This window comes from Phoca vitulina, unplaced genomic scaffold, assembly GCF_004348235.1.
Source record: "Phoca vitulina isolate PV1807 unplaced genomic scaffold, GSC_HSeal_1.0 scaffold68, whole genome shotgun sequence".
Classification (NCBI taxonomy): Eukaryota; Metazoa; Chordata; class Mammalia; order Carnivora; family Phocidae; genus Phoca; species Phoca vitulina.
In genome coordinates, this window is record NW_022589771.1 from 2,721,146 (window position 1) to 3,009,503 (window position 288,358).

Sequence of the window (288,358 nt, forward strand, 5' to 3'; positions counted from 1 at the left end):
AGTGGGAGAGGGAGAAGCAGACTCTCCGCCGAGCAGGGAGGCCAATGCAGGGCTCGATCCCAGAACCCCAGGATCATGACCTGAGCCGAAGGCAGACGCCCAACGACTGAGCCACCCAGGTGCCCTTTTACTTTCTAATACAATAAAAATTCTCTGTTTGGCACAATCCACAAGAACGAAAGCTCTTTGAGGTCTTCAATAATCAGTTCGTGCACAAGAAGTTCCAGAAGGGCAGCCAGCCTGTGGACTTGGTTCCCTCTTGCCTCCCTGGCACACAGCATAGCACCCACACGTGGTGGGCGTCCCAGGTGTGGAGGAAGAAGGGAGGGAGGGGGCGAGGAAGACAGGAGGGCCTTTCCACCGAATGTTAGTAAATAACACAACGAAGTCAAATGTAGGAAAACTCTCCAATGGTAAATGGCAAGTTATTTGGGGTGAATTGCTTACTACTGAAGAGAATGAGCAAATGGTAAAAGACAGGAGATCCGTGTTGAGAGGAAGGGAAAGACATCAGTAGAATATTCATGACCCAGTAAGGACTGCCCAGCACATCCGGTTCATCACCTCTGCTGGTGCTCCACGAAGAACTCCCTCCACATCACCCACCGGCTGGCCCCAGCAGCGGGCAGCCCGGTGTCCAGCGTCCTGGGACCACCCGCAACCGTGTAGCCTCACCCACATCCCCCTCTGGTTCTGATGAAAATGCATTTGAGATCTTTACCCAGAAACACTATTGCTGGGTGATCCTGTTCCCCGTTTTCACACTGAGTGTGTCTGTGCCAACATAGATTAAGTGCACCACTTTGCTCTCCAGAGTCCTGTACCTGTCTACACCTGCCAGCAAAGCCTGACGGTTCCTCTATCCACTTACCCACTCACATTTAGCATTAGAAGCCTTCCTAATTTTCCTAATAGACTTAAAGTGATATCTTATTCTTTTGCTTTGTATTTCTCCTGCTGCTAACGGGGGTCTCCTCATATGCTTGAGTATGGGGTCACCTCTCCTATAAATCACCTGCTTATATCCTTCACCCTTTCCCTCCTCCCCAGAATTGCTTCTCTCTCTTATTGGTTTGTAGGCGTTTCTAGAATATTCTCCATTGGTTTTAGTTATGGACGTGTCTTCCCACAACCTTCTCTAAATCTGTCATCCTCTAACTTTGTTCATGGGGTCCTCATGGACAACATTTTATCCACTATTTTTGCTTATGATATGAGCTTTTAAAAGTTTGCTTACTAATCCTTTCCCGTTTCTAGGGCCAAAATATCCTCCTACATTTTCTTCTATTGAATTTATGGTTTTACCTTTCACTTTCAGGGCTTTGGTCTAGTTGGAGTCAAAAGAGATAATGAAGTATTTTTATGTTGTAAAACAAACAGTAGAACAGCCACTGCATAAAGCCAGGAACTTTCTTGCAATGACCAGAGGTTGCCATCTGGAGGCTACACCTCTGGGGACTGCTCTGTAGGTATGTCCACATTCTCGTGGCTGAAGGCATCAGAGAGGATACTTCTAAGGGAGCTGCTCCATTCAGAGCCCCTGGGAGGAACACCTTCTCCTTCCTCACCATGACAAACCCCACTGAGCACTAGCACGTTGGACCATCTTGGTGCACAGTTTCCAAGAGAAACCAATTTGTGGTCCTAATATGGTAGGAGCAGGGATCATCAGAGGAGTGCCCGAGATACGTTCATGTTCCACTAACCCATGTCTACTGTCTGCCAGGGACTATTATAAGCACTTTGCACACTTTATCCCAGGATCCTGTCTGTTGTGTAAGTTCTCCCCAAAGCCTCAATGGAGATACCCCAGGAAGTGTTGAGACATGGCTGGTGAGAATTCATCAGGTTGGCTCTCGCTGTGGAACATGGAGTGACACATTACACTCCGACAGACCAATGCTCTTAGCCAACCTTCCCGCACCTGCTTCAGGAAACCACTAACAGCTTATGCGTCTTTTGAGCCCAGCCCTCTGCTGGAGGGTAATGGTGACTGCTTGTCTTCTTTAGAAGCAGGACAAAGGCACAGCCATGGTGAGAAATTCTCCCTCTTAAAGTTGTAACCCAATGTGAGATCTTAAAAAATAAATAAATAAAAGTCAAACTCATAGAAACAGAAAGTAGAAAATTGTTGCCAGGCGCTGGGGGTTGGGGAGGAGGGGGAGGTCGGGAAGAGGGTACATACTTTCAGTTACAAGATAAATAAGATCTGAGGATCTCATGTATAACATGGTGACTACAGTTGATAACATTGTATTGTGCAATTGAGATTTGCTAAGAGAGTAGAACTTGAGTTTGTCTCACACAGGCACAGAGAGGTAAATAGGTGAGGTGAGGGGTGGTGATGAACTCAGTGGTGGGGATCTTTAACAATGTGAATATATATATCAGATCATCACATTGTACACGTTAAACATACTACAATTTTATTTATCAAGTATACCGCAATAAAATGGAAAAAATAAATCTGTAACCCAGGTGTTAAGCGGGGTTCTCCCCACTCCCCAGACCTAACTGAAGGGAGCTTGAACCCCGAACTCCATGTGGGCTGCAGTGTGTGACGCCCTTCCCGTTAATTCTAAGGGTTCTTGAAGTGATGGTCTCCATAAGCACAGGTGGTCCACTTGGGTTGTCTCTGTATTGCATGGTGATAACCAGATGGAAACGCAGCTTCTGTCTTACACAGAAACACATGAGTGTGCATGAACACACGGGCACGCCTGGACACGTGCATGCATGTGAACACAAACGCACACACAAAGAGCTCAGCACAGTGAACATTGCACATATGAACACAAGCACACATGCGTATTTGTGTACGTGGGAACGTGTGTGCATGCATGCACACATGTGAATGGGTATACACATGTGAAGACCTACATACACATGAACAGGTGTGCACACATTCTCACAAAACTAACTCATACAGAACATCTGTTAGGGTGACTGGCTTGACTGAAGATCAGGGTCAGAGAAATATGGAGGAGGGTTCACACTGAAGGCTTGAAAACAATCTCCAATTGCAGATGAGGCTCTTTGATTAACAGTCCTCTCAGTTCCTGTCCGGACCTCCCCAACCCAAACACCACCATCACTAACATTTCCTGACATCGCAGTTCTCCTCCCTCTTTCCACTTCTGCCTCTTCTTGTCTCTGACAAAGCCGTTCACATGTTGGGTTTCACGAGCCCCCATAATGCACTGCTTCTTGAGGGTTTTTTTCCCTACCCCAAGCCTTCAAGGTGTTTCCAAGCATCATGATGATTTCCTCCTTGAGAAGATTCTGTCGCCAGTGGTTTACACAATTAATTTTTAAAATCTCTGTATAATTAGAAAAAATCTACAATGTCAAGAAATTCCTCTCCTGGGTTAGCCTGCCAATGTGGACTCTTGAATGAGGGTCTCTGTCACCCGCCACGGAAAGGTGGGTAGGCTGGAGGGTACTGAGGTGTCTCACTGGATCAGAACCAATGTCACAGGGGCACCTGGGGGGCTCACTCTGTTAAGCATCCGACTCTTGACTTCAGTCCAGGTCTTGATCTCATGAGTTGTGAGTTCAAGTTCCATGTTGGGCTCCATGCTGGGTGTGGAGCCTACTTAAAAAAAAAAAAAAAAAAAGAACCAATACCAGAATTCCAGAACAACACACTGAGGCATTCTCAATGAACAGGTGAGCAATTCACACCAGTAGCTGATAAACATTTTTAATCCCTTGGGACATTTCCTACGGACCACCTTCTCCACACCCAGTTCCATTGCTCGTGAAGTTCATCAGCTTGGAACAGGGGGTGGAAAAGCCCGCAGAGACAACACAGTAAATTTGGAACCCTCAAAGGCAAGTGGTTCAAGACACCTACACTTAACGTGGCCTTTCAGAAAAGTGGATGAGGTAAGCCCTGAAAAGAAGACTCCATGATGGATGAGGAGGGGCCAAATCAAGGACATAGAGTCACCTTCCTCAGGAAGAAAAGGAGTGAAGCTTATCTTTAATTTTAAAGTAGGTTCATCATAGGCTGTCCAAACTTTTTGGTGGATCAAATGTCAGTATTATTTATTCTGAAATAATGGATTAAAAGGGTAACATAAATTTTCCAATCTCACATTTTGCCCCCTTGGGAATTCAAACTATAAAATGACAAAGGAAATTCTGGATTCTTTCCACATGTTCATCCTCTGTTAAGTTGATGAGTAGGAGATCAGAATATGGTACGATGCTTGGAAACCAGAAAACGGTGACTTGGGGCGCCTGGGTGGCTCAGTCGTTAAGCGTCTGCCTTCGGCTCAGGTCATGATCCCAGGGTCCTGAGATCGAGCCCCGCATCGGGCTCCCTGCCCTGCGGGAAGCCTGCTTCTCCCTCTCCCACTCCCTCTGCTTGTGTTCCCTCTTTCGCTGTGTCTCTCTCTGTCAAATAAATAAATAAAATCTTTAAAAAAAAGAAAAAAAAAAAGAAAACGGTGACTCTACCACACATACAAAAATTCAGGCTCAACAGAAATTCCAGATCCAAGGATTTGGGGGATGTTGAGTGACAGTTGTTCAGACATTTGCAGAAACGACTTAGAGACTTGTTCAACTCTGGCAAAGACGTCTCCATACACCCCCTCTCCCAATCCACACAAAAATTGCGGCTACTCGATACTGGTGCACTGTGAGCGTCTGATTCTCAATGTTCTTGATGCCTCCATAAAGAGTCACCTTAGAATTAGTATTTGGTGTCTAGTTAAATATTGGTTGTGTGTGGCTGGAACGAAGGTCCTCACCACACTTAAGTAAACACTTGGGCTCTTTTGTAGGCATTTTCCCTTGGAGCGAAGATGAATCTCTTTTGGCTGAGTCCAAGTGAAGGCATTGGATTCTATTTGTAAGCTGGGGAGTTTAGACCAAGTCATGACCACTGGCGTACCTCCATTAATAGTGGTGTGAACTGGTTTCTTCCCAAGAGGATTCTGTGCTAATACCTTACAATGAAAGGAATCGATCTAGAAATACATATTGAATTTGGGAAAGGGTCCCCTTTGCCCCGCCAATTCCAATGGCATAGATCCTCTAAGTGAGGAAGCATTCATTGTTTCACAAAAATTCAAGGGCTGGACAAGACTGGCTTTTAGGAAAGAAACCCACCATAGAGCATCCTCCACAACTGAATGAGACCCTACTGAGCACCCACTCAGTGCCAAATGCTATCCTTCACCCCAATGACAAAACTACCAGTAAGGCGTATTAATCCTTCATTACTTATCAAGCTCAGAACAATTAAATAACTTGTCTGAGTTATTCAATCAACAAGTGGAAAACCCAGAATTCAACCAAACTTTGTCTGATCCAAAACTGTTCGTCTGTTCCAGTCTGCTCAGGCTGCTAAAACAAAGTACCACAGGCTGAGGGGCATAAACCACAGAAGCTTATTTCCTCACAGTCCTGGAGGCTGGGGAGAAGCCTATGATCAAGGTCCCAGGATGGCCAGTTTCTGATGAGAGTTCTCATACGGGCTGGCAGGCACCAGGCTCCTTGCGGCTCTTCTTGTGAGGACTCTAACCCTATCAGAGCAGGACCCCACCCTATGACCTTGTTTAGCCTCAGTTACTTCCTTGGAGGCCGCATCTCAATATAGCTACACTGGGGTCAGGGCTTCAACAAGTAAATGTGGGGGGACACAAACATTCAGCACATAAGACCTCGTCTTGCTGTCTTTCCGCATCAGTAGATCTACTAGTGAAAATAACATTAAAATGTGATATTTTCAGTCATGACATCATAAACAGTGCCTTAAGTCTTCCCTGGCCTAAATATTTTCGACCGTTAAACTTTTTTTCTTCTTTTTTATAAAGGACACATACTAAAAAACAATCAAGAAGCAAGAATGTAAATTGGCAAGAGAGCCGATCTTTTTCTTGATGATCTCCAAGAATTTTGTCTGTGTCATTGGACCTCCACTTTAATCCTCTATGAATTTGAGATATCACCAATATTTTCTCTGGTGTGACACCTGCCTGTCCGCTTTACCTGAGGTCTCTTTCATTGAGTGGAAAGTCTTCGTTTGAATGTGATCAATAGAATAGTATCAGCACAGGCACGTCTGGAAGGACAAAGGACAACTTGGAATTTTGCTTTGCTGGGCGCAGAGGCACGTTTCCTTGGTGCAGTGATCAACGGGGGCTCATTGGACCCCTCCCTCCGTGCCAGCCGGGCCAAATAAATCTGTTCCTTGCTCAGAACGCCGTAGAATTAAGATATTCCCCCAAAGATTATTGAGCCACAAATCAATGAAAGACAGGAGCCAGAGAAAGATGAGACTTGTTCCCAGCTGTGAAAGACATAATCTCCCTTCAATATTTTGATCCCTTGGCAGAACAGAAGTCATTTTTCTCAGAGCATCACACTCAGAGGAAGTCCTCACCGCAGGAGGGATTTTGAAATGTATGGAACGTTGTGCTTTCATGTCTGAGTTTCCGGGGATTCTCAGAGAGGCGGGCCTGGTGGACCGGGAGGGTGCAGACGAGCCAGGAGGGAGCTCAGTGGCTCGCCCTGCTCCAGGCTCAGACTTACACACAAAGATGGCTGCCTTGGAGGGCCGCTTGGTCTAATGGTCTAATGGGGGGCAAACAAGAACATGAAATACAACAGACTTGGTCTTTTGAGAGCACAAGGGGCCACGAAGACACCCAAAAAGAAACAACTCCCAACTCGGCAAGTGAGAGATGCTGTCAGGCAAAGGGGAACCTGAGCTGGGTTTTGAAAAACGAATAGTAATAAAGAAGAGCAATGAAGACCATGGGCCTTAGGAGAGAGGGACGAGGGTCTGGTTTGCATTTGCAGCCCGTTCTGGCTGCATGACTCAGGAGCCGTGCAGCTGATGCGGGACTGGCGTCCCACTTGGAAGAGGAGGCCGTGCGGAACCGGCTTGCGTCAGCGTCGGCGCCTGGCTCCCACCCCGAGCAGGTGTCTGTGGGGGCTAGGAGGGCGCTCACTCCTGAGAGCAGCATTCCGCTGAAGATGAAGCTCTTGACCTTGGGACAGAGGAATTGGCACTTGCTCAGTGGGGAGGGCCGAGTGTCCAGGCTGAGCAGCCTGAGTCAGGGTGCCCAGCGCTCTGGAAGGATGATCTCAGGTCCCTCCCAGGGGCGGTGGGGGGCTTGTCCCTCACACTGGCTTTCTGTTTTTTACCTTTTTTTTTTTAATTGTGGCAAAATATTCATAACACAAAATTTGTCACATTAACCATTTTTAAGTGGACTGTTCAGTGGCATTAAGCACATTCACGCTGTTGTGCAACCATCAGCCACCGTCTGTCTCCAGAAACTTTTCGTCCTCCCGAATAGAAACACTGTCCCCGTGAAAACACTAACTCCCCACTCTCCCCTCTGCAGCCCCTGGCAGCCACCGTTCTGCCCTTCGTCTCTCTGAATTTGACTCCTTTAGGGACCTCACGTAAGTGAGATCATACTGAATCTGCGTTGTGGCAACTGGCTCATTTCACTGAGCACGTCCTCGAGGCTCATCCCTTATGGAGCAGGTGCTGGAACGTCCTCCCTTTTGAAGACTGAATATATTCTGTTGAATGATTGACCACATTTTGCTTATCCTTTCATCCATTGAGGGATGCTTGGTTTGCTTCCACCTCTTGAAGACCATGGATGATGCTGTCGTGGACAAAGGTGGACAAGAACCCGTCCACATCCCTGCCGCTCCTCAGCGCCTTCCCCCTGCCCCGGCCCCAGAGACCTGCCTCGTATTCGTGTGCACTTCTCTGATGTTGCTGATTCCTGGGCATGTCGCCCTCAGGTCTCATAGTAGCAATGTTGACTTCATGCTTTTCTCTAGCCCTCTGCATTCATCTGCGCAGCTGACTCTTCCAGAAAAATTTCCAGAACAATTGTCTGGCGAATGTCATGGGGCCCTGGCAGCTGGGAAAGGGATCTAAGTCCCCTCTTTCTGAGCAAGTGCAGATGACACACTATCGACCCACCACCTGAATGTCCCACAAAAGCCACTGCTTGTCAGACTTTTTTGTCAGACAATATTTTGGGGACCTGCCTTAGTCCCAAGTAGAGAGAATGACCTAGAGTTTCCTGGACACAAAGTCAGATGATCTCCAAGCAGGGAGCCTCCATGCAAGCCTGTTTCACCAGGACACAAGGACAACCCTCAAGAGACTGTGGGTCCCAAGCTGGATCCTGGGGCTCCTCTACCTGGGCGATTCCCCCCCACCCCTGGGTGGGATGAGGACGGCTGTGCATGTGTTCCTGGAGGAGAGATTTCACTTGAAGATGTGAGGGCAGGAGTAGAGCCGTGGAGGAAGGGACCAAAAGGTCAAGTGTTCAACTGGTGATCAATAAACACAGTAAAGAATAAAGCAGACTGCTATATTATGAGGTAGAATCCAAAATTTTTCATGAATGTGTGCAGAATATGAGAAAGGGTCTGTGTAAACACCTTCTGAGGCCAGCTCCATATTGGCACCAGAGAAGTAAGTCTGCCTTGTCCCTTATTTCTTCCCTCGCCCCGGGCCCCGGCCCCCCTGGAGAGGTCGGAGCCACAGTGGGGGACGGGGTTAGGAAGAAGATGTGGAGTAAAGACAGAAGCAGCCCCCTTCCCCAGTCCTCCTTTCCCAAGGCTGGGGACTCGGACCACAGTGAGGGGTTTGAGCACACGGGCTGGACGTGTCATGGCTGAGCTGAGACTCTGAGGGGAGGTCGGTGCCCAGACGATGTCTGATGGTGTGAAAGCAACCAAGAGAGCCAGGGGGCCTGCCCTGATTTCAAACAAAATGGTGGGAAAGAAGGGCTTGTACCCCAGGGCGGTATGTGGACAGGAGTCAGGTTGTTTCCCACATAAGCCATGTGTCCTGCTCACTCACGTCAGCAGCTCCAAGAGCTTCCAGGAAAATCCTCCCTGGCTGGCGGGACAGATGACAGGTTGTTTGGGGGTAACTGGGGAAAGCTCCAGAGGTGGGGCACCCAGAAAACAGAAGCCACCCTGCGCTAAGGGATCAGGGGCCTCCGGGCTGACTCGGGTCTGAATCAGGTAGCCAAGGGGGATTAAACACCCGCAGACACCAGCTTCAGTGATTCGCGAAGTTATTCTCACACGAGTGGAGTGCACTCCATGACGGGGCACAGGGCACCCAGTTAAATCTGAATTTCAGATAAACAATGACTGCTTTTTTAGTATGTCCCAGCTGTTGCAACAGACCCACTTCTCCTAAAAAATGAGCCATTATTTATCTGAAATTCAAATTTAACTTGGCTTTACGTAGTTTTTAACAGCTTTATTGAGATATGATTTATGTGCCATATAATTCAGCCATTGCATGTGTATAATTCAACGGCTTTTAGTGTATTCACGGAGTTGTGCAACCAGCACCACAGTCCATTTTAGAATGTTTTCATCACCCCAAAAAAGAATCCCAGTCAGAGTTTAGCAACCGGAACAAAGTGTGGGTTCCTCTAATCCTTGGTGGCTTACGGCTGATCTTTCCGAGGAGGGTTCCCAACCCCTTCTTTGCTCTCAGCATGAATTCACATCTGCCTTCAACCCTTGACCTGAAGAGGGAGGCGGGGGCTGCTGAGGTGAAACCACTGAGCCCAGCCTCTGGTAGCCCGTCCTAACTTCCCAAAGTTGGCATGGCCCTCACTGGATCCATCTTCCTGGCTAGGGTTCAATGATCCGATCTAGCCTCCCCTTCTGCTGCAAATTTGAAGCTCTAAATCCTGAAACAGCCACTGAACCTCACGAATGTTGCTTCTTCCCGAAAGCAAGCCCCCGACCCCGCGTCTCTGATGTTTTCTCCATTTTAACACGTGTACTTTTCCAAGATGGCAGGCACCAGAAGGCCCATGGTGCCCTTTGGACTCTCTGGCTCCTGCAGTTAGTCATTCTCCCTGCCTGCTGCCACCCGGGTTCCCAGAAATCCCCTTCTGGTTTGCAGGCCACCGGCCAAACCACACGAGAGCCCTGCCCGTGAGCTGTGAGCACGGAGGGACGCTTGTTGGACCGTCTCCACGAGGGGTGCAGAGGCCGCCCAGAACAGCCGCTCTCCGGGAGAAGACCCAGTGCCCTGTGCCCTCCCCCTGCCTGGCACTTAGCCTGAAAGCCAACCTGCTAACTTACTTTAAGGGTCAGACTCAACATGGCTCATAACTTTCTTCTGAGTCCCTGAAGTCAGTTCACCAGGCTGGCTCTGCCATCCTCACAGATGACTTGTTCATTAGCAAGGGTGAATAATGCCTAAACGCACCGTGGATTTTCCCCACAAAGCCCTGCTGGGGTGTGCATGACCGGAGTGAACTCCCCTGCGAGCCTGGGATTAGACAAGCACCTACAATGCTCTCAAGTGTCTTGAATCATACCTGGGAGTCATGACCGAACACCTCCTCCATGGCCCGTCTAGACAAACTGGGGTGGGGGTGGGGGTCGGGGAGCCATCCACCCACTTCCAAGGGGTTTGAGTTAACAGAAGGTTCGTTGTCTCTTGATTACCCCTAGGAGGAAGGCAGAAAAACCAAAAATGTATCCACCTTCTCCACTCAAGACGGATTATTTTTTTCTACCTTCACAATGGAAAACATACCATTAAACTCACTTTATTAATAAAATGTGTCATCACAATGAGACCTCCGTTTTGCCCTCACCAAATGCATCAGTGAGGGCCCTAGCAGAAAACAGAACCGGTGGGGTGTGTGTGTGTCTGTGTGTGTCTAGAGAGAGAGAGACAGAGAGAGAGGGAAAAACAGAGATCGGTGGATATCCAGGAATTGGCGTGTGTCATTGTGTGTTCCGGCTGGACAACTCTGACGTCTGTAGGGCAGGCTGGCAACTTCAGTCCACAGGTGAAAGTTCTTCTTACTTGAGAAAGCCTCTGTCCAATATGTTTTTACGGCCTTGTAACTGATTGGAGAGGCCCGGCCAGATTATGGAGGATAATCTCCTTTACTGAAAGTCAGCTGTTCAATCAACATCACACCTTCAAAGTACCTCCACAGCCACACCTAGATTAGTGTTTAATTAAATAACTGTGTACAGAGCCAGGCGAGGCTGACACATAAAAATGATCATCGAACCATAAAACGCCTTTCCGTCTTCGGGTGAGGTGACTGGCCCTGCTATCTTCCAGGTGAATAATCTGAGACACACACACACACACACACACACACACACACACACACACACACACACAGCATAAGGAAGCTGCCAGCCGACCCAAGGTCACACAGACCTAAGTGGCTGAACTTGGGGGCCCTCAGGAATTGTGAGCCCAGGACGAAACCTACAGAGGACTCAGATCTCATCCAAGGGTCCTCAGGCCAAGGCCATGCCTCAGTATTCCCCATGAGATGGGGAATATCCCACCGACTGCGATGCCCCTTCTCACCATCCTCCGAGTTCTGATCACATCTGCCACCCAATTAAAACTGCTCAGTGCTCGGCAGAACCCCAATTCCTTTGCATGAGGCAGGAGACCAGTCATGGCTTGGTCCTGGCCTGCCTTTCCAGCTTTTTCTGCGGCCAAATTTGGCCCCTTGATTTAGGTGGTTACACACCAGAGCTCATCGGGGACCCACACATTCCAGCTCTGCCAGGTCACAGTGCCTTAGCACCTGCCATTGGTTTTTCCTGAACCCCATTCTGGCTTGACATCCTGAAGCTCCTACTTTTTCCTCAAAATCCGTCTTAAGTACCGCTACACCTGAGAAGCTCCCAGACCCCATCCTCCCTCCGGGTCTTTTCACCCAACGGCAGCCCCATTTGGGGTAGATTATGTAGGTGCCCCTCCTCCGTGGCTTACTAGCACTTTCTGTGTTCCTCTATCCTGTTCTTCTCCGAGTGTGATGTAATGATGCTTTCACAGTCAATAAGCTGAGATATTGAGAAACAGATTCGTGCCCTGTCTTTCAGGTTTTTTGAGGAGAGAAATGGGCAAACTGCAGCCAACTGGGCAAATCTGGCTGACTACCTGTCTATGCAAATAAAGTTTTATTGGAACACAGCTGTGCCCATTCAGGTAAGTATTGTCCATAACAGCTCTCATGCTGTAATGGCAGAGTTGAGTAATTGTCCAGATGACCAGCAAACCTTAAAATACCTACTATTTGGTCCTTACAGGAAACGTGTGCTGATTGCTGCGATAGACTCATCAGCAAGAAGGCACTTTTCCTCCTGCCCTCCCCACTTCTAGGAACACAGACATGCTCTTCAGCCCCAGAACTCCTTGAATCTAGGGGGTCAACAGTAGCTGTGGGGTTTCAAGGACTGCCGGGGAAGACCTCCGCAACCCTGGCCTTTGTTAGGAGGAGGCTGCCCAAGAAGGGGAAATGCTTCATGGAGAAGACCCTGGAGGCGGAGTGTCAGATTGGGGGCCAATCCCAAAGTTTCTTAAAGTCCATGCAAATATGGCTTCAGTGTTGACTCAGTCCTTATCGACTTGTTGCCCTCAATAAAATTCCAGGGGAAAGACTCCACAGAATTAGAGGATCTCTCTCAAGGACTTTGAGATTCCCAGAAATCTGATGCATAAACCAGAACATGTGACTATTTTATGAAGCTTGAGGGTCTGGAAACAGGACATCAGGTATTCACTCCTCCAGGAAGAGATCAGAAAGGGACAAATTTCTTCTTCCCCTCCCATCTTCAGATACCCAAGTCTGTGGAGTGGGGGCCCCAGGCCCTAAAATTGACTGTGTCTTTGTAGCCAGAAGCTTCAAGAGGTTGACCACAAATCCAGTGACAGTAGCCAGCATCCAAACAAAGAGCCGTTCAGATGCCATCTCCCCCACTGAAAGGTGCTCTGCTTCCCAGATCCCCAAATAACTTCAGTAATCTCAAGTCAGAACAAGAGCCCCAGGGCAAAGTTTCCTTTGGATGCCACACCAATATCGTTGCCAGTTTTCTGAAGTCCTAGCTGTGGGGCAGAACCACATCCGTGGCAGGCAGGTCTTGGAGAGGTCAGCCACCCCACAGGGTTTGAGACTGGTCAATCAATATTTCCATTAGGAGATAGTCAGTGTCCTTATTGGTCTGACCTTTCGGCTACCGCCATGAAATATTTGTGGACTATGGTAGAGATCGCACTTGTCTCCCATACCCACCGCCCCCATCTTCCAGCCAACCCCGGAGAATTGCCCCAGGATTTCAAATTATTTGCAGAGCCACGTGGCCATGGATCACACAGCTGCCCTCCCCTCTGAAGCTTCACCTGGCAAAATCACGTGCTGTTCAAGAAAAGGAAAAAATTGTCCACCTTCCCCCTCCCCAAAGGAAACCAGAAACTACACTTGTTTTTCCAAGACTCTCATACAGGAAGCTTACAAGGGACCTGGACAGATTTCTCATCAAAGGATTCAAGACAATGACAATTTCCAACATGATCAGAATTGCAACAGCGGAAATGGTTGCTCTGTTATTCAGAAACCTTCTCATTGCCTTGGCTGGTCTCTACCCTTACTTCTAGTATTATTATTACTATTATTATTATTATTATTAGGGTTTCTTTCTTTTTTCTTTTTCCTTTTTTTTTTTTTTTTAGAAAACATCTCAATGTGTTTTCAACAGTTGTCATGGAGAGTTGGCACCACAGAGACTCATGTCCTCAAGACAACACACCAAAGGGAAAAAAAAAAAAAGGCTTTGCAGGAGAAATAGAAAGGAAGACATAAATATTAACAATATGATCTATAAATTCATTTCTCTCTCTGGCACCCATTTGTATCCTCACCATCTGCCATCACCTACAAATTATTGGCTTTTATTATGATGTTATGATTATACATGACAGCAAATACAAAACTTTAACAAATTAATGAAACATAATTACCACAACTGATACATGATTGAAAAACAGTCGCAAATAAAAGCTCTAGTGAGCCAGGAAAGGCACTGGGGAGCAGGTCTGCAGGCAAGTGTTTGGAAACCTCTCTGGGTCCGGACTATTTGTCAAGTCAAAGGCACCAGCTTTTTTACCGGCTGATTCCCAACATCAAGAGACATTTCGTAATTCCCAAGCAGTTCTACAGCAGATGACTGCTGAATAACCCACAAAGTACCAGGCAAAAGCATCCAATTTCTGCAATGTTGGGTATGTGAGGACAGTGTTCTGCACGTTCCACAAATGTTTACACGCAGAAGACCCTAAACACTGTGTCTTTCAGCTATCAGGACCATTATATGTATTTGGAGTTGGGTGAAAAATATGCAGGATACAAAGGCACAGTGAACAAAACTGCGCCATGAGGCCATGCTGCGAGAAGAAAATGGGATCTATGCGTTGAGACTCAGCGATGGAAATCACTGGAATTAACCATTCAGGAGGGATGAGAGAGAAAGTGCATTGTTCCAAGAGCCATTTGTTCTTTCAAATGCAATGAAGCTTCAAGGAAAGACATCGAATAGAAAACAAAAGATCAGAATAGGAAAATCAGAGTTTGGTTCTATCAAGCCCAGTGCACCTCTGTGCTAATTTTAGGTTCTCTTCTTCCCTACCTGTCCCCACGCTCTTGGGTACATATTGAAGACTCTCAATAACGTGGATGAAGGAACCAGAACGCTCCTTCTGGTTCCTTCCAGCCTAGCTTGGCAGTCTCTGCCGAGGTTATCCAATCTCTGCCATGATCACCCACAAAGCACTCGTTGACCCTTTGTGTTCACCCTACAGACAAAACTTGAGGAGTACCGCCTACCCCAACAGCCTTGGCCAGGTCCCAGCAGGAGGGGTGCATTCCTGGCGAGCCCCTTCTCTCTTTGCCAAGTATATCGGCTTCCTACTGCTGCTGTAACAAATAACCATAAACATAGGGGCTTACAACAACAAAAAGGTAATATCTTACAGTTCTGAGGCTCAGAAATCCAAAGTCTAAACTGGGCCCAAATCGAGGTGTCAGCAGGGGTTCCCTTCTTCTGGAAAGAGTAGGGCACAACCTGTTTTCTTGCCTTCTCCAGCTTCTAGAGGCAGCCTGCATCCCGTGCCCACCGCCCCCCCCGCCTCCGTCTCAAAGCCAGCAGCAGCAGAATCAAGCCAACACACATGTAGGAACCATTTTGGGGTGGCAGGTGTTTTCCCCCATGTGATGGTTTCCATTACAGTAGGGAGAGGGGAGAGTGGCCCTTGGTTTCTCATGTGGGCAACTGAAGGGGGGTCCTTCACTGAGACAGGAGACAAAGTGGGAGAAGGGGCTTAATGAGAGTAGGTCATAATAGTTACTTACCCATTTGTTACGGAATTATTTGTTTACATAAATGAATATGCATTTGTTAAGAATAATAATGGATTCATAATAAATGAATATTTCGTATTCATTCATTCGTGAGTATTGCTTGCGGGTCCCCTGTGCCACGCAGTGTGCTTCAGACACTGAGATAGCAGCAGCGAACAGGACAAATACCTTCTCTGCCCCGGGCGCCTCGTGTCTTCTGCCAACATCCATGAAACTGGCAGAATCACTTGCTACCTTGCAAATAGAGTAAAACCTAGGACCCTTCACAGTTTTTGACCATGTTTTTAAAAGCACTGCTTAAGACCTTTACATAGAAAATTTTAATTTGACCTATGGAACCTGACCACTGAAAGAAACTTCATTAACAAGATATTAATTTCAGGGGATGCCTGGGTGGGTTAGTCGGTTAAGCATCTGACTCTTGGTTTTGGCTCAGGTCATGATCTCGGGGGCCTGGGATCAAGCCCCACATTAGGTTCACACTCAGCGGGGAGTCCTTGAGATTCTCTCTCCCTCTCCCTCTTCCCCTCTCCCCGCACCTGTGCTCTCTCTCTCTCTTTCTAAACTAAATAATCTTTTTTTAAAAAGGTATTAATTTCAAAAAGCAACCCAATCCCAAAGAAATGTGGTAGATATTAATTTACTAACCTCTGATTCAATAAAAAGATTATTTTCCCATTCCTGGGATGGTTCGATTTACCGATTTAGAGGTTGGCCAGGGGGACAGAGAATGCCTTGTGTCCACATGGGTTTCTCTGCTTCCTGGGCACCCAGCTGGACCACCTTCCCAGTCTCCCTTGCAGACAGGTGGACGTGTGACTCTTCTGGCCCATGGAACGTGGACAGAAGGAACACGTACCACTTTCTGGTCCAGCCCATAAGATTTCTGTGCAATCCTGCAGACACTCTCTTCCCACATCTGCTGGCTGAATGAAAAGGATGTTATGGCCCTGGAGAAGGGCACGGCCAGAAGACGGAAAAAGCCTAGCTCCTTGAACCATGCTGTGGACCAAACTCCCTCCCCACCAGATATCTACCGCCATCAGAATTTACATGAGTAAGGAATAAATTCTATTGTATTAAGCCACTAAAATATTGAGGTAATTTGTTACAGAGGTTAGCCTCTGGTGACTAATTCAGACAGTTTCTGTATATGGATCTCAGGATTATTTCACACGTGCACACACACACACACAAATATGCAGACACACATAGAGAAGTGACACACGGCTGTGCAGAGAGAAACACCAGGACGCAGCGGCGCTCTCCTGTCACACTAAATCTTCTCCCCGCCAAATCTTGCAGCCTCTTCTAATTCAGAGAAATGTCCCAGATTTGTGTATTATAATTGCTGTTATTTTTAGCAAATGGTATGTCATAAAGTTATATAAATTATATGTGACCACTTTTGCTTGTGGAAAAATACATGGAATGCCGCTGGGTTCAGAAGGAGACTCAGATTACGAACAAAGAAGACACTGGGAGTCCAACCCTCCTGGTGACACTGAGAATTCAGTGTCCGTGAGCTTTGTCTGGGGGATTTATGCAACAGAGCCCCTGGCACTTTCTTTATGGATCAGATGGTCTCCTTGTTGGAAGTTGCAGTGAGACCCAGGTAAGGTCCGAATGCAGCTAGCCCCTCAGTTCTGAAAGAAGACACTGAGCTGCCATGGTGTTTGTTTAAACCAAGCCCCTCAGTCAAAATGGTCTGAGCCAGACACCCCTTTATGCAGGTAAGATGTAGACCTCGTGCATGGCGTTTAGTCCAGGTCCCCCTCTCCCTGTTTCTGACCTGTGGCTACTCGGGGAAACAGTTCTAACTGGGGAGTGAAGAAGATGTGATGTGGCAAAGGCTTACTGCCCACACCGCATGGGAGGCCCACGCTCAGCACCCAGAAGGGCACTGGGGAGGGAAAAGCCCCAGCCCCAGCCCATGTGGCACAGGGACTGAGCTTCCCATTTTTTGGACTCAAAAGCATCTCTCAAACGCCCTCTCCTTGTCCACACCCCAGAGTGCTGCGAGGTAGGAAGGCTTGCTGCCCCATTTTACGGATGAAGAAAGTAAGGTTTGGAAAGCACAAAGGCACTGCTGAGGTCGGCTCCTCGTCCCGGGCAGGACTGCTGCCTCAGTGCATCTTGGCGTTCTGCCCACGTCACTGTGCAATACAGAACCTTGATTACAGTCCGTCCAAGTAATGTTCAGTCAATAATAGAAAATATCCAAACTTGGAGAACCAAACTCGCTCTATCTCAACCAATCAACACAATCCAACCTAGAGGTAAGGCAATTATCTGAGTACTTTACACATACACACACAAACAAGTTCCTGGTCCCCACCCCTTGAGTTTCCTTGGAAACTTGCCCCGCACCCTTCCCTTTGTGTGGCTTATATTTGCAGCCCCTCCTGGCGGGAACCATTGGGGTAAGTCACTGGGTGACTGTTTCCTCAAGGAAGAAATGACCTGCAGGATGACCCACAGCTGGAATTACTTGTGGACGCCCAGCCAGTTTGTTCAAGCCATGACTCCCCTTCTTGGGATTCTGACTCCCCCTCCAAGCACGCTCTGACTTGCAGACTGGCTGAAAGACCTTGATGACGGTCATGAAGGGGAATCTGCAGAGCCTGGCACCTTTCCTGCATGGGAGCCCCAGCCTCTGCTCAGTCAGCGTGCACAGAGAAGACTGAACCCCCTGCACCCACCACAGTAGAGGGTTGCGGGGATCCAAGCCCAGAACCTGCCACCCCGTCTGCACGGGTTGTCCCCCGGGGGGTGTAGGTCAGCGCCAGGAAGTTCTCGAGGGATAACCATGGGAATTAGCAGGAGGGACAGAGCAGCGGGGGGCCACTGCACACTGCCCAGGCCCAGGGGCACCCCTTCAGCTACAGCCTCTTCCAACTCTCTCTGCCTGGCCACCTGCTGTGCACCCCAATCTGCATCCCACCAAGAAGGTTGATATTTTTGCACCAGCAGTTTGGTTTTCCACACTGGGAAGCTTGTGGTCACTGTGCCCTGGTTAGGAACCCCGCCTACCAGCAGCACAGAACTGCATCTCCATGGGAAGTGGGGAAAAGCACTAGCTTGCCAAGTGCCAGAACCGGACGGAGACATCCTTGAGTAGTAGACACACCTTCCAACCTATTTGGGGACTGTCCTATGGTTCAGTCAGCAGGGTCTAAGGTGCCCAGCTGGTGGCCAAGTGCAGGCTGCCCAACCCTCAGCCTAGAACACAGGCAGGAGAGGGAGGTACTGGACGAGAGCAGGTGCTTCTCAGACCCCCCAAAACCAGGCAACCTATCTGCCCTGCTGGAAAACACTTCTGTCTGTCCCTCACATGGACACACTGTCGACAGTTTGTGTCTGCACTGGCCGAGCTGGGTCATCTGAAGGCAGTGGGCCCAGATGGAATCAGATGAGGGGCCACCAGGTGAGTGGAGTGAACTTTCCACAGCACCGCGTGCTGCCTGGGCATGCCACTCCCTTTGGGGTCATTTAACTCAGTAGGTGAAGGTCCCTCAGCTTCCTAATGGCCCTGTATTGTTCATTGTAGGGAGCCCTGAGACCCGAGGCAAAAATAGAACAGGAGACTCCAGGTCTTGGATATAGGTATGAGTAAAAAGGTAGCCATCTGAACAAAAATATAAGCCTTTGATGGTAGATTACAGATAGCCCTATATTCGTTGAGATTCCTTCTGTGAGGAGGTGGACTCTAACTTTCATCTTCTTAAACCAGGGCTGACCTGCAAGCACTGCCTAACCCACAGAACTGGTGGAAGTGGTGGAAGTGACATCCTGGGACTTTTGGGGTTGGGTCCCAAGAAGCCTCTGTGAGCATGCCGTCTCAGGAGCCCTGAGCTACTGTGTAGGAAGTCCAGCCAGCCTGGTGCTTTGCTCAGGAGCCCCAGCTGAGCCCATGCTTCCAACATCCACTTCAAGTCACCAGACTTGGGAATGAGGCCCCTTTGAGCCCTCTGGACTGACACACCCACCAGCAGAATACCACTGAGGGACCTCTGTCCTGGCCTCCGGGAACAAAGGAGTCATCCAGCCAAGCCCTGCCAAACCATATGACATAAAATCATGTATCAGTATGAGTTTACAATGTGTTTCATCTTTAAGAAATTACATACTGCTCACTGAAAAGGCCTAGAAATAATAATCCAGTAGCACTGAGCACCCACAGTACTGTGTTGTGGTCTCTAAATACCATTTCCCATTTAAAAAGTCCCAGGGCTCCTTGTTTGAATGGCTGATCCCAGGTCCGAGCAGGAAATACACAAGGTAAATGTAAAATTTATCATCCAGAAAATAAGGAAGATACCAAAAATTTCTAGGGACCTGTCAAAAGAAATCAGGAATCAATCTTAATGGTATAATTTGAGCATTAGATTAAATTCCTAAGTTCATAATAATACTGAAAAGCTCATTAGTCATGATTAGAGGATGGTATTGAATACATCACTACTTAGAAAACTGGCGAAGAAAGAAAACCTGGCACTTACTGTACCTTGCCTCTACAATACAAACTGCAGAGTAACAAAAGAATTGATGAGAAAAAGAATTCCAATTAATAAACAAAGAAAAAAATGATCTAATGACACCATCTTGAAACTCCTAGTGAATTAATGGATCTAGGTGATAATAATCACAAGAAAAGAGAAAACCTAACATGAACAGCATCCCGGCGGAAGGACCAACAACATCTATGAGGTTGTCTTGACACTCCCAAAAACCAACTTGAATCTGACCAAACCTCTGCATCTAACCACTCATGGACAGGAAAAAGAAGGGATAGAGAAACATGCAAGACAAAACCATGGGGATTCCATCAGCAATATCAGACTCTAGAAAATTACAGGGTAAATGTGTTGGTTTCTTCAGTAAATAAATTACAACAAAATAAGAGAGAGACACACAGACCAATCTCAATGAACTGACTTTGTTTAGTGCCCAGTTTGAATAAACTGTCAAAAACAAAACAAAATTCACAAGCAGTTGGGGAAATGTAAGAGTTGGCTATTTAGTAATATCTTAAAATTGTTTTCAGATGAGATTTTGTTGTGGTTTTATTAGAATTATTTGTTCTTAAGTTCTTTGTCTTTCCCTTATCTGTCAGATACATACTGAAATATTTAGAGATAAAATTATATGATACCTGGAAAGTGCTTCAAAATAATTTGGGCTGGGGAGGAGGGGTGTGGAACATGAGGCTTTGGAACATGAACTCAGCCTTTTAAAGTAATGCTCTTGAGTCTTCAGCCATGTGTGGGTACCATCCTCTTAGGAAAGGCTAGTGCATCTCCCACGGTGTATCTTAGCACTCAAAGTCTGTGTCTGGTGAGAGACGGTGAGTGTTTCACTCAGCGTTTAACATGAGGGACCATATCACAGAATCAAGGATGTATTTGTGCGTCCAGAATTCCACTCTGTATTACCAAAGGAATAAAAGAATCCGATCATTTCACCTGTTTGACTACCTGGATGTCCCCAAATGAACAGAGCCAAGTAAATAATAATTATTAGATCACTAGTAAATAATTATTATTAGGAAGTTCTAGAAACTTCTGTACAGAGTTGACTTGGATATTTTATCTTTTTTGTTTTAGTGAAAGATATGATCCAGAGGATTGCACATACTCCTTACACCTTTGTGCATGGAAATCAGACTCCGGCCCTCGGTGGGTGGGCTATGCCTGCCGGTACTGCTCCTGGCAGCTCTTTACTCAAAGACCCTAAGTTGTTATGCCTCATACAAGCAGGAAATGTGTTTCCCAGTAGAGTTTTTGTGCCACCGCCTTCTTAGGCACCTTTTTAAAGAAACATATAAAAGGAATACTGATAGAGATTGGAGCAAGGTGTACATCACCCACCAGCCTAGAAAGTTCTAGAAGGGTTCAAAATGTTAATGCACCTACCAGCAGGCCTTTTCCACTCCCACGGAGTCATTTATACCCTGTGACAATCAGGCTAAATATCATTCCCCATAATCTCTTGGATTTCTTTGTGGTTTCGTTTTATTTTTCCTTTTTTTTTAAAGATTTATTTATTCATTTTAGAGAGAGAGGGAGAGCACAAGTGGGGGCAGGGGGAGAGGGAGAGAGAGAGAGAGAGAATCCTCAAGCAGACTCCATGCTGAGCGCAAAGCCCGATATGGGGCTTGATCCCAGAAACCTGAAATCAGACCTGAGCCAAAACCAAGAGTTGGACACTTAACCAACTGAGCCACCCAGCCGCCCCTCTTCTTTATTTCTCTATATTGCCTATGGATGATTTGACCTCTCTGGCTAAATCTTAACTTGGGAATTTCTTGGATTTCCCGCTTGGAGATCATCACCCCAACATCTCCATATCCCATCTGCACACGTGCGTTGTTCCCAGCAACTGTACTTCATTCCTTCCCTCCCGGGTACCTCTCAAATGTCTTCCCCGATCTCTACAAACCACCCCCTAGGGTTGTAAATTGCATTTTATCGATGGGAAAATAAAGATGCCAAGAGGCTGAAGTGACTTGCCACCGAAGAAGTAGGCTCCAACTTTCCTTGCCTTTCCTACTGGAGTCACAGCTGATCCCCTTAGCGAGAAGCACGGGGAGACAACGAATGTCCACACTCACACGCAGGCTTGCGTGCTCCATTCTGACATCCCAGGAAGCCTCTTATTTACGCACTCAATCCCCCAAACAGGAGACCGTGGCACCTCCCTTCCAGGCTTCGCGTCCCAACCACAGGCATGTCTGCTGTGACCACATCTACTCCAGGATCAGCAGGGGAATGAGTCAAAGTCACAGCACTTGGACAGACTTTCCAATAAATTTCACAAGACAGAATTGCAATTTACAGGGACCCTGTATGTGGGAATCTAAACTGTAGGGAAGAAAAAGGAAGAGCATCACTCGCCAGAAAATAGGAGAAAAGTTAGACGACCCACCCGCCTCCTTGACTTCACCCAGATACAACGGAAGAGCTGGCTCCCGTGACCTCGGACACAAATGTGGTTTTGTATACTCCAGGGCACGCTGTCCCTCCTGCCTCAGGGCTAACAGCGATCAACCCCCATTCGCAGTTACTGAGCATCCGGAACCAAAGCAGGGCCTTCTGAAGCCCCAATTTTTAGAGGAGGGAATTGAACGTTTCTTTTTCTCTTTTGCTGTGTGCAAGCCAGCTTTCATCACCAGCCACCAGATATGAGGGGGCAACAGTTCAGGGCACCACCCCGAGAGAGCCTAGAGCAGTGGGCACTCCACGAGCAGGGCAACTGGATCACCGGGGACCCCGAGCCCAGGGCAATGAGAAGCTGGGGACAGGAGAGCAGCTGCTGGTCTGTGGTCAAGCCACAGGGAAAGAGATACCTCCTCATTTCTCTTTGCACAGAAGCATCCTGCCCCCGGGGTCTGAAGAGGTGAAGTCTGCAACAGAGCTTCTCAAACTACAGTGTGCCAATGTGCATAGAAGTCATTTGTTTAAAATGCAGATGCTGATTCAGCAGGTCCGGGCCAGTGGGGAGTGAGACCCTGCATGTTTAACAACGCCCAGTTGATGCAAATAGCACTGGTCCAAAAGGACCACACTTGGAGTAGCAAAGGTTTAAAGCTGAGCTGGGGGGCGCCTGGGTGGCTCAGTCGTTAAGCGTCTGCCTTTGGCTCAGGTCATGATCCCAGTGTCCTGGGATCGAGTCCCGCATCGGGCTCCCTGCTCAGCGGGAAGCCTGCTTCTCCCTCTCCCACTCCCCCTGCTTGTGTTCCCTCTCTCACTGTGTCTCTCTCTGTCAAATAAATAAATAAATAAAATCTTTTAAAAAAATAAATAAATAAAATAAAGCTGAGCTGTCCCTGGGGCGCCTGGGTGGCTCAGTTGGTTAAGCCTCTGCCTTCGGCTCAGGTCATGATCCCCAGGTCCTGGGATCGAGCCCCACATCGGGCTCCCTGCTCGGCGGGAAACCTGCTTCTCCCTCTCCCACTCCCCCTGCTTGTGTTCCCTCTCTCTCTGTGTCTCGCTCTGTCAAATAAATAAATAAAATCTTTAGAAATAAATAAATAAATAAAGCTGAGCTTTCCCGGGGGGGCCTGGGTGGCTCAGTAGGTTAAGTCATGATCCCAGCATCCTGGGATTGAGGCCCGCATGGACCTTCCTGCTCAGTAGGGAGCCTACTCTCTCTCCCTCTCCCTCTGCCCTTCCCCACTACTTGTTCTCTCTCTCTCAAATAAATAAATAAAACCTTTAAAAAATAAAAATAAATAAAGCTGAGCTGTTCCTGTATGGTAGCGCTGGCTACTGGGGCTTTGAATCCTTGAAATGTAGTTTGTTGGAACTGAGAATTGAAATGTGCCGTAAGTATAAAAGATACACTGGATTTGATTCAGATGCAAACAAAGAATGTAAAATCTCAATAATTTTTACACTGAATATATGGTGAGATGACAATATTTGGGATTTATTAGGTTAAGTAAGTTATATTATTAAAATTAACTTCATTATGTCACTATAATATTTTAGGTTACAAGAGGTTTCACATTATATTTCTCTTGGGCAGCACTGATCTACAGGATTCCCCCAACCTTCAAAGCCATAATTTTTGTAAGTATCCTTTTTTTTTCTTTTTAAGTAGGCTTCATGTCCTGCGCAGAGCCCAACGCAGGGCTTGAACTCACAACCCTGAGATCGACCTGAGCCAAGATCAAGAGTCAGACACTTAACCTACTGAGCCACCTAAGAGCCCCTTTTGTAAGTATTCTTTTTTTTAAAGATTTTATTTATTTATTTATTTGACAGAGAGAGAACAAGCCAGAGCGGGGGGTGGGAGGAGAGGAAGAGGAAGATAGAGAATCTCAAGCAGACTCCCCACTGAGCACAGAGCCCGACAATATCACGACCCTGAGATCATGACCAGAGCCGAAACCAAGAGTCAGACGCTTAGCTGACTGAGCCACCCAGGCACCCCTGTAAGTGTTCTTAAAGACCATTTTATATCTGTCTCTCTGAAAATTCACACAATTTATCAGCCTGCCAAAATGGACTTGGCATCCCACCTGTTCTCACTGGGAAGCAGAAGAAAGAGGGCTAATGGAAACCAGATATTTATCTGCTACAAATTGTCCCTCACCCTAGTCAGGGCTTCCTTTGACTATTCTCATAGTGACCTTTGATTTAACCCAACCAATCCAGATATCAGAGGACTGTGCTTATTAAAATAATCATTAAGTCCATTCCACAAAATACTCTCTGAAGACCTGCTATCACCCTTGTTTCTGATAAAAGCGACAATATGATTAGAGTCCCAGGCTGACACTTTGCTTTACCAACGTGCTGTGGTCAATGTCTCTTTTGTAATGATGACCCTGTCTTCCGTCCCTTGCAGCTAAAAATGCCTTTCTCGTTAGCCAACGTTTTTTGAAATAGAAAGGTTGTTTTAGGCTTCAAGACTGAGGCAAACATTTGTTATAAGGCTCCAAAGGATTTTGCAAACAATTTCCACCCATGATTTCCAAAGCTTGTGTAACATTCTGTGTAAAATGTGTGGGCTGCTTCCATGAAGCAAGCATTTCCAGAAATGTTTACTTTGCAGAAGTTAGCGTGCATGTTTGCCGTCCCACGTGAAAACTTCCGCGTGTGCACCCAACCGCTGGAGTGTTAAACAGACACACGCTCGGCCCTCTATAGACAGCCTTGGCCCTCTCTGCGCCTGTCCTCTGATGAGCTGCATTTCTATCCCTTGACACCTCTCGATTTACCGTGGCTGAGTCTTCACAGACCAGGTACAGACAGGTTCTCCAGCCCTCTGAATGCAAACCATCCAGCCAAGTTTAAGAACAGAAAGGCCCTGGACGGTCCTGGGACTGTGTTATGGGTTGAAGTGTGTTCCCAAAAAAAGATAGGCTGAAGTCCTAAGACCTATGTTATAGGCTGGATATGTGTGTCCCCCCACCAAAATTCACATGCTGAAGCCCTGATACCCCATGTGATGGTACTAGGAGGCGGGGTCTTTGGGAGGTGATTAGGTCATGAGGAGGAGCCCTCCTGAAGGGATTAGTGCCCTTAGAAGAAGATACCCCAGAAAGCTCCTTGCCCCTTCTGCCCTGTGAAGACACCCCAGACCCTGGGATCATGACCTGAGCCGAAAGCAGACGCTTAACCAATTGAGCCACCCAGATGCCTGACAAATAATTTTTTAGCATAAGTATGTCCCATGCAATATTTGGGACATACTTATACTAATAAGCATTTGCTGTTTATCTGAAATTCAGCTTATGTGGGTGTCCTATATTTTATGTGGCAACCCTAGATAGCATCTTTGGATTATTTTAAACTCCCCAGAAAAGACATGTCCTTAGTGCCACAAGGCTGGTAGAGAGAATTTCATGAGGCTAGGCCAAATAACAGGATCCTTACCTGGCATCAGATCACTGATGCTCACATGATGAATGGCAGACATTTAGCTGCCCTGGTAGAAAGCTCAATTCTGACATTTTCTAAGTAGGTAAAATATTTCTGTTGTTGCAATTTATCTAATACTGATACTGTAGTTCAAAATGTAGAGTCCATTGTCATTCATGTGCGTGACTGATTGTTCCACCTGAAATGAAAATAATCATCCTGGACTATGTAGAGCAGACAGGACCAGCTTCCTGGGCAGGTGGTCCATGCAGCCACACTGCGCCCCGTGCACAGAAGGGCCCTGTGTTTGGTTCAAACTGATGCTGTTGCTGTATTGGAATTCTTAAAAGTATTTGAGCCAGGGGCCTTGCATTTTTATTTTGCTTGGGCCCCACCAAGTACGTAGCCAGTCCTGAGGACGGATATACCCAAAAATGGGTAAGCAGGCTACACAAAATGCTCTCCTCTCTAAAACCCACAAGACCAGTCCTTGGTCTGTTCCTGGCTGAACTCACTTACAAGTGACGTGAGACCTTTTGCCCCTGGCATCTCTTCTCAGCCCCATGCTGGTGTTTCCAGCATTGCTTTGATCTCATTCGTGTTGTGCTGGTTCAAAGGATTGTTGTTGATTCTGCACGTGCTGTGTGAGCTGCAGTCTGGATCCTCGTCCAACTCGGCATCGGGAAGGCCAGCGTAGAATCCGCGGCTTTGGCTCCACGGGGCAGTGGTTCTTAAAGAACAGTTGTTCTCCTAGCAAGCTGAAAGCTGGGTGGAGATCTTCCTGAAACCCCCTTGAACCTGCAGACTCGGGGCTCACTTCCCACCAGTAGCTGATTCCCACTCTGCGCTGGTGCAGAACCAAGTCCCTGCATGGGCTGCTCTTCTTTTCCTGACACTCTGTGTGTCCCGTCCTTCCCACACATCTTCAGTTTCTCTCTCCCCCTTAGCATTTCTCTCTAGATGTCCCTGGCTTGTGTCTGACACACCCCTTCCCTTGTCCTCGTCATGTGACTAACCCATGATCCTACCAGGCCCAGGGCCAAACCACTTTTTGCTCGGGTCACTCTCCAAGGAAAAAGACACAAAAGATGACATTCAAGTTCATTCTGCTACGCACCGATGTCCCTTTTAAGGGTCTACCAAGGGCACTGAAGCCAAAGGTCAGAGGGAGAAGATTCGCAAACAAAGAGTATCAGAAGAGGGCAGAATTCTGGCTGATAGACTCTGCTGCGTAAGTCACTTAACCTCTCAGACCCAGTTTCATCATTTCTCAAATAAGAGTTAGATTAGATAATGCTCTCAGACGAGTCTATAATTTCCACATCAAAGTTACAACCCTGAAGTATTCCACCAAGAGGAGCAGGTATTTTATAAATCTGAGGTTTGTGATCTGCTGCATCCATCAGCAGCCCCTGGGGTAATGCTACATAACAAACGATCCCGAATCTTAGTGGCTTTAGAACAACATCTATCTCTTGCTCACAGTTCTGCAGACTGGCTGGGACTGCAAACCAGGTTCAGCTCGGCTCCACGTATCTGTCATTCTGGGACCCAGGCTAACCTGGCAGCAGCTACATGGGACATGTTCTTCTCATGGTAGCCGGCAGGGGGACAAGAATCTGGGCCAAACCACCCAAACACATGCAGAGTCCCTGCTTGTGTCCCATCCCCCCTAAAAAAGATATCAGAGTCCTAAAACCCTCCCCAGAACCCTCTTACACTATTGGTGGGAATGCAAGTTGGTACAGCCACTTTGGAAAACAGTGTGGAGGTTCATCAAAAATTTAAAAATACAGCTACCCTATGACCCAGCAATTGCACTCCTGGGTATTTACCCCAAAGACACAGATGTAGTGAAAAGAAGGGCCGTATGCACCCCAATGTTCATAGCAGCAATGTCCGCAATAGCCAAACTGTGGAAAGAGCCGAGATGCCCTTCAACAGATGAATGGATAAAGAAGATGTGGTCCACATATACAATGGAATATTACTCAGCCATCAGAAAGGATGAATACCCAACTTTTACATCAACATGGATGGGACTGGAGGAGATTATGCTAAGTGAAATAAGTCAAGCAGAGAAAGTCAATTATCATATGGTTTCACTTATTTGTGGAACATAAGGAATAGCATGGAGGACATTAGGAGAAGGAAGGGAAAAATGGGCGGGGGGAATTGGAGGGAGAGACGAACCATGAGAGACTATGGACTCTGAGAAACAAACAGGGTTTTAGAGGGGAGGGGGGAGGGGGGATTGGTTAGCCCAGTGATGGGTATTAAGGAGGGCACGTACTGCATGGAGCACTGGGTGTTATACGAAAACAATGGATCGTGGATCACTATATCAAAAACTAATGATGTATTGTATGGTGACTAACATAACATAATAAAATTTAAAAAATAAATAAATAAAAAATAAAAAAATAAAACCCTCCCCAGTAGCTCAGAATGTGACCTCATTTGGAGATAGGGTCTTTTGCAGAGGTGATCAAGTTAAACCAAGCTTATAAGGACTGGGTATCTTTATTAAAAGGGGAAATGTGGACACAGAGACATGCATACAGGACAGATGGTGTGGAGTCATGGGGTGAAGACAGCCATCACAAGCCAAGGAGAGAGTCTGGAGCACGCTCTCCTTCGCGGCCTCAGAAGGAATAAACCTGCCCACACTTTGACCTTGAACTTCCAGCCTCCAGAACTGTAAGACAGTGCATTCCTATTGTCTAAACAAGCCCCCCCCCGCCCCCGTCTGTGCTACTTTGTTACAGCAGCTCTAGCAAACTAGCACACCATATATGCACATTCGTCTGGGGAGAAAGTTCATAATTTTTTTTAGACTTCAAAGGAGGATCTATGATCCACCAATGTAATGCAACTAACATCACTGTGAGTTACAGTTTGGCTGCAATGGAAGGGCAAGGGTTAACACACTGGCTCCCAGATTGGTCCCTGTTGACCAGAAATCTATATCTATCCTAGGACAGCTCCAGAACCTCAGCCTGCCCCAAAGAGGGCATGATACCCCGACCCTCTTCTCAGCTCTCTCACCACCAGGGCTGGTCAAATCTATTGGATTTGCCCTTGATCAAGAAAGGCTAAGTTTGGGCAAACCACACTTAGAATCTCAACTGTCCACACTCACCAACCAATGTCTTTTCCAGGGCCCTATGTTATTGGCCAAAAATCAGTTCAATTGATACCAATTGACCAAATAACTAAGATGCTAAATTTCTCTTATTAACTGATGTTCATGTCTTATAGGATTGCTTAAGGACTTTAACAGAAATGTGTTAACAGTGTTAACAAGAATTTAGCTTCTAATGATTACGAACATAGAAAAATATAGTTCATTATCAGTAACCAAACTTTAGCATTTACCAATGAAGCTTTTTTATATTATGCTGGCATATGAAAGAAATAAGATTAGGCTAATTGGTTTGGTGAATTGATTTTTACTCAAGAGATCACTGTGTACAGTTGCTCAGGTTGTGCACTATGCAACCACAGGGACTCCACACAGCCATGATGTAACGGCACCTCCAAAACTGCACAATGCAGCCAGCATGCCTTCTACAAATTACCCCTCCCCAACCCAAGAGCCTTGTCTCCATGCTAATTGCCCACAGGGACTTTGTCTCTGACCACATGTCTCAACCTCTCCCACTCCCAATGCCACCACCATCCTGTCCTTTTCAGAACCCTGCAACAATACCCTCTTTGTTAGTGCATTTCCATCCATTCTCTGCCATCTCTGCCTGCCTGCCCCCTCCAAGAAATGTATGTGTGTCTAAGATGAACACATTGTGGAAACAAGACCTCTACTAGTGACTATTTCTTGTGTAGGAAACCAAGTACCATGAAGGTTGGAATGTGGAAGTTTATTGGCAATAGACAGGACCTACCTAATGGAGAGATTCTGAAGAGGGATAATAGGACTCTGCCTACTGACTTAATAGAAATATGCCCTGAGAAATGTATATAGTGTTCCTCTATCGGAAAGGACTTAGGATCATCGTAGACACACCGTGCCCAGGTGCATCATGGATGCAGGGAGGCTGGCACATCGAGGCCTCCCAAGGCTGCAGATGCCCCTCTGGGATGCATCATGCTGTTTAGCATCCCCATCATATTTTTCAATGGATGTGTATTCACAAAACAGAAAATTAACCGTTTGGAAGTAAACAATTCAGTGGTGTTCAGCACCTTCACAATGTCGTTCAACCACTGCCCCCATCAAGCTCCAAAATATTGTCATCACCCCAAAAGGACACCCCGAACCCACTGAGCAGTCATTCCCTGTCCTTCCTTCACTCCAGCTCCTGACAACAACTAATCTCATTCATCTCTTTGGATTTAGCTATTCTGGACATTTCATAGAAATGGAATTTTAAGTATGTGGTCTTTAGTATCTGGCTTCTTTGACTAAGCATAACATTTTCAAGGTTCATCCATGTTGTAGCGTGGATCAGTACTTCATTCTTGGTTGTGGCCAAATAATATCCTGTTGTATGGACTTATCACGCTTGTTTATCCAGTTATCTGTTGATGGACATTTGGGTTATTTCTGCCTTTTGGTCATTATGAATAATGCTGCTATAAACATTAGTGTACACATTTTGTTGAGTACTTATTTTCAATTTTGAGGGGTGTATACTCGAAGATTCTCTGCCTCCTCATCATTTTGATTGTATAGCAAACCTTGCTGAGACCTTATATTTCAGGGTATTATGTGCCATATCTGCTCATATTTTCAGCATTTATCCTCAATCTTTTTACTATAGATCAAAGATCAGCAAACTTTTCCTATAAGGGCCAGGTACGTAAATATTTTAGGCTTTCTGAGCCTTATGGTCTCAGCTGTAACTACTCAGCTCCGCTTTTGTGGCAGGAAGCAACCACAGACAATACACAAAAAGTTTTGTGCTCCAATAAAACTTCATTCACAAAAATAGGTGACAAGTCAGATTTGACGCTCGGGCTATAGTTTTCCAACCCTGCTCTAGGACAGGCACAGGATGTGACCTTTTCCAAGTGCTGCATCCCATGGAGGCTGGACTCCCTTTAGCCACATAGGCTAGGGTAGAGTAGGGTAGGGCAAGGTAGGGGAGGATAGTGTAGGGTGGGGTAGGGCAAGGTGAGGGAGGATAGTATAGAGTAGGAAGAGATCCCAAAACATGTGGGTTTGTGAAAAAAAATTCTAGTCACCTCACATTTGTTACAGCAAATATAACGAATCCCTGGAGTCTCGCTGCTGGCCTGTGCACGACTGGGAAGTCCATGGTGAAGTGGGGTCCCGTGAGCACGGAGCCCAAGGCTCCTCTTGCAAACCTCCCCCCACCCACTGTCCATTCATCATGCTGGGATTCTGAGGTTCCAGGCTTTATGTCTTCCCTTTTCTGAGGCACTCGATTTTAAATTGGGTTACAAAGGGAGGGTATCCTTTTAAGTCAATTGTTAAGGAAGTCCAAATCCCACAGGGCTCTTTCTCCTGGAAGCCTCCCACCCCTCAACACCAACCCCTCTCCTTTCCTCTCAGGCAATGCTGAGTAAGATGGTGATGGTAGCACCTAGCAGGGTGACCACCGCATCATCCCTCATCCCCATTTGTCTGGGACTGTCGAGATTTTCCCACTGTCCGGGGGTCCTCACGGTCCCCTCATGGAACGCCCTGCATAGAGCTTGAGGCAGCTGGTTACCCTGGCCATGCCCGGAACAAGCTGCCCTTTGCCCTCCTCCCTTGTCATGGCTGAGCTCAGCGCTCCCGATTTGTCAGCTCATCCAACATAACCCCCCGCCCCGGGACAGGCATTGCTATGGTCCCCTCTTGGCTGGTGTTGATCTGACGTACCCAGAGCTGATGGGACTGGGAGAATGATAGTTACGGGAGCAGCACAGTGGCAGTCATGTCACAATAGAACTGTATCAGTCCATATGCTGTGCGCCTTAAACTTACACAACATTATGTCAATTGTATCGCAATAAAATGAAGAGGTGGCGGGATTTGCCTGGGTCAGGCAGGAGGTGAGCTGGGGTTCCGAGCCCGTGCTGACTCCAGGGCTCCTAGCTAGCTGCCTCCAGCACTGGCCAGCACGACCACGCTCCAGCCACGAGGCTCCACGCGGAGGAGCAGCAAAGATGGATGCAGAGGACAAAGTGATGGGGCCAAGAGCCAGGGGATGCGGGCAGCCTCCAGACTCTGAAAAGACAATGAAATGGAGTTCTCCCCTAGAGCCTCCAGAAGGCACACAGTCCTGCTGATGATTTGATTTTAGCTTTAATGAGACGCAACTGGGACCTCTGCCCTCCAGAACTCTAATGTGTGTGCTGTGGTCACCAGTTACGGCAGCCATGAGAAACTGGCACAGATTGTGGTCTATACTGGCCCACCCTCGAGCATCTTATAATCTAGCAAAAACAAAACAAACAAACAAAAATAAGCATTCACGGTGAACCTAAAATAATTATTCAAGACTCAAGCACTGTGTTCCCACAACCAGCTACTGTCCGCCCGTGCGTAGCTAATTGCCACTAACAGCAAGCGACACGGCGCGTTGACAAAATGCTTCCTTCTCTTTAGAACCTCTCTCACCGTCGGGAGCTGCTGATGCTCAGAGAGGCACCAACATTCCCACTTTGTTGGGTGAATGGGAAGACGAGAGAACTCATAGGCAAAATCTAGCCCATAGATGTATTCTGTCTGGGTCCACCAAAACATACAAAATTAAAAAGTTTACATTTTGATTGGTGCCTGAGTGGCTCAGTCGTTATAAGGCGTCTGCCTTCAGCTCAGGTCATGGTCCCAGGGTCCTGGGATCGAGCCCTGCATCGGGCTCCCTGCTCAGCGGGAAGCCTGCTTCTCTCTCTCCCACTCCCCCTGTTTGTGTTCCCTCTCTTGCTGTCTCTCTCTGTCAAATAAATAAATAAATAAAAATCTTTTTTAAAAAAGGTTTACGGGGCACCTGGGTGGTTCAGTCGTTGAGCGTCTGCCTTCGGCTCAGGTCATGATCCCCGGGTCGTGGGATCGAGCCCCGAGTCGGGCTCCCTGCTCTGCCGGAGGTCTGCTTCTCCCTCTCCCACTCCCCCTGCTTGTGTTCCCTCTCTCGCTGTGTCTCTCTCTGTCAAATAGATAAATAAAATCTTTAAAAATAAATAAATAAATAAATAAAGGTTTACATTTTTTAGTTAGTTGCCAATATTTAAGATTTGATTGAAAATAAAGATCTCTTGCTTCCCTTAAAACCATCAGGAGACCCAGGCACACCAAACGCCAGGTTCCTCCCTGACCACCATCAGCTGGAGCCAGGCCATGGCTGCCTCGTCATAATGGTCCGAGCTGTCTCAGGCCCCGCTCCTCGGGGCCGTCGGCAGTCCCTGCTCCAGGCAGAAATCGACAGGAGGCTTTCCAGAAAAATGACCTCACTCCCTGAACCAGGGCCCTTTTCTCTTGCCTTCACCACGTAAGTCTCTTGAGGGGAGTCTGACATTTGTTCTTAAAATATACTCCAAGGTCCCAGAAGGGTCAAACACCACTGGGAGCCTGAACCGCCTCTCAACTGACCAGTGTGGGCTTGACCACGGTCCACCGTGGGATCACCCTGGGCCCCAGCAGTACCAACACATCAGAGTGTTCCTGGCCCCGGGAAGCCTCAGGAGAAACCAAGGGGCCAACCAAAATGCAGCAGAAAGTCCCAAAGTTTCCAGTGAAAAGAGGAGAGGAATGTGCTGTGCTGAGGTCCTGGTGTGGAAAACTCCCTTCCAGGATGTGTAAACTTTCATGGGAACGAGACTTCGAGAATATGCTTCAAAGCCCCAGGTAGAAACCCATGAGCTCTGAGGATTTGTCCTGGAAGCTAAGAGGGCATGATTAACCAAAGAGAATGAAAACAAACCCCGGACATATTGAGGAGTGGAAACGCCAGCATGTGGCAAGGATTGGGGCTGGGAACCCAACCACGGTGGAGAGGGGCCAGCACCAGGGGAGCTGCCGGCCACCTGCAGCCCGCAGGAAGCCTCCCCTCTGCGGCCAAGCCAAGACCCAGGAAGCACTCTGGGCCCACACCGCTCACCTGCCCACAGCGCACGCGTGCACACACACACACACACACACACAGTCTGCTTCCCGTAGACACAATCTCCCCAGCCAAGTCCCTGCCGAGTCAAGTTCCTAGAGGGCAGGGAATCGGGCAGAGTTCCTTTTTATCAACACAATACACAGGATGGGGTTCGTCATAGAAGCCCCTCCTTGTGCCTATGATTGAAGGACTTCCTCACTCTCAGAAATATTTATCAGGGGCTGTCGTGTACCAGGCAAGGTGTGAGGTTGGGAAAACAGTGGTGAGGAAGAGAGGGAAGGGAGGAAGGAGGGACGGAGAGAGAGGAGAAAGAGAAAGAAAGATGGTGAGGTAAGAAAGGAGGAGGAGAGGGGGAGGGATGGGGGGAGAGGAGGGATGGGGGACGTAGCGGAGGGAATGGACTGTGCAGCACATTGTGGGAAGCCAGGCAGACATTCCTGGTAAATGGGCTCTAATTCAAGGGGTCTTAATCAGGAGTCTACATTCTCCTAGAGAACACAGGGTGTTTGTGAACTTGCATAGGAAGATAATGCTATTTTTATTTTTACTAATCTCTACCTGAAAATTAGCATTTCCTTCTATCACGAATGGACACGAACATCAGGGACAGACCTGGGACTTGGTCATGGATTAGAAATGCATATACTTTGACGGTAATGTTACATCTGTTCCAGCAATCTCAAAACTGCTGTGATCGCCCACTTTGAGATTGTAGAATGCTTGTCAGAACTGCTGGTAGATCTTATTACAAAATGTATTAAAAAGTTTTTAAAGTTGATAAGTGTGTATCAAGGTAATTGATTTACTCTGCAATCCAGAGTGTTTTGTTTGGCGCATTTAAAAACATCGTAACAAGGAGTCCATAGGTTTCACCAAAGAGGTCATGGCGCCTGCCCTCATCAGAACCTGAGTGAGGCTCTGGGGAAGGCCGCTCTCAGGAGAGGACCACTTCTTAGGCAGCCTTCAGAATCTTAGTTCACACTTGATACAAATTAAACTGATTCAAAGCCTCTCTGCAGAGCGGAGATGGCCGATTATGTTCTATTCTCACATAACACTTTACAGATGGCACGCACTGCACTAGAACCCATAATGCAAGGCTGGCAAGTAGGTATTTTGCCATTTTTTAAACAAAGAAGCTGAAACTCAGAGAAAGGTAGTCTCTTGCCCAGTGTCACTCAATCCATCTGCCAGGGGTGACGCAAAGCCTGGCAGCTCCGCCTGCTGATCTAAACCCGAGCACCAGCCTGCCCTCCGCACGGCCAGCCTTGGCACCTGCTCCTGCCGCGCATGCGCTCATGCAGGGGCTGCAGGCGGCGAGGCCCTAGGCGCCCCTCCCGGCGCCCCTCCCGCACCCTTCTGCCCACCGCCTCCTGCGAGCTGCTCCGTCTGTCCTGAGCTGCCTGGGACACCATGTGACGAGGATCATTAGGACCAGTGTGCACTAGCTTATTGACCTGGGAGCACCTTGGTTTCTCAAAGCCCAGAGCTCTCTCCCCATCTTCTGTCCAGGGCCGTAGGTGAGGTTGCCGGGAAAGCAAGAGCAAAGAGCCGTAATGCAGATAACAATGACGAAGGCACCCGGCCGGCCACCCACTTGCTTCAAGATATCTGTAAAATTACATGTAAAAGGTCAATAAACATGTTCATTTCCTGACCCATCTTGGCCCTTAGAGTTCTGCCTCTCCAGGTGGGATCCCCATTAAAATCCCACACCTGGGGTGGGGGGATCCCGCTCCCAGCCCCTGTCACTGTGCAGGGCCAGGCAGGCATCCTGGTGATGAGAAACCTCCGTGGGGTGGGGGAGGGCGACTTCACACACACACATCCTCTCGCATGTCCCTCTGGGGGGGAGTCGGGAAGATATTTCCCTCCCATTTTATAGATGTGGAGACAGAGAGATGACCCTGACTATGAGGGAGCCTCGTTGGCGCCTGCTCTCCGTCCTGAGGTCCCACCCCACACCCACCCCGTGGTTCTGAGTAGGAGAGAACACAGGCTCCACACATTCTGGATGAATCTGGATGAATCTGGGTTACCCTTCCTCTGTTTTCCTGCTGTGGTTGCCCTGACATTGAGCCTCCTTGGAGGCAGCAAAGGTGCCCTTTGCCCTGTTCCTCTGCCCTCTGACCTCTTAAGTGTCCTAGTCTCCAGGACGTCTTTGGAGGAATCTTCCTAAGTACTAGTCACAGGATTGCACCGGGCAGAGCTGGAACACTTTTAGCTTAGAACACCAGTCCTGAATCAACTGCAGGCTGTTTTGCAAACTCCCGTGTTTTGCATACATCAGTCTCCTGAGTGTGTGGGGCTGTGGGTGGGGGTCATGACTCAAGGAGGCGGCTTGCCTAAGCTTCGCTCAGACCAGATGAGTGTGAATGCAGGAGCACCTATTTGCATAAACATCTACATATCGTCAGCCACTGGGTAGCATCTCTGCTTTCTTGGGAAATTGAAGGTCAGGATCCAAAACGCTACAATCAGGCTAGCTGAGCCTCCTCACAGAGAAACAGTCAACAGCAGCTAAAGTTGGGGGGTGCGGGGGGACAGGGTGAGGTCCAGGACCGAGTCCTGATGAACCTGAGCAAAGTGAAAGTTTTCCTCCCCAGTGCTGGGATCTCACAGTTGAGAGTACCGAGTGGTGTGAGTGGCTTGCAAGATGCCAAGCGTAATATGGACCCACATTAGTGGCCACGCTGTTGCCATGGCAGGTCCTGGCAGTGGGAGGTGGGAGACAACAGGGCTTGACAATGGGATGACAGACACTTCCTCCCTGGGAAGGAGGAGCCCCTACCCCAACCTTCTCTCCCCGCTTGGCCCAGTGTAAGAGTCATGGGGGTGTTTGTTCAAGATGCAGGTTTGGGACACTGCCCCAGAGCTCCAGAATTCAGCTCTCCAGCACCCCTGTCCGTATGCCAGGGGCTTTCAAATATCAGAATCCCAGGGACATTGTCCAAATACATGCATTCCGCCCCAATACATGGCAGACTTACTGAATCAAAATATCCCAAAGCTAGGCCCAGGTGACTCTCAGGCATCCAAAGTTTGGGAACCCATCTTGGACAAGCAGTTTTCAGAGGGTGGTCCCCAGACAGGCAGCAACAGCATCACTTGGGAGCTTGTCAGACATGCAGATTCTCAGGCCCCACCCCAGACCTGTTGCATCAGAAACCCTGGGGGTGGGGCCCCACCCTGCAGGTGATGCTGAGGCAGCTGAAGCATGAGACCCGGGGGGAGACCACGAGCCTTCCAAGAGCATGGACTTATCCCAGCTCTGGCTGCTCCAGAGGGAGCTGTTTGCTCCTCCCTGCTCCCAGGGGACAGAACACAGCTCCCGGGGCGGGTGTGTGTGCAGGGAAGGCTGCCACCGTGAGCCGACAGAGCCTGCCCATCGCTGTTGTTATGAGAACCTTTTGCAGGCTTTGGCTTGGGCTGTCTTACTTCAAAGCTGCCCAAGAACCTGACCAGAGCCTTATACACTTCACTTCAGAGTCCAGGGGCACCAAATCCAACGTGGACGGTGCTTTCTCTGCTAGTGTGAAGCATAGAACAAATTTCCCGAGGCTCCTACGTGCACACGTCTGGCCCATCTTAGCCGCAACTCTGAATGAGGTCCTGGCCCCTTGCCAATCCCCTTCAAGTTGACGTGGACATTAGTTTCTGCTGCAGTCCTACCAGGTTCCTGATAATCACGGAACACACGGAGCCCCCAAGCCTTTGCCACCACCATCCCATCCCGCACCCACCCTCCACCCTTCGAAGCTCCACTCAAGCCCCCCTCACCCACGAAACTTTTCTGGCCCTGTCCAGCCCTCCCAGACTTGCCCACTCTCCACACACGGAGACCCAGTAGCCTTCAGTATTTGGCACTTCTGGGTCCCTTGAAACTTCTGCTTTATTTCCCCACTGAAAATGCCAGTCTGCTGACCCAAGGACAATAATACTCATTTATTGTTTTGTTTTCCTTCCCTCAAAGTGCTCAGCATCCGAGAGACTTGTCATCAAGGTGCACAGTGAGTATCTACAGGATGAGAGTCAAAAACCTCATCACGAAAAGCAAGAACCATATGTCACTATGGCTGCATGGAAGGCTCTAGATTTGCACCCACACACCCTTAGTATGGTTCCAGATCAATGGGCATTTGTGCTGAGGCCTGGGAGTGAGCTCTGGGCTCTTTACAAAGACGGGAAGGCAACACCAGCCCTGAAAACCACAGCTGACCATCAAGCTGGCTCCTGGCGACTTTGGGCAGGCCCTCCGCACCTGCTCCTCTCTGTGAAATGGGAAGGGCTTGAGCTCGACAGCCCTGTCTCAAGTCCCAGCCTCGCCACTTATTAATAGTGGTAACATAACTATTAACCTACAGGGACCTCGGCCACCCCCTCCTCTGGCCTTTTCACACCCTGCACGCCCAGGATCTGGGAGAATCTGGCTTTGCACACCCAGGGACTGCCCTTCCTGCATGCCCAGGCAGGAGGTCCTGCTCTGGGAGGAATTTGTGTTTGGGGGTCAAGGAGAATGGAGTGGGTAGAAGGGGTTGAATGGTGTCCTCCACCAGCATGGAGGTCAAGAGAAGAAGGTGACCGCAGGCTGAGAGAAAGCTGTGGTACCCAGGAGATGCAGGGATGAGACATCGCTGGGAGTGCCCACCTGGAGCCCTTCCACGTCCTCCCAGGGGCACGAGTGAAGGTGGCCTTTCCTTGACATGATCTCTGATGATCATCTGTGCAATTCTCAGGCAGAGTCTCAGGCCGATGAAGTTCAGGACGATGGCAGTGTGCATGTACTGGGCACTGGGGCTAAGGATGTCACAGCAGGCGCCCCTGAAGAAGGGACCGCTGTCGTAACCTCATATGGGGGTCAAGTAAGGCACAGAGAAGTTCAGAAATTGCTTCGGGTCCCACAGCTTGTCATGCAAAGCTGGTGCTTGACCTCATGCCAGTCCCTTGTCTGTGCTCTCGGACACTCCTGTCCTGCATTTAGGCAGGGACGTGGGTCCCACGAGCCAGCCCCTCTCCACACATAGCTTTCCCCGGGCTCTCGTCCCCTCTCCCTGAAAGTGAACCAGGTCCAGAACTGCAAGCTTGAGGCTGCCAGCCCTGGAAACTGATCCAAGCTGCTGTCTGAGGCTCAAGTTCACTCTGCGCCCACCCCACAGGGAGCCGGCTGAGGTCTGAGCGGGGCAGTGGGGACAGAGCCCCCCCGGGGGTCTGTGCCAGCCGGGCTGCGACACAGAGGGGGCGCAGCCGGAGGACGGAATGGAAACCAGACGGGGCTCTGCGTCCAGAGGGTCTGCAACTAATTAAGACTGAAGGGAATACTGAATAACCCTTTTGTGGATCAAAAGCGCTCAGTTGGAAATCCAGCTGACAAGCCCAAGAAAACCAACTTCATGGTTTCTTACGAGAAACCCAGGACATAGAGGACTGAAGAAGCGCTTTGTTCCAGACCTTCGTGGGAGCCCCAGAGATTCAGATTACAAAGCGACCGGCGCTGCCCAGTTAGAACAAACATCGGCTCGCTGAAGCCGAGGCCGTCCAGGTGTAGAAAGGCCAGAAATAACACATGACAGCTGAAGCCTGAGCCAGGGAGCCCACAACTGCTCTTTCACAAAGAAGACACACACGCACACCACCCAACCCGAGTAGGCACCAGGCGGGAGTAGAAATTGCACTGAACCCTCCACCGGGTGGACCCCCCACCCTGGGCCTGTTTCAGGTTGGATTTTCCAGTCATATAAAAGGCAACTGGAAACACAAAGGTGTCTTTTGGTTTTGCAACCAGGAGCTTTGAAAACTCCCCAGGACTGTGTCCCCAACGCCGAGGGTTCTGGTGGAATTGACAGGGGGTGAGCCTGGATGGCAGGACTCTTTAAAACCCTCCAGGGATTGTGGGTTGAAGGGTGTCCCCCCACCAGAAGATGGGTCCACCTGGAGCCCCTGAATGGGGCTTGACTGAGAATAATGATCTTTGCAGGTGTAATTAAAGGAAGGCTCTCTGGGTGAGATCATACCAGGTAGGGTGGGATTTAGGGACACACAGACACCCAGGGAGAAGGGCCTGTGAGCGATGACCAACATTCCTGGTGCATGCGGGCTCCTGTGTGAGTGAGCTAGGAAGTCTGGGGGTGCCGGGGAGAGGCTGGGTCACTGGGCCTGTGTCCACATTTCTCCTTTTTATAAGGACATGGTCCTGTTGGATCAGGGCCCACCCTAATGACCTCATTTTAACTTAATTAGCTCTGTAAGGACTCTCCTCCAAATCAAGTCCTATTTGAGGTACTGGGGTTAAGATTCCAACATACCTTTTTGGGGGACACAATGCCCCCTGACTGGCCCCAAGCTCACATTCCTGTCCAGACCGCAGAGGCTGGCCTGGTCCTTTCAAGGTGGAGGGGACCGGGCCCTGAGAGGGCGTCCTGCGATGAATGAAGACCTCGAGGCTCCAGCCTCTCCTGAGCTGTGCCCAGTCAACACATGGCAGGTCCCAGTACCTCGACCTGAGACCCTGGCCCCAGCTTGTCTTGGGATCTTTGGCCCAAGTTTGAGGGTGGATGAAAGAGAGGGGTCCCCGGAGGTCAAAGTAGAGGTGTCAGGGCTCCTCAGGGGGCATCCAGGGACAAGGAAATTTCCAGAAGGGGCTCCTTCCCGTGGCAACCCAGGAGGGTGATGCTGTGTTTCTATTAAGAAACAATGTAGTCACTTACAACAGGGACTGGATTTTAGCTCCCCTTAATAACAACACTGGGGCGCCTGGGTGGCTCAGTCGGTTGAGAGTCTGACTCTTGATTTCAGTTCAGGTCATGATCTCAGGGTTGTGAGATCCAGCCCTGCAGCCGGCTCTACACTCAGTGGAGAGTCTGCTTGAGATTGTCTCTCTATCCCTCTCCCTCTGCCCCTCCCCCTGCTCACCCTCTCTCTCTCAAATAAGTGAATAAATAAAATCTTTTAAAAATAAAATAACAACACTGGCCACATTTTATACTGAAATAAGCTGTTCTTAGCATTTTTACCAAAAGTAGATATTTTGATCCATAAAATAGACCAGACTCAGAAAAAAGTAGGTGCTCAGTTAAAGGCCATGAAAGGAAATGTTAAACCTAAGGTCTTAGCTCTAATTAAAAATAAAGCCATCCAGGAACCAAATTGAGGGTTACAGAAGCGAGAGGGGTGGGGGGATGGGGTAACTGGGTGATGGACGTTAAGGAGGGCACATGATGTGATGAGCACTGGGTATTATACGCAACTAATGAATCTTGAACACTACACCAAAAACTAATGAGGTACTATATGTTGGCTAATTGAACATAATTTAAAAAAAAGAAATTACCTTTAAAATACACAACCACATAAATAGCACATAAATCCATACACAGCACTGTAATTGTAAAATACTGAGGTGTTGAGGTGAATAAAATGAGGAAGAGCTCTTTGAAATGAAAAAAAACAAAACAAAGCCAGACTCTAAGCCGTTGGGTTCTAGAAGTTTCTGTACTCAGCACAACACTTACCACACCCCACCTTTTTTAGGAAGTTGACTCATGGGTCCATACACAGCCTGGTTCAGACAGATACACTGTCCCCTCCTTTCCTCCCTCTCAGACGCAGCCCCTGGATGCTGACCACCTCCCACTCTGCTCTGCTCCTTGCTTCCTCTCTGCCCAGGGCAGGACCCTGGGGGGGCAGGTCCCCTGGCTTCCTGCTGGTTCCTGGGCCACAGAGGGGATCTTCAGTGTTGACTGAATTTGTTCATGAATGGACAACTACCCCAGCTGGTTACTTGGAAGTTTCCTTTTTTTATTTTAATTTCTATGTCTCATAGTTAGTATTGCCTATAAAAAAAAAAAAAAAAAAGGCTCTTGGGAAATACACTTCAATAAAAGAAAGGGAGAGAGAGAGAGAGAGAGGAGAGCAAGGGAGGGGGGAGGAGCCTCCTTTATAGGTTAAGAGACAAATCTTCTGAGCTAAATAAATATTGATTCATGGACACAAGATGGGCATCACTTATAACAGTAAAAGAATCACTGTGGGAACACCAGCAGGTTGAAGAACTACATGAGGGATAAAAAATAATTCCACACATTGAGAAAGTAGGTCGTACTGAAGAAATAGTAGAGCAAAACCTGTTAGCATGGGAAGGTGGTCATAATAAACTGCTAAGCAAGAGATGCTGGTTACAAACAGTATGTAGACTGAGGTCCCTTCAAGGATTGAAAGATCAACCCCAGGGTGCCTGGCTGGCCTCGTCAGTAGGGCACGTGACTCTTGATCTTGGGGTTGCGAGTTCGAGCCCCACATTGGGTATAGAGAGTATTTAAAAAATAAAACCTTTAAAAAAAAAATCAGACCACAAATCTTTTTTTTTTTAAAGATTTTATTTATTTATTTGACAGAGAGAGACACAGCGAGAGAGGGAACACAAGCAGGGGGAGTGGGAGAGGGAGAAGCAGGATTCCCGCTGAGCAGGGAGCCCGATGCGCGGCTCGATCCCAGGACCCTGGGATTATGACCTAAGCCCAAGGCAGACGCCTAAAGACTGAGCCACCTGGGCGCCTCCGGACCCCAAATCTTTAGCAGCATAATTTGAGTGGCAGAAATTCATGTCGACGTCTTTCCTTTTAATTGATCAATTTTCTACAATAAACAACATTAATACTTTCACAATAAAATAGCTTTCTTTAAAGTTAAAGGGAAGGAAAACTTCCATACATTTTGTGGACCCCCTGGGTCTCCAGGAACTTCCAAGTGGAGGAGATTTAGAAACCCAACACTCATCAAAAAATCAGCCCCGTCGGAGGGCTCTGGGTTCGAAGCACAGCCCTTGAGAGGAAACCTAAGAAAAACCAGATCGCTGGCTAGACTCTCATCCAGTCCCTGGGAGCCTGGCCCCCACACTGACCCAGCCTCCGACCTTCCCCTCCACGGGGGTGTTGCCAGCCTGCCCTCCCCAGGAGGGTGGCACCCCAACTTAGTGCTGATTCTTCATGACCCCCAGAGTTTCTATGAGAAGAGTCACGTGTTGGGTGTTGAGGCCAAAGAAAAGGGGAAGACCGTCTGTGTCCGAGCCCCTGACCTTGCATGGCCACGTGGAGAAGCCTACAGACCCCCTTCCCAGAAGAGTGCTTTCAACTGCATAAGATAAAACCTGAGGGGTTGCGAAGGAAACCAACGTTACCGGAACACACTGAGCTACAGAAACAGCTCCTTTAACACATCGGGTAACGGGAGCCAGCGGGCCGTCTGAAGGAGGGACAAGCCTCAGCCCTTGTTTTTAGAAATCTGCAACAACCGAAACACGATACGAAGCTACCTGGGGTCTCTGCCAAGACACCGTGACGTGAAGGACACCCTGCTGTGTGCCACGCGCCCCGCGGTGGAAGGGGATGCGCACGTTGTCTTGAAGTAGAGGTCGGGAAACACGAAGTCCTCAGGCCCTTGAGCTCCGGCTGGGGTTAAGAACGGCTCATCTCCCGCGGAGGGGAAGGCCCGTGTGTGCTTCCCACGGTGCCCCCCGCGGCCCGCAGGATGCACACGGCCCAGGCTGAGACTTGCCTGTCGCCGTGAGACCATGGTGACTGAGCAGGGGCCCTGGGTGGGTGGACAGTGTCTTTCACAAAGACCCCCACTGTCTGTGCGCACCCCCCCCCAACCAACGCCAAATGAGGCAAGACAAGGAGATGGGGCTGCCAGACAAGTGACCCTCTCCCACCCCACCTGCCACAGAGCTAAGCAAATGAATGCACCCACCTTCCTGGTAACCCTGAGAAAAACCTCGGGAGCTCTCGAGGGAGGAGGAAAGTGCCCAGAGATCCCTGTCCTCGTGCCCCTCTCTCCCCCAACGTGTGTGGAAAGTGGCCAACATACACTTAGGCATTCCCGTGTCCCCAGGTGAGCAGGGGCCCTGTCCAGGTGAGGAGGCCGGTGGGAAGGGCAGGCCCATTTCGGAAAGAGCTGAGAGTATAAGAATGAATAAGTAAAGCCATAGCCTCATTTGAAGGCATGTACAAGGCAGACTGTTCATAAGTGAATTTCCCTCAGCTTCCTTATATTTATTTTTTTACTTAAATTCTAGTTAGTTGACATACAGTTCAGTATTGGCTCAGGAGTAGAGTTCAGTGGTTCATCAGCTGCATCTAACACCCAGTGCTCATCACAGCAAGCGCCCCCCCTTAATGCCCATCCCCCATCTAGCCCATCCCCCACCCCCTCCCTCCATCAACCCTCAGTTTGTTCCCTATCGTTAAGAGTCTCTCATGATTTCTTTCCCCCTCTCTCTTTTTCCCCCTCCTGGATGCTCCCCCATTTTATTTCTTAAATTCTGTATATGAGTGAAATCATAGGGTATTTGTCTTTCTCTGTCTGACTTATTTCACTTAACATAATACTCTCTAGCACCATCCATGTCATTGCAAAGAGCAAGATTTCATTCTTTTTGATGGCAGAGTAATATTCCATTGTATATGTTTCATATATATGTATGTGTCTATATATACACACACCACATCTTCTTTATCCATTCATCCGTCAATGGGCATTTGGGCTCTCTCCATAGTTGGGCTATTGTGGATAAGGCTCCTATAAACATCGGGGCGCATGCACTCCTTCAAATGGGTATTTTTTCATCTTTTGGGTAAATACCTAGTAGTGCAATTTCCTCAGCTTCTTTTTAAAGTCAGTTGGCAAAGGGGAAAAGAAGAGAGAGAGAGACAAGCCAAGAAGCAGACTCTTAACAACAGAGAATGCACTGCTTGTTACGAGGGTACGTGGGGGGCGGGGGGAAGAGATGACGGGGAGGAAGGAGGGCACTTGTGATGAGCACCAGGTGATGTATGGAGGTGTTGAGTCACTATGTTGTATGCCTGAAACTAATAGTACACTGTCTGTTAACTAACTGGAATTTCAATAAAAACTCAAAAATAGAATAAAATAAAATAAAGTCAGCTAGCCAGTGGGCAGTTTTCCAGCCATGAGCCACAGGCCTCGTGTGAAGAATCTGTTTGGCAAGGGGTCATGTTCAAGACAAAAAGCAAGGCGAACCGAACGCCTGAGGAAGTGGGGATGACTCCTCATTTCCTCGGTTCATTCTTAAAAAGCCTTCCCAGAGTCTCCCGCTGAGCACTGCCCTCAATTTAGGAGCCTGTTCACGGTGAGGACAAGTCATATTTCTATAAGCAGTTTTTTTCTGGGTTTTTTTCTTGAATGGAATTGTTTTGTTTGTTTGTTTCATTTCCCCTTTGGGGATACCAAGGAACATGAGTTCCCCTTTTCCTGGTATTAGAAGTACGTCAGCTCGAGCATGAGTACATGAAAAGTGAAGTATAAGAGGGCTGGCTCCATGGTATGACAAATCCTATTCACGGTGAGATTTGGAAAGCCCTGGCTTGTCATTGTCTTCTTTTGTTTTCTCTTCCAGGCGCTCACAGAATGGGCGTGGGTCTCTAAAAGGGAGGTCCGCGCCAGGTAGCACACACATCGATGGCAAGATGGGGGTCCCAGGGCACGTGTGCCCACGAGGCCCCAGGGCCTCCAAGCTATACTGAGCAGCACTGAGCACGGGACAGCCAAACTCACGGGTGACACCGTGTGTTTTCTCTGCCCCAAAGGGATTTTGAACCTCTGAAAGCTTTGGGTGTGGACCGTGAATCACGCTGATGAAGACGACCACTTCTGGTCTGTTCCATGATAACATCTCAACATGATTCAACAACAGAGTAGCAAAATCATATTTACCCCAAAAATGCAATGTCATCCGGTGTGAATGGCAGCATGGATTTCTTCCCTTGCCCAAGAGAGGTAGACAGCAGCCGTGGAAGGCTGTACACACAGCCCCGGTGTGGCAGTGGGTAGGAACGTGATGCCAGGGGCGGCCTTAACCCACGACAGCCCTACGCCATCAGTACTCAGCCCACGAGGGAGTGGACCCACAGTGCCACGCGGAACCACAAAACGGCCCTCCTGATAGTACCTCCTGGCATCAACTACCTCCTCATCCAGTCCTCATGAGCTTAGAGTAATTTCATTTTTAAAATCAGTCCCCTTTTCAAGTTTTCCCAAGCCCCTCCCTCCCTGGTGGGAGAGGCTCATGTGCTATTCCCGTGTCCTGATTCTCCTTTGCTTTTCTTTTTTTTTTTAAGATTTATTTATTTATTTATTTGAGAGAGAGAGAAAGCACAGGAGCAGGGGCAGAGGGAGAGGGAGAAGCAGGGAGCCCGACGCGGGACTCGATCCCAGGACCCCGGGATCATGACCTGAGCCGAAGGCAGACGCTTCACCAACTGAACCACCCAAGTGCCCCATTGATTCTCCTTTTCAAAACAAAAGTTGGGCTCCTTTTTCATCGACCACCAGAACCTCTCTGGCACGCGATTTTCCACTGCATGTTTTCTTCCTTGGCACATATGTCTAAATAAAGCCAGCCTGTATTCACTCAGGGTGTGGGAGCCCCTTGCATCATGGAGCGGTGTGAGATGCAAGCATTCACGGGCACAGAGGTCACGAAGGAAATTTGGGAGCCTCACAGACCAGGCTGGCCCAGCTCTGCACCCTCCTGGCTGGCCTGAGGCAATTACTCTGATTTCTCCGATTGAAGGAGATTGTTCATATAAAGCACGGACTCCTTTTTGCAGCCCGAGTCAGGACTCAGGAACTGAGTCGTGCCCTGTGCTGAGTATTAGCGCCGGCCCAGGAAAAGACTGGAGGTGGGCCCTCCCCCAAGGCAGAATGCTTCCCCAGGCCTGATCCCTGCATGGGACCCAAGAGCCCTCCCCAGCCAGGTGGATTTGCTGCTGGAGGGGTCCCCAGAAGAGCCGCCTCGCAGCTCTTATTGGCCAGAGCCGAAGATATTGAGATTTGAGCCAGCTGCAAAAAAGTAACCTCAGACCTCGGTTTCCAGAGAAGTCACTGTCTTTTCCGAGCAGTGGAACCACTTACAAATGCCCTTGGAGCATGTCTAGATCCTTGAAAATCTTACTCTGTGAGAGGCTGCCAACAACAACGCGTCCCATCCATTATGGTATAAACTCCAGGAGTGAAAGGGGAGAGGTCCTGGAATGCACAGGACCACCGGTCAGGGAGTGACAGCAGATGTGCAAGAGGCACCCGTGAAATGTGCCCACGGGGAAACTGTGACACGGAATATTAAATTGCAAAGGATTTGAAGCCCAGATAAACACCGGGAGCTAATATCAGCCAAGGAAACCTCCATTCGCTGGGTGGAAATAGGCGCATTCACATTAATGCTTATAAACAGGCCTTTTAATAATTTCTCCCCAAGGAAGAAACTTGATGGCTGATTCTTCAGTGTGGCCACAGAGTGAGGAGAAGCTCGCTTTCCAGCGACTGACTTCAAGTGTTTGGGCTCCCGTCCAGGCTCCCCACAGGGGTCCGCAGAGACCCAGCAGCAAAGCCCACCCAAGTTTAATCTGGTTGGAAAGAAGATGTCTGGAAAAAAATTAAGAGTATGTATATACATGCTTATATGTATATGTGTGTATATATGTATATGTAGGTATTTAAAATATGTTATTTTATGTATTTATTTTATATACACACACATATCTTTTTCCAACCACAGAAAGACAGCATATCTTTCCTGTTATAGGAAGCACATTCTACCGATACAGATTCAAGGGGTCAAAGAACGTGTGGACAACGTGGAAGAAAGTCTGCACAAGCATCCTACTCCTCGAGTAAGGACAGTACAAAGAGGACGGGCTCACTCCTAAAACCTCAGGAAATGCACAGCAAGGAAGGTGTCACCCATATTCCCACCACTTGAGTCAGTGTCCACATTTCTTCTATTTTCTTCCGGACTTGTATTCATTAAATACACTTGTTTCCAATGCCTTATACACTTTTTCACTTAATATGATATCATACCATCATTTATATGATGGCTTACTCTTCACAGTCATCATTTTCATGGTTGTATGATATTCCATCCAGGGATACTCTGATTTACATTATCCATTCCCTACTTTCAAATATTGTTTTGAATCTCTTCCTAATAATCATTCACATAGCCGTGATTATCTCTGAGAAAAAAAAAATCTATGTGCTTCTTGAGGCCGGAACCTTGTTCTATTTGTCTTCATATCCTCATCAGTACTTAGGGAAATAAATGGAAGCAAATACATGAATGGATGGATGGATGGATAGACAATGGGTGGATGATGGATGGATGGGTGGATGACAGATGGATGGATGATGGATGGGTGATGAATGGATGGGTAAATGGATGGACAATGGGTGGATGATGGATGGATGGATGATGGATGGGTGATGGATGAATGGATGGATGGATGGATGAATGGATGGATGGATAGTAGATGGATGGATGGTGATGAGTGAATTGAAGGCTTTAGTCATAGGTTTCTTTGGACTCAAAATTCTCAAGCAAAACATCATCTCTTGAGCCAGAATATGGCTCCCTTGCTATTTCTGATGACAACTGAACCTCCTAGATATTTCTTTTCTGGCACAGTCTTCACCCACTCTTGGTTTCTAGAAAATCTGAAAGAGGATCTCACCACAAACCCCATTCATTCCTCCTGCTGACATGTATCAGATACCTGTTGTTACTACTTGTTTGGAGGCAAAGGGGAGAAGAAGGCCCTGCTGGTCTCTGGGTGGCGGGCAGCACCTAGACTCCAGATAGATGCACAGGTCAAGGCTGGCTCGTAAGTGCTTTCTGAACAGAAGTGAAGACCATGCCCACTCTGGTGGCTGGAGAACTGAGCTATGGCTCCCACAGAGGGGGCAGGGCACCGGTCTTTGGACTGTGCCCAGTGAATGCGGTCAGCACTACGGAGTGAGGAAGGAAGTGAGGGCATTCCAGACAATGCAAAGGTGGCTGGAGGGACAAGATGTGTCCAGAACACACCAGGCCCCTAGTTAGCTGGCCCACGGGAACCTGAAGGAGGAGGTGGAAAAGGGGAGGCTGGTAAATTGAGGCAGATGACGGGGACTGTTCAGGCCAGGCCATGGGAGCCTGGGAAGCCATAGAGCACATTTATAAGCCCTCCCCAGAGAGGCCCTGGGCTGTGAAAGGGAGTTTCTTAAGAGTCAGGTCAAGACATGGTCCCCGAGGGGACTGTGCTCCTAAAAGCAAGAGAACCTCTTGTTAGAGGTCAGTTGGCTCACTCACTGGAAGAGGGGGACCCGCCACCTTAACCTGCTGCCATCACAGTAAACATGAAGGCAACTGAAATCTTTCCGATTTCAGCCTCTCTCTCTGCCCCTTCCTTCCCTCCCTTGGCCCTCCGGCCCCTGCGCCTGTCCCTGGCTCTTGGTCGCTCTGCCTTCTTCCCTGGGAACTCGGGCCCCCTCTGCCTTGTTTACCCTCAGGCCTGTCCCAACTCCCAGGCCTCTCTAGCATCCGTTCTCTCTGCCTGAATCATTCAATTCAAAAGTTCCCTGGATCCCTGCATTTCTCCACGGAGGCCAGGAATCCTGGTACTTTTGAAACCCAGATGTGCTTCCTCAAAAGATGACCTTTGGCAAAAAATAATCTGTTCCTTTTCCTATGGCCGTGACAAGATATTAGGGAAGTGAGAAAAACAATGGGGCAAGGAAGTAAACGTTGAGGGGATTCAAACAAGACTCATGAGGCCCAAATTTTAAGCAACAAACATGAATGTGCTCTTTTCCCTTCTTGCATAAGTGTTCCAGGCCCGCCTGGGGGCCGGACGCCTTCCAGTACGTAAGACACGTCCCCTGCTGGTGTCCGAAGGCTACTCAGGACGCATGTCCCAACAGTCAAGATAGCGCTCATTCCAAAAGCAAAAGATGGCCCTGATGCATCCTCTTATTCTGCCCGCCCCTTACTTCCTGAGTGAGGAAGCGTCAAACATGCAAAAATTGCTGGCGTGATTTCTTGAACAATGAACTGCAGGTCATTGTCAGCATTTCAAAGCTCAGATGAAAGACTCGCTTTCATTTAAATACAAAACCGAGATAAAGCCTGCCGTCCCCTCCCCGCGCCCTCCCGTGCAGGGGCCCTGTCCGGGTAATGAGATTTCCTGCAATCACGCAGTCACATTTACATCTGTTTTTCATCACAAGCCCCAGCCATCAGCCTCCAACGCTGGGGCCAGCTGGTCATTATGCTGGGAACAGAGCTGTCAGTGACAACTGACAATCTCTCCCCTAATTACGGTGTCCGTGCTAACCGCCCGGGGCCGGCCCCGCGTAACTGGGGTGAAAACCTAATACAGCACTGTCTGGAGATTTTCCACCTTCACCTAACCCAGGGCTCAGGAACTAAAGTGGTTCTGACATCACGCTGCCATCAAATCTCCTGCACACCTATTTGCAGAGTGAAAATGATCCTTGGCCCAAAACCTGTCTCCGTCTGAAATCTGCAAGGGAAGATCAAAGAGGACAGAGTGACAGACTGGGGTTTCAGCTCCACCATCCGGATGAAAGGGGAGCCTCTCAGGGAGGGCGCACAGGGGGCCGGCACCGGGCATAGCATGGCGTAGGATTTCTAAATCACACTTTGGCAGGCAGGCTCTAGGAAGCCCAGTTGGAGACCCCTGTTCTCATGCTCCCACCTTCCTGCTCCCCACTTAGGTCTCAGATATCTGGAAAGTCCTGGTGCATGGCACAGGTTAGCCCTAAACTGGCCTTGGGTTTTCCGGCAGCAGGCCCTGCTTCATTATTCTTGTTGTAAATGGACCCAGAACTGCACGGGAAGGCATTGTGCATCTGTTACCCCTAGGAAAGGACCGGGTCAAAAGTCAGCCCAAGAGGAAATTTGGCCTCAGCACCCAAGGCCCCCCATCTCTGTCTGCAGGAAACTTGCATCTAACAAATCAGATATTTGCACCATGAACCCTGAGTGCTGCTCGCCCTCTGACCTTATCCAGTGACACCAGCCAACACTTGGAGCCATTTATTCCTCACTTGCCCAAGGGGTAGCCAAAAAAGACAGAGAGGGAGAGAAGGAATAGTTCTGTAGGATCCTGGTGGACATTTTATGGGGATATTTACTTGTTGGCATCTTTACAGCTTTCCCCCAAAGACAACCATTATGGTAACAGATGGCTTTGCCTTTAGCTGTTCAATAAATAAAAAGGCTTTAAAATTTTTTTTTAAATCTCTTTCAAGCTTCATCTCAATTATCTCAGGAAAAAAAAAGTCTCAATTGCATTGACTGGGTCTTTTAAAATAGATTAATTGGCTGTCATAAAGTTTCCTAAGTTAGACTAAAAAATCATGAAACACATAATCCTAGCCAGAGCAAATGTCGGCTTTCTGAAAAGGAGCCTGACTTTTCCAGAAGGCTCTGAGAATTTGCGTTTTACTGGTTTGCCTCTGTAGAGATGGGAACCACGGGCTTCTGCTGCCCATATAAAACAATTTTCTTTGGTACCCTGGGGACTGACACCACCTGATGAGGAGGTGGCCCACCCCTGAAGAAACACCCCCGATTCACCAGAACCAAGTGCCCATTCCCTGTGTAGAGGATGCCTTGGAATTCTTTCCTATGCCTACAACACCTTAGCAAGTACCAAGCCTTCACTCATTCATTCTTTCATTCATGAATGTATCAAACACCATCTATCGAGGCTAAGTCTATTCAACACAGGGGCGAACAAGACAAGGTCCTGCTCTCATGGGCCTCCCATTCTAGTGGCAGAGACCAGAGAACACACAAGCCCAATGTCATATCATGTCAGGTAATGAAGAAAAGTAACATCGTGGAAGTAGACAGAGGACCAGGGGCAGGGGGCCAAGGGACTCTTTTCTAGCAATTCTACTTCTGGTGATATAGTCAAATCACCAGCTCAGAAAGATATCTGCGGTGCTCGTTGCAATACTATTTACAATAGCCAGGGCATGGAAACAGCCTGAGTGTCCATCAGTGGGGGAATGGATAAAGAAAATGTGGTGTATGTATCTATACAATGGAATATTATTCAGCCATAAGAAAGAAGTGTGGCCATGATGCACTTATTTGTGGCTTTCTTCATATTTCTTGTGCTTGGGGCTCAGAGTCCTTGTGGAATATGTGCTTTGCTACCTGTTTCAGAATCTTTCCGTCATTATCTCTTCAAATTTTACTTCTGCCTCATTTTCTCTCTTCTCTTCTGGAACTTCCAATATTTGAGTGTTAGACCTTTCCTCTGCATCCTTATGTCTTTGGCTCTTTTCTGCTTTCTCCTCTGTATGTCCTTCTGGATATTTTCCTTTTCCAATTCACTAATTTTCTCCTCAGCTGTATCTAATCTGTGCATGACACCCTAGGGTCTTCATTTGTCATTATATTTTTCATCTCCAAGATTTTATTTTGAGTCTCTTTTATAGCTTCTAGTTCTCTGCCAAAATCTTCTATTTATTTCCTTGAATATATTAAGCATAGTTATCTTAAATCCACTATTTTGGATTCCTTGTTGGTATGTTTCTTTTAACTCTTAGTTCCTTACTTCTCTCTTCCTCTTTCTCCTTCTCCTTCTCTGTCTCACCCTCTCTCTCTCTCCCCCGCTCTCTCTCCCTCTCTCTCTCTCTCTCCCTCTTCCTCTCTCTCTTTTCCTCTATGTATTGCTATCTTGCCTCCTCATTCATGCACTAGGTGATTTTGACTGAATGCCAGATGTTGTGCATGAAAAACAGAGATCTAGGGAAAGCGCTCCCTTGTTGCAGAGAGAAAGTACATTTGCTGATGGCAGGCAGCTATGGGCACTGACAATCCCTAATCTCCTTAACCTGATGTGGGATTGAGACAATTCAAAGCTGGCCTTCATTTCGTGCAAGGGGCAGTCTATTTGTTGTGACCCTTACTTACTCTTAGACCGTAGCCCCATGTGGTTTTCCCACACCAAATCCTCTGGGATTGTGGCAGTTCTGGGGCCCTGAGGGCCCATGTTTGTTGTCCCCTCACCATTATCTATCAACAGCTCTGTTAACTTCTCACCCTCTCAGCTCCTTTCTTCGGTAAAAAAGACACCTAGGGGAAGGTGGTCACACAAGCTGGCTTGCCCTTATGTATTCCATCCCTCTCCCACATCTTGGCCCTGAAAATCTTCACTGCCATGTTAACTCTCTAATGCCTTCAAATACTACTCCTATCCTCTTCATTTTTAGCTGTTCTTCGGCAGGGAGAGCTGGATTTCATTTTATGTGTATGTGATTGATTTCATGCAAAAATAACCCAAATTCTCCAGCTCTCCCTCCAGATACACAGGCATGCACGCATGCACACAGATGTCCACACACATTATTTATAAATTATAAACATGTTCTATTTTAGTCATATATTATGTACATTAGAGAATGTACAATGCATACATTATTACATAGAAAGAAGGATGGAAAACCAGCAAATATAAATAAAAGACTTAGTGGTTTCCTCTCCCCCTCTCACACTGGAGACCACTGGTCCAGGAATAGCTGAGGGGTGTGTGCCAAATATGGGGGGTCAGGTGAACTGGGACGGGTGGTGAGAAGTGGCTGTTTGAGGGTAGAGTTGAGAACACTTGTTGATGAATTGGGTGTGGAGTGTAAAGAAAGGGTCAAGGACAAATCCTACGTCCAAGCAGCGGTGAATGCAGGTGCTACTGATTGAGACGGGGAGGACCAGGCTCGGAGAGGGGGGGAGGACAAGTCTGCTGTGCCCAGTGGCATGTTCGAGATTCTGAAGCCTAGTCAGCAACTGCTTCCTCCCCGCTCCAAGAGAATTCTTCCCTCTGAAGCTGAACTCAAGAAAGTTGGGCAGACTTACATCCCAGCTCTTCCAAAACCTTCCTTGGACTCCTTGCACTGCTTCGAAGCTGTTTTCTCAACAGTTTTAGGACCTCTGGGCCAGCATTTCCCAATCTGAGATCTTCAGAATATCCATTCTACAAGGAGTGAACAGATATTCTGTGGCAAAGAAGAAGGAGGCAGAGAAGGCGGAGGAGGAGGAAAGGAAGGAGCATGGAGAAAGTTTCCCATGACCAGTCTGGGAAGTAGAGCTCTAAACAGCATGTTGCACGCTGTTTTTTACTGCAGGACTTCTCAGAGCCTTTAATATGCTAATGTGCACTAACTCTCTAAGAAAGATACAGGGTCTATAGTAGTTTCCACTTTCACTGGTCTGCATGCCCACTAATAGCCCATGAAGTAATTTTGTTCTACTAAACAATTCAGGACACAGTGCTCTAGACCAGGAGTCAGTAACTACAGCCCACTGTCAATTCCAGCTAACCACCTGTTTTTATATGGCCGGTAAGCTTAGTTGTTCCTTTTTTTTTTTTTTATTGTCCTGTCTCAGCTCAGTGCCACTTCCTCCAAGAAGTCTTCCCTGACACCCTAAACTGGGTCAAGTGCTTCTGTTTTCACTCTTCTCACTTCTTGGAATTGTTACATGTTTAAATGGTTGGGGGAAAAAAATCAAAAGACAAGCAATATTTCATGACTGGCTAAAATTACGTAAAATTCAAGTTTCAGTGTTCATAATAAAGTTGTATTGTGACGCGCCCGTGCTCATTTGCTAACGTATCGTCAGAGTTGAGCAGCTCCGACAGGAACAGTATGCCCACAAAGCCCAAAATACGTACTCTGGCTTTTCACAGAAGCTGCCAAGCCCCGCTATAGACCTCCTACACAAAATAGCATCAAAATACGTGCCCTTTAGAGGAATTTTAGGACAGCGAAACTCTTCTGTAGGTTACTCCCATGATAGATACCTCATTATACATTTGCCCAAACCCACAGAATGCTCACCACCAAGAGTCAGCCCTTACGTAAACTAGGAGCTGTGGGTGATTATGATGAGTAAATGTAGGTTCATTGATTGTAACAGATACACCTCCGTGAGAAAGGGGGAATGCTGATGGTGGGGGAGGCTGTGAGTGATGGGGGCAGGGGGACATGGGAAACCGCTAAACCTTTTGCTCAATTTTGCTGTGAACCTGAAACTGCTCTAAAAAATAGTCTATGATTTGGGGCACCTGAGTGGCTCAGTTGATTAAGCATCTGACTTGGTTTCGGCTCAGGTCATGATCTCAGGGTCGTGAGACTGAGCTCCGAGTCCAGCTCCGCCCTGGGTGTGGAGCCGGCTTAGGATCTCTCTCTCCCTCTGCCCCTCCCTCCATCACCCCCACCACGTGCCCCTGCTCTCTCTCTCCCTCTCTGGGGCACCTGGGTGGCTCAGTCGTTGAAGCATCTGCCTTCGGCTCAGGTCATGATCCCGGGGTCCTGGGATTGAGCCCCCCAGTTGGGCTCCCTGCTCAGCGGGGAGTCTGCTTCTCCCTTTCCCTCTGCCCCACCCCCATTTTGTGCCCACTCCCTCACTATCTCTCTCACTCAAATAAATAAATAAAATCTTTAAAAATAAATACATAAAAATAAAAATTAAAGGTAGTCTATGATGTATAAAAAGGACATATTGCATTCCCACTTGTGTAAAAAGGAGAGGAAGAGATGCACACACGCATGTGTGTGTGTGTGTTCGATACATATATGTGGTACTGACTTATACACGCATCAGATCTCTCCGGAAGGAGTCGGTAAGACTGACTGCCTACCGAGAAGGGAGCGGGGTGGTTAGAATATTCATGTGAGGAGGGCCTTTTTGGTTTATTGATTTCAAGCCTTGTGAATGTCTTACCTACTACATATTTTAATTAAAATTGTTGAGAAATAAGGGGTTTTTTTAAGTATATGTTCTCCCATTCTGTATTTCTTCCTCCGTCCTCCTCACGACTCGGAGAGCCGGAACCTTGTCCTGTAATTTTCTGTCTGTGGCAGAACTAGGCCCAGTTCCGAGCACAGACACTGTGCAGTGATTTTCTCGCTGACTGTCCAATATTTGTGAGGAGGTGGCATTTCTCAAGGCCTTCAGGAAGCACTCCACTGGGAAAACAAAGCCACTGTGCTACTTAGGACAAGCGAGGACGGGTCGGCGGCACGGCAAAATCCTAGCGTTGGAGGCACGTTGGCCCCATGTGCACACTGCCTTGATTATTCCTCTTCTAGGAAAGAAATTTAAACCACACGATTGAATGACCTGATGTATGAGCTTCAGAGCATTCAACACTGGCAGGCGGAGAGCACAGAAATACCCCGGCCCGCACTTGCTTTGAAAGTTAAATAAGAGCAATTGAACTAGACCATAAAAATTAGAACTGCTCCATCCATGGCTAAGGCGCCATAATGCCAACACCATTCCGACCAGGCCCACCCCGAATGTCAGCGGGGCGCAGGGTGAGAATGGAAACGAAGACCCACGAACCACACGTAGAAACATTTTGAAGTAATAACCAAGTGGACAGACTGTTAAACTGTGTTCTAGCCTTCCGCCTTGATAAAGATACCTGATAACAACCTGAGAAACTGGGGTTGAATTTAGAAATCTCAGACTGCTGGGAGTTCTGGAATCTGGTGGCTTGGGAGGAGCAGACCCTTATCCGCCAGCCCACAGCCCACCCCGCTGTCCCCCACTCAGCTGCGTCCCACCCCCCAGAAGCTCACAGGCCCCTGTGGATGTCCATCCAGTGGTCTCACAGCCATTCTTCAGCTGCCCCCTGGGCCTCAGGGGGCACAACCTGGGGCAGCTTTGCCCTCAGGAGGGCAGACCCTGAGGAGAACAGTCTTGGGACGACTAGGGTGGGAATGCCAGAGGCCCCAGCACCTGGAGCGTCGTCTGGAGGGTCACGGGCTCAGCCCCACGGACTCTTGGCCCCAGGGGAAAACTGAAGCTCGGTTTTTCTCACATGGGGTAACCACAGTGGCAACAACTACTTCTCCCTGAGGGATCCCTACATGTCAGGCGCTCTGCGTGTGCTTTACACATAGTATTTCACTTAATAACAAAGTCTTTCCTCAGCTCTGACAGCTGAGTGCATTTTTGTTTGCATCTCGTAGGACTGTCCCTTGAAAGCCTGTTCTCGCCAAGAAGAAGGATTTTCTAAGTTCTAGGCAGAGACGAGTCAGATCCTCAAGATGCTTCCCTAGGAGAGGAGGATCCCCCTTCCTTGGCAGTGACCAAGCCACACGTAGGAGAAGGACACGAGGTCAAAAATATCAGAAACCCAGGGCCTGCTCCGCATGAGCCGGGTCTCCAGACACTGGAGAAGGGAGAGCAGGAGCTGGTGAAAAGCTGACACTTGTCCAGAAGGATATCTGGGCGTCCTAGAACATCCAGGCACAGAGGCGGGGAAGCTGTAAGCCTTCAGCTCAGAAGATGGGGGGTGGGGGGAGGTCTTGGAGATGGGAATCTAGATGAGCCTGAGGAACGGCCCCCTGGCCTGTGTACAGCGTGCAGGGGACCGAGGACCCCAGTGAGGGATGTGGGTTGGCAGAGCATGCGGGTGGGCTGGAAGAAACCTGGGGAACAGCAAGAGTATCTAGAAGACTTTGCCTCCTTGATAAAGAAAGTCAGCGAAGGGAAAACAGGTCTCCCAACACACAGCCTGTCGAGGTGATGGCTGGTGCAGGACCAGCCACCTTCTGACCAGGAGGGGACAAGCCTAGGGAGTTCACCCCCAAAGAGGAAAGGAGCCTCAGTCCCCGGTGACATCCCTGAGCCATGGAACTTCAGAAGCGCTGCCCGTGGGCTTGACAGTGTGGATTTGGGGGTGTAAGTCGTTTGTACTAGGATTCTCCATGGACCGCCCCCCAAAACTTACTAATGACAATGAACCCTTTGCTGCCCAGACACGGAAAGTTTCTTTCCTACCAAGGGACTTAACTTGCTTTTCCCGGAGAAAGTAAAGGGAAGGCGGCAGATCACCAGTACCACCGTGTCTTGTGAGAAGAAATCCTCTGAGCAGGACGGTTCCCGTGAGAGAGAAAACCACTTGGAAGTATTTAATGAGACGAAGGGCATCTTGTTAAACCAGCCTCCGATGGAGGCAGGGAGGGAAGGAGGCCGCCAGGAGTGATCTGTGGGAGACTCAGTTTCTTCACGGAATCCTGACACTGAGATGCTGAGGGCAGCAAAGCAGATCCAGGACCCTCTCTGAGCCTCCAAGCTTTCATCTCCAAGTCTGGAATAATTACACAGCCAGTTCTCTCTACGGCATGTGGGAGAGTACGACCCTGTGAAAGACAAGTGTCCACAAGGCCCAGACCCCCAGAACCCCATCTGTCGTCCAGCCTTGTGAGCTAGCAGCCATCGGGTGTTCACATACCAAACTTCTTTGAGGAGGACAACTAGCTGGACAAGAAGCCTACTAATAGGGCACGTGGGTGGCTTACTCCGTTTAAGCGTCTGCCTTCGGCTCAGGTCATGATCCCAGGGTCCTGGGATTGAATCCTGCATCAGGCTCCCTGCTCAGCAGGGAGTCTGCTTCTCCCTTTGCCCTCTCCCCCTGCTCATGCTCTCTCTCTCTCTCTCTCTCTCTCTTGCAAAAATAAATAAATAAAATCTAAAAGAAGACTACCGGTAACCTCCTCCCCGGACACCAGCTCGAGCCACTCTCTCAGAAACCCTCCTCCCCTGCTGACAAGAGCCCACGCGTGCCTCTGACCCCCACCCACGAGCTTGGGGGTTCCCCGGGGGCGTCTCGCCCATCCTGTGAACAAGTCCGTTCAAATGGCCGACCAGGGCCACCTGCATCCGCCCTTTCCTTCCTCCGCTCCTCTGGGCCCGGCTCCAGGTCCCACAGTGCCCCCCAGGGGCCACCTCCAGCCTGTCTTTCCTTCCCGCCCCACCTGCGCGGTCCTGCACAGCTGCCCAGTGACCCTGGACCCGCAACCCCAAGAAGGCGGCCGGAGGTTAGGTCTGGTCTAAGCCGAGAACTCAACCACGCTCCCGGTGACGCGCAGAAGGGCCACGGGTTAAAATAAACCCATTAAAGTACAAACATGGGTTGGCCGTTCATGCTACAGTGTGTTTACAAGTGTTTATAAACACCGTCGAGAAAAAAAAGGACTCAAACTTCATAACCCTTGGTCGTCGAAGTAAACAAGGGCGATCTCCACCGGGTTCTGTTTTTAACTTCGCCGTTTAGGACGGTAGCAAGCTTAGCGGGGATGACTAAGAGCAGCTTTTACGCCAAATACTTGTTTATATCCCCCAAATTATAACTGCTATGTTGAATCAGAAATCATTCACTCAGAAAATATCTCTTATTGAAACGGAGAAAGAAAAGGCATCGGAGAAAAGGAAACGGAGCCCGGGCAGGGCCTGGTATGTGGACGGCCCTCAGGAAAGATATGGTAACGTGCCAACCAGCACCAACCCGAGGACCACCGGACCAGCTGAGCTGCCTGGGGGCCCCCAGTGCCTGCGGGATTTAAAAGATAAGTCAGTAAATAAATCTAGCTAATAATACATGAGTGCAGCCAGCCGATCTTGCCATCCACCATCAGATGCTCCAGGAGGACAGATGGGGTGGGGGAAGAGACAGGAATGCTGATTCATTTTATACTGGGCCTCTCTCGGTTTGCCATCCAAATAATACATTCTGCACTTGCCAGCTGTACGAGAAAGCCCGAAAAGGGAAGAGGGAGAAAAGGAACACCCTGGGACAAAACTTCAACAGCCAAGTTGAAGAGGCTGGGCCATATGCATGCCTTTGTGTGGGCTGGAGTCTATTTTCTCTGGGTTCGATGGGTTATTATAGCACCCAAAGTTTTCCAAAAAAACGTCAGACGAGTTTACCACAGCAATTAAGCTGTCTGCCATCTGCAAGAGGCTTGGCTTCAGGTTTACTGGAGTTAAATATATTTTGAAAAGAAAAAATTAAGACTGTCAATGTTTTGCATATCGGTGGGGCTCAGCAGCGGGGGAGTTGGAGACTCTTCAGGGAGAAAAATTCTCCCTAAGGGAATCGTTCAGCATTGGCATGCTGGTAGTTCAGAACCCACGAACACCCTGAAAACGAATTATTCTTTAAGAAACGCTGTGCCTAAGCTTGGGGTTGGCAAACTTAAAACTTTCCTGGGAAATTCAGCCAAGCAGCTGAGATCAACACTGGATACTATCTTCCCAAATGGCAAGTTATTTTCGGAAAACCAGACTCGAATATTAACTGAATGTCACATGCCCGCCCCACGGTTTCCATAAAGTAAATAAATGTAGAAAATGATGAGAGTAAAACCTGTGGTTTAACATTCTGAGTGTCTGCAAAGCCTTATATTCTTTCAGCAGAAGGTCCCGGATAAACTAAAGCTTTCACAAGAAAAGGGGAGGATGGGTTGTCTACATCCAACCACACACTTCCCTGAGAATATTATGATTATTTTCAGTTGCCCATCTTTGGCCCGGAGTTATGTTTTATTCTTTCTTGAGGAAAAAAAAATATATTTCAGGAAGCAAAAAGGCACCATTGAATTTTACCCTCCGCACAAGGAGGGGAAAAAAAATCAATGCGTCTTCCTCATTTTTTCCAGGAACGAAAGACTGGAGCTTTTTCTCATCTTTAAGCAGTGGTGTGCTGGCACACCAGCTCTCTGAGAGGAAACTCAAAATCTTGATTGTAGCTTTTGCCAATTTCCATGATGTAAATGTTATTTAATATTGTAATTATTGTCCACAACATGTATTCTTCGTCCAGTATGTGTAAATAACCTTACGAGCATTGATAAACTTCCAGTTAAAAATACAGACAATAGGGGCTCCTGGGTGGCTCAGCCGTTTAGCGTCTGCCTTCGGCTCAGGTCATGATCCCAGGGTCCTGGGATCGAGCCCCGCATCGGGCTCCCTGTTCGGCAAGAAGCCTACTTCTCCCTCTCCCACTCCCCCTGCTTGTGTTCCCTCTCTCGCTGTCTCTCTCTGTCAAAAAATAAATTAAAAAATCTTAAAAAAAAAAAAATACAGACAATATGGACTATTACTCAGCTATCAAAAAATGAAATTTTGTCATTTGCAATGACGTGGATGGAAATAGAGGGTATTATACTAAGTGAAATAAGTCAGTCAGAGAAAGATAATTATCGTATGATCTCACTCATATGTGGAATTTAAGAAACAAAACAGAGGATCATAGGGGAAGGGAGGGGAAAATGAAACAAGACGAAACCAGAGAGGGAGACAAAACATAAGACTCTTAAGCATAGGAAATAAACTGAAGGTTGCTGGAGGGGAGATGGGTGGGGGGATGGGGTAACTGGGTGATGGGCGATAAGGAGGGCAAGTGATGTAATGAGCACTGGGTATTATATGCAACTGATGAATCACTGAACTCTATCTCTGAAACTAATAATACTCTACAGTTAAATTTAAATAAATTTTAAAAACAATTTACTCAAAAATAAATAAATAAACAATAAAAATACAGACAATAGAAAAGACCTCTGCCATTAAGAACCTCACTTAGCATTTAATAACAGGGAAAAAACATGCAACAATAAAGATCTCTAAAAGCACATTAGTTTGGAATATTCTCTCCCCTTCTGGACACAACCTTTTAAGGTAGTCATAGCATACTAGAGTGTCCGGGCCACACGACCAAGATGGTGCCAGGCATTGAAACCACAGGGCTTGGGGATGCTGGAGGAGAGCCAAGTGAGTTTAGCAAGGAAAAGAGGAGATACAGGTAAACATGAAGTGCTTTATAAATCCAAGTACTTCCAAGAGGCTTCACTTGGAAGAGGAGTCTGGAGTGACTTTCCTTTTATCCAAAGATCCGCTGATACTGGATTTTCTCTCACAAACACCTATCACTCTGCGGATGTAAACTGCAATCCACCAACGAATCTGTAGACCTCGTAATAAAACCAGAAGACCTTTCAGGTCGGGTTTCTAAGCTGTCACAGGCACCCTGAGTTAGAATCATGGCGCAGACTTTGGACGCTCCTCCGAATTGACCCTGAATTTGAGACACGTCAGGCTGGCTTAGCCACGCAGTCATTTCCACGCCCCCCCACCTCCCCACGTGGTAGTCCCCTTGTGCTGGGAGGCACAGCTCCCCCTCGGAGGGTTGGCATTCTTGACCGTTGAGTGCTGACAGTCACGCTTGCCTGTGGTGACACAGCCCCCAGAGAGGGACCTGACTCTCCAAAAGCCATGCTTCTGGGCCTTCTGCTGGGGCTTCCCCCATAGATCCTCGTGCTGTGAGGTAGTGTCTCTACTCAGGGGTTAAGTGCTCGGGGACTGTCTTATCCTCTCCAAGACGACAGACGTGATACAGTTTGGGGAGCTCTGGGCCCTTTAGGAAAACAAGGGGTAAGGGGAAAACGAAACCTCGCTGTGAAAGTATTGAACAGCCTCCAAATAACACAGTGGGAACCAACACAGAAAACCAGGATATTTTCTATGCACATATGTGTGAACCCACAACCAGCCCCTGGGGGAAAATAAGCCGGCACCACACTTTGCCCCCAGACGTTTCCCATCTCTGGATCTGGGCATCTGGAGATGGTCCCTCTGGTGACTTGCTCAGGAAGACGGTGGAGCAGGAATGAGCCCCCTGCTCAGACTTACATGCAATTGATCAATCCAAATATTATCCCTACCCCACCACCCCACCACCCCACCAAGAGTAGTGCATTCCAGCCTCCAAGAAGGCAGAAGAGCTGTCAAAAATGCATCAAGCTCTGGGGGAGAGGGGGTCGCTTTCCACCAGCCTTACTCTGACTTTGTCTCCAGCTGGGGCGTGCTATGTGTGTCCCTGGGAAATGTCTCAGGGCTTCTGCAGTGAGCTCAGCCTGGGCTCAGGATTCTAGAACCTCTGCCCTCACGTGTCCAGAGCCCAGCACTTGCGTGTGCATAGCACAGCAGCACGTGGCCCTGTGGGCCCTCACCCACAGCAGCAAGCCCCAGGGTCTTTCCCACCCACAACTCCTTGGCGGCCCGTGCTGAGGTGGAATGGAAGACAGAGACCAGGAGCCTCATTGCACCCACCACATTCCAGGCCTAATGGGACGCCCTCCTGCAAACCTCATCCCCCACTTCCAAGCATTCTTCCCAGTCCTCAGAGAAACGGAGTCCTTGGGCCCCCATGTACTCGCAACCCAATCGTGCACTTGTTGCATCCGACTTTTTTAGTGGTTACTGGTTGCGATGGCTAATTTCATGTGTCAGCCTGGCTGGGCCATGGTGCCCCGTCATGTGGCCAAACATCCATCTGGGTGTGGCTGTGATGGTATTTCTTAGATGTGATTAACTGTTAAATCAGTAGACTTTGAGTAAATCAGACTTCCTTGGGCAGTGTGGGTGGGCCGCACCCAATCAGTGGAAGGCCTCAAGCCAAAAAGACTGATGCCCCCAAACGGCCTTTGGACTCCAGCGTAGCATCAACCCCTCCCGGGGTCTCCAGCCCACCCGCCTGCCCACCTGCCCTACAGATTCTAGATGTGGAGATTTTAGATAGGGTAAAAATGCAGGTGATAAAGACGGGGAGAGAGAGAGAGAGAGAAATCCACACATCTTCTGTTTGTGTGTCTCGGGAGGACCCTGACACATGCTGGTGGACAGACGGGCTTCCCAGAATGCTCTCTGGATAGCAAGTCACAAAGAGGCAGAAGGTGAGTGTCTTCCACCTCTGTGACCCCCGCAGTGTCCAGCCATGGCCCCCCACAAACACACTGTGCACACACACACGTTGGATAGACAGAGCTCACGGCCTGGGCCAGGACAGGGGGACGTGCAGGCTGGCAGCCCCGAGAGGGGTCTCATTCAGGGTGGCACCCCAGGTGCCTGCCTGCCTCACGGGGTCTGCAGGGGAGAATGGCCCCACAGGGCCAAGTGTCTGGTTGGCACCAACTGAAAATCTTGAGGTGCTTACTTGGCACAAACAAGGTCTGGGGACCACCTGCAAATTTCAGTTGGCCATGCCCTCCCACAGAGAAACAGAACCTTCCAGAATCCTGAGCCGCACACCATGCTGCCCAGTGCTCTTGTCCAACAGCCAAGGGCAGCCCTGAGCCGGGCAGAGGGTGTCAGAGGATCGGGTTTGGGCCACAGCTCAGCCTTCCCAGCTTCAGACTCTTCTCCTAGACCAAGAAGGCCTTCCTGTCTCGGCTCCCCTGATCCTCTCGGGGAAGGAAACAGCCCCTCTTGGAAGACTGGACCATAAAACTTCAGATGTGTGAAGACTCTGGGTGTCGGATATGAAACCCCAGCACGCCCGGGGTGAACACAGTGAGACCTCACACCACCGGCCCTCCAAGGTGCCTCCTTCCTCTGCTCCCTGGCAGCTCTTGGCTTCTGCCTGAAATCCCAGCTGCAGCCCCAGACCCTTCCTGGCGCCTCGAACGTGGCAATTCCCAACCCCCTGCCTTTGGGACAGAACCAGAGTCAGGAGCACCAGATACAAGAGGACGCCCCTCACCGCGTCCCCACCCCCATGGCGGCCCCCTCCCAGCAGGTGGATGGCCGGTCTCCTCTCCCCTCCCTCCGTCACTGCTACCGAATAAACAAGAGAGAAGCCGGAGGCCTCTGCCTTTCGGGGTCACACGGGCACTGCTCAAGGATAAGTGTGTCTCAGGACACCAGAGGCCCTGGTTGAGAATCCTGATTTGTTCCAAGGGCTCTGTGCCATCCGTCCGCACTAAGTGGAGAACCCCAGGGGCTGCCAGGCTCCTCCCCGGAACCGCCCACTGAGATAAATCAGGTGATGGAAGAAGCTGGTGGGTCCAGAGCCTCTTCGATGCTGACAGCGTAGCTGTGGGTGAACCCAAGGGGAAGCAGGCCCGGGGTGTGCGCGGCGGGGTGGGGCGGGGAGCAGGTAGGAAAACCAACCAGGGGGCTCAAGGGGCCTGGAAGGCGCTTTCGAACTGTGGCCTGTTCTCCCCCCCAACAGCCATCAGGGCAGACCCCTCCCCGCCCCCCCCACCCTGTTGCACCTGCGCTGCTCAGCTGAGGACCACAGTGTGCACAGGGACTTCCGGGTCCTCAGGGCCTTGGAAATAGTGTGCACAGAGGGAAAGAGCCGCTGTGCACACCCATGGCCTTGGAGCCCACCGTCCCGCCATCCCAGCCCCGGAGACAGGCCTCCGGCTCTCCTCAGCGCCACTCCCGGGACAGAGGCTGGCTTCCCTGAAAAGGGAAGTGCCTGGAAGGAAGTGAGAAAGGGCTGGGGGTGGGAGGAGAGGCTGATGAGCCCTGTGCACTAGAAGCTTCTGTGTTCCTAAAACTCACCCCCCAAGGGCCGCAGTCAGCCTGGCCTTGGAGCCACCCCCTGGGGAGACAATACCAGCCTGATGAGAGCAGTAAGAAGGTCAGACTTAAGAAGAAGGTCAACTTTCACATCCTTCCAGAAGAAAAAGTGGGTCGCCCCCCGTGTTAGGTCACTTGAGATGCCTTAACCGTGTCCCACAAACTGGGTGGCTTGAAACAACAGAACTTTCCTCTCTCCCTGTTCTAGAAGCCCAAGGCCAAGGTCAGAGGGCGAGCAGGGCCATGCTCCCCACGGAGGCTCCAGGGAGCATGTCTCCGGCCCCCGTGCCGGCCTCCAGGGCTTTGCTGGCATCCTTGCTAGGCTCGTCTTGTCGAAGCCTCACTCCCGCTGGGCCACTGTCATCCGCGGTGTTTTCCGTGCGTCTGTCTCTTCTCCTTTTGTGACGAGGACCCCATCGCACTGGACTAGGGGCCCACCTTACCCCCGCCTGGCCTCAGTTGACTAACCACATCTGCAGCGCTCTGTTTCCAAATAAGGCCACAGTCACAGGTATCGGAGTGAGGACCCGAACACATCTTGTTAGGTGGACGCAGTTCAACCCACAACACCTACAAAATAGCAAAAATAAGATTTTCACTGGGGCTTTCAATGATAATGGATGAAAGGGAACAGTGGAGTAACAGCTTAACTATTGTGAAGGGAAAGCATGCTTAACCGAAAACAGTCTATCTAATGAAATTACTGCTCGACGTGAGAAAGTAACATTATTCTTGTACAAACACGGGTTCAAAGAATTTATTCCACAAAGCCTTCTTTGAGAACATTCTTGAAGGGTTTACTCTGGCAAGAAGAAAAAAAAATGAATCCAGAAGAAAGAAGAAAGATCTAATAAGTAGAGATCAGGGCAGAATTCAGCAAAAGAAAAAAAAAATGTTGTCAAATTTAGCAGGGAGTCCAAAACACTAGGTTCTCAGTGCCTCGAGTGAAGTTCCTGAAAGCAGAGCCTGGGCGGGGTGGGGCGCAGGGGAAGGGGACAGTGAGACCACAGGGGGTGAGACAATGCCTAGTAGGGGGCTTGATAAATTAGGGGTGACAGGCAAAGGGGTCAAATTAGGATGCGTAGCTTTTGCCCCAGCTGCATGTAGGAAGGCTGTGAGCCAATCGTCTGGGCCTTTGGGAGGGGTACCTCTTAAATGTTTGTCAAGGAACAGCAGGGGTTGTGCTCCAGTGAAAGGTGTGGAAGCCATGCACAGAGCAAGGCAGGGGACCCCCCACCCCAGTGAGACGCGACTGGTTTTTAACCGAAGCCTTAAAAGTACTCGTGCTCTTAGACTCAACAATTCCACTTCCAGAAACATCCACTTCCAGAAACAGAGCCCTGCTCTCTGTGTACAGAATTCCATCTTAACATTATTTATAATATTAAAATGGAACCAGCCTTGTATCCCAAAGCAGGAGCTTGCTGAAATTGGCTACAGTGGGGCACGTGGGGAGGGAAAGATGGGGGCACAGCCTGGCCTCCAAGGTCACCGAGTCCATCCCTGGCTCAGTGTCCAGCCGGCCCCCCCTCTTACAGCCCTGTGAGTGCCCTCGTCTGTAAGCTAGAGACAAACACCAGTACTGTCCAGCTTCAGGGCCCTCGCTCCCATCAAGTGCAGCTATCCAGCCTGGACAGGATTCACGGGCCAGCTGGGCGAGAGCTCACAAAACCCAAGGGCAGCAGGTGTGCGACCAGAGAAGAAGACTGGTGTTCAAAGGCCCACCAAACGGGGCAGGGGAGGGGGAGAGTTTACCATTTCCTTTGCCCACCCATGGCCTAAACTCAACAGCCCAAATCCAGAAGGGGCCACCAGCGTGGAGAGGGAGGGCGCTCGGGGAGCAGGGAAAGGGGCTCCTAATACTCAGAGAGGGAGAAAGCTCTGTGGGGTTTTGTCCCTTCTTTTCTCCCTACTTGTGGGCGGTCCCCAAGCAATTCCATGTCTGTGACAGTGACAGCGGGGCAAGGGCCTACACTCTGGGAGGTGGGAAGCTAAAAGATACCCCTACCCCGGAGCTTCGCAGAGGCGGCTCCCCCCGCCTGCAGCGCCCTTCCCTGATGTTCCATTGGCTCCCTCCCAGCTCCGCTCAGGTTCCTGAGCTCGTGCACGTTATTGGTGAGGACCTCCCTGCCATCGTATCTGAAACCAAAGTCACGACCCCATTCCTACCTGTCCACCCAGAGATTCTCAGAGTCGCCATCCCCAGGCCTGGGCTTTCATTCCGCTGGTCCCAGGCGGCCCCCCAAGTGTTCTTGAAGCTCCCCGGGAGCTGCCAATTCAGGCTTTTGCAAACCCAGGTCCACCCCCTCAGCCCACTCCTACAGGGGTCTACCATTAGCTTCCTTCGCTCCTCCTGAAGGGCTTGCTTGCTCATTATCTGTCCTCCCCCCTCAAAGGTGAAGTCCTTGGAGGCAAGGAGCCACGTTCATTTGCTTCTCCCTTGTAGCCCCACGGCTAGGAGAGGTCTGGGAACCCACGGGCATGTAAGAAACTGGTGTTCAAATGAATAAAATGCAGGGATTGTTGGGATTTTTAAATAAATATTAATTGCTTTGATGGTAAGAAGTGATTCTAAAGTAAAGTGTTTTGGGACGCCTGGGTGGCTCAGTCAGTTAAGCATCTGCCTTCGGCTCAGGTCATGATCCCAGGGTCCTGGGATCGAGCCCCACGCTGGGCTCCCTGCTCAGTGGGAAGCCTGCTTCTCCCTCTCCCACTCCCCCTGCTTGTGCTCATTTGCTCTCTCTGTCTCACAAATAAATAAAATCTTTTTTAAAAAATTAAAAATAAAGTGTTTAATCTCAAGCTAGCTACAATAATTAAAACAATAAAATCCAATATTAAAGAGTTAAGGAAAGGGACAGAGTTCTACATTCTACGTGGCATGACAAAAGAAATCTGCGTGTCGAGCAGAGGGGCAGTGTGGAACGGGGCTTATAAAGCTGTTCAGACCCTTTGCTAGGACTCCAGTGAAGTCACGGGTAAGGAAGGGGGAGAGAGGGCGGGTGGCCCTGCAGGGCAGCGAGCCATCATGGTGCACACACCGCGCAGCACGCTTTTCAAAACCCATAGAAAGTTTGACACAAAGAGTGAACCCTAGTGAACACGGGGAACTTGGGCTAATAACCACGTGTCTGTCGATAGTGGCCCATCAGGTGGAACAGACGCAGCACACGTGGGCAAGGTGTTAGTACGGGGGGAACTGCTGGGGGAGCGCAAAGGCATATGGGAGCTCTGTCCGCAAGTTTTGCTCACTTTTCTGTAAAGCTAAAACTACTAAAAAATAACATTAGTTAAGGATAACCAAAAAAAAAAAAAAAAACAAAACTGTAAGCTACAGCACCGAGTATAAGTACGGCCAGAAGGAACCAACTGGAAAATCTAGCAAGAGAAACCCTGAGCTCAGCGCTGGAAGGGAATAGCGTTGTTCGTTTTGCAGAATACGTGGCGGGTTTTCTCAGTCTCATGCAGACTGATTTTAGTTTAACCTCCAACCCCCGAGGGAGGTGGAGGGAGGGCGGATCCCTGCCGGTCCCTGAAGCCTCAGGGCTCAGACCCAGCGATCTGGCTCCAGGTCCTTGAGCAAGCTCCAGCACATCACGTGACACAGAAAGGGTCCCGAAGAGGACCGTGCTGCCACTCGGGAAGCAAGCTGGTGCCAAAGACGGAACAGGAGAGGTAAATAAATTAGCCCTCAAGGAGAAAATCTAACCAACACAGCAAGAGATTCTGAAGTCAGAGAGTGGTTGATCAGAGTTGAGTATTTTTCACTAAACTCTACCTCCGAAACTAATAATACACTATATGTTAAGTAATTGAATTTAAATTAAAAAAATAAACGTATGAAATCAAAAGGTTAAAACTTATAAAACTTACACTTACAGAATGTTTTCTGTCAATTATATCTCAATAAAACTGGAAACATTTCTGAAAAAAAAAGTTGAATATCTGGTTGGTTGAGTTTTATGAAATTGGCCAAGTTTATAATGGTCATCTCTTTCTTTTTAAGATTTTATTTACTTATATGACAGAGAGAGAGAGCACAAGCAGGGGGAGCAGCCAAGGAAGAAACAGGCTCCCTGCTGAGCAGGGAGCCTGATGTGGGACTCAATCCCACAACACCAGGATCTTGACCTGAGCCAAAGGCAGACGCTTCACCGACTGAGCCACCCAAGCGTCCCATCACGGTGGTCTTTTACAGGGACCCAAAGCTCAGCGTCTCGGAAGGCACTCTTGCTGGTTCCGAAGGGCCCTGACTCCCAGCAACTCTGCTGTCTTTCTTCCCCACTGAGCACATCTGACCGCCCAGGGTGCACACACAGGGTCGGGATGCTAACGCCGGCCCATTGGCCCGCAGGACCACCCGCCCTCCGCCTGTGCGCCTCCCCTCCAGGCCGGTCCTCCCGCACCTGCTCACTTCCATGAATACGGGATGATGACAAGAGTTTGCCAGTCATGAGGGCTGGTTAAAAATGACTCAGTACCCAGCGGGGGAAGCTGCCTTGTGACTCAGACATGCCTGGCTCTCCTGAGCGGGTGGCCTGGGATTTCCATGGAAGGCTATCAGGGCTCCCCAGGTCACCCCGGAGGACAAAGGAGCTGAGCGGGCGGGGCTCCTGGCACTGGCCATGTGGCCCCCACTTCAGGCAGTAGCCAGGCAGACGGAAGCGAGCAATCCCCGAGGGTCACCATCATCCTTGTTGTAAAGACGAGCTCGCAGAGACGTGGGGCGGTTCAGGGAGTTACTCGGGGCTACAGGTTTCTTCTGCACAGAGACGCTCTGAGCCATGTCACACTCTGAGAGAGGCCACCAGGGGCCATCAGTGTTGTCAGGGACGATGACCTGAGGCTGAGAAGAGTTGGGGGACAGCCCTCCCTCCCAAGCAGTGGGTCTCACCGTGGGCACAAGCCAGAGACTCTTGCGTATTTCACTATAGGAAAATGGAACCAGCTTATTTCTGGCAAACTGCGCACATGTAGACATCTCTCCATGAACTCCAGTCAGCCGATCTGTCAAAACTAAAGATGTCAGAGGAACAGAAGACTCGCCCAAACTTCGGCCGAAAGATGTCACGTAATCCAAGAATTGCACGAAAGTTTCAACCAGCATTGCTTCCAGGCTCATGGTCTACAAAAGAGCATGTGGGGGAGGCTGGAGGATGGGGGGAGCTCCTTCCCCAACCTCACTGTCATTCCCCCAAAATGGTATCCGACCTTCTAAAACACACATATGCACACCCATATGCCCACGCACACACAAACACACGCACACACAAAAGATCTGTGTTCCAGGGAGAAAGTGCCCAACTCGAGGTCTGCCTGTCCACACCCGAGCTGGGAGCCCAGACCCCTGCCCCCCGCCACCAGCCGGCCCTCATCCTGCTGGGAAACAAATGAAAATGATACAATGGAAGCTCTAATTAAAGACATTTGACCTTTTGTTTCTCAAATAATTTAGGGGTAAAAATACATGCTGATTGTTTTTCTGAGTATAGTTATGATATTTTCCCATTAAAAAAAAAAAAAAGCAACCACAAAGGAAAAGGAAACAATAGCGCAAAGAAACAACTGCATTTTCGAGGGAAGGGGAGTCCCTTTTGGAGGGCCCCCGCCCAAATCTGGAAACAGCCAACTTTAGAATCGATGCCAAGGCAACCAATGTATGTGCCTCAGTGCTGGGCAGGGAGGAACCTTCCAGAACGCCCCCCACTCTGTGGTGGCCACGAGAAAGCTTCTATAGCGTGAGGAGCCCACAGCGCCGAAGGGAGCCCAGGAGGCAGAAGCTGCTCCTAGTGTGCGCGTAGGACCACCTCTCTGACCACCGCGTGCGCACGCACACACACACACACACACACACTACATACATTCCCTGTCACTGTGCTTAAATGACGTCCACTGCAGCCAAGGGGAGTAGAGGCTGGGACAAAGTGAAAGGGACACTTGCTTTACACTGTGTATCTCTCTGTGACTTCTGACTTTTGTACTTGAAAACGTGCGTGTGCGTTGTGTGTGTCCTGCGGGTGAACTGTTGTCTTCTCGGAGATTGTGACACAACTTCTTAATCTCAGCAAGAACCCACTCTTCACCGAGAGCCCACCGTGCCCTCGCCCCTCCGACCCACACACACACACACCCCCCACATGGCACGCCACCCATGCGCGTGCACGCACACACTTGCATCTGTCAGGGAGGAGTCTCTCCCCACCCCCGGCCTGTAGAACCCTCCCGAAGCATTTCTAAACCAGGTGCAGGGTGGGGCTCTGTTTGCAAAGCAGGTCAAAGTCCGGTCACGGTGCAGGCAGCTGGGCCTGGGCCGGCGGCACTTTCTAAACCTCTAGGACTCAGTGCCACCTAGAGGCTCCCCGGTTGCGCTAGTTCCCAACCTGAGGTGTAAAGGGACCGGCCAGTGGTTGGCATCATGCCAGGCAGAGGGAGCAGAGGAGTGGCCCGTGTCTTACTTGGACCTGGAGGGTCGGGGCTGCCCTCGGTGGTGCTGGCCAGGCCACCTGTCGGCTGAGAGGGCTCAACGCCCCCCGGGATGCGCCTACCCCCCCCTTTGTATAGAACGCCTCCTTTGACACACACGGGCACCCACGTATGTGGGCATCTATCTTTACTTTTTGTCTCATTATACAAGTAAAGCATTTGAAAAGATGCTAAGCTTCATCAGTGGTCGGGGAATGCGGGCTGAAATCATACCCACGCAGCCGATCGCTAAGGGGAGCAGCCCCGAGGACTGGCGAGCCTGGCACCCCCAGACCCCCCGCCCCGCGCAGGCGCGTGAGCCCGCCAGTCACTCGGGGAATCCGTCCCGCAGTCCGCTCCGCGGAGCCCCTGCAACCCTCAGCCCCACGGTTGCTGCGTGGCCTATTCCTGCTCCTTGTGCAGACACATAGACCCCTTGCCCGCCCAGGAGGATGACACAGGAGCCCCAGGAGGGACGGACTCTTGCAGGAGACGGTCAGAGCCTGCCGGTGGGCTTGGAGGAAGGTCACCACCAGCTGGCTCCCAGGTGCATAGAGGGGCGGGCGTGCGCGGTGCCCTCCACCCTGCCCGCACTCCCGCCTCGCCCTCTAAGCCGGGGTTCCCAACCGGGGACGATGTGGCCCCCAAGAGGACGCGTGGCGATGTCTGGAGACGTTTTTGGTTGGCACAACTGGGGAAGGATGCTACTGCACCTCGTGGGTGAGACCAGACGTGCTGCTCGAGATCCTCCAGTGCCCAGGGTGACCCCGCACAAAATGCCAACAGCGTGAGATTGACAAGCCCTCCCTTCAGTGCTCAGCTGGGGTGTAAATTAGTACTGCTTTTAAACAAATGGATGCTTTAGCTAAAAATTTGGAATGAAAAAAATCGTAAGAACTCTATTATAATGCACATGCATTTTGCCTGTATGGAAAAGAACAAAGCTGCGGGACAAATATGTCTCTCAAAGAATGAGAGCATGAGTTTTTCCGGGGCTTACATGCCTCTTTTAATACTTCCCTTATCAACTGGTGGGAGCCACTGTGTTCCCCAGCGGACCCACCCCTCCTTCACCTCTCCGGGCCACCTGTTGGGATTTGTAAGTGCATCCACATCCAGATCTTTGTACGTGGACCTATTCAAGGAGATGAAAACACATCTCTGCATAGTCCTTTTTTCCCCTGAGGGTAATGTCTTGTTCAACATTCCTTTTGCCTAATTGGGTAATTTAATTATTTTTAACTATGAGATTGATGATTAAAAGGTCAGCACCATCGAAATGAACAGCTCACATGATCTGTTATGGTCAAAATTAGCCATGAAAATTGTTTCTGCCCACCATGGAGTGATTAAGCATTTACTTAATATTGCATAGAATTTACCAGATGCCATGGGAGACACAAAAGAGGTAGAAGACACAAAACAGGTAGAAGACAGTCTCTACAAATGAGGAATTCTGTGTATTTTTTTGCCAAATACCTTCTAGATTGTGGCTCTATTTGGTGTTTTAAAAACCCCAAAGGCTCTTTCAATAACTGTGTTTACTTATTGATTCAAATCATTCAAATACAATCCAACTAAATTTCAAATTTTACTCTGGCTGTTCTGCTTTTGAAGAATTAAATGTTATCCTTTGGGGGGAGAAAAAAAGTTTTCTAGAAGAACCAAAACCAAACAGCTCCAAACGTCTCCCCAGAACCCGACGTGAGGAACCAGCACTACCGTAAGCAGCGGTCCCCAGAGGAGCGTCAGGAACCAGAATGGGAGGAGATGCAGTCTGCTTATTGATGACTGGCTTTAAATTTAAAAAGTAAGACATGCACATTACAAACTAACATTGCAAACCACACTAGAAGGTGTGCAATGCAATGCAAGAGGAGGTCTCCCCACGGTCCGTTTTCTGTGTATTCTTTCAGAAATTCTTTACGCATGCAACAAGCAAACATACATATTTTTATGCAATGGGATGGCACTATATACCCATTGATTTTGCAAGTTCCTTTTTTTTTTTTTGCTTTATTTTTATTGTGATAAAATTACATATAGCGAAAATCACCATCTTAGCCATTTTTAGTGTACAGTTCAGGGGCACTAAGTACATTCACACTGTCCTGTAGCCGCCGCCGCCGCCATCCATCTCCAGTGTCCCCATTAAATACTGACGCCTCCTCCCCCAGCCCCTGGATCCCACCGTCCTACTGTCTGTCTCTATGAATCTGGCTGCTCTAGGGACCTCAGGGAAGTGGAATGAGACAGTATCTGCCCTCTTGTGTCTGGCTGATGTCACTGAGCATCATGTCCTCAAGGTTCACCCTTGTTGGAGCAGGTGTCAGAATGTCCTTCCTTCTTAAGGCTGAATAATATTCCATTGTCTGTATGGTCTACATTTTGCTTATCCACTCATGTGCTGGTCAACACTTGGATGGCTTCCGCCTTTTAACTATTAAGAATAACACTACTGTGGACATGGGTCTACAAATATCTCTTTAACACCCTCTTTTCAATTCTTTTGGGTATATTCACAAAAGTGGAACTGCTGGGTCATATGGTAACTCTATGTTCAATTCTTTTTGGAGAAACCACCATACCGTCTTCCAGAGTGGCTGCACTATTTTACGTTCCCACCGACAGTGCAGGATGGGTCCAACTTCTCCACATCCTCGCCAACGCTTGTTATGATGGGTTTTTTATGGTAACCATCTTAATGCGTAGGGGGTGGTATCTCGTTGTGGTTTGGGTGTGCGTTTCCCTAATGGCCATCTGCGTATCTTGTGTTCACATTCCATGGGTTAGGACTTAATCCGACGATGGCATCTAAGGAAGGCAGAGAGATGCAATGCCTCCGCTCCCTATTCTGCCTAACGATATCACTACCGACGGAGCAAATTAAAACTAAACATTCCTTTTCTCACAGTTTCTGGGGGTCCGGAGCTTGCGCACAGCTGAACTAGGTCCTCGACAGGGCTGACATTAAGGTGTTGGCCAGGGCTGCTTCCCCAGCCAGGGCTCAGCTGGGGAAAGAGCTGCCTCCAAACTCACTCTGGTCGTTGGCAGAATTCAGTGTCTCGTAGTTGTAGAGCTGAAGGCTTCCGTGTCTTGCTCGCGATCCATCAGAAGCTTCCCTCGGCTCCTAGAAGCCACCCTCAGTCCCTCATCCTATGGGATTAACTCAAAGCCAACAAAGGAGAGAGAGGGACTTCAGCAAGAATGGGCGCTACAGTCTTAGGTACATAATACATACACACCGTCACGGATGGCCCACGACCTTTGCCATATTCTCCTGCTTGGAAGCACATGCCCCGCCCGCACCCGAGGGGAGGAGGCTATGGACCAACAGGAACCAAGGACTGGGGCACCACCCAGGGTTCTGTCGAGGGGTCCCCTTAGAATTCCATGACGGTGAGAGAGAGCACTAGGCTTCAGAGGGCAACCAGCTACCAGCCTCCACCACGACTCCAAATATTTTTCTTAGCAGTGGGAAATTGCTAGGTTGAAGATTGGCTTCATATTTTAATTGGATGGTTCTTTCGTGGTTGGTATTTTAAATTTGTTTATGGTATTCTTGACATCGGAAGCTTTCAATTTGTGTGAAGTGAAATTTATCAATATTTTCCTTTACAGCTTCTGAATTTTGTCCTGATTTACGCCGTGCCACGAAAGACCTTCCCCATGCAAGGTTATATAAAATTCCATCCACGGTGTCTCCTAAGATAACTCATGTGATTACGGCCAAGCATCCCATCTGGGAAGAAGGTTTTCTTCACGGTCACGGTGACTTGGTTATATAAACTATTTTGCTGCTGACTTGCTTGAAAAGCTATTTGTTCACAATTTCGCTCATCAGTGACTTTTTAAGGGGAAGAAGTAGGATTTCAGCAAATTATTTTCACCCTTTGATATACAATCCTTAGTATGGCTCTAAGATAAGCAATAACATTTCACAGAAAGCTCTTCTTTTGGTGCAAAATCAGCATCCCCCACGTGTAGTCAGTGGTACAGCGTACTCCATGCTCTTTCTGCCTTCCTTGTACAGGACACAGCTTTTTGTGGCCTCGGAGGTTTGTTACCGTGTGGTTACTTCCAAACAGAAAATTACGATTATGTCAGTAGGATCCATTCGCTTAAAGTCACCTTCCTCTCACACAGAAGCTAAATCTTGGGAAATCCCAAAGACGTGCAGGGAGTTCCTTTGCCGGCCACTCTGGGCCAGGAACCCTATGCAAAGTGCGTAGTTGCTAGCAAAAAAAATTCTTTGAAAAATCGCCACCAGCAAAGGAAGGCCATACTTTGGTCCTAAAGATGTTGCACTTGCAATAGTATTTATAATATACCAGTATTTTTCAGAACAACCAAGTAGCATTGGGGCCTTCAAACGTGGCCTCCTAGGGACCCAATGTCTAGAGCAGGGGACAGGAAGCTGGAATGAAGAGACCGGTGTCTCATGCATCTTTGTATCTGCAACATTTTTTGAACCTGTAATGCCTGGTATTTGGCCCAGAAAGGATGTCTGCAAATGCTTGTGTGGCTGATACAACTCTCCACCAGAGATGCGGATGGGTGAGCACTCACTGCTCAGCACGATTTCCACCGGGAGCCTTCACCCTAGCAATGGCAGAAACTGGAACTGAGTCAAACCCGGGCCCCCCACTGTCCTGAGGGGCTGCTGGGTTCCAGAGGACCTGCCTAGCTCCTAGGTGCTGGGGAGGGGCTGCAGGTCATCTGTCCCTGCTGCCGCTTGAGAGGGGGGGCCTCCCCCCTGCAGTCCTGCTGCGCCATCCCCCTTGGCCCCTCAGCAGGTGCCTCCCTACCACCTGCGTCCCCACTCGTGGTCCTGCTCAGCGGCTCTTGGCCTTTAGAAAACCAAAAGCCCAGACCTGAGTCCAGTTTTGCTCTTTCTGCCGTCCCATCCCTTCCCAGAGACAACTAGGAGCCTACCTGAGGGAAGGGTCCAGGGGCTAAAGGAAAGCATCTCCTCACATCCCACCACCCCGGCCAGAGAGGCTGATGCCACAGGGAGATTCAGGCTCCCCGCACAAATGACCAGCATCCAGTGATAACGCAGAAAACCCTCTTCTTAAAAAGGAAGGATAAATGGTTCTTTAACACTGCAAGGCTGTGCAAACATTGATTTAGGTAAGTATGAATAAAGGAGCTTTCAGGAGACACTAAAAACTTGATTATGAATTACAACAGAGGCTGATGGCTTTGGCAGAGCTGGAGCCCCAGGAATACTGGTTTAAACCAGAAAGGTTGTCTCTTCTCTGACATAAGCTTGCGGGTGCTGGGTCCACAGTCACCAAGACTGTCTCTCTCTGCCGTGGGCCTCCCCACTGCCGGGGTGGCTTCAGCCATGGCCACCACAGTGGCTCAGCACCACCCTGGCCCCATGCCAGGCGCTGGGGGGGAGGAAAGCGGGAGGGGGTTGTTCCCTCGGAGGGCACAACTCCGAAGTCGCACTTCATGCTTCCCTTCACCTGCCCTTGCCCGCCCCCAGCTGCAAGGGAAGCCTTACGGAGCCCAGACGCGGGGTTGCTAGAGAAGATGGTGCAAGTCGGAAATAAAGGGTGATGTGCAATCTTGGATGCTCTGATAGAATAAAACAGCTACTTTCTCTTATTTTTTATTGTATTATAATTTTTTCATCAGTTTCAGAGGTAGAATTTAGTGTAAAATAGCTACTTTAAAAGAATTCTCCCCAGCCTTCAAGGCCTAAGCCACACCCCTCCCCCTTCATCAGTTCCCTGAGCCGACAGTGCTCCGGAGCTGCCCTTCTGAACTTCCCCTGTGCCCTCCGGGCGGCCTGCGTCCCACCACAGCACCACCACCCTGCCTAGCCGCCTCCAGGGGAGGGAGCTCGCCTTTCCCCACCAGCTCATTCCATTTCCTGCCGTGACGACAGTCTTTTTATTGAGCTTTGTGGTTGACAAACTTCCATGATCTCCCCAACGCCTATTTGACACACACACACACACACACACACACACACAGGCAAACACACTCACAAGCTCACACACACTCACACACTTCTCTGCAAGTAGACCCCTGACGTTCGCAGAAGCATGCAGGGTAAGCCCTACCTAGTGCGGAGGGGGGCCGGGCCTGACCTGTCCCCTCTGCCACCCAGTGCGGCCACAGGGCCCGGCTCTGGCCGATGAGATGGACGTGGACATTCCCTGCAGGGTCTTCTAGAAACCCTTCTCTCCTGCACAAAGGGGACAGCGCTGGCTGGCAGCACCCTCCCCTCTGCCCCGACCCTCTTCCCCCAGCTCAGCAGCCTCTGCAGGTCCCGGGGGCTGAGACGAGCAGCCCCTGAGCCCCTGAAGCCCACGACCGCCCCGCTCCAGACCTCTCGGTAAATATGACGACCCAGTTAATGCAGCACAAAAGAAAGCAGGTGTAAGCCATGAAAAGACACGGGAAACGTAAACGCGCACCGCAGAGTGAAAGAACTGATCTGAAGAGGCCGCACGCTGCCTGATTCCAACTATTTGACATTCTGGAAAGAAGTGTGTGGAGACAGTAACACCACCGGGGGTTTCCCGGGGATGACGGGCAGAGCACAGAGGGCTGGTGGGGCAGTGAACTCCTCTGGAGGACACTATGATGGTGGAAACCTGCGCTTACACAGAACGTACACCACCACCAGGGAGCCCGATGCCTGCTGATCGACTCTGGGTGGTTCTTCGATCGTAACCCATGCACCACAACGGTGGGCGTTTCCACGGAGGGGGGGGTCCTGTGGGGGGAGGGGTAGATGGGAGGCCTCCGTATCTCCTACGAAATTTTGCTGTGAACCTAAAACTGCTCTTTAAAGTAGTCTACTGGGGGGCACCTGGGTGGCTCAGTCGTTAAACGTCTGTCTTAGGCTCAGGTCATGATCCCAGGGTCCTGGGATTGAGCCCCGCATCAGGCTCCCTGCTCAAGGGGGAGCCTGCTTCTTCCTCTCCCTCTGTCCCTCCCCCTGCTCGTGCTCTCTCTCTCTCTCTCTCTCTCAAATAAATAAATAAAATCTTAAAAAAAAAAAAAAAAAACTAGGCTACTAATTTAAATATGTATATATATGACTACTCATCCCCATTTGTTTCCACCTCTGCGGTCAGATGTTCTGAACTTGGATCCCAGCGCGCTTCCAGCTGACACATCCCTGCCCTCAGCCGCCCGCCGCACCTCCTCTTCCCCCGATGGTGAGCTTGCAGAACCCATCGGGACCCCTTCCCAGGCTGAGGGTCTGGGAGACAACCCGCCTGGGGCCACAAGCCCACTGCATCCTGTGGCCAGCCCGCTCTTCTTCGTGGCCACAGCACAGGGCAGGAGCTGGGAATCAGGTCAGCCGGGAGCTGCCAAGTGGAACAGAGCCGAGAGGCCACAGGCCCGGCGTTCCGTGGCCACGCTGGGCTGAGATGGACCCAGGACTCACGTTGGGCTGGAATCTGAACTCTCCTGCCCAGTGGGTCACCCACCACTGGGATCCACCAGCCCTCCCGTGGCTGGGCACCCCGAGCAGAGCCGTTCTGGCCTTAGTTATAGAAGGGGGAGCCCTGGGGATTGCAGGCTCCCGGAGCGCAGGGTGGGTGGGGGCCTCTGTGTCCACCTGTGCGTCCCCAGGGCTTGACAGTGTGCCTGGCGCCGAACAGTGCTCATTCTCATCCCCCTGTGCTCACGAAACAGCATCAAGTCCCTGCTGAAAACCTTGCCTTGATCTCAGCCCAGAGAAGAGCGCCCTCAGCAGGCCGAATGGAAAACAGAGGAGAGAACGGTGGCGGGGGGGGGGGGGGGCTGTCCCCTTCCTTAGCGAATGTGGACGTGGCCTCCGGAGCCAGCCGAGGGCTTGATGGCTCTCAAGTGTGGCCCAGTGGGAGGGGGAGACGCTGCCTGGAAGGAAGCCCAATAGACGCAGACAATTTACTGTTCCCAAGAGGGCACCTGGGGGGCCCACCTCTTCAGAGGGGTCCGCCGAGAGCACGTGGGGTCACATATGGAAACCATATCAGCCGAGGACAACCCGGCATCTGGAGACGTGGCCCAGCCAGGGGCTGCGCAGTTAACCAAGGCAGGAAGCCTTGTTAACCGAGCCCGCCCGTGCAAACAGCACACACAGACCCGGGGATCTGTGGACTGAGCAAAATCCCTCGCATTCCAGCGACTTTTCCTCAGGTGCCCTTAGAAGGGGCAGTGGGAAAAGCCATGCACTTTTCAGTCTTAATAAATGTCTCCAGCGGAGACTCGTTCAGGCCAGTATCGTTGAGGACGTGACAGGGCCCGGATCACAGAGGTGCACACTTGGGGGCAGGCCAGCTCGGACGAGGGAGGTCACAGCGTGCCCCCCGGAGAGGCCACCTCGGTCCCTTTGCCACAGTGTCCACTCAGAAGAAATCAGGAAACGACTGAAATGTCCAAAATAACACAATATTGAGTTTCTCAATCAACAGGCTTCCCCCCAGACCCAACTTCTCCCTGAGAACAAACCCTCCTAAACTTGGGCATATTAATATCTGCAGGGCTGAATGTTCCAGATCTGCTGATAAAGATCAGCGTCTTCCAGGAAAGGACCACTTTTTAAATCTTTGGTAATAACTAGCAAGAATTGCATAAAAACGGCGAGAGAAATAAAATCCTTTAAAAATATATTTAAAAACAGTCAGCAGACATTTTAAAAGGTCTGATGCATACGGATTTCTTTGGTATGTTTTTAATCGCCTACAGGTCCTGGGAGAAGGAAGAACAAAGAGTGTCATTGATACCACACATACTTAAGAAAGCGCAGGTTGTAAATGCCAGGGTCACCGGGCCTCTTTGTGGGGCAATACTGCCCCCTAGTGACCAATTTTCACGGACCTATTTCTGTAAATTAACCCCTGGGCAAAGACAACCTGCAGATTGTACCCCTTGCAGTCATATAGGACCTGACCATCTTGGCCCCCTTTGACTCCCTTGTACTCCTGAAGGAAGCCCACAGACCCAGAGCCACTTACTTCTAGGCAAGGAGAAATCTGACGTCAGAACACTCCTCCAGCATTCACGCCGGAGTTCCCAGTGGATCTTACGAGTATGTGGGCTGATGCTGTTAGGAAGAAGGCCTCACTTCCACACCAATTTTTTTTAACATGCTCCATGAATCAGTGAACTGCAAATGCCCAAGAGAGGTAAAGTGTAAATTCCTTCCAGCCCGCATAACTTACCTGCTGGATTTTTTGCCGTAACATGAGACTGCTGTTCCAAACATTCCCGGTGACTTTTAAGACTTTCTATCAAGGCAAGTTCACTGTGGGTATTTTTACCCTGATTACGACGTGTAATTGTTGGCACAGTCCCGTGCTTCCTGTAATCCCCATGTTCACTAAATATTTATCCAATTCGACCGGGTCTTTCTGAGCATCTATTGTAAGCCAAGAATTGCTGGGAACCTGTGCCCTCAGTCTTCCCGGGAGTAGCAGCTTCATCACCTGGGAGCGCGTGAGAGAGGCGGGGTCGCAGCCCACCCCAACCCACCCCGACCCACCGAGTCTGCATCTGCATTTTGCCAAGATCCCCCATGTGGTTTGCATTAGGGTTTGAGATGCTCTGCAGTGGTTTCCAGACATGAGTGAGCACGAGCATCATCGGGAGGGGGTGTTAAAACACCTCTGGGCCCAGCCCTGGGGGTCTGACTCGGTGGGCCCAGGTGAGCCCGAGAATGTGCTCATCTAACAAGTTCCTGGGGGGTTCCAGGCCTGAGGGCCACACCGGCTCTGGACCTCGGCTGCATGTTGGCACTATCTAGGAGGTGTAAACAACACCGACCCCCGGGCCCCACCTCCGGAAACCAGATGAAAGTGTGGCTTGGGCACTGAGCATTTGAAAAGTTCCCTGGATGCGAACAGGCAGCAAAGATTGGGAACCACTGCTCCAAGGGACCAAAGGGGAGACATCAGAAGTCCTTTATTGCCACGTCCTGCTAAGCCACGTGATTGTCTGATGAGAATACGTTGGTAAGGGCTCTCCGGAAGCCTACATACATCCTCTTTGAGAGCTAATGCAGGACAAAAGGTGTTGCAACGCACCAGAGAGCAGTGTGAAGTCTGCCCGGCGGGGGCAGGAGGGAGACAGGGAGAGGACAATCAGGTCACCTGAGCTTCAGAGAAGCCACTAAGAAGAATGTCCTAGGGTAGCGAGCCGGCCGCTGTCCTGTTGGGATGCCCACAAACCCTCACAGCCGCGAGCTGGGGCTGGATTTTACCCTGAGCAAAGCCAGTGCGAGAGCCATGTCCATGTCGTGGAAACTACCCCTAAAACTGTCCGTCTGAACTTTTTTGTTTCCAAATATCAGAAAGCGGTGGTCCTCACCTTTTTAGGCTGGCAACTGTAGGACAGGCAAAGGACAGGCGGCTCTCCACTTGGGCTGAGAAAACAAATCATCACCTGGATCAATACAGCCTCTTCTGGAACCATGGCATAACGGGGAAGGTTTGTTTTCCCAACCAAGACCCTTGCAACAAATAAACAGACACGACCAGCGCAACGTCATAGAGAAAGATTCTCAGTACTAGTGACCATCCAGTATCACCTAAAGTAGCAAAATTAGCCTGTGGTCCTGATAGAGGGACATAAGGACACTGGACCGGGGAACCGAGCAGTACCGTGCAAGGGCTTGGGGCTAGAAATCGAAAGGCCTGAATCACCTGTAAATAGAATTGAGAACTGCTGCCTGTCTCTCTAGGCTGTTGTGGAAAGCATATGGAAACTGTCTGTGAAAACACTTTGTAGGGCACCTGGGTGGCTCAGGTGGTTAAGCTCAGGTCGTGATCCCAGGGTCCTGGGATTGAGCCCCGCATCGGGCTCCCTGCTCTGCGGGGAGCCTGCTTCTCCCTCTCCCTCTGCCGCTCCCCCTGCTTGTGCTTTCTCTCTCTCTCTCTCTTTCTGACAAATAAATAAAAATCTTTAAAATAAAAAATAAAATTTAAAAAAATTTTTAAGAGACCAAACAAATAAATAAAAATAGTGGGACATTACAGCTAACACTGCATATTATCTTAATCATTTTCTTCTTAAAATTCAGAAGGGAACTTTTGGAAAATCATTCAATGGCAAGATGTTTCCAGAAGGTTATTCAGGGGACTTTGCTTCATTAATTGCTTCATTCGACAGAATTTTATTGAATGGCATCTATGTGTCAACTGAAGCAGTGTGTCTTTTATTCCACGTAAATTTCCCTATGACGGTAACATTCAAAATATTTATGGGGAAATAAACACAGGCAGTTCTGTACAGAACAAAATGGTCATTTGGGCATGTCTTCTTTTCCTCCCTTCCAAGAACCCATTAAAATGAAAGCAAAGGATATTTAAAAGCATAAGCCCATAAAAGCAGAGACACAGGAATCCTACAGAAGCCCTTCCCTGCATGAAGCTGAAACCTCTCTTGGCAGGAACAGAGCTGATCGGGACGGTTTTCCTTCCCTAGTAGAATCTCGTGAAAGGGAATTCTTAGGAATATACTTCACGCAGAAGGAATGTGACTTCAGAAAAACGGTCTGAACAATAGAGCAAGGAAGGAAGGACAAAGAAGGTGGTAAATGAGTGGGCAGACTTCAGTGAACTTCAGTTACAGAAAATGCTAATCATAGTAATGACAGCTGGGTTTTTTAATCTGTACAGATTTGCACCTAAAAGCCCAGTCGATTAATCACGTAAATCAGGGAGAGAATGAATAGACCAAATGTTTTCTAAGATCAGTGCATCGTCTAGGAGAAGGACAAAGGTTTTCATTAACTTTAAACAATAACTTAATTTTGTATGTTGTAAATTTCTGAAGTAACCACTAGAAGAATAAAAACAGATAGTGTAACTTACAAACCAGAGGGGGGAAAATGGGATGACATAAGGGAAAACCTCGTTAGATCCCCCAAAAAACAAAAAATGGAATCGACAGCACAAAATAAGATGGTAGAAGTAATCCAAATATAACAATTACATTAAGTGCAAATGGAGTAAATGCCTCACTTAAAAGGTAAAAATTTCACCTTTTAAAATCCAGTTGTAGGCTGTTTACGAGAGATGCAGGAGGAAAAAGATGTGTGTATACTAAGCAAATACTAACCAAAGGAGAGCTGTTGCCACTAATTAATATCAGATAAAATATAATTTAAGTCAAAGGCATTTCAGAGACAGATAAGAGCGCTCGTGAGATGCCAACATGGGGCGATGTCCCCTTTTCCCACTTGGTGTTTGCGTGAATGTGCTCACTCGTGGCTATTTGTGATCCGTGCACTTTGCCATATGCAGAGAGAACGGGCTGCTCTGGCCACTTGTGCTTCAAGTCACATTTCTCTCCCCAACGTGGCCAAACGAGGACTTCCCTTGTGAAAGGGCAGCATCGGTTCTGTATGTCAGGCCTGGATCCTAAAATCTCTCCTCTGAGCGTCCCTGAAGTGCCTTCTATTTCTGCTCATCTGACTTTGCTTAATTAAGACTCTCAATAATCGTGGCAGGTGCATATGGTCGTTAAGTACGTAGACCCTCACAAAAGCACCAGAAGTCAAAAATAGACTTTTCTTTAAAAGCTAAGATTTAGGGGCGCCTGGGTGGCTCAGTCGTAAAGCATTTGCCTTCGGCTCAGGTCATGATCCCAGGGTCCTGGGATCGAGCCCCGCATCGGGCTCCCTGCTCAGCAGGAAGCCTGCTTCTCCTTCTCCCACTCCCCCTGCTTGTGTTCCCTCTCTCGCTGTCTCTCTCTCTCTGTTAAATAAATAAATAAAATCTTTTTTAAAAATTAATTAATTAAAGCTAAGATTTAAAATCCCTACTTATTTAAAATAAAAAAGGGAGAGAGGGAGCTTTGTAAAGAAACGTACCTACAACATTCAAACACACTGAATTTGTAAGGTAATTAAAACATAAAATAACTTGACAAATAATTTGTGGATTGGCTTGCTTCGTGACTTGGTTCTGTTCTTAGTTCATGAGCAGAAAAACCGGGACCTAAAACTCTCCTTGCAATTCCATGGCATCCAAGCCTCATCTGTTGGCCCCAGCCAAACGCCAACCCCCCAGTGCCCCTGAGAGGTGCTCGGGTAATCCCAGGTCCAGGGGGCACCGTCCTTCCTCTAGAGGAGTTGCAATACCAACATGTTTAGTTAAAACCAACATCAACGTGTCTACTTGTGTTGTTGGTGACCTTGCCTCTACGTACCTGCCTGGAGAAAACATGAGCGCGCTCAGACTCCACAGTGAGGACCTCGGGGAGACCAGCATGGACACCTCAGAGTCTACTGGTTTCAACCTCTTGGAGGGAGACTCGAGGGTCGGGGTTGGGTTCCCCGGCAGAGGGAAGTAAGCCCAGAGAGTGAGTGCGTTCATCCCCTTCCTGCTCTGCATCCTGCCAGAGCCCAGGTAGCCAAGAAGACAAAAAGATACAGGAAAAAAGGTTTCTGCTTGGGACTAACTAAACCCAAGTTCAAATCCGGACTCTGTCAATTATAGCTGATTATGGATCAGCTGCCTCTCTGCTCTGCAGCTTTCTCAATCATAAAAATGAGGACATACTTACCTTACAGAATTGTTCTGAGTATAAAATATGTCGGAAACACCGAGAGATCAGCTCACAGCAGGAAGTCAGCTAAAGCAAACCCTTCCCTGCGCTGACAGCAACGTAAGCAGACGAACAGCCAGCATTCCTGAGAGACCCAGCACCCCGTTGGGGAGCTTTCGAGGCCCAAGACCACTCGGCCCCAACCCCTTCCAAGCCCCTAGAGTGATTTCTGCCAACCTGCCTGCTCTCTATCCTGAAGCTAACAGAACTTTCTGTAATCCTGGAAATGCTCCGTATTTCCACTGTCCAATAGCCACGTGATGCTCCCGAGCACTTGAAATGTGGCCCGAGCAACGGAGGAACCGAATCTCTAACTTCATTCTAGGTAATTTAAATGAAAATAGCCTCATGTGACCAGCGGCTACCACAGCGGACAGCTGGGTCTTTGAGACCACTGCTCAGATCTGGGGGTTCATCGGAAGGGTCAGATCATTCCGAGCAAGGGCAGCCCCACACTCATTACATCAAGCAGCTCACACGGGGCGGCATCCCCACGAAATGCTGGGTTCTGTGGTTGGGGTGAGAGTTAGGACAAATCACCCACTTTTAGACTTTTACAAAGCACGCAAGCCTGATTGGACGTAAACCCAAGCTGCAGGAGAGCCTGTTTCTGATACGTTGGTTAAGTATGCCGAAACCGGTTTTTGTTTCTCTCTTCCTGGTTTCATATCTCACATGCCCAGTGCTCACACGCACGCACACGCACTCACACGCACACGCATGTGCACACACACATGCACACACATGCACATGCACACAACCTCACACACTTAGAACTCTGATGTTCCAGCCACCACCATCTGCTCTTCAGCTGGTGGCCGAGGTCGGTAAGGGCGCAGGAGCTCGGTGTTGCTGAAAAGAGCCGCGCTCGGTCTAACAGGCTTCAGGGAGAGCCTGTTCGCCCGTCTCCTCCTTCAAGCCCAGAGCCTGTTCGGCCTTCTGGGACTGGCCTGGGGCAGGATCTGCTTCTCAGGAACCAGAGTAATTAGAAGATTTCATTTGCTTTCAAAGAAAGTCGTTATGGGCCACAGAGCAGCGGGCTCCATTCGGACTTACCAAGGCCTTCCGCAAACCTAGCTGAGCGAGCGGAGGCTGTTGTAGGCCGGGGTCTCCTCCCTTCCTTCCTGAACCTTCCTCAGGGCCGGCGGGCTGGCAAGAAACAAGGAAACAGTGCCAGGTAGTGACGGAGTTGGCGAGGAGAAGAAAGTGTGGGAGGGAATGAGTGGGGGCGGGGGGCTCCCTCTGCTCGGACTACGGTCACAAAACGCCACAGGCTGGCCGCTTGAACGACAGAAGTGCGCGTTCTCCCAGCTCTGCAGGCAAGACGTCCAAGATCAAAGAGTCAGCAGGGCTGGTTTCTTCTCCGGCTTCTCTCCCTGGTGTGCACACACGGTCTTCTCCCCATGTCCCTCTCTGCACGTCTGTGTCCTGATCTCTTCTCATAAGGACACCGGTCAGAGTGGATCAGGGCCACCCTCGTGACCTCGTTTTCACTTTCTCACCTCTCTATAGACCTTATCTCCAAATACAGTCACATCCTAAAGCACTGGGGGTCAAGACTTCAACATATGAATTTTGGAGGGACACGGTTCAGCGCCTAGGAGGGCTAGAGGCAATACCTTAGCTAGTGTGGGAGGGAAGGGGGTCAGTCCAGGGATCCCTGTGGATTGGAGACGGACAAGGTGACTTCATAATGGGGCCGTAGAAGCTGCACAGGAAGGGCTTGCTTGTGGCCGCAGGATCCGCCTAGTCCCTGACGTCAATTTCTTCATCGACCACGCACCTGAGGGAGAGGGCAAAGTCCTCCCCGGTGCTGTGGATGCAAGAGGCCTCCTGCCACGGAAAAGGCTGGAAGGATTCCTCCTCAAGGAGGGCAAGTCTCACAAACGGCACCCCAACATCCCTGTGCTGGGCTGGGGTCTGTAGGATGATCCTGCCTCTTTGTCGCTTCTAAACAGGTCTAAACAAACAGGTGCAGCCTCAAGCAGTGCTTCCCTTTGGTTAAGTTTCCTTATAAAATACTTGCATTTCAGGACCCATGCCTGGCAGTGAAAGAGAGGGCCTCCAGGCCACCAGAGAAAGATGCTCGATGTTGCCCTAAGGATCAGATCGGCACTAAAGGGACCAGAGACAGAGGATCACCAGGACGCCGGGCACCGCCGGCAGGAGCGGACAGCACAGGGTGGACCCCAGCAGCGCTGCAGGGCCCCCTCGGGCACCAGACTGAATGCCCAGAAAGGATACCCCAACCAAAAGGAAGGGCAGAGTCAGACCCACTGTTTTCACCATCTGGGGAAGAAGACCCCAAGGTAAGATGGCCGGAGAAGTAGACAGGTCTGTCACAGAAACCATGAAGGTCAGGTTAGATTATTTTTTAATGGTTTTACTGAAGTATAATTTACATACTAAAAAAAAATTGACCCACCCTAAGTGTATAGTTCCCATGAGTTTTGATAAGCGTATACCTTACTGTCAAACGATCAACACAATCAAGTTTTAGAACACTTTCATTACCCTAAAAATCTGTCACGTGCCTTCGCCTTCAGCCTCAGGCAACCATTGGTCTACTTTCTGCCTCTATAGTTTGGCCTTTTCTAGAATTCAATACAGATTTATTTGGACAATGTGTAGTCTTTTATGTATGGCTTCTTTCACTCAGCATCATACTTTTTATTTATCTTCTTTAAGATTGATTTATTTATTTGAGAGAGAGAGTGAGCACACAGGGAAGAGGAGCAGAGGAAAAAGGAGAGAGAGAATCTCAAGCAGACTCCCCACTTGGCGGGGAGCCCAACTCTGGGCTCGATCTCACAACCCTGAGATCATGACCTGAGCCGAAATCGAGAGTCAAACCCTTAACCAATGGAGCCACCCGGGTGCCCCAGCATCCTGGCTTTTTAGACTCACTCATGTTGGTGCATGTATCAACAATTTATTCTCTTTTAATTGCTGAGTATTATTCTATTTATGGATATGTTATGACCACATGTTATAGTATTATAATACATTATAATAACATTTTGTTTGTTCATGCACCAGTCAAGGGACATTTGGGTAGTTTTCACTTTTCGGCTATTACAAATAATGCTTCTACACACGAGTGGACATGTATTTTTGCTACTCTTGGATAGATATCCAGGAGTGGAATTATGGGGTCATATGGTAAGCTTAATGTTTATGGCATGTTTAACTACATAAGAAAGTACAAAACTGTTTATCCAACCATTTTCCATCCCCACCGGCAGTGTTTGAGGGTTTCAATTGCTCCACATTCCTGCCAACACTTAATATTTTAATTCATTTTTTAAACTTGTATTCTACTAGGTTTATAGTAGCTTCTCATTTGTTGCCTTAATTTGCATTTTCCTAATGACCAGTGATGTTGCTCATCCTTCCATGTGTTTATTGGCCATTCATATATCTTCTTTTGTGAACATCTCTGATTTCATTTGTCCATTTTTTATTGAGTTGTTTTTCTTATTAAGTTGTAAAAATCCTTCATATAATTTCAGTGAGTTACCTTGGCACCTTTGTCAAAACTCAATTGATCATATGCCTGTGTCTCTAGTTTCAAACTTTCTATTCTGTTCCTTTGAGCTAAATGTTTATCCTTATGTTGATCCAATGGTTTCTTAATTACCACAGCTTTATAGTAAGTTTTGAAATCAGGTCACTGAAGTCCTCCAAATTTGTTCTTCTCTTTCACAATTGTTTGGTTATTCGTTGCTTCTCCATATAAATTTTAGAATCAGTTTGTATCTTACATAAAAAAATGCTGGGATTTTTATTGGGATTGTGTTGAGTCTATAGATACCTTTGGGGTTAACTGTCATCTTAATAATCCTGGGTCTTTCAGACTGTGGTATCCCCCTCCATTTCATTTAGGTTTTCTTTCATCAACATATTTTATCGGCGCCTGGGTGACTCAGTCATTAAGCGTCTGCCTTCGGCTCAGGTCATGATCCCAGGGTCCTGGGATGGAGTCCCACATCCGGCTCCCTGCTCAGCGGGAAGCCTGCTTCTCCCTCTCCCTCTGCCTCCTGCTCTCCCTGTTTGTGCTCTCTCTCTCTGTTAAATAAATATTTTTTTAAAAGAAGAACAAAACATGTTTTAAACTTCAGAGCAGGTTGTTAGTAATATTTCCTTATTATCTGCTTAATGTTTGTAAGATCTGTAGTGATGTCCCCTCTTTCTTTCCTAATTGGTAATTTGTGTCTTCTTTCAATCTGATGAAGGTTTATCAATTTTATTGACCTTTGCAAAGAACCAGCTTTTGGTTCCATTCATTTTCTCTTTTTTACTTTGTTGATTTCCACACTGATCTTTACTATTGCCTTCCTTTTACTTACTTTGCATTTAATTTTCTCCTCTTCTTTAGCTTCCTAAATTGAAAGCTTAGTTTACTGATTTTAGACCTGTCTTCTTGTATAACATAAGCGTTCAAAGCAATAAATTTCCTTCTAATGACTTCTTCAGCAACATCGCACAAATTTGAATATGTTGTGTTCTCATTTTCACTAAACCTGATATATATTTTAATTTCCCTTGTGATTTCCTCTTTGATTCATGAGTTATTTAGAAGTGTGTTGTTTAATTTCCCCATATTTTAGGATTTCTCAGATTTCATCTGTTATGGATTTCTAAGTTATTTCCATTCTCATCTAACAGCATGCTATGTATGGTAGAAATCTTTTTAAATATATTGACTCCTGTTTTATCATTCAGTATATGGTTTATTTCATGAACATTTCTTGTACGTTTGAAAAGAATAAGTATTCTGCTATTGTCAGATGAAGTATTCTATCAAGTGGGTTGGTAGTGCTGTTCAAGTTTTTTATATTCTTGCTCAACTATGCCTACTTTTTCAATCAATTACTGAGAGAAGAATATTGAAATCTTCAACTATATTGTTGATTTTTTTAATGTTTTTATTTCATTTATTTTGGAGCTCTCTTATTAGGTACAAATAAATTTATAATATTTAACTTATTTCTGTTGTATTGACCCTTTTATTATGAAATGCTGTCTCTAGTAACATTCATTTTTAAAGTCTATTTTGTCTGATATTAATAAAAATCATCCCATTTCCTTTCTGATTACTGTTTATATGTTTGCATCATATACATTTTGTCATCCTTTCACTTTAATCTATTTGTATCTTTGAACTTAAACTGATCTCTTACAGACAATATATCTCACTTTGTCCAGTCAAACAGTTTGTTGGAATTTTGATTGGAATTTTTAGTTCATTCCCCTTAATATAAGTCTACCATTTCACTAATTTTCCCTATAAGTCCCATTTTTCTCTCTTTTTAATCTCTGTTACCCTTGTACCTTTATGTTAACAAATGTTTTAGTGTTCCATCTTAATTCCTGTATTGACTTCAACTATATTTCTTTGCATTATTTTTAGTGCTTTACCTAAGTATTACAGTATACATCTTTTACTTATCACAATCTGTTTGAAATTAACACTAACTTCTAATAAAATATTGGAACTTTGTATTTGTCTAGCTCCATTCCCTTTTGTGCTACTTTTGGTGCTATTGTTGTCATATATATTAATTTCTATATGTTAAAGCCAAACAATACAGTATTATAATTTTTGCTTTATATGGTCATGTCTTTTTTAATTAAAAATTATATGTGTATATATAAATTTCACATATATATTTATACATGTTTTTCAAATATATTTATATACATATACATATACATACAGATACTATATGCATATAAATATACACATACATTTATATATAATATATATATTATACATATATATTTCTTACATCTTCACATGTTTCCATTTAGGGTTTTCTTCAATCCTTCTTATGTATCTGAGTTACTATCCAAGCTACCATCTGAAGTCATTTCTCCCTAGCAATTCTTTTTAGCACAGGTCTGCTAGTGACAAATTCTGTTTTATTTTCCCTTTAAAAAAAAAAATCTAAAAATGGCTTTATTTTTGTCTTCAGTTTTGAAGGAGACCTACTGGTTATAATTTCCACCGCCCCCCCTTCAGCACCTTGATTATGTCATTAAATAGAATAGGAAGCCATTAAAAAGAATAGGAAACCACTGTTCTTTTACAGAAAATGCAGTAAATTCACAAAGTCTCTTGGGCTTTCAATGTCTTTTGGCTTCTCGTGTTTCTGGGAAAAGTCAGCAATAAACCATATTGTTTATTGTTTCCTGTATATGATGTAACATTTTTCTTTTGTTCCTTTAAAAATATTTTCTTTACCTCTGGCTTTTAGCAGTTTGACTATGAGGTGTTTTTCTCTTTGTTCTTTAGATAATTTACATTATTCTATCAAATTTAATTATTCTTTCTTCTGACATGTGACTCATGCCATGAAGTTTTTATTTCAGTGAGTGTACTTTTAAGCTCTAGAATTTTATTTGCTTTTTTCCATTTCTGTTGAGATACCTTGTTTATTCATTGTTAGTATATTTTCCTTTAATTCTTTGGACGTATTTTTAATAGCCGCTTTGAAGTCTTTAATTGCCAGATAGAATGTCTGAGCCCTTCAGAGCCAGTTGCTTTGACTGGTTTCCCTCCACCTCCCCTCCCTGAGTTTGGGAAATATTTTCTTTTGTTTGCATGTCTGCCAATTTTTATTTAAAAGCAGACATTGGGGTCCCTGGGTGGCTCAGTTGGTTAAGCATCTGCCTTCGGCTCAGTGGTGATCCCAGGGTCCTGGGATGGAGCCCCGCGTCGGGCTCCCTGCTCAGCAGGGAGCCTGTTTCCTCCCTGTGCCTGCCGTTCCCCCTGCTTGTGCTCTCTCACTCTGACAAATAAATAAAATCTTTAAAAATAAAAATAAAAATAAAAATAGACGTTGTAGGCAATATTTTGTAGCAATTCTGGACTTTGCTTTGTTCTGAGAGTTGTTGGTTTTAATAGACAATTAACTTGCCTTGACTCAACCTGCCAATCTATCTCACTTTCAATGGATAGCCATTGATATCTCTGCTTATTATTTTTATTTTTTTAAGTCTGGCTCTTAGGTTTTCCCTTCACCTGCATAGTTTTGTAGCCAGGCAATGATTTAGGCAGAGGTTATGCTAAGATACTTCAAGCCAATGTATCCACCTCCACTGCCTAAGCTGTGTGTAGATTGAGGGATATTTTCAAAAGCACAGTAAATTTACCAGTCTCCCATGCTTTCCATTTTTGCTGGGCCTCCTGTGGTTCCCGTGTGCCTACAAAGTTTAGCCATTAACCTAGAATGAACATATGGAGAATTTATCATGCATGTTTTTGTTTGGCTCTCTCACTTCCAAAACCTCACCCTTAAATTTCTAGTTGCTCTGTCAGCTCCCTGAATCAAATCTGTTGTGTGTAGCTGGTAAAGTTGCAGATGGTCACCACCCAAGCTGGGTGAGATGGGCAAGAAGGCCCAAACTCGCCATTCTACCCGGTGTAGTAGCAATTTTCCTGGGCAAATTCTCCTCAAGTTGGTATCTCTGGGTCCTGTTAGAAAGAGGTAAGGGCTAAGAGGAGGCTGAGGAGACAGCCCACAAGGCTGCTCCAGGGCACAAGAGTAGAGTGGCCCTGATTCCATTGTTCGTTGCCAGTTCTATCAGTCAGCCTGGGCTGTCATTACAAAATACCCCAGACTGTGGGGCTTAAACAACAGAGATTTATTTCCTCGGTGTTCTGGAGGCTAGAAGGCCAAGATCAAGGTGTTGGTAGGGTGAGTTTCTGGTGAGACCTCCCTCCTTGGCTGATAGAAGGCCACATTCTCCCTGCATCCACACATGGCCTTTTCTCTGTGCCCCTGTATGGAAAAAGAGAGTTCTGTTGTCTCCTCTTCTTCTTATATGGACACCAATCTGAGTGGATTAGGGCTCCACTCTTAACCACTCGTTCAACCTTAATTGTCCTTAAAAAAGCCCAGTCTCCAAACACAAGCACATTGGCGTCTTCAAGGAATGAATTTGGAGGCAAGGGGCAGACACAATTCAGCCCATAATATCAGACAAGGGGCAAGGATTTGGGTCTCCTCAGTGGTGGCCAGCATAGCTGCAGATCAGCCTGGGGATTTTGCAGTGGACCCCAGGCCAGCCTGGTAGGGAAAGGAGGAAGGGAGACACACACACACACACACACACGCGCATGCACGCACACACACACACACACGCATGCACACACACATGTACACACACATGCATGTACACGCATGCATGCACACACACATGTACACACACACACACAAAGCAATTCTATTAAATAACCCACTCAGCTAAGATTGAAGACAGGAAAATACCTCTCTCATTGGTAATGAAGGGATTAAAATACTAAGATAGTGGTTGTCAGCTGTGACGAAAATACAGGGGCCACATCCCAAGAACTGTGCTTTTAAGCTCCAAATCATCCATAAGTCAGGAGGGAAAATGGTAATAGAAAATGAAAAAATCATATCTAAAAAAAATAAGTCAATTTTTAACGCAGGGAAGAAGTTATAAATATCATTAGATTTACCCTCCTACAAGGTGTTGCTGGCATGGTAGCCCGAGGACTGCTCTCCACACCATGGAAACAGGCATCCTCAGCAGCCTCCCACCTCCCTCTGCATCTCCTTCCCATTCCTCCCCCAGTGCGGAGCACAGAATTATCCCTCCCTGACTACCCAGATTTCTCTATAATTCCTTCCTCAGACCTGTCCCACAGAGCAATTGTTCTGTTTTTGCTGTAGACTGAATATTGTTCTTCCCATCCACACCCCCTCCCAAGTTCATACCTTAAAACCCTACCCGCCAATGTGATGGTGTTTGGAGATGGGGTCTTTGAGAGGCTATAAGGTCACGAAGGTGGAGCCCTCATGATGAGACTGGTGTCCTGTATAAGAAGAGACATGAGGGAGCTTGCTTCCCTTCTCTCTCTACCACATGAGGATACAAGGAGAAAATGGCCATCCACGAGCCAGGAAGAGTCCTCACCAGAAACTGAATCAGCTGGCATCTTGATCTTGGACTTCCCAGGCCCCAGAACCGTAAGAATAAATTTCTGTTGTTTTTGCTATAGCAGCCGGAGCCAACAAAGTACTCAACACCTCTCCTCCTCCTGCCCCACACAATCTGCCCCAGTCCTCAAGGGGCAGAACAGTCACCTTGAGAGATGTCTAGCCAAGACGACCCTGTTTGGCTGGAGACCTCTAAGCCAAATGCAGTTGATTCTCAGGATGGGTCGTAGTGATACCATCTCCACGAACATGGATTCAGCAAGTACTGAGCCACTGTTCCTAGGGAAGATATGAACATACAGAGATTATAGTCTTGAATTCCAGAAACAACTCATCCAGGTAGATACTATTTTCTTTACTTTAGGGGAGACAAACAAGATTCAGAAGTGCCAAGTGACTTGTCTGAGGCCATTCCACTAACACATGCCAGAGTGGGGCTTCAACACCGTCCAACGGCCCAAGAGCCGGAGCCCGCTGGTCTCCCGTCTCCATCCTCCCATCGGCTCTGCAGGAAGCAGAGACAAGAAGGCAGGGTGTCACTTTGTTCAACCTCAGCTGGAAACGCATGTCTCCTGACTCATTTTGCTACTCTGCACGTGTCCACACGAATGACCGAGAAAGTATTGGGCGTATTGATTTGAGGCTGACAAATAAATTTTAGTGGACAGAATTTTGTGAATATGGAATCCACAAATAACGAGGACAGGCTGTACCTTTCTGCCACTGTAACATGAACAGCCTCGTAAGGGGCTGTACACGGGGCTGTTGTCGGGTCCCCCCTCTGGGACTGTGGGGGTTGGATCCAGGCACCATCCAGCCATCAGGTGGGCTCCTTGCCGACCACAAGCTCCGCAACAACAGACACGGTGTCTACCCTGCCCATCACTCCACCCCGACTACTTGGAAATAAGTACATGCCGAACAGAGGGAGATGAATAATCAGGCTGAGAATTCATTTTTTAACACAGGTCTTTGTGAAGATTAAACAAAAGATTTGGTGGGCATTCCTGGAGGCGCACTCTGAAATGAGATCCAAACCCGACATATTGAAAAGGAAAAGAGTGCGGATCTTTTTTAAAATTCACTGGTCGGGGCGCCTGGGTGGCTCAGATGGTTGAGCGTCTGCCTTCGGCTCAGGTCATGATCCTAGGGTCCTGGGATCGAGTCCCACATCGGGCTCCCTGCTAGGCGGGGAGCCTGCTTCTCCCTCTGCCTCCGCCTCTCTCTCTCTCTCTCTCTGACTCTCATGAATAAATCATTTTTTAAAAAATAAAAAATAAAAAATAAAAATAAATAAAATTCACTGGTCTGGGGGTTATTTTTCCCCTGAGTTATAAAAGTAATTCATGTTCAGTGTTGAAAAAAAAATTTTTTTTTAAGATTTTATTTATTCATTTGACCGAGAGAGAGAGAGCACAGCAGGGGGAATGGGAGAGGGAGAAGCAGGGTCCCCGCCGAGCAGGGAGTCTGACGCAGAGCTCAATCCCAGGACCCTGGGATCATGCCCCGAGCCGAAGGCAGACACCCAACCGAGCCACCCAGGTGCCCCCCCCAAAAAAATTTTTTTTAAGTAAAAAGCAGAAAACCACCAAAACCCCACCACCTAAAAACAATCATGACTAAAACTTGAGCAAATATTCTCCCATTGTCTTTGTGTCTGGTTTTTTGCAGCGTTGACTCTGGTTTGTGTTCCTCATAGTCCCCACACCCCGTGCCCCCCTCCAGTATCCGCTGCTTCCCGCCACACGGAATGGATGACCGTGCAGAGCTCAGAGAACAGGAGTCAAACTCTGCCCATTTTGAGTCCCAGAACGTGAGGTCTTGGCCTAAACGGAAAGATGGAGATACAAGACCCATCTGAGCTGGTCCTTCCTGTCCCCAGAGATGAGACTGCAGGGAAGTGGATGAGGAGGGTGGGGACAAGGAGTGTAGATGTTGTTGGGGGTCCCTGCGTGTGTCCCGACTTCCCAAGCCAGGGCCGGGCAGAGGCCAGCATGACAGATCACCTGGATCACAGGGCAATGGGAACCTTCCCTAGGAAAGGCCCAGCAAAATGCCCAACCCCGAATTTTACCAGACACAAACTACAAAAGAAACAGTGGACCCCTCCAACATCAGGGCAGAAGAGATGCCCCTCTGCAGTGTTGGAAAGCTGCCTTGAAACAGCCCTCATCGTCCCCGGAGCATTCTACTGTACCCCTGGGGCTGAGGTGGCCCTAAGAGAACAGAGAACAGGGGTCAAGAAGAAGCCTGTGTCCGCAGACACCAGTGGGAGAAGCTGGGACAGGTCCTCTTGGTGCAACGCCTTCCCTGAGACCCGGGTCGGTGCCCAACGTGGAGACACATCCCAGGGAAAGGGCTCTCTCTGAACTGAGGAAGATCTAGTTCCTGTCGCTGGTGGAATGTAGGCCCAAAAGAGAAATGGGAGACCTACTACAGAAAAGTAAAGACTTGGGACACCTGGGTGGCTCAGTTGGTTAAGTGTCTGCCTTCGGCTCAGGTCATGATCCCAGGGTCCTGGGATCCCTGCTCAGGGGGGAGCCTGCTTCTCCCTCTCCCACTCCCCCTGCTTTGTGCTCTCTCACTCTCTGACAAATAAATAAAATCTTTTAGATAGGCAGATAGATGATAGATAGATAGATAGATAGATAGATAGATAGATAGATAGATAAAGACTTGTATGGCCACTCTCAGGTTTGGGCATGGAGTGCACTCACTAGTCATATATAGATATATAGACATATAGATAATAACCTTTCTCTTCTTCAATGGCGCGTGTTCCAGTATTTTGCTCTAATTTCTACTCACTGAGAAATTCACGATAATCCTGCACCGCTGTGGCTAAAATCCCACTTCCCAATTGTGGGAATGCCCTCACTTTTGTCCTGTTTCTGCTAAGAGGCCGGCGTCTGGCTTCAGGGCCCTAACTCTTACCTGCCGAGGATTCTTACCTGTGCGAGGTACGCATTCAAGGCAACATCCTCCAGGGCTGACTCTTGACCCTCTCATCTTCACCCCTGCCCAGGGAGTTCCCCCCATATCCTGACAGAGCAACGCCCCCACGCTTAAAGCCCATCCACACAGATGGCTCAGGCGCCGGGGGGACAGGCGCTCGTGCTGTCTGGCTCCGTGGAGATCCAGAGCAGAACAGACGGCTACCGGCTGAGCAGGTAGGAGCAGCTTTTGAAAAAGACAGCACGTAGCTGCGTTTTTAAAGAAAAAGCGGGGAGGTAAGATTGGGAAAGATCAATTAATCTGGACCAAGTAAGAGCCTGAATGGGCATCAGATATTCGGAGTTTATCTGACAGACAACAGGAACGGCGGGGCTCCCAGTTCCCGTGGCGAGCGTCCTTTGGCTGCAGGATGAGAGGGAGGGGAAGGGGGGACACGGGGGCGCCGAGGCTGGTGCTAAAACAGGCTTCTGCGGAACTGCGGACCTGACGGAGGCACCCAGGAGTAGCGGGAGCTGGTGCACTGGGACGCTGCGTCGTGCCCCCACAGAGACGGGTGTTCTAGGAGCCCCACAGCCCAGACGACAAGAGATGGGAAGATGGCTTCAGCTCCTTGTTCAGCAGGACCGAAAGAAGATTCTAGAACACGGGAGAAGCAAGCATGTTTGTCGACGGAAATAGAACATCCTAGGGAGAGAAACAGAATGAAGGTTTAATCAAAAACCTAAGCAGATCATGAGTCAAAAGCAGAAACAGTTTTGTGGCTATAACATCTAAAAATGTTTAAATAAAAAGGACCTCGTATCTTAAAAGTCCAAAGATTTCTGTGAACTTGCAGTAATAACTGCGTGGCCTTTTATCCCTTCCTCAAGATACCTTTAAAGTTCACTGCAGCAATGAGGATTCAACGTAAATCATTCTGTTTCCTTTGAAATAAATACACTCTGAGCTATTTTGGTATGGGTCATGTTTAATAATGGTTTCACAATGTGTAGACACGAATACACGAACAATCTCACGTTTAATATTACGAGATTGAGCAGACGGCCAAGTTATTAATACGTGGTTTCAATCCAGCACTCTGGCCTTTTGAGAACATGAGGCGGAATTTCTGAGTCATCGCCAGCAAGGCTCATGGTCTGGCAGCCACATGGCAACCCAAAACACAGGTTGTTTTGTTATAAACATCAAAGGCCCACATCTGACCCAGTGGAGACCCCAGGGTTCAGAGTAACGCAGATCCATGTGGGTCTCAGAGTCCAGCCGCGAGGCCTCGGGGGTGCCCATGGACCCCGCCACAGGCCTGCAGCTCACGGACGGGGCAGGCCAGGGTGTCCGTTCATTCTGGGGCCTCTGCCCAGGCCCCGTAGCTCTCGAAGTTGGAGGCCTTCTGGGACTGGAGAGAGAACCCTCGCCTCTCTTGGGACAAGCCCAGAAGGCGGCGGGGACTGGGCGTGTCTTGGCTGGGCCTGCTGTCGGGCCTGTGGGCCAGGCCTAGCGGGTCATGCCGTCTGGATTCTGACTCCATGCCCTGGGACGGCCGCCCTGGCGCTTCAGCTGCTCCTGGCCGGGCCTCACCGGGCTCAGCCAGAGGAGTTCGCATTCCCAGAAGACACTTCCAAATACCATTCTGCGTCTAGAGCACAGTTCTGCCGCCAGTTCTCGGATTTCTGGTATGTTCCCCTCAACTAAGCGCCCGCTGAGATCCTCTGCCCGGCAGCTTTCTGTGCAGTGGCCCACACAGCCTGTGATTTCCTTGCCAGCATGACTTCCCTCAGGGACTTGGGCCCTGCTCTCCTAGCCTCCTGCCCACAGCTCTCCAACGGGCACAGCAAGAAACAGGTTCCAGACAGAGACTCGAACTCAGACGAGGAGAGCCGGGTGTGGTGCCGAGTGCACACTGCCCCCAGAAGCCTGACGTGGAACAGACCCCAGCTCAGCAGCTCCGCCTGATGTCAGTCTGCTCCGTGCCCAGGGCCACCTGCTGGGACTTGAGATGTGGAGCTGCTGAGGCGGGGAACTTGGTTCTTTCGGATCAGTCCTGTCCCTGGCAGGCTGAGCCATCTTTGGTCGTGGGCTTTCCGGTCTTCTGGATGGTTCCAGCTGTGAGGCCCTGGAACCTTGCATTCCCCAGCCTCGGGTGGGTAGTTTTGCAGGGAACGCTGAGCCGGGTGCAGCAGAGCTGGGCTGAAATCCACCCCTCACCGGGGTCTGACCCTGTGGGACTCAAGCTCCTTAGCGCCCTTGTTTGTAGAACAGGCTCTTCCTCGGCCTGTTTCAAGGACGGCGTCAGATGACAACCATAAAGCTGTCTAGGCAACATCAAGTACGGCACAGTCCTCTGCTCTGCGGTCAATCGCAGTAGCTCCTTCCCAGGATGCAGTCCGGGCTGAAGGGGACTAACAGCATCTCCAAATGGCAATGAGGCTGGCGAAGGGAGAGCGAGGGCTAGTTCACACGTCCGGTCCTTTTCCTGAATAAGCGAAACTGGCATTCATGGAGTAAGTACACTGGCCCGGCTTCCGTGGAAACCCTCCCCTTGCACGGCCTCCCGCAGATCCGCTGTAGTGAAACCAGACGGCACGAGTACACTTGCGGGCAGCTCGGGCTCACCTTGGCCAGATGCGCTAACAACAGTCACACTGATTCGACCTCATCCCCTCCTTTCCTTTCCCCAAACACTAATGAAGAGGCCATTGCCTGGGATTTTCACTAGACAAAGCAGAATTTGCACAGAACGGGGAGGCCAAGGCTCCAGGTGTGGCCATGATGGAGTTTATTCCAGCAGCTTCAGAGTTAAGTAGGCCACCAGAAGGAGGCCGCTGCTACCTCACCTTCAAAAACGTCAGGGGTGGCCGTGTTTAACGTGAGGGGTGGAGCCCAGATTGGATACCCAGCTCGGAGCTATCCGGGTAATTAAGGAGCCACACAGCAGGGGCAGGTAGGGCGGGCTCCTGCCCAGGCCTCCCCTGCGCTCTTCTGGAGAGCGACTGGCCTGGAGAGCCCCAGGGGCACCTTGCAGACTGCTTCCTCCCCCGCCCTCCCCAAATGAGCAGGACTCCAGGCAGCCTCAGTGCAGACCCTCTCTCTCCATCCCCCCTGCACACCCCCGTCCTCTCCGCGCCTCTCTCCAGCCCAAACCAAGATCTCCAGACTTGCATACAGTTCACAAATGAGCGTCCATCGGCATTAAAGAGAGACGTCAGCATTGTAGGTACCCACTTGTGTTCATACCGATTACTTTTCTCCAGAAACCACCGCCATTCAAATTGGTGACTTATCTGCATGAATGTAATTGTAGATTCTATGCCGCTAAATAATTACTGATGTCAACTGGAAATGAATCTCAGTGCAAAGTGAGGAACATAAAACACACTCAACCAACCCGCCGCACCGATAAACCCAACCACTAAGCATCTCCCCCAGCAACTCCACTCCTGGCCTTGATATTGCCAAGAATCGTGGTTCTCGAATGTGACATGGAGTGTTGAGAAGGAACGGAGAGCAGTGCCTGCCGGTCACGCCTTCCTGGCTGCACCGTGAAGTCGGGGTCTCTGGGTGGGTGTACACAGGGGTGTGTACGTGAAGTACCCTCTCCTGTTCATCGAAAGCATTTTTCTATTTTTATACTTACAACCACCCAACCACATAAACAGGTCAATTCTTCCTCACTAAACAGATGAAAAATGGAACCTGAGGGAAGAAACATTTACTGCACACTTACATTAATTCAATAATTTTCCTTTACCTACCTGCAGTTTAGAGATGAGGAAACTGGGACTCCGGGGGCCACCCGGCCTGTAAGGGTCAGCCTGAGAGTTGCTCTTTTCCAAGGTTACTCTTCCTCTGTGACCAACTAACCCTCATGGTGACAGAAGGCTCTAGCTCCGGACTGGACCCCAAAGTCACCACAGGGCTCTGCAAACACATTTCTGAATGGATGCAGATCTTTCTGCAACAAGAATGCTTCAATTTCTATCACCAAAGTGTGTTCACACGCGCCCTGCCCAGGACTTCCGACGCTCACGAAGGGGGGTGCAGAGTGTCCTCACCCCACCTACGAACACTGTCAAGAACAGTAAGCAAATGTAAGCAAACTGAATCTAAAAGATACAAGTACGTTGTCTCCATCTGTAATATATAGGTGGGTGGGGGGTGGGCTAGATGGGGGATGGGCGTTAAGGAAGGCACTTGTGGTGAGCCCTGAGAGTTGTACGTAAATGATGAACCACTGACCTCTACTCCTGAGACCAATAGTGAACTGCATGTCAACTAACTAGCATTTAAATAAAATAATAGTAATAATAAATCTGTAATACACAAATGATTCCGTAACTTATAGAGAGAGAAAGCAGCACTCCTCCACTTTACCACTGTAGAATGCGTTTCCACTGACCGAGTGCGGTGCGTGGTCTTCTGCAGCAGGGTGGCTACTTCAGGCTCATGACTCACGTCACCTTCTAGCAACAACAGGCCCCCCGCAGCCGAGCTCGCACCTCCACTACAGTTAACCCTGCGCCAGGGCCCAGAGAAGTCTGCATGAAGAGCCTGCCTGGCAGATATTACTGAAAAGTGATGAGATACACATTTCTTTTTGTTTCATTTTGAGCAAGTATATAACTTTGTTACCTGATCAACTTTTACCCACACAAAAAACCTGAAGAACCCATAAAACACAAACTTTTCACATATTAAGAATCACCAACAGGGACACCTGGGTGGCTCAGTCGGTTAAGTGTCTGCTTTCGGCTCAGGTCATGATCCAGGGGCCTGGGATCGAGCCCTGGGGTCGGGATCCCTGCTCCCTGCTTGGTGGGGAGCCTGCTTCTCCCCCTCCCTCTTCCCCTCCCCACCTCCCCCAGCTCGTAGCTCTATCTCTTATAAATAAAATAATAATCACCAACAAATAACTTTCAGGTATCACAGAACTGTTGCACTAAAGTAACTCTGCTTACATATTACTAAAACCCATTATCTGTAGGTTTTTAAAATTTTAACTATATGAGTATAAAATATTCAAATAAAACAACACTCCCCCCTAGTGGATGAAGAAAAACATCTGGCTTATTTCAGTTGTCAAGAGTACCACCGTAAAAAAGGAACCAAAACGATAATGAATTTAAAATAAGTTTATTCTGTTTGCATACCCATAAAATACCCCCTTGGAAAAAAAAAAAAACAACACAACAACAAAACCATACACACTGCTCCCCTTGAAGGAATGGATGGGTAATAACTTTACAAAACGATCTTTGGAATCATGTATAAATGTTGCTCTGAATCTCATTTGTTGTCATCAATTTCTTCAGTATCTCTGTGCTCTGGGGAATATTCTGGAAGACGAGAAGAAAGTCGTCAGTTGAGTGGGACGGAGAACACGGAAACCCCGGACCCCCTGCAAGCCCTGCACTCAGGACGTAGCCAGAACGGCGCGCAGAGGAACAGGCCCTGCCCTGACTCTCCCTCGGGGGGTAGCGCACCCGGGCACCTCAGCGCTTCAGGACGCCCAAGTGTTGAAGCAGGTGAAACATCGAAGCCTGTCCTCCCCTCGCCCAGAACTCTCCGGGGCTGCCTCACGGCCCCCACGGCCCTTCCGAGACCTCTGGCGGGAGGTGACCCTCCAGGCCGGCCTCTCTCCGCGCCCAGCTCGGCAGGCGCTCGGCTCTGAGCCGGCCTCGTCTGCGCTCCCTGCGGCCACCTCACGTCGGGCTCAGGCGCCAGTCTCTCCTCAGATGGCGCTCAGCCCACGGCGGGGTGCTCTCCTCCGCCCAGCTGGCGCGACAGTGGCCTGTGCCACCGTCAGGCCGTGGCGCTCACGTGGCTCAAGAGAAGTCCACGTCGGTGGCCGCACGCCCCCCTCAGATCAACAGACTGTGAACTCAGGACAGCCACGTGTGCTCCCGTCTGAGATGAGCGCGCTCCTCGAACGGCCGCTGCACCCTCCGCCGTCATCACGTTTACAGGAAGAAACGAAGAGCTTAGCAGAAGGTACCTCCATCTCCCCTTCAGAGAATACCCCTAAAAGCTGCGGTGGACCTTGACGGCACACGACGATTTCCAGTCGCCGGAACGCGTGCGGCGCGCCGTGCCCCCCCGGGACAGAACAGCCGTCAACCACGGAAGCAAACCCCACGAGCAGAACGCGCTCTGAGAGCCACGCGACCTACGAAACAACTCAGCCCGTCAGAAAGCCTGGCCGGGACTCCAGCTACCGTGAAATCAGGCCTGAATTACACGAACTTAGTTTGAAGTTCTACTCTAACTAACTCACCAAATGGCTGGGAATGCTTTCTCCTGTATGCCAGGTACCTGATGACCTGGGGGTACCCAAATGGGTCCACATTCCCACGGAGCTGACCACCTGGCAAGCAAACTGATTTAATGAGACAAGTGCAATGAGCTACTTCCAACAGAACTTGCCAGAAAAGCTGTCTTAACACCAACGGTCGTTCTAGAATAAGACAGGACTCCCACTGTGGAACGCTGCTGTCGTCTCTTCCCTGTACGAGAGACGTTCCTACCCAGGGCGCATGCCCTTTCAGCAAATCTCTTAGGGAAAAGACAGGAGCTCCTAAACCACCTGAAATCAGGCAAAACTTTTTGTGTACATGTTCCAATATGACTTTTTCTGGTGAAAGAGCCCAGGGACACACACACACACACGGAGAGCAGGAAACAGGTTTATCTCGCCTTCACATAGCCAGTCCCATGCAAAATTAAGGAATAAACGTTGAAAATTTGATCCATGCTGTGCTCAAAAATGCCTTCTTAAATATTACAACCTTCCAAATGAATTAGTTACAGAAACTTCCTGAACAGTCCAACCACCTTCCTACACAGCCATCTGGAATTTATATCAATGCGCTGCACTGATCTACCATGAAAAAGCATGAACAAAACACTTCTCCAGTTACAGAAGTACGTCTAAAAGAGAGGGTGACAATCCAAGTGCCAGATTAGAAAGCTTTACTTTGAGAAAAAAGGATCTCTAAGCGTTCCTTAAGTTTTAAATCAGTACCATAAATTTACCATTTGTTATTAAGTTTGTTATAACTCAGGTGTTAAGTCAATGAGCTAAAACCTTACCTTAACCAAACCTTTCAAGCTTCTGGAAGAAAGGATAGGCTTAAAAGCTTCAACTGTGATTAGGTCTAACTTCATCACATCAGTATAACACAAGTACAGAACTGCGGGAATCTTCCACACTTGACAGTAACTCAGAACTATGAATAATACAAGGAAAGAAAACACTTAAGTCTTCTACTGTATAATTTTTAAACTAAATACCGCTAAATAACAAAGGCTACTTTTAAAAGTAGTTGTCTCTATTGCTTTCCTTAAAGTGTTTACTGCCATATCAAACCACTTATGATGCATACTTTCTTTCAAAGCCAATTTATTTTCGCTAAGTAATTTCTTGCTTTTGCAAATACTGCTTATTTTGCATTTCCTGAATATACTGAGACACATCATAAGTAACTACAAGATTAAAATTTCGCTGAATATAATACAATAAATTAGCCACTTATTCCAGTAAACTTCACATTTAAGGGGGAAAAACTTACTTATTAACAAATAACAATTATATTAGCTACCGAAAAGTAAGGGACAATCTCATCTTGATGTGATGCTAGGGTATAATTAGTAACAGTAATAAAAATAAAATATTAAAGAAACTCCAGATTCAGTATCTGGAAACTTCTATCTTGACAATTAAAACATACTTTATCAACTTTCATGCACCAACAATTTACATCTAACATCGGCTTGCATGATGTTATCACAGACCAAAAAGAACCAGAGCAACTCTGCAACCTAACACTTACGAACTCTGAGCTGCTCTCACATCGTAACTGTGTGTGTGGACGATGTCAGAACTCAAATCAAACACAACATACTAGCAACAACAAATATTAAAGTTTAACAGCAATACATTGGTATGAATCATTAACGAACTACTTTAAAAAGACCTCTAATAGTCAAAGTAATAACCAATAACCAATAAAGCACTAGCAAGATACACTGTAAATGTTACAAATTTTAATACCACCTGCTGCAGGAAGATCATGTACGATATTTGGTTGTTCCAGCAGTGAACAGCACGGAGGCTCTTTGAAATTCTGTGTTTTTAGGGCTTTCAGAAAAGGAGAATGAAGGCTGCTAATAGATTCTGAAGTTTTATAGTCAGTAACATGTCGACATGTGAGAAGAGTTACTTGCATATTCTTCCTTGCACAAGAGCCAAAGACCTAAGGCAAAATTGACCTCAAATTAAAATACACACACAGTTTTGTTACAGAACAGAAACATTCCTCTAGCTGTTTATCTAACACCATTCACAGTAATATCCCCCCCTGGAGAGGTGGTGGAAAAGAGAACACATCTGCTGTCCCCTCACCTGGGTTTGATCTTGGGTCTGTCACTTCCTGGTTTGCTGACCTTTTCTAAGTCACTTTCCTCAGCTGTGAACAGGGGACAGTACTACCCACCTAAGGGGGCTGCAGTGTGCAGTCAATGAAGTCAGGAAGAAACGTAGCCAGAGCAGCTGTGCTAACACCAGGACTGGCTTCCAGGGCAGCTGCTGGACTACGAGATCTCTTCTAATACAGACATTTCTAAGAACACCACTTTACTTGCAAGCTACATTCAGACTAGCAGAATATCAGCAAAAGGAAGTGATCCCCTTTCTCTAATCCATGTGTTGATGTGTCCAAGAACACTTTAATTAATAAAGTGTTTTTTAATAATTTTTAAATATTTAAAATTTTTAATTTAAAAAAATTTCTAAATCTTTAATAATTGCCTAACACTTATAGGCAAGTTTTAATCACTCTAGACCTTTATTCTCTCCTAAGTGTGTATTTCATGAAGTTCCAAGGACCCTTTCCAGCTTTTAAAACCTATGGTGATGTAAACAAAACAAGCAGCTATTTTTTTTTTAAGGAAAAAAAGTAAACTTTAGGCCACTCCACCTTGTTGGGAAGTATTTTACGAAAGAAGAAAATGGCTATTTCTTTTTTTTTTTTTTTTTTTTAAAGATTTTTTATTTATTTATTTGAGAGAGAGAGAATGAGAGAGAGCAAGCACATGAGAGGGGGGAGGGTCAGAGGGAGAAGCAGACTCCCTGCCGAGCAGGGAGCCCGATGCGGGACTCGATCCAGGGACTCCAGGATCATGACCTGAGCCGAAGGCAGTCGCTTAACCAACTGAGCCACCCAGGCGCCCGAAAATGGCTATTTCTAATAATAACAACAGAACTACAGATTTTACACATCATTAATGATTTCTAAGACTAATTTCATCATCTCACAGCTTTGTAAATAAACACTAAATAGTTAACATCAGCAGGTACATCCCATTTAAGAAATACAACATTACTCACAAAGCCTAATTTATCAACCTCCCTAGAACACCCACAGTCTGAATTCACACTTGACCACTCTGTTAGACTGTGTGTGTTTATCAGGATTTTGTGGCTGACATGAACCAAACAGTAGGGGGACGCAGAGTGTCCCTAAGGAAAAAAAAATACTGATTAAAGTTTTTAAGTTCTGGAAAAGAAAAGTCCCATAGTACAAAAATAATAAAATATTTTTGACATAACAATCATCCTACTTAAATTTAAAAAAACACAAATTGGGGCGCCTGGGTGGCTCAGTTGGTTAAGCATCTTCCTTCAGCTCAGGTCATGATCCCAGGGTCCTGGGATAGGGCCCTGCATCGGGCTCCCTGCTCCGCGGGGAGTCTGCTTCTCCCTCTCCCTCTGCTGCTCCCCCTGCTTGTGCGCTCTCTCTCTCTCAAATAAATAAATAAAATCTTTATTTATTTATTTTTTTAAAGAGAGAGAGCTGTTCCCTCGGGGACACAGGGCTCAATCCCAGGACCCTGGATCATGACCTGAGCCAAAGGCAGATGCTTAGCCGACTAAGCCACCCAGGTGCCCCTAAATAAAATCTTTAAACACAAACAAAAATTAACACAACAGTTTCCTACCCTTCGAGACCTGAGGAAAGCTAAGGACTCTCCCTAGAAAAATACACATCAGTACATAACACAAAATCACGTATATGATTGTGAGAAGGTCCACAGACCTTCTTGAATAACTCATTTAATAAGATGTATTTAATAACTTTTAATAAATGTTTCCAAGTATGCCAACCTGGTTTAAAACAGGTGTACACCAAATTTCTTATTTCTAATTAATTTAATTTTAATACCTAAACAAAAATACACCGAAGATTTAAGCTCAAATGTTGCTAAGATATATACTTGAGACCTACTTCATTTAAAAATAATATGCAGCTGGGGCGCCTGGGCGGCTCAGATGATTAAGCGTCTGCCTCTGCCTGACTTCAGCTCAGCCTGTGATCTCCGGGTCCTGGAATCGAGCCCCACGTCGGACTCCCAGCTCACTGGGGAGTCTGCTTCTCCCTCTGCCTCCCCACCTGCTCGTGCTGTCTCTTTCCCAAATGAATAAATAAAAAAAATCTTAAAAAAATAATAATAATATGCAACTGCCAAAATTATGATTATTCTCTAAAATTCCTAAATTCTTCACTGAAAAATATGTTTTATTGGGCACAAAACATGCACAATTTTCCCACAAAATGAAGCCTCAATTAAGCCATCCTAATTCAAGACAAATGGACATAATATTTTGGAATTTGGAGCAAGTAGCAGCCAAGTGCCAACCCCCTGAACGCAGCTCACACCTGCCTCCTGCCTCACAACCCTGAGCCATCACCAGCCTGCATGGTCAGCACTGCCATTTTGCACCCATGGCCATGACCCTGTTCTGTTTCATGCGAGTAGCTTGTTTTTCGTTCAAACGTAACAATATGGCAGCTGGGAAGAATCCAACGGTTTTATGCTTCTATGACCTATAATCTTCAGCACATTTGTTAAATGAGTTATTTTATTCTTTATATTCTGTAACAAATTCCTAGGATATTTTTAAGAAAAAAACAGGGGCGCCTGGGTGGCTCAGTCGGTTAAGTATCTGCCTTCGGCTCGGGTCATGATCTCAGGATCCTGGGACCGAGCCCTGCGTTGGGCTCTCCGCTCAGCGGGAAGTCTGCTTCTCCCTCTCACTCTCCCTCTGTGCTCTCTCTCTCAAATAAATAAGTAAATAAATAATTTAAAAAGAAAAAAGAAAAAAACAAATACTTCCCTGCTTCGGTATTTGGCTGTGTAGGCTCAAGTGTTAAGACACGGAACCCTTAAAAAAAGGAGCTCACCAGTCTTCATTTCTCTCTTACCTTCTCCAGCCACTGATACTGCTGATCTTCAGCAACATAGCAACTGCACTGACAGAGGAGGACCTGGAAAATCCCATTCCAAGTTTTTGGTCAGGTCAAAGGAATTTTACACACACTCTGAACTACCACCATATACGCATCATTTGAATCCTAATATAACCTTTAGGTAACACTTGTTTTCTGAATTTGCTATTGGCTTATTTATTTATCTTTAAAACTTAAGAATCAAACCACTACTGGCAGTTAACAGAAGAATAAAGTACATGTTAATGGAGTGACCACAAGACACTGAATATACTACCAGTAAATGCTACCAGAATCTTCTTTATGACACAGGAATGACACCAGCCCTGCTGCCCTCCTGGGGGTCACACACCGGGAAGATCAAACACAAAATAAATGTAAACACTATAAAACATAAGCATTGGGGCGCCTGGGTGGCTCAGTCATTAAGCGTCTGCCTTCGGCCCAGCTCGTGATCCCAGGGTCCTGGGATCGAGCCCCGCATCGGGCTCCCTGCTCCACGGGAAGCCTGCTTCTCCCTCTCCCACTCCCCCTGCTTGTGTTCCCTCTCTCGCTGTGTCTGTCAAATAAATAAATCTTTAAAAAAAAAAAAAATATATATATATATATATATATATATATATATAAGCATTATACAAACTCTAGGTGCTAGCAGAGTGAATGTCAGCCGGACAGCATCTCAGCCCAAATGGCATTGTGAAACGGTACTGATGCCTCTGAAGACGGTATTATTTTAGAAACCAAGTTCCAACCCATATGCTCAAAGTGAAATAATTTGTAATGCCACGATGCCATAAAAGGTTGGATTCCTGCTTATTAATGCTCATGGAGTGATCTTATCCACAGAACTCAACAATGTCTTCTATTAAAACATTGCCAGAAATGCTAACACTTAATTAACCAAAGGAGGCACAGAAGAGAAAAAAGGTACATGGGGATGGAGAATAAGAAAAAGACAGGACATGTAATTAACTACACACGTAGGCTGTGCATCATCAAGAGATATCTAACTAATAAGTGGTACGACTAGAAGAGGTGACAGAAATTTCTCCTACTGGACCTTCACAATCTATTCTAAAGTACAATCTTTCCAACTAAAGATCAGATCAAAAACATGATTAGTTTCATTCTTATCTCCTATAAATGCTGGATGTGCATAAAAATCCTTATGCAAATTTAAATAACTTTGGATTACATGTTAAAAAAAACAAACTAGAAGTATTAAAAAAATCAAACTTTACGGTTTACAAGGCTAACATTTGGTCCTTACCTTTTGAAATAAGCCCCACTATAATATTAGGGACTTAGTGGTTTCTGCCATTGTTTGAACCCCTGCGCTGGCCCGCGTTCAGGAGCTCAGCAGCTGGAGAATGCTACTCTGTCAGACAAGCAGGTGCAGGGACTCAGCACCTGCCTGGCCACCTCATCTGCCTGACCCTCAAATCGCCCACTATGCTGTGTTCGCCGAATAGACCCAAGATTAGGATTCGAACGAAGAGGACACAAGGAATCACTCCGCATCAGCTACAGAACGACTTTCAGGACTTAACAAATCAGGTTAGGGTAAAAGCTCGATGTCAAGAGAATTATGCTCAGAATGCATAAAGCATTCATTTGTTCAACAAACATTACCTGAGTTTCTAGCACATACTAGCATTTGCTAAATCCTGGGTATCCTGCCACAAAGGAGAACTCCCTGCTTTCACAGAGTGAACACATTTTTGCACATTTAGAGTTACCAGCTGAAATAATTTTTTGAATGAGCAAGGTGTGAATGCCTACCGTCTATGGTTTTTTTCTAACGAAGTTATTTCAGAATTTCCTAGAACTTTATCAACACACTGTGTATGCCACACTAATATTTATATAAATAACAGCACTGCCTGCAGGCACAATTCGTCAGCACAAAAGTAGATATAAAGGAACATGAAATTCAAACGAACACCACATGAGTGATGCCTAAACAGCTCTCTCTGAAGCATCCAAGTCCCACGTACCGAGGGACTCGATTTCAGATGATAAAACACACAAAAGGCCTCTGCAGGGGACAGATGTGTAGTGTCCGTTGTTCTACACCATTCATTCCAGAGTTTAGCACAGCCAACTTCTTCCCAGACTCCTGAATTCATAACAAATGACGACAAAAATGCTGTGAAAAACAATTCACATCAGTTAGTGCCTGGTTCTGCAAGCTGCATTTTCTACAATCAGAAATGATTTCAAGTAATTCTAGGATTTGAGAACTACAAGAGCCATTAAGACCACTGACCTTACCCTGCCATTTTGCAGAAAAGGAAACAGGCCTCACGAAGTTAAAGGCCATGGCCTAAGTACAACTGGTATGAGAGGCAGGAACGGAGAACACAGGTTTACTGCTGGGCTTTACTGCACTCTCAGAAGGTAACACTTGCGGGAAGATTGTAGGCCGGGAGAACTTTATATAAATGACTCAACAGTTATTTACCATGTACTTACTATGTCCTGCAAGCAAGGGCTACCTGATGGGGCAAGGGATCGGCTTCCCTGGAGACCCCAAATGCTCGCCCCCAGAACCTGTGCACCAGCTAAAATCACACAGGTTTGCGCACCTGCTCGTGTACGCGGTCCCAGCTGAACTCTGCACTGCTCTCACGTTAACCTACCAAATGGGAGTCATATATGTACAGACCTTCAAACTTGGGTGCTCAAAAATGTTAGCGACCATCACTACTATTTTTAGAGCTCTCCTCCTGTTCTCAAGGGAGCCTGTTAATTCAGAAACATTTAAGAACCACTGGCCATGTACACATGCCACCTCTGCTCCCCCCCAAGTCTGGTCCAAACAGGCCCAGGAGTCTGAGGAAATGCAGATACCTGAACACACTATAAACCCAGTTCCTGGAATTTACAACTTCTTGAACCGAAGCACACTTCCTTTAAATCTTATTTTTAAAGTTTATCAAAAAGACGGTATCACATGAGCAGGCACAGATTTTACTCAGATACAAATTCACTCTGCTATGACTTTTTCTAAAAAAGTAACAGACATTTGAAGTATGAGGGAAAGAAGTAACAAGGGATTTTGTTTTTTTTTTCTTTTTAAAATTTTTATTTAAATTCAATTAACATATAGTGTATTATTAGTTTCAGAGGTAGAGTTCAGTGATTCATCAGTTGCATATAACACCAGTGCTCAGTACATCACGTGCCCTCCTTAATGCCCATCACCCAGTTACCCCATCCCCCCACCCACCGCCCTCAGATTTTGTTCTTTCAATCTAACACATTTCTACTCACCTACTGCATTATTTCCTATAGCAATTATGAATTTGGAGCAAGGATATTTTTCCAGCAGAGAAACTTCCAAAGATGTTTTTGTCTGTCTTCGAAAGAGCCGCACCTCCCTAACACAAGAAACAAAAGACAAAACTAAAGCAACTTAAGTATAATTAGTACCGTATTATGAGAAAAAGGATACCAGAGGCATGATTTTGTAATAAGCAATATGCACGCTTTAATTTCATAAAGAATGTAATTATCATCTAAAGGGAACAACAGATTCAGGCAACAATAACTAACAGATAAAACCATCCGATGCAAAATTCATGGAGAACTCCACAACGGAGATCAGGCTGTCCACCTGACCCACTGCCCAATCTGAGCATCCCCCAAAGTGGCACAAATGGGTACCGTGTGCAGTAAGAAATGGCAGGTACCACCTTCCCGCCAGCAAAATACTGAACTTGCATCTGACCACGCCTCCAAAAGGAACATCCACCTAGGGAATGCTGGTAGGGACACCAGGTTAAATCAGACAAATTTAAGAGTGTGGGACACCCTACAGAACAACGAATCTCAGCAGGGGTGAGAAGAAGGGGCTGCTCTAAACGACAGGCAGCTCAAGAGTCAGGAAGTCTAAAAGTAACGTGTGCGCCTTGATTCTGATTTACACAAACTCACCGTAAAACCTCATGTTTGAGACTCCCGAGTAAGTCTGGACATGCCTGGCTACTAAATGGTATCAAAGATCGTTTATTTTGTTAGGGCGATAATAGCATATACAAGAAAACGCCTACATCGTTTGAGGTGCATTCTGAAAAATGGAGAGGTGAGAGGCCGCGGTCCCTCGGACTCAGAGGTGGTGGGGGATAAAATACACGCGGCGAAATCGTCACAACTGTTGAATTTACTGGGTAGGGGTGAAGGGTCATTTTACTATTTTCTCCAATCCCTTTTTTCTTTTTTTTTTTTTAATTTATTTACTTGACAGAGAGAGACACAGCGAGAGAGGGAACACAAGCAGGGGGAGTGGGAGAGGGAGAAGCAGACTCCCCGCGGAGCAGGGACCCCGACGCGGGGCTCGATCCCAGGACCCTGGGATCATGACCCGAGCCGAAGGCAGACGCTTAACGACTGAGCCACCCAGGCGCCCCTCTCCAATCTCTTTTAAAGAGACGCGTTATCCACCTGCTACGGACACCGAGGCTAACGGAAGAGCGGGGCGGAGGATAAGAAGGCTTTAAGAGAGCTGTCTTACGTCCACGAAGCAGGCACACGAGGCCCGCCCGAGAACCCGTTATGCGGGCGCAGGACGGCCCCCAGGTCCCCGCAAAGGAAGCCCTGTTGGCACCCTCGCCGCCGAGGCCGCAGCAGGCCAGCGCCAGCCCGCCCCCGCCGACCGGACCTCACCTCTTCCGAGCCAGCTGCCGCCGGACCTCCCTGTCCTCGGCCGTCTCCCTCCTCCCCTCTTCCTCCTCCTCCTGGTCCTCCGTCCCAGCTCGGCACGGGGCCTTTACCACCTCGCCGAAGAACGTGGCCGCCATGGCACCCCCGCCCCCGTCCCGGCCGGCCCGCGGCGCCCCAGCACGGCGCATGCGCCCCCGCCCTCAGCCGCGCACCACCACGTCCCCTGCCCCGCCCCCGCGCCCCTAAGCACCGCCCTCACGCCACGCCCCCGCGCACGCGCGCCGGGCCCCTTCGACCGCGCCAATCCCGAGCGTCTTGTCTCGGAGCCTGAGCCCGCGGGGACACCGAGAGGTCGGATGACTGCGGGCTAGAGAGGCCAGCGCGGGGCGGGGTCCGGAGCGTCCTGTCCCGGCAGGTGACGCACGGAGGAGAGGAGCGGGGCTCGGCCGCCGGCTCCCGGGAGAAACCAGCCCCGCTCCCCTGCGATCCTTCACCCGGTGTCCGTTCCCCTTCTCCGGCGGGGCGGGGCGGGAGGGGGGCCGTGCTGCGGACGGAGGGCGGGAAGAAACACAGCGCTTCGTGGTGGTATAAAATGCAACTTTTACTCTGGCAATAAGAATTCACATTTCAAGAGCTGATGATTGTCAAGCCGATCTGAAAGAGTTTAGGAGAATGCAAAAATAGTTACTTCTTTTTTAAAACGTGGCCGTTTCCCATACAAAATTTATTTTCGCCTTAAATAGCCTTTCATTACTAAGCAAGTATGCGCTTGTTCCCGAATCGGTTCTCGTCGTTAGAACGCGCTGGAAGACCGAGTTCGCGGAGCCCTGGGAGCAGGAGGGGGGGACCGCGTGCCAGGTTCACGGGCGATGTCCGGGATTGCCGCGAAACGTAAAAACCCGCTTACCTCGAGAACACTGCTTAGGTTTGGGAACACTGCCGGTAAATACCTACAAGGTGCTGTCAGGCAGAACCCCTTGAGGTATTGAAAAGAATCTCAGAAAGCTGCTACAAATACCTTGTTTTAAGATGTGGAGAAATAATATCAACAGAAGCATGTACATTAAGTCCGTTTTCGCAGTTTTACATATTACTGCAAAATGAAAATTTGGGTTTTGAAGCAAAATTTGAACATTTAAGTATAAACAGTATGACCAAATTGCTATGCAGTGAGAGCTTGGGAAATTTTGCGAGTAGTTAGCAAGATTACCAATGTGATATTTTTATGCTACACTGATACTCGGGTTGTTTTATAGAATGACTGAATTGCAGAATAAAAAGGATGTTTGGCTATCACTTTGTCTTAGTCCTTTTGTCGAATAAAGTAACTTGTCATTTTTACCAGTAAAATTTACCGCGCTTTGATTTCACAGTTACATTATGAAGAAGTCATTTCTAGAAAGTTGATTAAAATTATGAGTAGGGTAATAATAATACATTTGGCCTGTGATTTAAATTCTGCGTACACTTCAGAGAGAGTTTTACAATAATGTTAAGTTTTAAGCAAATGCTTATTTCATGCCGTTACAATAAATTTTGGCCAAGCACTTCAAAAAAAGGCAAATAGATGTTCAATTTAAATACTAAACCAGCAGAGATTCCGTTATGAAAGAAGGCTGGTGACACCTCCTCAAGTACTGACGGAAATTAACACCATCACAGAACATCGTAAATTGAAAACAAATTCTTTGATTACATTGAAATTGACAAGAAATTTTGCATAAAAGAGTCTTAACTGAGACTTAAATATTTTCATTTTATGGTATTTGTTGAGGATATAACAGCCCCAATGAGAAATTTCTACAAAATTAAGGGTAACTATGGGAGTGGAAATCGGTTTAAACATTTCATTAGCAATCAAAAATCAAACCCCATGCGCCTAAAAATATTAGCAGTTTATTAGGAATTCTTCCTTTTCTCACCTGTACTAGTAACAAGATACTGGTATCGGTATTTCAGATGAAAGTATACCATAAACAGAGCAAAGGACACAGACTCTGTAGGTTAGAAATATTCTGGCTTATGCTAAAGAAAAAAAAAATGACAAAAAGCCCTTTTTTTTTTGGCAGACATGCAACCACAAACTTCTCAAGTAATCTAGACACTTGGGTCTATCTGTATAACCAAAATATATGCATTACATTAGTCTTTTAATGAAAAAGGAATAGAAACCCTTAGTTTTCTGTATTTTACTTTTTCAGATTTACACATGCAAATCATATATTAATATTCACAGATATTTTTAAATGGGAAAACAACTTGCTTCTAACAACTCATTTTTCCAATAGCATGTCACTATGTTAAAAAGATTCAACAGTGCATTCATTTAATCTGGTGATCTTAATTTCAACAAATACCTGTTAACAAATTAAACCTCACTGCAAAGAATTCTTTATAGTATCAAGATCAGATTTTCTAATCCTAGCAAAGGCCACAATGGAAGAGCCCACACATGCTGTTGTTAAAGTTTGTTGTGATGAGATTGTAATTAATTTGCTCAAAGTGTACATAAAGCACTAATTTTTAAGGTGCTGTAGAGAAACATAAGAGGATGTCACTGTATCATCCAAAAATATGACCGTTTTGATCTTCATCTATACCTTTTATTTTCTAACTGGTTAAAACTAAGACCTTGCCCCATAATGAGGCACATTTTGGCATCTCTGTAAATGCTCTTATGTGCAAGTAAAAATGAGGAAAAGGAGTTGTGATAGTCACATTCATAGCCTTCATAGAAAAATATATATTCCCTGAATTAGTCATATCAAGTGGTCACCATTCGGTATGAATTCCAGTATTATAAACAAAATAAGACATTAATGGATTTTCCCTAATTGCCTGTTTCCCACACTCTGTTTCAGAACTCGACTATCAACATCCCCATCATTGAATCCCCAGGTCCTTCTAGTTTAAGTTGTTTTTGACTTTTGAGGTTGTGAATTCTAGGGACTGGATCTTATGAAAGTATTTGCTTCGCTCAAAAGTCTATTGGGCTCAGTGGCGCTTCTCTTGAAATGTGCCTACTTTTTTCCCCCTCTTACTGCAGTAATGACACACCGTAGCCGTGCTGGTCTGAACCCTTAAAATTAGCATCAGGTTGCGATTTTGACTTTTTTTTTTTCAGTCCTTGAAGTTTTTGCTACAGACCCTGTACACTTCCCATTATTTTTTTCCTCTAAGGAATCAAGAGATTTCTTGAAGGCCCTTCCTTTCTGAAAAGGAACAATCTTAGGACGGGCCACTTGTCTCTTCTCTCCACCTCTCTGTAGTGGGTGTCTGTACCAGGGACCACTGGAAGGAAGGCTTCCTCCCACTGTGACCCGCTGGATTACGGCTTTTAGAAAATTCCCCGAAAAGGAGCCAACAAGGGATTAACTTTAGAGCTCGAAGCAGAATGCAACTGCCGGTTTACTTGTGGCCCCTGATCCCACTTAATACATTCCCATAGTAACTATTGTGCTTTTGCTTTCCAGGATCTGAACCGCCTGAAAGAAAGCGTTTTGCTATTCATATCTTCTAGCTCTTTTTCACTGTCAGAATTTATGGTGGTATCATCCTCTTTATAAACACTCAGTAATTTTTTCTTAGCCACATCAGAAGCGTTTCGATGCGGCAGCTTTCTGCAGCTCTTCCTAATCCAGACATTTTCTGGTCCTGAAATCGTTTCCTTGAGATTACTCATTATTTTTATTTTATTTGCAGCCCCAGCGGCCCATCTGCGGAGAACTTTCTCAGGCACCATGTTTGCTGTCAGAGTTTCACTAGGCATTTGCACTGCAGCCTTCTGATTATGCATACATGTTCTCATTTTTGTATTGGGTTCTCTGTCTCTAGGAACAGATTCTGAAAAACGAGTGAAAGTTCATGTAAATGCAAAAACCTTGTAACACAAGATTTTACTACTACTTACAATTCCTCAGTAACACATTCCTAAACAATAAACTTAAAAGTTACTCACATGGCTAAATAAGTAAAAAACTCAAGTGATTCTCATCAGGGATACTACATGTTCTTGACCTTGATAGAACCTCCCATTTCCTTATCAACAAAAGGGAGTCTTGAGTAGTATGCCACCTGGCATACTTTCTAATCTGCAAGGACAACTGCCACTTAGAACAGGATCAGACTGGTGAGAATGTATCTTCAGCATCATAAAGCACTAAATTCTTGGTACCATTTCAGATTTCTCTGTTGAACTACTTTAGGATATTCAATAGGAGTTCTGAAATAATGTTCCTAGAACCTCCAAGGGAAGGCAATGCCGTCGTGACTCTGGACGCGGCAACAGCTCTGCCTCAAGAAGGTCCTTGAAGTTTGAATTCCAACACCTTTAGTCAAAACAAACATGAACCAGTAGAGAAGAAGGAATTGCCTATTCATTTTATCTAACTAAAATATGGTTTTAATCCTAGATCCATTTTTCAAATATTTGAGCATTTTTACATAACTGGAATTATTAAATCCTGGTTTCATTATTATTTGAATAACAATTTTCCGAGCTAGGTATAGGCCGGGCATCCAGAGGATCAGGATAAAGAATCCAAAACAAACTAATTCTATACATGTTAACTCTGGTTGCTGTAAGAACGAAGAGGTGCAGGGGGGCCGTAAGAATACAGTCACAGGGCAAGGAAAGCTTCCTTTGAGGAGTGTTATTGGAGCTGAGAGCTAGGAACTGTGGAAGGATCCACCGAGCAGGACTGAAAGTACTCTGGAGAGGCAATTTTCCAAGTGTGGCCTGAGATCCATCCCAGTTGTGCTGAGGAGCCCCATAATGTTGTGCCCACTACTCCAAGTTTACCAGCTTAGGTGGGCTCAAATCAGTTTTATTCTGCCAATGTCTCAAAGCCAGATTTTCAGATTTCAAATACAGGATTAATTAATGCACTCCTAGGCTTTTTGAAAGTTCACACAATGTCACTTCGCTTTTACAAAAGATCTACCTGGTTTTGCTAACCGAAAGAAACAGAAGAGGATTTCACTTTTATTAAAAAAAAAGGGGGGGGGGGCGCGAGGGTGGCTCAGTCGGTTAAGCGCCTGCCTTCGGCTCAGGTCATGATCCCAGAGTCCTGGGATCACGTCCCGCATCGGGCTCCCTGCTCCGCGGGGAGCGTGCTTTTCCCTCTCCCTCTGCCTGCTGCTCCCCCTGCTTGGGCTCGCTCAAATAAATAAAATCTTTAAAAAAGGGGGGTGGCAAAAAGCTCAAATAGTGCTTGGTGTTGGTTTTGCTGAGAGCCTCTACAGAGGCAGCACACAGCTTGAGCGCCAAGGGCGGCCCACCAAGTTCCTCCCCCTGCTGCCAGAGCTCTTGAATGGTCTGAGCATCTGGGCTTGATCTACACTGATTTTTGTGCATCCATTAGTAAGATAGGTCCTAAGGTATCAGAGAAGCCTGAGAGATGATTTTTCAAAGTCTGCAAATGCCCTCAATTTTTTCCATATATATTAATGGTAGTTGCGTCTTTGCTTTATCCCATTTGGGCTTATGAAGTTTCACAGGAACGCCCTACTTTCAGATAGCAGGCAAAACCTGTATGTCTTGATAAAAATGCACCTGAAGTTCTGCCGCTGAAAGTTAGGACTTACCTGTTGGCAATCTAGCCTTGCAGCCATTAAGTCAAGCTATCCAGAACTGTTTTAAAGGCACACAAGCCTCGCTGGGGGGTGAGTTTGTGGGACCCCACCTCGTGTGCAGACATTCAGCAGTTGGTAAGAACAGGCTAGAGACCACTGAAATACTCACACTCCCCATCTGGACTCTCTCTCCCACTCTATCCCTTTGAAACACTAAGGATGAGAAAATAAGGACTCATTTTTGTCAACTCTCAAGTAATGCTATTATTCTATCGCAGTGAAACTCCCAACCACCCAACCTTCCTAGTTTTTCCTTTAGGAACGGAGAGGTTTGCCCTTCTGCCACCAAGCGCAAATGAGTACAGGTGAAAATGGGCTTCTGTTGATTGACAGGTTCATTAATAGAATGAGAACTGAGGAAAAGATCTTCTGCTCTCAGAAGGAAAGCCCTTCAGGTTTTACCCTCAGTCTGTGAAACTCACTTCATAGATGTGCTTGTGCTTTCTCCAAGACCTGTTAGAGTTCTCCCAGAAGAGGTTAGAACTACTGTAGTAAAAGCAACTCCCCCAAAATGCATCAGTCCCTTTTGCCAATTACGTGACTTCTATACTTTTCCAGTGAAATTCTATTTCTAAAGGTGGTTTGTTCAATGTAAGTCCCCAGGCATTGCAAAAATGGCATTTTCAACGGCTAAGTTCGTCATCACGGACTGCTGGTCAGCACAGCCTCCCCTGCCTGGCCGGGCTCTGTGCGGTCACTCCAACAAGCAGCAGAGACCACGAGAAAGCGCGCGGCCCACAGTGTTTTCAGAAAGGCCTTTTCTCAGGAATGTTTAAAATTACCAACTAATGTGTCTGCAAAGCAATCCTAGATCCAAAGTGAATCTTCAGCACATTAAATCAATGTTAGGCAAATACTAGAATGTGAATTAATAGGCTACAACAGACAAACGTTCTTGTATATATGTAACAAAATTAAGGTGAAATCTGGCCTACACAGGATGAAGACAACCAGCGTCGCTCAACTACTTCCATTTGCATGTTGAAACCACACCAGAAGTAGATAACCAGTTCATTCCCAACAACATACCCAGTTGATAGTATAGATAAAATCCTAGCACAACTAAACACTTCTGTGGGACAAAAGGACTTAAGTGGCAGCAACTAATTCCTTTTTGATATACTGATGAAATTTAGGAGCCCAGTAAATACAGTCTCATTTTAATAAATGCTTATTTGTAATCCAATATAAGGGGAAACAAGATTCTACAAAAGCAACTCTAAGTAGGCTTTTTAAAGTACTTTAAGAAAATCTGCACTTCAAATATGTAACCGTGTTGGGGTGGATAACGGAGTCAATTCTACTGTGCACAGCCACTCCAACTTGATGAAGCTGTAACTCTAGTCTTAGCCCTACAATGGGAATGTCACAGAATAAAGATATAAGCACTCAGGAAGACAGAAGAGTGACAGTGTGGGAAATTAAAATAATAATGCATACATGTAAGTCAGTGTTAATTTTATTAGAGAACTTGGTAAATTATAAAGTGCTTTATTCTCCTTGAGAAAACTACAAACAGTTTTTAGAAATATATACAGGATCAAGTCCAATTTGTATGTTAGGGTACAAGCTTAAAACTTTTGGAGGACACTGCTCTAACAATACATTTGTGATAGCGTCACTGAATACTAACAGGTCAGTACCATCCCCCAAGTCCTCCTGCCCCAGATGGTCTTGGTCAGTCAGGTGATTTGGAGCAGTCAATGAGAGCTTGAGGCATCACTGCTCTATTTGGATATGGCAAAAACCTCGTTCCTAGAGTAGAACTTCCAATCTGCAGCAGTACCCCTCACAGTTCACCGAGATGGCCACTTTAAACTGTATCACTGTGTGCTTTAAGATGGTCTGTGTTGAATAGAAGGAACTTGGATGTAGACATTACAGTTTTGATTCAAAGCAATTAATCTCTAGTTTCTCTATTTTAAGGACTAATCATATTCCAATTATGATACTTCTTAATACAAAACTGTTTTCCTAGATCCAAAATAAACTTCACATCATTGCCGTAGAAGCATGAAAATTTTCAATCTCATCAGCATTTTACTTGTGGAGTATGAAAAACAAATCTGAGAATGGAAAAAGATGGAAGCATGTCTGAATCAGAATGAAAATGTACTAGCCTATTTCACATACTTTTGAAGTACTGACATTATTGGTTGCTGTGGCTCGTGGTAAATCCACAGAGGGGAAACCTTTCAGTTGCAAATCACAGTAACCTCTCTCGAGCAAGGCTTTCATCAGAGCTAGTAGAGATGCCTTCTTTCTTGTCTGCCCTTCACTGAGAAGCAATGAAATGATCAAAACTCAGGAAGCAAAACATCATTTATCACTGATATTCATCCCTCCCAAAGCACAAGTTTCCAAAAAGATCCCATACACCAGAAAGTCTCTTGTGTTTTCTGTAACTCCCCGAGCTGAACACCTTTCTGTTTTCTGGGGGAGTTGGTAACACTGAGAAGTCAGCTTCTACAGTATGGCCACCTCAGGTCTGGAGATTGTCAGAAATAATTCCAGAATCAAGAGCTGTTCTTTGCTAGCTTGGTCACTTTTATTGTTGAACAGATGCACTTAAGTTCCTCTATTTAAAGTCTTCAACACACTCAGTGATGGCACCACAGAATTTTGTTTGGCTTTGACAGCTAATGGAGCTCATCACTCTAAGGTTTTCTCTCATCCCCAGAAAACAGTTAATTGGTAACAGTCATGATTCTCAAAGACTTGTGATGGCTACTACAGTTTTTTTTTTTTTTTTTTTTTCTAAAAATCTGACAAAAGCTCTATGAAGTATGAATTCAGGGATCCTATATCTGTTTACTGAACTTTTTAAATTTAAATTTTTGTTAACATACAGTGCAATATTGGTTTCTGGGTTTAATGAACTTCTTGAGAGAGATCTCAAAGCATTTTAAACTGTTGGGCAGGGTAAGGTATCAGAAATCAACCCTGGTTTTCAAGCTACTTTATTACTTCCCTAATGAAAAGCAGCAGGGCACAGACAATGCAAGGACAACTCCCTCTCAGGCCCATCTTTCAACTCCCTTCAGCCCCCCTTGGCCCATACGACAGGGTGTGGCCCTGCATTCTGCCTGCATGAGAAAGAAATCACAAATGGACAGTGGTTTGAGAGAGAAAAACGAGCTGTTTAAGAGTAAAGATGAGTTGCAAGGGAATTTGACTGCCTATTGCAGACCTTATAGAATTAATCAGCTAGAAGGCTTGAAGTAGTTTAAAAAAAAAAGGATAACATTAAATTTATTATACTCTACTATTTGTTAGTAATTGACTTAAAAAAGTAAATTAAAACTGGTTCCTAGATGACAACTGAGAGTCGTGAGTTGTGGTAATGAGTTAATTTAGAAAAGTTTGAGAGATCTTGTGTGGGAGTGGAAAATTAAAGATTTTCCTTTTTGTCCGGCTCCAGTGAAATGGTTAGAATTTCACAGGTGAACTGAATGTGTGCATACGGTCCAAGGACTAAGTATGGATCAACACCTAGAAAATTACCTTCAATATATTAAAAATGAAAGATTGTTTTAACACTTAACCACAGATCAAAAAAGGTAATAACCTCTAAATAATATTCCTGTAGGCCAGGCTGGCTGCTCCAATCCATGCAAACTGTAACTGGTCATCTCATTTCAGTTAGGTCAGTCAGAATGCCTCTTTAGGAGTTCAAATTCCATTAAAGGTTTTAATAAATGACAAAACTTACCTTAAAAACTAAAGCATGACCAGAAAATATGCTCAAACACTGATAATTCAATGAAATGATCAGTCGTGACAAATAGATATATACGCTACAGTTACTTACATGCTGCCAAAGACAGAGCCTGCAGATCTGTAAGACCCCGATGTTGTAATTGTCCCCATCCAACCTCCCTACATCAGATCCATACAAGCAATCCTTAAGGAGACACCAAGTAAAAGTCTTGATATTTTTCCACCAAGTTCACAATGTATTAAGGAACCAGCTTGGCAGATTATTAGTGACTAGTAAAAATCTCCCCAACTTTGAGAATTCCCACGTACCCTTCAGCAACATCTATAATTTAAGAAAATAGCTACAAAAATCTTAATTAAAAAGTGAGAAAAGACAACACAGCCCTCACCATTATTGTCTTTACACTTTAATCCTCTCCATTAATTCACAACTTTTGAGCTACCAAGTGGTATTAGCACTTGCGATTAATCTAGTTGTTGGACTAGATTTTTCCACAGTGTTCCATTTTCTCCCTAGCATTGACAAATTTTACTTGGTTTGGTCTTTGTTCCCAAATACTAGAATCAGGCAGTCTTTAAACAGTGACATTGCAAGTTTCTTACAGTTTCTGCTTTATTACATCCTGTTATCCACAGCAGAAGTTGAGAGATGGACTTACATAGTAACGGAGAGTTCTCCCGCAGTGAGGGTGCTGTGTCCCACTACATCACACCAGAAAACAACTCAACTACAATTTCCATACAACGTAAGATACTGAAGTGTTTGTGGACAACTCCGAGATGCCGAATAAAGGAAACATGCTGACTTAACATGGATGAAAAGGACACAGCTGGTATTTCAGCTATGAAGGGCAAGTCAAACAGACCTGTTCTAGCCATTTAAAAGTTACTCAAAAAAAAACAATACAACGGAGTAGAAAGGAAAACATTACTGTCAGCACCCTGAACAATGTTCTTGCATTCTACCGATACACAAACCTCTCATTTTTTTCAGGGGGCACAATCAAATTCAATGTGCACGGGCGAGAGATTGAAGTCCTTTCCATGTAATTTTTAAAACGATACACTGAAATTAACAAATTGTCTTCTGATTATTCTAAAGAAAAAAAAAGGCTAGAAGAGGGGGAGGGAATGTAGTATGAACCCAAGGCTGTTCTAAGAACTGTTACCTAAGATGTCAGCAACCAATGGAGTGTGAAGATTTAGTGACAAGTCTTATTCTTATTTTTGGACGGTAATACCTTCAAGATGGCCTTTTTATTGGCTTGCTTCATACCTCCTTTTTCATTTGCAATTCTAGGATTTGAAGTGCCTTTTCCCCAAACGTAAGTTCTTTCTCCCCATTTTCGTATTATAAAATTAATTCGCTTTTTAGGTACAACTCTCTACTACTTAGAAGAAACTTTTGTGTTGTAACTTAGAAGCTGTGAGTAAATGCTTTACCATTCTTTCCAAATAATTACTAAACTGAGAAAGGATTTAATCAGAGATTTTCCCCTAAAATAATAAAGGGAGAATGACCGCCCTAAAAATTATCTGAAAATGGGATACACTTTCCCTTTTATTCAGAAGTTACTACACATTGTCGGTATACCCTTTTAAAGTAAGTCTGATATGGAAAAAAAAAAATGTTTTTAAACCTCACCTATTTCTTAAATGTTTGACATCTTTTTTCTTAATAGTCTTTCAAAGGAATCAAAACTCAAATCTAAATACCTCAGCCCTTTTTTTCAACCATAAATGAGTAAAATCATAGGACTTTGGACATACACAACCACAGCAGTTTTTGTTGTTGTTCATATACACCATTAAGTGACTTCAAGTGCAATGAAAAGCTATAGCACTTACTTCCGGATCAGTTCACATTCAATCTGCAAGCTTTTGTCTTTTTTCACAAGTAAATACAAACTGATCCCAAACACATTAAAGTACATCCGTGCATTAAATCCCTGCGCATTTCGCATAAAGAGAAGTAGAAAAAAAGTCAAACATGTTCTAGTGCTCAATGTAAACATTTTGAACTATTAATTATTTATTAATTTTCCTTAAAGTACTTAGGAGTGTGTGTCACATATTCAAAGTTAACCTTAGGAATAGCACCATGACCAAAAAAACCCATAAACATGATTCTCACTACAATCCCTTAGTTTTACTCCAGAACTTGAGAAGCTACCATTGTCAACCACACCTTCCACGTCATGAGGCCAAATTCTTGGTTTTTTTTTCCCCAGGTGAAACCAAAACACTGCTTTCTATACACAAAGGCCTAACAATTTTGGACAAAAAGAAAAATTAGTAATTGGTTGACCAGCCAATCTCTGACCAGTTAATTCAGTCCAAAAGATAACAGTTCTACTGATGAAGCCTAAATGATCAAAGTCTCACTTTACCAAAAGAATTTATGTATTTATGAACATATTCTATATTTGTATTTATGGATTTTTTTGGTACCTTTTTGCAGATGATGGTAAACATGGAGTTATAACCCTGAGAATAGATATAAAACAGAGAAGCTTTAGAAGAGTTTAAATAAATTAATGGGTAGGACATCTATCACCACTGCTTAAAACTCAGGAAGTAAAGAACATTCCATTAATGTTTTCAGGTCAATAGTCAAGGACAATTCTCCCGAATCGCTTTCTCTACCAGATACTAAACACAAACTTTGATAAAAAGAGCATCATAGTTCTAAAGTGGTGAAAGCTCTCTAAACAACCTAAGGAGGGGCAGGTCTATCCCACCTATCTCGGTTGGTAATGTCCAAAAATATCCTTCCCCTTACATCAGAGTACAAAGTACCTCCTACCATGTCGAATGGGACAGATAACTGAAAAGTAACAACACTTAAGAACATTCCCTAACACTGACACCAGAGTCTGATGTTTTTCCACACCTGCCACCTTCAGGATACACAGGAGCAAAGGGTTAATTTTGTCTGGAACCAAACACAGGGCCAATAAATAACAAAGGTGGGAGTACTGTAACATACTCCTTCGCTACAAAATATGTAAACCATTTGAATCAAGTCCATCTTCAGGCACAAACAAGCTAGGAATGGCCACCTACACTGTATGGAGTAGCACAACCTATCAAGCAAAAATATTTGGCTTGAAAATAAGTGTACTTATTTGATGTATTCGATGATGTGATAGAAGTTTCACTTTAAATGGATTCCAAAATTATTTTCCCACAACACAAGACAGTTTCTTAGATTTAAACTAGAAGTCACTAGTAAAGATACACTTAGTTGCCCCTGCAAAGAATGCCTGGGATTGCACATGGCAGCAGTAAGCTAAAACAAAGAGGTGGAGAATGACGTTTAACTATTTTCCTATATAGATGAGATCTGCGATTGCACTCTTAACAAAACTCAACTCTACAATCTCAATGGAAATGGGGGGAAACTACATATAATTTAAATACTCTCTTGGCCCTGTACACTCTATTAAAGAACACACTTTTCCTAAATCTAAGGCACACAAACTCCTCTATTTCACAGAGTAAGACTATGGAAGACCAAGATTTTGGTTAAATCCCTTACATAGAAACCAGGAGATCTTGGAAAGACAAATTATACAGCATTCTGTTAGTGCACAATTTAAAAGAAAATGCTAGGACTATGGTCGGGGCCTTAGAGGTTTAAAATATACAATCAAAACATTTTAAAAAATAATTTACCAGCACTTTATAAATTCAAGTTTATAAAATAAAAGTGATGATATTTTCCTTAAAAATAAAAAGAGAAAAAAGACCCAACAGCATTTGGAAAGAAACCATTTCAATGAAAATGACCAAATCTGGTATAATGCATTTTGCTCAAGTAGCCAGGGAAAGGGGGGGAAAAAAAAAGTGGTAGGTACCTCACCTACTAATCATGGTTACACTTCCCATGATTGTAATGTCAGTATGCACACAATATTTATGAGGAAACTGTAAACATAGGTCACGTGAAATTGTTCGACTACAACAGGACAGGGGTTAGAAACTACCACCTCCTGACACGCTCAGAAAGTAACTGCGTGACACTTGCTACCATGAGAGTAATGCTTATCGGTTTTGATAACCAGGATGTCTAGTGTTGAACAGATTTCAAATTCTTGCTATCTGTAGTTAAATACTGTCAAAGTAGATCTGCCCCCAAAATGAAGCATATTTTGGCACCTGTGCTGAGCGCTGCTACAAAGGCAAGCAAGTGCAAATAAAAATAACAGTCATGATTTAGTCACATTCATAACTTTTCATAGAAAAATATAAATATATTCCCTGAATTGTAGGACAAAAATAATTTCAACAGCCAACTTTCACCATAAATTCCAGTCCATTTCCTCTTTCAATGAACTGGCTTTCTCTCAAGGTCATAAGGTGCAATCATCAAAATCTAACACATTTTCTAAGCTTCTGTCATCATCCCCATCATGGTATCTCACGGTCCTTCTGCCCTGATTTCTCGTTTTTATTTTCGAACGTCGAAGACCTCTTTTCGATTTTGCATAGTCCAAGTCCTCCCAGTCGTTATCGTCCACACTTAGCCTAGGCCGTTTGCTCTGTCTCTGCCGCCTCGCGCCTCTAGATGCGGCGGCTGCACAAGCTTTACCTTTTCTCACCGCTTTTGCTTTTCCTCTCGTTTTCCTCTTTTTGGTTTTCGCGTCATCGGCACAGTCCACATCTGATTCAGTCACAGACGCCAACTCGGAGTCGGATTTGGGGCCGGGGTCGGCCCCCAGCTTGGAAGCGCCTCCGCTTTCAGCCGCCTGCCCGCGCTGGGGCTCAGGATGCGGCCTCTTCCTCTTCACCTCCGCCTCGGCCGCTCCCTGCGCCTCCCGCAGCACTTTGGTCTTGCTGAACGGGGCCTTCCCGTAGGTCCTGAGCCTCCTGCCGTTCCACCTGCGCAGCCCGTAATTCAGGTCCTCCTCAAAGGCGTTCTCTGCAGTAGCTTTCTGCACCAAAGCTGATTCCGAAGAACATTTTCGACCCATCTCACCCCCTGGAATATGGCTTTTTGACTCTTCCTCTGAAGACCCAACCGAGGAATTCTTTGTGTTAGAAGGTGCAACATTTGTTCTGTGACTCCTGGTGTGCCTGCTCTTGGGTGCGGGCCTGGGCATCCCTTCAGAGTCTGAGTCTCCGTTTAAAGATGGATGAATGCTTTTCGCACTGCCTTCCGAGCTGGCTGCGGGCGGCCTCCCGGGGCAAGCACACTGCTCATTTGGCACTTCACAGTTGACGTCTCCCTCGGAATCACTCGCCGTTGTCTTAGCTGGGGCACACGCAGAACGGAGGGGCTTTTGCCTTCCACTTTTGCTTCTGGTGCATGCGCTGTCTAAACTGACATCTTCCACGTCACTCGTGAGCTTCAGCTTACCGGCAGCGGTGGTTGCACGTCTTCGAGGAGTCCTGAGGAGACCCGTTTTGGCTTTTGAGGACTTCTTAACCACCTTTGAATTGCTGTCTGAGTCACTGGAACAGACCCTTTTCCTGGAAACTTTCCTGCTTTGTCCATGGTCTTGTGATGTAGAATCTAAAAATTAAAAATTAAGAGTATTCCTTTAATCTTTAAGAGTAGTATGTGTAACGAAATTAAATGCCCAACATTTTCAACAATCGAAGTCCGGAATTCTTACTACCTTGGAAGGAGGATGGCAGTGAATGTTCGGGCTCTTAATGCATAAGAGCAGTGACCTTTCGTGCGGCCTCAGCACCAATCACAAGCAAGCACATCCCCAGCACTTACACCCCGTGCCTTGCTTGCTATTTACATGCACAACACACTTGACACATTTTATTTACATGAATACAGACTAACCTCTCTTTACCAATGCACTAGGGTATGCAAACTAATCACTGACCCTCAGCCTCCCTGAAACTTTTTTTCACTTCACAAGTTCCAATCACACCAACACCTTTAATCTTAGCTTTAGCTGCCTCCTGCTCTTCAATATCTGTCATCAGCCCCCAAGGGCCAAGAATAAATACAGCCTTAAATCAGCAAGTGATTTCACCCCTCTGTGCCCCAGAGTTATCATGAGTAAAGTGGACAATAATAGTAATATCTAGCTCATAAAAGTTACGAAGACTTAACTAGTTAATACACGTAAAGCATGGAGACCAATTTCCCTGACCCACAGAACAGCTCAGTGGCCGCTGCTGTTATTCTTACTTATATATACCTTTTCCTGCCCTTTTCTTTCCCCTTCTGAAACTGGCTAACACCACAGCTTATAAATGTGCTCGCCTCCGCTTTTCTGAAACCCACAGCCAATACAAGAAGTGAAATCTTACTAAAAATAGCTGTTAAGGTCAAGATTGCCTGTCATGTGAATAAAACTAAACATATTTGACAACCAGTTATGCATGCACACAGAACATGAGGGATGCACAGAAACGACTGAGAATGCAGGGGGTGGACAGAAAACCACTGGTGAAGAGAAGTTTCATGGGGAAAAACAAACAACGTATGCTGTAAGGGGAGAACAGTGAGAACAGGCCAGTGAGTCAAGGTTATAGGTTTTGAATTACCTTTCCTAAAATGGTTTGGTTTTTCTTTTGCAGTGTCATCATCTGAATCCAAATCAGTCTCAGATACGTGATCTGAGAAACACTGGGACCCAGTAGTTGGTTCACACTTCGAACCCCCTTTAATCAGGTTTGTTTCCATTCTGTGATAGCTGCCATCTTCTCGATCTTGCTCTTCAGATTCGGAATCCTCCGAATCACTGAAGATCTTTGCTTTTTTAAGGAAAGTAAGATTCTTGCGACCTGTGTTGTATTTCCTACTGGCATACTTTCTTGGTTCAGAATCTGCTTCCTCCTCTTCCTCTGAGACGCGCTCTGCCTTAAGTTTCTGCCCAGACGTGGATGGACCAGCAGTTCTGTTATGTACATTGTCTGAATCATGACTTTTGGAGTCTTCATCAGAAGACTCTATTTTCAGAAATTTTGTTTTAGAAGTTGCTGGAGCATGCGACTTATAACCATTGGCGTGCCAATTTTTGCGGGCTACTCGCAAATCACTTTCTGACTCTGAATCCCCGTTTTCAGACTCATTCACAGTATTCTGGGCAGCATGAGAACTGGACAGTGGTGATGGCTGATTTCGATCTTTTAGCTCCTCTTCTTCAATTTCGGACTTTAAGCTCTGATCATCTTCAGAATTATGTAGTAACTTTTTTCTAGCCACAGCAGAAGCATTACGGTGAGGCAGCTTACGGCCAGAACAGACGCTTTCAGAGCTAGAGTTCTCCTCTACGTCACTCATGAGCTTTATCTTATTGGCAGCCACGGCAGCACACTTCCGTAGCACTTTCCGGTTATTTCCAGTCCTGGCTTTTAGACTTTCACCGGTCTCCACTGAATTGTTATCAGAGTCACTTAAATAGACTCTCTTTCGAGTGGCTTTTCTGCCACATCCATTCTCTAAAGAAACTGGACCTAGAAATAAAGTAGCAATAAGATTAGAAAAGTCTTCCTTATTTCAACATTTTTTAATGAATTTATTATTTTAGAACTGACGTTCCCTACCTTTTCTTTGTGAACATTTTTATAAATATTTTATTTTTTTAATTTTTAAACTTTAAATTCAATTAATTAACATATATTATTAGTTCAGAAGTGGAGGTCAACTATTCATCAGTCTTATATAACACCCAGTGTCCATTACATCATGTGCTGTCCTTAATGTCTATCACCCAGTTACCCCATACCTTTTAATGCCAAAACAGATTTCCCTTCTAAATCTAAAAAGCCCTAAGGATGGGGGCGCCTAGGTGTCTCAGGTTAAGTGTCTGATTCTTGACTTCAGGCCAGATCATGATCTCAGGGTTGTGAGATCGAGCCCTGCCTTGTGCTGGGTGTGGAGCCTGCTTAAGATTCTCTCCCTCTCCCCACCCCTGCTCTTGCATTCTCTTTAAAAAAAAAAGGGAGGGGGGCAGCCCTAAGGATGAAAACAGAAGAGAGAGCCCAGAATAAACCCACGCCTACATGGTGAATTAATTTACAACAGAAGAGGCAATACACAATGGAGAAAGGACAGTCTCTTCAACAGTGTTGGGAACACTGGACAGCCAACATGCAAAAGAACGAAACGAGATGACTATCTTACACATACACAAAAATGGACTAAAGACTTGAATGTAAGACCTGAAACCATAAACCTCCTAGAAGAAAACACAGGCGGTGAGCTCCTTAACATCGATCTTGCCAATGATTTTTTTGGATCTGACACCAAAAGTAAAGGCAATAAAAACCAAAAATAAACAAGTGGGACTACATCAAACTAAAAGCCTCTGCACAGCAAAAGGAATCATCAATGAAATAAAAAGGCAACCTACTGATATGCACAAATCATGTATGTGATAAGGGGTTGTTAAAAATATTTAAAGAACTCATACAGTTCATTAGCAAAAAAAAAAAAATCTGATTAAAAAAATGTAGACGATCTGAGTAGACATTTTTCAAAATATGGCATACAAATAATGGCCAACAGAATGCGAAAAGATGTTCAACATCACCAATAAGGGAAATGCAAATCAAAACCACAGTGAGATGTCATCTCACACCTGTTAGAATGGCTATCATCAAAAAGCTTGGCGAGATGTAGGGAAAAAGGAACCCTCATGCACTACTGGTGGGAATGCAAACTGGTGCAGCCACTGTGAATAACAGTATGGAGGTTCCTCAGAAAGTTAAAACTTGAACTACCCTATGATCCAGCAATTGCACTACTAGGTATTTATCCAAAGAAAACTAAGCACTAATTTAAAAAGATATCTGCACCCCAATTTCATTGCAGCATTACTTACAAAAGCCAGGATACAGAAACAAACAAGGCACCCATCGACGGATGAATGGAAAAGATGATGTGGTGTATCTATACAATGGAATATTATTCAGTCATAAAAAAGAATGGAGGGGCGGCTGGGTGGCTCAGTTGTTAAGTGTCTGCCTTCAGCTCAGGTCATGATCCCAGAGTCCTGGGATTGAGCCCCGCGTCGGGCTCCCTGCTCAGCGGGAAGCCTGCTTCTCCCTCTCCCACTCCCCCTGCTTGTGTTCCCTGTCAAATAAATAAATAAAATCTTAAAAAAAAAAAGAAAAAGAATGGAATCTTGTCATCTGTGACAACATGGATGGACATTGAAGGTGTTACGCTAAGCGAAGTAAGTCAACAGAGAGAGACAAATACTGTGTGATTTCACTTGTATGTGGAACCTAACAGACAAAATAACCAAAACAAACCAAAAAACTAAGCTCACTGATCAGAACAGATTTGTGGGGGAGGGGAGGTGAAGGAGATCAAAAGGTACAAACTTCCAGTTATAAGTCATAGGGATGTAATGTACAGCATGATGACTATATAGTTAATACTCTTGCATATCTGAAAGCTGCTAAGAGTAAATCTTAGAAGTCCTCATCACAAGAAATAAAAACTTTATGTACAGTAACTGACGGTAACTGCATTTTTTGTGATCATTTTGCAGTGTATACAAATATCAAATCATTATGTTGTACACCTGAAATAGAATATTGTATGTCAATTATATCTCAATTTTTAAAAAATCTAAAAAGGAGGGACACCTGGGTGCCTCAGTCGGTATAAGCATGTGCCTTCAGCTCAGGTCATGATCCCAGGGTCATGGGATCGAGTCCTGCATCGGGCTCCCTGCTCGGTGAGGAGCCTGCTTGTGCCCCCTGCTTGTGTTCTCTCTGACAAATAAATAAAATCTTAAAAAAAAAAAAATCTAAAAAGGACATTTAACCATATGTAGTAGATACATTAAAACAATAAACCATTCCATGCTTAGCTTATGGATTCCCTTGATATACATTCCTCCAAAGTACCAAACACTGAGTCTCTTACCAGTTTTTCTTTGAGCAGCTCTGGTTCTGGTCACCCTGAGATTACTGCTTCTGGCCAGCCCACTACGTAAGGAAGATTCACGAGGTCTTGAACTCTCTTTGCTTTCCTCTGAACTATTTGAAGCTGATGATGAAGAGGTACCTAAGGAATCTTCCATTTCACTTTCTAAGAAAAACAAAGCATCAACAGTTCTTCACACATATTCTATCTTTATACACACAAGCAGTTGTTTCGTAACAACAGATTAAAAGAAGATGCTCAAAATACTTAGAAGAGATTATATTTTTAAAAACTGTTTCAAAGACCAGCTCATAAAATTCTGGCATTCAAAAGTAGGTAATCAGCATTACAAATCAAGTTTGTTCTCTTATTTCTGAAAGGAGCATATTAATCCTGAGTTGGATTCAGAAAATACAGTTTACATATTTCATAAACTTCCATTTAAAAATGTAATCAGCCCCCACTTCTATCCCATGAGACCGGTATTTCCTGTAGGAAAGACAACCCCTGTTCATCTCACGTCAGTGGACACACTTTCAGGCCTCTTGCTAATAACCCCTGTAACAGCACAGTGGTACCACACATGCTTTCAGCTCAAGAGGTCATTTTCCCATATTCTACCAGAAAGGGGGAGGGAGGGATAGAAAAAATAACAGTACAGGTCACCTCTCCCTACTACTTCACTGAATGAGGGCATGCTCCAGGGCGAACATGGTACAGAGAAGCTTCCCGCTCTTTCGTCCACTCCACCCTTACATACATATCACAGAATGAGAGTTTCATCAAAGTGAGCGGGAGCATGTTGCTAAAAGATAAAATTTTGCTCCACAAACACAACCCCAACTCTGCATTAAAGAAAGTGGCTGCGTTAGAAGGACACCAGTCACCAAGTCGTGTTTCTTCCTCTGAAACTGCTCTGCCATTTGCCACTCTGACTGCTCCTATTCTATTCCATTCCACTCCCCAGCACATTGACTCAGTTTCTAGATTCTTCCCCTTCCCTGCATATTACTGCCAAAGTGAGACTGATCTTCCTGAAGCAGAATTCATCGTGTGATTCCCTTACTCATCAAGGGACCCAATTAAGTAATCCAGACTCTTCTGTAAGGCTTGCCACTCTACTATGTGGCTGCATTCTACCTCTTTGGTCCTATTATTTTAAATTATAGTAATTTTTACACTATCATCACAAGTCACCAAAATCACTCAGAGCAACAGGGAAGTATACACCCACCACAGCCTCATTCCCACAATGCTAACAAAGGGTTACGATCAGCTGTGGTTATACTACCAAACAGCTAAGAACATGAAGAGCTTAGAATTTACTAGGCCATCTAGTTTTAAGCTCACATGATGATGATGCCTTTTTTTTTTTAAAGAAAAACAAAAGCATATTTTGCATACAAAGTGTGATATTTATATCCCATGATTTAAAATGTAGAAGATTCAAGTATGCATAGAATGTGGCTGCTCCATTTGCAAAGACCAGCACTTATCAAACATATAGTTAACTGCTGCGTATTTGTTACTTCTGACTCTATCATTGAATTGTAAATTCCTCAACTGGTAGGCCAGTCTCATTTATTCTTTCCTCTGAACCCACAGTAACTGGCAGGGCTACACATGTGAGTGCTGGATAGTCTCACCAGATAACGTAGAGCCATTGTGTAGAGTGACAGGCCTACTTCTCATTCTTTCTGACGATCCCGCTGAGTCTGAGGAGTCACCAGACGTCACCCCTGAAGAAACACTAGCACTTGTCTTCTGGCTCGCAGAGTAAGCGGCCCTACTGGAGGTAGACTGGGTAGGAGAACCTACCAATTCAGGAATGACTTTTGTCTGAGACTTTAACCGCTTCTGCTTGATATTTCTGGTCAAAGAGAGGAACAAAGGAAACAAAATCTAATTAAACCGAGAATGCCTGAGTAAAAGTGTACTATTACTTAACCTGAGGATAATTTTATGATCAAAACATTAAAATATTCATTGTTAACATCTTATTCTGACATGGATTACGACTAATTTTCTTACTCTAACCTGGACATAATTTTATTCCAAACTGGAGTAATGAACAAATGATCCAAGGAGCAGAGTTACAGAGTGTCAGACTGAATACCATAAGCTCTTTGGATTAAATGCTAGTAAGAGGAGCCAACGTTTCTGTAATACCGGCATTCATTCATATTACAAAACTGAGTCTCAGTAAGACACAATTTTCTCTCTCGTCTATTTATATGTTCCTAAAGACTGTATAAAATTAAGAGGAGAAAGCAACAAAACCTAAACAGTAAGAACAGAGGCAAAAAAAGAGATCAGAACAAGGTAGTTTTTTCTACGACCAATCTGTTTACTTCTAAGTATCAACTAGTTCACCGTGTTGGGTCCCTGAGCCATGGATTATGAAGAAAAAGTAGAAGTTTAGGACAAGACAGTCTTTGGTTTTAATTTACAGATCTGGGTAATATTCATGATGAATAATCCTATTTTCGTTTAAAACAACAAGATAAAGGAGCTTTTAAGAGAATCTAATCTGAGCTTAAAGACAACCACAAGGTTCTTTAAAGCAGCAGCTCTTTTGTCATCAAGAAATTTCAAGCTTCTTATGTCAAAATATTAACTTCCATTACTATCAACTGAAGGGCAGACCAATAAATACAAAAAGAAATAATTACATGCTCATATTCATCATAATCTTCATTTTAAACAGAAAACAAGTGGTAAATACCTCCAGAATAAGATTGGTCCCCTTTTATCCTATGTCTTTCTCAACTGTTAGACTCTTCATTGGTTCAAAGAGAGAGTTTTTTAAAATAATTAAACGAAAAAATTAAACTCACACGATAACAGAAAAACCCAAACTGAGGTTCATTTTATAAAATAAATGACCTATACTCTCCAAAAATGTCAATTAAGAAGACAAAGGTTGAAAATAAAATTCCTGATTAAGACTAAAGAAGGGCGCCTGGCTGGCTCAGTCAGTGGAGCCTGTGACTTGATCTCAGGGTTGTGAATTCAAACCCCTCACTGTGTGGAGATTACTTAAAAAAAAAAAAAAAAAAAAAAAATGGAAAACAGGATTGTGTGATTAAATGAGTTAATATTTTTTTAAACAAGAGACTAAAGAAACAGTAACTATATGCAACGCAAGATCCTCCTTTGGGTCTAGATTAGAAAAAAAATTTGCCCTAAGGACATTATTGGGTCAATGGTAGAAAAACAATAAGGTGTGGTTAGAATTTTTTTTTTTTTTTTGCAAATCCACACTAAGTATTTAGGGGTAAAGGAGTAGGATGTCAGAAATACTCTTTTGAATGATTTAGAAGAAAAACATGTAACAAATAGATAAAGCAATGATAAAGCAAATGTAACATACTATGAAAAATTGGTGAGTCCAGGTAAGGAGTATAAAGGAGTTCTTTCAATTATTCTTCAGCTTTTCTGTAATTCTGAAATTATTTCAGAATTAAAAGTTGGGGGGAAAAAAAAAAGTGGGGAGGACTCACATAGTAAGTACTTCGTGATGTATGTCCCTGAATTACAGGCTGTAAAGCAGCTGAACAGGACAAAGTCATTTACCTAAGGAGCACAGGTTTACCTCCTGTTTCAGGGCAGCTCTGTTACTCTAAACAAGGGGGCAGGGATGCGAGGAAGACTTTGGCAAATCCTCTCACCCAAAAAGCAAAGATAAAACTGGCAAAATCATCCAAAAAAGTCATTTCACAACTCTGGAAAGTAATCACAGGCATTTAACAAATTAAAAAGTGTTTATTCAAGAAAACCTTCTGAATCTAAGAAAAAACTTGACTGGAGTTTTTGGCATTTTAACTTTGGGCTCCTCCCAGTCATGTACACCCCAATTCTGTGGCACAGCCTTGAGGACCAGGATGAAGAGGCAAAGGGAGCTGGCCTGATTTGGGAGGTTCACCAAGCAGCGCATGCTCTGCCCAAGGGCACCAAACTCACTGTCAGCAATCCAGCCAGGCCAAACACATAGCTGCCTAAGCTGTGACACTGGTTAGAGCCAACAGAAGCGCAGCCAAAAATTCAAAGGAGATCTAGGGAATGAGACAGTCACAGGAGTCTCTGAAAAGCTCCAGTGTCTTCCTGGGGATGTGGAAGGTTCTACACATACTCAAGGTTCTATACGTACTCAAGGAGAGCCCTGTTATCTAGTTGTCCTTGGCAGACCTTGAGACTCATGCCTGGAAAAATATAAGCAGAAGGTGAAGTCTGCCCCACTCCACACAAAGACCTTCTTCAGAAAAGGGTGGAAGGCTTACTTAAAGTGTGTAAGCACAAATTTCTGACCACTGAGCTATGCTAAGTTAGGGAAGACATCCAGGAACACTGCCCCACCAATTTTTTTTTTTTTTTTTTAAGTTATTTTAAAAAGCAGATTTCGGTAGCTTAACACTGCAGGAAAGACAGACTACAGAACTGGTTTAGGCAACTCACTAAACAAAACCAGCAACAAGCACCATCACTGAGGGAGGGAGAAGGATCAGAATCCAGAGTTTCTACAATATGTTAACAAACAGCAATAAGAAAACCTGAAGAGATGGTATTTCCAGAATGGCAACATTATTTTATCTGTTTCCAACAGAACAGTACAAGACATACCAAGAGTCAAGGAAGTTTGCCCACATACAGGTAAAAATGCAGGCAACAGAAACAGTCTCTGAAAGGACCCAGATGTTGAACTAAAGATATTTAAATCAACTATTATAAACACATTTGAAAAACCAAATGAAATAATGTTTACAGAATAAAAGGAAGATGACAGAGAATATCCATGAAAGACACAGAAATTACAAAAAAAAAACAAAAAACAAAAAACCAAACAGAGATTCTGGAGTTGAAAAGCACAATAACTGAAACAGACATTCAGGAGACGGGCTCAGCAGCAGATGTGAGCTGGTACAGGAATCCCTGACCTTGGTAGGTGAGTGAGTATTATCCCATCTGAAGAACAGGAAGAGAAGGAAAACTGGAGAGAGCCTCCGAGGCCTGTGGGAGACCATCCATCACATCCACGTATGTACAGGAGGGGCCCGCAGATGAGAGGGAAGGGGCAGGAAGTAATCTGAGTAATGGCTAGAAACCACCCAGATTTGATGAAAAACATTCCTCTACAAAGCTGGAAAAATTCCTACACACATTATAGTCGGATGCAAAATGAAGACAGAATTTTCAAAGCAGCAAGAGAAAACCCATTCCTTCTGTGCTACGTCAGGAGCCCAACTAGCTGACTTCTCCTGGGCAACCACGGAGGTCAGCCGGCAGTGGAGGGCAACACTCAGAATGTGTGTGTGTGGGGGGGGGACGGGGAGCAAACACTGTCAACTAGGAAGTCTATATCCAGCAAAACTAGTCTCCAACAAAAACCGATCAGAATGAATTGCTAGCACATTATAAGAAACACTAAAGGACATCAGGCTGAAAAGAAAGGACACCAGAGGGTAACTCACTCCACACAAAAAATAAAAACTACTGGGAAAGGTAATCACGTATGTAAATACAATTAATAGTATAAATGACTTTATTCTTTTCCTAAGCAATGTTAAGGAAAACTAGATAAACCATAACATATAAAGACATAATCTGACAACAATAGCACAAAAAAGGAAGGGAGAAAGCTAAGCCTAGAACAAACTTCGTATGAGAATCAATAGTATGAATCTGAAGGAGACAGTTCTGAATTGAGATGCAGTTTAATCCCCAAACTCGCAGGTAGACACCCATCATGGTTCAGCGCATGTTCAAAAGGAGGCTGGACACAGACTAAACACTGAATTACTCCATTTTCACATTGCAACACTTTAAAGTACCTGGAAATCTGATATTAATGCAAGCTACACGGTCAAAGACAGAACGTAATATTAAATTCCTGATAGAGAATAAGCCCTGCATTTTATATTTCTTTACAACCAATCCTCAGAAAAAAATAGGGTGCATAAGGTTTCTTTGATATTTCCCTTACACAGTCAAATGCTCAACGGTCAAACAAAGTAACCACTTTACTCTCTGCACTAAAACAAAGCTTCTTACGTAATAAATAATACTTTAATCCTAAGATTTTTTAAATCTGTCATTTTCATTAAATGCTTTAAAACTTACCTAATTACAAATTCTACAGTAGCTCTATATGCAGTGCTTTTAAGCCATAAAAAACTAATCTTTCTGAATATACTGTACTCCTGATCATTTTAGCATAATAAAATTAAGTATCACAACCTGAAATTTGTCTATTTGCATACAAAGCCTGCAATAACCAATTCACCTGATACTTTTGTTAGCCTGATTGACACGGTTACAATTCTGCCGTCTCTTGAACCTCTGGCTTCTTCGAAGTTTTTCACTGAATTTTTGACCAATTTTAAAATCAGAGGAGATTTTCTTCATTTTTTCTTCAAATAAGGCAGACAATCTCAAGGTCATACTGTAAATCTGCAAGGATATGAAAGCAAAACTAGAACTACAACATACCTTTTAAAATACTTTCACAAAAAAAAATGTATAACACACAGACTACTTGCAATCTATTCTATCACTGTTACAGACAACAGCTGTTCCTTTATCCACTGCCCCCCTTCCTTCAGTGACACCTGCAAGAAACAGGCAGCATCAGACATACACCTCTCAGATGAAAAGAAAATCGTTTTAAATCAAGCAGTTCTCTGGAATCTGGGACTGATGTCTACACGTCAACAGTTTTCATTTGGCTTTTCACATTTTCACATTTACATGTACAAATCCAAAAAAATGTCCCCTTCTCTCAAAGTCAGATGAGAAGTTGGTGGGTTTTAGGATTGCTATTTATTAGGCAGCAAAAGAGCAGTGTCTCCTTGGGATGAGGAAACAAAGGCACTTTCACCCTGGTCTCCAACTTGCAATGTGACGGCCTCTGTTGCCACCCAGATCTAAACATGAATTACAGACCAAAGGCTATCTTACCTTCCTCCAGGAGAAGAAAATAGGCCCTAGAACTTTAATAGATGTGAAAGACTATGTTTAAACAGTTTTTACAATTAAATAGTATCAAATCTTTCAAAGAATTCAAGCAGTGTGATGTTAAGTGCTACTGTAATTAACTTTGGTATAGCTATGTATTTACAGGAAGTACTCTCGACTCATTCACAATCATTCTGGGAAAATAAGTTAAAAAGTCTAATGTTCAAAAGCTACGTATCAATCACTCTGATGCACTGGGCAGAAGGGTGGAGAGACTAACACTAAAGAATCTTTAAAAAAAAAAAAAAGGGTTTGGGATACATGAATTTCCTATATGCTTTATAAATATATATGCACATATACATATTCACAATATATGTGAAATTCAAAATCCCACTTCATCTTTGAAATGATCTTTGACAACTATTTCCAGTATTTTGTATATATCTTAAACTTATTCTTCTCCCTCAAATCTGAATTCTAGTGTAAGTCACCAGTTTTAAAAGTGATTTGTTTTCTTAATCATATTAAGTTTGAAACCTCTGATTCTTCATATTATCTGTCTTCTCATTAGGTTTTATATAAAATTTAGTGATACATTTGAATTGAACATAAACATTTAACAAAAAGGGGTGCTAAAATTATTAGCTCCTCAAAATGAAAAGAGGGCATGTATGAAAAAAACCCAGAGTTATCATCATATACAACGGTGAAAGACGGAAAATCATTCCCCCCGAGGTGAGGAGTAAGACAAGATTGCCTCCTTTCACCACTGCACTTTAAATTCTAGCCAGAATAATTAGACAAAAAGAGAAATAAAAATCAGATTGTAAAGCTAGAAGTGAAACTATCGTTCTTCACAGATGACGTGATCCATATTCATGACAGCATTACCAATACCCAAAAAGCAGAAACAATTCAACTGTCCAGCAGGAAATGAACAGATAAACAAAATGTCATATACCCATACGATGGAGTGTTATTCAGGCATAAAAGGAATAAAGTTCTCATACACGTTACAACATGGATGAACCTTTCAAATGTTCTGCTGAGTGAAAGAAGCCCGACACAAAAGGACAAATGCTGTGTGATTCCACTTACATGAAACATCTAGAATAGGCAGATGAGTACCGACAAAGGAGAGGAGACATTATTACCAAGGGCTGAGAGAAGGAGAGAGTGCGGAGTTACTGCTCGGCGGTTAGGACTTCTGTGTGGGTTGACAAGAGAGTTTTGGAAAGCTAAGCAACACTGTGAATATAATGTCAATGAAATGTACCCTTAAAAGTGGTTAAAATAATAAAGTTTATGTTACACATGTTTAACCATAACTGTGAAATTCTGATAACATAATACACAAAAATCCAATAAATTGTACACTTTAAATGGCTGAGTTGTGTGATATATCCTCAAATATGTATTTTAAAATAAAAGGGGAAAGAGGCACGAATGAGATTTATTTTCTTTCTGGAAAGAAAGTGTCTTACTGATGATGAATACTGACAATAACACAAGCTTGGAAAAAAGACTTGACGTTAAAGTGATGTTTAAATTGATGTTAAATTTGCATACTGAATGCAAGGAAAGAGTTCTCAGATTAAAAATAACACAGGGAGTCTGGTAATAAATAATGAAGAGAAAGTGAAATTAAGGCAGAATGGTTAATTAGCAGTGACAGTCACTGATCACAAAGTGCCACAATATTAAGCAAGTGCTTTCCTTTAAGATCTTCTCAAATCATTGCTGTGTTTTCAATTACCCAACACACACTGGCTACAAGGGTTTTGTGATATTTGTGAAAAATCGCTGAGAGTATATGTACCCTTTTGTACATTTATTATGCTTCAACAAATTTTGAAAAGTTATCCAATTTTTTAATACTTCAGGGATGCCCTCTCTCCTAGTGTTCTTAAATAACCAGATAGCGCACGTGCTTCCTCTTTGCATCCGAAATATCAGTATAGCGCCAGCAGTCCCACCCCCGCTTCAGATCTTCCTTCGCTTGCTTGTAATATCCTTCCAGCCTCTCTCAGTAAATTTCTAATCCACTTGTCAAGAGTCCTACATGTATGAAAACACAGGTTTTTCTCATTCTATGTATCAAGTTCACCGGCAGCCTCACTCCCACCAATTCCCATTTGTTTATACAACTTCAGGAAAGGTAAACGTGAATTGCTTTAAGGGACCAACTGCAGACATCTGGGCAGCGGCAGAGCGCTATTCTTACCAGTGGTCTCTCTCTTCACTTATCTGTAATGTTCCAACATTTACCAGCAAGTGGAAAATGACCATCAACATAGATTACGCACTTTTTCCTCTGATAACCACTTTTAAAATTACCTTTGATCTTTTGTTTGGTGTATATGCTTTTGCATTGCTAAATATCAACCGGATGTCTTTGCAAAATTCCAAAGGGCTGTCATAATTTCCTGCTTCTAAAGTTTCCCTTACTGTTCCAAAATCCATTGGAGTATCTATAATATCTCGGTAGTCCTAGGTTTTAAAAACAATAATTAGTTCAAAGATTTGATTCCTACTTTTAGAAATGCAAGTGCATCAGATCTCTAAAATATTCAAAATGAGAAAGAAGAAAAAGATTAGAAGGAGACCTTAAGAATCATCCATAATTTTTAAAAAGAGACCCAGACATTAAGACAAGAAATATACCAAAATGATATACTTGGTAGGACGTGGAATGATTTTTATTTCCTTCTTTACACTCTTACATAGTTTCCAAGCTTCCTAGAGTAAATTTGTGTTTTATAATCTTTTTTTTTTTTTAAGGCTATTTCCCATACCCCATACTGAAGGAATGAATACAGATGCTTTTATCCAATTTACAGTTTTCCTGGGGCTGGCCCTACTAAGATAATAACCATGTAGAATCCTCCCATTATGATGCAGCAGTGATGAAGTCTCAGCCCAAGTTACAAGGGTGTCTATAGATTCAAGAAAAACTGTGTAATACAACTCTTCCACTCAGTGGTAAGAGACAAAGTTAACATGAAGCTAAGACATCTTACTCATTAAAGTTTACTTTAAATACCTCCACCCCAATCTCTATACAAAACAAGAAAAGGCCCAAACGTTCAAACAATGACAACTTACTGGATATTCAACCAAATCAACAGGTTGTCTAAATGGTTCAGAATCTTCACACTGAAAAATTAAGTTCACTAGTTCCTTACACTGTTTCTTCCAGTTACTTTCAACATAGTTGGTCGCTTTGATGCTCCTTTTTTTCCAATCATGGACCTAAAAACACATTTACAGTATTAAAAGTTTTTTCAGTCTTGAAAATTTAACAGAGTGATATGGCACAGTATGGTGGTAAAAATCCAAGTGAGTTGTCTTCTGTACTTTAATAATAGGGCTACTCTTATTTTCTGCCTACTTGGAAGAAACCCACTTTTCTGTAAAAACCCAATAGCATCACACCCTTTACTCTGAAAATATTGTTCATCCCACCACTTATCTCCCAAGTATAGAGAATATTTTCACAGAATATGAAGCACCACCTGGGATAACCTGGTAGGCTAATTAATGGCTCCCCAAAGATACCCACATCCTAATCCAAGAACTCATGACTGTCACTTTACATGGCAGACTTGACTAAAGACATGGATCTTGACATGGGAAGACTGACCTGGATTATCAGGATGGGCCCAAAGGAATCACAAAGGTCCTTTTAAGAGTGAGGCAGAAGAGGGGCACCTGGGTGGTTCAGTTGGTTAAGCATCCGACTCTCAGTTTTGGCTCAGGTCGTCATCTCAGGGTCATGAGACTGAGCCCTGCACTGGACTCCGCACACAGCACAGAGTCTGCTTGGGATTCTCTCTCCCTCTCCCTCTACCCCTCCCACTTGTGCACACTCTCTCTCTCTAAAATAAATAAATCTTAAACAAACAAAACAGAGCGAGGCAGAAGAGTCAGAGCCAGAGACTTCAAGCTGCTGGCCTGAAGATAAAAGAGGTGACATGAACCTCTAGAAGCTGGAAAAATGCAAAGAAAGGGATTCTACCCTACAGCTTCCAGAAGGGAACACGGCTATGCTGACACTGATTTTAGCTCACAGAGACCCATGTCCAACCGCTGACAGAAGACCATTTTTTTTTTTTTTAAGATTTTATTTATTTAACAGAGAGAGCGAGCATAAACAGGTGGAGTGGCAGGCAGAGGGAGAGGAAGAAGCAGCTCCCCATTGAGCAGGGAGCCCAATGCAGGGCTCGATCCCAGGGTCCCAGGATCATGACCTGAGCCGAAGGCAGATGTTTAACCAACTGAGCCACCCAGGCGCCCCAACACCATTTTTCAAAATTGTTTAAGCCACTAGATTTGTAATTTGCTATAGCAGCCACAGCAAACAAATACTAAAGAGATACTAAACACCTGGGAGTCTGTTTAAGAATGAAATTATATGAAAATGACAATCAGATGACAATAATTCAAGTCTAACTTCTTCAATGTTATTTGGGGCAAGCGTATTAGGAAAATTAATATGGTAAAAAGCTTAAATTTAAGCAGCATTTGGATAACATTTAAAATGTTAAGCTTTTTTTTTTTTTTTTTTGAGAGAGAGAGAGAGAGAGAGAAAGCATGTGCATGCTCGCAGGGCGTGGGTGGGGTGGGGGGATAGAGAGAGGATCTTAAAAGCAGGCTCCAGGGCTCAGCACAGGGCCTCACCCAGGGCTCAATCTCATGACCCTGAGATCATGATCTGGGCCAAAATCAACAGTCAGACGCTTAACCAACTGCGCCACCCAGGCGCCCCCTTAGATTGCTTTTAAAACACAGAATAAGTAAACAACAAAGGTCAATCAGGCAGATTAACTTACTCTCCTTCCAGAAGATGTTTTAGGAAGATCACTATCATCCTAGGAATAAAAATCAGAGCAGCTTAAGTGTTAATATTCTCATTAGAAATGTAATAATCTAAAAGCATATCAAAGACATTAGGTCTTACAAGGGTTTTAACTTGTTTACAAAAATCTCAAAAGGCAGACCCTATCAGATGACCTTTGTGGGACCCAGACTCCAACAAACCAATCATTCTTAATAACCCCTTACATTCCCTAAGAACATGCAGTAATTCCAAAAGATAGCTATAAAAAGTTGCTTTGTGCATGACCTAAATAGAACATGCATACGCAACTTTAAATTTGTGTTTTACCTCTACCCATAAAACTCTAGAAACCATCTCCTACATTTCCTGAATTTCCTACTCTACACATTTTCTTATTCTCTAAATCAAATATTTGTATACCCATTTTTATTCCAATATAAATTAGCATGAAAATCAGTGAATTACAATAAGGGCTTGCATAGAAATTGACACTACACTGACATGAGTAGTGTTTTTAAAGAATATCCTTCCTACAACTCCTGCAACTTCCTGCCTGATTCTGTATAAAGTGAAATTATTCAACACCATTGATAGCTGCCTTAAACTTCAATATCATCTTGAGTGAAGAACTTGTGGGTACTGTGAGCATGGTAAAAGTTCATGAATTTTTAATTACAATTAAATCCAACTCTCAGATACTGGTTTTAGCAAAAGTAGAGAACATATTCCGCAGCTATGTTATTCATATAGACATATTTTGTTTATTTGGTAGCAATTACTGGTTAAAACAAATTTCCTCACTGAACATCTAGACAATTAAGAAATATATTTTTTCTCAAAGTCCACAGTCTCTCATGCGTCATCTCTCCTGAGAAACAAACTGAGGGTTTTAGAGGGGAGGGGGGTGGGGGGATGGGTTAGCCCGGTGATGGGTATTAAGGAGGGCATGTACTGCATGGAGCACTGGGGGTTGTTAAGAAAACAATGAATTGTGGATCACTGCATCGAAAATTGGTGATGTACTGTATGGTGACTAACATAATAAAATAAAAAAATATATATATTTTTATCAAAATAGTTTTCATAGTTCACTGGAATACAGTGAGAACTGATATTTTCTACTTCACTCAATGTTTTTAAGTTACCATTTGAAATTAACAAAAATCATTATAAAATTGACAAACTTCATACCAAATCCTCGGCATTTTGCTCATCATTTTCAGAAGTGTTAGAAAGTTCTGAGATATTTGTACAGTCTTGATTCCTAAAAAACAATTTTTCACGTTTTTAAGAGTATGCAGATGTAGTTACTACTGTTGTCAAAAATTCAAACTGCAGGTTAAGATATAAACAGTGCCCCAAGTTTGCATGCCTAATTTCAAGCAGTGGAATACCAGGGTTTTTTAATCTACACTCTGTGGAAACAACTGACCATCTTAGAATACTGAAAGCAAGTCCCCCCCACCGCCCAGTTATGTATGTATAAACATTAAGCTGGTAATCCAGAAATAGTATATACATGAGCTCAACTGGATGAATGTGCAGATGAGTTTTCCTACACATCATCACTAATAATATATTCATATAGCGAGTACCAAGAACATGGCTGAAGGAATGCTAAAGTAGGAATGTCTAGGCACAAGGAAGATGAAAATGGGTATGTGATTTTTCTGAAGTAGAAAAAAATGAAAGTGCTGGAGAAAGGGAAATAAGTCCAAGTCATCCGGGCAAGAGGCGGATTCATCCCAGCAAAGTGAGATAGACTAGAACCAGTTATTTCCCAGTGTGTAGCCTGATGGTGAAAATGATGGCACAGTTTATAAACCATGTTCTCCAATACGTAATTCTTTCCAACAATTTGCATGGCTATAGTAGAAAAAGGCATTAAAGATCATACAGCAAAACTCATTAATTTTGAAGGAAACAGGCTGAGTAATTTGTCCAAAGTGACAAAGAATGTTCACTTGAACAGATTAGGTTAAAACTCAGATCTCACTTTCCAAGTCAGTTTCCCATCCTACTCTTCCAAACTCATCTCCCAGTGAAAGCAAGCATGTGCAAAGTCACTCTTATACAAACACGCTCATGGGATACAACCCCAAAGAGATGAAAACCAATCTAGTCATGACAACACATCTCACAAACCCAAACTCAATACTCTCCACAAAAGAAGTGTTGAGAAAAAATGATGAGGTCAGGAAAGAAAGGAAAGCCAAGCAACAGATGAAAGGACACAAAGACAGCAGACACGTGAAAGCTATGGCAGTCTGGACTGGGTCCTGAAGACAGAGAAGGCTATTGGTGTACAGAACTGAGGAAATCCACAGGCGTTCTGGACTGCAGTCATTAGTATTACACCAAGGAGAATTTAATGTTTCATGAGGACACCACAGGTATGAAAAATGTTAACCTAAGGGGATACCGGGTGAAGGGTATTTATAGGGCAACTCTCTATAGTATAAAATTAGTTCAAAGTTTTAAAAAATAGAAAAATCTGGATTGTTCAATTTCTCATGCCTTTACTGAAATTATGTTCACAATATGTATGTAAAGAAATGTCATTTAATGTAGCACATTGAAAAGGTATAATTCAGAGAGCAAAAACTATAAACTGGCTGGCTGCAAGAGGTACAATATGAAAAGTCACTTTTTCACAACATCTGTAATAGATAACTTACTTTATAAATTTTAAAAGTTGGTCAGTTATCTTCTTAGCTGATCTTGCAATTACACTCTCGGGTTCATTAAATGTCCTGGCATTATGTTCTATGTATCTGACTTCCCAAACTAATGCAGATAGCCTCCTTCAAAATAAAAAGTAGGCAATTTAGGACATAGAAAATGAAAAGACAGAAACCAAGTAAAAAAAAAAAAAAATTAAGCCAGCATATATTATTAAATCTAAGTGCCAAAGTTACAACGAATAATAACCTTCTAATGCTACCAACCTGATCACAGTCATAAGCAATTATATCAGAAGCTAAACCATAGAGAATACATTTAAAAACCAAAAATCTTAACAGATCACTTAATCCAGAAAACCAACAGAGCAACCCTCCCTTTCACCTTGTCTAGAGATACAAATGAAGCTACTCAATGAAGAAAATGTGTTAGATACCATTAATCCTGAGAGAGTAACCTGGCAAAGTGGTTTCTGAACAAACGCACATTCCCAGGTTTGGCTACACAAACAATGTAAGCAGCCAGTTTTTTGTACAGGTAATTTCTTGAAGTAGATGAATTATAAAAAATACCATAAATTACTTGAAAAAAAATCACCGAGAATAAGAAACTTTACAGTTACCAGTGCTCTAGAAGCCAAAGATAAAAAGCTGATGACTCTAGGGAATTAATCTTTCAAAGGCCAATCTTTAACCAAGTTAAATTTTATCTTTATTTTTTTTTTTTTTTTTTTTTTTTTAAGATTTTATTTATTTTTTTGACAGAGAGAGACATAGCGAGAGCAGGAACACAAGCAGGGGGAGTGGGAGAGGGAGAAGCAGGCTTCCGCAGAGCAGGGAGCCCGATGCGGGACTCGATCCCAGGACCCTGGGACCATGACCTGAGCCGAAGGCAGACGCTTAACGACTGAGCCACCCAGGCGCCCTAAATTTTATCTTTAAATCGAGCTGCTAAATAGGAATGTTAACATGCAAATAAAAACAAATACAATATCTAACTACTTAACATAATTCATAAGAAAAGGAGACTACAAAAGATTGAGGAATGAAACACGGTATTTCTCATCTAAACACCTAACAGTGTCTTACACATAAGACCACAAATGACCATCATGAAAGAAGAGAATGCAACAGAAAGTAATGCTAATCAGCTCCCACTCCATCACTGTCACCATCAACCACCACTTCCGTTCACTCTGGTCAGGACGACCAAAGACCCTTTCAAACTATTTGTAAAGGAAGTTTCTACTGACCTGTAAAAGCGATTAACGAGTCTCATTCGAATTGTGTACAGATCCGTTGGATAAGCTACCACAGTACAGTACTTCGGATATGTACACAGATCAACTGGACCTGCAAAAGCTGCAGCTATGTCTGTGGAGGCAGAGAGAAGAACTCTTGATCAATAAGTTCATTACTTTTAAGAGATTATTCCTCTACAAATGATTTAAAAATAGAGCTACATTTAACACTGCAGGCCCAACCAAAAAGTAGCAAACAAATTGTAGTGAAGAACACAACCACAGCTTGCTACAATTTTAAAATACTTTTGAGGAAAGGAAAACTTGAACATGAAACTTCACACTAAAGAACTTACCAAGATTCAAAAGTTGATCTATGCCACTAATAATTCGTTCACACTCTTCATCTCTCGATTTCTGACCCCATTCACCATCTTGTGGTTTGTACAGCAGTTTCTCTAGCTCATCTGAAGTGACAGAAATACTAGCTCCTAATTCTTCAGGTGGATCAACTATGAATTACATTAAAAAGAACAAAAAGAAAAATAATCAACCAAATATACACTATATTTAAGTTGTCAAAACTCATAAACAAGACACTACAAAGGAAAAAGTAGCTGCTTTACAGCGGAGAAACCTGGCAGACACCACCTAAATCACAAGATGAAGGTTAACAGCTTCAGTAACAGAACAGATGGACATCATGTGCCTCCTGACAGGATGCACCAAGGACCACATATCACTTCTGTAACGCTAGTGCCAAAAATGCGAACCCCGGATGATGCATAAATATCAGCAAAGCCCAAACTGAGAGAAATTCTGCAAAATAACCAGCCAGGATTATATGGGAAAGGATAGTGAGGCTACTAAGATGCAGTCAGTATAAAGCTGGAAGCCTAGGGTAAGAATTAATGAGCCAGACACACGTTAATTCTCTGGAGTTTTAGTAAAGCTCACAGTTATCATAATAATTTGAAAACACTTCTCAAACTCAAAACATAGGTAAAATATTTTCATTATTTAAAAATTATATACCATTATCAGGAATTGGTTCCATGTCCCATGGGCTAAGTTTTTCAATTTCAGTATTGTCCCACCTGTTAAAAAAACAAGAAGTCCAGTTAGCCTCTCATAAAAATGACTTGTGGCTAATAACTAGGTATCCACTACAAAAGTAAAGGATAGAAAATGTGAAAACCTTTTTGCAGCAATAAAGGTTTAAATATTAACAGTAAGATTTTTTAAGGAGGATATATTATGAGAAAAAAGTATAAAAATGTATGGTGGTTCAAAGACAAAGCCAGAAATCCTGTGTGGCTTTACACAGGGTAGGTATAAGAAAAAAAAAACTCAAAGAAACCATGGAGCCTTGAATGCCACACTTCAGAATGTGACTTTATTCCACAGCCAATGGGAAAGCAGCACAGACTTCCATAAACAAGGGAAATGATGTAATGTGTGCTCCTGGAATAAGGATCCTGCAGTATTACGCTGAGGAAATACCAGGTGGCTACAGAAATGGTCCCAGGGAAGCAAGAAGAGCCTGCCCCAAGGGGGTACTGGCGAATGGGAAGCAACAGGGGCGTCCTAGAGATACTGCATGGAGGAGACTGATAGGACTCAATGACAGACTAAATCATAGTCTTTAACCTGAAACATAATAGTTCTTCATAAAACCACCCACCACAATGAATGAATGTTTATAGAGGATTAATTTTCAACTGCATACAGACCTAACGATGTAGCACTGGAAATGACTGTCAGGGTACTGTGGCTGATATGGCTCTTGACTTAGCACTGTCCCAAACCACCAAGCATCATCAATGATAGATCGGAACCTGTCACCTGTAAGAGATGACCGAGTCTGAGACACCAATTTGCCAAGATTAACATTTTTAATTTATAAAGTACCGTGATATAGATAAAAGAGAAATTACTTCTTTATCTTAAAATTAGCCACCCTTCCCCACTTTCCAGCAATCTTCAGTGATAAAGTCAATGTAAAAAGATACAATGTTACACTTAATTTCCTTAAGGCATATAACCAAACAGTATAACAGACTAAAATAGTTACGACTAAATGCTATTGTTTGGTGGATCTAAACACCTACCCCCAAAATAAGTTCCATTACATTTTACAACATGAAACAAAGAACAAGGTTTAATAAAACTCAAAAATCTTTTATAACAATGTGTACTATCAATAAATACTTGTTTAATAAGTATATTAAATACATACAGCTCTGAAATATGTATTTCCTGAAGAATAAAACAAAATATAAAAGTATGATGAGAATTTAATCCATGATTATTCTAAAGTTGTTCCTATATAAATATTGCCACATAAAAGTGTTTTAATTCTTAAGACTTCACAATAAAAATCAGTTCTAGATGTACCCTTGGAAACATGTACATATTGATTATTTAAAAAATCGGGGGAGCCTGGGTGGTTCAGTCGGTTGAGCAACTGACTCTTGGTTTCAGCTCAGATCATGATCTCAGGGTCATGAGATGGAGCCCCACTTCAGGCATGGAGCTTGCTTAGGATTCTCTCTCCCTCACCCTTTGACCCTCCCACCTCCCTCTCTTAAAAAAAAAAAAAAAAAAAAATTAAACATCCAAATATTCCTTTATCTCAGCAGGATGTAATAGAAGCAGGGAAATAGATATTAGGAGGACTCCTCTACAAACCCAAATAACTGTCGAGAGTGCTCCAACTAACCTCAGTCATTTTCTGAATGTATTCTGTAAGAACGCTTCTGAGGAACACGCTGTATGTGAGCTTTTTCACAAATATTACAAAAGAAACAGACTGCTATAATAACCCCACCTTTTCCTTCCCATGCTTTCCACCATTCTCAAAACAAAATCACTAACCAAAAAAAGTCACTTATCTATCCTTGGTAGATTCACAGTTCTTTCTTCAAGGAAAGTTTTATGGAAATGGTATCAATCAAAATTAATGCTACATCTCACTCCCAAGAAAGAGAATACTTACGTAATAAAATACCCACAAATAGTATTAACTAAACAAAGTATGCTTACACTGAATTCTGTAAAACTGAAAAAAATAGCAATATTACAATTATCAGAGCTACTTGTTTTGAGGTTTTTTTTTTTTTTTAAGATTTTATTTATTTGTCAGAGAGAGAGCAAGCACAAGCAGGGGGAGCTGCAGGCAGAGGGAGAAGCAGACTCCTCAATGAGCAGGGAGCCCGATGCGGGACTAGATCCTAGGACCATGACCTGAGCCAAAGGCACCCACTTAACCGACTGAGCCATCCAGGTATCCCAGAGGGTTTTTTTTTAATTATTTATTTGAGAGAGAGAAAGAGAGAGAGCGAGAACGAGAGTAAGCACACAAGCACAAGCAAGGCGAGTGGCAGGCAGAGGGAGAGGGAGAAGCAGGCTCCCCGCTGAGCAAGGAGCCTGATGCAGGACTTAATCCCAGGACCCTGGGATCATGACCTGAGCCAATGGCAGCCACTTAACTGACTGAGCCACCCAGGCACCTGGTTTGAGGTTCTTAATCTATTTTCAAATTCATGTAAACATGACTTTTATGTATATTTCATATTTTCCAAAATCATCAGAAACCCGTAAGTCCCTCATCCCTCTACCCACCTCTCTGCCACTAATAAATTTCTACTTTTGATAATATTTCATTAACATAAATATTCTAAAACAGAACTTCATCTTTAGAAAAAAATCTTGGTAAGTTCTTCTAACTTTTTAAATGAAAGGCATACAGTAAAAATCTGATGTAATACCCTGGTTTTTACCAATTATGTAATGTAAATAACCTAATTTAACATAAATATCACCCACAGTATTTATGTAATAGATATTATTGTAATAACAAGTCCAGTGGCTTCATTTTGAGATGCCTAACATAAATTCATGGTTATAAAAAAGCCAGTCTTTGATAGCAAGAATTAACTTTATAATATTTTTCCTCCTTATTTATTTAAAACTAGAAGATATTTTCACAGTTTAAATAAAAGTATTTCTTCGGTGTAAGATAACACTTTCAATTAAAAGGAGCCTTAAGAAATCACTTTTCTGGGTGCACCTAGCTGGCTCAGTCAGAGGAACATGCAACTCTTAATCTCAGGGTCATGAGTTAGAGCCCCATGTTTGGTATAGAGATCACTTAAATAAATTTTTAAAAAAATAAATCACTTGGGGCACCTGGGTGGCTCAGCTGGTTAAGCGACTGCCTTCGGCTCAGGTCATGATCCTGGAGTCCCGGGATCGAGTCCCACATCGGGCTCCCTGCTCAGCGGGGAGTTTGCTTCTCCCTCTGACCCTCTTCCCTCTCGCGCTCTCATTCTCTCTCTCACAAATAAATAAAGTCTTTTTAAAAATAAATAAATAAATAAATAAATCGCTTTTCTGAAGGTAAAACCTGGCTTTTACTTAAGCATAAAAAAAAAACACCAAACCTATTTTTGCCTATACAAGTAGGATAAACTTGAGTAAAGACAGTATGGTAGAACTTGATTAAAGCTTTCAATACAGGAAAATCAGAATCAAGCAACTTCTTCTAATAGTACTCCTCAAACTTCAAGAGAACAGGTAAGACTTTATGGGGGAACAAAACTGAATTAATTAGAAGATCCATTTCTCAACCACAAAAATAAAACAAAGCCACTAAATTGCAAGAGGCAAGTGGGAATCCATCTCTAGAGCTGAGCTAAAGAGAACGGAGTTTAAAACAATTTTTGGATGCACATGTTGGTGGAACAAAAGGACAGCTTCCAACTTAGACATCATGGGGGCTGGATAAATAGATGGGAATAGATCCCATAATAGATGGGAAACCTGACAGTTCTTCAGAATCTGGCTATAGGACTTGTTAACTCCCACACATTCCAGATGACTCGAGTTTGGTTTTTGTTGTTTCTGTGTGTGGCTAGATGTTTTTCTTCAAGAAAAATTTCCTTTACCTCTAGTCCCAAAATAATGCTGACTACTTGAGTGGACATTACCATTAAAAACAGTCTACTAAGAGCCGCCACATTCCCTGACAATCTTTCGTTTCAAATAGGGATGGCTCGGGGAATTTATCTAAAATTTACCTATTTGTAGTACCTGTAGAAAAAGGCAACAAAAACTAGGAAAATTAATGAGGTCTTAAGATCATTTACAAATGTGTACACCAGATGTAAAACTTAATACTTCTAATAAGAGATCTGATAAAACTTAGTATTTCTAAGAGACCAAAACTGATAAAAGGAGAATGAACAATCCTAAGGGATTCAAGTCAAGCTCCACACATGAGCTCCCCAGACAGCGTTCCAAACTGAAAGTAACACATGCACCCCTATGAAATGGGTACTACACTACAGCTGCTAAGTAGTATTACCTGGCCTGGTTACAATCATCAATTTTGTCCCATGGAGATTAATGACCTACACAGTCAAGCAAAGGAGCCCACCAGCCCACCCTAAATGGTCACCACAAAAACCACAGTCAAGCTAGCATGTACACTGAGGTAATTTGACTTTTTTGTCCAGCCAGATGTCTCAGGGTTATAAAGTGTGTTTTATGAATTTATTTTTTAGAGGAATGGTTTCCTCAAGTCAACCTATTTAAGTCTGGGTTGATAACAACATTAAAGTAAAATATTCTGGTATACCAGAACATTATCAGTGTGAAATTTGCATTATTTTTCGCCTTTCTGATTGTTTTATATCATAGAATAATTTTGTGAATTATGCCAGTCACATTAAAAAGACAGAAAAAAGGCAGTGCGAGGAAGTCTGAAAGGAAATAAAAGGTCAATTCTAGCATATAATCAATGAGTAAGAAATAATCCCTTCAAAACGTCCGCTACTGTAAGAATACAAGAAATGGTGCTTGGCTAAAAAGGGTATTAAGGAGAAGTAAGTACCAAGCCCTAAGCAAAATATACTCCAGTCACTTGTATCTTTGCATGACTTACATGTCTGCATGCACCTAAGCAGCACTATGACCAGTAAAATGAGAGATCGTCTTCTAAAGGCATATGAAACTCAGTAAGGATGGACTTACAAGACTGCCAATTCCTCTGTCTTGCTTCATCATAAAATTGACGCAATACAAGAAAGTCAATAACATCTGGCATATCATGATACCTAAACAGAAATATAAAAAACTGTTAAACTCCCTGAGTAGCAGGTTATAGTCTAGGGCAAAAATGTCAAAAAGAAATAGGATAGGAGCTGCACTTGTAATTTTTATTTTTCAACTAGCCTTATTAAAAAGAAAGTGAAAAAGAAGCTAGTAAAATTAATGTTAAGAGTGTATTTTATTTAACCTTACATACCCTAAATCCTGTTTCACAATGTTATCAGCACAAAATAATGAGACACTTTACATAATCTTTTTCTTCGTATCAAGTCTTCAAAATCTAGTGTGTACACTTAACATCACACTCAATTGAAATCCGCCACATTCTAAGTGCTCAGGAGCCACAGGGGCTAAGGGCTACCATAATGGACAACACAGGCCTAACAAATTATTTATTCTAACATTTTCTCAAAAATGAAGACAGAAGAAATGTCCCCTCCAGGCCAAAATTCTCCACACATTTAAGTGGCATGGGGAAAGGTATAAAACATGCCAGTGCGTAATTGTTGCTACAGCACATGATCTTTACTTCTAGTGGGCTCCCCTCTACCGGGAACCTTAACTCACAGGCTGTCTACAGTGCTCTACCCCTGCAGCTATGGAAAGGGCACGCTCATCAGCTAGAGAAAAAAATCTAAATTTAAATAATTCCATAAAAAAATAGTAACACATACCTAATAGAGAAAGATTTGTCCATTAATCTTCCAGTTGCAGGATCTATAAATGCCAGTTTGAGGCAACAGAGTGTAGGGGGCCCAACCTCATATCGTATTCCAACTATTTTGACCAATTCTTGATCCTTTAACAGATATTTTTAAAAGAGCAAGTGTTTAAAATGGTTTAAAACAGAACAATTCCTCAAGATTATAATTCTCCATATTGCCACAGTAAGTCAACTCACAATTTAGCTTCCAATTTAACATTAATTACAATAATTTTTGCTAATGTTAATCTTCACATCTTTTTTAGGATAGACATTTAATACTGTTTCTAATGTAAGGATACTTAGAAAATATACCACAAGTGATATATACAATGGAATATTATGCAGCCATCAAAAGGAATGAAATCTTGCCATTTGCAACGATGTGGATGGAGCTGGAGGGTGTTATGCTGAGCGAAGTAAGTCAATCAGAGAAAGACTTGTATCATATGACCTCACTGATGAGGAATTCTTAATCTCAGGAAACAAACTGAGAGTTGCTGGAGTGGGGGGTGGGGTGGGAGGGATGGGATGGCTGGGTGATAGACACTGGGGAGGGTATGTGCTATGGTGAGCGCTGTGAATGGTGCAAGACTGTTGAATCACAGATCTGTACCTCTGAAACAAACAATACATTATATGTTTAAAAAAAAAAAAAGAAGAAGATAGCAGGAGGGGAAGAACGAAGGGGGGGAAATCGGAGGGGGAGACAATCCATGAGAGATGATGGACTCTGAAAAACAAACTGAGGGTTCCAGAGGGGAGGGGGGGGTGGGAGGATGGGTGAGCCTGGTGATGGGTATTAAAGAGCGCACGTTCTGCATGGAGCACTGGGTGGTATACACAAACAATGAATCATGGAACACTACATCAAAAACTAATGATGTAATGTATGGTGATTAACATAACAATAAAATTTTTTTTAAAAAGGAAAAAAAATATACCACAAGTATTAAGAAGGAACATATAAGTCACTAACCAGCTCAATATCTAAAGCAACTACTGTGAACAATCTGAATTTCTTTCCAGCTTTGTTCTCTTCCTAGAGATACACAACCCTGTTTTGTGTGTTTCTGTGTAAAGACACCTCATCTAATATATTGATTCATTAGTGCTGAACTCACAACCCAAAGCAGTATAACTCAGGTCTAAACAAGGTTTATCTAATGCACATACTTTCTCCATAAAGCACGTCATCACTTTCTTGTGCTAACACTGTAGAATACTTTAAGCACTACACTGGGGGGCTATTTTAAACAGCAAGTCACCAACAAAAAGCATAAAAATGTAAACATCCTTTCCTGTTGCATTCAACACACTGCAAAAAGGACCCTTATTTATGAGATGAGGGCTCAAATAAGAAGGCACCACTTTGCTCAATCTCAGCTGGAAACATGCTGGTCACGCAAATCTAATTTTTTGCCACTCTGTGCATGTTTGCAAATGACCAGAAAGCATCCTGAGCATTGATTCTGGGTTACAAATAACATACACCAAGTAGGCAAAGTCACAAATATGGAATCTGTGAATAATGAGGATCAACTGTACTCAGAAGACTCAGTAGTGAGACAGACATACATAAATCAGAACATAACTCAACCCAAGTTCAAGAAGGACAGCCACTAAGTTAAAGGGGAGTTAAGAACGGCTATCTTTGCTAACAGCTGTTTTCATCTTCTAACAGTTACTCAAAGTATCAAAAACATGTAAGTATAAAGAACAAAATAAAAATCAACTGTAGTGCTATTCCACATATAATCACTATTGACTTTTTGATGTATTTATTTTGGTTGAGAAAGATGTCTGTAAATTTTTATCTTAACCACAAACAACATTTCACATCCCATTTCTCCTCTTAGTAATAAATTATAAAAATTTAATAGTTGTTCATTCAACAAATATTTTAAAAGCCTCAATTAAGCAGCGGGCTCCACCTAGTAGTCAATTCTGTGAATGTACCATGATTTGATTCATTCAATACCATAGGATATTTGGATTTTTTCTAATATTTTCTTTTTATAAACAGTGATATGAAATTGCCTTGCTCATAAATTCACATACATTTCCAGTTGTTTCCTAAATTACTGGAAGTAAAATCACTGAATTAAAACATCGAAATATTCTTCAGTTTCAATTCCAATTGTCAAAATAGCCTCCAGAAAGCCTGGGCTGTTCCATGGACCCTGTCACCAATGTGAGTAACTGGTAACAAACCAAAACCTTTGCTACTTGCTGAAATGTGGTAGTTTCTTTCTTTAAATGTTATTTAAAAAAAAAAAAAATTTATAAAATTGGTTAAGTACAGGGGTACGCAAGTGTTTTCATCAATCTAGTCTCTTATGCATGGGGTCCAACCCTTTTTAATTTGTATTTCCTCTCTTGAAAAGCCGTACTTCTTTTGAATATGTACTTATACACATTTTAAGATTAATGATATATACTGCCAAGATGCCTTCCTGAAAGACTCTAACACACAATTTTATACACCAGTCAGCAATACACAAAGACCGCCCACTGACAAACATGTCTTCCTACTGGATCTTAAGGCTTACAAGGTGACAACAGAAATGTTTGTAAGTAGGAAATCAATGGAAAGATAGTAATGAAATATGCCTCCAGTAGGTTTATTTTTAATGGATTTATAAATATTTAACTATACATGTGCTAAATGTTTAATGATTTAAAAATATCATCTTACCCTGAGATCCATTTTTCTCCATGGCTCCTTGTTAGGGTTCAGTTCATATATTTTATTTCTTCTGACAGCCTCAATATAAGCTTCATGACCCTGTCGAAAATATATTACCTGAAAAAAGCATATATTTACATTAAAACCTAACAGTAAAATATTTTCTTATGGTCCATATTCACGTTCTTAAATTTTATTACTCTCACCTCATCACCCATTTGAGGAACAAAAGGAGACTTTCGAAGTGTGGTGTCAGTTATCCAAACTGGAGGATGAAATTCATATAAATGTTCCATATTTGCAAGCTCCACCGGAGTCATCCTTCGCAAGTTCTGCCAAGGGGAAGAGAACAAGTTTAGTTCAAGAGAAAGGGCATGCATACACTGTTTAATTGAAAAACAAAAGAAACTTCACCACTGAGAATGACTATTTATGGGCAGGTCACCTAATGATTAGTTTTTTTTGTTGTTGTTGTTGTTTTGTTTTGTTTTTAATTTTATTTTATTATGTTATGTTGATCACCATACATTACATCATTAGTTTCTGATGTAGTGTTCCATGATTCATTGTTTACATATAACACCCAGTGCTCCATTCAATACATGCCCTCTTTAATACCCATCACCAGGCTAACCCATCCCCCCAACCCCCTCCCCTCTAGAACCCTCAGTTTGTTTCTCAGAGTCCACAGTCTCTCCTGGTTCGTCTCCCCCTCCGATTCCCCGCCTTCATTTTTCCCTTCCTACTATCTTCTTTTTTTTTTTAACATATAATGTATTATTTGTTTCAGAGGTAAAGGTCTGTGATTCAACAGTCTTGCACAATTCACAGCGCTCACCACAGACATACCCTCCCCAGTGTCTATCACCCAGCCACCCCATCCCTCCCACCCCCCACCACTCCAGCAACCCTCAGTTTGTTTCCTGAGATTAAGAATTCCTCATATCAGTGAGGTCATATGATACATGTCTTTCTCTGATTGACTTATTTCGCTCAGCATAACACCCTCCAGTTCCATCCACGTCGTTGCAAATGGCAAGATCTCATTCCTTTTGATGGCTGCATAATACTCCATTGTGTATATGTACCACATCTTTATCCATTCATCTGTCAATGGACATCTTGGCTCTTTCCACAGTTTGGCTATTGTGGACATCGCTGCTATATAATTAGTTTTTAAATAGCATACATATTTGGTTCCTTAACATACACAGGAACGTATCACTTGTGAAAGCATTGTAGATTTACCTAGGACTTTTCTAGCATCTCCTGAATTTCTCATAGATTCTTCCTAACACTTTACATCCTACAGAGAAGGGGCCTAATTTCCAACCTAAATCCTCTTCAATAGACAGCCTCTCTACAGACATACCCTTCTGAATTTCACCATGAACTAATCATCACAGAGTCTCCTCTTGATTTGAGGTTTTAAAACTGGTGATTTTAAAACATGACCAAACTTTGATTCTCCTCCTCTCCTCTTCAAGAGGTGCAGCCACATCTCCACTGGAGGGTGGGCTGGAAGTGCTTCTAACAAAGAGAAGATAAAACAGAAGTAACGAGAGGCTTCGAAGACTAGGCTGTCACAAGCATTAGGGTTCACCCCCTGCTTACACCTCAGGATCACTTGCTCTAGGGAAAATCAGCCACCTTGTCCTGCAGATGCTCAAGCAGCACTACGGAGGGGCCCATGTGGTTAGCAACTGAGTCCACCAGCCAACTGCCCAATGAATAAGCTTCAAAGAAGATCAGCCAGCTTCAGTCAAACCTTCAGACAGCTGCCAACTCCAGCCAATGTGATAATTGCAACCTTGTTAGCCAAAAATCACCTAGCTAATCAGCCCTCAAATTCCCAATTCATCAAAACATGAGTATATGTTTGTTGTTTTAGGGAGCTAAATTTCAGGGTCATCTGTTACACAGCAATAGAGAACGAGTACAAGGACGTGGCATCTTTAAATAATGGCCACCACCTGCACGACACAAGCACTGTGCATATGATAAGGAGCAGGCACAATTAGGAGGAGTGTGTGAACATGCCAAATGAAAGAGAACATACCAGATGCATCTGGGAAACATGGCAACAGCAGATGAAAGAAGAAGAAAGTGTCTTAAAATGCCCTGAAGCACATTTCTGGTGTTGAAATTAACGGGAGAAAATAAAGAGTTATGGTGGGATTCTGAGCGAAACAGGGCTCCCCCTTTAAGTGTCAAACTGGGGAAGGAGTCGGTGCCAAGGCCAATTTGCGGCAGATTCGACAGAGAAGCCTTCATAATAAGAGTAGCTTTTCCAAATATAAATTCCATTTTACATTTGAGTCTTGATGACTTAATAGTGCCAAAAGAATGTAAAAGCTCCAATTTCCCAAAGATTTTTAATTTCTAAATATGGACAGAAACACCTCTATAAAAAGTGTAAATAAATGTTTTTAAAGATATACCTCTTTTACCTCTTTTTTAGGCTTATTGTCTTTCTTTCTCTTTCGTCTCCTTTTTGGAGGAGATAAATTCTCAGTAGACATTTCATCCTCTGAACTACTGCAAAAACGGGTAACTCGCCGACGTGATGACGTCCGTAGAGGTGGCTGCAGGTTGATGCCTGCGTCGGCGGTCCAATCAGAGTATCGAGATGACGAATCACTGGCAAAGGAAAACAGCGTAAGTTGCAGGGAACCAGAATCTAAGCCCTGAGAGCAAATCAGTCACCTAACATTAAGAGAAGAGATGAAGAGGGAAGGAAGGAAAGATCCTGGGAAGATTTAACTTGAACAATCTGCCTTCACCATCAGCGAATACTGAAATGACCAGAGATCATGAGAAAGAGAGAAACCTTCACTGGAAATGAGGGAAAGGATGTAAGCCTGAGGAACTTTTTTTAAAGTATAATATAGAGGAGACCTCGTGGAAGACAACATTTAGAGCCAACCAACGATTCCCCTTTCAGAAGACGGAGTGTAGTTATGAAAACAGAAGAGATCACACAGAGCCATTAAGAGTAGGCCCCCCCTACCCACCCCGAATGAGAGGTAGCTCAGGAATAGACTAGAAATTTTAACCAGAATGAAAAAACATCTGTGAACAGACCGAGAAGCCCAAGGAAAACAAAGCCACAACAAATAGAAAGCTGTAAGTGGTCAGAGCTTCTTGCCAAGAGGGGGACCCTTCCCTGATACGACAGAAGGCCCACGAGAGGAACTGGTCCTAGCCCACCCCAGAGCAGAAGCAGAGTCAGACAGAAAACTAGATCCAGAAAACGAGCCCCCTGCCCACTACTAGCTTCAGCAAATACAGAAAAGGATGACACAGGGCTCTACTGGGCCATCACTGGCCAACCACATACCTCTCGGGCTCAATAAAACCCACTCACACTAACACATTTCCAAGAGCTGTTTATTATAAAAAGAGCTATTTAGAAAAATTTTAAGAGCACCTGCTTTGTATAATAAAACTCAAGAAAAGTTGCATTAAAAGACAATAATTATAGAGAGAGAAAGCGGAGCAGTGGTTGCCAGGGGATGGGGGTGTGAGTGGAGAGTCACTGTATACAGTGCTGAGCATACAGTTTCAGTTTTGCATCGAGCTCCGGAGACTGGGTGCAAGACAGTATGAATGTACTTAACACTACTGAAATATACAGTTAACACTGGTTAAGAGGGTAAATTTTATCATGTCTGTTTCATAATTAAAAAGGAATTTATAAAAAAAAAAAAAAGACAGGTGTTCTAAAAATCACTCCAGCTCCTAATCATAATGGAATAAAAGAAGTCAAGAAAGGATACAGGGAGTAGAGTATGGTGGTTTAGACGAGCACAGGACCAACGGAAACAGAAGATACTTTGAGTCGTATTTGGAAGGGGCACCTTCCTAGATGTGGTGATGGATATGTTTGTGAAAAGAGAAAGAGGTCCAGGTTTCTGGCTTGAGCATCTGCCAAAGGTGAAGTTGACATTTATTTACCAAGAGGAGGAATAGATGTTAACATCTTGGTCAACCCATGAAATTTGGATACCAAAACTAAGCAAAATGTCAACACATGCATTAACTAATAATAAAGAGAACGATGGTCTTACCACATATACTTTGGATACTACTCTTTATAAATGCAGCCCAAGACTAGACTGATATTTTGAGTACACACACCCTACGTCCTGCTGGCTCAAATGTTTACAGTCAAAAATACCCAAAATATTTTCTATAGAACTAGCTGTTAATCTGGTTTTCTCCTGCTTTTAAATGTACTAAACAGTCAGTTGTCCCACAGACATGAGCTCTCACATCTTGAATGCCACCCGAGTCCCACTGCATCCAAGCCTATGACTAAACTGCTGAAAAGATGGAACAAGGAAAAGCAGGTACCTCGAACTCTCGCTGTCACTCTCACTTCTTCGATCACTCCTCCACTCTTCTTCTTCAGAAGAACAAGAGCCTTCACTCTGATCACAGGAAGTCTCCTATTGGCCAGGGGGTGGGGGGTAGGGGGGTAGGGGGGGTGGATAGATAAAATAAAAATCCTGATCTTGGAGATTAAGTAACACAAGTCAAGAAAAACTGCACTTCGTCCTAATCATCTTAGGCCATCGGGCAAGAAACAGAATTAAATGGACTTAAAAAAACAAAGGTAAATGTCTTTACTAGATTCTTTTTCTTATCAAGGCACAAGGCGCCAGAGTCTAAGACTTAACGCTACTACTGTTAGTGCAGCCAGCCCTTCTCTGAGTGAAGTTCATAAAAAGCCAATGTGAATGTTCTCAGTGTATTGTTGGACTCAGGCCATCGTGATACAGGTATGCAATGGGATCTCGTCGTTCTACTTCCATCCCCTATGACTGATGTTGCGCATCTTTCTGTGTGATCTATAGATATTCTCTGATGAGGTGTCAGGCATTTTGCTGATTCTTAAATTGGATTTTTTTTCTTATGAATGTGTTTTAAGAATTCATGGTATGTTTTAAATACAAGCCCTTTATCAGACAGGAGCTCTACAAGTATTTTCTCCCAGTCAATAGGCTTGCCTTTCATTTTCTTAACAGTATCTTTCCCAGAGCAGATTTTAATTTCAATGAAGTCTAGCTTGTCACGTTTTTCTTTAATGGATCGTGCTTTTGGTATTCTATCTAAAAAGTCACTGCCCAAGGTCCCCTACATTTTATTGTTTGCTATCTTCTGGAAATTTCAGTTTTGCGTTTTATATTAAGTTTATGATCCATTTTGAGTTAATTTTTGTGAGAAGTCTCTCTCTAGATTTGTTTTTTTTTTTACATGTGGATATCCAGTCGTTCCAACACCATTTGTTGAAAAAACTATGTTTTCTCCATTGAGCTGTCTTTGCTCCTTTGTCAAACACTACTTGACCATATACAAAAAAAAAAAATTTTTTTTCAAGTCAATAAAGGGGAGAGAATGGAACAAACAACTTTTTGAGTCCCACAGAGCTAACGGTTGCAATCTACTTTAAGTTCTGGCCATGGATCCCAGGCAGGTACTTTTAAACTGAGACAGGACCTTTTCCTGTAACAGCATTTACGTTAGGAGCTTTGATAATGGATAATGAAAATGTCAATGAGATCCAAAACTCTAAAGACAAAATCTCAAGTTAACATCTACTTTTGGGGGCATCTGGGTGGCTCAGTCAGTTACGCATCTGCCTTCGGCTCAGGTCATGATCTCAGGGTCCTGGGATCGAGTCTCGCATCGGGCTCTCTGCTTAGCGGGAGTCTGCTTCTCCCTCTCAGTCTCCCTCTGTGCTCTCAATCTCTCTAATAAATAAATAAATAAATAAATAAATAAAATCCTTTAAAAAAAATCTACTTTTGTTTACTTCATTTGAATAGGCAAAATGTAAAGTCAACATACTCTACAAACTTTCTCAAAATGTGAGCCCAACACTATTCCACGAGTACAGATTCTAGGCCTAGCACAACAGAACTACTAAACAGGAGTGTGCTTCTCATGCTCAAATGGACTTTTTTTTAAAGCACAGTAATAAAAACAAACTCTTCAAAGCTACTACCTAGAAACCATACACCCTATGAAATGTCATATATGTCTTACCCCAACTCTCCAAACACTTCTGGTAACAGAGGCAGAATTAAGAAAACTAACAACACTAAGTTTCAGAGACTTCTGATTTAACTTGCCTATGAAGGCAGCATGTATCTACTTGAAACTGAGTTACTTTTCTTAAAAAAAAAAAAAAGAAAAGAAGAAGAAGAAGAAGAAGAAATCTCTAAAATTACACAAGCTTCAACCCCACAAAACTTGGATCCACCCTGCCTATGAGTATTGTATTGTCTCCCAGGTCCCTACCTGTATATTACTAGCTCTTCATCTATAGGGACACCCAAGGCTAAGAAAAGTAAAGTAACATGCCTGGGGTCACAGGAGGGTAAGTGCAGGAACTGGAATTAAAAATCTGGCTAACTAGAAAGCCCTTAAAGTTTTTCTACCATCAGTATTTTCCAAACCAAAATGGAATGGAACCAACATGCATATACACAATGCCACAATCTCTATCCTGCTGCCATACACATACACGCACACACACACACATACACATACACACACCCCATCTCCACCAGCCACAAGAGATACCCCCCCACTCCCCCTCACCTCACTGCAACAACACAGGCGAATGAATATCGATGGAAGTAAAACCAACAACACCAAAACACAAAATTGTGATTTTTTTAAAAATTTTAAGATTTTATTTATTTATTTGTCAGAGAGAGAGAGAGAGCACAAGCAGGGGGAGCGGCAGGCAGAGCAGTAGAGGGAGAAGCAGGCTCCCCGGTGAGCAAGGAGCCCGATGCGGGACTCGATCCCAGGACCCTGGGATCATGACCTGAGCCGAAGGCAGACACTTAACAACTGAGCCACCCAGGTGTCCCAAAATTATGATTTATTTTAAAAGGTCAAGTGGATTTAACATTCCGTATTATCTATGTTTGCATTAGTTTAAAAAGTTCCCCATTACTTAAAACACACCAAATTAACAGATATAAAGACAAGAATTGTAAGATTCATACCAGTGATGATTTAAAAAGGAAAAAAATCTATAATCAATCCTGGTATTTCAAAAAGAACATAAGAAAATAAGCATTCGTTGATATCCCCTTGGCAAAATAAAATATATGTGTATACTGTAGACACATAAAATAAAGCATCTTACTTAATGTGAAAGTGGTAGACATGTGTCCACCAACAGGAATACGGACCATTATCTCCACTACTATTCAGCACTGTGCTGGAAGAATTGAACAATGCAATTAGATAAATCAATGAGAGGTACAAAAATTAGGGGTAAAACTATCTGTACAAAGGAGAAGATACCTGAAAAACCTCAGAGAATTCAATGATAAAATTAACCCAACAATTCAGGAACACAGCAGGATGTGTAAAAAATTAAATCTACTGAAATCAGAAGCCTTCATCTATGCAAAGTAATAACTACTTAGGGGCCATAATGGCAAAAAACACCCAGCACTTTACAAACTACAGATTAATCCCTAGTTATTAAGAACTTTTTAAAAAGGCAGGGGAGTGTGTTTGGGTGGCTCAGTTGGTTAAGCGTCCAACTCTTGATTTCGGCTCAGGTCATGATCTCAGGGTTGTGAGATCAAGCCCTGCATCAGGCTCCACGCTGGGCAGGAGCCTGCTTAAGATTCGCTCTCTCCCTCTGCCCCATCCCGACCCACCCCCAAAGAAAGATAAAAATTAAGGCGGGGGAGAGGGGAGAGGCCAAAAACATGATAGAGAAATGACCAAAAGACATAAATACATAGTGCATAAGGATTAAAAAAAAACCCACTCTAAATATATGAAGAGATGTTCAACAACTTCACACGTAATATGAAAAAGTAAAAATAAACCTATTCTGTGAAATAAACCAAAGACAAAAGGACAAATACTGCATGATTCCACTGACAGGAGTCCCTAGAATAGGCAAATTTATAGAGAGACAGAAAGTAGAAGAAAGGCTAGCAGGGACGGAGAAGGGAAATAGAGAGTCAGTGTTTAATGAGTACAGAGTGTCTGGGATGATGAGAGAGTGCTAGAAACATACAGTGGTGATGGCTGCACACACTGTAGATGTAGTTAATGCCAATGAACTGTATACAGAAAAATAGTTAAAATGATAAATTTTGTTATATATATTTTACGACACTAAAAGAACAGCCAAAACATACAAATAAAACTATACTAAGACACCATCTCTCACCCATTACACTAGCAAAAATTATCAAGTATAACACACTCTGTTGGCTAACAGGTAGGGAAACAGGCATTCCGAGGCGCCGCTGGTAGGAACGCCAGGTTGGAACCCTCCTTCAGCAGGAATTTTTTATCACTATCTCATACAACTCATAGGAATCTATCTTTGGACCCAGCAATCCCATTCCCAGGAACGTACTCCCAAATTACATCTCCGACAGGACAAAACTACATACAAAGACAAAAAGAGTATTCATTGTGACACTATTTATGACAAAAACAGTGGAAATGTCGTAAATGCCCATAAGTAAGAGAGTGGTTAAATAAACTATTACAAGCCCACAATTACGTGTGATGCAACTCCTAAAAAACCACGGGGAAGATATTTAAGAACTGATATGGAGTGGGTTCAAGAATATTTTAAGTGAAAAAAGTCTAGAGCAAAAGAGCATCTATAGTATGCTATGCTCTACCTTGTGTACAAAAGGAGAAACAATAAAATACACACGTATGAAGAAAAAACACAGTAAGCATAAACCAGAAACTAGTGAGGATAGGTGGGAATGTTTATCATAATTACCCGAAACTATTAAGAAAGGGTTAAAACATGCTCGATTCACTATAAATAAGAAAATAATGTAAAAACAGTCTCATTACATAAAACAAAATCAGCTAAATTAATAGGCTGGTGATAATAGCAGCTAGCATTATTGGATATTAGGCACTGTTTTAAATACTTCACAATCAAATAAGTTCTCACATCTCTGAGAAACATATGTTACCACTAACTGCTTTTATAGATCTGGCCAGAGGCACAAAAAGGTTAAACAACTTGTCCGAGTGGAAGAATTTAGATTTAATCTCAAACCCTGTGCTGAACTACTACTTTAATGCTTTGTAACAGAATTAAATGAATTGTTTGTCTATCCATATGAAACATTTCAAACCTCAAAACATTACTGATTAGAAAATATTAACGTTCTATTATTAAATTTTAAAGACTCTTTATAAAAATATTGGCTTCCCCCAAAAAATCAAAATGAAGACCCGTAATTCCATGTGATTATTCAAAGTCAAGCAAAGGGGTTAGAGAAAGGTTTAGATATGACAGCAAAAGCACAAGCAACTAAGTTAAAAAAAAAAAAATCAACTGGATTTCACCAAACTTCATAAAACTTTTGTGCTTCAAAGGAAACAAACCATCAAAGAAGTGAAACGCCAGCGCCCTGAATGGGAAAAAATATGTGCACATCCTGTATCTGCAAAGGACTCATATCCAGAATAAAGAACTTTCACAGCAATAAAAAAAGACAACCAAACTGAAAAATGGGCAACAGATTTGCACAGACATTTCCCCAAGGATAGACAGGAAATAAGCACATGTTCCACATCATTAATCATTAGGGAAATGCAAATCAAAACCAGTGAGCTACCCCTTCACACCCACTAGGATGGCTAAAATCAAAAGTACAGACAATGCCAAGTGCTGATAAGGATGTGGTGAAACTGGAATCCTCACACATTACTGATGGGAATATAAAATAGTGCAGCTGCTTTGGAAAACCTTTTAGCAATTCCTCAAAAGATTAAATCATAAAGTTTCCACATGACCCAGCAAACGAACTCCTAGATAGATACCCAAATGAAATGATACCTTATGTTCAATCAAAAACCTATTTGTTAGTAAGCTGCATTATTCCTTAGAGCCAAAAACAAGCATAGATACATGTTACACATGGATCAACCTTGGAAACATTAGGCTAAGGGAAAAAAGCCAGTCACAAAATCATATTGTATGATTCCACTTATATAAAATGCCCAGAATAGGCCAATTCAACCCACAGAGACAGAAAGTGGTTGCCAGGAGCTGAGTGAGGTGGGCTGGGAAGTAACTGCAAATGAGTCTAAGATTTCGTTTTAGAGGAAATGAAAATATTTTGAAGTTAAATAGTAATGATGATGGCACAATTCTGTTAATATACTAGAGCTACTGGATTATACACTTGTATGGTAAGTATCTCAACAAAGCTGCTAAAAATTCATCCTAGTCTCTTGGTAGATTCAAAGGAAAGAATTAAGACAAGTTACTGAACATTACTTTATATAATTTAAAGTTACAAGACTCACATGTCTCATAGAGCTTGAAGATTCATTTCCAGAAGATAACTCAAGCCGGCCAAGATTTCTTCTACCATAATTTGGGTATTTGCGCCTGCATGTCCTCTGCCTAGACTGTGACAGCAAAACCACCGAGTCAGACTGAAACATAAACATGCAGACGAAAATCAACACCCAAATAAGTACAAGCGTCAGCAAGATGGGCATTTTTTCAAATTCCAAAAGGAATTTAAGGCAAAAATAAAAAATAACAACAGTTCAAATACACACACACACACATAAATTAAACTTGGCATTTTTACTTTTAAGGTACTTAGAAGACATGGTAAATGAGGCACATTAGATCAGCATTTTCCAAACTAAATTTTAAGTTAACTGTTTTGGCATTAATAATATAACAACAACCAACCCAAAAGAGATACCCCCTAGAATATACATCTTAGAAGTGTAAGTATATATTCGTATATTATGATGCTGTCACCAACATTAAGGAACAGAGGTATAGAAAAATATCTGAAATAATCCTCAAATATTAACCCCACTTATTTCCAGGTTTTAAATTTTTAGAAGATTTGTTTTCAGTACTTTTCAGCTCCACTTGAATTTTTAAAATATATTTTATCAAAACAAAATAATCTTTAAAAAGCATCCAAATATAATACACTGCATTTTTTAAAAGATTTTTTATTTATTTATTTGACAGAGAGAGACACACAGCGAGAGAGGGAACAAAGCAGGGGGAGTGGGAGAGGGAGAAGCAGGCTTCCAGCCTAGCGGGGAGCCCGATGCAGGGCTCGATCCCAGGACCCCGGGACCATGACCTGAGCCGAAGGCAGACGCTCAACAACTGAGCCACCCAAGTGCCCTGGCTGCATTTTTTTTTTTTTTTTAAAGGGTGGAGGGAGCCTGCTATTCCTCAAACACCCAAGTTGTATGTGAAATCACTCAATGAAAGCACATATTCCTTGAATTGATATACAAATTAATTTTCACATCAGTGCCTTCTGTGTGATAATCACTGGTATCTATCTTATCATTTCAGTATGCCACTGGCTGCTTTTAAAGTGAATTGGGCTCGGGCGCCTGGGTGGCTCAGTTGGTTAGGCGACTGCCTTCGGCTCAGGTCATGATCCTGGAGTCCCGGGATCGAGTCCCGCATCGGGCTCCCTGCTCGGCAGGGAGTCTGCTTCTCCCTCTGACCCTCCCCCCTCTCATGCGCTCTCTCTCATTCTCTCTAATAAATAAATAAAATCTTTAAAAAAAAATAAAAAAAAATAAAATGAATTGCGCTCTGGGGCGCCTGGGTGGCTCAGTCGTTAAGCGTCTGCCTTCGGCTCAGGTCATAGTCCCAGGGTCCTGGGATCGAGCCCCACATCGGGCTCCCCGCTAGGCTGGAAGCCTGCTTCTCCCTCTCCCACTCCCCCTGCTTGTGTTCCCTCTCTCGCTGTGTCTCTCTCTGTCAAATAAATAAATAACATCTTAAAAAAAATAAATAAATAAAATAAAATGAATTGCGCTTTCCTTAATTTGTCAGTACTGATTTTTGTTAAAACAAAAACTCCTATTAATGAGTTTCATGACTGAAATTTGTGAACACAGGTGGACCAAACTACCAGTAAGGACAAGAAAATATCTCAAAATATATTTTTTTAAAAAATAAGTTTGAGGGCATCTACCTAATAAACCTATAAAGAACTGTAGGCCCAAGATAGGAAAAAGAGTGCAAACAACAAAAGAAAAACCTAGAATTTCACTCTGGAAGAGGAAGCTGACAGGTTGAACAGGTAAGCAAAACACTGACAGATTAAACCAGTTAGGCTAACAAAAAATTGCAATTCAGAGCCTCCTATGTGTGGGAGAACACTCTAGGCTTTGGCTATTCGATCAAAGGGTACTGCCTAGCCCTATCAGTAAACTACAGATGAACAGTAATCCAAAGGAACTACAGCCCCATCCTTGTTTGGATTAAGGCAATACAGGCTGGACAGCGGCCCTAGCAGCTTACCAGAAGCAAATGTAAAACTTCTCCAGGGGAAAAAATATCATCCTAGGCTTCCAATTATCTCTAACATTTAACATTCAGTCAAAACCACAGGTAACAAAGAAAATGTGATGGTAAAAAATGAGAAAAAAATCAACAAGCAATGGAAACAGGGGAACAAGATATTAAAACAATGAAATTATCAGACACGGATTTTTAAGAAATTAAAATAATGAGAACTTTAGCAGAAAACTGGAAGCCCTAAAAAAGGACTAAATAAAAATTCTGAAGTGAGAAATACAGTAACTAAAACTAAGAACACAACGGGTTTAACACCAGATTACACACACAGCTAAACAGAACTAACAAGGTGAAATCGAGGTCAGAAAAAAAATTCAGAAAAGCAGCAGCCTAACAAAAGGGAATCAGCAGTAAAAGTCTAATATACACGTAACTGCAGTGTCAGGAGGAGGGAAACATATACTATGCAAACACGAGCCAAAGGAAAGCTAGCATAGCTGTATAAAGAATTTTGAGAATAAAACACTACTAGAAATAAGGGGTGAAAATACTGAGAAAAGGTTCAATTCAGTAGGGAAAAAGGAAATTCTAAATGTGTACGTAACCATATAAAGAAAAACAAGTAGAAAGAGAGAAATCTACAAACATAATGAAATTTTCACACATATTACAGGTAGAAGTGCAATCATTCTGAAATGGCACGGGGCATAAACTACCAAGTGGAATATATACATATCCTATAATCCAAAAATTTCACTCCAAGGCATGTACTTAAAAGAAACACGCAGAGAGATACCAAGAGATATATACAAAATGTTGAAAGGAAAATTATGACTAATAGTCAAACATGAAAACAACCCAAATGTCTTTCAAGAACAGACTAAGTAGCAGCATGTTCATCAAGGGAATACTACACAGCAATGAAAACAGATGGACTTCACCTACTCACCGCAACACAGATAAATCTCATCTAGCCAAATGACTAAGCCAGATACAAAAGATTGCATACTGCAGGATTCCACTTAGGTTAGTGTTTCTTGACATTTTTACAACATCACTACCCTACAGGAAACTCTGAACTTTTTCCTAATTTGCTCCCCCACAAAATGTAATGCCACAGACCTATGTGGTCAGTTTATGTATGTATATAACTGGGCTTTGTATATAAGATGGTTAAGTATAAAGCTTAGACTTTTTACTCAATACAGGATTAAGAATCCTAATTTTTCAGTTAGAAATTAAATTGAAAACTTTAAAGCACTTCACATTTAGCTTTATAACTATTCCTTGAATTTTAATATAATTGCATAGACTATATCAAATAATATATCCAAATTAGAAAACTATGAATACATAAGGAACAGCAATGTAATCAAATTTTTAAAAATCTTCCAGAACTTATTCTTCCAGCAAAAGTAAAACAACTGAAAAAATTTATTAGTTTCTTAAAAATTATTTTAGTGAATTTAACTTTCAAATTTTTTTCATGAGAAAACATCCTAACTCAGGCCAAAGATACTCATTCCAGTCAACATGTTTTTTCTTTTCAGACTTGACATAATGAGTTAAATCACTTTTAAATTAAACACTATTTTTACTTCATTCTCAAAGCCCAAGTCATATACAAAATTATCAAGCATCAAGCCAAAACGACAAGGCATGTCATGGCAGCTAGGCATGCACAGGCCATCTGTCATGACATGCCTTCAAGACTGAGAGGTCAACTGAGAGCAAGTCCTGGAAACACAACCACTTTCCAACAAAGTTCTATAGCACTGATCTTGCAAACATTGGGCATCTTCCATGAATCAATGTTAATGCTGCTCATGTGATGCTCATGAAAATCAAGAGAACCTAAATATTAAGGAATGAGATTTTTTTTTTTTTTTTTTTTTAAAGTTTTTATTCATTTATTTGAGAGAGAGAGAATGAGAGAGAGAGAACACCTGAGAGGGGATAGGGTCAGAGGACGAAGCAGACTCCCTGCCGAGCAGGAAGCCCGATGCGGGACTCGATCCCGGGACTCCAGGATCATGACCTGAGCTGAAGGCAGTCGCTTAACCAACTGAGCCACCCAGGCACCCAAGGAATGAGATTTTCTTTGGGACAATGAGCTTTGGAGGGTCACAAATCATTGTAACATCTAAGGTTTTTTTTTTTAAATGCATCATCTGGACAAACTTCAGAAATAGACAAAGCTAACCAGCAGTTTTAGACATCAAATGGTTGGCTAGCTGTGGCAGTTAGCGAGTGGGAATGGACCTGAAATGCATGCAATGGGCTTGTAATGTTCCAGTTCTTAACCTGAGTGGTCATCAGACAGGAGTTTTCTAGAATCCTTTAGCACTGTTAGGTATTAGCTATGTCCTTCCCTCAAGTTTCATTCAGACTACTCTTTCCTAACAGCTGTACAACCTTATGTCTACTATTTTAAATCCAAAACAGAAGACCTTGAGCAAGAAATATCCTACTTCAGGCAAAAGTTACTAATATTCTCACTGATCAAAAAAAAAAAAAAAAAAAAGTACAAATTCAGTTTAATTTCTAGTTATTCCTAAGAAAACAGATTTTAGGTTACCTTTTGTGTGAGCTGGAGAGTCTTCCTTTTCCTTCCTATTATATAAAGATTTCTTTCCTCTTCACCTTTCTCTATTCTGAAGTCTTCCAACTTCCTACAAATATAAGTATCCAGTTATATTGGTTAGTGAACTGATGGATAAAGTAAAGGATATAAAGAGGAAAAAAATAATCATTATGATTTTGGGCATAAGGTTATATACTTTTTAAATTAATACAGAAAAATTTTAAAGTTATAATAAAACAAACCAAGCTATACTTTATGTTAGAAATTTAATATAATCGCAGAGGCAGTTAGGAGGTCCTATGTTTCATATTTTTTTTTTGAAGACTTTATTTATTTGACAGAGAGAGAGCACAAGCAGGGGGAGCGAGCAGGAGGCAGTAGGCAAAGGGAGAGGGAGAAGCAGGCTCCCGGAGGATCAGGGAGCCTGATGCGGGGCTTGATTCCAGGACCCTGGGATCATGACCTGAGCTGAAGGCAAACGCTTAACGGACTGAGCCACCCAGGCACTCCCTATGTTTCATATTTAATACAGAAATAATTGTTTATATTTTCACTGACCCAGTATAGTCAACTCAAACAGGATTTTTCATATTAGCTACTCAAAATCTCCCTATGAATTTTCCAAGACTGCAATTACTTTCTCTCAAGAAATAAAAGCAGAATCCTCCTCCAAATTTATTCAAACTGCATGTTTTATAATTTGTAGAAAATCAGAACAGCAGTGTTACTAGTACTTCTAATCACCTCTCTCTCTCAACTCACATGATACAAAAGATTGTTACAGTGACCAATTTCAAAACAAGGGACCTTCCACCATGAGGAAGGTACTGAAGTTCTTTTTCCTTCTCCATGGTTAGGGAATTCAAGTGACTGAATGTCCTTTTTCTCTAATTTGAACCTTGCTGAAAACATATGGCTTTGTGTTTGTGTTCACTTTAAAACCCCACTTGGGCCAGTTTCAAAACTGACATATTGGCCATAATCCAAGATACAAGCAGATGCTCAGAAAGCGAATATGCACAAATGCCCTAAGGTAAAAACTGATTTCAGTTTTTACCTTAGGGCATTTTCCTCAAGGTACATCTCCAGCCCACTGGAGATGAGCAACACTGAGCAACACTATATCTACAGGGCAGCTCTAAATCAGACTCAGCCCTTCACAAGTGGTCTGTGTCACCAATTTTATGTGTATTTAAGGAACTATATAAGGTTTTCACTCGCAGCCAAATGGAATTCTACTCCATAGCTGTATGCTTCCCTTTGTTTTGAAAATGAAACACTACATACATTTCATTCTCAATAATAAAGCAAGGGAACACTCTAGGCCTTCATGAGTATCATCTTCAACTCTGTGCAATTTCATGGCTAAATGAGATGGTCAGTTAAGAAAAAAGATAAAGATCAGAGAATTAGCATGAACAGAATGAAGAGAGTTTCTACTATTACTGAATTAAGACAAACTACATGCCTGGAATCCAGCCCCAACCAGAACTGTGTCTACTGGCAAGCAATACTGTTTGCTCAACATTCTGCATATTAGGGTCATTGATTGATTGTCTCACACTTTCATCTACTACCTAAGTTTTTCACAATGGACACATACTACTTTTATAGTTGGAAAACAAAACTTTAATTTTCTCTTGATCCTCATCACATACCACACTAAGAAAACAGGTAAAATTCCTACTGCTCCCACTAGAAGGACTGTCATCAAGAGCACTGACCATTACTAGATTACTCAGCATCTCCCTTACAAAATCTCACATGTATTTTAGAATACAGCACTACAATAAGCTACGCTCTTCTTTGGGAAAATTTTATTATAGCAGACAGTAGTTGATGCAAAAACTCCACTCTCCTTTTCTTCCTTTGAAACAGAACCTCAGTTTTTATCTAGGCTGTTTGCTGCTCTAAATACAAACTATCACCTAGCCTCCTCTGTAGCTAAATATGGCCATATGACAACATTCTCATCAATGAGTTATGAACAGAAAAGGTCATGTCCGACTATTAAGGCTGCTTAAATGAAGTCTCTCAACAAGAAATGTCGTTTTTGCCTCTCTCTTCCTTTTTCTGGCCTAAATCTCCACCTCCATCACAAATGCAGATATTGATGGCTACTGTACAAAGTCCAGCTATCCTAGACTTTGAGGTGACTTTAAGCCTGGAAGCCATACTCCCAGATGGAGATCAGAAACAGAGGAGCCTGAGTCCCTGATTAACCAGGGAACCATGATTCCAGCCTAAAACTATTTCCAGTCTTCCATGTTAAGAGAATAAATATATGCCTGTTTAAGGAAGTATTCTTCAGATCTTTCCCTCTTGGTACTTGTTTGCTTCCCTTGGTTTTGACAACAAAAAGTATCCCAAAATGACACTTTTGGTTCTGATGACTATGCAACTCAGACACAATTTTAAGGCTTAATTATAGCACAGTACATACATGACGGTAATTTTCTGTATTTCTCATCCCAATACCACATTTTGCTTTTCATTATTTTATCGTGTATTTGTAAACATCCTTAAATTCGCCATACAATATGTAAGTACTACATCCCTCCACCAATCACTGAAACTCTTCTGCCTAAACACATGGAGGACATACCTTTACAAAATAATCTTCAAAGTATTAGTTATTATGAGACATAACAGAATACTGAACATTTCAGATATCAGTGAAAAGCAACATTTGCTACCTCCATTTCATTAACTCAAATATCAGCAGGTAACACCTCAGTAGAAAGAAAGACCCTACTGCCCAGACTATAATTATAAAATATTTCCCACTACAAGAAAATCAGGCTACTTCAAGAACGATTCTACATCCAGGATGAGAAATTTATAAGACGAACCTGTAACACCTTGCCATGCCTGATAGCAGGGGCACCACAGAAGGATCCTACCGTCATTTCAAAAGGACTCAGGAGGTACCTTGAAGAGGCTCCTCCTGGCCAGAGATAGAAAAACTTAATAAGGATATTAGAAATAAGCTAAATCACAGCAGTGTGATTTATACAGTGGAGAACACAAACTGGTCATTACTGGGGGTGGGAGTAAATCTTCATTTTGAAAGTAAATAAAGCAAAAGAAGCATCTATCTTGTCTTTTTTATATGAACTTTACCACTAGATAATCACACAGTACATTTGGGTAAATTTCTTTTTTAGAAGTACCCACTGTAACAAATGAAGACTTCACCGAGTTGAGCGATTGCTGTTTTATGGCCCCTAATGAGTTAATGAATCTAGCCAGTGAGCACCAATGCCTGCTGGCGTCACGGAAAGAGAATATATATTACGTGCCTTTTGACAAAATTATGCCACTGAAGAAACAGTCTTGCAAAAGAACTGGAAACAACTGGAAATTTAAACACTGACCGGACATTTGGTTCTACAGAGCAATTATTTTTTTAAGGTACTGATAATGGCACTGTGGTAATATTAAAGACAATTCCTTATCTTTTAGAATTAGACATATTTATGAACAAAACGATACACCTGGGATTTATTTCAAAATAACACTGAAGGGAGAAAAGCGGGTATTTGTAAAGATGGAACAGGAAAGGTTAAGAAAAAATTTACCACAGTAAAAACTTAAGAGAACAATTTCGACATTTTCCTACCACAATTAAAATAGATTCCGACCCATTACTAAAATATATTTATATGATTATTTATACCACTAATGGAGTAAAAAACATGTAAATAACCATATAGATATATTTCTGTAAAAAGAAACAATATTAATAGATATCCTAAAACAAACCTAAATATGCCTAGTGGTACCTCTGGTACAACCACTCTTCGTTTCCAAGCCTGCAGGTCACGTTCTGTAGCAATCTGACTACGAGGAGCATTCTGATGCATTTGACGAACACCTTCTACTTGTCCACTACGGCGCAGACCAATATTTGGAGGGGACTGGATGTCTAAGCTCAGTCTTCTAAAACCTGCAGGAAAATTGTCAAAATTGATTCCCAAATTTCAATCTAATATGCATTTAACACATTAATAGGCATATACAGTCCTAATAAGATACAAACCAAAAATACAAATCCAAAAAACTTTGTAAAAATCATAATGTAACTATCAAAATACAGAACAAACATTAACTTCAACTTCTACTTTTACTAGACTTCCTGAATCTTTTAATGTACAGGTATTTTCTACTATAATGCTTTATTTGCCATCCTAAAGGCTTTGTCTTCTTCAAAACTGTACACTAAAAACACATCTTTTTGGAAAAATTAGCATTGCATGACAGTCTCCTCAAACTGTGGTGGCTTCATAACAAAAGCTCAAACACCAACATTACCTCTGACTTTAAGAGATAATCTGAGCCACTCAGGCAGGCAAGCCGCCAGAGTGGATATTAAAATTTCACAAAATGCAGACTGGGGAAATGCTGGCAGCACTTGAATTGGAGCTGAGAGAGTGGACAGGGCATCGCAGACAACAGTGAGCCCCAAGCCTGTGCAGAGTTGATCAGGTGGGCAGAGGAGGCAGGACAATCCCCCATGAGTGGAAGTCAGCAGGATGAAGGATGGAGAACAACGGTGTCCTAGATAAAGTGCTTGTTTTATTAAAATACTGTATGAAGGGCCTCCTGCTATTAATGCAACAGAGAAACTGGGAGCTATATCCTTGCCTGCAGGAGCCTATAAAATTCTACTCCAACTCTGCCAGCTCTCCTGGGCCAGGGCAAAATCCACATGACTGAACACAACCCCTGCGTTCTTCTAGGTACAGCACTCTGTTTACCAATCAAATGTGAACCAACTTGCATTGCACCACACTTCATCTACTGAAGAGAACATTATATGACCCTATTTTGTTTTTTTGTTTTTTGTTTTTTGTTTTTTTTAGTAGGCTCCACATCCAGCATGGAGCCCAACATGGGGCTTGAACTTACAACCCGGAGATCCAAGACCTGAGCTGATATCAAGAGTTGGGACGCTTAACCATCTGAGCCACACGGGCACCCCTTAAAGGCCCCCATCAATCCAAATATTTATATTAAAATATACTGATATTTAAGAAACATGTTTTGAATTGAGAACCAACAATAAATTCTAAATTTAACTGCCCAAGTTATAGTATTATTCTCCAACAATGTGAAGAAAACATATGCACAGGTTATTGATCACATCATTTCGTAAACAGCAAGTCTGAGAAATAACTCAAATGGTCATAAACATTAATTACAAAGAACAGTTATTCCACAGAGTGGAGTACTATGAAGCTATAAAAAAGGATGAGCAAGTGCTGTGAGTGGATATGAAGTGATTTCTAGAATATATTGTGTCAAGGGGAAAAAGCAAGGCAGAGAAGAACACAGCATCAACTTGCAGTATTCCTGCCCAAAATATTTAACCTGTCTATTGGGAGAATTTGCTTTTTCTTTTCTGTAGACAAGTGGAAACATTTGGCAAGGAAAGGTACTGAAATTAGTGGCCGAGTACCCTGAGCAGGTGTGACGTGGCAGGGATGACCTCTGTGGCACTTGAGGCTTCTCTCATCTTCCACAACGAGTTTCCATTTGCATAACCACGGTCTGCTCCCCGCCAGTACTCTCACTCCTAAAAAGTAACTAATACTATACTACAGGATCAAAAACCTCACCCCGAAAATTCACTTCAAGCCTTCTGGTTCCGTAAGAAACATTTCATGCTCTACCCAACTAATTTTTTTTAACTAAAAATGTTTAAAGGGAAACCTAGAACTGTAGTCTTCCTTAAAAAAAAAAAAAAACTTTGTTCTTTACTCAATACAGTTTTGTAAATACTCTTATTTTAGAGCAAAAAAGGTTTTAACAGCCTTTCAAAGTACTTGAAAATCAAATGTCATTTGCTAGTACATCATCAACTTCACACCTAATGAAGTTACTCTCAGACTACTAAAGTTATAAAATACAGTTAAAATTTTTCACATTGCATGTACCTGAAAATTACTTCATTTACTCTTCAATTTCAGCCATAATAAGACAAAATATTTCTCAGATATTTTACCTCTTCGGGGTGTTTCTTCTCCACTTGGAAGTCCACCTGGAATAGTATCCTGATCTGCTCCCATTCTCTGATCCTGCTGCTGCTGCAACTGTCTTATCATTCCATCAAGAACACTGGATTCTGGGCTTCGTTCACCATTATCATTGGTTTGTAGGCTTATAATTTGTTCAATCACCTCTCCATCACCTGTAAATTCACAACCATAACACAAAATCATAATAAACATGAACAGAAAAACAAACTTTCAGAAAACTACAATTAAAATTATATTAGCAATTATCAGATTTCTTTTAAAAAATAAGCAATTGGGGCGCCTGGGTGGCTCAGTCGGTCGAGCATCTGCCTTTGGCTCAGGTCCTGATCCCGGGGTCCTGGAATCAAGCCCCACATCAGGTTCCCGGCTCAGCAGGGAGCCTGCTTCTCCCTCTCCCCTCTGCTCATGTACCCGCGTGCTCTCTAATAAATAAATAAAATCATTAAATAAAAATAAAAAAATAAAAAATAAGCAATTAAAAATATCCTATATATTCATAACTAACTGGATCAGAGAAAAGATTCAAAACAAATGAAACCCTTCCTTTATACCAAACACCACAAAAACCTCAACAGAGCCTCTGAAACCCCTGAGGTGAGCACATGGAAACCTGTGGAAGTTTCAGTGGAAGCTTTAATATGCTGTTTCACACTAACACTCCCCTTGCCTCATGTAAGATAGATTTCATTAAACTCTTTATTTCCCAAGGTCTCTGACAAGACCAGAGCAAAAATGTATAATTTCTGATGTAGAGAAAAGCAGTGGCATTTCTCCTCTACTCTCTTAAAAAATTAAAAAAAAAAAAAGGAGTAATACGCTTCAACAAACTAAAGCTGTAGCTCTCCCAGCCCAAGTGTCCTGAGAGCCGGTGCCGCTGAGGGAGATAGCTACACATGCCTCTCCCACTAAGCTTAAGTTACTCTTATCTCTTAGGTATGCTTCTCTTCAAGTACAAAAATCAGATTTTTTACAAGTGCCTTTGCTTCTTTATTTTTGAAATCACAGGTTTAGTTAATATTAATGGATAAAAAGTGTTAGATGGTTGTGGGGTCTGGAAAAATTATCTAAACACTAACTTTTTCATGCAAACAATTCCTTACATATCCTCCCACATAAAATGCATCTTCTTTGAACATAACATATAACACAGACCAAGCACCCAGCAACTTATAAAGAGAACCCCCCCAGACTGAAATTAATAGGGTATTAGCAAAGAATGCAAAAATATAACCTAGCCTCCATAGTAACAGATCCAGAAACTAAAAAAATGTCATGTACTGTTTCAGAAGAAAAAATATTTGCATCCTACTATTTGAGTTAAATTCCCTTATATCTCACTGATAACATCTCCATTTTACCATGGCAATCAATGAAGAACTTACAAGAGCTAAATGTCTAAGACTATCTTAAAATCACTAAATCTTTTTTTTATTTTCAAAAAATGAGCTAAGAAAGCAAAAAGTGGAGCCCTAATCTAAAAGGTTAAAAAGGTTTTAATTAGAACTGGGAATAACAAGAGATTCCTAAGACTACAACTTGGAACCAAAGGGAAAACAGTAGAAAAGGAGACTTCTAGTCCTCTCCCCCTCTCTGCAAAAACCCAAGGTCTATAGAACTTTTCATTCACAGCACAGAACACTTAAATGGAATGTGGCAAACATCAGAACGATAACTGTTTCTAATTGGCATAATGCTATTCAAATACTGAAATATTAAAGTAGGGTTCTACTGGGTGGTTCAGTTGCTTAAGCATCTGCCTCTGGCTCAGGTCATGATCTGGGGGTTCTGGGATCAGGCTCCCTGCTCAGTGGGAAGTCTGCTTCTCCCTCTCCCACCCGCCCCACTCGTGCACAGGTGCGCTCGCTCTCTCCCCTCTCTCTCTCTCTCAAATAAAATCTTAAAAATAAAATGAAATAGGGGTGCCTGGGTGGCTCAGTCAGTTAAGTGTCTGCCTTAGGCTCAGGTCATGATCCCAGAATCCTGGGATTAAGCCCCGTGTGGGGCTTTCTCTCTCTCAAATAAAATCTTAAAAATAAAATGAAATAGGGGTGCCTGGGTGGCTCAGTCAGTTAAGTGTCTGCCTTAGGCTCAGGTCATGATCCCAGAATCCTGGGATTGAGCCCAGTGTGGGGCTCCTTGCTCCCTCTGCCTGCCGCTCCCCCTGCTTGTGCCAAATAATAAATGGAATCTTTAGAAACTGCTAAGTGCTACAGGAACTGCCCTTCCACTATAAACTACTAAAACCCTGGGGAAAAAAACACATATATACGTACACATACACACACACACATATATGTATATACATATATATATATAACCCCGGTTTTCAGACACTGGACAAGAGATACACGGGACTGCGATCCCTGAGAGAAGATCAACAAGAGTCTAGCCCTTTGATTGGTCCAGGTAACAGCTTGGAGGCAGTTTCCAGGCTGCAGAACAAGGAGAGGAAACCCAAACAGCATCCAGAGGTCTCAGTAAGTTGAGGAGACAGAGGTCAGAGCCTGGGAGCAGAGGTGAAGACTAAAATATGCAGGGCTGAACATCAGAGAAGACTGAATTGCACAGAAAGCTCAGAGATATACACTGAGGTTGAATTGATTATTCTACTAAATAATGGTATGTGCACACACTGGGTCAAACTCTACCGTATTGGGGCGGGGGGACATGAAAAGGCAGTACCCCAAAAATTCCCAGAGCTCTCACAGACCCAGAAATAGTCCATGTTCCCACCAGCCAGAACACAAAAACTTCAGAATATACAGAACTGTTTTATGCATACTTCCAATTCTAAAACTCAGAACAGTTAAAAATGTGTGTTTAAGGCAATGAAGAACACAATGACTCTTAGTGGTGTGGTGTCAGAAGCTTTACCCACCACTGCTTCTGTGGCATCAGTCCAACTGTCAACACTACTAAAAAGGTAAATAATATTTCCATATTATTATGAAAATAGTTGTGACCTTAAAGACCCCATAAAAAAGGTCAAGGATAAAACCACAGGTCTGCAAACCACACAGACAATTCCTGTCCTACCTTTAGAACCATGAGAAATAACCATTAGAAATAAATAAGATGAACAGGTATTGTTAGTTAAGACATTGGTGGAGATAATATGAAATACTAAAAGGTAATCATTTTCAAACAAGAGAGGAAAAAAAGAAAAGGCACAAAGAACAAAGGATAAAGAGAAAAAAATAGCAAAATGGCAGAGAATTTACCCTGACAATTCTAGTAATTTTATTTAAATGTAAATGGTCCACATTTTCCAATTAACAGACAGGTTGTCAGACTGGACTGGTGCCTGCACGAAATCTGTTTTAATATAAAGACACAAATTGGTTGTAAAACCTGAAAAGATACACCATGACAATACTCATCAAAACTGGCTGGATTAGCATGTTAATATGAAACAAAGAAAAAGTCTTCAAAAGAAGAAATGCTACCAAGGGAAAAAGGAACAATTCATAATGATAAAAGAATTCACCCAGAGGACAATCTGAAATGTGTCTGCACCTAATAACAGAACTTTAAAATACATAAAGCAAAACTAACAGAACCAAGGGACATAAGATAAGCCCACATGGTAATTTGATATTTCAGCACTCCTTATAATAACCCCAAAATGGAAAAAAGCCAACTGTCCTTCAATTGTTACTGAATGAATGAGGGTATACACATACCATGGTACACTATCAACAAACAGGAACAAACAACTAATCTGTGCAACGACAAAAATGAATCTCAAAAGCACCATGCTAAGAAGCCAGACACAAAAGATTTAGTATTGTACAACTCCATTTATACAAAATTCCTCAAAAAGACAAAATAAAAGTGACAAAATAGCAGTCATTACTGTTAAAGGATAAAGAGTCATTGTATTCTTCATTGCCTTAAACACGCATTTTTAACTGTTCTGAGTTTTAGAACTGGAAGTATGCATAGACCAGCAGAAGATTCCAAAAAGGCCCAAAAGAACCTGCACCCCAATGTTTATAGCAGCAATGTCCACAATAGCCAAACTATGGAAAGAGCCCAGATGCCCATGAACAGATGAATAGATAAAGAAGATGTGGTGTATACATACACACACACACACACACACACACACACACACACACACACAGGAATATTATGCAGCCAACAAAAAAATACGAAATCTTGCCATTTGCAAGGACATGGATGGAGCTAGAAGGTATTATGCTAAGCGAAATAAGTCAGTCAGAGAAAGACAATTATCATATGATCTCACTCACATATGGAATTCAAGAAACAAAACAGAGGGTCATAGAGGAAGAGAGAAAAAAATAAAACAAGATGAAATCAGAGAGGGAGACAAACCATAAGGGACTCTAAATTCTAGGAAAAAACTGAGGGTTGCTGGGTTTGGGGGGAGGTACCTGGGTGATGGACATTAAGGAGGGCACGTGATGTAAAGAGCACTGGGTGTTATATGTAGGACTGATGAATCACTGACCTCTATCTCTGAAACTAACAATACATTATATGTTAATGAATTTAAATAAAAATAAAAATTAATTAATTTAAAAAGCCCAACAGAACTTTTGAGGGCACTGGAAACATTCTATACCTTGCCTGTGGTGGTGGTGACCTGATTGTTTAACATTTGCCAAACTCATTTGACCTGTACACTTAAAAATGGTGAATTTTGTTGTACGTACTATACTTCAATTAAAGTAATAAAAAATAAACACTTGAAACAGTAAACACACAGTGATAACTGGTGATTAACTTTTAGTAAAACAAACCTCATCCAAACAAAAAAGAAGCATTTTTTTCTTTGCTTAATAACATCTGTATGGAGAAACACTACACTGTGGTAACAAATACAAAAAAACAAAACAAAACAAAAATTCTGCCCTTGACTAGGCCAGGCAAAGTACAAGATGGGACTCAAACATCTTGCACCAGAAAGTTAAGGAGGTGTTCAAGGGACTCAGGAAAGGGAACACGCAGCCTGAAGAGACTCTCACACTCAAATCTAAAAATAATGAGCAACAAAATAATGACCATTATGGATTATAACCCACTATATAACAACCCTTAAGTCCATATTAAAACTTAATGAACTACATCAACATATAAAAGGCAAACTAATAAAATGCATATGCAATGACCATAAAGTTAGAAAACAACCATTTTGCAACCTTTAGAACAACTGATTCAGGCAAAAATCATCAATGGATCCTAAAACTTATAGGTAAAGTTTGGTAAGGAACAGGTTATTTACATCATATCTCCCCACAAATTTCTTACTGATTACGAAGAGAAAAATAACTTTGTAGAGGAAAACTTAGCAGGCACCACCTTAACCAAGTTTTCAAAGAAAACATCACCAATATTTGGACAAAGCACAATCATAAGCACCCTGACATGATGCTCCAACAACACTACATCATCATTTATACTGTATTCTATCAAAAAATGTACAACCGGGGGGTGCCTCGCTGGCTCAGTCGGACGAGCATGTGATTCTTCATCTTGGGGTCATGAGTTTGAGCCCCACACTAGGTGTAGAGATTACTTAAAAATAAATAAAACTTAAAAAAAAAAAAAAAGCGCAACCTGAACTTCACCAAGGACAGCTAAGTTTAATGTGCAGTCCCAAACTGAGATCCACATCAGAGTAGAACAATAAAAGTTAACAGGCATCAGAATAACAGACAAAATTTGATTACAGACCATAGACTTAATAACAGTATTACATCAGTGTTAAACGTCCTACTTCTGATAATTGCTTACGGTTACATAAGAGAATACCTTTGTTCTTAGAAAACACATATTGAAGTATTTAGGGATAAATGAACACGTGGTTGAGAACTTATCTCTCAAATGGTTAAAAACAATTACATGTATCTAGAAATAGAATGATAAAACAAGTATTACAAACTATTAACAACTGGTAAATCTAAAAGTATGTGAGTTCTGCATATTATTTTTTACATTTTTTGAATAAAAAGTGAAAGAAAAAAAAAAGACTGCACTTACTTGTTGCCACATAGCCTAGCTGTGGAACCAAATGTTCATCTGCAGAATTTTCTCGACCTGGTACTAATCTCTGATACTTAGTTGGATGAGGATTTCCATCTACATCTACCAAGAATGGTGGAGGCATAAGGTGAGGAGCTTGCTGAGTTTGCTCATCTAAGACATAATTATTAGAATCCCTAATCAGTGGTCGATAGTCAGTATGGAAGAACATCTGATCAGGAATCTGAAAAAAAGAAGTTTACAGATTGACATTTTGAGGTTTATATATGTTAAAGAATACAAATATTAAAGTTATTTATAATTCGAAAAAAAACAAGGAAACCAAATCAATACACCTATTTCCAAAACATCCTTCATAACTACTTACTTTACTACTGTAAAAAAGTATTAAGAATGACCTTTTTGAGACAAACCAAGAAACAGACTCTTAATATAGAGAATAGATGGTTACCAGAGGGGAGGTGGGCAGGGAGATGAGTGAAATAGATGAATGGGATTAAGAGTACACTTATTTTGATGAGCACTGAGTAATATACAGAATTGTTGAATCTCTATATTGTACACCTGAAGCTACTGTATGTTAACTACACTGGAATTATAATTTTGTAAAAGTGGTTAAAATGCTACAAAAAAAAAAAGACCTTTTCATATGGCTTGCTGCATCCAAAACCAAATATCAGAAGGTGTCCATGAGAATCTGTACAGGCAAAATGCTGTCCATCCTGTGAAAACTTACAGTCAAAGACCGCTCCATGTCCTTGCCCTTCAATCTAGGAAACACAGAGGGAAAAAGTTATAGCCAATTCTACACGAGTGCTTCTGCTTTATCAACTGTTTTCATGTCATCTGCCTGCTATAAATATCACTTTTTCTTTTTTCAATGAGTTCAATGAGGGGCTTGATCTCATGACCCTGAGATCTAGACCTGAGCTGAGATCAAGAGTCAGACGCTTAACCAACTAAGGCATGCAGGCACCCCCAAATACATCACTTCTGAAAGAAAATATTTAAAAACAAATTCTGCATTAAGCACATAATATTTTCAGAAAATAAAATTCATTTCAGATACCACTAGCCTAGAAAAAAAATCTTGAAAGGTATTCTAAGAATGAGTTCTCAGAATCATAGAATGAAAGATCGTAAGTAAATCCAAAGTAAAGGCTTCCTTTACTTCTTAGAAGTGAATGACAAGCAATTTCATAAACTTTTGTTTTAATGTATAGCAAAAGGCTATTGACTGACAACCCACAAGATAAATGATTAAAGATCAACAAAGTGTGGTATGCACGAACTAAAATCAGTACGAACAATTTAAACTTTCCACGAAGATGACTGACCACCATGCAGAAGTGGAATGCTGCCAAGTCACACAGGTGCGCACAGAAATGCCTGCACCTACCTTACTGCAAACTACCGCAGATTTCAGTAAGGACGCTCCAATTACATCATGAATGTTGCCTTAAAGAGAGAGCTTTTCAACTTTATTCTTGCTCTTCAACTGAAATTACATTAGTTTAGCACTACCAATTTATAGTTAAATGAGTTGTTTCATTAACAGCTTAAAGCTATGCCTATTTGTTGTCTGAGCCTGTAACTTTCCAGTAACTAAACTTTAGGGCAAGTTTGATCAGTGCTGGAAAATGAATCCTCCACTCACTAACTGCCAAAACAAACTCACACCATGCCGAAATACCTGCTTGAAAAGCAACACTTCACTACTATATACCACACACAAGTGGGTGACGATTAACAAACTTAAAAATTAAGTTACTGGGATATTTAAGGCACTGCCCTATTATGTGTACACGTATTATGTATATAAATTTGTATTCTCTAATAACATAAAAAGGAATAAACCGCATAAATATCTTTCTTCCAATTTCTTGTTGAAACAGAGGAACACACATTCACCCACACAGTCCTTTGAGGAGCCATCTCCACTACAGCCTGACCCATGCCCTGGAACCACTTTGCACCCCTGGCCTGGAACCTACAGTCCAAGTAAAGCAGAAGCGGGGGCCAGGCCCTTTGCTGGCAAGTCAAAGATGGTGGCAGCTCCTCTCCTGTCATACACGTGGACCTAAGTGCACCAAAAGTGCTGCTAAGGTACCTGGAGAGAAGGAAATTTTCCTGAGTAGGCACTTGCAGAGCATGCCACTTGGGTTTCTACCTGCAGTTTGAAGAGTCCTCCACAACGATTCCTGACAAAATGCAACCTGCAACTGTGCTTGGAGAACAATTCGATGTCACATTGAAAATTATGATGTATTTAATGAAATACTGTAATGTTAGTAATTTATAACCGTATGTAATCTAACAGAAAATTGGGAGCCTCTCAGCTGAGCAGTAAATGTAAGAACTCAGTCCAGGAGCGCCTGGGTGGCTCAGTCAGCTGAGCATCCGACTCTTGATTTCGGCTCAGGTCACAATCTCAGGGTCGTGAGATTGAGCCCCGCATCAGGCTCCGTGCTCAGCGGGGAGTCTGCTTGAGATTTCTCCTTCTCCCTCTGTCCCCCTGCCCCAACCCCGCTTGCATGCACACACATACTCTCTTTCTCTCTCTAAAATAAATAAATAAATTTTTTAAAAAATAAAAGAAAAACCCAGTATATGCAGCGAAGTTTGTATGTCTCACTGGAAGTAATATCATTGTTGCCCACTTGAGACTTCTTTGGCTCAGAAGTTGTTTAGCTTATTTTCTCCTTTAAGCCTTAATTAATGTAGTTTTCTGTTTTGATAGTTAAATTCAGGATGTAATGTTCTTAAAGAGAGTTTTAAAGGATAATGAAGAAAATGGAGATACCTATAAATTTTAAGACCACAAAAAAATTGCTGAAAAAGACTTATTTTTCCAATAATTTGAACCCAGAGATGCAACTTCCAGAGATGCCTAATTACACATGTGCAATTCGGCCATGTTATTTGAGTTATTTCAGTGCATTTTATGGTAATAAATAAAACACTGCATTTTAAATTGTTTGTCAAGAATTGTCCAAAATAAGCACACTGAAATAAAAATTTTAAGGTTAAAAAAAACAAAAACAAAAACATGGAACACATGGACTCAGATGGCCTTCAAGCAAAAGATCTAAGAACCAATCATCTATACCCTGCAACTAGACTGCCTCCAAAATGAATTACACTATGAGCTGGAACTCAATATAAACTGCACAGTAATTTTACAAAACATTTCATATGTAGATCAAACAATAGTCTTGACAACACAGAAACTCTTTTATATAATAACCCCCTTAGAATTTACCCTAAGGTAAATTCACAGAGCTACATAAACAGCCATGTACCTGGATATCCAAAGTGGTGCTGCTGTGCCTGATTCAGAAACCACTTAAACACTCAACAACTCTAAGTTAACTATATATGTAATCTTCTGAGAAATGCTGAATTTACAGTCAAAAATATAACTGCAAATTCTTAAAAATATATGTAAGATTTTGGAAAACATTCTTTACATAAAATGAAACAAAGATTACAAAAACTGTGCGAGAATGCCAAGTAATAACTATGGAAAGAATGATGCCACTAAAAACCTTCAATGGATGCTACTGTTTGTGAGTGAAAGTATAACAAGGAATATGATATTTACAGAGTCTCAAAATACCTCCTGAAAAAATTAGCTTAATAGTTACAAAGAGGAAAAACTATTTCATTGTGGGGAAACCTGGCAAATGCCTCCTTTCCAAATTTTAAAATTACCACCACCAGGGCACCCTGGTTGGCTCAGTCAGTTAAATGTCCCAACTCTTGATTTCGGCTCAGATCATGATCTCAGGGTCCTGAGATCCAGCCCTGCATCCAGCTCTTGGCTGGGCATGCAGCCTGCCTGGGATTCTTTCTCTCCCTCTGCCCCTCCCCACCCTACTCACAGACTTGAGAGTTCTTGCTCTCTCTAAAAATAAATAAGGTTATAAAAAAAAAAATAGGGGCGCCTGGGTGGCTCAGTTGGTTAAGCGACTGCCTTCGGCTCAGGTCATAATCCTGGAGTCCTGGGATTGAGCCCCGCATCGGGCTCCCTGCTCAGCAGGGAGTCTGCTTCTCCCTCTTACCCTGCCCCCTCTCATGTGTGCTCTCTCTCTCTCAAAATAAATAAATTAAAAAAAAAAAATCTAAAAAAATAAAAATACCACCAAAAAAAGGTGTAACAGAATCAAATCATGAAAAAACAGCAGACAAAACACAGATACGCTGTAACATTATTTGTCTGCACTCATCAAAAGTTAAAAGGTGAGAAATAGAAAAAAAGAATTGTTGAGGATTACAGAAACCTAAAATATACAGCCACTTAACATAATGAATGATCCTGAATTAAATACTGCTCCAAGTGCCAAATATAACTAAGAAGACATTACTAGAACAACTGACAAAATTTGAATATAGAGCAGAACTACATAATGCTACTTTATCAATGTTAAATTTGCTGATTTTGGTAACTAGCTTGTGGTTATATATGAGAAATTCTAAAAATATGCAACAGGATCCTAATTTGGTTTTAGGATATTACACGTGCAAAAAGAAAACAGGCTGGAAAAACCCAATGATGTTTTTAATTCCCTAGGTGACTTTACTGAGTATTGTTTTATTACCAAATATTTCAATAAATTTGGTGAAAATGTGTATAATTACCATAATTTTGCAAATTTAAACAAATTCAAACACATTTGCACATATACAGAGGGCTAAATAAGTAACTTTTGAAACTCCTTCCCTCGGGTGACTCAGTTACACAAAGAATTTCATGAGGGTATATATGTATGGCTGTCGGATATTTATTAGGCTTTAAGCATCCTGATTTCTAGAAATATAAACAGCCAAAACATGCAGATCGGTGTCTGGCTAAACTTCTGATCCAAATACTTGAAACCAGTGCAAGCATACATGAAGATACACTTCACTTACCATATTAAAATAATGTTTCATCTTGGTGCCTTTTGTAATATCCCATATAAATATGCTGCCATCATGTCCTGCAGATAACATAATTCTGGAATCAAAGGGATGTGTCTCCAAAACAAATACTTCATCAGCATGTCCCTTTATTCAACAAAGTCATAAAGTTAACGAAGGTTTGCAAGTTATTAAGTTTAAAATGAAAAACCCATATTGTCATCGTGTATAAAGGCTTTTAAAAATGTATTAATAACAGTAGCTTGAACATTAGTATATCTACAAATTTCTACTCATTTGATAATCAGTGGGTGAAACATATTTAATATGTTAATATTACAGCTTCAAAAATCAAATTATAGTTCAAAAAAATTCTTGATTCGTTATATAAAAACAACCTACCAGTAAGTTATGAAGCAGTTGCCCTGTGTAAGAATTCCACACTTTAAGGACATGATCGTTCACAGCTGTGACAACAATGCTATCGTTCTGATTCCAAGCGATCATTGTGACTTTGGGTTTCATAAACCTTTCCTCTTCCAAAGATAAGTCCCTAAGAAAAACATACACAATGTGTAAATTCATTTGAAAAGTACAATCAATACAAAATTAATTGAAGTAATGTAGTTCATGTCCATACATTATTATATATCTAATATACATGTGACCCATAACAGATGATCTATAAACAGATTACAGCAAAACTGAGATGGGGAGAAGATGATTATAGAAACAGTTCAGGGGGGACGCCTGGGTGGCTCAGTCGGTTAAGTGTCTGCCTTCAGCTCAGGGTCCCAGGGTCCCAGGGTCCCTGGGATGGAGCCCCGCATCAGGTTCCTTGCTCGGCGGGGAGCCTACTTCTCCCTCTGCCTGCTCAAGTGCTCTCTCTCTCTCTCTCTGACAAATAAATAAACAAAATCTTTAAAAAAAAAGAAACAAACAAACAAATAGTTCAGGGGTGCCTGGATGGCTCAGTTGGTTAAGCATCTGACTGTTGATTTCAGCTCAGGTCATGATCTCAGGGTCCTGGGACTGAGCCCCGAGTCAGACACTGGGCATGGAGTTTGCTTAAGATTCTCTCTCTTCCTCTCCCTCCGCCCCTCCCCCTGCTCGTGCTGACAAAGAAACAGTTCAGTATGAATAAAGGCATATGTTAGGACATCACCACTGCTCATAAAAGCAAAGATTTTCTCTCTACCCCTTTTCTGTTATTCCCTTCCCCTGACCCCAAGCCCTAACAGCAATAATTTTGTTGTTTCTCTCTCCAGAGAAGATGACAAGAAATTTTAGGAAGACAGAAAGAAGGCAATGCATCTGCACAGCCCCCAGTGTCTAGAAAAGTGCCTGACACACAGATATTCAATCTTTTGAACTATAAATAAAACTGTACTCATCTCTTTTTACACTTCCCTATAGATGGTTACTATGGTTCTCTTGGCAAGAATGGCCTTGGATACAAATGTCTACAATATTTTGCAGCCTGAAATGCAAAGTTTCTCTGTAAAACATAGTAGTCAGTACTACACAGAGAAAAGGTAAAGCCCAGCTGCTTTTTGAAATCAGAGAATACATCCTAAGAAATTATAAACATATAATAAACATATATTTCAATTAAAGAAAACAGCTGTAAGAATATGGAAGAAGTGCCATGTAACACCTATCTATATAAGCACAATGGAACACAGACAAGAGAATATTTCTAACCAGATTGGTCAGGGAAAAGTGTAACAGAAGAGGCAAAACGGAGTAAAGGCTAAGACTCCATGCTTCACTTTAAACTAAAAGGCATCACCTGTTAGTAACCTTGAAGCAACAGACATATTATACTTCATCAAGTTGATCATCCAGGATTAGAACACTAAAACAAATATATCCATTAATTCTTATATACAGAAAAAAACTCCGCTTCTCAAGATTGGAAAGATGTAAAACTTTAAATGAAAAAAGAATATTCCCACCATTGGAAGGAATTACTGGCAGAGCACTCTCCACGGCAGCAAGAAAACAGAGCAGTTTCCAGGCTCAGTAAAAAAAAAAATTTGTTTTAAAGATTTTATTTATTTATTTGACAGAGAGACACAGCGAGAGAGGGAACACAAGCAGGGGGAGTGGGAGAGTGAGAAGCAGGCTTCCCGCCGAGCAGGGAGCCCGATGCGGGGCTCGATCCCAGGACCCTGGGATCATGACCTGAGCCGAAGGCAGACGCTTAACGACTGAGCCACCCAGGCGCCCCTCAGTAAAAATTTTTGTATTAAAGTTTTTACATTGATGTTCCTATTTTGCTTAAAATCATTGTTCACAGGTAAATGTAATTTCAATTTGTTTCTTAATAATGAAATAACCTTCAGTATTTTAACCAATCAAGGACTGACAGTATTCACTCTCACACGAAGATGCTTCTGAATATCCAGATAGAACATTTTTAAATGGCAGAGATGTGATTTGTTTATGAGCAAGGATTATCAGATTTCCAGTAAACATTCTCTCCATTCCCTACCACAGATCATTTCACAAAAATGTGATTATCAAATGTATTTTGAAGCCAAATAAAATTGTCTGAGTCATAGCAGAGAACTTAATTTCCCCTACAATTATTAAAAATAAAGCAGACATGAGGATTTCCAAAGGACTAAATTGTGAAACATTTCAGGAAAAACTGGTAAGAATTTTGATATGGTACTACCCTAGACCAGGCAAGTGTACTAGAAACATAAATGTACGGACAAATTCTTTGGGATATAGGAGATTTATGTATCTATGTATCAGATATACAGGAAGCAGCCAGTCATTTAGGTCACTGCTCTTCGCCATAGGACCTGGGGGCTCCAACCACCAGGGAGAAGGACCAAGTGATTATTAAGCCACCTGATTCCAACAAACCGTCTCCACTCACCCTGAGACTCGGGTTGCCATATCCAATAAAATGCTTCTCCACTCCAACTGCTCAAATCTCCAAATCCGTGCCGTTCCATCTCTGCTACCACTTAAGAACCTTAAAAAATTCAGAAAAACATCTTATACTTACATACATGCCACCAAGAACTACAGTCAAAGTCACAAGCAAAAACATTTTTCATGTAGCTATCCTGACTGTTAGCTGGCCTAAACGTATGTGTTAATATAAAAGACAGGGATTTAGAGCAAATCTGATAGGAAAAAAAATCGGATTTGCTAGAATTTGCCTGGCCCTATGGAGTTAAGGCACATTTCAAACTCAAACAGCTTGTCAGATTGAGTTTTGAGAAGACAATGTACACGTAGTACTTGGAGAGGGAAAAAAATAGGAAGAATTAAAGATGTGTGGGAAAATCAGTAAGAGCAAAAACTCCATTGTAAGCATCTTCATTCTAAACTCAAATTCATGCTGGCCACTGTGTAAAAATAAATCAATCTTTTAACTAAGGAAAATACTAAAAACTGCAATTTAGGAAAGGCACCTGAAAGAAACTGGGGACCACAACAGAGTATATAATTTAAGTGACAATTCTGTCACATGACACATCAACAGTGGTTGACTAGAGAGATTTTTTTAACTACTCAAACGTAAGGAATTTCATTATCTTTACACTTAATAGGAGAGCTCCTTTTGGTCACAGGACCCGGTAGAAGCTACAGTTCTTTTTGTTTAATACGTTTCCCCCACTGCGGACACTTTTCATTCAATTAATACACTTTCTACTAAGTGCCTGCAATATACAAAGTGATATATCAGCTGTACTAATATGAAGCATAGTATATTTGCCTAAAAACACACTCACAAACACAAACACACTTACTTACCGATCACCATTGTTACAAAACTGGATACTATCAACTTTATCCTGGGGGTGGAGGGGGAGGGCAGAAAACAAACACAAAAGTGATCACTCTTGTTTGTAAACAAAACAAAACAAAAAAACCCACTCCATTTTAGAACTAGAAGCACATTTGGTTTAAAGGAAGAATGTGTACTTGTGCTGCTTAGCCCCATCATTCAAACACGTATCCTACACATTTACGTGCAAAAAACCTAACTACGACTCTAACAAGACTATAAAAAACCTTTCCTTCTAAATTTAAAACTGTATTTACAATGAATTACATCTGTATAAGAATTCACATGTGGAAAGTGATCAAAAACAAAGCAGCTGAAAACAAGGCATCACTTTGATACTTACGTGCAAAAAAATTTTTTTTCTTTTAAAGTGATTTGGAACTGTTTATCAAATAACTTTATAGAACTTCCTATAGGAAAAAAGATGACCTGACCACTGAGCGCTATTCCAGAATCCTGAGAGTTATCTATCTTACTATACATTAATAAAATAGCATTCTGATTTCATGAGTGTGATTAAAATGAATAGGCCCCTTGAAACTAAACCCACCCAGATAAACTGTCATAATCAAGATTTTCGACTTAAAGCTGAAATAACCACAATATATTAGCACAGTCACATACTTAGTTGTCAATAATATCCTTCACCTTCATATATGCAACCCTTCCTACATTTAAAATTAGAATCAATAACAATTTTGTTAGCAATATTTGACTATGGACCAACAGGAATATTATTAATGATTAATTTATACAATTTTATAACATGAATACTTACTGTGTGGCTTTCAAGTTCTGCGATTTTTTCAGGTGCTTCAAAACCCAAAAAATACATTCTGATTACATGATCAGTACTACCTGTGGCTAAAAACATACCACCTGAAATAAAAATGTTAAGGTTTAAAAATTCAGTTTGTAACAAATATCTGAATCAAATTTCTATATCAAATTAAGACCTTTTATCCCCAAATTAAGTTTATCTCAATAGATCCATTTTCTAAATCACTATATAAAGACATTTTAAAATTAATATAATACAGAGTGATGTTTTAATTTATAATAAAAAATGTATGTATTTGGTCTTCATCCCTATTTCTGGCACAGAGCTCCTAAAACCCTTGGGATTTCCTAAGCAACAACACTGATAAAAGTATCTTGATACTCATAACAAATCAATTTCACCCACACCAGAGTTTATATTAACAAAGTGATTCTTGGAGAGCACCTAAGAATGGGTGTGCTGACTGCCAGAAGTACCAACCATGTCATTAGAGGGCTGGAACTTTCGGTCCCACTCCCCTGACCTCTGGGGAGGGGGAGAGAAAGGGAGGTGAATCAATCACCAATGACTTAATCAACTGTTCCTATGTAACAGAACCTCCATAAAAAAACCTAAAGGACAGGGTTCAGACAGCTTCCAGGCTGGTGAACATGTGGAGATTTGGGAAGAGTGGGGTGTCTAGAGAGTGTCCATACACTTCATCCTCTGCATCTCTTCCACGTGGCTATTACTCAATTATATCCTTTTATAATAAGCTGGAAATCTAATAAAATGTTTGAGTTCTATAAGCTGTTCTAACAAAATAATCAAACGCAAGGAGGGGGTCGAGGGAACCTCTGGTCTTTAGCCAGTCCGTCAGAAGCAGAGCTGACAACCTGGTCTAAAGGGGGGAGGTGGGGTCTTGTAGGACTAAGCCCTTAACCTGTAGGATCTCACACTGTTCTTTAGGGAGATAGTCTTAGAACGGAACTGTAGGACACCCAGCTGGTGCTGGAGAATTGCTGGATGGTGTGGAAAAACAAAAACAAAAAAAAAACAAAACACATACATCAGATGGGACTTTAATTAAAAAAGTAATTCAATCTGGAAATGTTCACTACCTGTCACTGCTTTATTAATTGTGGCAATGACCGTATGTGCTGCTACTCTGACGACGCCTGACAAAGGGGCTCTGCTTTCTAAACAGCTTCACATACCTAACCCTAGTTTCAGAATACAAAGTTCACTCACTCAAGTTTTCAGACTTTTTGGGGGAAAATCTTTGACTTCTCCTAAAAAGAAAGGTTACCACATAAGCTCACTGTACAAGAAAAGAAAATGTGCGATAATTTCACCAAAATGAGTGGAAAACAAATTTAAACTATAAAAATCTGCAGTTCAGCCCATTCAAGAAAATCACAGTTTTGGTAGATCTCACACAGGGGGCTCATGTGGATACCTTAAGCCTCCTTTTGCCAGCTGTCTGACTCTGATTACCATTAGAAATCAGAGAATGGTAGAATGGGGGAGTAAAAGACAAGAAAAAAAGCTAATGAAATAAACATCTTGGATTAAGCCTAATGAAATGGGCAGAAGTCATTTACCATCCATCTGATAAATGCTCTTAGCAATAACACGATCATCCAATAAATGATAAATAAAACTAAGAAGAAAAATTACTAAATTTATCTTACCAACACTAAAAGAAGAACAAAGCATCTGAACACCTGGTCTAGGCTTTTCCGTGAACTTCAGGGGACGTGGACTTTAAAAAAAGATGCAATTTTTAAAACTCATTAGTTCAACACATAAACAGGGTTTATAATGATGGTTTTAATCTAGCATATTTAGTATTATAACCTTATTTATAAAGTACCTCACAAGTATCTCTGCATATGCTATTACGGCTGGACAGATTCTGGAAGGCTCTGTCCAATCCCTATGTTCACAAGAACCCTACCCCACAGCAAGAGCGGACCTACCAACCCCATCTCGTAACTGAGGGACTAAAACTTCGAGTGCAAGTGAACCCGCCATCCAGGTGGTAGGGCAGGGTATACAGCCACCAGGGAACAGCACTGCTCAGCAGAAACTATGCGAGCCACACGTGTAACTTTCAATTTTTACAGTAGCCACAGTAAACGTAAAAAGATAAAATCAGTTTTATTTCATTTAACCTAATATATCCAGAATATCACATCAATATGAATAAAATATTGAGAACCTTAGATCCTTCTTTTCATACTGCATCTTTGAAATCTTCCACAATATACGAAATACATACTACATCTCAATTTGAGCAGTTTTCATCAAAGATACTTTATCTATATTCGGTTTCATAAAACTCACAGTTGAAAAACTAAATTCACATAGTCAGGTTATTTGAAATATGCTTAAAGGTTCTGTGATTCCTGAATCAAGTATCAGTTTTTAAGATGAAACTAATAATTCAGTTCCTCGAATGCACTACCCACGTCTGAAGTGCTCGACAGTCACACACCGCTGGTGGCTACCGTCCTGGACAGCACATCTCTAACATTTTTCAAAACATTTCACATACATACGATGTCACTTTTTTCCCCCATAAAATGTGCCCACTAAGATAGAATAGCTGCGCTTCTTTCACATATCCATCTAAATAGTACATTGTAGGGGCACCTGGGTGGCTCAGTCGGTTAGGCATCAACTCTTGATTTAAGCTCAGGTCATGATCGCAGGGTTGTGAGGTCAAGCCCCACACCGGGCTCCACACACAGTGTGGATTCGGCCTGAGATTCTCTTTCCCTCTCCCTTTGCCCCTCCCCTGTGCGCTCTCTAAAATAAATCTTTATAAATAAACAAACGAACAACACACTGTAAACAGTCAATAGGGCACTAACGCTGTATATAATAAAAAGTAAAAAGGCAACCACAATATAGAACTTCCCTTTATAATCAGACTTCATCTCATTAGACTAAATTAAACACTAAAGAAAGAAAACTTATCACATAATTACAGCCACTTACCTGAATTTCAGGGACTCTAAATCCCACTGCCAGAAACAAACTGTTCCGTCAGCACCAGTAGAGACCATGTATCTTTGGGAGCCTTTGGCCATTGGGCTAAACTAAAATGCAACCACACAGACAATTCTGTTTCCTGAGCTTCTACCGAAGTCATAGTTTAATGGTTTTTCAAAGTTAATTTCAACTGACACACTTAAGTAAAATATAAGACTTACAAAATACAGGTGACAGTATAGTGAAAAATCACAACCTAGGTTATCTCTAATTTATAAATGTAATGTGATCTCAGTAAAAGATTACTTTCAAAACTAATAAACAAGAAAAACTTTTACAAAGAGAAAGTGAAGTCCTGGTCTTATCAATATGAAAGCATAATACAAAGTCTCAATAATGAAAATTATGGGTCATGGTAGGTACAGTGACAGAATGACCAATGGAAAAATATACTATAAAGTCCAAATGGACCTTAATATAAAAGCTAAGATAAAGGTGCCAAAATTGGTTGCGGAAACAATGAATCACTGCATAAATGATTTACCAACTGTGCGGCAATCTGGAAACTATTCTTTGGACTGTACATCAGGATCAATTCCAAGTAGATCAAAAATTCAAGTATTTAAAAAGAAAGCTATAAAAGTATTCTAAGAAAACACAAGAATTATACCTAACTTCAGAAATGAGCTAACACTTAGGTTTAACAAAGTTCAACTGTGTTATACAAACAAGCTATTAGACCAATTTGGACCAGAGACACCCAACAAGGCTTAACAGATAGAGAGGAAAATACAAAGAAAACAAGGAAAACACACTAGGCAAAAGAATATGAACAAAAGTACCAAAGTGAGAGGGAATATGGTATGTGACAGCAACAGAAATATCTATATGACTAAAGTGCTCATTTTTGCAAGCAAGTGGTGGAGGAATGGATTAAATGAGTAGAGAATCTGGACCCAATAAGAGCAAGAAGTAACTGCAGTTCTCAAGTAAAACCCAAAAATGTGTCAGACAGCAATATACAATAGTCACTGGAAGGGAACAGATAAGAAAAACAACTAAGAATCAATCCACTTAATCTAAAAACCTTAACCAGAAGGAAGTACTCCCTTCCTTTCCCCAGAATGGGGAGGAAAAAGCCATGAAGAACACCACAACTTGCTGACTAATGAGTCATTCAACACAAAGGAGGTTAGCAAACAAAGACCAGGCTGCCATTAACAGAAAAGGAAGAGCTGGGAAGAAATTTTTTTAGGTTATTTACATAATTATTTATCACTACAACATCCCAGAGAGACATAGTTTATTTATTATCTGTTTCATGATTTTTCTCAAGATTATACACTTTGTAAGGGAGGTAGGATTTGAACCTAATACTTCTTCAAAGAAGCTTCTCCTAATTTCCTTCTCTTCAAGTACAGGAAATGAAGGGTTTTTCAATGTTGAAAGTGATTGCTTACATCTAAACAGATGTGTCCCAGAATACGGACTAAAACTGAGTTTTGGAGAATATCCCGTTAAAATTAATAACTGAAGATAATTAGTATCAAATATTGTTAATTAAAATTAAAATACCACAGTAAAATTTGTAAATCTGCACAGAGTACTTTAAGAATTCTAAACCTGAATTTCTGCAGAAGAGTTAACTCCTTTAAGTCACCTATGTTCTAACTAAATCTAATTCTTAGATACACAAGTCGTATTGCACCATACTGTCTTCTCTGTAACACCTTTAAAGTATTTTTAAGGGCACCTGGGTGGCTCAGTCGTTGGGCATCTGCCTTCGGCTCGGGTATGATCCCAGAGTCCTGGGATCGAGCCCCGCATCCGGCTCCCTGCTCCGTGGGGACCCTGCTTCTCCCTCTCCCACTCCCCCTGCTTGTGTTCCCTCTCTCGCTGTGTCTCTCTCTGTCAAATAAATAAAATATTTAAAAAATAATAATAATAATAAAGTATTTTTAAATATCTAGCACGGCAAAAGATGTGAGGTTTGTTTTGCTTAGGGGTTTTTGGGGGGGGGGGGGGGGGGAGAAGGGCTCTTTGTGCTTATTTTCTTCTAAATGAACTTGATGGCATGCTAAAGTCCATTAAAACAAAGCAACTGGTATTTCAAATATAAACACACTAACTTTATACCAAGACTTGGAGAGAGATGCTATCTTTACATCACTGAATCTTCATTCAGGAGTATACTAGACATTTTCACTAATATAGATTATTCCCTCCTCCACCCCCTGACCAGCGACCCCAAGGTTCTGTCATTATTTTTAAGACTTTTCTTCATACAGACTTTTCCCATTTCCTGGTTTATGTGTTTGAAGGCTTTTGTTGCTACTGTGAATTATGTTTTTACTTCGTTACATCTGCTAATTAGTTATGGTGGTTTATAGCAAAGTTTTGGTTTTAGGACATAGGTCCTATATTCATTCGGTTTACTAAGATCTCAGGAGTTCTAATAAGTTTTAATAAAATTCAAAAGTGAGTCCTCTGAGCTTGGAGTTTTCTTTTTAATTTTTTTTTTTCAGTGCCCAACAGGCATTATTAACCTTTCAAGCCTTTCCTTCACTGTTTCTAAGCAGCAACATTCCTCAAATGCAGATCACTGACAGCCAGCCATGCTTCATTAATCATCCTCAAAGCTACTCATCAGGGACCATAATACTTATTTCTGCATACTGAAAGTGAGTCTCACTTTTCCAAGACAGGTTAGGTAAGTCCTGCACAAAGGAAACAGTAGGAGGCATGACTTCTCAGTCGCTGGTGGCTTCGTGCTTCTGTACTACAGTCTCACATGGCTACTTCCAAAGTCAAAACAGTTTTGAAATCTACACATTTTCAGTAACTTTTCGGTATATAACATATGCCTGGGTGCATAATAACTTCTACTTTTACAACTTGTTTGGTGGCAAAATAAGTTTTTCATGTATGCTGATCCTCTGCTTTGCTATTAAAGAGTGCACTACCCGAAGGTAGTTAGCTACCCTATCACCTGCTAAATGCAAATCTTTCCTGTTGTTTATTACATGTGCATTCTAGACAAAGCTGTGGAGGGGGAAAATTTGTACAACATAAAACTCACCATTTTAGCTATTTTAAAATGTACAACTCACAGAGCACCTGGGTGGCTCAATCAGTTAAGCATCTGACTAAATTTTGGTTCAGGTCATGATCTCAAGAGTCATGAGATCCAGCTCCACACAGGGCTCCACACTGAACATGGAGTCTGCTTAAGATTCTCTCTCTCTCCTTTTCCCTCTCCCCCTCCCCCTTCTCATTCTCTCCTCCTGTCTAAAAAGATAAAAATAAAATGTACAGTTCAGTAGCATTTAGTACATTCACATGCTGTGCGGCCACTGCCACTATCTGGTCCCAGAGCTATTATTTTAGAAGATAAATGGTAACCTGTCAAAGCATTTTCAATGGATTCTCATGGGCTTTTTAAAGTGTATCATACATATAATATGGCGCCATACTTGTCTCTTGCCAGACATGGATAGAAGTGAACCATGTGGACCTGAATCACAACACTTCAGCCCTAAGACCCTCAGCATGCATGAGTCTCCTAAGAACAGTGACTTTCTACTCCATAACTATAATAAGCTTGTCAGCACTCAAGAAATGTAATATCAATATAATACTATTATGTAATATATGGTTCATATTGAAATTTATCCTAATTTCTCAAATGTGCTTTATAGGCTTTCTTCACTCCTAAAGCCAAGACCAAATCAAGGCTCACACATCACATTTATACTTGTACCATTTTCTTAGTTTCCTTATATGACACTTTATTTTCTTGCCTTTCTTGAAACTAAACTTTTGAGAGAGATAGATTTCACAGACTGTTTCTTTTTTTTTTTTTTTAAGATTTTATTTATTTATTTGAGAGAGAGAATGAGAGACAGAGAGCACGAGAGGGAAGAGGGTCAGAGGGAGAAGCAGACCCCCCTGCTGAGCAGGGAGCCCCATGTGGGACTCGATCCCGGGACTCCAGGATCATGACCCGAGCCGAAGGCAGTCGCTTAACCAACTGAGCCACCCAGGTGCCCACAGACTGTTTCTTAATTTGAATTTGTCTGACTGCTTCCTCATGAGATTCAGGTTAAACTTTTTTAACAGAAATACTACATAGGTGGATAAGAAATTTAACTACACAGCTTTATAGTTATAGATCTATTCAGATTTTCTTCCTTTTTGTGGCAGTCTTGATAAGTGTTTTTCTGAATATTTACCTGTTGCATCTTAATTTTCAAATTTCCTATATAGCCATCTTAATTTTCAAATTTCCTATATAGCCATTTAAAATATTCTCTTTTTAGGGGTACCTGGCTGGCTCAGTCAGAAGAGCAACTCTTGATCCCAGGGTCAGGAGTTTGAGCCCCACACTGGGGGGGGGGGGGTTAGAGATTACATCAAAAAATTTTTTAAATAGGGGCGCCTGGGTGGCTCAGTCGTTAAGCGTCTGCCTTCGGCTCAGGTCATGATCCCAGGGTCCTGGGATCGAGCCCCACATCGGGCTCCCTGCTCAGCGGGAAGCCTGCTTCTCCCTCTCTCACTCCCCCTGCTTGTGTTCCCTCTCTCGCTGTGTCTCTCTCAGTAAAATAAATAAATTTTTTAAAAAAAAAAAAAAAAAAAAAAAAATTTTAAATAAATAAAATATCCTCTTTTTAATGTCTAAAGGGTCTATAGAGATGGCCCTCTTCAAAGCTGACAATGGTAATTTTTGACATTTTCTTCTTACCTGAGCATTCTTAAAGCAACATTTTTGGTCTTTCAAAGAACTTTTGGCTTTGCTGATCCTCTCTCTACTGTTAGGCTTACTTTTCTATTCTTAATTTCTGTACTTATCTTCCTAATGTTCTTGTCCTCTATTGTTTCCTATTCTAACTTTCTGAGAAATACTTGACCCCTGAATTTCAGCTTTTTTAAATACATGCATTGAGGGCTATAAATTTCCCTTTGGGCATAGCTTCCGCTGTGTATTAATAATCTTATGCCATGTAACAAATTACCCCAAAATGTAGCTACCAAAAACAATATATATTCATACCCCAAATCACTAAGGGTCAAGAATTCAGGAGCAGCTTAGGTGGTTCTGGCTCAGGGTCTCATGAGATTACAGCAGATGTCAGCCTGCGCTTACGTGGGGGGTGGCGGACCTGCTTCCGAAAGGCCTGACTCAACATGCCTATGGCAAGAAACTTCAGTTAATTGCCATGAATGTTATGGAACAGTCCATAGGGCTGTTTGAGTGTCCTATCAACATGGCAGCTGGTTTCCCTCAAGATGAATGAGTCAAGAGAATAAGACAGGTCAAGAGGCATGAGTCCAGAAGGCAAGAATTATTGAACACCATCTTGGTGGCTGCCTACCAAACTCTATATCCCACAATACACAATACCTAATATTTTCATTGATCAGTTCAAGTATTCTTAAATTTTTATTGTGATTTCTCCTTTAATATGTGTATTATTTAAAAGTATACTGCTTAATTTGAGGATTATTCTCCCATTAATTCTGGCTGTTAGTAATTTCTGGTTTACCTACACTACTGTCAGAGAATATATACTTGGGATTATTTCAGTATTTTCAAATTTGTTGAGAAGTTGCTTTAAGGGTCAGAATGTGGATAGTATTTACATAAACACCCCACTTATGACTACAAAGAAATGATGCAGATATCATATGCAATGTTTCAATCTGGCATCCAGGTCAAGGTCATCATTTGTTGTTCAAATCAAGATTTCTTTATAGCATAGGTTCTTCTTTCAATTATGGAGAGATGGAGGTGTGTTAACCTCCCACTATGATTATATTATGGAGGTCCATTTTTCCTCATAAATTCTATTTTTGCTTTATGTATTTTGATGCCACATTCCTAAATTTAGAACTCTTCTATCTCATGAAACTTTTTATTATAAATTGTCCCTCTTTGCCTCTAAAAATGTTAAGTGCCTTAAAACCCTATTAGCTAATATTAGAATGCTACACCAGCCTTATGGTATTTGCAAGTCTTCCATCCTTTACTTCCAGCCTCCCTATAGCCTTATAGCAAAGATGGGGTTTTGTTTCTTAGTTCCGTCTGAAATCTTTGTCTCTCACTGGAACCACCTAATGCACTTACAAATAAAGTGTTCATGAACATACTGCTACCTAATCACAGCCTGGCAGCATCCTAGGTCTTCCCACCTTTCTTTCACTCTTTCTTGCCCTTTTTTTTTTTTTTTTTTTTAATTATTCCGTATTTCCCCCTCTATTAGCTTGGTAGTTACACACTCTATTACAATTCTTTTAGTTGTTATTTTGGAGATTACAAAATCCATCTTCATCTTATTAAAAGTCTACTTCTCAAACAATGCAAAGATGTTAAAAATACTAAAGTTACCTCCTCCTGATATACAAGCTTTTACTATTATTTGTTAGATTCTCTGTAATAATTTTTAAACCCATAAGCTATTATACTTGTATACAATCGATGTTTTTTTTCATGTGCTCACACACCTTTTTTTTTTTTTTTAACTCTTTATTCCTTCTTGCATCTCCAAGCCTGGGATCACATTTCCCTCTCGGCCTATTACTATTTAGAATTCCCCCCTTAGGGCTGTTCCCTTGCTAGGAAATTGTCTGAAAATGTGTTTAAAGCACTATTTTCGATAGGTTCAGAATTCCTGACAGGCAGTCATTTCCTATTAGCACTTTATTTATTTAAATAAATCCAAATGTAAGATTTTTATTTATTTATTTTTTATGTATTTAGCCCAACATGGGGCTTGAGCACACGACCCTGAGATCAAGTTGCATGCTCTACCAACTGAGCCAGCCAGGTGCCCTTATTAGCACTTTAGAAGTGTTTCTTGGTCTATTGACTTCCACTATCCTACTGAGAAGCTAATCATCAGTCTTAGTGCTTCTTTATTTTTTCTTCTGCTTACTTAAAGATTTCTCTGTAGGGTGATGTTCAATAGCTGTAGTCTTCTGTATTCTTCTTTATTCTGCTCAAGATCCCCAGTGTTTCTGCAATCTGTGGCTCTATTTCTCCAGTGCATTTTGCAAAATTCTCGGCTGTTACCACTTCAAATACAGCTCTGCTTCATTCTCTCCTCTTGTTCAGGAAACCCAATTACACATGTGGCATATGTATGTACAGACATGTAGTATCTTTTTTAGCAGAGCCTGAGAGTCCAACCTCCTCCTGCTGTGCTTCAATCCATTTATTTTCTTCCAACCTCACTTCCAGTTCATTAAATCTCCAATTTCTTCAGTCATGTCTAATGTATTAAAACCATCCACTCAATTCTGAAATTCAGCTTTTTATTTCAACTCTAGAATTTCCTTTGTACTAACTTGCAGTTCTCTGCTGCAATTTTTTCCATTCTAATTAGTTGAACTTATGTGTAGGTATTTTCAATCTATATCCTCTCTACCCCTACAAGTGTGTCAAAAATTCTGCTGAGCTTTAATGGCCACCTCCTCTGGAACTGGCAAATGCCTTCTGACTCATAGCTCCTCGCCTTCCTTATCTTGGTGTCCTAATTTCTCATTGTGTGTATCTCAGGTATTTTTTCACCTGTGTCTAACTTCTCAAGTTCTTTTTAAAAAGGAAAGCTAGTCCAAGCCACCTATACAGTGTCTTTCCTTCCTGCAGAATGCTCATTTGCTATTCTTTCAGACAGACAAAAGGTTCTACTTCTGGTTGTAATAATACTAACATTTTTGAGAATGTAAATTATATCAAATGACATTGTATAATGCTATCCTTGAGAAAGGTGTACATCAAAATATTCACAGTGACTATTTCTAGATGGTAAGATCATGGAGGCTTACCTTCTTATTTGCTATTACTGTCTAATTTTTCTGCAAACAATATTACCTGTACATCTTTTTTTAATATAAATTGAAAAAAAAAAAACAAACCTTTAGTGAAAAATGGTTTCTACATGCCAGTAACAACAGGGCAAAGAATATAAAAAAGATTAATAACTAAAATTGTGTACTTGTTTGACTTTGAACTTTGGTAACCACTGGCAAGTAGAGATGAACTTTCTGGTGTATAAAAACTTACTACCACCCAAACAGATTTTTCAGATATTTTCAGTAGGTGATAACCGAATGTGGGCCCCATTACCAAAGGAATGGGTTATAGGAAAGACCAGAGCTCCACTTTTACACTGAGGGATTCCATGACGGTTTGAGGACAGACACCAGCACAAAGCCAGAAGTTTTCTCATGTGCTGCTACACTGGCCTAGAAGTTCATATCAAATAACACAATGTCAACTGTGGAACACACAATGAAGATTTGAATTAATGTTCAGACTATGAAAACTTCTAAAGAACTCTTTCCTTAAAATAAACAGGCATACCAAAAACCTTGCTTAAAGTTTCAAAATAAAACACTATCTCAATTCTGGTTGTCTTCATTCAAAAATAAATCCGTTATCTCTATTCTTCAAGAAAACTGACTGAAGAGTTGAGAAAAGTGTCTCTCGTCACAGGACTTCACACCAAATCTATTTACAGATCACTTAACATATAGCCTGGGTGCATTCGTACCTGAAAGTGGAACCACTCCCACAGTTTTATCCAAAATCAAGTCAGAGGCACCAATGTGCCTTAAAAGGCCTTACAAATCGGTATCTTCCTAACAAAATTTTCAAAAAACTGACCGAAGAGCACCATTTTCAGTTCTGAATGAACTAATGACTCTAAGACAGTATCCTCAATGGCTGCTAGAGAGAGACTACCAGACACTTCATGCCTAGAAGAGCGTACACCTCCAGGTGCTCAAGCCTTTAGATTAACGATCCTGAAAGTGCAGTCCCTGGGGGAGGAAGAACAGCAGCAGCAGCACCTGGGAACTTATTATAAATGCACATTCTCAGGCCCCACCTCCAACACTTTCTATCAGAATCTTTGGTGGTGGGGCCTAGCAATCTGTGTTTTAAACAAGGCCTCCAAGTGATTCACATGCACATTTAGCAGAACCACTGCTCTGGATCCAACAACCAAGTTACGGGAAATACACAGGAACATGTTGATCCGCTCTGCAAGGATGCAGACAGTAACATCCAGACTGTGGGAACTCCACACACAAACAACCCAACTCTTTAAACAAAGAAACTGCAAGGGCATTTTTTAAAAAATTGGGCAAGGGAATGCAATTTGTTTTAAGCTTCTTTTAATTGACAGTAACGAACTATAAGACATAAGTTCTGTCTGGTTCCTCCTTCAAACAAAATATTGCTACTGATGAGACAACTGGAAATTTGAACATGAAAAAAAAAATAAGTATGATGATAATGTTTTGGTTGTGTTTATTAAGAAGAAATTTTTATCTTTTAGAAAGACACACTGAAATATTTACAGAAAAATGATATGAAATCTAGGATTTGCTTTAGGTACAAAGTGAAGTGTGGTTGGAGCAAAAAATTGGCCATGGGTTAATGGGCACCTAGGGGTCCATTATACTATTCTACTCTGGGTATGTGTAAAATTATCCTCCACGAACCGGGGCGCCTGGGTGGCTCAGTCGTTAAGCGTCTGCCTTCAGCTCAGGTCATGATCACAGGGTCCTGGGATTGAGCCCCGCATCGGGCTCCCTCCTCAGTGGGAAGCCTGCTTCCCTCTCATTCTCCCACTCCCCCTGCCTGTGTTCCCTCCCTCGCTGTCTCTCTCTTTCAAATAAGTAAATAAATAGAAAGAAAGGAAGAAAGAAAGAAAGAAAGATCATGAACCTATCCTGTTTGTAACTGACATTCCCCCAGCTTAACTGTAAGCCTAATTAGGAAGCAGGAAGTTATCCATCATGCCTTCACGTAAAGCCCTTAGCTGCACCGGACAACATTACCTCACCCTTCCAAGATTCATGGAGGTATGATTAATTACATTTTCTCTTGGTTACTAAAATAGATCACATAATTACTAAGCATCTTACTATTTCTCATCTCTAAGGAGAAAGAATCTGAACAAAAGTTCATACACAAATGTGCACACTAAAGCTAGTTTACCTGTAAAGATGTGATTGACCCCGTGTGTCCTTGGAGCACAGCAACTGGGGCACAAGTTCTCAAGCACCACACTCTAATTATCTTATCACAGCTCCCTGCAGCAATCATTGTATTCTCATAGTTTACTGCCATATCTGAAATTTCTGCAGAATGACCTCTTAATGTTGATAACAGGCGGCCATTGTGTGTTGACCAAATCTTCACCAAACAATCATCTGAACCCTGAGAAAAAATACACCCAAAAACAAATGTTAAAACAGCAAGTCTTTTCTAGCATTTTTTTTCATGTTTACAGCAGCTCTATTCACAATTGCTAATACTTAGAAGTAACCAAGATGGCCTAGCATTTTTAAAAATACTATTTACATGTCACTCAAATTAAGTATCTATAACTCTTCTCTTTCCAACTGTGTAAGATTCTGTAAATTATGAATCTTACAGTCAGAACACGTATGGAACTATTTTTTTCTTCAAATCAAATAACATCTCTATAAAGATACTATGAAGTTTTCATTTCTGTGGATCAGACAACATTATAAATACTATTTTCCCAAAATTCCCCGCCAAGCAATGAGTTCAACTAAAAGTTCATGGCTCACCTATTTCAATTAACAATGGTTAAATGTCAGTTTTGCTCACATCAAGCTAAATAATTTGATGTGCATTAGGACAGACCTATGGTTCACCGGCTAAGTGAGTGGCAATCTCAAAAACAACTAAAAAAGAACGGGACTAGCACCCTCATTTTAAATAACCCAACAACAGGGTCTCAAATTTGTGGCACCAGCCAGCATCCATCTAACTCAGCAAATTTTTTAGTATGTACTCTGAATCTCACAACTGAAAAAGGAAACTTAAACTTCTGACCCATCGTTATCTTCCCTTAAAATATTAAAATGTTAGATTACAAATATTTATATATAGTTTTATAATAATAATAAAATAATCTTTCCCTGTTCAAGTAATCAATTTCCCTGGATCAATGAGTAGTCAATATGAATATGAATCACCTGCAAAGATTTGGATTTTTATGGAAGCTTTTTTGGTCTGTTTTGGTTACTGGACATACTAGAAACTATCCTCATTAGTAGGTCTAGAATGGGATGGAAGGGAAGTATTAGGCATGCATATTTTTAAGATCCTTGATGATCATGCCCATGAACCACTAAGTCAATGTCTCACAAACACTACACAAGGCCTGGCTATCTGCATCTGAATCACTTGGGATACTTAATAAAAATGCAAATTCATGGGCCCCACCCCAGATCTATGGAGTCAAAATCCCTGAGAATGGGAACCACAGAATCTACATATTTTATAAGATTGCCTACAGGATTCTAATGCACACTGAAGTGCTCCAGATGATACCAAATTGAGTTTAAAACATTAACTCACGGTAAAGATTCTATGTCCTGTCCTATCAAACGCTACACAGTAAACAGCAGACAGATGTCCAAGAATCCTTCTGTGCATTTTTATATGCTGATACATAGTTCCTGGAAATGCTGTGCTAAAAGTGGAACACCCTGTGAGTTGTTTTCCTCGATGTATCTCCACTAGGAAATAAAAACAATGAAAATGGTTAAGAAGAGCCAATAATGTAAAAAACGAAGAAAAACTCCACAACAATTTCTAGAGGGTCACAGAATCTACGTTCAAGAAATCCTAAGGATACTAGTTTCTCCCCAACTCTGTTCTACTATAATCACCATTATGGGCTTCTTATTAGCATAAGATTATCTTTCAGTAATTTTTACTACGTTTAGTAATAACTTTAGGAAAACAGTAAGTCTGGAAATGGATACTTATCACTACTGAAACAACACTACCAGTATTTCCTTTTAAATTTTAATATAGCTGTTACAAAGCCGTTACAAAGTCGGTCAAGAAATTAAAAGCAGGGTTTCGGTCACGTGCCAAGCCACGCTCACTCACCAAGACTGGGTGGGGAACCATAGTTCACTGGCATTTCTGGAGGTCTTCCTCTGTGAAGAGCAGCAAAGGCAGAGCCCTTCCAAACTGTGTGCCTGCAGTCTTTAAAACGAATTTTAGATACACATAAAATCTTGAAAGTTAACCCCAAGAAAGATTTTATAGAATACTTACGTATATTGTAACAAACTGTTTATTCAAAGTTTTACCAACTAATATACTTTAACAGAAAAGCCCTAGAGGTTTATTAGACTATTTCTGAAGGGGAAAAAAAAATTAAGACATCTCAGATACAACAACAACAGCTAACATGAGTACAGCACTTTACAGTGTACAAAGTGCTTTCCACGTACATCGTCTCATTGAATCCTCACAACAACCCTGTGAGGTAGGTGTGATCGCCAACGCACAAGTGAGGTAACTGAGGCTCAAAGGTTCTGGGACCTTTCAAGAGACCCGCTGCCAATGACCCAGTCCAGACGGACTGTAAAACCAGATCTTTTGACTCCCAAGTCCTAGTCTATGCCGAGTAAGTTTTTATTCGTCAATGCAGAATTACACCACACGATATGAATGGTAAGAGATCTTAATCACAACGGATCCAACTTTCCCAAAATGGAAATTTTTGTAAGAAAAATTTTATTTGACTGATACGAAAATGCTTAAAATGTTAACGGAGTTTCAAATTAATTTTGGCCAATATTACCATGACTTTAATCTCCTTAGGAAATACTGACAAAATTAAATGGCTTTCCTCTTGTTTTAGGATCACGGATAAGCCTTTACCCAAGAGCACGTAGGATCTGTGAGTGTGAACGCTAATTCTAGAGTCCGTCCCTTTTGACCTATCAACAAATACACTAAGAAGAAACATCTGCCCCCTCTATAGGAGATAGCAGCAGAACACAGATTATGCTGTGCCAGAAATCAGCTTCTTCACAAATGGAAGAGGAAGGGAAGGAGGGCATATAAACCTCTACTGAGCCTCGGGTGCCCCAACCTAACACACACATTACTTTTTACATGAACGGATTCATTACCACTATCATGACCAAAGAGCAGTTACAAGGCATCCTCTCTGGACGCCAGTACAAAACAGAGAAATATGGACCCCTACCCTAGGGCAGCTGGCTTAAGTCTCTTCTAAGGTCTGCCAGTTCCAAAGCAGTGCTCATCACAAAACGACACGGAGCTTGACACAAGTAAAGAAAACAGAGGAAAACGGGCCACTCAGGCAACTACTACATAACAACCTAAAATAGAATAATTACAAGGGGAACGGGGACGCAGAGAAGGGAGAATAAGAACAGTTTCCTGACCCAAGCCACAGTGTGGCAGGGCCACAGAGCACGAGGAAATAACTAAAGCTGACAAACCAGGCTGGCATGGAAGCAGGAAGGAGGGTTGTTCTTCCTCAGTCAAGCTTTACCCTGCTGGTGCACCTAGGCGGCAGCAGCGTCTCAGCAACGGATCTTAAAGGTAATCATGGGGAGTGCACGTGACACACACTCAGAATCAGAATAAAGGTAATCATGGGGAGTGCACGTGACACACACTCAGGATCAGAAGAGCCAACATTCTTGCCCGTTAGCAGTTCAGCCACGTTGTATACATAGATCATATCACATACATATACTTAGTCTAGGTGATTTATACCAAGCTAACAGAAAAAGAACAGCAATTCCAAACATTTTGCTACCACATAACTTTGCAAAAAAATTAAATTGATGAAAAGAACCATGCAATTGTACATTTTTGGTGCTTGTTTCAAACTGCTACCAATTTAAAAAATCACTTCCCCTTATTACAAAGGGCTTTCAGAATCTAAATACCAAATAAAATACTTCTAGCATTTAAAGAGTTTATTAGACACATACAATTACATTCAATGAAGTTATAAGTGAGCTACAAAATGGAAAATTAAGAACTCACATCGATAAAACCTCAAACACATCTCAGAATAAATTCAAGCTTTTTCGCTTAACATCTAAACCTTTATCATTTTTTTAAATGCAGAAGGACCCATTAAACACTTATGTAGTAAAATTCAATGTCTATGCTAAACGCAGAAAATTTTATAGTCCACAGCATGGTTTATAGTTACATATCGCCTTTCTTCCACAATGCATACATTACTTCACAATTATAATTATTAATAAGCTACAAAGCAGAACACTTCTTCAAATTAAGGTACCTTTTGCTGTACGTAGCAAAGACTGCCTTCCTGCACCAAGTAAAGAAGTGACTCTTGAAATACTGGGTGGAATTTCTTTATCCAACATGGGACCAATGCGCTGGCAGATTTGCAACAGATGATCAGGAGCCACATGCTTATTGGACAAGACCTAAATTGGACAACAAGTTTTAAAAACATTATTTACAATATTATCAATAAATATTAAACTCTTAGGGATAAGTCTGACAAAACATGTGAAAAACATGTACAAGGAAAACTACAAATCGTTGCTGAAAGAAACTACAGAAGATCTAAATAAACAGCAAACTGATCTATAGGTTCAAAGCCAACCCAATCAAAATCCAAGCAGGCTTTTTTGCAGAAAATGACCATTTTATTCTAAAATTCATATTCAAATGCAAGTGGCCTACAAAAGCCGAAGCAGCTTTAAAAAAAAAAAAAAAAAAAACATAGAGTTGAGGTATAAAAATAATACTTGACTTCAGGAATCATTGTATGAGGGCAACTGATTTTTGACAAAAGCACAAAGGACAAAAGATAATCTTTTCAACAAACAGAGCTGGAACAACTGGATATCCATTTGCCAAAAAAATTTTTTTAATTAGCTTTGATCCATACATCACACCATAAACAAAAATTATCCCAAGACAGATCACAGATCTAAATGCATAATCTAGAGGGGCGCCTGGGTGGCTCAGTTGTTAAGCATCTGCCGTCAGCTCAGGTCACGATCCCAGCATCCTGGGATTGAGTCCCACATCGAGCTCCTTGCTCAGTGGGGAGTCCGGTTCTCCCTCTCCCTCTGCCCCTGCTTGTGTCTCCTCTCTAACTGTGTCTCTGTCGAATAAACACATAAAATCTTTAAAAAAAAATAAATGCATAATCTAGAACTGAAAAACTTATCACAGAAATCACTGGAGAAAATCTTTATGACCTGGGGTTAGATAAAGATCTCTAATGACAACAAAAGTACAATCCACACAAAAACCAGCCGATAAACTAGACTTCATCAAAACTAACAGCTTCTGGTTTTTCAAAAGGCGCGGTTCAGAGCATGAAAAGACAACCCACAGACTGAAAAAAAATGTCTGCAAAGCATATCTCTGATAATGGACTTGTATCTAGAATATAAAAAACTCTCAAAATTCAATTATAAAAAAAATCTAATTTTTAAAAACAGGCAAAAGATGTGAACAGACATGTCTCACACACACACACACACACACAGACAAAAAGATGCTCAACATCATTCACTGGTAACTGATGAAACACAAATTAAAACCATGAGGTATTACTACACACCTGTTAGAATGGCTAAAATTAAAAGTACTGGCCAGACCAAGATTGACAAGAACATGGAGAAACTGCTGGTGGGAACAGAAGACAGTACAACCACTTTGGAAAACAGTTGGGTGCTATTCCCCGAAGCAGACTGAGGTGATCGCTGTTCACTTGACCCAGACAGAAAACCCTACAAAATCATGCAAACCAAGAGGTTCAAATCTTTGTGTTCACTTTAAGAACACACATGCAACTGCCCAGGCCATCAAGGGTACACTTATCTGAAAAGCCACTAAGTATCTGAAGGATGTCACTTTGCAGAAGCCATGTGTGCCATCGCCCTGCTACAATGGTGGAGGTGGTAGGTGTGCCCAGGCCAAACAGTGGGGCTGCACACAGGGTCATGGCCCAAAAAGAGTGCTGAATTTTTACTGCACACGCTTAACAATGCAGAGAGTAATGCTGAACTTAAGGGTTTAGATGTAGATTCTCCGGTCATTGAGTACATCCAGGTGAACAAAGCCCCCAAGGTGCAGTGTAGAACTTACAGGGCTCATGGTCAGATTAACCCACACAAGAGCTCTTCCTGGCACACTGAGCAATCCTTACTGAAGAAGACCAGATTGTTCCTAAACCAGAAGACGAGGCTGCATAGAAGAAAAAGATACCCCAGAAGAAAATGAAGAAACAAAAACTTATGGCCCGGGAGTAAATGGAATATTACTCAGTTATCAAAAAGTTATCAAAAAGAATGAAATCTTGCCATTTGCAACAAAATGGATGGAACTATAGGGTATTATGCTAAGTGAAATAAGTCAGTTAGAGAAGGAAAAATACCATTTGATTTCACTCATATGTAGAATTTAAGAAACAAAACAGATGAACTGAGGGGAAGAGAAGGAAAAATAAAATTAAGACCAAAACAGAGAGGGAGGCCATAGAGAGAGATGCTAAACTCTAGGAAATAAACTGAGGGTTGCTGGACAGGAGGTGGGAGGGAGGATGGGGTAACTGGGTGATGGGCATTAAAGGAGGGCACTTGATGGAATGAGCACTGGGTGTTATATGCCACTGATGAATCACTGAACTCTACCTCTGAAACTAATAATATACTATAGGTTAATTAAATTGAATTTAAATTTTAAATGAATCATTAATAACACACAATGAGATGAAGTCTCAAAATAATTATGCTGAAAGAACCCAGAAAAAGAGTACACCCTGTATGATTTTATTTACATAAAACTCTAGAAAATGCACACTAATATATAATGACAGAAAGCAGATCAGAGGTAGCTGGGAGCAGGGAGAAAAGAAAAGCAGGAGAGATTTCAGAGGGGAAGAAGAAATTTTGGGGTGTGATACAAATGTTCACTATCTTCACTGTGATGGGTTCATCAGTATTAACACACATCCAAATTCATCAACCTGAACCTTTATAAATATGCATATATATATGCATATGTACTTCAAAGTTAAAAACACAAAAGTTACTGTGTAAGTTTAACTCATGAAGATGCCTAATGTTACCTGATCTGTATGTCACACTTTAATGCTGCATTAAGGTTTCTCAATCATGAGATGAGGTTTCTCAATGGTGACGTTACCAACATTTGAGGAAAGACAAAAACATCCCTGCACAGGACTGTCCGTAGGTGCAGGACACACGGTGCCCCTGGCTCCGTTCCATCAATGCCTACAGTAATCCCCATGCCACTCCGACACCAACAGTGCCCCCTACACTTTTTCAAGCTCCCTGAGAAACCCTGCTCCAAAGAAAATCTGAAACATACCTCAAGATCTCACTTTTGGTTCTTATGCATTATTTCAAATATAAAATAAGCCTGGATTCAATATAAAGTTGTTGTGGGGCACCCAGGTCAGTCAGTCAGTGGAGTGTCCAACTTTTTTTTCCCCCCAGATGAATCCAGCATTTTATTTAATTATAGCAAGCAAGGAAGTGCTCACTTATTCTCTACTTAAACGCCATAGTTAGGCAAAAACATTCAGACCTATATTGAAAACACCTCGCTGACAGTTTCCAGAACATTATTTGCCACTCAATACCCAAGCTGTTGAGATTTAAGATCACCTTTTGGCAGTGCACCACAGGATTCTAAACAAACAGGACTTCACCCGTATCACCTTAATTTCTTGATTATCATGTCTTGCTTTCTATCATCCATCGGAACAATTAGTTCAGCTTCTTTAATCGCATAGCTTAAACCTGACGCTTCCCGGATGTAAAAGCTGAGTGTCCAACTCTTGATTTCAGCTCAGGTCGTGGTCTCAGGGTCGTGAGATGGAGCCCCACATAGGATTCCATGCTCGGCATGGAGTCCGCTTGAGATTCTCTCCCTCTCCCTCTGCCCCTCCCATTTCCCCCACTCTATGTCTCTTTTTCTCTCAAGTAAATAGAATATTTAAAATATTTGTTCATAAGCCCTAATGACAGAAGAGGCTAAATAAAATATCTTCAACTTCTCAACCAGACTTCTGTTTCCTACCCTGACAGATATCCCACAGCAAAACTCCAAAGGCCTATCAAAGCTCAAGTAGACATCAAAGTGTTTCTTAATACTAATTAGCACTCTGTGCTTCCAAGTGTCAGCATGTGAAAGTCCAAAAACTGTTGTAGATAATGAGCTCATCATGGAAGGGAAGAGATAGAAGGAACTAGAAAGTAATTCCAACAGGGCCAAGAAAATCAGATCTAAGAACTTGTCAGCAATGCAAATCTGAAAACAAAACCCCCCCACTGAAGTACTCACACTGACCAACCTAAATAATGTATCTAAAAAGCTTAAGAAAGATAAAATGACTTTGAACAATGGCAATATGGCTTCTATAAGGCACAAAATCACTCTAATAGTTTTAAGATTTCTACTATCCAGGTGGATAGATAACTTATATAATTGGCTTTAAGTTTTGAAGTTACACAACCAAGCCTGTCTCCTGAGTGGAGACTTGTTCTTAAAGGCGAGCTATAACAGACATGGCTAAAAACAACTTCTCTAATAGAAAAGGTACGGACAGAAAATTTTAAACAGAGTGTTTCCTAGTGCTAAACATGGTCTTATTTTATCTCTTAAATGATCTAGAAGGGAAACGTTCTAGATTACACTCGCTGCCTGAGTTGAAGAAGCAATAAAACTGATCATTAAAATAATAGGAGGCTTCAACATAGGCAGGTGTACTTACACGAAGTCCAGGTGTTGTAGGAAATGGATTCCATGCAGCAGCTGTAATCCCATAAAAGAATTATAGATTCATTGCATTTCTGAGGATTCTAGCACAATCATCAAAAGATGAAGGGGGAGGAAGTTTGCTAACCTATTTTTGTATAAAACAAGGTATTTCTGGAAAGTATGGTGGTTCTAGTCCCAATACAGGCAACAAAAATGATGAACAGAAAATGGCTGTGAGTGTGAGCCTCACACTGGGTGTAGAGATTGCTTAAAGAGAAAATCTTAAAAAACAAAAACAAAGGGCACCTGGGCAGCTCAGTCAGTTAAGCATTAGCTGACTCTTGACTTCAGCTCAGGTCAGGATCTCAGGGTCATGAGATCCAGCCCCACGGTGGGCTCCACACTAAGCACTGGGCTCCACACTGAGCATGGAGATTCTTTCCCTCTCCCTCTGCCCCTCCATTGCTCGTGTACACACGCGCTCTCAATCTCAAATATGTTTTTAAAAAAGAAAATGGTTCTGGATTATTAAGTTAGTATCATACTGACCAAATCAATATGATAAATAATGTTCCTTCACTATTTTCAAGTCCTACGCAGACTGGTAATAGTCTCTACCAGCGACTTCAATGAGTAAGGCAGTTATACAACATCCTCAGGAATGAGGCCAGAACTAAGTTCTTTCCAACATCAAATAGCCAATCTCTCTACCATCTTATTTTTTGTAGCCACAGTCACTCTCAGAAAGTGTATCAGCCATACTCCTAGGATCACCATGTTACTATCACTATCACTAAATACTGCTGTGAGCATGAGCCTCTTCAAGCCCAGGGGAGCAACTATACAACAAAGTGGTAGCAGGGTCTAGATAACCTGTCTAATTGGAAAGTTATGGGAGAAAGTAGCTTTTTCTGTAAAGTCTGGGATACTATAATCTAATCAGGATCTAGAATGAATGTTTAATATCTTTAATATGTTCCTATCTGACCATTAGCTTTCCCTCGATTAAACTACATCTAGAAACCTTACAAGGGAAAACACATAACTACCACATCATATCACAACTCCTATATAATGGGCATACAGTACCACAATGAAATAAGAAGTGACAGCATAGTCTTTGATACAGAATAAAAAAAATTGATGTCTTCCTTAAGTAATTCCCCTCAGCCTCTGATGCCACAGAAGTTCTTGGCCTCTTTTCTAAGCTTTATAAAGAAATGCATGTTTAGTAGTCAATGGCAAGATAAATATTGCTATAGATGTAAAAGGGGAAAAGAGATTAACCCTCAGGTTATCCAAAAGGACGTAGGCAGAGAAATGATCTAGTGTTGGCATGAAGATCCTTCACTCAAAAGCACTGATTTTAATTCAGGAAAAAGAACTAGTTTTAGCTTCCTGGAGTAGACCAGGTTTGCTCACCCTACAGCCACTATCTCCCCCGACTTCGGCAGGACCCTCCTATATAGTCCTGGGCAATGACACGGAGAAGAAACTTTCTGAGGCAGGGCAATGTTCCTGAAAAATTCTCCTCCCTAATAAAAGAACCCTTCCCTCCCACGTTTCTAGGATATGATAGCAACCATTAAAACTAATAGTTTGAGGAGAAAAAAGCCAAGATGTCAACTGCCCAATCAAAAAGACAGAGACCAAGGCCTTAATGACACCATTAAATCACTGCATCTATTCCACCTACAGACTTACAAGATATCATTGTAACTTTATTATTTAGGCCCCTGCTTTTAAGCAAGTAAAGCATCCCATAAGCCTACTATCACGTGCTACGCAATCACACCAATCCTACCAGCACTGCCCACCAATTTGAAAATCTGAAGCAAACTCATCCACCAGCCATCCCATAAAGTGAGGCTTGCCTGGAAAATGCTATTAATGCTTCAGCCAATACCAAAGGAGGACATATCCTTAGTTAGTAATTCTGTGTAACCTATTAATACCATTTTCTTCTTCCCTTACTTAGCAAAACAGCAAGCCCTGTTTTTTTCCAAATTACAAATTATTCAGAAGAAGAAAATCTAAGATTTCTGATATTCTTGATAGGGAGTTCTGACTGACCATCACAATAGGGAGTAAGATCATCTGAAAGGAATAAAATACAAAAGGCAAAATACTCAGGGGCTTTATCCATAAATCAGCTGACTTCTGAAAAGAAACCACTAAACTTGAGATTATTCCGTTGTAACATATGAAAGTAACTGAATTTTCTAAGCAGAACATAATTAAAATAAACCTGTGTGAAGACTAATTAAAGCCTGAGTCCTACATGGAACTTAATGAAGAGACAAATACGCCCCAAAAAGTCAACCCTCTTTGTTTTTTTAAATATTTCACAAGATGTATTAAAGCAGAAGAGACAGGACATTTCAAAATGTATGAGTATGCTACAGCCCAAAGAAGCTATGAAATAGTGAAGTACTGGTCAAGGAACAATTTCAGCGACATGAACACAGTAAAGATCATAGTTTTCAATATTAATGCAAAACATCTTCTAGCCAGACTTAGTTTATCATTTCATCAAGAAGTCTGCCATATTCTAGGGCAGAAGACATGAACAGACATTTTTCCAAAGAAGACATCCAAATGGCCAACAGACACATGAAAAAGTGCTCAACATCGCTTGGCATTAGGGAAATCCAAATCAAAACCTCAGTGAGATATCACCTCACACCAGTCAGAATGGCTAAAATTAACAAGTCAGGAAACGACAGATGTTGGCAAGGATGCAGAGAAAGGGGAACCCTCCTACACTGTTGGTGGGAATGCAAGCTGGTGCAGCCACTCTGGAAAACAGTATGGAGGTTCCTCAAAAAGTTGAAAATAGAGCTACCCTACGATCCAGCAATTGCACTACTGGGTATTTACCCCAAAGATACAAATGTAGGGATCCAAAGGGGTATGTGCACCCCGATGTTTATAGCAGCAATGTCCACAATAGCCAAACTGGAAAGAGCCAAGATATCCATTGACAGATGAATGGATAAAGAAGATATGGTATATATATACAATGGAATATTGTGCAGCCATCAAAAGGAATGAGATTTTGCCATTTGCAACAACGTGGATGAACTGGAGGGTGTTACGCTGAGCGAAATAAGTCAATCAGAGAAAGACATGTATCATATGACCTCACTGATATGAGGAATTCTTTATCTCAGGAAACAAACTGAGGGTTGCTGGAATGGTGGGGGGTGGGAGGGATGGGGTGGCTGGGTGATAGACACTGGGGAGGGTATGTGCTATGGTGAGTGCTGTGAATTGTGCAAGACTGTTGAATCACAGACCTGTACCTCTGAAACAAATAATACATTATATGTTTAAAAAAAAAAAGAAGATAGCAGGAGGGGAAGAATGAAGGGAGGGGAATCGGAGGGGGAGATGAACCATGAGAGACGATGGACTCTGAAAAACAAACTGAGGGTTCCAGAGGGGAGGGGGGTGGGAGGATGGGTTAGCCTGGTGATGGGTATTAAAGAGGGCACGTTCTGCATGGAGCACTGGGTGTTATACGCAAATAATGAATCATGGAACACTACATCAAAAACTAATGATGTAAGGTATGGTGATTAACATAACAATAAAATTAAAAAAAAAAAGAAGTCTGCCATATTCTAAAAGACCAAGAGAAATAAAACCTATTCATTTCAGCTATGTCTTTAAAGCAAATTCATAAAACTCAATACAAACAAAACAAGAGCTTACAAAAAGTCAAATAAAAGCCCTGCACTTGATACAGATTCTAGGTTCAGCTGCAGAGTCCTGAAATGTATGAATTCTTAAGTAAATACAATTAAATCATTCAGAATAGAAATATTAGTCCCCCACTGAGTAACGAGCCGGAAAGGATCCATGGCTGCACAGCTACTGGTTCAATTCCTTTCAAATTGGCTGAAAACATAACACTGTGTATTTAAGGATCATCTTCTTTTTGAGCTAAAATGCTGAGCAAAGGGAATCTGATAAACCATTTTAATAAGAAATGTATTATAAAATCTGATCACTAACACAATATAGAATGTTACAGAAACAGAGAAGAAAGTCTAGATGAAGGCCAGCAAAAATGTAGTACATGATGATGACGACAGTCCCTGTAGAGAAAGGACAGAAGACTCAAATGGTACTTGCAAACTGACAGTTTAGAAAAGGCTAGATTCATACCTCACACCAACCATACGCTCAAATCAACTGAACATAAAGACATTACAAAGGAACTACATATGGACTGGAAAATAATAACGATGAATAGATACATAATACTGCCTTTTATAATATTAATTTTTGGAGTGCAGAAGGGCTTTAAGGACAACCCTAAAGACAAAATAAAGATTAACAGATGTAACCAAAGTAAAAATCTTAAACCTCCGTAAAAACAAAAGCTCCAAAAAAAAAAAAAGCTCCCAACAAAACTAAAAGCAGCCTGCAAGCTTGGACAGGAACCTAGAACATGTGGCCGACTAAAGGAACCTAGAGAGATGAAGAATTCTTACAAAATGGGAAGACAGCAGTAGAAAAGCAGGTAAGAGATATAAAAAGGCAATTCAGAAAAGATGAATTATCAACAGGCACAAAACAAACTTCCTTAAAAAAACAAGTCTTAAGCATGTAACTGCTGGGTCAGAGGTTATGCAGGGTTTTCTTTGTTTTTTTACTTCTGCGATGGTTTAATTGCCAAATAGTTGGAAAGGATTATTCGTTTAAGAAAAAGCCCCCAATCAGTACAGCTTTTATTACATCTTTAAAATATCACAAATTAAGTCTGAAAAATCAACTGGCATCTTGCTGTTTCTATAACTAGACAACTTAAATCTTATTCATCAGCCTGCTGAACTGTTCCTTTTTCAGAAACATAGTTACCATCCAAAAATTTTCTGGTATCCTTGTTTTTACCGGTTGTGCTAAATCCAAGCAACTGAGTTTGATACAAGTTCAATGTCATTTCCTTCAAGAATTAACTCATCTTCCTGGGCTTGAGATACAAGAAAGCGACACCTGGCCTCATTCACACCCTGTAGATATATTTTTCACTCAAGAAATTTCAGATTTCCACAAGAGAACTACTCTCCTGAGTAACGACGTTGACGGGGAAGGGAGCGTACACAGACCTCACCCTGTAACAGGAGGCCAGTGTAACACCCTCGATCACCTTGTGTACAGGACTACACATAGTGCGGACAGGAGCCAGTTCTGTTCTAGCTCCCACCATCTGTCAACTCAGAGCCTCTTCTCTTTCCTCCAAGGAGACTGAGTTCTACATTGATGTGACTGAAGTCCCTTCTCAGGGTTCCTCTGGGGCCCTTCATAGTAACACTGTGTCATTCAGAGTGATGTTGACATCTTCTGAAATGTCGACAGTCTGATTGCTGACAATGGTCTTCATTCTTGCAGTAGATGCGGCAAAGAGCTATGCAGGTTTTTAAGACTGACGGCAACTCTGATCCTCTCATGGCTTCACTTTCCTTCTTCATCCTTCAAGACAAGTGTCACCCCATGGACAAAAGCTGTCCCTCCCCACCCCACCCCAATCCCCATCCCCATACAAATGTGAATTTGTATTACAGTAACTTGCCTGCTACTTCTGGTTACCCCTAGGGTGTAAAGCCCCAGGAAACCAGGAGCCTTGTCCATCTCATCCACACTGGTCTCCCTGGAACCTTGAATACAATAGCCTTTCACTTACTGAATAAATGCATCATACATTCATGAATGAGTATCACACAAAGTGGGCTTGCAGCTGGACCTGCCCCCTAGGAATGTAACCTCACTAAAGTTACTTATCCCTTTCAGTTTCATCTCAAACAGGAAATCACAATACAGACAAGGTAACAGGATTGCTAAAAGTGAGTGAGATTATACAGGTTAAAGCTCTTAACTTTTGTGCAGTACTTGGCAAAAAATGACTCAAACATTAGCTACTGAGGGGCACCTGGCTGGCTCAGTCAGAAGAGCATGGGATTCTAGGTCTTGGGAGTCATGAGTTCCTGCCCCACCTTGGGGGCAGAGCTCATTATTTACATATAAATAAATAAACTTTAAAAAAAACACAAACCATTTTACTCAATGGTTAAGTTTCTAGAAATTTATGATAAATGACAATTATAGAAGATGTAAATAAATGCACAGATACACAGATCTTACTTTGGTATTCACAGAATCACTAACAGCAAAAAAACCTAGAAACCAACCAAAGGTCCAACAAACAAAAGGTTAGATAAAATTTTCTAGAGAAATGGAAAGGAATTCACAAAATATTATCTTTTTAAAGATCCTATTTTGGGGGGCGCCTGGGTGGCTCAGTCAGTGAAGCATCTGCCTTTGGCTCAGGTCATGATCCCAGGTACCGGGATCAAGCAACGGCGTTGGCGGCGGGCTGGTCTCCCTGCTCAGTGAGGAGCCTGCTTCTCCCTCTCCTTCTGCCCCTCCCCCCTTCACGCTCTCATGCGCTCTCAAAAAAAGATCCTATTTTTTTAGCGTATATGAAGAAAAATAAACACCTCTCGCTCTCATGATTTTCTATTTTTTCTTTGCTTCTGCATTTTCTAAATATTCTACAATAAACAGCAATTTTTATTTAATATTAGGACACTTTTTGGTCAGATCACAGAGAAAAGACGAACTAATTAATTACATCACTTTTCAGTTACCCCCCCCATAAAGACCACTACCAAGATCCTCAAACATTTACATATAAATATGGGCAAAATTTAATATGGGCAAAATGTAAGGCTTTAAATTGAGGCTCTACCACAAAGTCTTTCTCCAGCAAAAGTTTCTCAATGTGGAATCCAGCCTAAAATATACCAATGATAGTTTAACTAACAGAAACTAAAGTAAGGGGGGGTAGTAGACTCTCCTGACCCTCAGGCAGTATGGTTAAAAGTACTAGTTGGCCCTACCTAACTAGTTACGGGACCTTGGACAGGGTACTTTCTAAGACTTCAGATTCCACATTTGCAAAAAGAATAGGTAATACTGCACACTTAACAATGTACAAGGTACACTTCTAAGGCTTTTAAGGTTTTGACTAATTTAACTCTTCACTACATTAATGATAATAGCTAACATGTACACAGTGATTTCTACCTGACACTGTTCTAAGTACTTCACATAGACTAACTTACTATATCCCCAAACTACTCATCTGCATTTTACAGATGAGAAAACGCAGGCACGGGCATTAAATAACTTGCCCAGAAGCAAAGAGCTAAGAAACGACAAAGCTAAAAATAAGAACCCTGGCTGTCTAGTTCACAACTCTCCAGCATCACTGGATCCTTGCAATTGGCTATACTGCATCCTAATAAAAATGGCACGTTAACAAGATAATCAAGGAGTATCTGAAGAGATTTAGAGCCAAAGTGGCCCCTAGAAGTTTTTAAAGCCAAATATATGCAAACTGATTAAAATCAACATAGAGAATTTTTTCTAAGCAGTTAAAGAGTCTCCCATCCAAATCTCATTCACCTACCCCATTACAAATAATAAGCAAGTCAAAGTCTCGGCCAAATTCTAAATACTGCGCACACAATTCATCCTGCGCTGCTATGGTATTACTTAACTGTAACACAAAAGTTTTGTGTTCAAAATGCCACTTTTGCATTTCTACATAATAAAGGAAAGAGAGTCAATATGACTCAAAGATGCTATTTTGTACCTTCCTACTGAAATAGTCTAAGGAACTTAAAAAAGGGATGTACAACTTCATTTGTATCTCACAGCCATTCCAGTGCTGAACACTGCTCTGACCTACAAATGAAGCCCATGTCTCGGAGAGATTTTAAGAAATCAAAGATCATAGAAAAAAAAAAAATCATTTAATAACCAAACTGACCAAACTGGTGATGGCTGGTTCTCAACAGAAAAATATACTAAGCATTAGGCCACCCACATTAATTCTTTCAATGAACAGTGAGAGCCGACTATGTGCCAGGAAGGACAATTAAGTGTACCCAAAGAGGACTGCAGACAGTTACATGTCCCACGTAATTTTGTTAAGTTGAAAGTAGTCATTTATTTCAACTATTAAAAGGAGATAATGTGTGAGGCTACTGCCCTCACTTTAACAATGAGAACAGGTTGGTCTAGCTTGAAAGTAATTTTTAGGGGCGCCTGGGTGGCTCAGTCGTTAAGCGTCTGCCTTCGGCTCAGGTCATGGTCCCAGGGTCCTGGGATCAAGCCCCGCATCGGGCTCCCTGCTCGGCGGGAAGCCTGCTTCTCCCTCTCCCACTCCCCCTGCTTGTGTTCCCTCTCTTGCTGTGTCTCTGTCAAATAAATAAAATAAAATCTTTAAAAAAAAAGAAAGAAAATAATTTTTAAACCCATCAAAGAGCTGAGAAAACAAGTTGACATCAACTACGCCCCAGAAACTGGTGAGCCCTTCTGTGACCAGAAAAAGATTCAGAGCTGCTTTCATCCCTAGCAGAGAGGCAGGAAAAACTGACCACAGATGAGAATAAGGAAAAACCTGCCAAACTTTTAAACTTCACAGCCATCTGTGGGCTGGCATGTCTGAGGCCTGATGAGAATGCTGAGGGCCCTCAGTCAAGAGGGTCTACACCACCCCAATTCTCCCCACGGGCCTTCATCAATTGCAAAGGGCCAAAAACAGGATGCAGAGCAGCTGGGGGAGACCCAGTCCACACCAAGTGCACTCCAGAGGCCCTCTGAAGGCTAGGGATAGGAAAATAGAGTAGAAAGCCAAGGGCCCAACTGGAGAGCAAAGAGATCTCAGCAACCCAAAAGCTGGCAATTGGACTATAAAACAGAGCAAGCTCTTTCAAGGTTTGGGAAGCTAGCAACCTGGCTATAAAATATAGACGTCTCCGGGAGTTCAGATCCTGTGTTGGGCTCCATGCTGAATGTGGAACCTACTTAAAAAAATAGATCGGTCACTCGCTCGCTCAGAAATCTCACCAGTGCCCAAACCCCAAACTCTGCTGGAAGGGAAAATCCTGATCCAATCCTTAAACTATGTGAAGCTAGTGATGAACCAAATGTACCTATAGCTGCCACAGAACCCAGAGACAACCAGATAGGACACAAATTAGATTCACCCAGCCTCTCACATTAAGAACTTGAGAGTAAAAGGGTGCATCCTTTACTAGGGCTAACTGTATTACCTCAACCTCTACTCTTTGCCCAGCATACTTCAAAAGATGATGGGATACACAAAGCCAAACGCGACCCCTGATCAAGAGAGGGAGTAGTCAACAGTGGACCCAGAGAAGGCCCCGATGTTGAAAATGCTCAGCCATTATCTCTTCAAAATATTTCTTCTGCCCCATTCTTATTCTTTCCATTTAGGACTTTAATTACACATTAGACAATTTGATATCCCACAGATTCGAGAAGTTTGAACAACCTCAAGCAGAGTAAATGCAAAGAAATCTACTTAGGTGCATGTAGTAGCAAACTTTTGACGTGGCCTCCAATGATCCCCACCTCCTAGTACTGACAACCTTGTGAAATCCCAAATCCCTTCCCCTAGAGTAAGTTATTTCTAACCAAAAGAATACACTTAACACTGAGGGGATACCACTTCCATTACTGTGACTTCTGTCTTACTAGCAGATTATTATTCCCTATTCAGCTTTCACCTTTTGAAGATGCAAGCTGCCTTGTTGGATAGACAAGTGGCAAGGAACTGAGGACAGCCAACAGACAACTAGAACCGAGACTTCAGTCCAACAAACCGAGAACTGAATCTAGCAAAAACCAGGTGAGCTTGGAAACAGACCCTCACCTTACCTACAATCAAGTCTTCAGTTGAAACCCCAGAGCTGGCCAACACCTGGACTGCAACCTTGATAAAGACTGAAATGACTCAGCTCAGCTGTGCCTGGACTTCTAATTTACATAAATTCTGGAATAATTAAAAATAAATCTGCATTGTTTTAAACCACTAAGTTTTGGGGTAACCTGTCATGCAGGAACAGATAACAACTATGGTACATCACAGTAAAACTGCTAAAAATCAAAAACAAAATGAAAATCTTAAAAAGCAGTCAGAAAAAAAAAAAAGCATTATCTTGAAAGAAAAAATAGTAAGACTGCCAATTTTTCACTATTAATGAGCTGAAAGGGAAGGAAAAAAAAAAGCACCAACGGGAATTTCACCTTTAAAACAACTTTTAAAAATAAAGACAAAACAAAAATGTTTCAAACCAAAAATAAATAAGAAAAAGGAAAACCAAAGCCATTGCCAACAAAACTTCATTAAAAGAAGTAACAGAGTAAGTTGTCCAGACTGAAGAAAAATAATCACAGATAAGATACATGGGAAGATAGGAAAGAACTGAAAATACCAGAAAAGGTAGATGGTGAATAAGCAAATGAGTATTAACTTTAAAACAACAGCAGTAACATCTGGAAAAATTTATAACATATATAAAAGTAAAATATGATTAATAGCCCAAAGGACAGGAGAGTAAGAATTAACAGTTTCAATCTCATTTACTTGGGAAGTGGTAAAATAACTAAATGGTCAACACATATTGTAACCTCTAGGGTAACCACTAAAATAATAAAAGGATATATACCTAAAAAGCAATAAAGAATAGTATAATAATTAATCCAAAAGAGAAGAGAAATAAAGAGATGGGAACATATAAAAGATACATGGTAGACTTCACACAATTTTATTTAAGTAATTATATTAATTACTTAAATTATAACTAAAAACTCCAAGGAGAAGACTGAGTAATAAAACTACATGCTGTTTACAGGAGACATACTTAGAAAATGAGACGCGGGAAAATGTTTGCTTTACTAAAAGTAAAAGGACAGAAAAAGATGCACTATGCCATCACTAACAGAGAGAAAGCAGGGCTGGCTGTACTAAGGCCAAGTCAGACTTTGAGATAAGAAGCTATTATGAGAGAAAGAAAGAACATTTCCTAATTTTTTTTAAAAAAAAAAAAGGTCAAATTCTGGAAAAGGCAAAACTATGGGAATAGTAAAAAGATCAGTGGTTAGGAGGGAGGGAAGGATAATTAGGTATAGCACAGAGGATTTCTGGGCAGTATCTGTATGATACTGTATTAGTGGATATGTGTCATTTGTCTAAACCCACAAAATGCACAACACCAAGAGTACCCACTGTAAATATAAAAGAACCCTAATGTAAACTATGGACTTGGGTAATTACGGGGGGTCAATATAGGTTCATTGACTGCAGCAAACGTACCATTCTGGGGAATGCAGAAAACAAGGGAGGCTGTGCACTTACAGGGGACAGTGCTCAATTTTGCTATGAACCTAAAACTGCTCTAAAAAAGTTAATTCAATAGGAAGATAACAATTATGAATTTGTACGTACCCACTAACATACATAAAGAACTGGAAAAAGTAAAAAGACAACTCTACAGTTACGGATGGAGATTGTAACAATCCCTCTCAGACACCAAGAGAGCCAAATGGCAAAAATCTCTAAGGATTTAGACAACATGAAAGGAAAAAATTTCATGTGACTTTTGTCCCTTAGATGCAAATAACTGTTAGGATGTGAGCCTCTGAAAACAAAGTAATTAATAACTATCCTCTTTCAAAGCAGGGTAGAGCACGCTCTTGATCTCAGGATACTGAGTTCAAGCCCTACGCAGCATGGAGAGCTTAAATAAAGTAGCACAGTCAAGGCTAAGGGACTCATAGATAACACCACCACTACCATTATTCAGCACCTAGCTAGAAGGCACCATTAGTTCCCCAGCCCACAATGTGTTCACCCATAAATGGGTAAATAGCAGGTATCATTCATTCAGACATAAGAGCCAAAAGAGACTGTATTTTGTTATCTCATTTAGACCCTACAAATATAAATTAAGCAAAAGGGAAGTCTACCCAATTAGGCCTTGTCATCTTACCAACATCGTTACTTTTTTTTTTTTTTTTTAAAGATTTTTATTTATTTATTTGACAGAGAGAGACACAGCGAGAGAGGGAACACAAGCAGGGGGAGTGGGAGAGGGAGAAGCAGGCCTCCCGCGGAGCAGGGAGCCCAATGCGGGGCTCGATCCCAGGACCCTGGGACCATGACCTAGCCGAAGGCAGACGCCTAACAGCTGAGCCACCCAGGCGCCCCCAACATCGTTACTTTTAAGTGCTGATTATTACTGCATGCCAAGCATCGTTAAGCCATTTTTTTCCCATGTTTACAACAATGCTTTGATACAATTACTATTATCTTTGGGGCGCCTGGGTGGCTCAGATGGTTAAGCATCTGCCTTCGGCTCAGGTCACGATCTCCAGGTCCTGAGAGCCACCCAGGCGCCCCTCAACTTTGTATTTCAATACAAATAACTTTTTTTCCTTAAAGGCCTATTAAACATTATTTAAAAGAAAAAGCATAATGACAATAAATTCTCTAAAAATAGGCTCCAATGTAAGGATTTCCTGATTTTATTTACTGGTTAAGGAAGACAGTGACCTACAAAATTGCATGTTACTCAATTAGTAAGTCTCTCGAATCACGTTCGCCTATTTAAACATGCTCCTTCTTTACAAATTAGGTCCTTACTCCTGTGCCCCATTCCATAGCTCCATTTCCTTCTTCCTCTTTCATGTTCACCACCTATATATAAATCATGAATACCCCAATTACATTTTACAAATTCACAGGCCCAACTGCTAATGCAGATAAGTAGTCTCAATTCTTTCAAGAAATAACAAAAATACTCTTGCTTCCACAGTACAGGTTGGAGTGACAACATGGTCCCAAGTCTAAGATAAACTGTAACTTTGTATGCAGTGACTCTGGAATCACCTCAAACGTTTCAAAAACTACCAACGTCCAGTCCCAACACAAAAATTCTGATTTAACTAGTGTGAGACATGGCCTGAGTATTCAGATTTTAAAAGGTTCCCAGATGGCTCTGATCCAAGAATGAGAACTGAGAAAAAGGAGTAAATTTAACAGCACAAGGAAACAAACAGCATAAAGAAACTATCAGACAAAACCCGAAGGTGAAACACTTAACAGACCAACTCAAGTTTCTTCAGGAAATCAATGGCACAGGAGAAAAAACTATGGAAGATAAAAAAGAGATGGAAAATAATTTCAGTACAACACATGGACCTTGCCTGAAGCCCAATTCTAACTAAATATAAAAAGAAATCCAAGGAACAAGAGGAAATCTGAATATGGTCTAGATATATAAATAAAACCACATATGTATCATCAAAGAATATTATTCTTTGGATTGTAAGTGTGACAGACACTGGCACTGTGGTGGTCTAAGAAATAGTCCTTCAATTTTTTCGAGATGCACTCGGCAGAATTGAGAGGAAATATAATGTCTAGATTTACTTTAAAATACTTCAGCATATTAACCAATAAAATAAAGGAATGTCTGGAATTTGCTTTAAAACAATACAGCCTAGGGGAGGGAGCTAACAGATGCAACATTCTTTGCTAATCACTGAGGCTGATAAGGAGTACCTAGTGGATGGTTCATTACTCTTATTTTTCTGTTTGAAGATTTCCACTCGTAATTTATAAAAAAAATACTTCAAATAGAAGCCAAAGTAAAGATAGCAAATTGGCAACGGGGTTCATTTCATTATTCCAATTTGTGTATATCTGAAATACTGCTTAATTGAAAGAAAAGCGGACTTGGTTTGGAGAACTAGAAGCTACTCACATACTCCGACAAAAAAAAAACTCTCCTGTATACAAGATGCTCATCCTGGGTGGCTCGGTCGTTAAGGGTCTGCCTTCAGCTCAGGTCATGATCTCAGGGTCCTGGGATCGAGCTCCACATCGGACTCCCTGCTCAGTGGGAAGCCTGCTTCTCCCTCTCCCACTCCCCCTGCTTGTGTTCCTGCTTTTGATATCTGTCAAATAAATAAATAAAATCTTTAAAAAAAAAAAAAGGAAGCTCATCCTCTGTCACTTAGAGCTAGGAGAGGGTAGAGGCAGGGGAAGGCAAAGGACAAAGAGGATTTCCACCAGACCCAATGAGCTAGGTGATGCGAGATGACCTGGCTCACAGCCACACCACAGGAATGGAACACAGAGATTTGGGGTAATTCTAAGCAGAATTTTAAGTAGGATTTCAAGCAATTCTAACAGAAAAGCCAAAAATGTAATATTTAAAAAGTTTTCCAGTAGTTATAGCATCTCAAAATTTACACAATTATCTCTTCCACAGCACAACTGCACCGTCAATAATGCACTTCTGCTTCCCTGATAACACTTTTTTCTCTCACCAGAAGGTGTAAAACAAGTAGTCCTTTAAACGTTTCCCAGACTTAAATATCAAAATAACAAATTCAATTCTGTCATGATGCAGAATTTTTAGAACTTTCTTGGAAATACTATTCACTTTTAAGTGTTTGCTTCAAAAAACTCTACATCAGTAAATATTACAATTGATGACTGAGATAAAATCCTTTCTCCAGACTTTGTCAATAATACTTAACTGTTCATATACAGATGACAAGTCCCCGTTTACTTTTTGTCCTTCTGTTTAATCCAAGAAGTGATCGTATCCTACTACCAAATCCTATTACAAGTACTAGAACTGTGGTAACAGATCATTCAGGAGATTCCGATTCGTCCTCAGTTGTTTGGCTCATACAAGATGCCGATACAGCCTGGTGACTAACGAAATCCTTTCTCCTAACACACAAGTTGGCAAAAATATTTTCCTGAAGATTGTTTTATTTCATAGGACAAACCAGTGGGCAAGACCGAATTCTGTATCGTGAGAGCAACTCAAAAAGCTGACAAGGTGCAATGAAAAGAGAAGCATCATCTACGCTAACGGTGCTCTAAACGGGGAAGCCGCAGAGGCAGGGCCTACGTTAAGTCACGTGCAGCAAGGCCAATACAGAAATTCACCGAAGTAAGTTTTCTCAGGCACTCAACAAGTACTGTACAGTTTAGAGAAGCACAAGTACTGGAGGAACGGCATACTGTCACAACAGCAAGATTTTTATGACGCTGATGAGGGTAAAGAAAAACAGGCTCAAGACAAGAACATTTCTCCACCTTTCAGAAACCAACGATTCTATTCCTAGGGAACAAGTGGTTAGAAGAGCTGGGCGGGGCAAAAGAGGGAACACCAATCAGAGGTCGAGTTACAAGTCGCGTACGAAAACAGAAGGATGAGAGCAGCTCGCTGAGTGGCTGGCACCTACCCCCCCCACCCCGTCCGCGCGCACGCGCGCCCCCGGCTCTCACCATAGGCAGCCGCACCTGGGGACCCACCCCACCGCAAACCGCGGCGCAGGGTCGCCCCCACCTCCCGCCAGCCACCCCCCAGGGCCGTTTCCTCCCAAAACAAACCTGGCCGCCCCAAAACAAAACAAAACCTGCCGAGGGAGTCTCGCTCTCCCGGGGTCGCCCCCGAGCACCGCTCGGCCACTTCGCCCCACGAGCAGGAGCCCCGACAAGGGGGCGGGGAGCGGGTGCTCGGAAACACGGGGATGGAAATGTCAAAAATCTCACCAATTCCTCGTAGCTCCTGTTGTGCTCGTTGCCCTCCCAGTCCAACCTCTTCGGCAGCAACTGCAAAGGCACGACACGCACACGAGTGACCACCGCGCGGGGCCGGGCGGGGGGACGCGGGCCGCGGGCCGCGCGGGGGGCGGCGGGGTGGGCCGGGGTGGGAGCTGGGCGAGCGGCCCCGGCAGGGTAGGGAGGGGGCACGGAGGGGACGCGGCGGGGCGGGCGCGGCGGGCGCCACGAAGCACAGACCTGGTACTGCTCCAGCTCCTGCACCAGCACCTGCAGCCGACGAGACGCGCAGTTAGGGCGGCGGGGGGCACCCGGGTCCACCCGGCGCCCTCCACCCGCGACCCAGGCGGCGGCGGGGCCGGGGCCGGGACGCGGCGGCCCGCGCCGCCGCCCGCGGGCCCCGCACTCACCTGGGCGGCTCTCCGACACGGGCCGGCCGATAGGTACCGGGCGATGAGGAAGTACAGCTCTGCGGGAAGACGGGGAGTCGGGTCAAGCGCGGGCGCGGCGGCGGGGAGGGGGCGGGGGCCGGGCTGGGGGCGCCGCGGGGAGGGCGCGGGCGGCGCGTCTTACCCGACTCGATGAGGGGCACCGGGCGTCGGGCGGGCGAGGGCTCCGCCATGGCCGGGCGCGGGGCGCGGGGCGCGGGACGCGGCGAGGGAGCGGGCGAGCGAAGCGTGTAGGCCGCGCCGAGGCCTGAGCGGGCCGGCGTCCCTCTACCTCTGGCGCGCCGCCGCCGCCGCCATGCCGTGCGCGCCGCCACGCCGATGCCTCCGCGAAGTAGTCCCTCCGCGGGAGAGAAAGTAGTCCCTGCGCGGCGACCGCCGGCGCCCCCGTCCGACCGACGGTGGGGCCGCGACCAGAGCGGCTGGCTGCGCCTCTCTCTCCCCCGTGTCAGGGGCGCCGCGACGGGAACGTGGAGGGTGGGCGAAGGCCCGGGCCCGGGCAGGCGGCGGGTGGGGGCGGGGAGCGCGCGTGGCCGGGATCCCTGCGCGCGGTGAGGCGGCCCCCGGCCATTGTGAGGCGGCGGCGCGGCGGCCGGGCTCGCGGCGGGGCGGGCGCCGGGGCGGAGGTCGGGCGGTGCGCGGGGGCGGGGGCGCGGCGGGGGTGGGGCAGGTTCCCGTGCCCCCGCCGGAGCGAAGTCGCTCCCCCCGGGGGCCCGGAGCGCGCAGCGGGTCTGACGGGGTGGCCCGCTTCGGGCTCTAGGAAGGGACGTTTCTCGGACAGTCATCTGGGGCCGGTGTGTTTGCCCCTCACGAAAGATCGCTCGCTTGGAGGACGCGAAACCCGTAGAACTTGAGAGTCGCACCACCCGCAGAGCGGAGAACGTCGGCCCGCAAAGCTTTCCCGGGGGAGGAGAGGACGGATGCGGGGAAGCCACAGGTTGGGGGGGAGGCCTGGGGTCCGCGGACACGGACGCGTCCGCGTCTTGGAGGGCACGGCAAACGTCCGCGGGACGGAAGGATGAATAAATAAGACCGAGCCGCAGTCCAGCAGACAGAAAGGGTTAAGGAAAATGCAGTAAGTCGCAGAGGATGTAAACCTCGCTAGTCAGGGAAAGCCGCCTGGAACCGGCGATGACTTAGCCGGATGGGGAAAAGGAATGGGAGGAAGCGGGCAGTACCGACAGGCAGCAGCCCATTCCCAGGAAGAGAAGCAGGAAACTTGGGGGAACACACGGGGGGAACCGTGTGTAATTGGGATTCAAAGCTGGAGCAGTGGACGAGGATTTCGGCCTCTCTCAATTGCCGTGCTAGGCTTCTGGCCTCACGGGGTTCATCACTCAGCATGTCCGGGGCATCCTATTCTGAGCCCGAAAGCACAGCAGTGAGCAAAGCAAAGAGCCCTACCCTCCGTGGGGTATGCATCGTCGTTCCAATTCCTACTCAGTGTAATAACCCCCACGTAGCGGTTCAGCTGAGGTTCAGGTGTGGGACTGACCCTGGGTCTTGTGCCACTATTAGATGTTTGACTCTGAGTAAATCACTTAACCTCTGAGCCTCCGTTTTCCCTCACCTGTAAACTGTAAATCATATTTGTGCCTACTTCGTAGGGTTGTGAGCATTTACAACCCTGTGGGTTAATACGTGTTCCTGGCATATAGTAATAAGCACCCTGTCCGTGCTAGTTTTTTATAATTATTTACACCAGGTAACAAAAGATCTTATATATGTTTGTGAATGAACCCAAACATGTTCAGACAAGCGCATCAGTAATGTGTTCTTATATCTGTTAATTCAGCAAACATTAGTCAAGTGATGGAGACCAAAAAAGAATAAGCCACATCTTTGCCATCAGAGACTTCAGCGTCTTTTAGGAGAAACAGATGTAAGCAAATAATGACAAAATTTAGGGCAGAGAGAGGAGATCAACCTGCCTGTGGGAGGGAGAGTTGTTAGAGAGGTTTGAGCCTTCCCAGTTTCTGCGTGGAACGGGATTCCAGGCATCTGAACAACAAAGGGCCAAGACATGAGTAACATTTCAAGTTTAGGGAACTCTAGTATGCCTATTTGGGGTGACTTTGGAGGTGTGGATGGGACCCACTAAGAAGTTAAAATTGAGAAGAAAAAAGTTAAAATTGGGAGCAATCAAAAGATTCTAAGCCAAGAAGGGTCAGTTTTAATTTTAGGATTGATTTGAGAGTATTAGGACCAAGAGACAGGAAAACCACTTAGATGACCTTTTAAATAGGAAAGAAATGAAGATGCACTAGGCCAATGGACATAAGGATGAAAAGGCAGAGACAGGATCAGAAACACATTGGAGGTTAAGTCAGCAAGATGAGATTGAAGTGGAATGAGAAGAGTCACAAAAGTCTCAAGTTTTGGGCTGAGTAGGTCAAGGTTGTGCCACCAACTAAGATAGGACATACAGGCTGTAGCTCATTTGTTAACATGAATACTTGGCACAACTTGATTATTTGAAGTTACAGTGCATATTTGTGGGACAGTATGATCTGATGCTAAAGATTACCCAAGTTGGCAAGTGATAAAGACATAAAGAAGGGAGGATTTAAACTTTCAAAGATTGACCCAGGAGTTGCATATTTCACCTTGGGTTGTTTGTTTGTTTTTGGTTTTGTTCTTGAAAGATTTTCTCTTTAAGCAATCTCTACACCCAATGTGGGCCTCGAACTAAGAATGCCAAGATCAGGAGTCCCACGATCCATCCCATGAGCCAGTCAGGTGCCCCAACATATTTCATTTTGTCATAATATCATAAAAGCAAAAGAGAGCCGCCAATAAGTCAAAAAGAGAAAGACATGTATCATATGACCTCACTGATATGAGGAATTCTTAATCTCAGGAAACAAACTGAGGGTTGCTGGAGTGAGGGGTGGGGTGACTGGGTGATGGACACTGGGGAGGGTATGTGCTCTGGTAAGCGCTGTGAATTGTGCAAGACTGTTGAATCTCAGATCTGTACCTCTGAAACAAATAATGCAATATATGTTAAGAAAGAAAAAAAGAAGAAGAAGAATGTAGCAGGAGGGGAAGAATGAAGGGGGGGAAATCGGAGGAGGAGAAGAACCATGAGAGACGATGGACTCTGAAAAACAAACTGAGGGTTCTAGAGGGGAGGGGGGTGGGAGGATGGGTTAGCCTGGTGATGGGTATTGAGGAGGGCACGTTCTGCATGGAGCACTGGGTGTTATGCACAAACAATGAATCATGGAACACTATATCTAAAACTAATGATGTAATGTATGGGGATTAACATAACAATAAAAAAATTAAAAAAAAAAAAAGAGCCGCCAAAACATATAAGAATTTATATCTCAAGTACTGGTCATTGTCCAAAACTACAATTCCAGTATGGGCAGCCCAGTAACCATTATGAGGCATCAGAGTGAGGACAGTTTTCCTTCACAAAAGCCTGGCTAGTTAGTGCCTTTACAACCTACTCTGATGTCCATGACCAGTACTGCTTGTAGATCTGAAAAAGAAACACAAAGATTCTGACAAGAGGCAGAATATCTTCCCCATTCAACTCTCAAGTGATAGAGACCCAGATTTGATTCCCACTTCTGCCACCTAGAAAAGGAGACACACTCTCCCATCGGCAGCTCCACAGTGAGGGACCTGCCGGGAGTCTCCAAACAAAGCATAAATCATGTATATGTTCCCCTCACAATTGAACCCAAATCACTCCAAACGCAAACACTAAGATTTGCTTTGGGGTAAATGGAAATAACTTGAGTTGCACCACAGGCAAGCTATATGGAGAGCCAAATTCTAGAAAAGTTGCTAGATAAGCAGGGGCCAGAAGATCTTAACAGCTGGTGACATCATCTGAAAGGCTGTCACCCATCTCCACTATAAGAGAACTAGAATGTGTTAGTCCTTGGCAGCCAACACCTCTCCTGGATAAGCATCACTGATCCTTAGTCAGATGCCATTAATATGCTCACTTCGCAGCTAAGAAAGCTGAGGCTGGCCTAGGGAGACCCAGAAGGGCCTGAGGGCACATAGCCAGGCTGCAAGCCCAGCTGGGGCACAACGACCTTAGACTGAACCCACGCACTGCAGAATTCTTTCTCCCCTTGCCACATCTCACAAGGGAGGAATCAGAGCCTGAATAGGAAGGGACTCACATAAGACCACACAGATGGTGCATGAGAGAGCTGAGATTGGAAATGCACAAGGACGTGAACGATCTCCTTTATCACAGGCAACTCGGCGCTGGATCCTCTTGTTCTCATTTTAAGCATGAGGAAACTGAGGTTTAGGAAATTTCAGGACTTGAATACGGATGTAAACTCTTAAGGAAAAAACAAAAATCCAGCGGGACCTTCCAAGTTAGGAGTCTTGAGAGCATTAAGTGTGAAGAGCACGTCTGGAAAATGGGGAGCAAACCAGAGTTAGGGGCAACTTTGAAAGAGTGAAACAATGAGATCTGTGAGCAGCAGACACCATGCAAAGAAAGCTGTATACATAATTCAAATTCTAATATCAGTATGTTTGTGCAAATGTACGTTAACTGAATTTCATCTCGTCCAGCAGGCACTGCTCATCCACACACCCTAGCAGCAGAGTTCTGAGGGACCTAAGAAAGTAGATGACGTTGGACCTACAGAAGAGTGATACCACAAAGCGTAATCAGGACACGGAAGTGAAATCAAGCGCACACAAAAACATCATTTCATTCATTCAACACAAATTGTATTGGAAGCCTTCTCTAAGGCAGGCAGTATGTGGTGGTCATTGGTTTCTGGGCTTCTGCGAGCTAAATCCCCTAGAAGTAGGAAAAAGTTAGTATCTTAATAGGTTACCGAAGGACTTTGGGGAAAAAAAAAAAAACAACAGAATGAGGGTAACTGGTTTTGGATAAGCCCTCAGTCATAGCCAACCTTGCATCTGATTCCTGAGGCTCCTCTCTACTTCCTAAGTGTCATCTTTCCCTCAGGACCTTTCCTTCCCTTTCAGTCCGCACCAGCCAGCTGTCCCCTTAATGCTACTTGGCCCTGCCCTCCTTCAGCAGATTGCTTCCACATTTAGCCCTTCCCTCGCTTGTCACTGGATCCTGTCCCTCAGTGTCCCCACGGTGCAGGCATTGGCCCGTGTCTGTGTCCAAGTCTCACCAGTTCTTTTGAGATGGTTCTCAGGGCGTTGGAGAGAACACAGCGTGATTGGACCAGAGAGACCCTGGGAACGGGGGAGCTGGAATCAGAATATGTCCGTCTTTGAAGGTGACTTACGAGTTGAGCAAACTCTCTGGCTCGGCGCTTGTTCTTGGGTTTTGATCATCTTTCACACAGGGATTAACAACAATAGATAACGTTTGGTGAATGTGTCTATATCCTGGACACCGCACTAACCCATTTAACATGTTTTGTTTAATCCTATGAGATAGCTAGAATGCATGAGTTGCTTGTGAGCATTTCAGAGAGAATGCCTATAAAGAGCTCTCTGAACAATGCCCAGCTCTCAACATCACACTATTACGTAAAAATTATTTCTTTCTCCATTCCCTCCGTCACCAACAAGTCTCCTCAAAGGTGTCCTTGACTCCCTACCCAATGAATCCTATCACTACTCTTACACTTCCTGAAGTACAACTTAACATATTCTCCATTCAAGCCTGGCTCTTTCCCTTTCACCTAAACCCAAACTCCGGGCTTCCTTTGTAAAGCTGTGTAGGATCCTCTGCTTTCTACCCTTTTCCCCTCGGGGCATCCACAGGAAAGCTGACTGCACCGGGCTGGGAGCTCTCCTGTCCTCTGGCTCCCAGTGGGTCACGACGGAGGAGGCCCCAGCAGGAGATGGAAGAGTGGGAGGAGGGTGAGAGTGGGTTTCTATTTTCCCAGCGCCTTTCCTGCCAAGCCACAGGTTGGTGATGGCTGCAGGTTCTCGAAAGAAAGCCACAGTTCATGTGGGACAGCTTTCTCTCCATACAGCAACCCTCTCTCAGATTTCATACCTTGACCTCCCCTGGCCCTTCAGGATTTGGGCTTCTCTTCTGAGTCAGATGCAAGCCTCTGGAGGGGGCCCAGCGTGCTTTCGAGTCCCTAGCAGATTTATTTTAACTGCCCACACCCTTGCAAACGGTGGCACCACTAACCCTCCTTAGATATCCCAATGGATTATGCCTTCTCCTTCCTTCCGGAGCTCTGGTAGGTACTCAAGCTCTCCATGATGATGACTGCACTCGAACTGAGTCCAGAGCATGCCCTCCAGTTCTCTCTCCCTCTGCTCCCCTATTTCTTTCTTCTCTGTACATTTATTTTGTCCTCTAGCTTGAAAGGATCTACCTCAATCCCTAACTCCTTGCCTCACAAAACCTTTCCTGAGTCATTATGGTCCTTGTTAAGCGATTTTTGAATGTCCTCGAATTATTTCTTCATCACACACGCAACCCATCAGTAAGCCCTGATGAGCTTGGATATAAGCACTTCTCATCTAGATGAGCAGAACAACCTCCTAAGTGTCTTCCTGCTTCTCTGTTTATCCTGGAACAGGCGGTGTCCAAGAGGCAGCTGGAGGGGTCCTGTTAAAACTTAAGGCAGTCCTGTCCTCCTTTCTCAAAACCCTCTGACAGCTCCCATCTGACCCAGAGGAGAAGCCCCTGAGTCCTCCAAGGCCTCCATGATCTGGCCTGCTGGTGCTTCTGTGACCTCTTGTCCCACTATTGTTCCCTCTTCTCACTCGGCTCCAGCCGCACCGGCCGCCCTGACCGTCCTCAGACACTCCAGGCACGCCACTACCTCAGGGCCTTTGTACTTGCTGTTCTTTCTGCCAGGAACATTCTTCCCCTAGAACACCACACAGCTCAGTTCGTCGCCTCAGACAAGTCGTGGCTTTTCAGTGAGACCTTCCCTGACTGCCCTAAACCCAGTACTTCTCCTCACCCTCTGCCCCCACTTCCCTTCTGTCCTGCCTGCTTCCCTCTTCTCTGCAGCACTTTCGACCTCACCGGCTGTAAACTGTGCTCGTCATTTGTGTTTATTGCCCATCTCCTCCCACTTCGTGAAGGCGGGCCGAGAGATTTGTTGTCTGCTCGGCTCTCTGAGGTCTCTCTAGAACTATAACGGAGCCCGATGTATGGGAGGTACACACGAAATATTGGTAGGATGGTTAAAAAAAAAATCGCTCAGCTAGACAGTCCTCAAACACGAGACGGTGATGCTCTCAACATTCGCTCAGAAGTGTTTTTGGATGGCGTGGTGGTTTAGTCTGAGAGCCCACGACAACCTGTTGGCTCACGGCATACCTCGAGACGGGGCCCTGAGGTCAGGGGGCCAGCAGAAACAGAGCGCGCAAGAGCAGAAATGCTTTCTTCCTCTGCACAGCTTGCCCCCGCGGGGGCCCCCACAGAAGAAGGGCCTCCTGCATTCTCTGGAAGGCAGAGCGAAGCAGTCAGAGCCTGGAGAGAGGAAGGGCGTGTGGAAGAGCGCGCTGGGGAGCAGGAAGGGAGGCTGCTTTAGGGAGAGCGCCAGACCACTATGGGGATGGGACATCCTGTCGCCCCTTTCCCATGAACGCCCAGTGGCCTCTGCCTCCTCCCTGGACACACAGCGCTCCCCCTCCCCGCCCCGTACCCTCCGGGGGCCAGCCCGAGCCCCAACAGGAGAGAGCTTGCCCCCCCCCGTCCTCCCCTCCCCCCAACCTCTCTCTCAAGCAAGCACAGCCTGGATCACCAAGAGGAGGAGGCCAAGAAATTCGGCCTTGCCTGAGTGGGGGAGGTAAGTCTGGGAGCTGCTGGGAGTGGAGGGAAACCCAGCAGGCCCAAGAGGAAGTCTACAAGAAAGAACAAAGGATGGAGGGAAAGTCCAAGGAGGTGGGGCTGGGGAAGAAGGTAGTGCTCCGAGGTCACCGGGTCATCTCACCAGGGAATAGTCCCCTGTCACCAGTTACGCAATACCTAAGTGCCTACCGCGAGGCCTTCCCGTTTTCTGGGATGACATTTGGCACCTAACTGCAGAAATAACTCCCCTGTTTGCAAGCTGGATAGAGCTTCCTGGTCCCTCTTTTTTATTTACGGGCAAGTCTGACCTAGAGCAGGGTGAAAAAAAAAAAAAACCCCACAGTTTAACACTAAATCATCAATTTAAAAAATAAAAGCCACCAAAGGTTTAAAATCTGAATATTGGTAATGAGATGGAGTTCAGATGATGTTTGAATTAAGAACCCAGAATCCCAAATCTTGCCATTAGCCAGCCACTTGCTCTCTCAAGGTCTCCAAGGGAGGAGGATACTGGCTGCAAGCAGTATTTTATGGACCCTGACCTCATCCCCTAATGATCTAGGCTAGATGGTATTTGTTCAGGGCAGCCAGTCTTGGGAGACTAGCACAAAGCCGCCCAGAAGTGCCTAAGCAAAGCTGGGGGAAGGCGTTCCAACAGGAGAATGTGCAAAGCTTGGAGAGTGCCTGCAAGGCTGTCTCCCGGTCTCCCGGAGCCGTGGTCCTGCACCCAGCAGAACTTTCCAGCTACAGGAGACCAGAAGACGTGATCAACCCTTCTTCCTATAGGACCCAGCTTGTACTCTGAAAGAGCTGGGCTTTGAGTGGGTTAGACCTGGGTTGGTTTCCACCTGGCCTTTAAAACAGCAGAAACCAGCCCACTGACCAGGCTAGGTATTCGTACTACCCACACAGAGGACATAACACAGAATTAACGCAATCCTGGGGAGCACAAGAACGATCACAAAGTGGATATGTTCCTTACAATTTTTGTGAGTGGCTTCATTTTCCATAACAACAATGGCTCCATGGGGCACCTGGCTGGCTCAGTCGGTAGAGGATGCGACTCTGGGTCTCAGGCTAAAGGATATAATTTCCTGCAACAAGCCCATAACATAAGCTATGCCAAAATCTAACCTCACAAAGGTCACACGCTCCACAGAATTTAATTATAAAGGCTTTGCAGAGAGCAGAATATGAGAGGAGAACATCTTGCACTTTGCAGTAAATAATCCAGAAACTCAATTTCATGATGACAAGATAAAATATGTAGTTTACCTTGAACTGGATCTTGGTCCCAAATAGCTAATGCTTTCTAATTAGTAACTTTGGAACTACTGGGATATACGTTCTTCAGCTTTCTCTTTTATCTTTATTAAAAAAAAAAAAAAAAAGTAATGACCAGCGACCACTTTGAATTCTCTCAATCTTACAAACTCCCCGAGTATTCTAACTGCAGGGTAGTCTCATTAAGATGGGGTAAAAACGTAAAAAGTTTAGTCAATGGCAAAGAACCCAGAAATAAACTTTGACAGCCACATAAAGCGGGAGACACATGGCCTGCCTGCTTGCTCCCAGTCAAGCATGGCTTTCCATAGCCTTCTTCACTCCCCACAAGAACCTGTGGCTATAGAATATACAACCCACAACCAGTGAAGACTTCACTGGATGGAAGAAGCTCTTTTTTTTGCCAGTCTCCTAGGATTTTTTTTTAACCTTCCTGGTCCTCCTTCCCACCTGACACTTCTAGAGGCTTTGCTGTCCTGTCACCAGGTACAAAGCATGCCAGTACTTTTCTGAATGCATCCTGTGATGCAGTCATTTTGGTACAGCCCTTTATTTAACACACCATTTTGACCCAAGGGTCATTACAAGTACATCATTTTAAAATTCAACCAAGTCATGTATAAGGCAAGACATATCCATCTGATCCTCAGCCTCATCCAGTACCAGACCTCAACCCATCACCAGCTCCTGGGGAACGGGGGGAACAGAATAACAGGGAGGCTGGGGATCAGGGCCAGGCTCAGGAATGGCTTAAGAATGGGAGGGATCCATGGGGCACCTGGCTGGCTCAGTCAGTACAGGATGCGACTCTGGATCTCAGGGTTGTGAGTTCAAGCCCCACGTTGGTGAACAAAATCTTAAAAAAAAAAAAAAAAAGGAATGGAATTGTGGCTTCCACACTTCCTGCTAAAGCTGAATGTATATGTACCCAGTGACCAAGCTCTCCTGCTTCTCAGTTGTACACCACAAATGAATACATGTGTTCATCAAAAGACACGTGCAAGTACATTCATAGCAGAACTACCCATAATAGCCCCAAACTGGGGCTATAATGCCCATCAACTGCAGAATGGATAAATAATTTTGAAATTATTTATTTTGAAAAATTGGAATTCATTCATAATAATGTTAAACTATCAGGAATGAGGATGAATGTACAACATAAATGACTCATAAATATAAGGACTGAGCAAAGAAGGCAGACACAAAAGAGTGCATACTGTATTATTGCATTGATATGCCATTCAAAACCAGGCAAACAGGCCTGTGGCATTAGAAGTTAGGATAGTGGTTAGGGGCGCCTGGGTGGCTCAGTCGGTGAAGCGTCTGCCTTTGGCTCAGGTCATGATCCTGGGGTCCTGGGATCGAACCCCACGTCAGGCTCCCTGCTCAGTGGGGAGTCTGCTTCTCCCTCTCCCTCTGCCCCTTCCCACCCCCGCTTGTACTTTCTTTCTCTCTCTGAAATAGTAAATAAAATCTTTAAAAAAAAAGGGATAGTGGTTGGTTACTCTTAGGGTGGGGATAGTAACTGAAGAGATACTTCTGGAATTCAGGTTCAGGCATGTTCTCTTTCTTAATCTGGAATGTATCCACTTGGTGAAAAATTCACTGAGCCATACGCTTATGACATATGTTATACTCCAATAAGAAGTTTATATACTTTTTTAAGATTTTTTTTTTTTTATTTGACAGAGCGAGACACAGCGAGAGAGGGAACACAAGCAGGGGCGTTGGGAGAGGGAGAAGCAGGCTTCCCGCTGAGTAGGGAGCCCGATGTGGGACTCGATTCCAGGACCCTGGGACCATGACCTGAGCCGAAGGCGGACGCTTAACGACTGAGCCACCCAGGCGCCCTAAAAAGTTTATATTAAAAGAAAGAAACAAAAGGAAAAATCTCATGGTGTCTGTGGTAGTCAGAATAATGGCTCACCAGAGATGTCCACATCCTAACCCTCAGAATTTGTGAATCTCTCATGTTACCCAGCAAAAGGGACTCTGCAGATGGGCTTTAGTTAAAGATCTCAAGATAGGGAGACTCTCCTGGACCAGTCAGGTTGGCCCCATGGAATCACAGAGGTTTTTATGAGAAGAAAGCAACCTGGTACAAAATATCTTTTGTAGCCCACCCTAAGTGATACATACAGGAGGAGAATTCTAGAAAATGCAGTTCAGCTCAGCAAGTTGGCACATTACAAAGTTACCACATGACTGTACCCTTATTAGCTGGTGTACCTTGGGGAAAAGTCCTTCACTTCATCTGAAAAATTAAAATAATAGTTACACATAGGCTTGCATAAGAATTAAGTGAAATAATACATGTTCTAGGCACCATGCCTAGAATATAAGACCTCACTTTTTTGTTGAATTTGTTCATTGATCCCATTACTGAGATGTTCAAAGAATATGCTTTTGGTTTAATTGTGTTGCTCATAAAGATAATTAGCTCTTTGAAATGGTAAAAAGAACTATTGGGGCGCCTGGGTGGCTCAGTCGTTAAGCGTCTGCCTTCGGCTCAGGTCATGATCCCAGGGTCCTGGGATCGAGCCCCGCGTTGGGCTCCCTGCTCTGCGGGAATCCTGCTTCTCCCTCTCCCACTCCCCCTGCTTGTGTTCCCTCTCTCGCTGTGTCTCTCTCTGTCAAATAAATAAATAAAATCTTTAAAAAAAAAGAGAGATAAAAAAAGAATTATTACATGCAAACTTGAGATTAGTGATAACATCATAAATTTTGTATCCATTTCTGTAGGACACCGTACATACACATACTGTACTTACATTCCATCTTCTCTTCTCTTGATTTCTTTTTTAAAAAAGCAGTTTACAAAACAATATTTCATGTATGTTTCCCTTTTTACAAAAGAAATGAAGCATTTTCTACAAAATATCTGTGTGGTCAGAGGACAGAGACTTGACTGCGAGCCCCCCCCCACGCTAGTCATTTGGGCAAGTCAGGTGAACGTGTGACAGGTCAAAGGTAAGACAGGAGAGCCATCGTTCCCCCACAGTCTTCGTGAGCACCTACTGAGAAAACGTGGGTTACTGCTTAAGCCTATACCTGGCACATGTTTGCTCAGCATCATCGTCACTGTTATTAATGTGCAGAAAACAGCCTGGAAGCATAAAGACATGCAGGCTAACCCGTGTGGTGGGATGTTTCATTTGTTTTCTTTTTTTTTTTTTTTTTTAAGTAGGCTCCATGCCCAGCACGGGGCTGGAACTCACGACCCTGAGATCATGACCTGAGCGGAAATCAAGAGTTAGACGCTCAACCGACTGAGCCACCCAGGCGCCCCAAGGGCCATTGGTTTTCTTCTTTGAGCTTTTCTGTCTTCAGAATCATCAATAATAAACATACACGTTATTTTTGAAGACCCTCGTGGCCATTAACACCCTCTGTTTCTCTTCCAAGCCCTTTCTTTTGACTCCATTCACACTATTCCCCATTCCAGGTTCTGCTCCTCCACATATGAGTCAGTATTTGCAAGTTAAATCCTTTCTGTGTCCCCAAGACCAAGCCAACATCTCACCGTCTATATGGTTTTCTGTCATGATCCCCAATCTTTGGCCTCTGCACACTCCTCCATTCCCAAAGAGTGACATCTTCTGTCCTAACCCGTTAGGTAAGCAAGAAAGGCATCTTGAACAGTTGCACTGTAAGATTCAAATATGATTAGCAGAGGAAAAACATTTTCTTCTAGCCAGTAGTAGGTAAGGTACCCCGCCAAACAAAACTCTACCTTTTCAACGTCTGATTCAAGGGGCAAATATTTCTCCATGGCTACCTTGTAATCTAAATTTAGAAGCCTCAGCAAAATTATCCACATTTTAAAAATATTTATTTCAAGATTCCAAATAAATGCAGTGCCAAGTTTAGCGGTATCAAAGCACAGGAATAACTGCATTTTATTAACCAAGTAATGTTCCTCTTCTTTTTCTGTTGTTTTGATTTTTTCCCCCTCAACTTTTTATTTTGAACATTCTCAAGCCTATAGAAAAGTTGAAAGAACGGTACCAAAAAATCTGATATATCCTTCATGTAGTTCATCAATTGTTAACTTTTTGCTGCATTTGCTCATTTTTATGCATTTATTTTACTGAACAATTTGAGATGAAAATGCACACACATCAGGACTTAACGCTACAAATAATTCAATATGTACAAAGGATAAGGACATTGTCCTACGTGATCACAATACCATGACCACATCTAGGAAAATAAACAATCTTTCAAGGCTATCTACCAAGCAGTGTATCAGTGTATATTCAAATTTCTCCAATTGCCTAACATTGTCAAGTATAGCACATATATATATATATATATATATATATGATATATGATCATATATATGATTTTATTTTTAAGTAATCACTACACCCAACGTGGGGCTCAAAGTCACAACCCTGAGATCAAGAGTCACATGGTCTACCAGCTGAGCCAGCCAGGAGCCCCAAGTATAGTGTATATATATATATATTTTTTTTTAAATCTAGGGTCCAGTCTTGTCTCATGTACTGCATTTGGTTTTATCTCTTTGGTCTTTAGAACCATCTCTTCTCCCAAACCTTAAACATTGACTTTTTTTTTTTAAGATTTTATTTATTTATATGAGAGAGAGAGAGAGCATGAGCAGGGGAGGGGGGCAGAAGGAGAGGGAGAAGCAGATTCCCCACTGAGCATGGAGCCCAAAGCAGGGCTCGATCCCAGGACCCCAAGATCATGACCTGATCCGAAGTCAGATGCTTAATCGACTGAGCCACCCAGGTGCCCCTTAGACATTGACTTTTTATAAAAGTCTTCTTTTGTGTTCTTAAACTGTTTTATAATCTGAATTTGTCCGATTATTCCTCATGACTAGATTCAGGTTGAACATTCTGGACAAGAACATCTTATAGGTGATACCATTTAGTTTTCATTGCTTCACATTAGGAGGTGTGCAATATCAGTTTGGACAATTTTGGGTGATGCCAAATTTGATAACTTGGTTTTTTAACATAAATTAAATCATGCAATAATTTGCTTGTTTCTCTCAATAATATATTTTTTAAATCTTCCTGTTTTAGTAGATCCACCATGTTTTTCATTTTCAGACTGTCACTTAATATTCCATAGGGTGGTGTATTAAACACTTGCCAAAATCTAGGAAAACTACTAAAATAGATTGAATGTGTGGGCCCCCCCCCAGAATTTATATGTTGAACCTTACCCCACAATGTGATGGCATTTAGAGATGGGGTCTTTGGGAGGTGATTAGGTCATGAGGGAGGAGCTGTCCTGAATGGGATTAGTGCCCTTATAAAAGAATTCCCAGCGAGCTCCCTCACCTCTCCCGCCATGTGAGGATACAGCAAGAAAATGGCTGTCCATGAAGGAGGAAGCAGGTCCTCACCAGACCAAATCTGCCAGTGCCTCGATCTGGACTTCCCAACTTAAAGAATTGTGAGAAATAAATATTTTGTCATAAGCCACCCAGTCTATTGTATTTTTGTTATGGCCACCCAAATGGACTGAGATAACTATCTTCTCCCAGTCTGGCCCAAATTTTGCTTATTCGAAGTCCCAGTGGGAGAATGGGAGAAAGTTTTGAAAATCATATATACGATAAGAGATTAATATCCAGAATATAGAGGGAGAACTCCTAGAACTCAATAATAAACAACAAACAAGCCAATTCAAAAATGGGCAAAAGACTTAGACATTTTCCCAAAGAAGGTACACAAATGGTCAATGGACACATGAAAAGATCACTCAACATCAGTGATCATTGGGGAAACGCAAACCAAAACAATGAAATTGGGGCACCTGGCTGGCTCAGTCAGTAGAGCATGCGACTCTTGATCTCAGGATCATGAGGTCAAGCCCCGTGTTGGGTGCAGAGCCTACTTAAAAAAAAAAGAAAAGAAAGAAAAACTACATGAAATAACCACCTCATATCCCTTAGGATGTCTACTATTTAAAAAAAAAATCATAAAATAACAAGTGTTGGTGAGGATGTGGAGACACTGGAACCCGTGGGCACTGTTGGTGGGAATGTAAATTGGTGCAACAGCTGTGGAAAACAGTATGGATGTTTCTCAAAAAAGTAAACATAGAACTGCCATATGATCCAGTGGTTCCACTGCTAGGTATATACACAAAATAATCAAAAGTAAGGATGTGAAAAGATATTTGTATACTCATGTTTATAGCCACATTATTCACAATAGTGAAAAAATGAAAGCAACCCAAGTGTCCACGAACAGATGAAGGGATAAACCAAATGTGATATATCCTTAAGATGGAATATTATTCAGCCTTAAAAAGAAAAGAAATTTCTGACACATGCTACAATAGGGATGAACCTTGCAGACATTATGCTAAGTGAAATAAGCCAGGTGCAGAAGGACAAACTGACTCCACTTAGGTAAGGTACTTAGAATAGTCAAAATCACAGAGTCAGAGAGTAGAATGGTGGTTGTCAGGGACAGAGAGTAAGGGGAATGGGAAGTTATTGTTTAATGGGTACAAAGTTTCAGGGTTTTTTAAATGAAAAAAATTATGGAGATGGACTGTGTTGGTGGTTGCACAACATTAGAAAAGTATTTAATACCACTGAGCTGTATACTTAAAAATGGCTTAGATGGTAAAATTTATGTTATGTATATTTTACAATAAAATAATCCAGTGGGCTTTTTTGTAGAAATTGACAAATTGATTCTAAAATTTATATGTAAAAGCAAAGGAACTAAAATAACCAAAACAACTTTGAAAAAGAACAAAGTTGGGGGCTTCTGGCTGGCTCAGTTGGTGGAGCATGGGACACTTAATCTTGGGGTTGTGAGTTTGAGCCCCACATTGGACATAGAGATTACTTAAAATATTTTTTGAAAAAAGAAGAAAAAGAAGTTGGAGGATTTATATTACCTGATTTCAAAACTCCATGAAATAAACTGGAGTAATTGAGAAAGTCTGGTATAGAAAGAATAGACACAGAGAGCAGTGAAACAGAATAGAGTCTAGAAACAGATGCATACAAATACAGCCAATTGGCTTTTGACAGATGCAAAGGAAAGTCAATGGAGAGAGGATAGTCTTCAAAACCAGTGCTTCAGCAATCGGATATCCATATGCTAAATACCTCACCCATAAATAAAAACTAACACAGAATGGACACAGACCTAAAAAGAAACCTAAACCTATAAATCTTCTGAGAGGAAATCTTAATATTATTCAGTTAGGCAAAGATTTCATACATATAAAACAAAAAGTATTATCCATAAATTAAAAAGTTGATAAATCAAACTTTTTATTATTTATTGCTGCATAACATATTATCCCAAAACTTAGTGGCTTAAAACAATGCATATTTATTATCTCACCAGTGTCTGTAGATCAGAAATCCAGGTCTGGCTTAGCTAGATCCTGTCTCACAGTCTCTCTCTTTCAAGGCTCCGATCAAAGTGTTGGCCAGGGCTGGGGTCTCATCGGAAGGTGCAACTGGGGAAGAATTCATTCCAGGCCCACGTGGGTTTTTTTGGCAGAATTCAGTTCCTGGATGGCTTTTTGTAGAGGGTTTCAATCCCTAGCTGCTGTTGGCCAGAGGCTGTCCTCAGTTTCTTCACATATGGGTCTCCAACACAGCTGCTTGCTTCATCAAATTGTACATGTCAAGAAAGCAATAGAGTCTACTAGCAAGACAGAAATGACGATCTTATATAACATAATCCCAAAGTACTATTCCATCACCTTTGCTGCATTCTATTGGTTGGAAGCAAGTAACAGGGGCGCCTGGGTGGCTCAGGCCATTAAGCGTCCAACTCTTGGTTTTTGGCTCAGGTCTTGATCTCAGAGTCCTGGGATCAAGCCCTGCATTGGGTTGCCCTCTCAGTGGGGAGTCTGCTTGTCTCCCTCTCTCTCTTTGCTCCTCCCCAGGCTCATGCTCTCTCTCTCTCCCTAAAATAAATAAATAAATCTTAAAAAAAAAAAAAAGGAAGCAAGTAACAGATCCTGCCCACTCTTTTTTTTTTTTTAAGATTTTATTTATTTATTTGAGGAAAGAATGAGAGAGAGCACATGAGGGGGGGGAGGTCAGAGGGAGAAGCAGACTCCCCGCTGAGCAGGGAGCCCAGTGCGGGACTCGATCCTGGGACTCCAGGATCATGACCTGAGCTGAAGACAGTCGCCTAACCAACCGAGCCACCCAGGCACCCAGATCCTGCCCACTCTTAAGGACAGAGGATTGCACAAGAGAATGTATATCAAGAGACTGCAATCACTGGGGCCATCTTAATGTCTGTCCGCTCCAGACTTTACCAAAATTAAAAAGCTCTGCTCTTTGAAATACACTGTTAATCAAATGAAAAGACAAGCCACGGACTGAGAGGAAATATTTGTGAAACACACGTCTGATACAGGACTTGTATCCTGAATATATAAAGAACATTTGAAACTCAATGATAAGTAAACCAACAACCAATTTTTTAAATGGACAAAAGGATGAATAGATACTTCACCAAGAATGACAAAGAAGTACATAAAGAGATGCTCAACATCACTGCTCATTAAGAAGATTCAAACTAAAACCACACTGGGATACCACTACACTCATAGTAGTATGGCAATATTTTTTAAAAAACGAATTATAGAAAATGCCAGCAAGGATGGAGAGCAACTCAAATTCTCATATATTGATGGTGGGAATACAAATTGATATAGCCATTTTGAAATACAGTCTGGCAATTTCTTATAAAGTTAAACACAGATTTACATTATATTCAGGAAAGGGTTAATTCAGCAGGCCTGGGCTGCTCAAAATTTGCATACTTCCAAGGTCTTTAGGACTGGCCCTTGGTCCAGCTCCTGGGAGATAAGCTCAGAGTCTTTGGAATATCCTGCCTGACCAGAGTGTCTTTGTTTGCTGCGACTGTGGACCACACCAGAGAGTGTATGCTAATAATGTGATTTATGATGAACGCTCTCTTTTGTATGCCTGAGGCTTTAGCCGAATTGTATCAGTTTGACTTCTGGGGGACTGGAGTCTGAGAGGCTGAGGTCAGTCACATGGGTGCTGCATGTCTACATGACTGACCCCCCCATAAAAATCCTGGACATCCAGGCTTAGGTGAGCTTCCCTGGTTGGCAACCCTTTGTACGTGTTGTCACACAGTGGTGCTGGAAGAATTAAGGGCTATCTTTGAGACTCCACTGGAGAGTCTGGGAAAGGACAACTGGAAGTTTGAGCCTGCTTCCCCCCAGAAGCCACCCTATATGCCTTTTCTGTTGCTGATTTTCATCTATTTTTTGCTGTAATAAAATATAACCATGAGTATAACAGCTTTTCTGAATCCTGGGTCCTTCCAGTGAATCATCAAGCCTGAGGGTCATCCTGGGGACCACCAATGTCTTGCGGACCATTGGCCCCAGCTATTTCATGCCTAGTTCAAAACATGAAAATGTATCTTCTCTCAAAAACCCATATATGAGTATTTTTAAGGGCCTTAGTGATGAAATCTTTAAAAACTGGAAACAACCAACCAAAATGTCCTTCAACTCATGAATGGATAAACAAATGGTGGTACAGCCATATAATGTACTCAGTGATAAAAAGGAATGAACTGGTGAGGGGTGCCTGGGTGGCTCAGTTGGTTGAGCATCTGATTTTTGGTTTTGGCTCAGGTCCTGATCTCAGGGTCCTGAGATTGAGCTCCACGTTGGGGTCCACGCTCAGCGGGGACTCTGCTTGGGATTCTCTCTCCCTCTGGCCCTCCCCCTGCTCGTACTCTCTCTCAAATAAATAAATAAATCTTAAAAAAAAAAAAAAGAGGAACAAACTGGTGAGACACTCAACAACCTGGATGAACCTCAAGAGATTATGGTAAGTAAAAGAAGCTGGACTCAACAGGCTACATACTTATTCCATATGCAGTATATGACTTTTCTGCAAAGGCCAAACTCTAGAGGACAGAGAACAGTTCAGTGATTGCCAGGTGCTGAGGGTAGGAGGAGGGGTCGTCTACTAAGTGGCAAGAGGGGACTCTGAAATATTCTGTGTCTTCAGTGATCACATGACTGCATGTGTTTGTCAAAACTCCTCAAACCAATCACTTAAAAAAGTGAATTTTATTGTATATAAATCTTATAATAAACATGATTTTTTTTAAATAGCAAGGAGTTGGAAATTTCAGGAAATCAAATAGCCTGGAGATGGGCCAAAGCATTTTTCTCCTGCCTCTGAGCTCTAATAAATACCTTACTGCATAACATCACGTTATGACATTGATTTAGGTCCTCTGCTTGTGAGATTTTTTTTTCTTTTTCTTATGTTTTAGCAGATCTGCCGCTCTATACTTTCTTGACTTTTAAATGTGATTCGCATAAAATACTATGTGCACTATAGATGTAAGTTATGAAGCCCAGTATTAAAATCAACTCCCTTGAACATACCATCCAATTAAAGAATTAGAACATTATCAACTTTGTAGAAGTTGTCCTCCCGATCTTATTCCTGGGTTGGCCCCCTGAGGTGCCCATTGGCCTGAACTGTATGTTTATCAGACACTTGCTTTGCTCTTTGTACATAGTTTTACTAGACATGTAGGATTCCTTCAATAAAATACAGTTTAGTTTCCCTGGTCTTGAGCTTTGTAAAAATGGGATCATGCCATGTATCGATGATATCAGCTGGGATCTCTCCAGAAAACAGAAGTCCACTCCGGGGTTCAAATGAAGAGATTGTATTGAAGGAGCTACAAGTTGTGGTCAAAATTGAGGGAACCAAGGCACCTGGGTGGCTCAGTCGGTTAAGCGTCTACCTTTGGCTCAGATCATGATCCCAGAGTCCCAGGATGGAGCCCGGAGTTGGGCTCCCTGCTCAGCGGGCAGTCGGCTTCTCCTTCTCCCTCAGCTCCTCCCCCTACTCGTGCTTACTCTCTCTCAAATAAATAAATAAATATTTTTTAAAAATTGAGGGAACCAACAAAGGACATTGGGGTTCCCAGAGACTAGCAGCATTGGAGAGCCATTACCCCCTAGGTCTGATGGAGCAAGGGAGCAAACCTGTCACCAGATCCAGTGAGAGTTGGGCCACTGCATGAGGAGCTGGAGCTGTGGAAGTTATCACAATCACTGGCACAAGCACTGGAAGAAATACTCCAACTGTTCTCTCCTCTTGCCCTGTACGGTCCTGCTGCCATTCCCATTGGAGGAAGCCAGCGGGACCACAGCTGCAAAAAAGGCACCAATGTTGCAATCCACAGATTGAGCACTTGTGGACACAGGGCAGGGCAAAGAAGGACAGGTCACGATCTGGATAGGTGGTTGGAAGCAAATAAAGGAAAACCCAACTCTCTTTGTCAGTATGTTCTCACTCAGTACGGGACTATGTCTTAGGTTCATCCCTGTAATGGCGGTGGCTCACTCATTTTCAAGTACTGTTTAATATGCCATTGGGCGGATATCCCTTTATTAGTCCATTCTCTTGTGGATGGACATCTGCTTCTAGCTCTTACTGCGAGGAACAAGGAATGCGGCTGTGAAGATTTCTGTGATAAAGGGTGTAACCAAGAATTTCATCAAAGTGGGAAGCATCATGTGCTTTTCATTAGCTTTCCTAGGGCAGAAGTGACCCAGCCAGGTCGCCTCACCTCACTCCAGAGCAACTGTTCGTGGTTGTCATTGTGGTAAAACATACAGAACACAAAGCGTACCATCTTAACTACTTTTGGTGTACAATTCAGTGGCATTAAGTGCATTCACAAGGCAAATGCTTATTGAAAATTTGTCAAACTAAACAGCTGGTTGTGTAATTTTTAAACCAAGATTTCTCCCACAAATTTTACATATATAATTTCTTGATATATTATATATGTATAAATTCTTGATATATTTATGAGAAAGGCACACATAGTTCTTCGTGGAATTTACTCAAGTAGGAGAGTACAAGTTTAGGGGTTAAAAAAAATCTCTTAATAGATTTTAATTTCCTAGAGCGCTTTTCCATTTGCAGCAGTTAGGCAGAAGTAGCAGAGATTTCCCATATCCCCCTGCGCCCCATAGGCACAGCCTCCCCCCACCAGAGTGGCACATTTGTTACAGTCCATGAATCTATGTTGACACGTCATTATCACCCAAAGTCCATACTTGACGTTAGGGGTCTCCCTTGGTGTTGTACAATCTGTGGGTTTGGACAAATATATAACGACATATACTAACCATCATTATGGTCCATACAGAGTAGTTTCACTGTCCTAAAAATCCTCTGCACTCTGCCTGTTCGTCCCTCCTTCCCCTACAAGAGTATAAGTTTTTATTTTCATGATAATATTAGAGGTCAATGTAAAGGAGGTCTTAGGCCCATGAAGCGGGATTTGATGAAGTTGATTTAGCCAGTCCCCTACTGAGAGACACTGGGCTCTTACCAGTTTGCACCATTGCAAACATTTCTGCCATGATCATCTTCATCTTTCCCTCTTGGTGCTCTCTCGAGCTTCTTTAGGGTAAGCACTAAAAATGGCATTGCTGGGACACGGGAAATACTGCATCTTAATTTAATAGGTACTGCTGAATTCCTCAGTCGATTCTTAAAATGTTTAGAATGGTTAGATCAGCAGCATACTATAATATATTGTCATTCTCCAGGGCCCTGGAGATCTAAAAGCATGTTTGGGCAGGTGTTCCTAAAGTATGCGATTTAGGTCATGCCTCTCCCAAATTTGCTTGAGTAACCAGTGCACAATCTTTCAGTTTTTAAAAAGATTTTATTTATTTATTTGAGAGAGAGAGCAAGAGCGAGAGAGAGAGAGTGAGAGCAGGGGGAGGGGCAGAGAGAGAAGCAGACTCCCCACTGAGCAGGGAGCCCAACATGGGGTTCCATCCCAGGACCCCAGGATCATGGCCTGAGCCAAAGGCAGACGCTTCACCGACTGAGCCACCCAGGCGCTCCAACAAATCTTACATTTAATTCACTTACCAGGTATTTGTTGAGTGTCTATTATGTGCTGGTGCCATTTTAACCTCAGAGGATAAAGAGGTTGAGAAGCAGACAAGTTCCTTTCAGTCAGGAGTTGGGTATTCTCACTGCTGTGAGCTTTTAGAATGCTCTAGGCTGTGCCCGATCTGCTGACAGGGACTCAACACATGTGTGCTCATGCTGGTCTGGCTTTGAACAAGATAACCTTTCTTGGTTAACTGACTGAGACAAATAGTTTTCCTATTAATAGGACCAAATTTTTACCTTCCTAAAAATATATCATCTCCAATTTAGTCCATAATTACAGAAACTCAGAAACTCAAAATTGTTCCACGTTTATCCAAAAGAAATGAAAACACGTCTGCACACACACAAAAACCTTTGTACCAGAATGTTCGTTGCAGCTTTATTCATATTGCCAAGAAATAGGAATATCGCAGCTGCCCATCAAGAAGAGAACGGATAAACAAATCCTGGTGTATTCATACATTGGATTTGTACTCAGCTCAGCAATAGCAACGAATGAACAACTGATCATGCAATAACATGGACGAATCTCAAAAACATTATTTTGAGTGAAAGAAGCCTGATTCAAGAGTATGTATCACGTGATTCCATTTATATAAAGTTCTAGAACAGGCACAACTAAGCCACAGTAAGGCTACAGGTCAGGGCAAGGAAGGAGTGGAAGGGGCATGAAGGCACCTCTGGGGTGATGAAGAGTCTCTCAATCATGACAGGGTTTGGGTTACGCAGGTGGACCTCATCAAACAGTACACTTGAGATCTATAAATTTCATGAGATGCAAATTTCACCTCAAAGGAAAAAAATAGAACCATAAGCAAATACTGAGCTCTAACTACTAACATGCATGCTGAAGTATTAGGGGGAAGTGTCCTGATGTCTGCAACTTCCTTTGAAATACATGAAAAAAGTAAGATGAATTGATGGGTAGATGGAGGAGTGGAAAGAGGGACAGAACAATATGGAGTAAAGCAAGTTTAGTGAAAACTAAAACTAAAACTACAAATTGTAGAATCTGCGTGGTGGGTATTTGGGTGTTCTCTATAATTTTATTTTCCTTTTGAGGTGCTTGGGTGGCTCAGTGAGTTAAGTGGCTGCCTTCGGCTCAGGTCATGATCCCAGGGTCCTGGGATGGAGCCCCGCATTGGGCTCCCTGCTCGGCGGGGAGCCTGCTTCCCGCTCACGCTCCTGTGCTCTCCCTCTCTCAAATAAATAAATAAAATCTTAAAAAATTTTTTTCAACTTTTTTGTATATTTGAAACTTTCATAATAAAATGTGGGGACAAAAACTGTATCACGGACTGGGGAAACTTGACTAATCTTTCACTGGAAGGCTGAAATTTAGCCAGGTAAAACTGAATTCAAATTCTAGCCATGCAGCTTTCCGGCTGGTCACTCAATGTGTGTTTACTGCAATTTTCTCAGTATCATGTGGAGAAGATTCTTTTTTTGTAGGGTTTTGTGAGAATTGAATTTTTTTTTGTTAAAGATTTTATTTATTTACCTGAGAGAGTGAGCGAGAGAGGGAGAGAGAGAGAGCACGAGCAGGGGGAGGGGCAAAGGGAGAGGCAGAAGCAGACTTCCCGCTGAGCAGGGAGCACAACATGGGCCTCAGTCCTGAGACCCTGGGATCATGACCTGAGCTGAAGGCAGAGGCTTAACCCACTGCGCCACCCAGGTGCCCCTGAGCATTGAATTTAGGTAATATACTAAAAGAACGTGAGAGACACAGCAGGTGAGCAACGAATGGGAGCTTTTATATTATTATTGGTGATTGTAATGTAAGACTTCAAAAAAGATAGCCCTCGAGGTGTTCTAGAAAAATCTAAGGTGGCTTCCTGGAAGAGAGATGATGTTAAAAAGAAGAGTAGAATTCAGACAGGGCAAATCGAGGGCATTCTTGGTGGGAGAAAAACCCCAAGGAAAGGCCTAGAAACAAGAATGAGCACATTGGGCAATTTTGGTGAGTAGAGAAGACCCTGTATTTTGTTTTTTCAAGATAAAATAAAAATATCTGCGTCTCCAGATAAAGGAAGACTTGTTGAAAAATTTAACGTGCCCCCACGAGCCCTTCTAGAGGCAGGATCTTTAATTACTAAGGTGAAGACAGTTTTCAGTTCCAAGAGTAGAGTTTTACTGTCTACTGCTTTACAACTTTCTTGAAACAAGATTCCATTCTCTTTATCCTCTGCCAAAAGACACCCTGGTAAACCGGGCCTGGAGGTCAGAAGTCCTCCAGGAGCTGAAGCTTCCAGTGAGTCTTTTCTCTCCTGGGGCACGACTACTCCCAGGCCAATCTCGCCCTAAAAGTGCAGAGTAAAGGAACTCAGGAGGAATGGAGCACTGAGATGCGGGACCATTCAGAACACCCCGAATCTGAGCACCCCACCTCCATCCAAGGCACATACCATCCAGCTTCCCCGGGTGACTATTGCCATGGCCTCCTGCATGTCCCTCTCCTCCACTCTTGTCCTGCGCAGGAGGCAGAATAATGGCCACCCAGAGTGCCCACGTCTGCAGCTTCAGAGCCTGTGTTACATGGCCAAATGGATTTTGCAGATGAGTTTGGACTCTGAGGTGGGAAGATTATTCTGGAACATCTGGGTGGGCCCAATGTCCTTATGAAAGGGAGGCGGTGGTGCCCAAGGCGGAGAAAGAGGTGTGGGGACAGAAACATAAGACAGAGTGATGCAGTTGTTGGAGGGAGTGGCCCACAAAGCCAGGAATGCAGATGGCCCCCACAATGGAAAAGGCAAGGATGTGCCTGGAGGTGGAGTCTCCCCTAGAGTCTCCAGAAGGAACACAAAGGAAAGTCTGAACGTGGACTTCAGCCCAGTGAGATTCATCTTGGACTTCTGACCTCCAGAATAATGGCCCCCAAAATGAAGATAATAAACTTGTGTTGTTTCAAGCCCCAAAGTTGTGGCAATTTTTTCCAGCAGCTAGAGTTAGCTTTTAAAAATGTAAACCAGAGCACATTGATTCCCTGTTGAAAACCCTCCAATGCCTTCCCATCACATCCAGAGTAAAATCCAAACTCTTAACAATCTGGTTCCTACCTATGTCTTTCTCATTGGCCCCTACTTCTCTCCCTAACCCTGTTTAGTCTGCCTCACTTCCTTGACTAAACCCAACTCACTTCTACCTCAGGGCCTTTGCACTTGCCACTTCCTTTGATCAGAATGCTCTTCCCGCAGACTTTTGCAAGGCTGGCTCCTTCTCCTGTTCATGTCTGTTCTGAAATGACACTGGCCCAAAACAGCATTCCCTAAACACCCTGTCCAAAATAATACTGCTCCAGTTCCTAGCTTTTTACCCTTCTTTAGCTTTCTTCATAACATGACTTCCTGAAATTATATCATGCGCATATTTTAATGTGTCTCTTGCTTGCCTCCATAGTGGGATGTAAGGTCCGAGGGAGCAGGGAGTTTGCCCCTTCACTGAAGTATCTCTAGCACATGGGCTGTCCTAGTACCTTCATGTGAATGAATGAATGAACAGACTTTCCTTTCCTGATCCCACACTGCTGTCTTGCCAATGACCCTCCCACTGATCCATCAGTTTTCATGCAACATGAGGAAAGAGCTGGATGGTCAAGGATTTTGGGCTGCTGATTATTTGATTTCCTGTGCTTCCTGGCAGAGCTGGGAATAAATCAGCAAAAAGTCCCCAAGCCAGTCATGAACTAAATAAAAAAGGACTTCAATTCAAAAAAAAAAAAAAGTCTCTTCCCTACAGCACCCAGCTGGAGATTTATTTATTATTTTATTTTTTAAAGTTTTTTTTTTTTTATTCATTTGAGAGCGAGTGAGCATGAGCGGGGGTGGGGGGGAAGCAGAGGGAGAGGGAGAACAGACTCCCCGATGAGCAGGGAGCCCAATGCGGGGCTCGATCCCAGGACCCTGGGATCATGACCTGAGCTGAAGGCAGACGCTTAACCAACTGAGCCACCAACGTGCCCCTGGAGATGCCTCACCTCATCCTCATTAAGGCCGTTCACTCCGCTAGATCAATCTAAATGGAGGCTGTAGTTCTCTGTGAAAGGGGCTTTTTTTGTGGGGGGAGGATTCAGACAAGGGTGGAGGAGAGAGGGTGAGCACAGGACTGGAAGAGATTGGGATGGATTCTTGTCAGGTGGCCCTCCTCTCCTTGACTACTCCCCAGCTCATCATCTACAACATGTTTATGGATACTTGAAGACTTCTTTCCAGACCTTTCTTCCAAAAGGCACCATGACAGAGCTGACGGTTGAGATATTCATATGCAAATGCTGATGGCACATTGTGGTTTTGTTACAAACCAGTCTGCAGTACGCTGGTCCCCTTACTTGCCCAGGCGTGGTTCATCAGGAGTTGCCTGCAAGATCGTTTTCAGAAACTTCCTCAACGCATCAGTAAGTTGGTGCCGCGGCTGGAACACCTGATCTCACATCCCCGGCAGCAAGGCCATGTTCTGAGCTGGGTATCCTGCTCCCCTCAACCTCGCTGCTCTGATTCTTGGCCATTGCGGGGTGGAGGTAAGGCTGGGGGTTGAAAACACTCCAGAGAAGGTCTAAAGCTCCAGTTTGGGTCAGGACCTCCAGATCCCATGAGGGATGTGTCCAATTTGCCCTCAAATGGGAACCCTGGTCTCTTCACCATTTTTTTTGAGAATCTTTAGCTCAGCTCTAAACTGAAAAATCCTGACCTGGATTTCTTTTCCTCTCCTTGGTTTCAAAAAATTTTTTACAAAATTATTAGATGCTTATTTTAACAAATTCAGACCATACAAACATAAATAAAAGTTAAATTCCCTTTCGAACCGTTGTTCCTCTCCTCTTTGAATTGCACTCCCTTGGGGGAGCCACGGTTAACACTTTCCAAGTGTCCTCTCGAGCTCACCAAATACATCAGGACAATGGAATCATGTTGTGCATATTGTCCTGTGAGTAGCATTAATTACTTACCCATGTGCTCTGGACCTTCTTCCGTGTCAACATATACAAGTCTATCCTCTTTTTAGCTAAGTGCTATTCTGTAATAAGGATTGGTGATGTAATATAACCTTTGCTGGATGTGTGGACACTGCTACAGTTATATTACATGGAATGTGCTTGCATATATATCCTTATGCAATTGTAATTTTCTTATGAGTAGACTCTCAGAAAATACATTATTAGGTCAAAGGATGCATTCACCAGGGTTCTCCAGGGAAAGAGAATAGGATACGTAATATATCGAGATTTACTTTAAGAAATTGGCTCATGTGATTTATGGAGGCTGGTAGGTCCAAAACCTGCAGTTCAAGTCCGGAGGCCATCTGCTGCAGAATCCCCTCTGTGCTCTGGAAAGGTCAGTCTTTTCGTTCTCTCCAGGTCTTCAACTGATTGGATGAGGCCCACCCACATTATGGAGGACAAGCCACTTTACTCTAAGTCTACAAATTTAAATGTTCATCTTATCCCAGACACCTTCACAGAAACATCTAGGATAATGCCCGACAACATATGTGGTCACCATGGACCAGCCACATTACTATATAAAATTACCCATCACAAAGGATATCTTCAATTTAAATTTTTGATAAGTATTAGCAAATTGCCTTCTAAAAAGCTCATTTCCAATTGACACGTCCACCCAGCAACTGGATAGCCATGCCTTTTAACCCCCATCCTTCCCAACACGAAATAGTATCATCATTCCTTTAAATTTTTACCAATCCAATAGGCAGAAATGGTATCTCTGTTGTTTTTATTTGCACTCCTCTGTAACGCAGTTAGAAGTACGTTTTAAAGAAAATAACCAGTGTTGACAAAAGTGCGGAGAATTTAGAACCCCGGTGCACCACTGGTGGGAATGCAAAATGGTGCAGCTGCTGTGGAAATGGTATGACAATGCCTCAGAAAGAACTACCCTATGATCCAGCAATTCCACTGCTGGGTATGTGCCCAAAAGAATTGAAAGCAGGGACATAAGCAGGTATTTTTATGCTCGTGTTCATAGCAGCATTATTCATGATGGACCAGAGATGGGAGCAACCCCAGTGTCCATCCTCACATGCAGTGGAATATGATTCAGCCTTGAAAAGGAAGGACATTCCGACATGGCTGCAACATGGATGAAATCTGGAGACATGCTAAGTGCAATCAGCCAGTCACAAAAGGACAGAAACGGTCATTCCACTTCTGTGAGGTCCCTAGAGCAGTCAGGTCCACAGAGATGGAGAGCAGAATGGTGGGTGCCAGGGGCTGCGGGAGGGGGAATGGGAGTCCGTGTTTCATGGGGACAGTTTCAGTTTAGGCAGATGAATATGATCTGGAGACAGATGGTGGTGATGTTTGCACAACAATGGGAAGGTAACTTGAATGCCACTAACCTGTACACTTAAAAGTGGTTGAAATGATAAATTTCATGTGTATTTTACCACCAAAAAACTCTTTTAAAAATTTGAATTTGGGGCGCCTGGGTGGCTCAGTCGTTAAGCATCTGCCTTCAGCTCAGGTCGTGATCCCGGGGTCCTGGGATCAAGCCCCGCATCGGGCTCCCTGCTCGGCGGGAAGCCTGCTTCTCCCTCTCCCACTCCCCCTGCTTGTGTTCCCTCTCTCGCTGTGTCTCTGTCAAATAAATAAATAAAATATTTAAAAATTAATAAATAAAAAATAAAAATAAAAATTTGAATTTCTTCTGAATTGTTTTTTCATACCATTTGCTTCTGCTTCTATTGGATATTGACTAGGATTAGGATTTGGATGTTCTTTCTTTGTTATATGTATTGCAAATATTTTCTCCCAATCTAACATTTCTCAGGTATTTGTTCAAGTAAAATCACATAAAATCTAAAAATGTTATGAGATCAAATATTCATTCAGCCTTTTTCTTTATGGGTTCTGGATTTATTACTCTGCAGAGAAAGGCAGGCCTGTCTACTTCATAGTTATGCAACTATTCTACACTTTCCTCTGGTAATTACAGAGTTTTTCTCTATTTGGATTTTTAAATCTACTGGAATTTATCTCCATGTGTGGTAGAAGGTAGAGGTCTAATTTATATTTTCCTAAATGGATAGCTATTGGACTGAGACTCTGCTTTTTTTTTTTAATCTGATTTTATTTGTCAGAGAGAGAGAGAGAGAGCATGCGTGCACAAGCAGGGGAAGCGGCGGGGAGGGAGAAGCAGGCTCTCCGCGGAGCAGGAAGCCCGATGCTGGACTCGATCCCAGGACCCCGGGATCATGACCTGAGCTGAAGGCAGACGCTCAACCGACTGAGCCACCCACACGTCCCTGAGACTCTTTTTTTTTTTTTTTTTTAAAGATTTTATTTATTTATTTGAGACAGAGAGAATGAGAGAGAGAGAGCACATGAGATGGGGGAGGGTCAGAGGGAGAAGCAGGCTCCCTGCCGAGCAGGGAGCCCGATGCGGGACTCGATCCAGGGACTCCAGGATCATGACCTGAGCCGAAGGCAGTCGCTTAACCAACTGAGCCACCCAGGCGCCCCCCTGAGACTCTTTTTTGAAGGGTCTTTTCCTCAGTGATTTGAAATGCCACTCTATCCTATGAAATGTTTTGCCTAGTCTGTTCCATTAATCTTTGTGTCTATTTCTGTTCCAAACTCATATTGTTTTTATTACTACAGTTTTATAGGAACTTTTGATACCTGGTAGGACAAGGCTTCTCTTATATTCTTTTATCAAAAAAATTCTTAGTCTCATAATTTTCTCTGACGGTCTTTATTGTTTTTCAAGTTTTGTGTTTTTTTTAAGATTTTATTTTTACGTAATCTTTACACCCAACATGGGGCTCGAATTCACAACCCCGAGATCAAGAGTCACATGCTTTGGGACACCTGGGTGGCTCAGTGGGTTGAGCGTCTGCCTTCGGCTCAGGTCATGATCCCAGCGATCCCCAGGATCAAGCCCTGCATCAGGCTCCCTGCTCAGTGGGGGGCCTGCTTCTCCCTCTCCCTCTGCCTGCCACTCCCCCTGCTTGTGTGCATGCGCGCTCTCTCTCTCTCTCCCTGTCTCTTTGGCAAATAAATAAATAAAAATCTTAAAAAAAAAGAAAAAGAGTCGCATGCTTTACCGACTGAGCCAGCCAGGCGCGCCCCCCCGATGGTCTTTAGAATCAGCTTTCCAATTTCTAATGCAAATTCTGCCAGAATTCTGACTGGAATCGCATCACATATTTTTAGGTAAGAAGAACCGACACCCTTAAATGTTGACTCTTCTTAGGAACCCTGTTTTCTCATTTGTTCAGATCTTCCCTTATGTCCTACAGCCAAGTCTTGTATTTTCCTTCCGTAGATAAAAATGCACATTTTTGATGCTGACCAAGACCCATTTTGTGTCCCAGAAATTCGGAAGAGCAGTGTGCCCCCTTGCCAAGTACCCAGAATCCATTTACTCTGATTTCTAAGAGGCCACCTTACTCGTATGAGCTCAATTAAATTTGCTCAATTTAATATTTAGTTCACTTTGGCTTCAAAGATAAACGAGATAAGGAGAAGCAAAGCCAAGAGTGAGAAATTATGCTACAACAGTTAAGACTCCCTTAAAAATATTTTTTGCGAAAACCCAAATCAGCCCTGGTGGAAATGATCATCTTGCACATTTTAATATGCAGCCACATCCTTACACGGACCCTTCCAAGCATGCAAGCCTTGCAACGCTCCCTCTGACTCATGCATAACAGATTAGTGTATTTACATTTTTTCATACATAACTTGAATTTATCATTAGTCTATTATACACTTTTCAAATTGAACTTTCTGTGGGTAACATAAAGTGTTTTCAGAAGCAAAATTTAAGACTGACATAACTTTATGATTCCACCTGAACTGCAGCAGTAATCCCTACAGTTAAGGGTGTAAGGAAACACGGACGGACCTACTGCCATGTTCTAGTAAGACAACACAGCCAGATTGGAGAAGGAACTCTCACGTTCAATGCTCGACTTCAAGTTAAATCAAATGCATTTTCTAAGGCTTTACTGAGCAACCTATGTTGTTGCAAAGGGGGAAAAGTCTACCAGGAATCTAGTTAGCATAGCTGGGAAAATCACTGAGGAAGAGCATCAGGTGTTTATTGGGCACTTGCCAGATGCTACTATAGTTCCTCAGGACCCTCTGAGAAGGGTTTAGCAGTACTTCGGTTAAGCTCTATTCCCTATCTTTTGCCCCTTCCGTTGCGGGGTCACCTTCATCCGTGAGAAGAACGTGGCGAGACGAGAACGGCAGCTGCTGTGACCGTCCCTAACTCGGGTCTGCATTTGCACCACGCACGGAGTAGCTCCTGCAGCCCCGCGCCGGGCTGCCCCTTCTCCCCAAAGCCCAGTTCTAATCACATCACTTTACACTTCCAAGTCCTCGGGAGACTTCAAACCAGAAGAGACTCTTAATCTCAGGAAACAAACTGAGGGTTGCTGGAGTGGTGGGGGGCGGGAGGGATGGGGTGGCTGGGGCATGGGCATCAGGGAGGGTATGTGCTATGGTGAGCGCTGTGAATTGTGGAAGACTGATGAATCACAGACTTGTACCCCTGAAACAAATACACTGTATGTTAATAAAAAATTTTAAAAAAACAGTATAAAATCTTGCACAAGTTTTCCAAAATTATATGACATTTACTATTTTCAAAAAAATAAAATAAAATCAATGTGGAATCAGCATCTGGAAGGTAATATGTTGATTCTAAAGGCGGAACTAGCCAGACTGGATTTTTTTTTTTTTTTTTTAGCAGCTTCTTGGTTCAAGTCAATCTGCATCCAACACCCAACCTTGACAAAATGTGCAAAACTTCAAAAATAACTGAACATTTTTTGGAACAATTTTTATTAGTAATATATTTTTCCTTCCTGTGTATTTTATTTATACATAGATTATGTTTTAAACTATCCATCCTTATTTGCTTCAAAATAGTATGGATAGCCAAGATTAGCAATGGTTTGATGGCTATTGGGATTGGTTGACTGGTACATGGGGGTTCAGTATACTGTACGGCTTCTGAGTATAGTTAAAGTCATCCCTAAGGGGGAAAAAAAAACCCCCACCTGTAATGGCCAAATTATGGCATAGCCACATGAATTATTAAGCAAGTACTAAACCATTTTCAAATAAAGAAAACCCAAGCACACATGAATAAAATTTCAACGTATCTAAAACAATTACTTCTAAGCACACCTGGGTGGCTCAGTCTAGTAATAATGAATTATGGTTGTTTTTTGGCTTTGTCTGCATTTCCTGAGTTTTTTCCCCAGTGAATATAAATTGCTCCTGTACTTCAATTACATACATACATACACATTTCTCCTCCCTGTACCAGCTGTCCCAATTCTTGTCCCTATGCCAACAAATATTTTTTTAAAGACTTTATTATTTGACAGAGAGAGACAGAGGGAGAGGGAACACAAGCAGGGGGAGTGGGAGAGGGAGAAGCAGGCTTCCCGCTGAGCAGGGAGCCCGATGTGGGGCTCGATCCCAGGACCCTGGGATCATGACCTGAGCCGAAGGCAGATGCTTAACTACTGAACCACGCCAGGAGCCCCTGCCCACAAACATTTGCACACACACTTCCCAAACAGGGCTACAACAGACTGTTTTCTCTGGGGCCTCCATGATCAGTCTTGGTACTAGGCACCAGGTTCTAGGACTGTTAGTCCTCTGATTAATCCCCGTTTGGAAGGTCAAACCCAACCTCTGACAAGCCAAGGGAGGGAAAGGTTCTTATTTATTGGTTTTGCTAGTTACAGATTGAAGACTGATTTGTTTGCATCATTACTAAAAAGTTATCTTCCCTGTCCTTTGAGCATGTCTGATGTCAAGCATTATCATCATCCAGTTCTCATTACTAGTTTAAAGAGATTTAAACAACTAGTTTAGAGATTAACTATTTATAGGCAATGAGCTTAGAAAATATGCCAAGGGGTGCCTGGCTGGCTCAGTTGGTCGAGTATCCAACTCTTGATCTCGGGGTTGTTAGAGCCCCACGTTGGGTGTAGGGATTACTTAGAAAATTAATTTTTAAAAATATGCCTCAAAGTGGCTTATTTCCTTAAAAACTGTTTTCCTTTGATAGCTGAAGAGAACATCCAGGTGAGGGTTCACTTTTTCATAAAAAGATAATGCTCAAGGCAACTAGGACCTACAAGTACCTCCATTCCAATTTTCTACAAAGAAAACCATCTCTTTTAGGTATCTGTAAGAAGTAAAAACAAACAAAACCAACCCTGTCACACTATTTTTTAGAAAACTAGTAAATCTCTTTATTATTAGCAATGAGTTCGGAACAATCGAGGAAATCTTCCTGTGACTGTAAACAACGATCACCGTTCCTCGGGGTACTGAGGGCTGGGAGTACAGGTGAACACCGTCGAACAGGTTAAAGGGTTAAAATTCTAGTTTTCTTCCCATTGCTTTTTAGATACCACCTTTAGCTGTTACCAATAGAGAGTGGCTACAGAAATTCTGGTACAATAAAACTGTATAAAGTATCCATACACCCCAGGCAAGGTTTTCAGTTCAATGCTTCAATTTACATATCCAAAACCCCGGACTGTCTATAGTTAGAAATTAAGAGACAAATCTGTGTTTATCATGGTTCCAGGCTCTCCACAGAGTACCAACCGCCAGGAACTGGGGAACGTGGCTCCTAGGCCCTTCCCATTCCCTAGGGGTCACCACAGCCCTCCTTTGGGTGTCAGTTTATCCCAAGTCAACATCCTCTTTGCATTGACACCCTGTGGTTTCACTGAAGGGGTCACATCTTACCCCCCCGCCCCCCGTACGAGGTCTGCTCAGAACAGCCACTGACCATTCCTGTGGTCGTCTTTGCAGAGTTGTGATCCCTCAGGACTCCTGTTTCTAGAGCATTCTTGCCCCCCACTCCCGGAATCATTCCAGGGCAAAGTAACATGTCAAGTGTACTGAGGCTTATAGGGTTTCAAGGCCTTCCCCTGTTCAGTGGTAACCCTGGCCTGGTGCTTTCTCTGGCCCTGGGTTTGCATTGGCCAAATCAGTGCAGCGTCCACCACCACTTCTGAAGACTATTTAGACGGCAAAACTAAGTACAATATGTATGAAAATCCCAAAAATATGCAAACACAAACCACATTAGATGTAGTTTTAGCTTATTCAGTACTTATAAGCTAATATGAAGAGCAAATAATTATGTAGTTTGCTTCAGAGGATGCTGGACTGTTTGCTATTAAACCAATTTAGGCACACAAACATCTTCAAAGAACATTGTACATGTTCAAGTGTTACAAAAAAATTAAATACTCCACTTTCAAATTTTAAGAAAACTTTGGAAAAACAAATGTGGTAATTCTCTGAGTAAAATTTAAGCCTGAACTTGATTTATGTGCTTCACGAAATTCTTTAATTGAGTTTTTATTGGTTGTTTTGAGGATCAGTACAGACATTTCAATTTGTACACAATTGTTAACGTACATACCGAAAATCTAAAAAAACCATGTAGTTGTGATTCTTTTCTAAAAGTTATTCCAGTGACCTTCCAGCTTAAAATTTGGAGGCAAATTTTCCTTAACAGTGTATCAAGTACCAAGATCTTCAAATGCTGATACACTGTTACATTGTTAAGTCCCATTAATTCACAATTTAATATCATATACACTACATACTCAAATTCTCAATCTTGCACAGCACATTAACAGAGTTACTAGGAAAACTGGACTACCACGACCAAGATGTTACAGAGTGCACAAGAATTCTGACCGGAAGAGCCAAGATCTAGGAGTGGTTTTCTTTAGGAAACAATTCTACCAAAAACAACATGGGAATAGAAGTAATTTAAAATATTCAAGACATAGTAAATGCACGACTGACTCCAAATTGCCATTTAGTATGCTTGGTATTATAGGATATAAAAACTACCCCATCTATGGAATGTTGAGCTGACACCCAAGACAATCAAAGCCTCCCACATTCAATATCCCACTATTTCCTGGTTGTACCAAAAAATAAACAACCAGCAAATGATTTCATCTCTTAAAAAAAAGCATTTACACTTAAAAAATGGGATGAGGTGGGATTCCCTCCTTCTTAAAAATGTTTCTAGAGCTACTAAAAAACTTGCATTTACAAAATAGTTGATAAAAATATTCCTCTGGATTGTACAAGAAGGGCGACAGGGACCACTGATAAGACATGGTTTATGGTATTAATCAGACTTGGCTTCTTTCTCTCCTGCTTCATCGGAGGCTGGACTCTGCAAATCAAAGGAAAAGTAATAATCAAATATTGGATTTCTGTGTCATTGTTATGATCTTTGAGAGCTTTAATATTTAATACAATGTAAGTTTCACTTACATAGAATTATTAGGTCTTGAAAATACAGGTGATCCTCACTATATGCAGATTTTGTATTTGTAAATGTGCCTACTCACGAAAATTTATTTGTAACCCTAAAATCAATACTCCTGGCACTTCCATGGACTTAAAAGCACTTCTTTGAGTTCCTCAACATGTACATTCCCAGCTGGGGTAGTTGTTTCAGTTCTGAACTAGCGTCTTTTTCTGCACTTTATCTAGTGCCATACATTTCACATTTTTTTGTGCTTCTTGATGTTGCCGCCTAGACAAATATAATACTGTCTACTAAGTGCAAGAAGGTTGTGGTATCCCTTATGGATAAAATACACCTGTTGAAGAGCTTCATTTAGGCATGAGTTACAGGGCTGTTTCTGTTGGCCTCGAGTTCAATGCTAATATATCAACATGTATTCAACGAAAACACATAAAATAAGGTTATGTCTTGATGGGTTGATGGAAATGTGATCAGCGTGCTGCAAAAATCTAACCCTGTATTTCCTCCATGTGCAACTGTTCAGTATTCAACCTTCTAGAACACAATCACCATAACAAGAGTAGTGTGATAACATGTATTAGAAGGTCAAATTCTTCCCTTACAACTAGATTAGTAATCTCATCTTAACACCACATAATATTTGATGTGTGGTTAGAACTACCAGTTAAAAATAAATTCTGATTAAGACTCCACAAATTAGAAATAAGTCCTTGGTTGTTTTAAGATTTATCTATAAATATAAAAGTTTTAAAAACACCCTGAATTATTTATCTTTCCAGGTTTAACCAATATAACATTAAAAAAAAGGTTTGGCTTAAGAAAAATTATTTATCAAAACCTGTAGCCTACTTGTTTAGTGTCTTCTCTTCAAGGATAAAGATTAAGAACACCAAGTCTTTTTATTTGCTTGATCTAAGTTATTTAGTCCTAACACAAGTAGCCACTTTTAAGAAAACTGGACTTCTTTATCAGAAATGAAATAGGAAAAATGTGCCAAATAAGGAATGGATTCAAAACATTCTTGAATATCCAGGAAATAAAAGCAAGATTACAACAGTTCTATAGATGGCAATTAAAAAAAGAGCCTAGAGGGGCGCCTGGGTGGCTCAGTCGTTAAGCGTCTGCCTTCGGCTCAGGTCGTGATCCCAGGGTCCTGGGATCGAGCCCCGCATCGGGTTCCCTGCTCCGCAGGAAGCCTGCTTCTCCCTCTCCCACTCCCCCTGCTTGTGTTCCCTCTCTCGCTGTGTCTCTGTCAAATAAATAAAATCTTTAAAAAAAAAAAAAAAGAGCCTACAATATTTCTTTAAACAAAATCCCAAGGTTATGTGAAAGAAAAAGGAGTATCACATCACTTAGTAAATTAAATCCATTTAAAAATCCACCAAGTAATTTTATTAATGAACCCTGTGTACAACATACATGGTGGATCTGGTGAAATTCTAAGCATATTAAAATTTCTTGTTCACTCATTTAAAAAAGAAGCCATCAACATACACATTTTCAAATATGATCTAATTCATAAAAACCACCTGTGTACTCACTTAGGAGTTACTACACAAAGCTTTAATATTTTGATGAATAAAGAGTGTCTTACCTACTATATGGAAATATATAACTTATTATTTACTGTTCAAAGTCCAAATCAACAACACACAACACTTCTGACCTCCTCATTTTTAGCTTCTCCGTTTTCTGCAGGTAAGTCTTCTTTCGTTTCCTGGTTAGCCACTTCAGCCTGTTTTCCCTTTGCTCCCCTTTTCCCCTTTGTTTGCACTTTTTTGTCTGAAGATTTATCCTAGGATACATTAAGAGTATATTTTAAGTATAAACTCGGCACTTACGTTTTCTCACTCGCTACAGTGTCCCCAACAGCTGCCCTGGTCATGCTAGCCCCCACAGCAGCCTGAAGGACAGGACACCACTTTTAGAGAAGATGCCTGGAAGTCCATCCCCACTAGTCAGGACGACAACGTATGCCCAGAACTGTAACATTACTCGCCTTATCAAGCCTCATCAGACTTACCTTGAGTAAACCTCCACCTGCTCAATCACCCACTACTCTCTCAAGTTCCACATGACCGAACCAATGAGGGGAAGAATAGTTGGAGGAAATCTCTTTCCACTTTCCTACCCATCCCCAAAGTTTTCTTAAGCCTGAATAATAACCAAATTGTCAAATCATCACTGTTCTGACAAGACATTCACCCTCACAGTAAGACCATTCACCTGAAAACAGCACCATGTTCAATGGTCAGGTTGCCTAGCCTGCTACAGCTAATCCCTTGATATCATGTAATGAGTAGCTAAAAGGATCAATTTTGAGTTTATCATTTTCATTTACATGTTGGAAGAATCTGAAAAGCACACATATTAGTATGATGATAAAAGATGTTCAAAATTTACGCCACTGTTAAGCAACGTAAAACTGTTTTTGGATACCATCCATCAATGGGGAAGAAGTTTAAACATTTAACATTTATTCCTTGTAAAGAATGCTTAATTGTTGGTCACCAGTAAGTTTTATCAAAGACCCCTGTCAGTACTGACCAATATTTGAGTTGAACAGCCACAAAGACATGTAGGTAAATATCACAACTTCAATGCTAAGCGTGGGGGGGGGAACCACTGTAATGTATTCTGAACCAATGATGGCCTTCCATGTAAAAGACATGACAGCTACTAAAAATACACCATCTTTAGAACGAACCATAAATTATAATTATTTTTTAGTGAGCTCTACGCCCAGTGTGGGGCTCAAATGCACAACGCTGAGATCAAGGGTCGTATGCTCTACCGACTGAGCCAGCCGGGAGCCCCAGAATAAACTATAAATTATGAAAACAAACATATTTGGGATAGCACTCCTCACACACTGGTACCATGAAGTGTCACAATCACCTCTGTAGTTAAAAGTTATTCTTTTATAATCTGATTTTAAATTTCTCATTAATTTTCTAACCACTATGGCATAGCATAAAAATGTAAATCCTTAGAAGTGAAAACAAAATACCACTTTTAATAACAGGAACGACAGATGAAAAAAGGCAAATCAATGTTTTCCTAATATATCTATTTCAATCCCCAAAATACTTCTAAGAAAATGATACAAGTCATTACCTCAGTGGTATATATATGCTTTGAAAACAGTGTGCCTACACTGTAATCAATACATCAAAAATTTACCTTCCATTAACGCTTTAAATTGGGTCGATTATGAAGGGTGTACTACAGAAACTCAAGTAAAACAAAGCCCCCCAGCTCCACATTTTTCCTTTGGCAACACTGAGTTGACAAATTTGTTCCTCAAGGAACACTGACGAGAAGCCTTACCTGTTGCCCTCTCAGTGGGAGAAAGAAACGTGTTGATTACACCTGATCCCAAACCCAACTGAGTGTAAAATCTGAGTATTTTCATTAAAAAAAGTTTTGGGGGCAAACCAAAACATACGAAGTGGTAAATAAGGAAGAAAAATTTAAGAGGAAAACAGGCATAGTACTTCAGCCAATTGGTTTATTAAAAATAACCCAAAGATGAGTAATAATAGTACATAGTTCATTCCATCATTATGCAACAAGATCCGCTATTTTTTTGGCCTTCATGAAAGGTTCCTGTTTTACTTAACTTTTTATACAGAGTTATTGTTTTACCTTTTGTTGGGGGAAATACTAAGTTAACACACTATGCTTATAACCTTTGACTACTTAAAAAAAAATAGAATTTTCCACTTAAACACCTTGAGACTTCCACACTCATTTCTGTACAACGTTTAAAATAACTGGAAACCAAACCCTTGATTATGCAGCGCTGAGCTTCCAACTACACTTTCAGAAAAGGGTCTAACACCGAGCTCTCAAGTTTCAAGTGCACGGAAATCAATCAGCACGCACTTCCCCTGAAGACCGTGACAGCTTTGCAGAGCCCGGTTTCAACGCCACATCCGAAATCAGTTACGATCATTTACGTATACTTTGCTTTCCCCACTTCAACGTTCAAACATCACATAAACCAAGAGCAACTTCACTCCAGAGACCTTCAACGCGAACAACGCAGTGGTGGATCCACTCCGGGGAAACGACCCACGCTGGTTAGGGTTAACTCAGGGTTAAGGGAAGACAGGCAGTGCGCTCCGTCACACACGGCGACAAACACAACACCTGCAGCATTACGTTCTCCGGGCACGCCGGCCTCGATGGCACAGGGCTGCACAGGCCCGAGAACTTCATGCGCCGAACACCCGCCCACGAGGCTCGCCCGCGGCTGCGGGATTACGGTCAAGCCCGGCACACAGCCGCGCGGCAGGCACCAACCATGACGCACGCAACCCAAGAATGGATTTCCTTCGTCAGCTACACTTGGGAGTATTTTCAGTCGTCTTAAGTCTTTCACATTCTGCAGCATGAACGTGACACGTTATATTCCCGTAAAAAACCAGGAGAACCACATCCATTATCTTTTTTTTTTTACCCAGGCCAGAAACAAAAGTCGGTCCCTGCTCTCATTACGAAATAAAACTCAAGTAGGGAAACAGGAGACAATCCCACGCTCCAGGCAAGCACGACACCGGACTGAGACCTTCGGAGTCACGACCTCCGTCACTAACGTCACGAGACCTCGGCGTCGCGGGGGACGGCTTGCTACTAGAACAAGTCACGCGTCAAGCAGCGCGGCAGCAGTTCCTAAGTTTGGAGCCTACCTTTCCTGCCGCCTTTTTTGGCTTCGTTTCCACTTTTGCAGGAGCGGGTTTCTGAAAGGCAAAGGCAGCACTGAGTGTCTTCACTGGGCAGACCCCACGGGGCAGACCCGGTTACGGGGCTCGCTCTACTTACAGCTGACAACCTCGCCGACCTCCTCTTGGGCTTTGGGAGAGAACAGGAAACAGAGCAGGGAGTGAGCGGCGAAGCGCCACGGGACCCACCCCCGGGCCGCGGCGCGGCTCTTACCTCCTCCTTGGCCGCCCCCTCGGCGGAGCTGACCTGCGGGAGGAAGCACACGCGCGAGTGGCCGCAGCCCGCAAACAAAAGTGCCCGCGCGCCCCGCGCCCGCCCCCGAGAACAATGCCCGGCCGCGTGACGTCAGCGGCTTCCCGCCGCCGCGTTCGAATCTCCCACCCGGCTCCTCGGCCGCCGAACGTTCCAGAACGCCGCGCCCGGGCCGCCGCGCGAGCACAGCCCGCCCGCCCGCTGCGGGTCCCGGGGCGCTTGTCAGGCCCTGCGCCGCCGTGCGCGCGACGGGCCTCGGGCCTCGCGGGGCGGCCGTGGCGGCCCGGACGGCGGAGGGAGCGTGTGCGGGCCGCGGCCGCCGCTCACCTTCCTCTTGGGCATCGTGGCGGCGGGGCGGGCGCGTGCCGGGTGCCTGCGGGCCGCGGCGCGCCGAGAGCCTTCGCGAAGCTGGGCTGCCTCAGGCCGCTACCGCTCCTCCCGCCGCCCGAGCTGCTGCGACCCGCCGCGGGGGCGGTGGGAGAACCGGATGGAACCGGATTGGGAGCCCGCCCCCTCCTCCCCCCGCGTCCCCCGGCCGCGGGCTCCCCCTCCCCGCCGGCCGGGCCGCCCCCCGCCCCCGCCCCCGCCCCCGCCCATTGGCTGTGGGGCCCACCGCGCCGCGGCCCGCGCCCGGAATAGGTGAGGCGGGCCGTCACTCGACCACTGCGCCCCGCCCCCGCTCCCGGCGCCCCCTCCCCCGCCCGCCGGCTCGCGGGGCCCCAGACCCAGGCGAGGGGGGCGGGGCCCCAGAGGCCGCTCTCACCTCACGGTAGTTTGTTTGAAGCCGAGCCGCAAAGTGCGGTCTGCGCGCCGATTGGCGGGGTTCCGCCACGTGATCGCCGGGTGACCCCACCCACAACCTCCCTGGTTACCTGGGCACCCCCAGCGCCCAGAGATCCTCGGGGACTGAGTTCCTCCCTTCTAGAGTGAGTTGGTATGGGACATTTATACTTAGTCTAATAAACTGTAAAGGGAGAGACAATGGATTCAAGTACGAGCCAATTTCTCCCTCCTCGGGCGGCAAGAAAGGCTATCTATGGGCCGCAGCTTCGCAGGCCTTCGGGAAGCAGGTCCTAGTGCGCAGGCGCCAGAGAGGAGGTCGTGGGAAGGAAAGCTAGCGCGCGGGCTCAGCGGCGGGTGCTACTGCGCAGGCGCGGATCTTTGCGACGTCCCTGGGCTCGCGGCTGTCCCGCGGCTGGGTTCCGCTGCTTGGTTGCTCTGGGTCGCTCCTTTAAATCTTCTGTTCCTTCAGGGGTCGGGGTCCTCACCATCCCCAGGACGTGTCATCTCGTAGACCTCTGGGCCGGCCGATCCCTCCTGCGCTGAAGTGCGGCGGGAAGCACGCCCACCCGCTCTAGCCCTTTTTTGCTCACCTAAGCACCTTTTTAAAGTGGGAAAAGGGGGCGCCTGGGTGGCTCAGTTGGTTAAGGGACTGCCTTCGGCTCAGGTCATGATCCTGGAGTCCTGGGATCGGGTCCCACGTCGGGCTCCCTGCTCAGCAGGGAGTCTGCTTCTCTCTCTGACCCTCCCCCCTCTCATGCTCTCTCTCTCTATCTCATTCTCTCTCTCAAATAAATAAATAAATAAAATCTTTAAAAAAAAAAAAAAAGTGGGAAAAGGGCATCAGGCTGGGGGGCGGTGAGCTGGGAACCCCTGAACCAGTGAGATCGCATGTTACCCAGTTTCTTTAATGAAGAAGAGAATTACGTCTAAAAGGATGAATTGTGTGGGCTTACACGTTTTTAATAAAAATTGTCAGCTGGGATTCTTGGAAAGAAGGAAACGTTGGAGTACTTTGCATCCAAAAGATAGGAAACAGATCAAATGTCAGTCATTTGAGAGGCCCGGATGAACTATGGAACCTTCGCATATACTTGTAATAGTGAGCTACAACAAAGAAAGATGAGGCAGCTCTTTACTGAGGAAGTGAATTTCGAAAACCGCTAGTCAGATGTTGCACCTCTGATCTCAATAACTAGCGTCTTCCCTTCTCATTCATGGAAGTCTGAAGTCCTAGAGTGGCTTATAAAGCCCCCTGCAATTCGGCCCAGTTCAATGATTTTCATCGCTGCTCCTTCTGTTTCACCCTCCCGTTCTCAACCTGGCCTGGCACCCCTGCTTCTCAGGGCCTTGGCACCTGCTGTTCCCTCTGCCTTAGACCAGTGTGGCTTCTCGTCCTCATTCGGGTTTTTGCGCAAATTTCACCCTCTCAGTGAGGCCTGTCCTGACCTTTCAGTTTAAAATTGCACCTCCCCATCTCTGTTTTCTGCCTTATTTTCTACATGGTGCCTACGGAATATATAGCTATATTGAGTATAAAGTTATACATTCATTGTGTAACTCAGGAAGAATTCACAAGAAAGTGGTGCCAGTGGTGCTTCTGTGGAGAACAACTGGGAGCAGGGTAAGATTAAAATTTATCCTTTTTATTTCCCCACTCCTATCTGCATCACAAAAAAAAAAAAAAATCAGAGAATGACTGAGTTTGTGGCACAAACATACACTGAGCACCTACCTGCCCTGTGCCAGGCATTATGTTAGGCCCTGGGGTAGAGAGACAGCAGACAGGACATGTATGGCAAGGACTCTGGGTGGAAGTTTAGAGGAAAGACAAGGCACCCAAGTTGTCCTAGCAAGGGAAAGGGGGAAGCCACAGGCCGGGGGACAGCACAGACCAGGGCATGCAGATGTACTAGAATGTGATAGTCCTCCAGGGCCTGCTAAGTGGCAGTGATGGATACATGGAGAATGGACAGTGACAATTAGAGAAAAGAGGCAGAAAGAGAAAGGCAACCTGCAGAAGGCATTTGATGCCAGGCTAAGGGGTTTGGCCATTATCCAAGAAGACATTGCAAGGTCCTAATAAGGGAATGACGGGCTGAGATCTGAACTTACCTTATAAAGAACTTTCTCCCATGAGAATTAAAGATGCAGTAGTCCAGAGGTGACAAACTGGTAGCCTACGATGTTTGCTTTGGACCAGACATTTTTTTAATTGGCCAACATAAGCATGTGAAACAACTGGAACTCAATAGGAAAACCACTTGGCAGTATCTTTTAAAGGTAAGCAAGTACTCTATGGCTCAGTAATTCACTCCTAGAAATACACCCAACAAAATTGCCTACATCTGTTCACCAGAAGACATGAAGTAGAATATTCATAGCTGACCTATTTTCATAGGCCCAGCCAACAGCAACCTAAATGCCCATCAACAGGAGAGTGGATGAGTGAGTGGAAGACTATCAGCCATGACAAAGAGCTATCTACAATTACACATAGCAGTGTGGGTGAATCTCGCAAACACAATGTTGAAAGCAAGATGCCAAATCCAAAAGAATACACAGTGTGATTCCATTCATATAATGTACAAAGGCAGGCAAACGGGTAACCCAACACAGGCACTAAAACTAGGCAGTGTTTGATCAAAAGTCAGAATCTATGCTAGATGATCCAGACTGTTGGATAACCACATGGAAACAGCATTTTTAAAATTCCTCAAGATCCCTCAGGATCTTTGTATACACTCGCACAAGTATCCTCACCACCACTTCACCCTGGGGTTCACATGCCCCATTTTGGAAAATCATGCATTCTTGCAGGCTGGTTGATGGTGCAGGGTGATTGAGAATTTCTAGAGAGGAGAATCCCAAGCCTAATCTAAGGCAGAACTGCTGGTGATAGGCAGGGTTCCGAGGGGAACTGAAAGGGTGAAATCAATAATAGTGAGCAGTTTGCCCCCCCCATGCCCCGTGTCAGGTGTCCTAGGTGCTGGGGATGTAACTGTGAACACGAGTCGAGCCACCTGTCCTCATGGGGTTCTCATTCTAGTGGGAGTACGATAAAGTAAACAAGATACTTTCGCATAGCGATGACGCCTTGAAGGAAGGAAAAGTGTCACAATATGGAGCATGCTGGAGGTATGCCGAATGGGGCTGCTGTTGATGGGGTAGTCAGGGAGGGCCTCTGAGGAGAGAAGTGAAGGGTAAGACGTCCTGGGCCTTTGGTGGCTCTGAAGGAGAAGGCTTCAGGAGAGAGGAAACAGCTGGTATAAAGGTCCTGAGGTAGGATCAGCCTTGCTGTGTTTGAAGAAGGGAAATGTGGTTAGAGAAGCAAGCAGTGGTGAGGATGTGTGAGGCGGTGAGGAAGCAGTGAAGGGCTGTAGTGAGAACTGAGGTCATTGGTCTGGACTCCAAGTGGAGGTGAGGTCAGGCTGAGAGGTTAACACGTGAAGTCAGTTGTTGCCAGAAGACATAAGACCAGATGAGACCTTGTAAAGCAGTCTAGCCAACGAATGTTGGCTGTGGGGAAGGAGATCCCTGGAAGGAGGGATTTGGGCTATCTTTTGGTGGGGGGAGGGGACTGACTGGACTCTTCAGTGGACTGGGGCAAGGGAGAGGAGAGAGACTTTTGGCCATGAGCAATAGAAACCCAATTAGCATAAACAGTAAGGAAATGGACTATCTCCCACAGCAGAATGTTCTGGACTGGAAGATTCAGCAGCTTCATGTGTTCTCACAGTCTAGGTTCTTTTCTCTCTTTTATTGTACCTCTTTCTGAGTTGGCTTCATCCTCGGAGGTGGGATCCCACTTGTCACATCCAGATGTATAACAGCCAGAGAAAGAATGTCTCTTTTCCCAGAAGCCTTCTCTCGATTGCCTTTACTTCTTGGCCAGAATTGGGTCACATGCAAGGGGAACGGGACACCGTTAGATCAAATCAGACCCACCCCTGGAGTTGGGGGTAGGCCAGGAGTGGAGGGAATGGATACCTGAGCAAAATAACGGCTCTGTTAGGAAGGACAAGGTGGGCAATGAGCTGAGAATCATGTGTGTCCACTAGGCTTTGTGGCTGGGGAGCAATTCACCCAGCGAGGGATGAAAGAAGAGGTGTGCAGGACCGTGGAGGGGGCACATGGAGATTGTAAAGTGCCCCCTACATTGGCAACGTATGATGTCACCGATTGTCCTGATGGAGCAGTTTCAGTGAGTGGTAGGACAGAAACCAGGTTGAAGTTAGAAAGTGGAGGGCAGGGGAGGAACTGAGAACGTGTTCCAGCCCCCACTGTGCCGTGCTGCATTACACTGTGTCTCCAGAAGCCGTCTCTGGGCCAGTGTGTCCAGGGAGTGAAGACAGAAGATAAACTGCGGTAGGTGTGAGATGAGCCTGTGAGCAAGAGCAGGTATAAGGGAGATGATGATCGGAACTGCGAATGCCTACTGTCCACCGCTCTGTTGGATATCCAGGCTGTTGCGGAAGGGTGAGATGCAAGAGAAGCAGAGGAGAGCAAAACTGCTGGGCCCCACGCAGAGCTTTGGATGACCACTATGCTGAATGAGTTGGCTAGAAATGCCAGAACACAGACAGCCCTAAGATGACCCATAGTCGTAGAAGTCACCATGCAGTGTATGTTTCTAGCCTGGTTGCAAACTTTATGGCTTCATGACTATATAAATAATTATTATTAGCTAAGATAATTGGAGTTATTGTTATTATGAGCTTCCTGTTTGGCAGTCCATAGTCCACATTGCTATTTTAGAAAAAACACTAAGCCAGCTACAAATTGGTCATGTTATTCTTTTCTGCCCACAGGTGAATCTTGCCTTTCCAAACATGGAAAGGAAGCTTCTTAATCTGTCCCAGCTGTTGTAGCAAAATACCATAGACTGGGTGGCTTATAAACAACAGACATTTATTTCTCGCAGTTCTAGAGGCTGGGAAGTCCAAGACCAAGGCTCTGGTAGTTTCCATATTTGGTGAGAACCTGCTTCCCGGTTCATAGATGGCTGTGTTCTCACTGTGTCCTCAACTTGGAAGAAAGGGGAAAGCAGCTCTCTGGGGTCTCTTTATAAGAACACTGATCCCATTCACAAGGGCTCCACCCGCATGACCTAGTCACCTCCCAAAGGCCCCCCCCCTCCAGATATCATACCAGTGGGGGTTAGGTTTCCACATTTGAATTTTTAAAAAATATTTTATTTATTTATTTGTCAGAGAGAAAGAAAGAGAGCACAAGCAGGGGGAGCGGCAGGCAGAAGGAGAAGCAGGCTCCCTGCTGAGCAAGGAGCCCGATGCGGGACTTGACCCCAGAACCCTGTGATCATGTCCTGAGCTGAAGGCAGATGCTTAACCAACAGAGCCACCCAGGGGCCCCTCAACATTTGAGTTTTGGGAACACACTTTCAGTTCAGGAACACCCCCTGCATCTCTTCCAGATCACTCAGTTTCTGTGGCTTCCAAAGAGAATCACCCCCTCAAATGGGCAGCCACTTCATACTATTTGAGACTTGAGCAGAAATATTCTACTCCATTGCTAAGGGGCACTTGTTATACCCGACTCTTGAGATCACATGAGAGAGTTCAAGGTTCCCCTGGCTTTTGTGAACTCTGAAGGCAGAGGCAGTGGTGTAAATGTGTTCAGCGGACATGGTGTGAGGGATGCCCCATTCGTAACCTACAGGAGGAAGCCGTTTCCTTTGGTTAGACGTTGCCCCACATATGTGGTTTGGAGTGTTGGCCAGAATAACAATCAAAAGCCAAAAAAAAGAGTTCTCTTAATGCTACTTTTACATTATTCAAATACATTTGACTCGGGAGCAACATGGGTTTGAACTACACGGGTCCACCTATATGCAGATATTTTTTGATACATAGAGTATGGTAAATGTATTTTCTCTTCCATATGATTTTCTTGATAACATTTTCTTTTCTCTAGCTTACTTGATTATAAGAGTACAGTATATAATACATATAACATACAAAATATGTGTTAATTGGCTGTTTATGTTACTGGTAAGGCTTCTGCAACAATAGGCTATTAGTAGTTAAGTTTTGGGGGCGTCATCAGTTATCATAGATTTCCAACTGCATTGGAGTTAGCTCCCCTAGCCCCTGTGTTGTTCAAGGGTTTATTTTAATAAAAAAAATGTTTTCTTCTAAGTCCTTTCTCAGAAGCATTATAATTGATGAAGACTTCACTTTTTTCTGTTTTAAGATTTTATTTATTTATTTGACAGAGAGAGACACAGCAAGAGAGGGAACACAATCAGGGGGAGTGGGAGAGGGAGAAGCAGGCTTCCCGCGGAGCAGGGAGCCCAATGCAGGGCTCAATCCCAGGACCCTGGGATCATGACCTGAGCCGAAGGCAGACGCTTAACCACTGAGTCACCCAGGCGCCCACCCCAAGACTTCACTTTGATGTAATTTTCATTAAGGAAAAGAGAGGAGGAGAGGGAGCCTAATGTGACATTTCATTATAGTCAAATGTTATTTGACAAATGTTATTCCCATCTGAATGTCTTCTCATTTTCCCTTCCATTCGGAGAAACCAGAGAAAGCATTATTAGCAAAAATAGATGAGCCTGGCTCTTGACTCCATTTTTAATTTTTCACAACATTTCTGTAAGTTTGAAATTATTTTAAAATAAAAAAATTTGAAAGCTAATGAAAGATTTATTTAGAGGGGGCGCCTGGGTTGCTCAGTCGTTAAGCATCTGCCTTCAGCTCAGGGCATGATCCCAGGGTCCTGGGATCAAGCCCCGTGTCGGGCTCCCTGCTGGGTGGGAAGCCTGCTTCTCCCTCTCCCACACCCCCTGCTTGTGTTTCCTCTCTCACTGTCTCTCTCTGTCAAATAAATAAATAAAATCTTTTTTAAAAAAAAAGAAAGATTTATTTAGAGATACATTTCTTCTGGACATTTTCCAAAGCCTGTGAAATTTTGAGAAGTAAATGAAATTAACTGCACTAATAATAATAATAATAATATTATATTTTAAACTACTCAATTTTGCATATTCAGAAGGGCATAGCATTACAGAGACTTAAAAACATTTAAAATGTTATTTGGTTCTACCAGTATTTTTCTTTTTCTTTTTTTTTTTAAAGATTTTATTTATTTATTTGACAGAGAGAGACATAGTGAGAGAGGGAACACAAGCAGGGAGAGTGGGAGAGGGAGAAGCAGGCTTCCCGCCGAGCAGGGAGCCCAATGCGGGGCTCGATCGCAGGACCCTGGGATCATGACTGAGCCGAAGGCAGACGCTTAACGACTGAGCCACCCAGGCGCCCCTCTACCAGTATTTTTCTTAAATTGAAGTAAAATTCACATAACATGCAGTTATTTTTTTATTTTTTTATTTTTTATTTATTTTTATTGTTATTTTTAAAGATTTTATTTATTTATTTCACAGAGAGAGACAGCGAGAGCAGGAACACAAGCAGGGGGAGTGGGAGAGGGAGAAACAGGCCTCCCACCGAGCAGGGAGCCGGATGCGGGGCTCGATCCCAGGACCCTGGGATCATGACCTGAGCCGAAGGCAGACACCTAATGACTGAGCCACCCAGGCGCCCCTGCAGTTTTTTTTTTTAAAGATTTTATTTAGTTGAGAGAGAGAAAGAGCACAAGCAGGGGGAGGGGCAGAGGGAGAGAGAAGCACACTCCCTGCTAAGTAGGGAGCCTGACTCAGGACTCGGTCCCAGGACCCCAGGATCATGACCTGAGCTGAAGGCAGACGCTTAACTGACTGAGCCACCCAGGCGCCCCAGGAACTAACTATTTTGAAGTGTACAATTCAGTGGCATTAGTACATTTACAATGTTGTTCAACTACTACCTAACAGTATTAAACGTGCTATTTTTAAAGATAATTTAACATTTACATTTAAAATTTTTATGAGTGTTTTTTAACTTGTTAAAATTAGCTCGGATTACAAGCTGTCACGTTTTTCTGATAATCTCCCAGCACACGTGTACACATGCATACGTGTGCACACATTCAAGATTCCTTCTAATTCAGCTATACTGAAATGCAGTTCTCTAGGAGATCCTGATTCTTCATTCCTCATTAGCTATCTTGGATCCTAAAGCAGGCTGCAAACATACAGGACACATGCAGGTCCCTGACAGCTAATGAGCATCATGAGGCCATGAAATCTGTGCATTTGAGGTCACTGCCTGTGCTTGGCTTGTGCCAGTCACTGAAACAAACAATGCAGATTTTACTTGATTCACCTGAGTGTTGGTGTACTCCTAGTTCTCAATGGAAAGATTGTCAATCTACTTTTTGATTCAACCCTGCATGTGACCACCACCACCACCACCACCACCACCACCACCACCAACCACCATCATCATCACCATCACCACCATCACCACCATCATCACCACCACCATCATCACTATCACCACCACCACCATCACCACCACCACCATCACCACCACCACCACCACCATCATCATCACCATCACCACCATCATCATCACCACCATCATCATCACCATCACCACCACCACCACCACCATCATCATCACCATCACCACCACCACCACCACCATCACCATCACCACCACCACCACCACCACCACCATCACCACCACCACCACCATCATCACCACCACCACCATCATCATCATCACCACCACCACCATCATCATCATCACCACCACCACCACCACCACCATCATCATCACCACCACCATCATCACCATCACCACCACCACCATCATCATCATCACCACCACCACCATCACCACCATCATCATCATCACCACCACCACCACCATCATCATTTAGTAAAACCAAGTAGGCAAAGCTAGGAATAGGTAAGTTCAGTTTCCACTACATTGTGACTTCTTTCTATCCCCTCTGTTCTCACTATGTTGGAAAGAGTTGAGGCAGTCTTTCTTCCACCTTGCATTTCAGTGCTGCCTTCCGGGTGTGCCTGTCTCAAGAGGAATCACCTTGCATTGGCCCCTCTGAATAACTGACCCCAAGTCATTCAAGTTTTGGGCACATTTCTAGTCACTGCTGACATTCCTTTGAATCTCTGACCAAGATTTGGTTTCCATTAGAGAACTCGTTTCTCCAGTCCCAGTCATGATTGGCTGCAAATTGACATAACACCCATGGATATAGGTCTTGCTAAATCCATTCTCTGAAGTCCTATGTGTAGGAATTGTCAGAGGCTCCAGGACCTGTCAGTTCTGAACAAGGAATGATTTGATGAAAGCCCCCACTGCTGCTTTCAATGGTGTTTGTATTTTCTGTGCACCTTCCTCTGGATGGCGACCCATTTGTAATGCTGTCCCAATCTTTACTTTCTACAGGCTGAATGCCTTTTTTTTTTTTTAACTTGACAGTCTAGTGTGATACTTGGACGGAGTTGGTAGAAGCTGTGACTCACTGGGTTCTTCTTTTTCCATTGCTGTACTTGACTCAAGTTTTGAATTAAGGAATGGGGTACTTCTGTGTTCTCTATCTGCCTCATTATAGACCTGCAAGACCTAAAGTTGTGTAAAGATTTAGTTCCCCTACTTGAGTTATATTCCTCAGAATGAAGAGTCACTCTGTTCTTGAGTTGGTGAACAGCTTTGATTATTTAAAGTAGACCATAACCTTATTGGCTCTAGTCTTTGGATTGTATTTCTCACTGTAATATTAATTCTAGCACTGTTTTTTCCAACCATGTACTTCTCTAAATGGTTCTTCCTCCTTTTGCCTGAATTCACTACTTCCTGCTTGGTTTGCCTGACAATAAGCAAGTCCTAAACCTGTTGCTCTACGTGCTGAGTTGCACTCAACTAAGTTGCACTCAACTTAGGACTTGCTTATTGTTCCACCCTCAATTCCATTTCTAATCTTCCTAAGATTGGGAAGGATTCTTCTGCTGAATTCTGCTGTTTTGAACCATCTTTAAATCTAGCCCTTGGAATGTTGTAAATATTACTGTTGAAACTTGCCATGGTTTGATATCTTGTTTGCCTAGCCACAGGGCTCTTTGATCTTTGACACTTATCTTTGGTACCATCATCTCTGTTGGTATCTGACAGTTGAAAGTCCATATCTTGACCAGGATTTTTAATCCAGTTATTTGCATGATTTATGCTGATTTCCAGGAGAAACCAACATTCTTCATTGGATTTGTCCCACTCACAGATCTCAAAGTTTTTAACAATAAAATTGCCAATTGAACTTTCTTTAGGGATCCCTCAGTCTCTGCTGCATGCCCCACTTTTCCTATTTCTCCAGTCAGGTGTGTCTCTTGACTCATCTAATAGCTATTGTAGTGCCTCTGATTATTTCTCCAATGGTGCTTGGAACCTTAATGGCCTCCCTCTGACATCTCAACACCAAGTTCATGAATAAGCTGGTAAGAGGCTTCTTCTCTGTGGAGTTGCTCTTGCTGTCATCTTGGTTCATTTTCACAATAATATGGTCTTTATAGTAGCCAGAATAACTCCCCCTCCCCCAAATGTCCACCGTTTAATGCCCAGAACCTGTGAATATGTTACATTATGTGGCCCAAAGGACTTTGCAGATGTAATGAAGTTAAAGATTTTTAAATGGGGAGGAAGATTATCCTGGCTTATCCATCTGGATCCATTTCACTCAATAAGGAGGGACATAGGAGGGTCAGAGATGTGACAATGGAAGCAGAGGTCGGAGTGGCATGATTGCTGGCTTAATCTGAACTAGATATGGACTGATTGATAGAGACATGTCCTGGCTTTCATACTTTCTTTCCACATGTTAGTAGAATAATTCAGCCTTTAGTTGTTAGTGCTCTTTTTGAGAGCTATCCAAATGAAGCAATAGGAGAGATCTGAGTTGTTCAAATTGTGTTGTGTTTGAAGGCCAGGTACTGCTGGTTCTCTCCCACCTCTGCTGCACAGTCAAGGACATTCTTCAGGGTTTTTTGTCAAATTCTTGCCTTACCAGGAACTGGTGATCCTCTTCCTTGGGGGATATGGTAGTGCAGGGGGATGGTAGGGGTGGAGAACAGCGATGCCCTCTTCTTCTGCGTGAAAGGTAGACACTGGGGAGGGAGGCAGGGAGGCAGGAGGAGATGCTATCACTTCATGAGGTTGTTTCTCCCTCCTGATTCATCTAAGTCTCTAGTGAGTAGAGGAGCCAGTAGTCTGACTAGAGCTTCGGATGGTCCAGCTGCAGGGAAAAGGGGAGAGACAAGCTCCAAGCCTGTCTTTAGTTTGGTCAGTTCAGCCTCACCTACCAGCCAAGATGCCATTCCATGGCAAGAATTCACTCTACCACTATTGAATACTGCACGTTTTCTTGAAGCAGAAATTGGCAGTGATGAGAGAAAAACTCTCTAAGGGCCTGATATACAAGGGCTGCCAGTTTAGATTTCTTTCCAAGTCAGCATGACTGTACATAAACTTTGTTCCAACCAAAGGCCTGCTTTATGGCCCAACCACCCATGGATTTTACACCTGCTTTGTGAATGAGTAGCCTAAAGGAAAACCATGTTGTCCTGAGATATCGATCAATACTTCTACTCCCTGCATTCCTTTGAGATAAGACTTGTGATTCCTCCCTATATGCTAATCTATAATCTTTTGAGCTTTCACAAGATGTAAAAAAAGTATATAACCCTGTAAAAACTATCCATTCTCCAGAGCACTTCCTTCCCTGTGAAGACCGTGTTTCCCAGGCAGCTGCCCTAACTTGGGCTCGAACGAAACTTTTCTTTTCTCTTTAAAATTTTTAAAAAGTTTTTTCATTTTGCATGGACATTTCTTGGCGTAGTGGGCAGGATATCAGAGCAGCTAGCCTGAGAAACATCTGGGGGTCCTCCAGGCTTGATGCTTGGTATCAGCAGGGGCCCTTTGTACTCTTCCAGCTTCTTAGCACCTCACAGTTGTATCTGGTGAGTTCTGCTGATATCCAGACACCCTCAACTTAACAGTCCTCACTTTTATTCAAGCTGTTAAGGCTCACCGGTAATGTTCTCCAAGTGGGAATAATCTAGAGAGGTTGGTGTTATGAGTAGGTTGTTTTAATTTGACATTATACTAATTGATGTTATTAATATAAGGCTTGAGTAAATTTTCTGGCTAGAAATATGAGAGACTGAATCACTCAGCTCTGAAGAAAGGGGACACTTGCTCCTTCTGGCCTAAAGGCACTTTCAAGAGACTGAAAGCCCAGCGGAAGTGTCTGAGGGTATTCCTTGAGATGTGTAGGGGTCCCCTAGGGATTTCCTATCTCATAAGGTAATTAGTGATTGGCTCATCTGGGGACACACACATAAGATTGATCACCCAGTGCTTCTAGCCCCACTCAATGGTCTTTTATCTCTCTTTTTTAAGTAGGCTCCACACCCAGCATGGAGCCTAATATGGGGCTTGAACTCACAACACTGAGATCAAGACCTGAGCTGAGATCAAGAGTCAGATGCTTAACTGACTGAGCCACCCAGGTGCCCCAACCCCCTCAATGGTCTTAGAGCTCCCTGGGAGAAACTGAGACACATAAGAGAGTGTATTATGGCTATTTGGAAGTGATACTCGCAAGCACTATCCTCTTGATCCATCACAAGCAACATCCTTAGATTTTGCTCAAGCCTTATTCCTAAATGGAAACCAAATGAGTAGGGAATTGTGCTTTAAAAGCCAAACAGCTCCCAGAAAACCAACAACCACCCACAGGAACTCCGGCAAGCCATATGTACTACATATATGGAGCCTCTACTTGCAAGTGCTTATTCAAGCAGGAAACTTTTTTTTTTTTTTTAAACTACATGGGACTGACCTCACAACCCTGAGATCAAGACCCTGAGACCAAGAGCTGGGCTAAGACCAAGAGTTGGACGCCCAGCTGACGAGCCACCCAGGTGCCCCATGGTAAATTTAACTAAGGATAACCTATCTCGGATGGCCCAAATGGGGTCCTTTTGACATGTCTAAATTAGTTTTCTTTTTTTTTTTTTAAGATTTTATTTTATTTTAAGTAATCTCTACACCCAATGTGGGGCTTGAACTTACAACACCTAGGTCAAGAGTTGCATAATCTACCAACTGAGCCAGCCAGGCACCCCCCCTCCAAAATTAGTTTTCTTGTGCACACAATTAGAGAAAGCGGGCTGTAAGATTAAGCAACCAGAAAGTAGGAAGCTATTTGGTTGAGTCAGGGAAGCCCTTGGCTTTCGAGAGGAACCAACACTCTCAGAGGTATTCTGGGCCTCATTTGGTTTATTTGTTGCTGTAGCTTTTGGCATCTTCGGACAAGCTCTGTTATATTGTTATATTGGAAAACAGGAAATGACTAGTTCATGGATCCATAATTATAATGCTATCTTGCAATTTGATTTGTTTTAATAAAACAGAGATATTTGGAAATTGGGTCTTTAATGTCCTCTCCACAAATATTAATGAAACAAAGGCTAGATTTTGTTTGCATCTTGTTTGTGTATATGTGTCCATGTGTGTTATAAATGTGAGATTTTTTTTCTACCTCCGGATGGTATTGCTAAAATTAATTTGTAAAAGAGCTCTATTTAATTGGCTTAAAGCAAGTGTCTATAAGAATTGGACATTCTCAGTAGGGGAGAGTCCAAGATGGCAGAGGAATAGCAGACCTTAGTTTCATCTGGTCCCAGGAATTCAGCTAGAGAGCTATCAAATCATTCTGAACACCTACGAACTCAACTGGAGATTGAAGAAAATAGCTGCAACTCTGCAAATAGAAAAGTGACCACTTACTGCAAGGTAAGTGGTGCACAGAAGTGAATCTGAGGCAATATATGGGAAGATAAACTGCAGGGGGAGAGAAACTCCATAAGCCGGCTACCAGAAAGTGATAGAACAGCAGAGCACAAAATCAGAACTTTTACAAGTCTGCTCCGGGGAGGGACATCCCTGCCTGAAAGGTGCTCAGGTGATGAAGCAGGGGTAGAATCCTAGATGAGACAGTGTGGTCCCAGGATCCCTGGGGGCACAGGAAGACCAGGGGTGCCTGAGCACAGCAGAGTTCCCAGGCATTGGAGCGGGGCAGCTGGCTGCGATCAGCGAGCCCTGGAGAGAGCTCTCAGCTCAGGGTTGCCATAAACCACAAACCATGGCATGGTCGGGTGACTGCTCTCTGAGCAGGGGCCCAACAAATGGCAGAAACAGCAAGGCCCCCCCTTCCTCCCCAGAGAGGAGCGGTGCAGGAGCGCACCACAGAGTCTGCAGGGTTTGGAGACTCGACATGGGGTCGCGTGCCTGAGATAGAAACACTCGCGGTCACAGGCTGGGTGAGCATGGAGTGCTGATGGAGCCCAGGGAGATAGGAGTGATTGACTGCTTTTCTCTGAGGGTGCACTGAGTAGTGGGGGCCCTGAGGTTTTGGCTCCAGGGCCAGAGATTGGGAGGCTGCCATTTTCACTCTTAACCTCTAAAGCAGCACAGAAAACCTTCAGGGAACAAAAGCCACATAGAGCAATCGGGGCAAATTAGTTAGCCTGGCCCCTGGCAAGGGTGGTGCAGCTCCATCCAGGGCAAAGATACTTGAGAATCAATGCAACAAGCCCCTCCCCCAGAAGATCAGCAAGAATATCCAGCCAAGACCAAGTTTACCAATCATAGTGAACTGCAAAATTCCAGTGCTAGGGGAATATAGCATATACAGTTCATAGTTTTTTTCCCCATGATTCTTTAGTTTTTCAATTTTAATTTTTTCCCCTCTTTCCTTTTTCAACCAATTCCTTATTTTATCAACTCTTTTTAAAAATCTTTTTTAATTTTTATTTTTACAGTTACATTCTATCCTTTCATTTTATTTAATTTTATTTTTGTATATATATATAAGTTTTTCTTTCTTTACACTTTTGGGATGCAGTTTCTTCTAACAGACCAAAATACACCCAGAATCTAGTATATGGCTCTATTCTCTTCATCTGTCTGATCATATTCTCTTGTATTTTTTTTCTTTCCTCTTCTTTTTCCTTTTCGTTTTTTTTTTTTTTTTTTTTGGTTAAAGTCTTTTTTAATTTTCATCTTTACAGTTACATTCTATCCATCCAATGTATTTAATTTTATTTTTGTATATATATAAGTTTTTCTTTCCTTAAAATTTTGAGATGTAGTCTTCTAACAAACTGATGAAAATACACACAGTATATAGTATATTGCTCTGTTCTGTTCACCTGTCTGTTTATATTCCTTATTTTTTTCTCTTTTTTTGTCCTTTTTCATTTTTACATTCTTACATTTTCTCTTTTTTTGTCTTTTTTCATTTTTACATTCTACCCTTTCATTGTATTTAATTTTGTTTTTGTACATATATTTTTCTTTCTTTAAATTTTGGGATCTAGTTTTCTAACAAACAGACCAAAATACACACAGAATCCAGTGTATTGCTCTATTCGGTTCACCTGTCTGATTACATTCTCTTAAAAAAAAAAATTTTTTTTTTTCAAGAAACAAGATGAAACCAGAGAGGGAGACAAACCATAAGAGACTCTTAATCTTAGGAAACAAACTGAGGGTTGCTGGAGGGGAGGAGAGTGGCAGGATGGGGTAACTGAGTGATGGACATTGGGGTAACTGGGTGATGGACATTATATAAGACTGATAGATTATAGACCTGTATGCCTGAAACAAATAATACATTATATGTTAATTTAAAAAAAAATTTAGTTTTGGTTTTGGGTCTCTCCTGATTTGTTTAATGTATAATTCTCTGGGGTCATTGTTGCCATTTTAGTATTTTGTTCTCTTATTCATCTATACTTCTCTGGACAGAATCAAGACAGAAAAACTCACCTCAAAAAAGAGAACAAGAGGCAGTACGGACTGCCAGGGACCTAATCAGTATGGATATAAGTAAGATGTTGGAGCTAGAATTCAGAATAACAATTATAAAGATAGTAGCTGGGCTTGAAAAAAGCATAGAAGACACTAGAGAATCCCTTCCTGGAAAAATAAAAGAACTAAGATCTAATCAAGTCGAAATCAAAAAGGCTATTAATGAGAGGCAATAAAAATGGAGGCTCTAACTGCTAGGATAAATGAGGCAGAAGAGAGAATTAGTGATATAGAAGACAAAATGATGGAGAATAAAGAAGCTGAGAGAAAGAGAGATAACTACTGGATTACAAGGGGAGAATTCCAGAGATAAGTGATACTATAAAGCAAAACAATATTAGAATAATTGGGATCCCAGAAGAAGAGAAAAGAGAGAGAGAGGGCCAGAAGGTATGTTGGAGCAAATTATAGTGGAGAACTTCCCTGATCTGGGGAAGGAAACAGGCATCCAAGTCCAAGAGGCACAGAGGAACCCCCTCAAAATCAATAAAAATAGGTCAACACCCCGACATACAGTAGTGAAACTTGCAAATCTCAGA

The 288,358-nt window shown here is 43.5% G+C and overlaps 3 protein-coding genes across 9 annotated transcripts; all 3 read right to left on the minus strand.

Annotated features, from left to right (window-relative positions):
• Positions 1-101,747: 101,747 nt before the first annotated feature.
• PSMG1 (proteasome assembly chaperone 1) lies at positions 101,748-112,745 on the minus strand. Of its 2 annotated transcripts, XM_032392670.1 has the most exons (7): positions 112,578-112,745; positions 111,186-111,292; positions 109,907-110,058; positions 107,886-107,948; positions 104,678-104,876; positions 103,714-103,850; positions 101,748-101,960 (listed from the first exon to the last, which is right to left on the minus strand). In XM_032392670.1, the coding sequence occupies exons 1-7, from the start codon at positions 112,709-112,711 to the stop codon at positions 101,886-101,888; spliced, it is 867 nt and encodes a 288-aa protein (XP_032248561.1). In that variant the 5' UTR covers positions 112,712-112,745; the 3' UTR covers positions 101,748-101,885. The 2 variants fall into 2 exon arrangements, with proteins under 2 accessions (XP_032248561.1, XP_032248562.1); XM_032392671.1 differs by lacking the exon at positions 107,886-107,948.
• A 2,116-nt stretch (positions 112,746-114,861) lies between these two features.
• Positions 114,862-231,241, minus strand: BRWD1 (bromodomain and WD repeat domain containing 1). 4 transcript variants are annotated; one of them, XM_032392636.1, is made up of 42 exons: positions 231,094-231,241; positions 230,931-230,989; positions 230,761-230,790; positions 230,512-230,571; positions 210,580-210,730; positions 208,389-208,487; positions 207,849-208,009; positions 206,454-206,675; positions 196,454-196,554; positions 195,142-195,212; positions 193,466-193,566; positions 192,654-192,694; positions 191,767-191,865; positions 189,276-189,426; positions 188,886-189,020; positions 184,613-184,741; positions 183,969-184,194; positions 177,926-178,111; positions 175,684-175,867; positions 171,913-172,006; positions 167,342-167,473; positions 161,360-161,454; positions 159,454-159,643; positions 157,210-157,335; positions 157,013-157,120; positions 154,286-154,410; positions 153,534-153,616; positions 149,231-149,342; positions 148,533-148,594; positions 147,854-148,009; positions 147,510-147,630; positions 146,254-146,379; positions 144,767-144,839; positions 143,568-143,606; positions 141,841-141,987; positions 141,073-141,225; positions 138,062-138,228; positions 133,428-133,651; positions 131,782-131,946; positions 128,445-129,356; positions 126,523-127,446; positions 114,862-116,417 (listed from the first exon to the last, which is right to left on the minus strand). In XM_032392636.1, exons 1-42 carry the CDS (start codon positions 231,140-231,142, stop codon positions 116,026-116,028), a joined length of 6,981 nt encoding a protein of 2,326 aa, XP_032248527.1. In that variant the 5' UTR covers positions 231,143-231,241; the 3' UTR covers positions 114,862-116,025. The 4 variants fall into 4 exon arrangements, with proteins under 4 accessions (XP_032248527.1, XP_032248526.1, XP_032248524.1 ...); XM_032392635.1 differs by lacking the exon at positions 114,862-116,417 and having other exon boundaries at positions 117,713-127,446; positions 159,445-159,643; positions 167,342-167,446; positions 231,094-231,240; XM_032392633.1 differs by lacking the exon at positions 114,862-116,417 and having other exon boundaries at positions 117,713-127,446; positions 159,445-159,643; positions 231,094-231,240.
• A 34,044-nt stretch (positions 231,242-265,285) lies between these two features.
• HMGN1 (high mobility group nucleosome binding domain 1) lies at positions 265,286-271,778 on the minus strand. Of its 3 annotated transcripts, none has more exons than XM_032392640.1 (6): positions 271,564-271,778; positions 271,198-271,230; positions 271,084-271,113; positions 270,951-271,001; positions 267,923-268,051; positions 265,286-266,157 (listed from the first exon to the last, which is right to left on the minus strand). In XM_032392640.1, the coding sequence occupies exons 1-6, from the start codon at positions 271,576-271,578 to the stop codon at positions 266,110-266,112; spliced, it is 306 nt and encodes a 101-aa protein (XP_032248531.1). In that variant the 5' UTR covers positions 271,579-271,778; the 3' UTR covers positions 265,286-266,109. The 3 variants fall into 3 exon arrangements, with proteins under 3 accessions (XP_032248531.1, XP_032248529.1, XP_032248528.1); XM_032392638.1 differs by lacking the exon at positions 267,923-268,051 and adding an exon at positions 268,098-268,159 and having other exon boundaries at positions 271,564-271,719; XM_032392637.1 differs by having other exon boundaries at positions 271,084-271,230; positions 271,564-271,719.
• Between the last annotated feature and the right edge of the window lie 16,580 nt (positions 271,779-288,358).

Bases quoted from the DNA above. Each gene is read 5' to 3' on its own strand.
- PSMG1 (XM_032392670.1), bottom strand. From the start codon at position 112,711: ATGGCGGCCACGTTCTTCGGCGAGGTGGTAAAGGCCCCGTGCCGAGCT. The intron at 110,059-111,185 runs GTGAGTAGAAAT...TGTTTTTCACAG, and splicing joins TATAGGAAATAATGCAGTAG to CATTTTTGTCGTCATTTGTT. The intron at 104,877-107,885 runs GTAAGAGAGAAA...ATTTTGCCTTAG, and splicing joins AGTATCAGTGGCTGGAGAAG to GTCTTTGGCTCTTGTGCAAG.
- BRWD1 (XM_032392636.1), bottom strand. From the start codon at position 231,142: ATGGCGGAGCCCTCGCCCGCCCGACGCCCGGTGCCCCTCATCGAGTCG. The intron at 206,676-207,848 runs GTGAGTTAATGT...ATTTTTTCTCAG, and splicing joins CAGGACATAGAATCTTTACC to GGTTCAGATGATTGTTTGGT. The intron at 147,631-147,853 runs GTAAGTTCTTTA...CTGCCTCCACAG, and splicing joins AGATCAACTTTTGAATCTTG to ACATAGCTGCAGCTTTTGCA.
- HMGN1 (XM_032392637.1), bottom strand. The intron at 268,052-270,950 runs GTAGGCTCCAAA...AATGTATCCTAG, and splicing joins CAAAAAAGGCGGCAGGAAAG to GATAAATCTTCAGACAAAAA. The intron at 266,158-267,922 runs GTCAGAAGTGTT...TTTGATTTGCAG, and splicing joins GAGAAGCTAAAAATGAGGAG to AGTCCAGCCTCCGATGAAGC.